Below are 236,284 nucleotides of genomic sequence, written 5' to 3'. Positions count from 1 at the left end.
AAGTTTATAAATCAGAATTAAAAAATGTTAAATACAAAATTTTTCGTATGAATTCTATTTTATTATTTAATTTTATTTCAAATTAGTATTTAAAGATAATTTTGATATTTCTGCCTTTATGATTATATATATACATATGAATATATATATATATATATATATATATATATATGAATACACATACACACTTTTCTCATACATATTCTTATACATATCATAATTTATGATGATAATGGAAATATAAGAATCACATAAAGATATGAAGTTGAGAGAAAGTTAGTTATAATCATAATGAGTGCGTTTAAAGTGGAATCCAAAGACTTTGCATGAAACATGAGGAATATTCTATTGTAGTTTGTGCATGAAGAATATTTAACGCAGATAGCAGAATTCATATCTTTCATATATTGCTAAATAGGAAAGTAGAATGTTCAAGAGGTTTAGGTTATGGCGTAGTCGTCATATTTTCATGGACTTCTCACCATGGCAACACCCTAGCAGCCATTGCAAGCCGCCAATTACAAGTATGTGGTATTGAAGTACCGTTATATGGAAAACATTATTAGGCGTACTGAAGAGAAAACACGTTTATAGATATCCAAGTAACACATATATCACTTTCTTAGAACTGCTTCATTAATTTATTGATGTTTAACTTGTTTGATGTTTGTCCTTGTTTTATTTTATAACTACTTACTTACTACTTCATTTTACGATATTTTTACATCAATAGAAGAAATAGAGAATAAAATTATGAATGCAATAAAATTTCGTATCGATACTTTTAATCATTTTTAAAAATAATTTTTAAAATGAAATTTGAAATGAACGCATTAAAAAATTTGAGCGCATTGAAGAAACAACAGACAATTTTATGTTATAAATTTTACATTTACAATTTAAAAAAAAAAATTTATATGATCATAATAATATTATTCTATTATCTTTTTAACAATTTTTCAAATCTTTTATTTATATAAAAATCAAAATCATGTGTTAATACTTGTCATGCTTGCTTCATGTAAGTTTTAATTTAAAAGGAATCATAAATTTTAACATTTTATTTTTATATCATGCTTATATACTACCAGGGTGAAAATCCTTCAAAACATATATGATTCAAGAATCTTATATTCACCTTGCAACATCTGATGAGATCCTGTTCAAAATGCGTAGATGTGTCTCGTTGAAGAAAAAGCGTAAGAGAATGAATATATGATGAAACACCGTTTCAATTTTCCTACTAAAACAGATGGAAAATAAGGGAAAAGAATTTCAACTTGATATTTCGTTTAAATTAAACTTTTTAAAAATTTTACTCAATTATGAAAGAAATAACGATTTATAAATCATTACGAAACATTAGATCGAATCATAATTTATTTAAAAAATAAATATATATAAATCAAAAGAAATAAAAGATACAACCAACTACAGTTACCATCCTTATACATTAGATATAATTAACCTAAAATACAATCTCGATTACTAAAATTATTAAAAAAACAACACGTAGCGAATATAAACAAACAATAACTACCTAACATCTTAATGCAAATATTAAAAATTGTCAAAGTTTATCTTAACTTCGTGTTTAGAACAATTACTCCAATAATTTGCCAATCACTATTATTAATACCCTCACCATACCTAAAAACCAATCCATACTTTACCCCATCTTACTCCTCCCTTCATCAATCTCTCCGCCCACCCCACCAGAACCCCTACGGGAACCTCTGAAACATCCGATTCATTCCGCGGCCCAATACACGGCCAACGTTCATCGTGCAACATCGTTCATTGTACACTTGTAAAAACTCGTTTTCCCCACCACACACTAAACACGCGCGAAGAAGAAGGACGGGTTGGTGGGGCGGGTTCCTTCGACCCTTGACGGCCCTTCCAGGACGTAGGTACAGGCTAGATGGAGAGGTTCCAAGGCCAAAACAGCTCCATCCACGTGCTGCGATCCTGCTGAAAATGCGTGGGCGCGGTCTCCCCGAGGGCTGGCCGAGGCCAGCGAAGGTCGCACCCTTTTTCGACTGGTGTATGCCTGGCCCTTTCGTCCAACCTCGTGCGACCATCTGTCCCCTACCAGCACCGCGCGACCGTTGTCCTCCGACCTCTCCACCTTTCTTCCGAGCGATCCTGAAGGAACGGCTTGTCCCACTTGCAGGGGGCCCAGGGCGCAGGCGTCGCGCCGTGTAGCCCACGTGGCCGCTGCTCACTTCCCACTTTATATTTCGCTTCTTCTCTTATTATGGGATAAATGCCCGGGAGAGGTGGAGAGTATCAACCCCTACTCCCCATTCTACTCCAACCATCAGGGAATCGTTCGAGTCGGCCTACGTCGATTCCTTGCTCGAATGTGATCAAAAAGTAACGTGCCTCTTTTTTCATATTTACGTGCTGTTGCACGTGTTTATTGAGAGAGGTAATTTGGGAGTATCTATATTTGTTAATCAAACAATATTATTAATAGATGTTTAATTGTTAAAAATTGAAATGTTTATCGGTGTTTATAAAATCTCTCTCGCGAATTGATAGATAAAGTAAAGTAAAATAAAATTGTTATTTGATTAATGTTATTTTTTTTAGATTCGTTTAGGATTATAGGGGATAGTATCGGGTTACCTTCACTCAATCGCAACTCGGTATCCACTGAACGTGTCGATACACCCTCGCTTGCCACCCTTCACGCATGCCCCTATCCTCTACCTCATCGACGCACAGTGGGATTGCTGAAAAGGCGAACTCTGTTGCGCAATGCGGCATGCGCGATTCATTAGGACGTTCTCCACCTCTTTAGGCTTCGGAGCCTGTGTTTACGCATGCCACAGTGTCGATTTGCCGGCCTACCAGACCCGCCTGAAGGGTTGATTTAGGTACAGTTTCGAAGCCAATCGCGAGACAATTGACAGGCTTTGCAGATTCACACGAGTCGCACGACTACATTTTCAAATTAACTACATTTATTTCTGCAAATTTAAAAAAAGAAAAAAATGGAAAATAAATTTCAACGTAGAATTAGAATAAAATTGGAAAGATGGATAATATTTTTAAAAAACATTACGGAATGCGATTCTTGATTCAAAGAAATTTTAAACTTCGCTTTGAAGGTATTATTAAACCTTAAGAAAATAATCCATAATAGAAATGTGACAAACGATTGTATTGATTTCTTTTTTTATGTTTAAAATAACGAATTGAAGAATTTCCAACGAAATTCAAACCAAACATAGACTCAAAGAAAAGTAAAAAACTCTCCTATAAACACACTGTATAAAAATATATAAATAAACGACACTTTTAACCTCCATAAAAAAATTGTCCGCTCCGTAAGAAAAAAGGAATTAAACGGCACGCTATGTTCGATCCCAAACAACTTTTTCCAAAGCAAAGACAGCCGAACAAACGTTCCAAACTACACTTGGAATATCCCGCTAAATTACACAATTGATCTTGTTCCATCAACAAACCGTTCCATTCTCAAGCCGCAACTCAACGTATACACCGAAACACCACACGTACCGTCACTCACCACATCCAACGCACTAACCCGCTAAATCGCCGAAACACGACACCCAACACCCACACAACACTCGACTAAAATCTCACGTATACACGTCTCCCCCCCTATCCACGTTCGCGGCCGGCGCCAAGGCCAAGTTCATCGGGTTCGAGCCGGCAGAAACGCGGGGTCGGTTCCTCGGCGTTTCTGTGTTCCTGTTCAAAGAGCGGGGGCGGCTCCCGCGGAGGGCAGGCCGTCAAACTCGCGGGGCGGAACCATGACATGAAGAGGCGGTGCGGAATCGCGACCTCGTGGCGACCAGCACTCGATACAAATTGTGCCGATCATCCACGGCGAAAGATCAGATTGCCAGGTAGGCACGCTCTCGGCCGGGGAAGGTTGCACAGAAGCTGGTTGCAGAGATGGATCGAGGCGTCGTGGCACGTGGAGACGCCGGTTACTCCTGGATGGGAAGGCAGCTCCAAGACGGAAACGCCCAGGCGTTAGGTGTATCTGCGTGGCGTCGCTGATGTACGCCCAGAAGACGGTGTGTAGGTGCACCTTCTTAACCCTAAACTCGGCCGGTTGCGGACGGTGGGCTGGTGGGCTGTCTGAGGAATCGTGCGCGAATGGATCGCGTTTTTATCTCCTTCCTTTCAATTGTTGCCAATCGATTTTTTATCCACTTGATATTTCCGTTTCCATTGGTAATCCGTTGTACTGGTAAATGTATGCGATAGGCAATGCCCAATGAAATGTCTAGTATACGTGACCGGAGCTTGTATATTTTTAGTAGTTTGTAATTGGATTTGACGTAATCTCTGATCGCAAGTGTTTGTCACTTTTTTTATTTTCATTCATCTGCTTGTTCTCTATCTTGCTCGTATTTGCGTATCAATTTGTGTCAGTTTTCTCATTATATACTCGTGAATATTGGATTTAACCAGAGAAAGCGTAAAAAGATTCCGTAACTGATCGTGGAAAGTTGATTGTTCGAGAATCATTTTCTCTGCAATACCGAAGTGATTATTAACAGATCTATCGGTTGTAAAATATTTTGCGAATCGATCTATATTATCCAATTTATATCGTTTTCAAGTATCTTGATCTTGTTTTTTATTATTTTCGAATGAGCAGTGATAATCAATCAGATAAATTATATGAAGAGATTTAATAAAAATTCTATTTACATTATACTTTAGACCGTGTATAATTTTTATATTGTTAAATATGATATGAGCCATATGAACGAAGAGATTAGATGCAATAAATGCATAAAATGCACTGAATAATCACATTTATTAATCCAGAACGAAAACGTATTTTATCATATAGTAAACATTGATTTTATGAATTTATTGTTACTATGTATGTATTGGATTACAAGTGCTAAAAAATAATAGATAATGCAAAAGATAAAAAAAGGATTAAATTTCACTGTACTACATATTATAGATTACTAACAATATTATAAACATAATGTATTATCATTATTAATTAGAATTTCTAGATAAGATAATATAACGTTCAATACTCTTGAAAACTTGACTTTGAAAAAACTGTTCTTTTTCAAAAACGATTTTTAAAAGGCACTTTTCACGATGTTATTTTCATTTTTCCATAAAATAATCCTTTTTCGTAAATAGTTTGTACAAAACATGGTAAAACAATTCATATACATACATATATATACTAAAAGGATTCAAAAAGATCTCCATTTATCCATTTCAGATCCAATCCCACCCCTAACTCCAGATACAGAACGACACGATCCATTAATCCTCTGAACCGCCCCCTGATGGAGAGTGAACTGGCCTCGACCAGCCCTAGGGGTGTCGCACCCCAATTCGCCATCCCAACGATCTCCTCGCCTTTCATCTTTCCCTGTTCCTCTTGTTTACTCTTGTATTGTCCAGAACCATCGTCGACCGCCACTTTACTCACTCATTAATCTTCATAAACGTTCACCAACAAACCGTGAAAAATCCGCGTGACATGAATTTATGTTCCCCTAACACTTTTGTGTGTCATCCAATAATCAGCTGGCTCTTTCGTGGTATCCTGATAGCACTGGTTTACTGAAGCGATTTGTCTGAGGGGTGGGGGAGATAAACCAACCTAAATCCCTTCACCATGTACTATTCGATTCCGGTTGTAGAATATTTCAATCGAGAAACAGAAGATGGCGTGTAATAGTGATGCAATGATATCGGTCGTGTTACTTTGTAATGAGATGCGGTTATGGGATGTCATATTCATGAGAGGTATGTATGAATATTAATTACACCGCAGGTGACATTGCTCAGGCAGGCATCAGGATATAGGAGGTGTCCTGGATTGTAAGGAGGTTAAAAACCCTTTGAATCCAGGGTGGGTCTACGAGGGTGGATGGAAGATTAGTCCTGGGGAGTTCATTTAAATAAAGAGTGTTATAATAATAGTTTGAAGAATTCTTGAAATGTTCCAAATGGAAGAATTGAAAGAAAGAAAGAATTTTAAAGGCACGAATTTATTTTGAAAATAACATTCATCAAGTTTCTTATAATATTTAGTAAAATGCATTCTTGAATAAATGTTAAAAGAATAACGAATTCGTATTTTATAATGTGTCCATATTAATAAAAATACGAGTGATTTGTGATTTCGTGTAGAGTAAGAAAAGTGACAGAGTATAGTAAGATACATTTGTAAAAAAATATAAAGGTTATATAACAACGTACTATTAAAAACAGACACTTATCGTAAAAATTACTCGGATGAAATTATAAGCGATATGATAAGCGATAAAAATTGCATTTTCTATATTTTTTAAAATACTTTCCCATATGATACAAATGTAGATTTAATGAACAAACCTATATCCGATAAATCTCATCGCTAACCTAGCCTAGGCTTTCGATCCGCCAGTTTCCCGTGGGGTTCCTCGCGAGGATGTTATCCTGTGAAAAAAGCGTGGGTGGAATCCCGACGAGGCGAACCCTTTCTCTCCAACGTCGACAACCCGAATCCCTTCAAACGTTCGTCATTTGATCACCCGCCATTAATTTTCCTCTCTCGTCCAATCCCTCGTTTTCCTAACCTCTATCCTCTATCCATCGTTCTCCCTTCCGAATCGGCCGCGAAACCGACAGTTTCCGAACAACGTGACGAGCCACCAGAGCAACATAAATCCCTAAGGGCAATGTGTCACGTCCGATCTTTCCACACGAGCACAACGAAACACCTTCTTTCACCTCATACTCGCCTACTTCGAAAATGTGAATATATTTTATTCAACCCTTTCCCTCGGGCACTGGATTAAATTATTCCTATTCGCGGGGTTGTCCGTTCCATTCCAAGCAAACCAAGCGTGGAAACACGGAAACGCGACCACTCTGCATTTCCACTACGTCGGCTAATCGACGAATCGCATGCCACGCTTCCCAAAACGACGCGTCACGACGTGTCGTGACTAACCCATGGCCGTTGCGTGGTCAGATCCCACGTTACACCACGGTAGAAAGCCGCAAGGAATTTCACACGACCACCAACCTCCTTCTGCTAGCCTGGGATCAAGGGATCAAACCAATAGACTGCCGATAGCCCTTCAGATTATTAGAACGATTGGAACTCGACCCTTCCTCCATCTGGCTCGACTTCGTACCGCTTTCGATTCTTCACGACGATTTGGACGGTGGAGACCCCTGTGTGGAAATTGCTCGAACTCCTCGGTCCAGATTATTCCCTGTTCCTTAGTCGAGTTATGATGCCATCGATCTGATGCGTTAATGGACAGTTTTGACAAGCGATGATTACGGCTTGGCACGCCTGGTATGGGGGCAAGGAGCATTTCCATGAAGGAGAGAGGATTGGTACAGGTATACCACTCCTGTTTGGAAGTGGTTGGTGAGTACGTGTATCGTAGTTACTCCCACTTTCAGACTCGAAGAGAGGGAACGCACAACGGATAATAATCCGGTATAACTGGTAAAGTAGAAATAACAATGCGAGATAAATATTCGAGATGTAAAATTTTATAAGTTTTTAAAAAATTTCTTCAATTAAAGTTAAAATCCAATGCACACATCAAAAAAGTTTTTAGAATGATTAAATAAATATTAGAATACTTCTTGGTATGTTATGTCAGCCTTGTTACGATGTGTGATTCGAAGCACTTGAATAACTAACCTTTTTTAAAATAGCACGACCATTTTTACATAATGGTACTTTTGAAAATTAGATTGGAATCAAAGAAATACAAGTGACATTTTTCTTTGATTTCACTGAAACACTGTGACCAATTTGGATTACGATTACAACATTCGTCATTCTTTTAACAAAATATATATTAATTTGATATAAATAAAGTAAAAATAAATCACTTTGTATACAGAAGTATTTTTATTTATTATTTTTAATTAAATTTAAATATATATATTATATTATAATATTTATATGATTAGTGTAAAGTGATCCTTTATATATATGAAAATTATATTATATCTATCAGAAATTAATTACGCTTCTTTATTTAGTTGTTTTTTATAGTAATCTGCAATAATTTGCCACGCTTTTGGCGCCATGAATCCTTGTGGCGGATTTTCACCAGATTTTGCTAGATCTGAAATAATCGAATAATTTATTAATATTATTAACAAATTCAAATACAATATTATAAAACATAATAATAAACATTAGATAAAAATATCTCACTTCGCATTTTAGTTCCTGATATAAAACTAAAATCTTCAGATCTTTCTGGCTGATAGAACGCCATTTTTTTAATTCTATTGTCATAAGCTGCTACTCTGAACGGAATTATTTCGAGATTTTGAAGACCTGGTGCAATCGATAGTACTCTGGAGCCGTGCGTTCCATCGTATAGGTTTCCTAATTTTAAATAAATTAACACAATGTCTCTGATTTAAAATACTTTTTTTAGAATATTACCATCCGGAGTTTTAGATTTGTCTGGATGCGGTAAACCCGCAGGATCACGGCCAACGATATAAAAGTTTGCGCCCGCCATCATTCTTGCTTTTGCGTGCCATTGCACCTATATAATAATTAAAAAACTATTGAAATATTCATTTATTGATTCTTTCTCCGTCATATTTAATTACTTCATAAAAATAGGATAGAAATTATGATCGGTATAAAAAGTGACGAATCGCAATGTTGAAAACTGATTCTTCTAAAATATCGTTTCGAGTTATTTTAAATGTTTCGATTCTCTGCAATATTAAAATATTGACAATACCTCTGTAGGTCCAGCATAAAGCATTGGACTTGGAAATATGGCGAGAATGGTGTCTTCGTGTAACACACCTTCTTCGAGAACACTTTGGTGTTGATTTATCCTTACTGGTAGTGGTACATCGTCCTCTTTTGTCCATCCTCCCAGAGGATGTAATAAAAGAACTGGTTTTTTAAAACCGCGCTCTTCGACGAGATATCTTCTTGTATCCTGGTGTTCATTTTAAATTATAATTACGCTTTCTAAATTTCACTTTCGTATTAATTTTCATATTATAATAGCGACAGTGGCAAACCTGCATTAAAAGTGCGTGGCCATTGTGTATCGGATTTCTCAACTGAAATGCGAAAACAGCGTCTGCACCCAGTTCTCTGCACTTTTCCCTAATCTCGTTAGGGGTGAGTCTGAACTCGTCGAGGCCATCGTTCCATCTGATCCTCTCCAAAACCTCCAACTCCCCTCCAACGAGCCAATCTCCTGATTCGTGGATCATTTTTACGTAAGGATGACCTGGATCGTTTGTTCCGAATTCTCTGCAACATCTGTCAATTTGCAAGTTTTCAAATTGTACACAAAAGAGAAATAGAGAAAACGCAGAATGCATTTCCAAACCTTTCTTCCTTTCGATGTGCAAAGAATTCCGGGCTCCTTAAAATCGCTACAGCTCGGCCTTGATGTCTCAAAGCGAGTGCCGATGCGTTGAGGTATCTCTCTTTTTGATTCGTGTTAACCGGAAGTACAATGGGTATAGATTGATTAATATTGTCCCCATTTTGTTCGACGATCTTGAAATGTTGGCACTGTTAAAAAGAAAAAAAAAGAAAAGAAATTTTCTTCCTCCTCTCTTAATAACTTTAAACTTCTACTCCTACGGGAACTTTATTTTTACACGGGATAAAAGAGACACTATCCTTTAGATTTAATTAAAAACCAAGAATAAATACATCACGTGCTCACCTGCAAATATTGATCCTCTCTCATAAAACCTCTAAGTGGAGTTGCCCATCCCTCGGCTAACACTTGGATCCATTGCAAATCGACATGGGTGATTTCGATACCTTCAAATCAATCACAAATTTGTTTAGAAAGTATGAGAAAGACATAGAATTCGATATCTAGAATAAAATAACCGCTTAATAACAAATCATCGTCTTCATCTCGTGACTAAAAATTAAGAGAAACATTTCCAACGTACAAGGAAGACTCTCCGCCTCCCTCCTCGCCTCTTCTATCCTCTTCTCGTCTACAAATAATTCTTCGACTTTCTCCCGTATCGGCGGAACCACTCCCTCCTTCCTCAGGAACTCGATCACCAACCTCGTGGACGTTTCCAAATCGTGAACCTCCGTGTTGACGACGAGGTCCGCATGCTCGGGCACCTCGTACTCCTGCCCTATACCCGTGAAGCTTTTGATCATCCCCTTTCTAGCTTTCTCGTAAAGACCTTTCACGTCTCTCGCCTCGCAAGTCTGCATCGACGCTTGGACGAATATCTCGAAGAATCTCAAGTTAAAGTCCTCGTGGATCTTCCTCGCCGATCTTCTGTCCGCTTCGAATGGCGATACGAAGCTGCAGATTGTTATTATCCCGCAGTCGGAAAATAATTTTGCCACTTCCGCCGCTCTTCGCACGTTCTCCTCGCGATCTTCCTTGGTGAAACCGAGGTTCCGGTTCAACCCATGCCGGACGTTGTCTCCGTCGATGCTGTACGCTGGTATACCCTGAAAGAGTAACATTCGCGAATAAATAAAGACGGAATAGGATATTTTTATTCTCGTTCGATTGTTAAGTTAAGTTGGAAAATTTACTTGAGAGACAAGGTAATTCTCGAGTTGAAACGATATGGAAGTCTTTCCAGCGCCGGACAATCCTGTCAGCCAAATGGTACAACCGCGAAATTCTTTCAGTTTCCCATACGTTTCACCTCGTCTCTCCCTCGACACGTGATGCGTCTGTTGTATCACATTCGTCGCGAGTATCTGGAAAGAATTAGAACGAAATGATTTAATGAAATATCGTAAATTATCGTCTAGAATTTATTGTTTCGCTTTGTTGTTTGGAATCATACAAAATTAAAAGATGAAAATTATTTCGAGTGATTTCTGAATTTAATTAAATAATTAAATGTAAGGCGCGTGAAAATAAATTTTTTTTTTTTTTACCTGATTACTTTTCCTCTGCGTACTTTGATTCTCGAACAAGGACTTTGTGTATATCCCCATTATGCGATACTCGATTACCGATTCTCTACCGATTTTCGCGAGATTTAAACAATTAAAAATTATCTTTATCTTTTAATTGTTCATTTTGTTCGACGACTTTTTTTCTTCTTCTTTTTCTTCAATTCTCAATATCAAACGAGGGAGAAAGTAATCACTAACAACGGTTTATTAAAATGCAGACAACAACATTGTTTGGAATCTTTCTCTTCGAGGGAGACACCGGGAAAGGAAGTGTCTAGGCGCATAGGAAGTTCGGGATGGACTAAGTGAGATTTAAGTTCCGTCAACAGAGAAAGTGAAAAGGAAAGTATGTTTCGGTTCGATAGTGGGAGACGAAGAATTTCTCATGGCACGATGCTTCGAATATCTGAAGAAACTGAGAATCGTTAAACGAAACGTCGTTAAAGTGAAACCTTATCATATCATATCTTTCTCGTATCTTTTTTGATATATCTTTGCATAACACGTTTGTGCGTTCGTGTTTTGAATATGTCTCTAAAATAAAATTAAATATTATATTGTTAAACACCCTTCTGGTTCCCAATTTTTTTTTCCAATTTTTTGTATCATCAAATAATTTTATATTTTAATTTTAATAGTCAATGTAAAAAAAAAAATTATTAAATAATATTGAATGATATATATAATATATTTATATATATATTTAATCACAATTGTTATAATAATTTAGAATAAATAATAGAAAATATTCTAATTACAGGCTCGATATTTAATTATAATAAATTTATTTTAGAAAATATTATCGATTCATTCGCGATTTATACTTATCATGATAAAATTCAATCATCACTGATGTAGATACAATATCTAAATAATCATTGATAATAGTCATTTATTAATTTAGTTCAGTGAGAAATAAATAATATTTAATAAATGAGCATTTAAACGTGTAATTTCACTTTAAATTAAAGATATATAGAGGAATGACAAAAATATTAAAATTAATTAATAATAAAATAATATTTCAGTTTGATTATCTTAACATTGATATATTTTAACATGGATAATGTAAATAAATGTAATATAACAATATATCTCGTGTTTCAAAAGTTTATATATTACATATTTCATAATTTCAAGTTCAATAATGTAAGTGTACAAAAATAGATAGTTTAATTAATATAATTAAATATGACTGTTTAATTCTTGTTCATTCCAATCTCGCTTAATCAATGTAAATTTAAATTTTGTAATATTACAGATTAAATACAAGACGTATATTTCATTTATATTATTTTTTCGAAATAATGCTTTAAATAAAGACCTTAATTCATAATAAGAGGTAATCACATAAGAGGAGATAATAATATGAAAACAAACATAATAATGTGATGAAATTATCATTAAATAATCATTAACTGATAATTTCTTTCCAATTTTTTCATCATTAACTAATAATTATGTAATAATCATTAAATATTTGTTAAAGAATTATTAACATATTGCAATTTTAAATTTATTTTAAATTATTTTAAATTTGAACAAATTGATCTAAACACATAAGATATATAAATTAAATTATATCAAGTTATTTAACTTATGTTAATCAAATAATTTATTAAGCCAGCCATTATCTACATATGTGCCAATTTAAAATTAAAAACTGAACTTACTATCAATCAAATTTCTTAACTTTTAATTCTTTAAAAATATGCATATATTTAAATTTTATACGCATATATGTAAATTTTACAATGCAAATAAAATTTATCATCTCGTTACGCGAAGAATATTGAAAGACGTTTAAAATGTAAAATACAAGCTTTGCACAGGGTTTCGTGACTTCTATTTCGATTTCTTTGCAGATGAAAAAAGAAAAAGAGAATGCATAATGAAAGATAATCTGCGATCTAGTTTCACAATAGTGAATAGCAATGAATAGATTTTTGCAAAAGAAAAAACTTGTCGAAAGTTGGTCATTGGTTGACCAGTTGAAACTAGAGAATATGTTACGATGATATTATTTTATAAAAATATTTTACTGAAAATAAAATTTTATTTTCTCCAATATAATATATAATAATATTAAAAATTAATATTTGCAGTTTTAAAGATATAATTTTATTATTAATAATTTTAATTTTCTATTATAAGTAATTGTAATAAAAATTGCACATTATCTTTGATTATTAATAATTAAAAATCGAATTTAAATAAATTGATAAAAATTTAATTTAATTTAAATTCAAGTTGAAATATCAATTTCTCCAAACTATCTCACAACTGTCAATTAATTCAAAGAAAAAAAATACTCACGTAATTAATGCCTGTATTGAAGTTCTCAACCTTATTCTCATGATTCATTCTTCTTCAACCACTATCCTTCCAATTCTTTCTTCAAAAGATATCTACTATTATCTAAATGTATCTAAACTCGATAAAGTCAAATATCATTCAAAATTAATGTTAAATAAAACACTGAAATTCTTTTATAAAAATCTCCTCGAGATATCACGATTAAGTGGTAATGATCCACGTGGATGGATCTCTTCGAGGTACCACTGAGAGAATCTGGTGACACGTGTTCTTTCATATATGATCGGCAAGCGCCAAGAAGGCGTAGATCGTTTGCAGGAGGGGAGGAATCGCACATTCTCCCTCCCTCATCCTCTGTCCTTCTTGCTTTTTTCTTCTCTACTTCCTCTGCAAATACGACCTTGAACGTAGGAAAAACTCAGAACATTGGAAAAACTCGAGGACAGCTAAATTTCTCGTTTCGTGATTCAGTTCAACCTTTCAAATTGTTTGTAACAAGTAGCAAAATAGTCTTATGTATTTTCTTAGAGCTATGTTATAAGTTTGATTTTTTTTTTCTATTCAGAATACCGAGAAATATTAATATTTCATGATTTGTTATTGTAATTTGTACGTAATTCAAGGCAAATTATAGCAATTATAATTTTCTTTTGTAATTGTTTTTATAAATTGGTTTCTATATAGTTACTTATAATGTGTGTCTTATATTAAAGCGATTTGAAGATTTTCTTTCTTCTTTTTTTATGAAAATATGCAATAGATGTATGGATATGTAGTAATATTAATATTCAACGAATTGTAATTGTAATTGTAATATATATATAATTTTATATTATATTACATGTTATATGTATTAATAAATAAATATCTTAGTGTAGATAGTAGTATTTTTAGAGAAAATGAAAAAAAAAATAAACGTTTTTTTTCCAATATATATTATATATTTTATAAAATTTTATAACATTTTATTAATAGAAAAGAAATGATTGAACAAAAAAGAATTTATATTTATGATTGTTATCTTATTTTGTCTCTGTAATTAATTATTAAATTTTCGAAAGAATTTTATTAGAAAAATTATATTTGATTCATCGGGTATTTAAATATACCCGCTTTTATATCATTAATATTTTGAATCTGTATTCAGACTGTGATAACTTCAAGTTAGTCGAGAAAGTTTTCATCAAAAAAATAGAGTTGTTATGTATTTGTTGAATGTAGAGAGACGTATTTTAAGCAAAAGAGTTCTAATAACTATTGCTGTTGTATCAATAAATTTAAATGCATAATGTCGACGAAATCCTCTGTCGATTTGCGAGCTGAACTTGCTGAATTAGTGAAACGAAAAGCAGAAATAGCTGTAAGTATCAAAAGAATTGTCAAATACACATTATATTTTTTCTATTAAATTTATTTCTATCTTTTTACAAAATATATTCATTTAAAACAAACGATATCATCGGATTTGTTATGAAAAAGAATTTTATTTATCATTTAATATTTATCTTAAAAAATTTTCTGAAAATTACATTAGGTTATTTTAGATGTTTAGAGGTTATGTTGGTCCAATCTTTTGATTGTTCATTATTTTATAATTTTACAGGATACTCTTGCCAATTTAGAACGTCAAATCTATGCATTTGAAGGTAGTTATTTGGAAGATACACAACTATATGGTAATATAATACGTGGTTGGGACAGATATTTAGCCAGCAATAAAAATGCTAATAGTAAAGCAGATAAACGAAATAGAAAATTCAAAGAAGCTGAAAGGCTATTCTCAAAATCTTCTATCACCTCTATGGCTGTTAGTAATCAATATTTTATTTTATAAAATAAACAAAATTAAATTTATATTAAATTTCTAAGAATATTAGTTTAAAATTATAACGTTTCAATAAAAATATACATTTGTATATATAAAATTAATTATAATTATTAGAATGTAAATGTTGTCTTCTATATATATATAATTATTTTTTACTATTTTACATTTTTATAGATTATAGAGGAAAAAATATAAATTGAATATTCAAAAATATTTTTAAAATGATATATAATTTCAATAAATTAGAAATATTAAATTTTTACAGGCAGTTAGTGGACTTGTGGAAAACACCCAGGAAAAAAGTAAGGACCTCAATGGATATTCCTGAGATAGCTAATTCTTTAAAGAAAAAAAGAAAACAATTTATTTTTCATCCTATTGTCCCTTCCAACTTTTCTTTTTATCCTTTCCACGGCAATAATTCTTTTTAATTTTTAAGTTATTCTTTAATGTGTTTCTTTTTCTTTTTAATGTATCAATCAGATTGTCTTTAAAAAGAAAGTAAAAAACAGCATAATAAATGTGGATTGTTATGAAACACAATTGATTGAATTAAAAAAAAAACTCGAAGGATATCTATTATTATTTCGAATTTTAATATAATTTCTTTTCTGTATTTAATTGTTATAAATAAATTTTAATTTATTTTTCAATCTATTTTGAAAATAACTTTTCGCATAACATTCTTATATTTTTCATTGATTTTTTTCTTTCTGATTTCATCTGCATTCATCTTTTTTCTGTATTTAATGATAAATTAATTCAATGTCTATTCTCTTTCGAAATTCTATAAAAAGCTATTCTTTGATTTAACGATTCTATCTGTTATATTACTTTTTTCTACATATTTGTTATTAGAAAACTTGTGATTTGCTTTTACTGAACATGCTGAAAGTGTACAATATTAGCTTACCATTGTTATTTTATTTTCCATATTTATCTTTCTTCTGTATCTAAATTTTAAATAAATTTGTGTTTTTTATATTAATGTAGGTAAAAAATATCTTATTTTATACTTTGAATATAAGATAATTGTATTTAAAAACAAATACTTTCGATAATATTTATTAAATCAATCAAAGTGTGGTAAAGTAACAATTATTCATATTTAAAATTATATTGCATTGTTCTATTTTAATTTCAAAAGAAAATTGTCTCGATGATACACTTTCATGTATATATTCGCTATATTTGCTTCTAGGTGATAGTTTTTTCCTATACATTATAGAATGTTAAAGAATATGAAAAAAAAAAACTTTGATCGATTAAACAGTTCGAAATTTTAACTTTTAATATTTTAATTTTTATTATATATTTTATTTGACACATTTGAATCGAATTATTTATAAGAAAACTTTATGATAACTTAACATTCAAAATTTTATATCTCTCTTATAAAACTTTGAATATTTATGCCATTAATGATTATAGCTTTGATAATCGAAACTTTTTAATCGATCAAATAAAACCATATTTTTATTAAAGCGATAAGCGGTTAAATAATTCTTGACTGATTAATCTCTCAACGGCTAATCGGTCAATTGATCGCATTGTAACCGTACAAATTGTCGATCGAGTAATCGACTGATCAATTCTTCGATCGATCGGTCAAGCTATTTTATATATTCACGTACCGATCGTAGGATCGCGGTTTTCCCATTCTAAAACTTGATTCCAGTTGACCGGTACAGTGAATCGGAGTCGCAGATCGGCAACAGCGGTAGCGAAGACAATTGCAGCCTTGTTAATTCTCATGGAACGACAGCCAATAGCGGTAGCAGCAACGGTAATAAGGAGTCAACAGGAAAAAATCACTCTGTAATTGGCCAATACAGTCAGAACGGATCTATCGTCTCTTCCTCCGAAATCGCTGGACAATTTGCGAACGGACATGCGAGCAACGGCAGTCTCGAGCATGTCTCTTTAAAGGAGAACACGGGGAAAGATTCGTCGAAAAATAAATCTGGGAATAGTGCGAAAAAGAACAGCAACAAGAGATCCAGAAATAGGTAGAATAGATCTGAAATGGTATGATTGAAATAGTCCGTTCGGAGGACTATTCGAAATTTTTTTTTTTTTTTTCTTTTTTTAACTTTTACTCGATTCTATAAAACATTGAATTTCTATAGAAAAGTGAACGCTATAGTCTTTATCATTAGCGATAAGAATGTTAGTTATAGGATAAAATTTTAAGTGATAAAAGGTCATTTTGCCATCCAAATAGTATTTCTATTTATGTCTAATTGATTTAAAACCGATAAATATAGTATTGTACAAATATAAATTTCAGGTCTAGGAATAAGATGATAGAAGGATTGCGTTAATTGAATAATACATATATATATATATATATTAGATTTAAGAGATAAAAGTATCGGAATCTTTTCTATTTTTTGTAATTTTTTTCTTATGCGTAAAAAATATGAAATATGTTACCATTAGCTGAGATTAGTCAAATTTTTATAATTACTCTGTTTATTCGCTCTATTATTATTATAAAAGATAAAGTTATTTTTAGTTTCAATTTAAATAATACAATAGTTTACGTTTTTAAAAGATTTATGTTAGAAGTAGTTAGCATTCCATTATTTTTATTATATAAGAGATTTTTTTATTTTATATTTAATGTATATAGAAAGGCAGTACAGAGGTTGTAGTTATAGAAAAATACATTAATTATTATGTAAGGGAATAGAATTAGGTAATTAAACTATTTTTTGTAATTACATTATTCTTAATTTCAAACTTCATATTAATTAGTTTATTTTTCTAATTAAATTCTTTTTATTAATACTTTTCTAATATAAGTTTATCTGTAATCTTCGTTAAAATGTTATTATTTACATTTGTAAAAATATTAAGAAAAAAATACTAAAAAAAAATTGAAAAATATTTTTTGTAACTATTGTATTTAAATAAAACATTGTTAGTAAAGAATTTAGAATTAATTGAATTATATAATAATATAAGGGAAAGACATAAAAAATATCAATTAAATAAATTAATTCTGAGAAGAGATAAAGATTTGGCATATTTTTAGAAAACAAATTTTAGACATGAAAAATATGATGTATTTTTTTTTTTCACAATAAAATTGAAAGAAAATTCTATTACATTTATCTATACGCATCTTTTAAAAGTACAATCTTTATAGGATAATTATATAAACTTTTTATCTCTAACGAGAATTGGGAATAATAGTCACTGGTAAAAATGCTTTCAAATTACCATCTTGTTTCATCACATTTTTCGGGGGCTCATTCCTGGTTACAACTGCATTGAAACCATTATGATCGTCAGCTGTGTATGTGACTGTCCGAATTGATCCATCCGCCTCGACCACGGAATATTCGCCCTTCACCGTGTCACCATCCCTTTCTTCCCATGCCGATTTCGAATCACCGGTGTATCCATCAAGAACCCCATAATTAAACGAGTATCTTGGATAGGCCTTGGATAGAAAAATGATTAAATTATTTTATTATTTTCACATTTTAATAAAAATTTTTCTTTCTTAACATACTGATTATCTAGATATGAATGAATAGAATGATATGAATCAAGAATGAAGAATGAATCAAGAAAAATTAGAAAGATAAAATATAAGATTTTAAAAATGAAAAGATAATGAAGGAATTAGAAGAATATGGAGAAATCTATGATAAAGATCTTAATACGAAAAGGCAATTGTATGTAAAACCGAAATATCTCATAAAGCGAATATTTAATATTTATGTAAGATTTAATTTAATTATTTATGTAAGATTTTAAGTAAAATTTATTTATCATTAATGTGACGCGAATAGAATTTTATTATAAGTCTTTTTTTAAAGTTACCATGTATTCTGCTTCTTTTTCGTTTTTCGTGTCAGTCGCGACAACAGCGGAGGCCGTTTTAATAATTGGTGGAGCAATATACACCAATGACGACGTCTTCGGTAATAATCTGTACGAAATAGGAGAGGAAACTTTCACGTAAGTCGGAAATACCGGCTCTACTTTGCCTTCAATTGATTTAAGAGCACAAGTTACAGGTACTGCAGCACCATTGGCAGCGATTGCATCGATTGGCGCGCAAGGAAATCTTCTAAAGAAAAAAATATTCTATTTGATAATCCTAGAAACTAGAGATAATGTTTTTAATTAAGAATTTTCTTTTTTATCTTATTATTATTATTGTTGAATACGAATTAAATGAAAGAAGGAATGAAATTTTAGTTATATAATCTTACTGTTGAAGAACACCAGCAATTATTAGCTTTAAGAAACAGCATAAAATCACGATCTGTAAAAAAGAAAAATATATTTATTTTCATCAGAAAATCTCAAGAGATTTATTAGTTGATATTCTAAAAAATATTAACGATTTATTAAGAAAAAAAAGTATTCCAATTCTATTAGAATTTCTGTTACAATAATTTTTGATAATTAATTTTACCAATTATTCTAGCAAATAAAAATCAGCATGACCAAATTATATCTTAAAATAATATATTTTGACAACGTATACTTTTTTATACGTACAATCCATTGAATTGAAAGGACATTAGATAACTTTATCATAAGCTCTTATTTTATATTTGAACTAAATTATTCCTAAAAATATGAATATACATAAAGTTATAATAGAAATAAGAAAAATTGAAAGACATAAGTGCACATGTATGAATCAACTTGTCATTGCACAACCTGCAATGGCTACTGCACTCTTAAGGAGTGCCACTATATAAGTAAACTCTGAAACCAATATATATGCGTGGGTAAGTACTTTATTCAGCGGTTCTCGAGCATTATGCTTAAATAAAAAAAAAAAATCTAAATCGCAAACCTTCGCCACGATTAACACGCTCGATACTTGATAAGAGTCGAAAGAAAGATCTAAGTGTTTTTTCCTAAAAGAAAAGATTATTATACTTCGAAAGAAATCGAGTGAACGTAGGAATCGATATTGTACATGTACGTTTCTTGCTAATTGTGAACCGCTAGATTAAGCAATTGCACTTTCGACTAGCAACCGCGGAAAAATACGAAATAAAAATTGTTAGATATATTTATAAAATTAATATTTTGGAAATGATTGGGAAAATAAAAATATTAGTTTGAATATAATAATTGATATTATATAAAAATTATATTAATACTTTATAAGATTTCATTATATTCTATATTTTTAACAAAATTTGATAATTTGTTGAATTTAGAAAATTAATTTCAATTATAATATATAATATTATTTTATAATATAAAGAAACATAAAAAATTCTAAGAAATATATTTCTTTTTTTTATTTTGAATACATATTTTGAATACATATAATTTAATTGAATTTTTCATAATGTTTCATAATGTTAAATTCCTTTTTTATATTTCTTCGTCTTACAAACCTTTTCAATAATTCTTTTAGAAAACTGTGACTGCATGTTTTAAAAACTATTGAAATCACAATTGATTAAAATTTGCACCAAAATATACACTATTTCAGACTCTTTTTTGAATTGTCATTTATTGTTAAAAATTGTTTCCAATAAATTACATATTTTAAAAAAAAATGTCTTTATTTAATAAAATATTTAATTTTTTATTTTTTGCACAAAAATATTGACAAATATGTGATACACTTATACAGAAAACTTCAATAAAATTTGAGAAACAACTAACAAAACTTTCACGGCGGTCCTTCAGAGAATAGAACATCAGTATCCAGCTCATCTTTATATACAACTTGTATAGGGTGACTATAAAAACTTTTAAAGTATTTTATGTAATTATTTGTAATATAAATATTTTATGTAAATATATATAAATATATATAAATGTGATATATATTATATATCTAATTTAGTAAATATTCAATACATATTATAAAATAATATTTATTTATTTAAAATTTATTTTTTTTTAAATTTTGTTTATACTCAATGATATACTCAAATAATAAAATTACTTCAATTTAATATACACAGAATATATATATTATATACATTATAAATTGACATTATTTTTATTTCTAATAAATAACAATAATAATTTGAATAATTCTTATCATATATATGATTAAATTTCAAGTATTCATTTCAAACACCCAATATATACGTGAACATTCACTTACAATTCTTAGATCTCTCTTAATACAACGAGGGATGCGCAACGTGCAACCGTGGGAACGTCATCACCTGTTAAAACTAATATACCGTAACTTATATATAATCTCATATATAACAATAAAATATTTATACTTTATAATTAAGTAAAATTTAATAAATTTAATTATTTTGCATTGATTCAATGAGAACATTTCTAATATTTTTATTAAAATTATATAAAAAAAATAATATGTAATGTATATAAAACATAGTGTAATTCTTCAAGAAATATATATTCTTTTTTTAAAAATAAATTTTTTATGATAAAAAAATGTGAATGAGAATCACTGTGAATCAACTTAATTATATATTATCATTACATTCTTTTTCCCCCTTTTAAAAAAAATATTTAATAAAGATAAATTTAAGAATCTAATTGTTTTTTCGCAATGCATATTTGTTTTATTTTGTTTGGCTGTATACTATTAATTTCGTGATTTAAAATTTCTCAATTTACATTTCAAAATTGCTAGAAAAAAAAACGACGCTAATTATCATATCAGATGAAAATTAGATACCATAATATTCATTCATCGCAGATTTCAAATTGGTATATTTTTTATACATTTAAAAATTAAATAACATTTCACAAAACTATTTATTTACAATGAATAATTTTTTTATTTTTAATTAATTGAATAACTCTTATTAATTTTACACAAACATAAGTAAAAATTAAAGAGAAAATATAAATATAATAATATATATTATTTATTAAAACTAATAATAATATATATTATTTATTTAAATTGATTATAATTTTTAAATTATATAATTGATTAAAAAATACAAATTTACTTTTTTTAATTAAGAAATATAATCTTTTTTTTTAAGTCCTAAATTTAATATTAATAATATATTAATACATAGTTCTACGTACAATATGTTACAATTTGCTATAAAAGGATATTTAAGAGATTAAATTAAAAAAGACAATGAAAAAATATAGAAAAAATTTATTTATACATTTTCTTTTGATAATTCTTCTACTTTTTTTAATGCAGCTTCAATATCTTCTTGTGTTACAGAAAGTTCAAAACCATATTCTTTTTCAACTTTTAAAATATATTCCAGTTTTTTAACCTTTTCAGCATAAAATATTTTTTGTTGTTCTTTTAATTCTTTTTTAAATGCATCCAATTTTTCTTGAATAATAGCATCACAATAATTTCGTGTCAGCTTTCTTAATGCGTCTTTTCTCGACACTTTACCAGGAATTCTATAATTAATTAAAAATTAAATTATACATATAATAAAATCATCAACAAAATATAAAATATAAAAATATTTTTATTATTTTTTAATTTTTAAAATTTTATTAATTTTAAAAGTGTTATAATATATATATTTATAAATATAATTATTATTAAATCATATTTTCTTTCTTATATATTGCATTAATATTTATAAATTTTAAAAAATACATACATACATACATATATATATATATATATATATATATAAAATGAACTTTAGAATATTATATATTCTAGAAATAAAAAAAAGATTTCATATAACAAAAACAGAAAAAAACATACTCGGGTTGTACAGTGTATGTGAGATTTAAACGTTCAAGAAGCCATTCAAAGCGTTTATAATCCCACTTTCGCATTAATTTAAGATGCTTCTGTCTTTTATCAATTAATTCTTTTAAAAATACTTTTATCTTTTTATTTCTTGGGTGATTTTTCATATGGTTTTGAAGATATTGTATTTCAGCAGTCATTGCAGCAACTGAAACAATTTATTTAAATTATATAGTTCTTATAATAAAAATATATTCATAAATATAATCAAAATATATAATATAAATATAAATTATTCATTAAAAAAAGAATGTTATAATTTTTTGTATGATAAAACATTTACAATAGTGATATCAAATTTTATCAAGTTTTTTATTTTTTTTTTATAAAACTAAAATGCATATAATTAAGTTATATTTACTTTTGACTTCTGGAGAACCTCGATCACAAATATGTCTTTTTACAAGTCCTATTATTTTCTCTCTTGATAAATTTCTAGTTTCTTTGCCTCGTTGAAATTCCAAAGTAAATAATTTCTTTACAAGATCATTTGCACTGCATATGATTTATTAAATATAATTAAATATAATTAATTATTTAAAATTCTTTAAAAATATTTATTTCATATAAAATATTTCAAAATTACTTTTTAATTTTCAATAAGCTCTTGTATTGTATAACAATATTATTAATACATAATAAGTTTATATTTATTACTTACTTTTCCAATTCTTTTGAATTTTCATAATAAAGTTTAATATCAGTTGGTTTTATAGGTACATTTAATCCTAAATCACCACTTTTCCGAGGATCTACAGATGAAATTTTAACTGGCCGTACCCATTTAATTTTATAATCATCAATAGTTGCCATTCCTCGGTATAAATAACCTCCAAACTTATTTATTCTTATGCTTATTAATTTACAAGAATTTATTACTGAATTCATGTTTATTTATAAATTTAATATCAGGATTATTAAAATTAAGTAAAAAAAATTTAATTAATACACAATTTCTTATTCTTATTGCTTAAATATTACAATTATAACATTTTTTGTATTATCACATACATAATAGATTTACCATCTATATTTAAGAAACTTCATGCTTTATTTTCTAAAATACTGTTAAATAGGACAGCACCATCTCTAGATTGCCAAATAAAACAAATAGATAAAAAGAGAAAATAATGAAAGAAGGATAGAGATAGAATAAAAATTATGGAACCAGCACCATCTTCATGTGCCTCAAATGAAACTCAAAAAGAAAGGATAGGAGATAATAGAAGAAAAATAGAGAGTAAAGAATTGATTGATTATGCCATCTCTTGAGTATCATAAACATTTTTTAAAGATAGAATAAGAATTAATAAAAAGGTATTTTTGATATTTAAGAGATGGTATTGTTAGTCAATTCTTATTCTCTTTCTATCCTTTTCCTACTATTTTTTTATCCTTTCTTTCTAAGTTTCACTTATGACACACTGAAGATGGCACTGATCTTATAATTTTTACTCTATCTCTGTCTATTCTTTTACTAAGAAATATAATTATTATTGATTTGTAGTTACAATATAGATTATAAATCTATATTTTACATTATAATTTCTGAAAGTAACTTTAAAATAAAATAATTATAATATAAATATGTCAAAATTTTATAAATTTTTTAAGAAAGGAAGATGCTCCGTGATTGGAATGGTACACGTTGGTGCTTTACCTGGTATAAATCAAATTTAAAAATATATAATTAAAATATAAAAATGGAAAAAATATATTGTATTTATATATAAAAAGTTTATATTCAAATTTATATTATATTTTTTTATAATATATATTATATATCTCGGTGTAAGATTAATATTTTAAAAAGACTGCAATAAATAAAATTGATATTTAAAAAATAAATAAAATTGATTTTAAAAAGACTGCAATAAATAAAATTGATATAATGATTCTATTATTATTGCTTTTAAAGTATGAATATAATGATTTATTTTTATAAAACAAAATATTATAACATTATATTTATAATAATATTTATTTTGTTTTTTTTTTAATAATTAGTAATATATTTATGTTTCAAAAAATATTTTTTTAATAATAAATTATTGGATTTATTTAATAATTATTTTTTCATTTTAGTATAGTAATATTAAAATAATATTTTTAGGTACACCTTCATATAATGGTAATATTAATCAAATTATAAATAATGCAATAAAGGAAACAATAATCTATAGAGATTGTAATATTGTAAGCTTATTTAAAAATTTATATTTTATTAATTTTATAGAATTTATAAATTAAATATTTAAATTTAAAGGATGGTATTTTAGTGGAAAATATGCATGATAATCCATATGTGAGACCTGAACATTTAACACCTGAAACGACAGCAATGATGACTAGAATCTGCACAGAAATTAAACAAGTATTACCTGAAAATATACCTTGTGGTATACAGGTATAAATAAAAAAATTTATTGAATTAATGCATGAGAAATCTAATATTTACAATTTAAGAAAAAAAACAACAATCAATAGATTTTAGCAGGATGTAATAAAGAAGCAATAGCTGTAGCAAAGGCAACTAATTTTCAATTTATCAGAGCGGAAGGATTTGTCTTTTCTCATATTGCAGATGAGGGATTTACAGATGCATGTGCTGGTTCTTTATTGAGATACAGAAAACAAATTGATGCTGATGATATTCTTATTTTTGCTGATATTAAAAAAAAACATAGGTGATTCAATAATTCAAGAAAGAAATTTATTGGTTAACAGTTATTATTAGCTTCATATAAAAAAAACATCAATGACATTTTAATTCCACAGTTCACATACAATCACTTCTGATGTAAGTTTATTAGAAACAGCAAAAGCAGCAAAATTTTTCTTAGCTGATGGAATAATCTTAACAGGAAATGCTACAGGTTATCCAGCAAATGTAACGGAACTTACAGGTATTTTTTTATGTTAAATTACAATTCTTATATATTTTTTACAAAAAACTTAAATTTTATATACAGAAATTAAACAAAATGTTGATATACCTATTCTTATTGGTTCTGGTATTACAAAAAAAAATATAAAAAATTACTTGTCTTCTAATGCAATAATTGTTGGATCATATTTTAAAATTAATGGAATATGGCAAAATAAAATAGATAAAAAAAAAGTAAATAATTTTATAAAAAACTTAACAATTCTTCAAAATGGAAAATATTTATAAAATTTATTTTTTATTTTTATTATATTTTATTTTGATTATTTTTTATTGATATATTTATTATCGATTAATTATTATTTTTTATATTTATAAATAATTAATTTTTTTTACTAAATTTGTAGTAAAAAGTTTGTTTTATGATAATTAATTATAATAATATATTATTATAATAATATATTATATAATATAATTATAATAATATAATTGATATAATATGATATGATAAATAATAATTAGAAATTCGAACGAAATAATAGAAAAAATTAATTATATAGTAAAGTGGATATACTCGTAATTGATTTGTAGAATTTATTTTACACGATATATAAATAAACTTTTTATGAAAAAATATAAAGCTTGAAATTAAATTTATTATTATAAAATCATAAGTTATATTACTCGAAACTTTTCGTGTAAAAATTAATTTAATTTGAAATAAAATAATTTCAAATTGAAAAAAAGATATATTAAAATAATTAATTATATATATATATATACATATATATAATTTCTATCTAATGCAAACTTAAATTATTTATAATTTAATAAATAAATTTCAATCAATATTTTTGTGTATCAATTTTTTGTATATCAATTTTAATCTTTAAAATCAATCTTCTAAATATGTCTTATGAATATTCTATATATATTTATTATCATATTATATAAATAAATTGGTTCTGGTATGATTTTGCTTATGTTTTTATCTTCCTTTAGTAAGATTATTTTAACATCATGCAAATTCGTAGCAAATATTAAATAGTAATTTATGTATATAATTTGGTGCCAAATTCTTTGTATTAGTCATACTGTAAAGAATATGGCAAAGGAAAATTTAATTCTTATGTTTCATATTTAATATTGATAAATATCTTGTTTATATATAAACATATATAAATAAATGATTTATTTACAATTTAAATAATGAAATAATATAATTTCTACATATAATTTAAGATTTAGAATATTTTTAATGATTTCCATTATTTTTATATTGCCAACGAAAGTTTGCTTCATAATTTGATTTCAAATTTTTTTTTTATTTTACAAAACTTTATATTTATTAAATTTTATGTATAAATGTTTGATCATTAGTAATTTTTCCATGGAATATTCAAATAAGTTCCCCTATTATATTTTTATCGTAATTTTATTTTCGTGCTTCCCTACTTCTTAATTATCTCTCTCTCTCTCTCTCTCTTTCTATATATATATATATATATGTATATCTTATAACACAACATTAAAAATCCATTTCCTTTTCTTTTAAGATATCTTTATATTCAAATTACAAATACATTAAATTAAAATACATTTTGAAAATCAAATTATTTAAAACTTAAATTTTTAAAATAAAAAATAAAGTATTTAATTATTAATTTTTGACATTGATTTATTTTTTGATTGCGTAAATTTTTTCCAATTAAATTGTTAATAATTTTTATTATCATTTCTCAAATTATTGAGAATTATTGGAATCAAATTATTGATAATTTATTTCAAATTTCGAAATTAAATTATATTTAATTAATAAATAAAAAAAATATATTTCAAAAATCAAATTAACAATCAAAATTTTTCGAAGATTAAAAAAATAAGTCACTCGATCACTAGATTTCGGCATTGACTTATTTTTCGAGAAGTATAAAGGTTCCCGGAAATCAATGCCAAAAGTGGAGTATGCAATACTGGGTCGTAGAAAACAAAAAGTTTCTCGTCTACGCTTGGTTACTGTCGTGCATTGACTCGTATCAATCCAACAGGGAAATGGAGGGATCCCCCAAATAGTATTGACAGGATTGACTCGCGCAGGCGTCCCAATGCTAGTTGGGCTGCCACTATGCTACTGTTCAACAGTGGTATTCTAATCTCATCCATTCTATAATATCCATTTTTATTATTCGAATTTTCGAATATATTTTTGTTTAATTTTACACCTATTTTATTATACGTTCATCTATGTATCAACATGTATAGTAAGTGATGCGCGCATTCTATTATAACCTCTTCTCAATCTCGTTTGTAAACAATGATAAGATTATATTTGATTTACAAATACTGATCATCCAGTAAATAAATGTTACAAATTGCATTTAATTACCTTAAAATATTATAAATAATTATATAAATAAAATTATATTATTTTTATTTCACTTATTTTTTTTTTAAGTGAAATTATTTGAATGATACATTTCATAAAATTTTGTTTAATAAATAGTTGATTTTATTAACAAATATTTAATATTATTTAATTCCATATAGTTTTTTTAAATACTTTTAGAAATATTTATTATTTACAATGTTTAATTTGATCTATTATTTATATTAACTTTTAGATTTAGCTATATCTTTTATATTCTTATTAAATTTTTATTTTAATTATTATTTATCTTTTTTACTTATCATTTCTATTTTAAATGAACGATGCCCAACTTTGATATAATTATAATATTGAATATTTGTATTTTAAATAAATGTTTTAATTAAAATAATTTATATAAATATGTAATTTTTCTTAGACTTATTATATATTATTACAATTTAAAAAAAGCAAAATACAAGAATTCATTTGAAATGACGTTTCAACCATTGATTTTTTTCTTCAACCAGGTTGGTTAACCTCACTTCATTTTGAGAAACACTGCTACATATGATGCCATCTTGCCACTATAGTGCGATGTCGCTACGGGCTAAACGAAACTACTTTGTTCTGGAAGAACGTAATGACGAGAGATGGAAAACGGATAGATTTTCAGGTAGAAATTCTTTGTCTGTTGTACCAGAGATTTTTGATACCATGAAACGGAGGGTGGGCAGGAATTTTTGTGAAGAAATGGAAATTTTGTAGGCAGTGGAAAAAGGAAGTTTTCCAAGCATCCCAACGTTTACAGCGACCAGCAGCTGTTCGCCCAGCTGAGCGTTCCCCCACCAATGATTTCTCTTCACCACCGAATCAATGAGTTATAAGGCCCCTCGTCAAATTTTCAATCTCGACGAAGAGGACTCTTCTTATAAACGCGTTTATAAAAATACGTGCTACATATTAAATTACGAAACATAGTTGTTACGTCAATTGACGTTGCAAAAGCTATTCGCACGCGTCCGGGTGTGAATTCTAAATGGCCAAAATGAAGGTCAGCGTAAAAATAAAAATTACTTAAAATACGTTTTGCGTTGTTTTTCGATTCCCGTAATTTAAAAACATTACCAGTATTTACTTATATTTCTGTGATCGAGTTTTATGACAAAGTTTTTTGATATTTATTATTACATAAGCATATTTTTCATTAGGGATGTAATATCTATATTTTGTGTAATATAAATAATAACAGTTAAATCTAAATTATCATATACTACGTATTTTATATGAATACTTTGAACTAAACTAACTACCAGTCACGGAGCCCTTCATTGATTTTCCACTTCTTGCATTTGAAGTGATTTCTTAGTTTCTTGTATTAATATTTTTTTCTTAATTAACTCATTTATATTTTTTAAAAATTATCGCTCTTAATTTAGTCTGATAAGAACTATAAAGAAAAAAATTTACCAAGTATACAAACGATTATCTGTAAATAATAATAATTGTTTATAAATTTTATATAAACGATAAAAATGGCAATAACTTTTTTATCAAATGTTAGATTATAGAATTTTTTAAGTCTGGATTTCTTAGATAACAGATTTGCAAGATAGTTGAGAGTGGGATCGATGCAGAAGAGACACCAGAGATTCCGCACGATTCTACGGTCCTGATATCGCTTTAAAAGCCCTCCCCACTGCTAAAGCCGCCCCACCATTGGCCCGTACCTCAGCTCTCGCCCCTCAGCAACGGCTTGACTGCCCAGCCAGCCAGCCAGCCAGTCGAAATCAGCTGACGACTATTACTGCGGGCAGTTGCTACCACGGCTCCTCAAACGCAACACTGTTCAGGCGAGTGGATCCTTTTCTCTTCATACTACACTTCTTCTTCCTTCTTCTTTCTTTCTCTATACAACACAAACTTGTTTCTCTTTACGCGTATTACAACTGTATCTGTCCGGTGTCGTTGAGGGGTCAACGATACCCCATGGCATCTCGCGCAACCCGATATACGCGACAACAATCGTCATTTGTTATAGTCGAAGATAAAACATTACTCGGACGCCGCTAGACTTTTCTTTACACGGCTTGTCTGTTTGTTCGTTTATTCGTTCCTTTTCGCTTGATCTCTACGTTTACGGTGTGTATACCGTGAGTGAGTGCAACGAAGGGGAAACGGTAACGAAGCAAGAAATAGAGTGAGAGAGATAGAGAGTGAGAGAGAGATAGAAAGAAATGAAGGAACATCGAGTGTGTAACGAAACGGGACGAAAAGAGGGATATTCGTTCGTGGGAGAAGGGACGATTCACTACTCTGCCAGAAGTACGAATGCGTGTGCGTGAGTGGTGCGACCAAGTGTCGTCTCGCTGTGTATATGTATGTGTGTAGGTTTTCCGTTTAATTACTTTATTATTACATCGGAAGAAAATTATTCGAATCTGCACTGTTCACTTGTTTTCTATATACTCTCAAGGAAGCGGGAAAACGAGAGAAAATGGAGATGAGAGAAAGAGAGAACAAGAAAGCCTGAATTCGAGATCAAGGTCGTTGTCACAGAGGTAGTTCGAACGCGCGTCTCCTTTGTATGTATGTACGTATGCACGTATACGTGTGCCTCTCATCAGGTATGCGTCTATGAGCGTGTATACACGGAAACTTTGCTTTTTCGGAGAATGCTATACACGTAATCGGTCGGTGCCAAAGCGGTGGTGTGCGCTGTGACGTAGGGAATCAATTTTACCGACCGAGCAGCCACGAGCGCGTATAGAGGCGCGAGAGTTCGTGAAAGTGATTAGAAGAAGACAGAGAGCGGCCTTGTAACGCGGTCAGGATCGAAGTGCGAAGATGTAGAGCCGTGGTTTCGTGTGCGTCACGACGATAGAGCACGAAAAGAGGAGGAAGGATGGGCGGCGAATGGGACTGAGAGACGCGGATATATTATGTACGTATAGTAGTCAGGAGAATTCGATCGAAACAATGCAGTGACAGCGAAATACACTTGGTAACCGACCGCTTGATCGACGCACGATTGTTAGGAAGTGCAAGGACAAGTGAGACCAGTGGTTGTCACCGATGCCACGTTCATCTCTTTTTTTTCTTCTTCTCTTCACTATAAGAACAACTAATTCTTTCGATGACCAGTTCCTGAACTCAGATTGTGTAACGTTCGCGAACGCGTGATCCAAGTTAATGTCTCTATTTTCGTATCGATACGTATCATCTCGCGAATTGAGACATGGACACGAAAAAACGACACCCAAACAGTTTCTTCCTTTCCGACTTCTTCGATAGTTCTGATGCGCGCAATACTTAATTCCTCGAACGAGTTTGTTTACTTGGATGGCTAGGAAGTTCTGACGAGTGGGACTGCTCGCTAGAGAGATATGAGGAGGAGGAACATCACACTTATTCATTCTCTCGTTCTGCATTCAAACTGTTTGTCACTTTCTGTTGGCTGTCTTTATTCCACGATCGTTGTATTGGCGACATCGTGACTAGCTCGGTAAGAATATCGCTTAATGGGAACGCCGTTTCTGTATTTTCGAGCTCTGATCTTGGCTATGATTGACGGATCAAGATAGATTCACGATTTACATTAATATTAGAATGGTGGAAGATAGTTATGATATTAATAATGGTAAGTTATGCGTTTCATGGGTAAAATTTTATTTTTTGTTTCTTTTATCTGATTTAAGTGTTTTAATTAATATGATAAATCATATTATAATATTTTGGATCAACAAGAAATTCAAAATTATTAATATTTATTTTTGACATTTTATAAGTTATATAGTAAATGTTACGGCACTTGAATTACCAAAGCATTTTCAAAATTAGAAACTTGGAGTAAACTGTGTATTTTACGTAATAGAAATCCTTGATATTGTCCAAATCGCTATTAAATTTCAACGATAGGTTATTTTTGAACTCCATTGAAATGAAGTTCATGGCTTGATCGAAAATTCTCAAAATGCTTCTATTTCAAATTTCATATCATTTTGAATCTCCTTCGACAATTCTTAATTTCTTTAATAAATTATCCAACGGTTCTTCTGTTTTGATCAATCGATCGCGCAATATTATTAGAAAGCTCGCAAACCCTGTTAAAGATTTCATAATCGACAAGTCTCCATTGGTTTTAGAGGATTGTTTGTTGTTCAATCTCCTAATCCTCTTACTAAAGTCTTCTTATTGTCTTTGTCCTGAACCTTTCTCGTGTTGGGATGATTCAGAATATGTACACTTTTTTTAAATCTCTTTTCAAGTCTACATATAATTTAACAATTACAGAATAATAATTTTCTCTCGGATAAAATGTAATTTCTCAATCTGATGAAAAATCTGTTTGGTTTATCTCATATATTGGGATACAATACGTACTTTTCTTCGTTCCAGCGGTATGTTGCTCGTTGGAACACATTGACCCCGTTTAATCGGCAATTTCATCGACAGATGCCAAGCTCGCTGGTTGTTATGCAAACTAAACGTGTTACATAATTTTTCGAGATAGAAACGGAAATGTTTTTTTTGGCGGACACCGCCAGTATAATCGACCGAGTTCATTGAAAATTTCTTGGAAAGCGAGAGATGGATTCGGTGCAAGAGGCCGTGATACAACGGTCTTCCGTTATTAGAGAAGGATCTTTGCGCGATGATGATCGAAAGGGGAAGCGGGAGAGGAAAGAGGAGTTTCCACGATGAGCCAGAATCGTAAATTATGACGATTGTCTGGGTACCGTTAGAGTTGAATCGGTGATTAGTAGGCTCCTCTCCCTATCCAAGAGTTTAGGCGATAATCTGAAACGTTTAATAGCACGGTTAAACATACGTTTCAGCGGGTCATTGAATTATTATTGTTGGCTTCCTCGAGTTTCCTTAGAAGTTACGAGTATTTTTTTATGTGTTTTAGACTTTTAAAAGTTGGGGAAAAATAATAAAATCGAAGTATTTAAAAGTGATAAAAATTTTAAACGAATCGAAAAAGCGATAAATGCAAATAACTTGTATTATTTAAATTTGGACGGCTTCATATCACCGAAACATTCAAATTTTGTTCAAATTTCGATATTGATATTATCTTCTCATCAATTGCATCGGAATTGAATTGGTAATTAGGTCAGTCTCAATAGAATTTAAGCTTTGGTTCAATGAAAGACTTTAACCTATTATCTTCATTGACTTGTCTTTATTAAGGATTCATAGATCATCTCTATGAAGCTCTAAAACAGTTTTTTCTTTTTTCTAATTTAATTAGAGCTTGTTTATTTATCAATTAAAGATCTCGAGGTAAAGATGATTTAAAAAGCGTAAAAAAGAAATAATACAAATTTATTTGCTTAGAAATTAAAATTTAACTTTTTTATCAATGAAAAGGAAACAAGAACAATGTTCGAATTCATTGGCAAGAAGAGGCGGGAGTTTTTCGATTGCCTTAAAAATCGCATTTAATCGTTTCTTGAATCACCAGTTCCACAATGAGTCACTGCATTTTGCGCTGCAACTCTAAACTCTACGAGCAACGATAATACACGAGCCGCGTTTTTACTACGACTATAACAATTTATAATTAGTGGAAATATTTATTGTCATGATCTAACAATGATTCGTATTATGTACTTATGAGAAAAAAAAAAACAATTATTTTAACGATAAGCGAGGAAGAAAAGAAAAATAATGTTATGCAATTCTTGACACGTTGTGCGTGTCTTCATTTACATATAATTATATAAAATTATACCAGATAATATTTTTCTTTTTTTTTCTTTTTTTTTTTTAATAGATAATATTTTTTCTGCTAAATTCAAATCTTCAATGTCACTTTCCATCTTAGTATGCAATATGCAAATAATAATGTCCATTTAATGCAAATTTTGTTTTCGCCAATTATCATATGCCACGTGTCCACAATTGTATTAATAAATGGAGAGAGGGAAAGGAAGCTTTCGTGGAGCTTAATAAACGTTTCGTTTCTCCTCTCTTCGAGGCGATCTTTAACTTCGGTTTGATTTTATCGATTTTTATCTCGTCACGGTGATGTGAATTTATTGACACGATTCATCAAGCCAATTAGCAACTTCCTTATTGGTACCAAGATTTTCCGCTTAAGTTACAACCCATTTCAAGATCTTATCGTGTTACAAACAAATCGTTCGTTGGTTTCATTCGAGTCTGTTGAATTATTAACGAAAGTAATTGCGAACGTGTTTTGGACACGAATATTCCTGCGATATTCCTGGCACTAGACTCTGCTTAACATGTGCAAGCAATCTTAAGATATCGAGTCTGTGTCGGTTTATGATTCCAGACTGATTGCAAAGCAGAATTTCTCTTCTTATGGAATCGAGAATGATTTGATTTCCCGATATTGAAATTCTCAGTGTTGTGGAATCGTGTTATTGGAAATTTGTTGTCGATGGGACGGGATTAAGGTTAATTTCTAAAGAAAGAAGTCTATTGTCGGCAATAAGATTAGACATTAAGAAAGAGTCTTTGTTGAAGAAGTATGTAAGAAAAGTTAAGGGTTCTTTGTTCCATAAGCAAGAGGGTATTATTAATGTCAATAAATCCTTATTATCTTGCTTGAAATTGGCTCAAGGAATATTCTGCTTGATCTAGAGTCGAAAAATGAGAGGAGAAAAAAACGAAAGATAGATATTCACCTTTGTTAAGAAAAAGTGAAAAGTCAAGATTTTGGGTCAAAGGACCAAGTATAACGTAAGCCCAGAATTTTGGATATCGCGTTTCATCACGTAGAAATGAATATTCGTTGTTGAACTTTGATTAATGTGATTATTGATAAGGGTCTGAAGAGGTTGATCTTTGATCAAAATGTTAAAAGGCACGTTCGCGATACACGTGACAATTAATCTTAAACGTAATTCCAAGAAAAAAAATCTTTCTTCCCTATTTATATTTGGTATCTGCAATCTCGGTCTGTTTATAAAAGATATTTCCTCTTGTACAATAGCGTACAATTCAATTCTATCGAGTAAGGAAATTTTTTATCAAGTACAGGAAGAGAAATTCTCCTATTTTCTTCGACGTTATTAGACTATTCTCACTACTACATCTCGTTAAAGATCTTCAACTGTTATAATAAGTTTAGATTATTATTTAAAATTGTACAGTACATCAGAGTTTACTTGTCTCGAATTGACTGCATTCACTCGTTTGAGATGAAAAAAAAAAGTAGGTACAGTAAACGGTTAATCGAAATCACGATCAGGTATTAAAGTTATCAAAATTATCGCTAAATCTATGCAATAACAGGGCGGATATATATTTTTTTTTTCTTCAAAATAATAACATTCCTGTATTTATATAGATAATACACATTGGTTGAAACGGTGTTTCGTCGTAATAATCACTGAGTTACAATTGTAGCGATGAAATCAGCGACTTTTCTGACGCAACGATAAGGCTCTACGGTAACCAGTGCGATTAGTCTGATTATGATTCACGAGAAACGCGAGCGGAGCTGGAGCTCGTTTGTTATTCGCACGATATCCAAGCAAAACAAGATAACGTGTATTTTACTCGAACGATTAATGAAAAAATAGGTGGTAGGAAACAAAGAGGGAAATATAAATGAAAGAATAATAAATAAATCGTCATTCAGTTCCTCCCGATTAATTGTCAAGATACGTCCATTAAAATAAGTGTATTTCTACTAACTATGATATCCGTTCAACTATATATTTATTAACCGCATTATGTAACTCAACTTTATACATCAACCATTATAATGTTATCAACAAAATGAGCAATTCGATCGAATTCCTAATTAATTAGCTCGATTATCATTATGTGCATAATCTTTTCTAATAGTATTATATATATACATATATACACATGATACAATTAAGAATATTGCTGCAGTTAAATAATGTAACAGCAACAGCATCAATTTCACGATATAACAGTCATTACACTAACTGTGTCAACGTTTAATACAACCCGACTGGACTAAAAATTACTCGCACATCACGTTAAATCAATCCATTTCGAAACACGATATAATACCAAAAATATTCGTTCGAGGTAACCGTCAATCGTATTTCCATCCGTTATCCATATTTTTATCATTTTTAAGTCGATAAAACTATCATCGTACTATCATCATCCGTCCACTATTCACGAGTATATCGTCGAGATACGCTTCCCGATTTTCCATTTTGCCATTATTATTAATTCAACGCGTTCGTGACAGCCGTCCGGCTTGATCCGCTTTAACAAAATAACGTATTTCGTTGATTCGTACAACGTGGTAATTGTAACAACTTGTTGAAAAAAAGAAAAAGAAAAGGACGAAAAGCAAGAAAAAAAGGCGACGTGATTCCAAGGATCATTGCCGCGAAAGCGAATCGTTGCCCATTAACATAATTACGCGGGGAGACACTTAACATAATGAAGACACAACGAGACTGACTAACAGCGGTTGTTATGTATATAAAGTGCACGCGTGTTGCGTCGAAGCGTGGCATAACCGACGATGGCAGGCACGCGGAAAGTCGATGCACGCGTTTATATTTACTGCTTCGCGAAAAAAGGAACTCGTGTCGCGCCTGCATGCGATTCGCGCGCCCCCCTCTCCCGAGAACTAGAATTCGTCGCGAATCACTCGGCCGAAATCGATCCGATCCCTGATCCCATCGGATACGTGCACGTGTGTGTGTGCGCGCGTGGGTCACGTGGCTGCATCGAGTATTTGGCGAAATTGGTATTGGAGAAGATCGAGTTTGGTCCGCGTGCAAGCGGGACAGAAGCATATTCTATCGTTATTTCTTTTACGACAATCTCGTGCAGTGTATAATTTGAGAACGTGCGGTTACGTGCTTTGCGTACCTGCACGGTAGGCATCGAGTCGAGGTTAGATCATTAATTGGGAAACGGAGGGATATTTCGTTTCACATCGTTGTTTAGGAATTTTAATGGGATTATTGATTGAATCGAAGAATGAAAAGCGATTCGAAGGTTAATACTCCGCGTAATTCTAATGTAACTTTAACGTAACGTTGGAAGTTGAATATTTTCCTCTTCTTTTTCTTCTTCTTCTTTTTTTTTTCTTGGCTTACCGCTTTTTGCGCAACACAGTGATTTTACAATTTCCATGTGCGATACGTGTTTTTCTTGAACAACTTTTTCTCCGTAGAATTACACGATTTCGTCTTTTCTTAGAGTTAAAATAAAATATGTGTACTTTGTTTTTTTAGAAAAGAAGACGATTCTTCAACAAAATATCGCTTGGAATATTTCCACCTCGTTTCATCAATTTAATCGCAAATTCCATTCTCTTTTCCCCCCCTCCTCTACTTACTCAACAACAAGAAAACTGTAACCGATTTATTTTCGATTTATTGTTCTCTTCCTATCTTCTTCTCTCGCTCCCCTTCATACATTTCACATCGAAGTCCAGCCTATCGAACACGTTGCATCACAGTTCCGTTATCTCTGGTGAAATTAGCAAAACAGATGTTCAACCGCGATAATGAGCAAGCACAGATCGCGTTTTCGCTGGTCCATGAATCATTTGAGCGTGGCGAGTGGACACGAACGTAGTTTCCTCCGCGAGTTTCGCGTGGAACGTTATCGAATCTTTTCGCGTTATCAGCGGATAAACAAATAATCGTGGCGCGAGTATTTTAATTATTTCCTTCCGTTTGTTTGTTTCTTTTTTTTCGTTTCATTTACTCGTCGGGTCAAATTATATAGTTTGTCGCAACGACGATCCAATCGTTTTCAAAGATCGTGTACACGAGATCTGGACGCACAATAGGAAGAACAAAAGATTTTTTTTTTTTTTTTTTCGTTACGCGAGGTGACTGAACCGCAAATAAACCGCAATAGCAAAGTTGTGTTTGGTTTTTTGTGTGTACAGTAGAGCCTTATCTGATGCTCTGTACACGTGGGTAATTATCGTTGGACTTTTGGTGTGTTCAGTTGCACTTTGTCTAGTTTGTCATTTGAGTGAACGAGCGGCAAATCGGTTTGCGCAATAAGACGATCTGCGTTGGGTGAAAAAGAGCTAGCTGTAGTCCCTTGCGAATGAAAGGGATTTTTTATCGTATTGTGTTGTGAGTAATTAAATTTACCATTTAACATTTTTACATTTGACATTTTATTTTTTGGGAGATTTCGTATAAATTTTCTTCGTACAATCGTTTTTTAATCACAAACCAGTTCTCTTTGAGTGTATATGTAGTACATGAAGATGTTTTTTATTTTTAAACAATATTATTAAAATTATCGGTTTCGAAATTGTAAAAGAAGTAATTAATATGTTTATAATTATTATAATAGTTTTAGCTTACATTATGTTTTACCTTAATTAATGTCACTTTAAATGCAAAGGAGCGAAGGCTACGAACAACACAAGCGCTTAACTTGTAATACGTAACGATTATGACAAAAAAAAATAGTTTGTTTGCGAACAGACGCTCTATTTATTCGCTTATGTCGATACTTTATACTTTGGTATGAATACATTCAAATGCACAATGCAGTAAGTGTTACATTTCCATTAAAAAAAAAAAAAAAAAAAACCATAGAGATAAAACTATAGTTGAGAATATAGGATAATAGGTCAAACGCAATTAAAATCGTATAATTTTAATCACTTTATGTACTCGTGATATTTATTTTTTTAAATCCGAGATTCGAGTCAAAAAGAAAATATATACTTCACTTTCTATAAATTAAATCGAAAGTTGTTTCTCTAAAGTATTTAAACAATTCTTTCTCGTTACAGATATTTACAAAAATATTCAATTATCGTGTAATCTAACGCTATCTTTACTTTTACTAAATATCGTCTTGCAAAGAATTACGAAAAAATTTCCATTCAATCCTATCAGTTGCTATCAGTTGCATCATTTTCTCTAACTATTCCACATCACTAAAGTAAAAACCCCTCCTCAAAAATACAGGTATTTATAAAAATATTCAATTATCGTGTAATCTAACGCTATCTTTATTTCTACTAAGTATCGTCTTACAAAGAATTACGAAAAAATTTCCATTCAATCCTATCAATTGCTATTAATTGCATCATTTTGTCTAATTATTCCACTACTAAAGTGTAAAAAACTCCTCTTCAAAAATACTTCTATTAAGTACCGTCTTGCAAAGAATTACGGAAAAATTTCCATTCAATCCTATCCTATCTTAGTTACAATCAGTATATATATATATGTATCATTTTGTCTATTCCATTGTCTAACAACTAAAGTAAAAACCTCTCCTCAAAGTACTCAACACAAAATAATTTTCTTCGTCAACGATATTTATAAAAGTATTCGATTAATGCGACTCTGTAACACTCCCATTGAATAAGTGTTAGAAAGCCGAATTCACGAAAAGTTTCTGTTCAATCCTATGGAACTTATGACAATTCTTGAGTAGCGAGGAAGGGAGGAGGGGAGAGAGTGGGGGAAGCGAACGACAATTTGCCAGTAGAGAGAACTACTGGCGAAGCAAGTAAACAGTGTGCAACAGTGTTGACGCGAGTGGCTCGATAAATAGCGAAACGCAGGCATCGGTGTCCCATTTGCGGGGAAGCGAGCCGTTCTCACGCGCGTTTTTCCATTGCGCAACGGTCATAAAGGCAATTACAAGGCCTCTCGCGATATACACGCTCACGATCGTCAAGAGGTATGCTATACGAAAAAGAAAAAAAAAGATACCTTTAAACGCATAGCCACTGGAATCGACCGTGTTCAATTCACCGCGGTTGTCCACCACAGCCATTTTCTTACATAATTACCACCGTTGATCATCCTCCGTGCCGTGCACGCGCAACGTAATTATAACATGGTGACCATGGACCCGATAGTAGCGATTCATACTACTACGCACTTCGCTCGAGTCCATTGTACGATAAAAAAACCACATTTTTCCGCTCCGATCTCTTGCACTTTGTTTCTACGGAACGAGAATTCACTTCGAAGTTTATCTATTTGAATTTGCGTCTCTCTCTCTCTCTCTCTCTGTCTCTGTCTGTCTGTTTCTCTCCGAGGATACGAGTTTGAGAGTAAAACTCGAGAGTTGTTTTTCGTCAACGGATATCGAATCGAGAAATGAAGATTATAATATTGGACGGTTCAATCAACGTAGTGAAAATTAGTGAAAAATAATTCTGTAGATGTTCAAAGTAGATAGTTCAAAGACAGTTTTACTTTCGGATGATTGTGACCTGAGGATGTCGGCTAGGGGTATGCGAGAATCTAAAAATATCTGGGATTTTTGGGCTGGCTCGGTTTTTCCAAGATTTCCAGAACCCCTAATCGTATTTCGAGATTAGTTTTCTTGACCGTGAAAGATGGAGGGACGAAACACGAGGTCCTGAAAATCTTGGAAAAGATACTCATCTTTCCGGGGGATACTTTCGAAGACCCGACCCGAAAATACAAACGCAGCCAAAAATTTTCAGCTTCTTTCAGTCAAAAGATAAGAAATACCCCGTTTAACTAACTAGAATTATTCCAGAATTGTGAAAAAAGTAAGTTTCCCTCTAACTAAACCGGATTATTAAACCGAGGCGACAACCTTGCAATAAACGAATAAATGAATAATAAGTAAAATTTCATTCGTTATTCATAATTTCGAATAAAGCTGAATAACAGCGGCTGCACGCCATACGAGCCGCGTTTAACATCCGCCTCATTTGCATCACTTAATGGCTTCTCGTCAATTTCTCGGAACGCGAACGCATCTCTCATCCCTTCCCTGACGACAACTAACCGCTAAAACCATGAATTTCATCGAGCCGTTACACACGCCGCTGAATCTCCCTCTCTCCCCCCCTCATAATCCTCCAAAACGAAACTGGGGAGGGAGGGGCACGGATGCACGGAGAACGTTTTCACCTAGAACGGCCGTATTCGTTCGGATTACAGGGGCTGAAGAGCAAGAAGGTCAGGATGCTGAGCAGCTTGGCAAACTACTTACTCGGAGGTAATATCTCCGGCGCGCAAGATTCACGGGAAAGGTCCAATAACGAAAGCCCGGAGTCCCTTCCAGTAATAGCGAGGCTCAGTCAGGTGGAGGTTGAGGGCGAAGACTGGATCCTCATTGACCGTGCTGGTACGTTTCAGACCTGGATGAATCGGCCTTTTTTCCTCTCTCCCCCCCTGGAAAAGGACCGGGAGAAATTCGAAAGGCCGAGGTGTGTGTACGAACGCATAGAGGCACCCCATTTAGAGAACGAGTGGCGTCTCACGCCAGAGTGACGCCCGCTCTCTGTCCCCTTTCGAGGAACGGTGGAGAGGGGAGGAGGGTGTAAAACGAGACGCGTCTTTGGACCATGGGACGATGAATAACGCGATTACTCCTACGGCGAGGAGCCGTATAACGAGAGCCTTTTTGGTCGATTGTTTTCTTTCGTGGGGTGGGAAATGTTTGGGGTGATGGATGTTTGCTGGCCACATTAGTCTCGTATTTACGTTGGGGGAAGTATGGCATGGAAAATCGTTGCGTATCGATACCATTGTTATTTTTCTCTTTTTTTTTAAACATTTCTATTTCGGTATACATTGTTGCTCATATATATACATATAATCTAAAAAAAAATAAGTATCATTAGTGTATATATATATATACATACACTAATGATACTTATTTCTTTTCGAGAATAGTTGATAATACCGGTAATAAATCTTAAAAAAAAAAAAAAAAAGAATTGTATTTTTAAAACGTGTTATTTGTCACGAAAGAATTTTCACTGATGTTTCAAAAGTAATTGCGCGATAAGTTTCGTGGCGATAAGAAAGTAGCTATTTTAAATATTGCTCGATCATCGATTACGTAAAAAGTAATCGGGCGCAAAACGTTAAAGGCGGACATAACCTCTGGTTGGACGGATTGAGATCGGGCGCGATGTTTGAATTCCACAGTTGAGGGCGCGACGGCGCTGGAGGAGTCGTGGTATGTAACGCCACCCGCATGTTTCACACGGGCGGGCCCCGTGAACGTAGAAACATCACCGCTAGAGGACCTGCTGATAGAGCATCCCAGTATGTCCGTGTACCGAGCCACAGCGTCTCCGGTCGCCCCCGAAACCCCACCGCCCACGCCTGACGCGTCGGAAGACGTCGTCGAGGAGGACGTTCTGCCCGACCTGGTCTCCAGCGCCCCGGACACGGCAGCCGCAGCTTCGCCGGAACGTAGCCCCAGGAGAAGCGAGGACGAGCGACAAGCAACCCGTAGAAGACCAGCCATCCACGACGGAAGACCTGCCGTTGATCGCGCCCGAACCGAGAAGAGGATAGCCCAGCTTCGTTCGGCCTCGCAGAAAGTGAGCGATTTTTCCTATTTTTAATTTACACGATTTCGTTAATCAAACGGTTAACCATCTGGCTGAGAGAGAGGATACTGTGATGAAATACGTGACTTTGTCCCCTCCTCTCAGTCAGCTCGAGTATCTATCCGCGTGTAGTTAAAAATAGAACAGCGGTGATATTCAGAAACAAGGAGAAAAGTGTAGGAAATTGTGGAGTTTTAACGGCCAGAATATGCATGTAGAGTGTGAAAAAGAAGTAGAGAGGAGAAATTTTTCAGAGGGATTATTGTATATGTATTTATACTTGTTATAGTATATATTTATCGTCTAGAGAGGGCAATCTCGATCGAATTGTAAATTGAAATTATGCGCAGGTTTTCGAGAAGAGGTCTACCCAAGCGTTGAAGAGAGGCCGTCTGGAGAGGAGTAACAAACTGAGGGAGGTGTTCAGTGTAAAAGGCAAGCGGCCACGCCGCCAGGACCGCTTGCGTATCCAGAACAGTGGCGCAAACAACAACCGGAAATGCTAGTCATTCGATCTCAGACCAAGGTGTACTCAAATACTTTCTTCCTGAAAAAAAAAACGCGATTTCTGGCGTTTTTGACTCATTGAGCTCAGGCGACTGAGATTTAAGTGTTCATCAATTACTTTCAGCCTACATTCGCATATATCAATTATGCCTAATGTATAAACTGAACGATAAACAAAAAGGCGAATTAGATAGCAAGAGGAAAGGTCAAGTCGATAAAAAAGAATATATGAATGAACAAAGCATACAAATATTAATTCAAAAAAGAAAGGAAAGAAAGAAAGAAAGAAAGAAGAAAAAATAAATCACGTGGAGACGCCATAGAGATCTGTTCTTATATGCGTACTCCCTTATCGTGTTTTATATATTGCTTCTATATTGCTTCTTCGCATACAAAATGCTCTCGAGAATTGTTTTTCTCCAGATATTATACGAAGAAAGCGAACAATAGAGTGAAACGAGAAAAAGAAATAAAAAAAGCAATTCGTCTCTCCAACAACTCGATACGAACTTGATGTCTTCTGCTAATCGAGAAGAAACGTCGTCTGAAGAAGGAAAATGAGGGGGGCGGAGAAAAAAAAGAAAAAAGAAAAAAAATATATGTAAAAAAGGAAGAAAGTATTTGAAACGTAGCCGATTGGTCCACGGTGAGAGTCTCGTTGTAGAATATCTCGTGTATAATGACGCGTGTATGATACTCGGTTGGATCGTGTGTATACTTTTTAGCCTCTATTTAGTTATGGGCAAATGTGTTTTTACTCGTATGTTTAACGTTTAGTTTCTATTTAAGTTGTTTACAACCTGTCACTGATGCGCCTGTGTAGCAGACAGGATTTATTAACATGTAATTTTTAGCGTAATAACCCACCCACTGATGACTACTCCCCCTTCCGTTCTTTCTTCCCTTTCGAAAATCGTGCGAACGAGCCGCCATTTTTTTTCTTTTACGGACCGGTCCACGTTCAATTTGCGGCGACAGTCGGTTTCGAATGCTGATGAAATGCCAGAAACACACATTTTCGGGACCACGCTTTCTTTTTTTTTTTTTTTTTTTTATAGGTTATGATTAGTTCACGCTGGACACTTTCAACCCAGTAGACGACCCATTTAAAAAAAAAAAGAAAAAAGATAAAATTACACAACAGACGACGAGATGGACGAACCACTAGCGTTAATAGGTCACGTACGAGCTCTCTGAGTGGCTCTGAAGACAGCTGATAGTCGTAGAACGTCCATTGGCAGCGTTACTGTGCTCGTCTCATGGTGTCCTTCCGTCTGAACTCGAATATCACCGAACCATTAAGCAATAAAAAAAATGCTATCAATCGGACACTGTTCGGAAAATGCCTATCGATGGACGTTCGCAACAATAACTGTATTTATTTAGCGGCACACATGGTATGGTACTATCAACTGAATAATATCGATCAAACTTATTAAACGTAACGTTTTAGATGACGAAACAAACGATGAAAAAAGGGGAAAAAAACGTGTCTTGTATGAACGAAGCGATTGAAAGCGAAAAACAACGGACAACGGTTCTTCTCTCCTCCTCGATTCGTTTCGACGAAAATCGTTCGACTTATGTCGCGTTAAGTGTATAAGATAAGAATCCACGAAGATGAACGAATCGATCGATAGAGAGAGAGAGAGAGAGAAAGAGAGAGAAAGAAAGAAAGAGAGATAGAGGCAGAGCTGCAACTAAGATTCCAGCTGCAGAATCAATTTCCACACACATATATATATATAGAGTTGATGCGCGTTATAGCGCATCGACATTTCAAAGTATTCGCTTCTCGTGGATGAATGAAAACAAAAAAAAAAAAAAAGAAGAAAAACAAAAAAAAAAAAAGAAGATGAAAAGAAGAAGAAGAAGAAAAAAAAAGAAACAAAAACATAGTGCAAGCTGCCCTGGCCAAATCGAGGCGGGGGAATTTTTTTCATTCACACACTCGATTGGTCGTCCACTCGAGCCTCAATTGTTGAAGATACTTGTACCTGGATGACTGATAATATAGGAAGAAATTTTTAAATCGACAGTTTTCGAACTCCTCAGACTGCTCAGGGTAGACTGTTGACCTAGAAAAAAGAAAAAAGAAAAAAAAAAAAGAAGAAAAAAGAAGGAAAGAAAGAATATCCAATTTCCGTTTTTAACATGGAAGCAGATTCAAACATGGGGACAGAGTAACAGTCTGCATCTTCTATGGTCGGCTATATCACGTTGACGAGATTGAACCAGAGTTCACGTACAAGTGTCCTTAAGGCCGGTTAGGTGGAGCAGCTCGAGAAGAGATTCGGGTGTCGCCCGAATTGGACACTATATATAAATTCAGAGCCGCGTCTTTGTGGACGTACAGCAAGCGTGTTCGTGAGGTATTGGCGCGAAATTGTGCGATACCGTTCCCTTATCGTGATAATTAATTATAAACCCACCCCCTCAGATGATTTCTTCTATGAAGAAACAGGCGACACCTGCGTTCAACCCGCCAGCAATTCGTTTTGGATGAAGGAATAAATTCAGAAATCGTTGCTAGCCACTCTAGGTCAGGATATATCCACTGCCTGGAATAGTTTCTTCGAGAGCTGCTTCACCTAGGTCCCTGAAGCTGGATATCGTCCAACAAAACTAGTAGCAATAGAACTCGTCCAATCAAACTATTGGATGATAGTTGACAGACAGCTGTGATTCAAACTGAATTCGACTTCGGACGACCCTCTCCTCCGCAAGGAGAATAGCTAAATCGTGTTTCAAGCAGGAAACTTTTCTCCTCTGTGGTCCTAAATTCGGGGAATTTTTCTATTTAAAAAAAAAAAAAAATGAAGAAGAAGAAGGAGAAAGAGAAAAGAAGATATTCAGAAAAAAAGTTAAAAAAAGGAAAAAAACAAGAAAAAGAAAAAAAAGAAAAAAAAAATTTGGAAGGAATTTCGGTTATTCTCGATCCTTCCCTCCGAGATTCTCGTCCTGTTAGCTAACTCTCGATAGTACTTAATACGCAATCCCAACGTGATCTGGAATAACCTAGGTTCCATCTTTCCAACATCTTCGTTCAACCAACTTTTTGGCATTTCGAGGAAAACGAAATTGATCGCGAGGACCGCAAAGGAAGCAAACTCGTTGAAATCAGTCCGGTTTTAAATAATAGCGATTCTGTAAATAAAGAAAAAAAAAATATATAAAAGAAAAAAACGAGTGTTGTAAATGATTAAAAGAGTAAAAAAAAAAAAAAAAAAGAAAAGAAAAAGAAAAAAAAAAGAGCTACGTTCCCGTCGGATTGCGTTGCAAAGCTGCATAAGTAGTCCGAACATACTTATAGAGTTCGAAGAAATGAGAGATTGAGAGAAGGCGTGTATTTGGCTTAGGGACGTTGTTCACAGAGACATTCTGTCCGTGTATGAAAATTTGTGGATCTTTTCTTCCCCTCCGTTCCCGTGTTGTATATTAGCTCATAAGATATAGGAAATGAAAATGAATTTTTATTGGTGACTAGAGATCACGATTCCACGCAATTGACCGATCGTTAATCGTCGTATTACACGTATACAACACTTTACAGATTTTTATGCGTTATTCGCAATATATTTTATACACGGATAAATGTTTCTGCGGTCAATTTTTCTAAGTATGGATGTCTCTGCACACGTCTTGAGGGGTGTTCCTTGCTCTCGTAAAGCGCGTAAGGTTAATTCATGTACACGTATTGTATAACGTCTACCTTTCTCTCGTAAGGAGCAGTGTTCATCCTGAACCTATTATTGCTGTGTAATAATTATATTAGAGAAGAAAAAAAAGAAAAGAAAATGAAAAAAAAAAAAAATAAATAAATAAAACAAAGAATATAAAGAAGGATAATACGAGGATAAATGATGATTGAATAATGCGGCGAATCGAGTTGATACATTTATGATCCGGACACCTTTTGTTGCGTATTTGTTTGAATCTTTCGTTGTAAAATGATTGACTTGTATTATTTGAATGTATGCTCGTACACCTTGACTCTATAACTGATGATTAATAAAATATTTTATGTCACTAATTTTTGTGTGGATCGGAATCATCGTAATCTTCTTGTCTTATATATTTTTTAATACTTATTTCGTTTATTTATTACAATAATATAAGCTTTCTGAAAAGAAAAAAATGGAAACAACATGTTATAATTTTTTTTTCTTAAATGGATCAGACATATTTTATATACCAATGATAGGACGCAAACAGGTATATTTGGGAGATAAAAAGAAGTACCTATTTTTAGAAAAAAAAAAGAAATTATCTCTTACTAACTATTACCGATTATTCTTAGAATTTCATCGTAAGAGTACGTATCTCTTTACAAAATAATAGTATATCTTTCTCTCAAGATTACTCTAATTACTCTTCCTAATTCCCTAACATCTATCGACTGTCACTTCGTTTCTATTGTCGTAAAGAAAATTCATCCAGGATAAACTGAACAAAATTTCCATTAGAGGAGAAAATAATCTATCGTTTTATATTTGCAGAATTTTTCCAAAAAAAATTCATTAGCAAAGTCGAAAATTGGGATAAAAATGTTCAATCGTCATCGATTCTTAATTGGTCAGGTAACCGCTTAGATCCTCGTCAGATCGTTTGAAATCGGCGATGTAACTGCAACTGTGCACGGAATGAGGTGTTTTATCTTTGGGGCTCAAAATCGAGCGCAGAGTCCCGTCGTAGTTCAGGTTCAAAGACATCTCTCTCCTGAGCTCTGTGCAACGACCGACCTCGTAATCCATGTCGATCTCTCTACCTTTTCGATTTTTCGTGAATAACAGTTCTAGGCTATAAATGACGCTGACCAATTCCTCCTCCAACTGAGGATCGCAGGAAAAGGAGACCATACCTGGCTCGCAACCGGGAGCACCTATTGAATTCATGAATAAATTATACATCGATGCTTCGTGTCTCGAATCGATAATGTATACACATATATATGTTGAATTCGAATGAAATTTTATTCTTGATTTTTCCTTCAATTAAAGGAGCAACGCGAAATTTTATTTAAAATGATTTAAATCCGTTTTGTAATTAATAATTTTCGCTTGTAAATAACCTTGAGTGTCCTGCACAGTCTCCCAGCGAACCAAAGCCTCTTGCAAAGGTTTATAAAGCTGTCTTCTGTTAGGACAACACCAGTTGGCCACTTTGGCGTCCAATTGTACTCTGTCTTCGGTGCCTAGCTGACTCCAACTTAGAAACAGCTGCTTCAGTCGCGGCACTATCATAGAATCCCATCATAAATACGTATCTATGGCCAGTTTACAGTCGTCAGTTATAGATATAAAATTAATACAATTAATAATCGATATTGGAATTATGAAAACCTTTGATGGAAACTCTTTATTTACAGAACTCCATTTATGCTTTCTTTTTCTTATACATCGATGGATACTTCAAAATATTTCAAATTTTTATTCAAAATTTTTATGTTTGTATGCTTTAGAAAATATCTAGAAATGGAAATTAAAGTAAAAAAAAAGAAAAAGTTTCATGTTTGATCCGTATATAAATGGGGCACTGTAATTTTAAATTTGTCAATTTTTTCCTTTCTGGACATAAGAATGAACGAAAGAAAAAAAAAAAGAATTTTGAAAATTGAACAAACCTTCGGGTATCAGAACGAATATCGTGTCGCATATCTGCTCGAAGACAGACTCTTCCATCGATTCATCGGCGTCGTTCTCGTGGTTGATGGTGATCGTGGATTTAGATTGCATCGCGCATTTTCAACCCCGAGGGAATTCCTGTCATTTTGCCCACGATACGCGAGTGAAACGAGAAAAAACAAAATGTTGTCACACTCGTGAATAACTTCATGGAAAAAAACTTGCTACGATCGTTATCTTTACGCATTATTAATACGTGTGCACTTTTATTATGTTTAAGGAAGTAAGAAATAATATAAAATAATTAAACTAATGTAATATTAATAACAATGATAATAAAATAGAAAAATTTAAATTTATATATATATTAGGATTGTTATTAGGATTGTTATTATATATTATAATATCGTTTAAGTACGTAGAATATTAATATATTCGTAGTCATCTTTGATCCATTCTAGAAAAGAAGCACAAAAATTAATATACAAAAATATAGATCGAGGTTTTTGTTTATTAAATTTAAGTTTTTTATGTTAGAGAAAGTAAGACAGAGACGAATTGAATTGGCGATGTGACAGAGATAAAAATACTTCGCTTTATCTTCATCTCGCAATTTAGTATTGAATTTTTTATAACATACAACAAATATTCAAACCTCGTGGTTCGTGTCCATGCTAAATTCAAAATATTTCCTATAAACTTTTAATTCAATTTAATTTAATTAATTCTATATTTTAAAAAATATTCTTTCATTGATAAAAAATTGTTAAACGAATATCAATTTATGCTTCTTTTGCTTTTGATACCAAATTTTTTAATAAGAACAATTGTTTTGACTCGAGTTAATGATTATTTTGCGAAGTTTAAATAATTCTAAAATGGAGGAGGAGTATCTTAATTCCGAGTTGTGTGGAATTTTAGAACAATTCGTGAGAATTCGTGACGTGCGTCTAATTTTTTCATCCTATTTTTACTTCACCGTTAAATATTCATTATTTGAACCCTATATTTTTCTAATTTTCTTCTATTTTATTAAAAATTAACAGGCATACGTCGCGATGGAAACTTACTGCGAAGTGCAACAAGAAGCATTGTCGATTGAGAAAGAGCGTTATGAGAAGATGGAAGAGAATCTAGAGAAGCTTTCGAAAACTTATTTGTTTCTCGAAAAGAAATATAAGACCACTGTTGAGAAATTACAGAATGAAGGGAACGATCTTCGTAAAATAATCGAGGAATTGAAAAAAGATTGCGATGATCTGCGTCTCATTAATGCAGAACATACTGCAAACGACCAGCAAAGTATATAAATAAATCTTACATTAAAATTTTGATTGGATTATTATATAACGAATTTTTTTTGTTTTTCGTTATATGCTTAAAACGAATCGATAAGAAATATATTCAGAATTATTAATTTTGTTATCGAATCAGAAATTTTTTATTTATTCATATCGCTTTCTTTCTTATCGATCGATCGATAGTTGAATGTTTAATTTTTACGATTTACGATTTATAATCGTGTTTGTAAAATACTTCGTTATTTTATGAACGCTTAACTAAATATTTTTTTAAAAAAATTTATAATCAGATGTGATCCGAATAAAATTTTCTTTCTCAAAATTATTTTTACGAAATTCTTAAGTATATATCTTTTTAAATTAATTTTTTTAACATTGCATCGACATTACCGTTTATCGGTAATCATGTAATTATATGTGAATTGATTACTATTTATTTAGTGTCGTTAATCAATTATAAAATATTTATTGTTTATTTTATATTAACTTTCTATAATTATTATAATTATATAATTATATAATATAATTATTATTTTCAACACAGTGCGCGGATTGCAAGACGAAGTGGAATGTTTAAAAGTACAGTTATTAATGCAAGAAGAGAAACATAACGAGGATATTGCATTACTGAAGCAACAACACACGGATGAAATACAGAGATACAAAATGTTGCTGCAAAACGCGAAACTAGCCTATACTTCCGTAAATAAATTTTTGAAATTATGTAGAATGATTCAGAAAATTTGTAATTTTATTTAAAAAACAAATATATTTTCTTTTGTCTTCGATTAGAATGAAGCTAATAAAAAAAGAGGACGGCCCAAAAATTCGAGAAAAAATAAAAGAGATACCTCGTACTTTAGGTATATTATTTTAAATTTGTTATTTTCGAACAAATTTTTTGAAAGTTTTATGATTTAAAAAATAATTATTATTTTAATTTTTCTATTAATTTCAAATACTTGATATTTAATTAATTTTATATAAAAATATAAATTATAGATGGCCAGAATTAAATATAGAGAAAATTAATGATACGGATTTCGAGAAGGAAATCGTAAATAAAAATATTGGAACAAAGAAAAGGAAATTGTTCCACGAAGACAAAGATACCATGGTGGATATTGTTCAAAGTATACACAATTTATCAGTTCAAAATATACAAGAAAACGAGATTAATATAAAATAATTATTGCGTACATTACAAATACTATAAAATATATTAATTTAGTTTAAAGTTAAATTCATTTTCGTAAATATTTCAGTAAATTAAACTAAGTATAATTTTTGGTTCGATTCTAAGATTCTTAAATGATAAACATACTAATGTTACATAAATAAATCAAGATATATCTGATAAAAAAAAATGCTTAATGTTATCTTTGATAACAAGAATATTATTAATGATTATTTACTAATTTTTCGATTCAGCGAATTCCAGCTGTTCGTATAATCGATTTTTAAGTGTCCGTATGTGTTCAGATCAAGATGAGGAGGTGGAATAATTTGTACCATGTATTTTTCTTCCTCCCTCGATGGATAATGTTGTTGTAAACGATAATCCGGGATATCTGTGAAGATGAAAATAAAATATAGATATAACTGTTATTAAAAATTTGATCTATCTTTAATTAAAAATTAGACCTACCTGATTCTATAGAATCCATTAGTGGAAAGCTAGAATCAACGCTCATCGACCTTGAAAAATTGAAAATAAAAAAAAAGAAAAATCGGTCAATTTAAAAGAAACAAAAAAGAAAAAAAGATCAAATATTTTTTGAAAATACCTATGGATATCTCGTATAGGGGTCGATTTGCATCTGTGCCCGTATCGCCTGTGGTCTTCCATGAATTCGCCGTGTCTCACATCTAAAAATAAAAAAAAAAAAAAAACAGAAAAAATTATTGAAATCGAATATTTTAAAAATTAAATTAAATTAAGATGTTCATCTTAAGAATTATCAAGCTAAATTATTTCGAAACAGCGAACGATATCTCCTTCAATTATAACCGAGGAGAAAGTATTCAGCAAAACTCCACACACCGTTCTCTTAATAAAACTTTCTCGAAGCTTAAAAACATTGATCTTCCGGTTGCTTATCTAGAGAAAGATCGATTACGATGAAAGAAAAAGAAAAATTCCACTTCGTTACGTGTTCGAACGAGAGGATTTATTTTCCACTTTAGATCCATCCATGGTCAAACATGTTTGATCAGGTTTCGATTCCCGACGTTCTATCGAGTAATCCATCTGATTAACAACCGATTATATGGAGGTCTTCGAGAACAAATCTTTTAATAGACTTAACTTTTATTCATTGACAAGAGAGGGATTCGACACCCACATACGCCTTTGTCTTTTTTTTTTAATGTGATGGCAGGGTCGCGGGATTTGGAACAAGGACGTGGAAATCGTGATGACACGTGGATTTTTATTCGAACATGATCTTTTTTAATTATAATTATTTTTCGAAGCATGAAAAGTTCCTCAAAAAAAGAAGTAATGAAATAAATAAATAAAAAAAAAATAATCGATATATTATATATCGATTATATATTATAAATAGTGCATACATTACTCCATCCATAAATATATCATCTTTGAATTTTTTTTGATATCGATCATATTTTTTCAAAGAATAACTCATCGTGTTTTTGTTCAAATTTTTCCATCCAAATTAAATTCGCGGCAATTAAAGAAAAATAGAAAAAGATGAAGAAAATTAAAAAGACAAGAAATAACGAAGAAGAAGAAAAAAAGAACATTCTTTGATCATCTTCGCTTTATTTTTAATTAAATTGAGGATCAAAGACAATTTTTTCATCGACTAGATCATCATCTTCTCGTTTCTTCGATCTCATTCATTTCCATCGTGAATGAAGTTGTCATTCGTGACGCTGTAAGAGAGAATTTATTCATTCGCAGGTGAAAGCAGAGGCGTTTGAAAGTTGCTAAAAAATGATAATCGAGCCAATGTTGCGTGAGGACGTTCGTGACTACTAGCGCCGCGTGTCACGATTTGCCATCGCGATAGTGACTTTCTAGGACATGATAGAAATCGTGGTCGAGTTATTGCGACGCATGACAAATGGACGTTGTAATATTTGACCAAAAAATTGATCAAAATTAATGATCAAATATTCTTTTTATTTCAATTGAACCAAGTATCTAGAATTTGTGTCGCGTGTGTTTTTCGTTAAAAGTAAGCTTTTATCGAAATGATTTGGAAATTCAATTACTCGATAAAAATGAATTTTAATCACTTTTCTTGATTGATATGTTCGTAAGAATCAAATCAATTATTTATATAGAAATCTATAATGTGATATAATTATGAATGTCATAATGAGCATATAGAGTTTCACATTGATAGTGTAACATTGAAACAACACGAATAAAGTAATTAAAAAGCGATTACTGTACGGATGATTAATTAGTTTTTAATTAACTTTCATATTTGCATTGATTGTATAATTCGTTAACGTAATTGTTGTTAGTACGTATCGATTATTTAATGTTTCTGTTGCAAGATTTATTGGGAACAGATTGAGAAAGCGTAAGTTTTCTAGGTTATAGATGGAATCAAAGATTTTCTGTTCAAGGTCGCTTTCCCCTCCACTATTTAATCATGTGTAAAAGCATTGTAGTTGCATAAAGTGATTAGAAAAAAAGTGTAAGTAATTTAGATAATTTATTTATTTCCAAGTTTAATTGTTTTAGGCTTTAAAAAAAATTTTAAATATAATTATCAATATCTTTGCTATATTATAGAATCGTTTATAAAGTAAAATATTTATAAATCTTTTTTATGATATAAATAAAAATTCGAAAAAAGAAAAACTCTTTTTTTCATAGGATAAAGAAATATTGAAACAAGCCTTGCTAACGCACGAAAAATTATCTTTATATTTGTAAAAATGATTTCTCATTAAAAAATTGTTATCTAAAGTACAATTGATAATATATCTTCAAAATTGATAAGATAATTTTAAGCAATATTAACATTCGAATATGATATGAATTTTTTTATTCATAGTCTTATGTATAATATTGAGATTAAAATCTCAATTTTTCATTAATTCAGAGAATTCAGAGAAAAATATCGAACAAAGTATAGATTTAATACGATAAAACTTTCAATCGGAAAATTTACAATTCCCTTTTACCGCGTGTACACTTATAATCAATTCCCTTTCTACCAATCTCGTTTCAAGACACACCCAACAAGTGTAACGACCAGTCACTCTACTAATAAAGTACAAACGTTTATCCAGAAAATGAGAATAAAAAAAAGATATATAACAAATTAATAATAAGTTATAACAAAATTCTTTTTTACCATGAATTTCATACATCATATGTTAATTAATTAAACATTTATGCCGATGAATTGAATCAGATTCAATTCTTCTCAATTTCTAATGTTCGATATTCAATTCAGACATGTAATTTAATTTCAATAATTTTTTGCTAATAAAATTCTACAGCTGAATTTAAAAATTTTGTAAAGCAAAACGCAAAAAATTTTTAATTTTACAATAAAGAATTAAATCTAGGTACAGAAATATATCGACGTAAGGTATAATATTTTTTTAAATATATCAAGGATAATCGAATGAAAAGAAACGGACGTGGATCGCTTAAAAGGAAAGAAACGGTTTTGCTCCGTGGCAACGACGTAACTTAACCATTAATGGAATTTCTGAACCGGACCCAAAACGGAAGTGCGTTCCTCGACCAAGCGCATCGCGGCACGTGCAGCGCACCGATGCAATGCATCAATTGCATAACCTTTTCGAATAACTCGTAACCGAGTCACCGCGTGGTGGAATATCAATTAACAGACAGGGATCGGCGAGAAGAAAACGCGTCCAACCACGACTTGTGGTTTCTGATCACGCGATCCTTGGCTTGTAGCCAGATTATACCCTGAGTTACGTGTGTTCCTTACTTTTAATAATCGAGAAAGAAATTTACTATACGTGCCACATACGAGTTCAAAATTACATTGAAGTTGCATTATCATAACGTGCGATTATATCGAAGTTTTATATTTTAGTTTTAACTGTGTTTTTTTTTCCAATGAATTTATTTATAGCGAATGTAGAATTTTAGGTTAGGAGAATTCAAAGAGAATAATCTTAAGCGAAATTAATAATGGACTGATAAAGTTGTCGATAATGATTGTAATTATAATATGTATCGAAGTTCGATAGAAATTACAGTGTTTTAAACTGACACGAATGTAGAATTTTAGGTTAGGAGAAGTTGAATCGATAGATTAATCAAGCGAAACTAATAGATTGATAAAATCGATGATAATCGTATCGAAGTTCGATAGAAATTTTAATTATACAGTTTTAGGTTCGATACGTATAATGGATATAGAATTTTAGGTTAGAAGAACTTGAAATAATAGATTAATCGAGTGAAACTAATAGATTGATCATCGATAATTTCCATTTTAATCCAAGTAGCGTAATAAGAGTGCAATAATAAAAATTGGGTCAAGAGAAATCTGAAGAAAAGAACGATGAAATAGAAATCTTTTTCTTGAATTCGACTTATGTTTAATATCGAATAAGTGAAAAAAAGATTAAGTCTTAATGAATAAAAATATGAGATATCCTCACGAAGATGTTCTACTAGGAAAAATAAACACGATATCCGGAAAATGTTATGAACTGAATATTGACCGAGTGAAAGCAAGTGAAAACCAGCATCACGGTTTTCTGATCACGTATATCGGGTCAGTATAATTATAGACGTTATTATGGACCTAGAACTTCCTTTTTCAAGGTTCAGATCAAAGAAGAGCGTGCATCTTGTGCATGGATTCGTTACGATGAATAATTATTAATTTATATCCTGATTGAAAATATCAAAACGTTGTGTGAATTAAGCGTAGAATGTAACACATTCTGAAATAAAACACAAAAGAATCTAAAACATCAGAGATCATAGAAGTAATTTAACATGAAGTTTATCTTTGTGATACATCTATCTTTTAATTATATATACATATATATATATTTAGATCTTTGATGTTCAACAATAGATGTTCAAATAATCACTAGATAATTATCTAATACAAAATTTATTACTGAAACTATCTATCAGAGAAACTAAATTATTTATCAAATATTTTAAAATGAACTATTTATTGAAATGAATAACATTATAGAATCACTTATTATAATGAATGTTACAAATAATTTTACTTATAATACAATTAGCCATTAAAGAAACTTGTAGAAATGAATGTAATAATGAAATGTTTACATTAAATAATAAAAAATTAATTAAACAGCTATTTAGGCATATGAAATTAATTTTATCTAAAAATAATTGTTCATCAAATAATTGATTATACAGTTGAATAAACTATCTATTAAAGTGCCACATCTATCAAACAACTAACCAACAAAATAGATAATTAATTTTTCTTCTCAAAACAATTTCTGTTGTTGGTAATTTAGTGGAGAGGCCTCGATTGGATGGATGGTGAGGACAGTCAGGGAAAAAGCAATTAATCTTACCGGAGAGAGGCGCGTAGACCGGATATGGGGCGACGTAATCCGGTACCTCGTCCTCGTAGATTGGCTGATGATAGTAGCAACTATTGTTCGTCGACCTGGCTGGTCCACAATACAACTCTTCCACGAAAGCAGGTGCGTCGTAGCCAGGCTCTCTCACCGACGGCGTATACCTGCAATCAGGTTTGCCAGTTTTTTTTCTTTCTTTCTTTCAAATTTATGCTGAACTATCATTTCTCAATGTTATAAATGCAGAGTTATACGCTTTTTCAAATGATTAACAATGATAATCAAAAAATCGTTAAATGTAATGAGCAAACGACTCGTAATAAATAAATACAAGAAAAGATTATTGTAAATTCATCGCGAACGAGTAAATGACGCTCCACGCTAACTCTCTTTAACTTTCTTGATTTGCATTACTTTCATTTTCAGAGTGATATATACGTTCGTCTAATTATCCAGCGAATAACGATGCTACGTATTTTGATGAAAAAAAATGATCGAATAAAAAATCGTTAAAGATACAAGAGCAAAAAAATTAAGAAATACACAAGAAAAGATTATTACAAATTCATCGCTGGAAACTCTCTCGACTTAAGCAGACACTTTTGAGGTTATGTTTCGAGCGTACAAGTTATTCCATCTCTCCATGAAAAAGTCAACGATTCGTTTTCATTGCTCGTTAAAAATTCTACGGATCACGAACAAATCGTTAAATCGAGAAAGTGGGATTAGACAACACATTGGATATAGCAATTGGAATAATTTCAAAAATACGAAACGTTTTGTACGAACGCTCGTGTATCTCGTTATTACACGAGATTATATATTTACCGAGCAGTTGAGCCTTAAACCAACATCATGATAATATTAGAAATGTCCATTTAAAGGCGAGTCACAGTAACCGTTTCCAGTAGCAATCTTCGTTCCAACGACCAGAAAAACTTTTTTTTTTCCACTAAATTAGCCGGCGACTCGAAACGAGTCGAGGGCCTTTCACCGGCTCTGATCCAAATGATCGATTTAAACGGCGTTACAGGGTTCAATGCACCACGTTGGATCGCTGATGCATGCCCATTACGATTAAAGGAAGTGTCTCTTTCCGGCAATTAAATTGCCTCGTAATTGTGTCTCGTGCTGTCTCCAACCTCTGGTTGTGCAATTTTTTTTTTCTCTTTTTCTTTTATTCCCTCCATACACGTCTTTTCTTCTTATTTCTCTTCGAAAAAGGCAAGTAATTCGACTTCATAGAAATTTTAGTGAATGGTAGTTGACGCAAGTAATCGTTCACGGAAATTTTAACAAGATTTCTTTCAAGATCTCTTTATACGGTTACCGTTCTCGCAATACACTTGTAATACTAAATATTACTTAGATACCTAATACGGATTTGATTTTCCTATATCGGGATAATAAAATAAATTTTCTTTTCTTCTCTTGCGTTTCGATCTCTGCAAAATTATATATTAAATAATAAATGATATCTATATTGTTCAATGAAACGTTAAATTGCTAATATTTATCTTTCGATTTTTATCTTTAATAGATTTAAAAACCCGAGAAAATTTCGCAATCATTTTCAATTCAGGTTATCATATTTTTTTTTACATACATACGCGAATAAATATGATATATCGGATTTGAATCGGCATATACTTAGAAGACAGTAATAGTAGAAAAATTATGAATCATGATTTGATAACAGATCGTATCGTACGTTTTTTATTTCATGTTTTTTTATTTTATCTCTCTGTTATTAATAATATCCCCCTTAAAATATTATTTATTTCCACGTCAGTGTTTTACAAAATTGTTATTTCGAAAATCGCGTTTCCTTGATGCGTCGAGCGAAGGTGTGCAAAGTTTAATAAGTTTTACCGCGTTGCGAGAGCGATGCTCAAGAACACGGTGCCCTACTTCGCACCCACAGATACGATCTTTCTCGAACTGATTGCAAATGTATGAAAATTATATTGGGTTAAACAGACTGTGAATGGAGAAAAAGAAAAAATATTACACCTATAAACGATGCAAGTTTATGTAATCCCAAACAAAAAAGAGAGACGAGAGAGAACGATCGACGTTTATAAAACTGGAAATTCGAGCACGCTTTGCGAAATTCATCGTACCCCCTCAACTATTTTTAATTGGAAATTTCGTGAAAATTAACAGTTGGCATAATTTGTCATTAATTTGCAACGTTTATTTACGATTTTTTTTTAACGATCACGTTGTACATGAAAGCCACATACATGGAATTATAGAATTTTCACGGTTTCGTGAAAAATTAATCGTGGAGTAAAGAATTCTTACTTGTCTCTCCGATTGTCAAAATCTTTGAGAGAATGAAAAAATTGTTGATTGCGTGAAACTATGATTCGAAGGAAATCGTTATAAATAAAGATTCCATTCAAAATGAAAAAAATTTTTATGAATTTGTAAAATCGAAGGATTAATAGATAGATTTTAACAGGTAGATTTTAAGATGTAAATCGCACGAATTTTGATTGCTTGGAAAAAGGAGAATTGTTGGTTATTTCATAGATCATAAGCGATCATAATCTCAAATGTCAACAAATTAGTTTTACCATTTAATTAATGAGAATTTTATCATTAATTCGATCTGCCAGTCTCGCTGCTTAATTAACATTTCTAGTTCCACACAGTGAAATGTATACATACGTTCAAATTTGCAGCAATTTCTAGGAAACCGCTAATAAATAATTCTCATTAATTGAAATAGAAAACTTGAAAATCAAAAATTACGATCAACTCTTGCCCAAGTTTTTAAATATTAATAGTTGAAAACTGTTAAAAAGTTTTAATCAAATTCCTCCACTCGAACGATGTATGCGAAGTTAGTTACCCTTAGGGGAGGGGAGGATATCCCTGTTATCATCAATTTTATTAGAAACTTTCGTATTAGAAATTATCGTCAAGTTAAAATTATTGGTTTGGACGAAACGCAAATATCCTTGAACTTGAACAATTTATTTATTATAATTATAACTTTACTCCACTATAACGTTACGAATGATTCTGCATAACACTTTAAATTTGCATCGACCGATTTTTGAAAATTGTTCCAGAACTTCTCTCGATCTCAATTGCCAACACAACCAGAAAACTGGCCAAGAATCCCATTAGAGCCATTCTCCAAGTGGTTGTGAAAATGACCACTCACCAATATTCGGAGTGAGCACGTGCGTCTTGGGACAGCCGATAAGCCGATCGCCGATGATGCCGAGGAGGAACCTGTTGCGCCACGCCGGCCACGCTGTGTCGACGAAGATACGCATAATTCTCGAGATCCCACGGATCCACGTAGTGCCTGCTCGTGCTTGCCGAGCTGCAACCGTCCCCGGAGCTACCGATAGAAATGGAATGCTGGGAACCGACCGAGTCCCAGTATATCGACGATTCGGTTGGCATTTTCATTTCTTCGCCCCTCTCTTCGTCGTGAAATAAAATTTTCTTCCCTAATTTTCACAGTCTATTTCTTTCTCAACGTCGAAAATCGAACCCTCTTGAATTTTACCTTGAATTTTTTCACATTGAAATTATATACATGTACGTACTTTGGAAAGAAATTTTCTTATTTCTTTGTCAACGTCGAAAATTAAACCCTTTTGAATACTTTGGAAAGAAATTTTCTTATCTCAAGACAAGCGTCTTATTGTGAGGTACGAAAAGAGAAGAAGAACGGTTCCGTCGAAATTAAAGTTTTCCCTCGACAATTGTTTTTAACGATTTTATTTCTCCCACTTTCCACAGAGATGGTTATTGAAATTGAACGTGCGAATGAAATTCACGTTGATATCGGTTCAGAGAAGATCGGCTCGAAGAATTGTATCACAAGAAATCACAATTCGAATTTCGTCCGCGGCGAGATCGAGCTTATCCGTTTCCGGTCGATCGAGGAGGCGCATTGTGCGCGGCACGAGCACGATTTCGCTTCTGGATCCGTTCGAACGGCGAGGTTCACCGTTTTCTTCTCCTACTGCTTGCCAAGGTAGATCTCTTGGAAGACAAGTGAAACTGAAGACTTTCACGCCTGCGCTACCACCCCACCTTCTTCTTGAACCTGGTGCATCGTCTTATTACGCCTGTAATCGCCTGTATAATTGCGTCTACGGATTATGGAGCCGTGTCAACGTGGAGTTGGCCTAAAATTCATATCTTGGAACGAATTTCGTACGAACGATCAAACTTCGTGGATTAAAAAATTGTGTGATTTCAATTCCAACTTCAGTTGATTCCAACTTTGACGACACGATTTTGACAAGGCTAAAGGGAAAAATTTGACGGAATATATAATTCTTTTCGAATGTAATAACACGTTCGCTCTTAAAAAGTGTCTCCCCACGAAAGAACCAACGTTCTGTCCTGTTGCTTCTATTTCTTTCGACCGCGGTTCAAACCCTTCCCCCCAAATACGCGACGAACAATTGCGCAATGAACTTTCATTGGAACTTTTCATTGGAACGATCGTCAACCGGACTTAATTACATGAAACGCACGTGAACAGAGGTCTGCCAAGCAAACAGAGACCTGTCACTCGGCACCTGGGGCGGGTCAATTAAAATTGTGCTAACCGCGAGAAAAATGGCGTCGTTAGCGTGGAACCGACGTGACTGGCACGGAATTGCGTAATTATCGATCGTGGAATTGAGACGCGAAAGAACTCGCTAAGAAAATAACACTGTGTCAAACTTGAGCGAATTAAACTATTCTGTTCGCGGTTAATTATCCTTAAAAATGATTTAAAAGTTGGGATAACCGAAGCTGTATAATATAATGGTAATGATTACCATTAAATTTTTCTGACGTAATGGAATTTTAATCGCGATATAACTGAACCAAACGTTTCGTTGTATGTAAAAGAGCGATGAGCTTAAAGGAAGATCAAGAAATTTAAATAAACGTTGGGCAACATTGCTCGAAAATTGGAGTGCAAACTTTTATGATACTTATGAAATAGTGATATTGAAATTTGATCGGTTATTCAATCTAACCTAACCTAACTTAAGTTCTCTTCGTGATTTGTCAAATATAGAAAACATGATAGTGAGTGGAAAAAAAAAAATAAGAAAGAGATCTGAAAATCAAGACGATATGAATAAGTTTCGTTGTATGCTAGAGGGAAAACCTTTCCTCTTAGCGAGGAAAAAAGTTATCGAACGCTTGTAGATCGTGTACACTGTCCGTACACCTTTTATTAAATTAATTTGAAACGAGAAAAACAATTGGGAAAATAAAGCAACTAACGGTAAAATCAGTATACAAAATATAATTAATTGGTACATTTAATACAATCAAAGGTTTAATTCAATCACAAGACAGCTGTAGAAATAATAACACTATGATCACAAATGAGCAGCAATGGATGCTGATTAAAAACTAATTAAAATTATGATGTCGGCAGCTAAAGGTATTTTTCGATAATCACAAATAAACAGCCATGTTATTTATACGCAGCTGATTTTTTCGAGCGTTGATCTAAATTGTTTCTTTTCTTTCGAGAAAATACCGATGTATTTATCTAGGTTTATTTAATCTCTATCTAAATTACGGCTTGTGAAATTTCTAGGATTAACTTTAAAACGATATTAACTGAGAATCAATATAAGTACAATAACTATAACGATATATGAAATTAGCTTTTTCTTCCCTCGAAACATTTTTTTTTCTACGAATAATTTTTATTAAGAAAAATAAAAAATTTTTTCTCGCTTTTGACAAATTCATTATAAAAATACCGATTGTGATAGCTTTTGCTTTCTACTGCTCGTGAATATTCACGATGTTCCGCGATCCGGTCTATCGAAAACTGAAACTGTTAGAAAGCCGGAATCATCCATCCTACACTTTCTTCAATCTTGACATCAAATGCATTCAACCGAATATGTCTGATTTTTCTATCTTTGTTTTCTCGATTGGCCATTATGTATCCATTTCACTATAAAAATCCACAAGTTAACAGGATTAAGACTGACCAAAATACGTATTAGATTTATTTTATTCCAAAGAACGAGTCTTAAATATTAAATTCCATAAAAATAGTTCTATCATTTTGATGGATTAAATTCAATTGATGGGATGTTCAACTTGAGATTTGATGTTTGTGAAAAATTTAAAAGATTAGTTACTCAAAATGATAGAATACACTGGGTAATTAGTATATTACTATTGAAGATATTATTATATATTACTAGAAACGAGATATATTAATAGTATTGGGTCGTTTAAAAAGTTCGTAGCATTTCTGATGATCGATACACAAAATTCCATAAATTCCTTTATATTTGACGAAATGAAAGAAAATAATTCACGATAAAAAAAAGAAATCACAAATTTGCAACTATAATATCGAATGGAAACAAAATTTTCTCTAATTGAATTAAATTCGTTAATTAACTTCCTTTGTTCCTTCGCTTTTCTACTTAATTATTATAAATATCAATTCTACAATACTATAAAAATCGTATTAGAGTGTATAATATCAAAATACTTTATATAATTTCATTTAATTATAATTAATTATCTCTATAATATGAGAAAAATTAAATAAAAGATTAAAATCAAAGTTTAATATTACTAGTTATAACCTATAATTTTCCAGTCACGTCGGTTCGGTGGTCGGAAACTAATTTGGGAAATGACTGTGACATCTTTAGGGAATTGAAAGAAAACCTATCATAAAATTCATATTTTTCTTGCGTTCAAACATATCAATATTAATCAATCTTGGCCGTGCAAATGAAAAAAATTCAAAATTTCGACATTTACGTTTTATTTGTGATGTATCGAACATTTTCTCCATCGAAGATGATCGAGCCTTGACACACAGGCTTTATAGATACGTACACTGGGAAAATAGGATCAAAGGGTCTAGGTAATTGAGTTAACTTTTAAGAAATAAATTAGAGAGCCTATCTCACTTGATACTGGAACATGAATTATCTCGTATTGACTTTCGGCAACGCAGTGGAGAGTTCTAACAGGGAATGGAAATTGGAAAACGCTGTCAGTTTCTCTTTTATTATTCGATTCTGTCCCGTTCGAACTAGCTAGCTTAAAAAAATATTGACTTTAGATTAGGTAAACATTAAGGATAGGGATTAAGTAGAAAATAGGGATTGGCTGGCTGTCGTCACGATAATCACAGTGTCTCCTGTTTTAATCGTACAACAGGCTATTATGCAGAAAGGAATAATATAATAAATATATCGATACCTTTTTCTTACATAACTTGAACCCTAATGTTATAATACCGTCTGTGAGAACAGTTGCATCTACTTTCTCATCTTTCGATACTTATCTGAGCATGTACGTATTTCGAAAATTTGAACAACTGAAGAAAAAAATCTCAGGAAATATTTTTATAAATTGAAAGTAAACGATGAACGATTCTCGCAGATAGGTACACATTTTAAAATAAAATTCGGAAAAAAATAAAAAAAAGTGTCTCCATACTTTTGACAATTAAATAGATACTTGATCGATCGATGAATTTTACATTTTACACAGGGTTTAGGATCAAAGGGAGTTTCTTTTTTTTTTTTTTTTTATCAAAATCCTTTCTGCGAAGAACTATGACACCATGATCGTGAAAATTAGGCGAAACGATCAAGCACACATTCCAATTACACACGAACGCCTTTTTGAACTAAAAATCCTAGCCACGCGTTGGCCAGAATTAAATTTAAGAAAGAAAAATATAATGAAGAAAGAAATTTTAAATTTAACTCAGTCGCTATGAAATGCCTATGTACACTCCTGATAATACACGATTACAATCTAATCTCTATCCTTAAAAAGGAAAACGGAGAAAAGGAAAATTCTCTCACTCTCACTCTCACTCTCACTCTCTCTCTCTCTCTCTCTCTCTCTCTCTCTATTTCTATCTTTGAACAATACCGCCTAGAGCCTTTAGTAACGCATATCACAGTTACAAAAATTCAACGTTTCTCGCTACTTGGCAATCTTTTTCCTCCCCTCCCCTCCCCCTCCCTGTGTCTGCAGTATCAAATCGTTTTTATACACATTTACACGTACATCTATCGGACCCCAATGCTTTCGTCAGCCACGATTGCATCGCTTTTACTCGACAGCCATTTGTAGCCTTCTTACCGTGGGACATTTAAGGCTAGAGAACTATGCCAGATCTGAGACAGTTTTTTTTTTTCTTTTTTTGCTTCTACAGGCAGTTGAGCTGGCTTTGAGTGCCGGCGATATCATTGGAATTGACAGAACGTCGCATGCACGGAGTCGTGCCTCTTGGAAATTCTCTAAGTGCTTCTCTTCTTAATCAATTGGAACTCTTTACGATCACGACAATCGGTTCCCTTGGTTAGGAAATAATTGCTTCTTTTCTTTTTATTGTTTCGATTTAACTAAGATTAGACTAGGAGAAATATAAAATATCAGCTTTGAATCCAGATTCTTCCCCGATTCGAATTTTTATGACGGATCTTGCTTAATGTATTTACGACAGAGAATTACGATCGGATGGCTCATAGTTTGATGCATAGTTAACCAATCCATCGATGACACGTATTATATCGATTTCCATTCCTTTCTACTCTTCCTAAAGAATTTAATCATAAAAAAGATAGACAGTTTACAACCACTTTCACAGGATTACTGTCATAAATATGCATGAAAGAGTAACTCTGAAAGAGTTCTTTTATCGGGGAATTCAAATAGTTTAAATGGAACACGGTACGGTTTTCGATGAGTCGTTTCACTTCCGTTTCACGTTTAGATTTAATTACAGACAACCGATTGTCGACATCGAAGAGTTTCAAAGATTCTAATTGACATGGTCGAATATATATCAATCGTTCAATTTTTATGGTCGCTTCATTCATATATGGTGTAAACAGGAAAAGATTAATTTCATTTGTTATGATACAACGATATATATAAACAAAAATCTTTTTCTTAGCTTAAACAACGATGATAATAAAAATTTAAAATTTTTGAAAAAAATTGCTGTGAAAAAAAATGGAAGAACTATGATATAAAAATTACACCGTATATGATGAATATATACACCATAAATCAAATATTCACCGAATCTATAAACGAGCAATTTTTCTTAAAAAATGCTGAATATTTATGAAGATAAAAAATTTAATAAAAGAATTGATTTTTTTTCGTTTTAAGGATAATTGCTCGTTTAAAGAGTTAGTCTTACATTTTCATGTTAGTACAAAATAATTGATATGAATCCTTTCTTTTTTTTTTTTATAAGAAGCACGTATTCAATATTTGTAATATATATAACATTTTTATTATTATCTGAAAAATCTCTTTCCACCCCATCCTTTCATCCTTCGTATAAATCTTACCGCGCCAATCTCACGATTATATGCTGGCCCAAGAGGAATATTTATTTTCTACAAATTTGAAACTCGCTACGTTAGCTCGCGAAATATCTTTACTTTTACGTACTTTTTCTTTCATCAATTTCTGGAATGCAATCTCCTCTGTCATTATAAAATTACGAAAGAAATTAAAAAAGAAAAAAAAAAAAAAAAAGAAAAAAAAAAGGATAAGTATTTCTTTTTTTCTTTTTTTGGAACTTTATAACCTTTCAATAAGGGCCTAAAAAGTGTTTAACTATAAGATATCTTTTGAAGAGACACTTATTTAATTATGCTCGCAGCTCGTAGCCTCGTTCACGCGTTGTATGGCGATCGTTCATAAATATACATATATCTAATACATACATCACTACGGTTATTTTACAATATCTTCAGCAACAGCGCGCTGCTTTTCACATCTGCCTTCATTTGACCTGGTCTAACAAAAGGGAAGCTGCTAAATCTACATTGTATTCAGTCTGCTTCAAAGCACCCTCGCACTGTTGTCGGTCTGCCAAGCCCAGCCTGAAATTACAACAGCCAATTGCATCATTGTTTAATCATTTATGCCTTCTTATGCATAATGAAACTGGCAATATTTTTCGAAATATTATTAATTTTCAAATATTTTTTTTTTCATTTAACCTGGCTTTAAAATTCAATATAATTATTTTGAGTTTTCTATATTAGTCGTGAAATCCGTTATGAAATCTTTATAGAATAAGATTTACTAATGTTTATATTTATTGTCTATAAAAATTTTGCTCGAAGCAATTTCTCGAATTCTACGATCGAACAGAGAAATCGAAAGTATCATAAGTATATATATACGCGAAGAATTTTTGCGGTAAGTCGATAATTAGTTAAAAAGTGAAAGGAATATTAAACAATACTTTCGCGTCGAGAAAATTGACAAACAAAAATTCGAGGCTTTCTTTCCCAAACGATTTGTTTCGACGATCATTTCGTATGCTAATTTAATTTCTTCTTCGAAATTATTTACCATTATAATTATAATATTATTAAAAAATTAAATATTAATTTTGCTTCGAACAAATATAGCTAAAAAAAAAAAACGATATAAAAAAAAACCTAAAAATAAAAATTTCATACATCCATATATCCAAAATTCGTAATAATTCTAAAGACAAAAGAATTCCATTATCATCGTTAACTTATAAAATTTCACTAATAATATCATTCCGATTGTGGAAGAGGATCCTGATGAACGAATCAAAAACTTACCTGACCAAGGACTCGATCTTGGCCTGCCTGTCTTTCAAGATCTGCTTTGCGGCCTGATGAGTGTCCCAGCCAGTGGCCTGCAGTGCAATGAGTATTTCCTGATGCGACGCGTCACTCGTCTCTCTCTGCACCTTCATCACTTTATTCGCTCGAAATTCGTCGTTAAGGGACATGACCAGTTGTTGAGAGGCTGTAGTTAATGGAGGGCTAACTCCAGAGGGATACGCAGATGTGGAGGGGGCTAATTGAGTATTAACAACCGTCTCGGTCATCTGAGGAGGCAGACCTCTCGTCGAGGATTGTTGCAGCGTCATGGCGCCCTCTTGAGGCGGATTTGTGTGCGTGATTTGCAGCAAATTGGGATTGTTCACCAGATTGCTGGCTAAATTGGACTTCATCGCAGCTTGGCCCTGTCCTAACTCGTTCGAAACCGATTTCATAGGGCTCCATGTAGTTGGAGGAGGAGGAGGATTGTACATTGGTGGCTGCTTTAGATGAGGACTAAAATCGCAGGGATGGCCCTGGCTCGATATGTTTCTCGCCTGTTGACCGGATCGAATCTGAAGATTGGCCGCAGTCCCGTCCAAAAAGTGGCTATGACTTAGATTGCTGGCCGAATCAGAGTTAGCCGAGGTGCCGGCCGCGTAATAATTCCTTAGAATGTTTTGCTGCACTGTCTTGTTGTACAACGTGTTGAACTCGTTTTGAGACAATTGATCGAGGTTAGGTACCGTTTGCTTCAATTCCGCGTACACTTGTTCCGAGAACATCACGTTAGGAGGTTTTGAGGCGATGTTACTGGAGTATGTTTGCTGAAGATCGTTTTGAATCTGTGTTATTCCATGAACACTAGCAGTAGGCAAGGAAAGGTTTTGGGCGTTCATAGTCTGGTTGGAAATCGACAGCGAGTTCTGTGCATGATTCAAGTTCTGTTTGAACACGTTACTAGGTGCGATTTGTAAAAGATTCAAGTTCGTTTGCGTACCGTGTTGCGATGCCTGAGTTTGCTGCCAGATTTGACCTACCATCTGTTCGGTGGTCGTTTCTAAGACACGTTCAGTGCGAGCAGGTTGTTGAATATTTGTACTCTTGGACGGCCAGGAGTTTTGAACTTTACTGGGCAGATTGCTGCTTCTGTAATCCAACTGAGGAGATTTGCGTTTGATGGTTTGAGGCGGAGGTTTTAATGCCGGGATCGTATTATCTTGTAGTTTGTTGATGGACGAGTAGGAGTCGGAATCCGGATTTTGTTGACTCGCAATCATGTTTTTACTCGCTTCTTTCTCGCCCAAATGCTTTTCCAGCTCGGCTAGGAAAGCAGGATCTAATTTTTTAGGCGAGATATTTTGAGAGTTTATAGTTAGCTCGCTCAGACTTTGGGCCAAATCGTGATTCGATTTTGGCTTCGGTGGACTCTCATTGGGGGCGACAGGTGGGGGAGGAGGTGCGTCAGAAGTTTGCAAATTTCGACTAGAGACATTTACGTACGTCTGTGTGTCATTGTGCAGATCCTCCGGCCAATTAGCTATAGGTGGACTAGGTTTATCAATCTCACTGTAGTGGTTTTGACTGTACGTATTACTTTCCTCTGTGTCCACATTCACGTTCAGATTAATACTATCGTTTCTATTCTCTTTGCTCAAGTTTATAGAATAATGATTCACGTCTGATCCGGATTCTGAAGTGAAATAATTTGTACTGTTCTGGCTACTACCAGCATCTTGGTTTTGTACATTCCCGTAATTTTGTGTCTTGAAATATCGACTGCTCACATCTGACGGAACATGACTGTAATATCTCGAATGCGGTAGTTTCAAGAATACTGAAGATGTGTCGAACGGGTCTGAGTATGCTGGATCGATGTTCCCAGGGAAATTAGCGTAAGTTCGAGGATCTTCGTCCTGCCAATTTGTCTGGGACTGTTGCTCTATGTCATCGATAGGTTCGTCGAGAATATTAACCACTCGTCGACAGGCAGTATCCGATTGTACTTCGTTTGTATTCACAATTTCTTCTGGTGACAGGTCAATTAAACTGCCTTCTTGGTTGCCGCTCGGAAGAGAGGCATTTGTCGTTTTTACAGGACTAGCACCGATGTCATTTTGAAATTTCGTGTAATTGAATTGCTTCCGTGATCGTGGCGTACCGCAATATTTATCCTTTAAAATATTATCTGGAGGTACAGTGACCCCAACGATATCAGGTGGTTCCATGGGATTTCGAAGATAAACATCGTCTATGAAAGTAGGGCTGCCCCAACTTTTTCCAAAAGGTGCACCATGCCCGGTATGAATAAAAGAATTCTCCAACGGTTTACTAATGTCTTCTGGCTGTTTACGTCTCATAGGATCGACATAACAGCGAGGGAAAAGTCCGATTTGAAAGGTTCGTTGGTTTTGACCTTTCCACCAATAATTCTCTGGTTGACCATCTAAAATAATTATTTGATCACCTTGTTTTATGGTCATTTTACCTGGATCAGATACTGCGAAAGAACTGATCGCTTTCATTACAGTTGGGACCATCGACGTGAGGGATATTCGTAGAGAAGCGAAAGTTGGTCTTTCTGAAGGATCGCAAGCCCAACAACGTAACATTAGTTGATACATCTCTGGTGGTGTTGCTTCTGGCTCGTGTAATCTTTCACCTTCTTTGTCAATTTTTCGAAGAATCTCTGATCCTTTTAAACCGACCCATGGCTCCTCCCCGAACGTAAGCATTTCCCATAACGTAACACCAAACATCCACACATCGGATGCATGAGTGAATTTTCGTCTTTTCAAAGATTCCGGAGCACACCAAGGAAATGGCACCTTTTTGTGTTCTGACATCACGTAACAATCTTCCTGTTGGGGTAGTGCCCGCATTAGGCCAAAATCACCGATTTTCACTTTGTCTATTGAACTCAGAAGAACGTTTCTACAAGCTAGATCACGATGTAGGAAACGCTTTGCTTCCAAATAGGCCATACCAGTGGCTACTTGCAAAGCATAATCGCACAATGTTAATACTGAAATTTGACCACACTGTTTTCGCAAATAATCTAACAGAGCTCCAAGAGAAGCAAGTTCTGTCACCATCATCATTGGTTGTGATAATACTACACCATATAATCTATAAAAAAAAAAAAAATAAAAAAAATAACATATTAATTTATTCAATTAAAATTAATTACTTGATTTTATCTATTAATATATGTACCTAATGAGATTTTGATGATCCAATGTATGCATTACTTGAACTTCAGATACAAAGTTCTCTATAACACTTGGTTGAGAATCTGCTTTCAAAACTTTCACAGCAACTGGTAATTTTCTACCAGAAGGAGAAGTCCATTCTCCACGTCTCACTATACCAAAACTACCATCACCCAATTGATCGGATAATGTTACATCTTTGTCTTGAATGAGACAGGTTAGCACCGAGGAACTTTCAACTGGTTGTGAAGATTTCTTATTGCTTTTCGTACTACTTCCAGGCTTGATCTTGGTTATCAAGTTTTTCTTCCATTGCGTGGTTCTCTTTTTCTTAACTGCTTCTAATAATCTTCTAATTCCTGGTTTTCCTAAACCTATCTTTTCAAGGTCTTCTGGTTGTACATAATCAAAATGATGTAATCGAGTGATTTGTAAATCATCCCGTATCCTAGTGAAAAATTGTGAAAGTTGAACATCGTGCAGCAGTTCCTGCAACCATTCTGTACCCTCATCATCTGCCATGTTCAGTTATTCTAATATCCTGAAAGAAAAAAATGGATTATCTAAAGTATATTGATAAAATAATAAAATGAAAATTTATTAATATACATAGAAAATAAATAAAATTAAAACAAAAGTACATAATTACCACACGATATGAAAAGGTAGAAAAAAAAGAAAAGTATGAAATAATAATTTATTTATTTAAATATTACGAAGATATAAGGATATATATAATGATAGTAAAACAACAATGAAATCAATGATGTTAAATTCATTTATTTTTATTCATATACAATATTAATAAAGATCATGCAGTACATAAAAACAATTAGTATCAGAGAATTATGTAGGTGTATAGAATGATATAAATACAGTATTTATGTTTTATTTTTATCTCCCCTTAAACAGGAAATGAGATAATGCTTAGCTGTAAGAAGAAGAATTGTCGGCACAAGTCATGTTATGTATTGTAAGTACAAAAAAACCATTTATAATGTTGGGCTTTGATACAGAATAAGACGCAAAAGCAAATTTAAATCATGCACATTTCTCATAGTCTCTATCTACCTTGATTATTCTTAAAAATAATTTAATCAAGAATCAGATAAAATATATGATTCAAAATAAAAATATCAAAGCTCTCTTGCTCAGTAATTTACTAAATAATAATATTAGTAAATTATCAGATGACAATTTATAAATCAGAGACTTGGGTTATATAAATCACTTTTATAATTTAAAAAATTTTTTTTTCTTATGCAAAACATTTTATAATTATTAATTTCATTAATATTAGTTAATACTGCAAAAGAAACTGAAGAAAGATGAAAATAAAAAAAATAAATAATAAAAAAATACTCTTATAAAAGAAATAAACTATAACTATATATAGTCGAACAAAAAAAAATCAAGCATGACATTGATTATCCTGATATATATATTTTCCCTTCACCATATATTGCACTTTCAAAACAAAAAAAGAAAAAAAGAAAAAGGAACAGATCATATCCTCAGGGGATAAAAGCATTGATTACCTTTCGATGGAAGAAAACTGTCGAAAGCAGTTACGTTTCCATTCCATCAGCGCGCATGTTCGTCGCAACACAAATCTGTTTACAGTCACTCGGTGCATGTGCAATACGGGGAAATCCTATATGAAATTAGACGGCGGCGAAATTTGAGCGGAATCATCGCCACTTGAGTAGCCTCGGCATTTTTCTTTCTCTTTGTCTCTTTCTATATTTCTATCTCTCTCTTTCTCTCTCTCTCTTTTTCCCTCTCCCTTTTTTCTCTTTTTGTTGTTGCACTGTGAATAAACGCACACGACAAGATGCACACAGTTTGGAGGAAGATGGTCAGAAAGCGGCGACTAATCCACGACAACGTACACTTCGTCGGAATTCCAATTGCACGATGTGCGAGAGACTTTCACCGTATGAATTTCTCACGCAACGCATTGTTATGCACCCGATTGTTCGTAAGACGATTTAACCTAAAATGCGCGCGCGATTTTTTCAATTTCAAACCGTGCTAGTTTTCAAATAGATGCGCCGAGATGCGTATTGATGCACAATACAAGTCGTCTCCATCGCATTTTTGTTTTTAACTTTTATAAAATTTAAATGCACGTACAAACGGCAAGAAACCTAACCACCCGACAAAACACAGTACCGCCTACTGCCACGGACCATGCACGGATGCAACTAAATACTTGTCAACGAGATGGCGCCATTCTACATCACTACATTCTACATGCAAAAATCAATCAATTGCAAATCGAATGATTGATATTTTATTTAAAATCAAACTTTTAAAATATGTTTTATAAAAATAAATAAAATGACGAAGATATATCTAGAAATGATTATAAAAATTTTTGTGAGTATATTTTGTAATATTATTGCAAAAAATAGGGAAAATTACTAGATAGGGCCGAGTGTTTCCCTAGGGAAGACAAAGGGAGCGGGAATATTTAAATTCTTATTTTAAAGTTATTTGATCATTAAAAAAAAAAGATAAAAAATATTTATTTTTTACAATAAAAAAAATTTTTAGATAATAAGTTTTTTGCAGAAATAAATAAAATATAAAACTTTGAAAGAAAAAAGTACAAATGAAATTTTAATCTTTTTGAGAAATTAATTTTATAATATATTTTATGATATAAAAATATAAAATTATTAAAATATTTTATAAAATAAAGATATAAAACGTAATTTTATATATTATTCATAATAATTATTATGAATAATTGAAAGATAATTAACATAATTAACAATTTTAATCAAAATATAACAAATATTTCGTAATATATATATTATGCATAATATCATGATGTGTGTAAATGATTAAATCAATATATATATATATATATATATATATATATATATATATATATATATATATCTTTATTTTTACTTTATTCTTACCTTGATTAATATTGAATTTAAGAACAATGATTATTATTGCTTCAATAACAAGAATGATGTTAACTAACAATAAATATTTTATCTCACTATAATATTAATCTATTTTATTTTTTTCAAGAATTAGTTACAAATGTATATGTTGATAAAAATTATCTATTTACTTATCTACTTACAAATAGTAATAACGAAATAAGTATAAACAAAATATAAAACATATTAATTATATTATCAGCAGTAATGTAATGCAAATATACAAATAAATATTTTGAGATTTAAAACAAATATTTCGACTTTTTAAATAAAAATATAAAAAATCAAAATTGATATATAATATATTTATCAATAAATATATGCAATAAGAATAGAAATAGAAAGAAAAAATTGTTATGTTTCGAATAGGAATCATTCGAATTAAATCGAAATTATTTGAATAAAAATATATGTTCATAATCAAATGTATTTTGATATTGCACAATGCAACAAACGCACACAAAGATGTATTCAGAGGATGAAAGAATTTTAATCACACCTTATCCTACAATATCCGTAATATCGGAGCTGAATGGCAACGATACTAATTACAAAGTTGATAATTATTGTTATCGTGTCACCTACATCGGTCGTGTGCCATGTAGAAATAACTCTCTCGCATTTTAACATCGTTTCGTGCACTATTATGAATTCGTGGCGCGTCTCGAGATTGCGTCACCCCTGTTCAATAATTCAAAAACAGGTTGCAAATCCGTTCCACCATTTAAGAAACGTCTCGATAAAGTTGCTTTTCGTTGCATGCAAGATGAAATCTTGCATACATTTTTCTTCGTCGACCTAACCTTATTCTGACTACTGCAATATGGAAACTTTATTACGACGATTATTAATGTAATATTTGGTGCAATATAATATAATTTTAGATTAATTTTATTTTTTTACTTTTATCAACAACGAATGAAATTTAATAATTTTAATTAAAAAAAATTATCGATGGATTATATTTAGAATCTATAGATTGATTCGATATTATATCAAAGATTCAATATATATTATTTCAATCTCGAATCGATAAGATTAACATATATGACAAAATAGATTTGAATTTCTTCTTTTTTTTTTTTTTTTACTTATTTATTTATTTGTCTAAGGATTGATCTTGATATTTATAGAATAATAACGATAAATTTAGGAAATTCTTCCTTAAGTGAATATATTTTTTTTCGGAAAAATAAATTTTTTAAACAAAATCGAGTACAAAGTTAATAGGGTTAATAGTTGGAAAATTATTGGGCATGTGACTTCTCAAGATTACGATAATGACGTGAATTCACAATGACAGCGCATGCTTGATATCGACTTGTAGCAGCAACAGTTTCGTAAAACGCAGTCATAGCCGCAGTAGCGACAGCAATAGAGAATCACGAAAAATAGAGAGGGAAACAGAAACACTGGTAAGAATCTCACGAAGATTCTTTAAGCGATTTTTCCATTCTCCCTCACAAAATATTACAAATTGCAATTTTCAATTTTTCCATTTTTTAATCTCTTAAATTAAACAATTATCATTTATTATTAATTCGTTGCTTTATATACAATTCTTGAAACTTAAATATTATAAATAATATATGCATTCTTCTATTCTTATATTCTTATTATCTCAATTATTCTTTTAAATTAAACAATAAATTATTTTCAATCCATCTTTTTTTTATTTGCAATTTTAAATTTTCCAACTCGAAATATTTTTTTAAGAGATTTCCAAAAATTAATTTACAAAATTTAAATTATCAATTTAATTAAAAAAATTGTTGGACGATTAAAATAAAGATAGCAAATTTACATTTTTACTTATGGCATAGATTTAAAATAATGCCACGTTATTAAGATCAAACATCGTAAAGTTCCACGCCCTCATTAACACATACATTCTAAACGATTTCATTAAGACCTCTCGAGGAATGGAGGGATTCGTGAAAAAGAAGCAAAATTCCATTCATTTTTAATTAGCCTCAAAATATTCCTGAGCTTATAACTTTACATATTAGAAACGTTCAAAAAACATGGGACACGTCGGCGGAAAAGAAAAGAAAAGAAAAGAAAAAAAAAATAATAAAAAGAAGCGCCATCGGCGTTCGCACGATGGGCGCAGTCGCGCCGAAATTCTATCGCCAGTCCAGCATTGACCGTCGTCCGTGTTCGCATTTTTTTCTGGTTTTCCGCTCGAGAAAACAGCCTTGGAACAATAAATACATCTACAAGAAACGTACAAACGACGTAGAAAAATTTTAACGTCGATAAAAGAGAAATATCTGATATACTTGGATTTTTTTTTTCCTTCGTTTTCTCCTACGTTCGTCCAAACGAAAATTTTTATTTTACCACTTATTTCATGGATTTTAAAATAACAGGATAGGAATTGTAACATTCGTATGATTTAATTTTTTTTCTTTATGGAAGGAAGTCAATTTGATTTGTTCTTTTTTTTTGAAAAGTAATAATTCTGTATTATTCCGATGACGGATATTCGAATGATCGTAAACTAAATTGTTCACCTTCGTGTTTCATGGATATTAAAGTGATAGTGGTCCGTTTGGACAACTCATTGAATTCGAGACGCCGCTTATTGCATTCGTGATATTGTAAACAATTGGAGATGCTCAAGTGGGTGGCACTCTGCACGCCACCCTTCCGTTCTGCGGCATGAATTCCGGCAGAGTGGAGGAATTTTGGAATTTTGGAATTTCTAGGAGGTAGCTATTTGACTGTTGAGAAATTAAAATTGTTGTCACCTTCGATTTATAAGTCACCTCTGATCATTATTTATTTCAATTCTTTTTAATCATACGGACATGTATCATTTTTAAATCTTATATAGATAAAAGATTTCGAAAACTTTTTATTTTATATCAAGATTTAAATAACACAATATATTATAACAAGAAACTACCCTCTATGATTATTGCAATTTATTTGAAATAAAGTTATGATGGATCAGATTACAATTATAATTTTGTCGACTTTAATCATTCAAAAAAATATCGATTTTGATTGGAAATGTTTTCTCCATCGGCTCGTTTACTCACTTAACTGCTTAACTCTATCGTCCCACTCCCACTTTCAGAAAGTGTACCGCAAATATTCATCAATAACGCGGTAAACTTGATCAACCGCTTGTTGCATGCATCTCGAGTAAGCAAATGGGCTTAAATGCAGTTTGATGTTCCATCGTATCTTCCTTTTTAAATAACTTTAAGAATATACTTTATAAACAGTTTTTAATAGTCTGACAATTGTTTAAAAAAGAACCATCGGTGTATTTATATTATTCTGATGATATAGAAACTCGTTAACGTCCTAAACGAGGTAAACCAAGTGAGTAGAAGAAAAGTGGAAGAACAGGAGATATTTTTTTTTTATATCAATTAAAGAAAGAGAGCATAGGAATTGTCCAAGATTCGATTTCATTAAAATTTGAATTTTATTTATATTCACTCGACAACAATATATATATATTTTTTATTATTTTTAATAAAATTGATTTTACAATTTTTATCTTCCAAATTCCATTTTTTCCAATATTACTCAATGTTCTTATGAGAATCAATATTTTAAAATGAGCAAATAAAAAAAAAGCGATTTATCTTTGTCAATAATGGATAACGTTAATTTCCATATATTTCGAAATTTTTATTCGACTTTATCTTCCCGATATTTTTTTAATATCCCTGAAAAGAGAAAAGGGGAATAAAAGAAGAAAACAAAAAAAAAAAAATCAAACGACAAGCAACGAAATATTTGATAAGCTGTACGCGAGCTACTAAAATAACCATACACCGTATCACATGAATTGATATAAACTAGATTTATTAATAGAAAAACGGAGACACCGATCGATGCTAAGGCCGTACGTATTGGTTCATCTTCGTTTTACAACCAGCTTCAAATTGATTGCATTAAATCAATTAAACTGGCCAACTGATAAGAACACGATCAAAATTTGTGTGACATTGCTTTCGTAAAAATCGCACGTGTCGATATGTATGTACGATCGATAAAAATTACGAGAAAAATTCTAGATCAGTTAAAAATTTGCCAGATCAAAACTCGAATATGTAAATTTAAATTATTCTATTTGCAGTGTTTGGTATATCGAGAAAGAAATCTATAAGGAACAATAATAAAAGAGAGAAAAATAATAATCGAAAAGGCGAAAATGTCTCGGACAATGGCGCGGGAAGGGGGATGGAACGTCGAGGAGGGTGAATTTGTGCAGTAATGCGAACGACCATGTCGATGTACGCACCCCTCTGATCAACGAACTGTGTCACCCCCAGGTAAAACGGTTGAAGACGCTCGAGGAACATTAATACGTCACGTCCCATGCATGTGTTACATTTTGAATATTGAATTGGAGAATTCACCAGAAATTGGCCGAATGAAATGCAAATTTCAGATTTCCATCACACGCTATTAAATATTTCGAAAGCGAAAGATTATATACACGTGCATTGGAAGTTTATTTTATATAATTTTGTGACACATTATCTGCCATGTACTCGAATTAAAATTCCATTTTTCGAATTCCTCCATCTACGAATTGGCTATTTCTCTTATCGTGATTGATCGTTTAAGAAAATTTAATCTCAAGGAACGTAATTCTTTTTTAGAAGGACATACTACAAAAGTAAAGACAACACGAGTAATATTTTGAATTGCCGATAAAACTAACTGAACGAAAAAAACAAAACTGAGAGAAAGATAAAAGATCGGTATAAATTGGTCAAATGAGAGAGCTTAAAATTAATTGAAGCTTCGATCGAGAGAAAAGAGTTGCCCAATTGAAGTTAAATAAAATATATACGTATATAATATATATCCATATACGTGATAAATAAACACGGGAAATGATAAAAGATCGTGGAAATTTCACAGAAAAAGCGATGATCTGTCCAAAACCCCCTCCCCGGTGGCCTGACTCGAATTGTAAACAAAATCGGGGGTTGAGGGTGAGGAAGAGGGCGAGTGGAGGGGGCAGGGAGAACGGAGGTGGTAGGTGTCGGTGGTATACTCGCCAGTAGCACGGCGGTCACAGATCCTTTCGGAACACAGAAAAGCTGGCCGACCTCTTCATCTTCTCGAACATCCACGTCTCTTTGCCACGACGATGGATTGGCGCTCGATCTTCTTCGATTTCTTTCTCAAATCTATGAAATCGATGAAGTAAGACTCACCGTTTCTCTGTAATTTTTTTTTTTTTTTTATTCCCAACTCGATCAACTCGAACGAAACGAGAAAGGAAAATCGTGGATAAAATTCTCGACGAAGTGACTGTTACCCTTTTCGAACGTGTTGAATAAGAAAATTCAAGAGATAAAGATAAAAGTAAGAAAATTCGAGAAAGAAAAAAAAAGGAAAGAAAGGGTCGGAAGGGTTTCAAGGTGTTTATCGAGGATCGATGGTCGATTGGCTGCGGCGGATCGAGTGTAGCCGCGATGCCAACATCGCACCGGTCGTTGACACAGTTCCCCGCTTGAAATTCGGCCCAGTGTGTCTAGCTGCTCCAGTTGATCCAGGGATTTTGAATATCACGGGTTGAGAAAGGATGAAGGCTGAAAGCAACAACGGATACTTGAAAACGAGCGTAATCGTGGAGCAGAACGAGATATCGCTTGGTTCCGGTCAGGAGACACCTGCCACCAGTCCTCTTCAGGTGAGGGATCTCGTTACACTCCAATTATGTTAATCTTATTTCGTTACTTATTATTCGTTATTTCGTGCAATTGATCTTTTATTGTTTCGTGTTTATTCTTATTTTTCTAAATTATTAAACCATTTCTTTTAACTCACTCATATATTTTTTGCAAAGATGATGACGAATATCGAATAGAAGAAAAAGAAAGAGTTCAAATTCAACGATTCAATCAAATTATTCACTCGATTCAAAAACATGAATTATTTCTCCAACTTCTTTTATAAAAAAAAAAAAAAAAATATACGAATCCCAAAAAGAAAGAAAAATAACGTGACAATTTATCTTAGAAAAAAAAAAAAAAAAAAAAATGTTACACGATTTCATATAAGAAGACACTATTTCGTAACTGGTGGTCGTAGACGCTTGTAAACTTTGTTGTCACGACAGGTGACTTATGGCCCCCGTGGAAGCACAACGACCACGGTCCTCCAGCATCCTGGGAACAGGCGGAAGTCGCTAGGAATAACGCGGGCGACGTCAATCAGACGAAGAGGGCCGGCCAACAGGCAGCAATTGCTCGGTGTGCTCGCCGTCACTCTCCTCGCCACTTGCCTTTTTATTCTTCTGCTGTTGGCGTTGAACACGAGCCGCGAATGCGTGCAAGAGCCCCGTAAGTTGAATTAACCCTAAATGATACGATTAGTTCCGATGGGTCTGGTTAATTAAACGGCCGACAGTGGATCGAGCGTGATACTCCAAGTTGATTCGAGCAAGGAGTGGGGGTGTAGGTGTCGAAGAATAGCAATACGAGGAACTATTGAGTTGATCCGAAGATTGACGTGGAATTAGAGTGAGTTAGGGTTTGGCCGAGCGCGACAGAGAGCGCGCTAGGGTAGTTGCGGGCGTAGAGCGCGCTAGTGTCGAGTCGTGCGGACTCGGGGAGTACAATGGTTTCACGAGCCGTTGAATCGTAGATTCGAAGATTGATCTGGAATTGAAACGAGTTAGTTTGATGTTGGGGTAGATTGGAGGATATTGAATTTTCGGTGAATGAGAATTTTAATTAAAATAATCATTCTTGTAATAAGCTTGAAATCGAAGTTAAATAGTTAAGATTGTCTGAGAATGATATGAATAGATAGAAAGTAGATTCTTTTTTTTTAAACATTTGATTAAATATGATAATAAGCGATATGTATATATTAACTTCTCTCAGCTTTCTCTTTTTATATTTAGATAAAGTTGATATTTAATAGTAGTTAAACCAGAGATAAATTTAAATGTAAAGACTTGTGTTGATTTAAAGATTTATCTCTTGATATGGAAATCAAATATGGTAATGTATGTAGATTCATATATTAAGATATATTAATGTATTCCAGAAAAATTAAATTAGATTCTTGTTGAAAAGTGTGAGAATTCCGTATTCTTGAGATTTTTTAATCAAATTATTCAAGATCTCGTAACAAGTTCTTTTTCAATATATTGCAAAACTTGTCCCATTGTGTGGAAAAGAAGAAAATTGTTAAAACTTTTATTGGGAAGTTCGTCCATCTTTCTTGTGGAGAAGTCTTTCTAATTTTGCTTGCGGAAACCTTCTTTTAATTACAACTTTACGGAATACTTTTAAAGGAATGTTGCAGAAAAGGGCGCGTTCCCGTGTGAAATTACTCGAAAAAATATTTGTATTTTTTGTATGAAGACGTAAAACTTTATCTTGAGCGCAAAAGTTTATTTTTCAACGACTGTGTAATCCGAGATACTTTAAATTTAAACGAACTATTTAATTCTCTAAAATGAATGCAATATTTGCTTATAAAAAAAAAAGATTAAAATTTGAAAAAAAATTATGTCACATTTTTATTCATATCTTTTTTTTCGTCATTTTCTTATCTTAAAAATGTTATTTAATATTTATCAAATATATCTGCAAAGATTTTTCGATAAAAATTTCGATATAAGAAAGTTATAATCAAAGTGTTGCTTACAGAGAAAAAGAAAATTACGAAAAAAGGAAAAAAAAAAAGGGAAAAAATAGCAAACCGCTTTCAAACCTCGTGTCAGAAGCGAGCATCGATCAGCCGAATCGAATCGAGTCGAGGCTATCAAGTTCTGCTCGAAAAGGCCGGTATTACCTCATTGCTTGTGGCAAAAGAATTAATCATTTTTGTGATATCGGTTAAAGAAAGGTGGAACGGAGATTTTTTTTTTTGATGAAATAATTTCGTTTGATAAATAAATTATTATAAATATGCAGAATTCCTTCTTCATGGGAACATGATGAAAATAATCGTATTGTTCTAATAATTTTTTAATTTCGATGGAATAATCAGAAATCTTTGAAATAATAAGATATGATGCAAATCATGTGAAATTAAATAAGATTTAAGATATTTTGATTGATTCAAAAAGTGATCGATTTGACGTGTAATGATTCTATAAATGAATTACTCATTATTGGTTAAATGAAAAGGTGTCCACGTGGAACACCTTTCGTAAAGATAAAAATATGAACGAGATTATTTTTTTTATTTGCATCGTATGCTGGAAACAGAAACAATAAAGCCACGTTTATCGAAGTGGAAAATTGCTTTTTATTATTGTGGTTCGATGTTACTCCACGGATCTGTGTTAATGACGCAGAAAATTGCTATCTCCTTTTTCAATAAACCGTATAAATATATTATATGATTGTAAACGAATTATTCACACTGAACAATTTTCATGTTTCGCGTGAAATATCATTTAAAAATAATATTTAAGAATCACGGCACGGTTAAAATAGTTGTATTCTTTTCTTCGTTTCAGGTCCAAACGTTTGTATGACAGAAGAATGCATCAGAACAGGTAATTCCAAAATTTATATAATAAAATAAATAGTGCCTTTTTACGATCCCTAAGTTGAGAACCATATCAGATTCCATTATCCAAATAGAATATTCAAACTATTTAATTTTCAAAATTTTACAAAATTCCAATCATATAAATCACAAAAAATACTTTCCACGAATATAATATATTTCTCGAAAAATGATCTTTCAAAATATCAAAAAATTCGAAATTATTCGAATCACATATAAAATCTTTCTAATTCTTTCATAAATACTTAAAAACTTCCAAAAACTCATCTTTCAAAATTTCACGAAATTTCGATCAATAAAAATCGATTAGAAAGAAAACCTTCGCAATCCCTTTACGAAATCGCCAAGAAATCTGCGACATAAACATAAACGCCGTCACAAATGCATCACGTCTTCTTTCCTAACCTCAATATTTATCAACGTAATGGCGTAACGTCACACACATCGAGGCAACGAGGCAACGGACAAATATCGAAACGAAAAAGGAAGAGAAAAATCGGCTGTTCGAGCGTGGACGCTCGATGAAATATCGCTCGACCGATATAGTCGAGCCAAATGGAATTAGATCAGCGAGAACTGATTGGTGGCCGGTCGGAATTGCGTTGTCCAGCGTGAAACGCGTGCCGCTTCGCACACGTCTGCAAATCGGATTAACCGTCCCTCTCTCCCCTGCGGAATTGCCTGTTGACCGAGGACCGGCCTGCCATTCGATTTTCATTTGTCACGAAATTCGCCATTCGACCTTCCGACGATACGTGGCCGTCGTTTAATTGCACCGGAAACGCGGCCAATCCCGGAGACACGTACACGCGGCCCAATCCCCGATTATTTATTCATCCGCAGTGGACGACGTGGACGAGTTGAATTTTTGATCGTTCATCGTGATTTTCCAGATTTGTCAACGATATTCGAGCCTAAAGCGATTGAATTATTATATAGATGATTCGTTTATTAGAATTTGATTATCGGGCAATCGTGCCAATCTAAAATTTTATTTCGATTTAATTTTTCGACCCTTGGGTCGTATTGGGGAGAGATGCGGTGAGAGGAGAATTTAAACGAATTTTATTCGTGATCGAATATTATTTGGAAAATGACGTGACTTTTTTTATCTTGAAAAATATTGTATGTATATTGACTATATGACGATAATCATCTAGTTTAATAATTTTTCTCAATTTTAACAATATTGTTACAAATTTTGTTTTTTTCAAGTTTCTAGTTTTATTTTATTAAAACAAGAGATTAGAAAGAGATTTGATTTTGTGGAAAATTTCTAAAACTTAGAAATTTTTTTATAAAATATTTTTATTGGTAAAAATCATGATTTATAGAATGTAAAATAAATAGAGGGTTGAACGTCCAAAGAAGTCGATCCTTCTCTGACAATTGAAATTTCAAATAGCACGGGGGTAGTTGAGGTTTCATAATAGGTGTAATTAAATTCTTTTTTTTAATGTCTCATAATTACCATGTCTCTCTACCACGGATTGGACGAGGGAACCTCTGTATATGAAAGAAAAAAATGCAGAAAGGAAAAAATGGTGCTCGACCTGAATTTAAAATGGTTGAAAAATAACAGCCACTCCGCCAAACACCAGTACTTGAGGAATCTGAGATTGACTTCTTTATTAAATATAATTAGGAAAACGTTTCCCAGCGTGGTTTTCTCTAGTTTCGACGTGGACGTTAATTATCTCTATGTTATTTATGAAAAAAATGCCCATTTTTTTTTAATCAAAAAATTGGTAATAAAATGAAACTTGAATATAAAATAATAAATTAATATCGAATAATTTTATAAGTTCTATCTATTTTGTAAATTTTGATATTTTTTTCAATTCATAATATTCCTTATATATTTTATTTGAGAGAAATTTCACATTTCAAATATTTCGATTATTACGAAGGAATATACTATATTTCAAAATGAAGTTAAATCATATGAAGTTAATGAAGCGAAACTTTCAGAATCTATTTTCCTTTTTTTTTTTTTTAATAATTATTTTAATAGATAGATAGATAAACTAGATAAACTCAATCAAAGCTTGATACCTATTATGAGATTATCTAAGGATGGTGTTATTACTCGTTACAAATAGTTTATCGAAGGTGTAATCAATGTTGAGATCACTGCTGCCCTCGTTAAAGCTCTCTCGCTCGATTGGACAACGAAGATACAAACCCTATCTCGTAAAATTATCCGGTTCGATTAAACGATTCGGATTTACTCTCTTTTAACTTTGTTTTAAAATTGTATTCAAACATTGAAACAATTCAATTACTTGTCCAGACTAAAAAGAAAAAAACTGATTTATCGAAAAAAATTGAATTTATAAACTATATCTTTAGAATTACTCGTATGTCTATAATTCTCAAATTTTGATTCATTACACTACATTATTATCACACTATATTGTATTTGTATCTAAACAAAAATTAATATTTTGGATAGAAATTTAAAATCGTGAAAAATAATGTTTGATGTGAAACACATGTGAATTATTGTCTCATTCTAAATGCATAAACGATATAGATCATAAGTGGCACCAACCTGTTGACAAAAAATGAGATTGCGCAGAACAATCTTACAATGAGGTTGATTAGGGTTGATATTACATCCACGTTTATGTTGAATCATTGTCAGATATCTATTATTTCTTCTTTTTCTCCTTTTTTCCCCTCGTTTTCTTTTTTTTTTCCATATTTTCATTTTATTACTTCAGACGTTTCTCCTCTATTGCCGCCAGTGAAATTCAATTTCCTGCCGATGACAGGGTAATTTTATATTCTTGCGTTAAAGGTACTGGGGCCGATATCGGCTTCAGAATTTAATGTCAGCCAATTTGATGTTTGTCAATGTGAACTTAAATGAATGCGTATGAACAATAATTTTTCGCTCGTTCCCCAAGAAAAATTTTATCACTTTTCACAAAAAGGAAATGAAACATTTGTCATAAAACCATGGAAATGTTTTATACATTACCCGATTTTGATTTAAATTTTTGATATTGTAAAAAAAAACTGAATGTATAAATTCTTACCTCAATAGTATTTAATATTCTACTATAATAATCTTTATAAAGTAATTATCGTTGTGTAATTACATCATTCTATCTTCTACACTTATCTTCACACATCTTCTATCACTTATAATCACTTATAATCACTTATAATCATTCATCATAATAATAGTAAATAACGGTAATCATAAAATCACATTAAAAGCAGTAATTTAATAGCTAGTGATTTTATATTTTGATTATAATGTATATAATGTATAATGTATTATAATCACATGTATAATGTATATTAATCATGTTATAATATTACTTTCAATTGTTTTTCTCATATATACACATATTGCTTTCATATATAAAATATGCAATAATATAATCACTTGCAATAAATACTTGAATCCTTAACGGACGCAATCTTTTTTTCAGCTGCCAGTCTACTCTCGGCGATGGATCGGACAGCAGCGCCATGTGTAAATTTCTTCCAATACGCGTGTGGCACGTGGAACCGTCGTCACGTGATCCCAGAAGATCGAAGTTCGATCAGCACGTTCGAAGTGTTGGCCAATCAGTTACAAGTGATTCTGAAACGCATCCTGGAGGAACCGCCGAACAACGAAGACAACAACGCCACCTTAAAGGCGAAGATATTCTACAAGTCTTGCATGGACATCCGTGGGTACAACGAAAATTCTTTTCGAACTTGCATCTTCTCGAAAAATCTTGTCATCTTGAACTTCGGCTAAGACAAAGAGAAGAAAGAAAAATGAAGTTTTGAGGTTAAAAAGTATTCTCTGTTTATTTATTTTTACAGCTCGTATAAGAGAGATAGGAGATGCACCGTTGAGAAAGACATTAGAGTTTCTTGGCGGTTGGCCAGTAGTGGTTGGACCATCATGGAAACCACCTCCATATTCCGTCGAGGTTTTGCTAGGTCGATTAAGAGGACAGTACAACGAGGGAGTGTTGTTGGAACAATGGGTCGGTCCAGATGACAAGAACTCCTCAGCCAATATCCTCCAGGTGCGCCGGCAAAGTAAGGCCCCTTGGTCTACAACTGCACAATATAATTGGATTGGATTTCAATGTTACGTTCTTAAGAATTGAAAAGAATATAATAGATTTTTTTAATCATCTAAAAAGCTTTTATCGAAATTTTTCTTATGTATGAAATATGATCAGATGAAATGACGATTCCCAGATACTGAGTTTACGTTAAAAGTAATTTTCAGTAGTGTCCAGTTTTGAGTATCACTGAACTATTACGAACTGTTGGTTGGAACTTGGAAAAAATGGAATTCTACCGTAATCTAAGTACTAGTATGAAAATTTCTATTGCGCTTCCAATTTAAGATAATATCATTTGTTCAATCCACGAGTAAAAGAAAAAAAAAATGACCATTCAACTATTTTTGTCAGCTGGATCAGATGCAAGTAGCGTTGCCAAGTAGAGACTATTACTTGAAGAAGAGCAGCGAGTCTCAACTACACGCATATCATCGTTATATGACAAACGTTGCTGTATTGATGGGTGCTAATAGACAGACAGCTGTAGAGGAATTCAATCGCGTGATCAATTTGGAGAAACAATTAGCAAATGTACGGTTATGAAATATTTAATTTAATCGAGACTAATAATAATTTTCAAGAAATATAAAATTCATCGAACAATGAATTAATGAAAATTTCAGGTGTCGATACCAGAAGATGATAGACACGATACGTCCGCTATTTATCGGAAGTTGACATTACGCGAGCTGCAGCGTGAAATTCCACAACTGAAATGGCACGAATATCTTCAAGAATTCATTAATTCTCCTATAACGGAAGAAGAGCCCATTGTTGCGTATGCCATGCCATATTTCATGCAAATGGGCCGTATCGTAAAAAGAACGGACCGCAGGTAATGGAAAAATACTCGATTCTTTCTCATTTTCTGGAATCTATGATATTCTACAATTTTTTTAATCTTTCAGAAAAACAGTAATAATTTGTTGAGTATATATATCATTTTTACAGAACGTTGCATAATTATATATTATGGAGATTGGTCATGTCCATAATGCCTCACATGATAGACGAATATCAGCAAAAGAGAGTCGAATTTCGGAAGATACTGTTGGGTATACTAAGTGAGAGGGATAGATGGTCTCAATGCGTTGAATGGACGAACAAAAAGCTTGGTATGGCCGTGGGTGCACTTTTCATTCGTGACAACTTCAATCATGAAAGCAAGGTGATTTTTATTCATCATTGATTCATTCTTCATATATAAGTCATAATAATTGAATAAAGAGAAATAAATTGATAAATAGGTTTAAAATTGAATGATAATTTATGAATAAAAAATGAACAACAATTTTTGGAAAAAAAAATTTATGGAAATTTACTTGTTGGCGTTTGATAATTCTGGAGCATACGATTTGTTTTTCAGGAGACGGCACTCGAGATGATCCGTACCATACGAGAGGCATTTAACGAGTTATTGGCTGAAAATCATTGGATGGATAATGAAACTAGAGCTGTGGCCAAGAACAAAGCTAACTCAATGAATGAAAGAATTGGATATCCTGAGTTTTTAAAAGATCCTATTGAACTTTCCAAGGAATATGTAATGGTACTTAATAATTTCATAACAGAAAAAAAATTTTCAAATAATAATAATAATAATAATAATAAGTTTCAATAATTCAATAATAATAATAATTTTTACTTTTTTTTGTTTTTCATTAACAGTTAAATATTACCGAGAATCATTTCCTTGAGAACGTGCTAGCTGTGTTGAAGTATGACGCTTATCACAATTTGGAGAAGTTGCGAAAACCGGTTGATAAGGACAAGTGGTCAACAGAGCCAGCCGTGGTGAATGCCTTCTACAATCCCAATAAAAACGACATTGGTAAATTTAATCTTGTTCAAATTGAATTGAATTTTAATCTCCTATATAATATCTTTATTTTATTTTAGTTTTTCCAGCGGGAATTCTTCAGCCACTCTTCTACTCCCAGCATTTTCCAAAGTCGTTGAACTATGGTGGAATAGGTGTGGTGATTGGCCATGAGATTACTCACGGTTTTGATGATAAAGGACGTCAGTTTGATAAGGATGGAAACATGATGCAATGGTGGAACAATGCCACTGTGAAAGCTTTCAGGGAAAGGGCTCAATGTATCGTGGATCAATATTCAAGGTACAAATTGCAAGAGGTTGATCTGTATATCAATGGAAAAATGACTCAAGGAGAGAATATTGCTGATAATGGAGGACTTAAACAATCATTTCGAGTAATATTATATATTTAATGTTTATAATGAACGATTATCATCTTACCTTGAGATATATTATCAATTACGAAATCATTATTGTTTAGGCATACAAGAAATGGGTGTCGATACATGGCGAAGAACCATTACTTCCTGGTGTAAATCTCACTCATGATCAGCTGTTTTTTTTGAACTACGCTCAGATATGGTGTGGATCCATGAGACCAGAAGATGCATTGACGAAAATACGAAGTAGCGTTCATTCGCCAGGCCCAATAAGAGTTCTGGGTCCTTTATCCAACAGCGAAGACTTTGCCAGGGCCTATGACTGTCCTCCAGGCTCACCGATGAATCCAACTCAAAAATGCAATGTTTGGTGAGTTCATTTAACTTGTAAGATACTTAACTATTTAGATTCTTAAATAATCAAGTATCTATCTAAAATGTTTTAATAATATTTATCGATAATACTTTTGTAATAATTGCAGGTAATACAGAATTTTTTGAAAGAAAAAAAAATAAACAAAAAAATTGGATACTTGGGTGGTATTTAATGCCACAATTATATTTCGTGCCATAAGAAGACTTTAATTATCTTATTGACCAGTGATCACGATGAAAGACCATGAAAGAGTATTATTTCATCATGCTTCACTTTGTGAATATTCTATACATCGTTCAACATATTAATTGAATCTTAAACAAAAGATGATCATATTTGTAGATGTTTATGATCTTGTCAATGAATGCATTTTACAGAATGATTTAAATTCAATCTAATACCAATATTTCACTAATTAAAGTCGTAGCTATGTTTCAAAGGAAATTATTTTCTTTATTAGTTCCGGTGATTCGATTTGCTGATCGATGTACAGTTGAAGAGAGGATTTTATTTCACAGTGTTATATGTGCGTGTGTATGAAAAAGTATGTCTGCTAAATAAAAATCGTGAAGAGGAAAAGTTGACTATAGTGTCAGCCTAAAATTCCATGAATAAAAGCTACATAAGATGTATATAAAAGATATGTTTTAATCATGTAATCCTAATTCTGTGTGATTCATCTCGTCGAAGACGAGTCTAAAATAAATTTTTCGATCAAATGAAAGAAACAAAAATGAAAAAAATATCATATTTATTACTTTTTTCAATTTCCCTTCCTATTTTTTTATTATAATTGTTAATAATTATAGAATTATTAATCATAGTTGATTAATTAATATTTTTAGTAGATTGAATTTTGTAAAAATTTTATATCAAGTATAGATTCTTGATCGAGTTATTATAAATGCACCTTAAAATCGAATATAGTATAATAGTAGAGTATTCAAAATCTACTTTAGACAGACATATAATCTATTCATATTCCATAGATAGATATAAGTACAAAAGAAACATGGAATCATAAATCTCAAAAAATTTTTTGAGAAAAATTTTTATTTTTTCTAAATTATTTAAATTAAAGATTTGTTTTATTAATTAATATATTTTATATTGAAAATCTTTTAAAAAATAAAATAATAAGAATATAATGAATATAATATAGACTATCTATTAATGATTCACAAAAATGAAAGGAATTTATTAAGAATCGAGTATTTGTTGAAAGATTTATTCTATATTGGAACATATCATCCATACATAGCACGGTCAATACCGATCTCGCTTTGTTTCGTGTAAAAAAGGTGGAAATAAAAATAATATACAACAGACAGAGGGCTCTCCCTCTTTCTCTTTCTCTCACTTCTGATCTAATTGTCATACTACTCTCAATATCATTTATCTTCTACTTCCCTTATAATTTACAAGAATTCACAAATCGAAATTAGAGATCTGTACATTCTTGTATAATTTAAAAAAAAAAAATTATTTGTCATAACACGTATTGTTAAACGTCTATATATATAACAATAAAATCAATATTTATAATAAATCGGTATCGATACCGAGTAAATAATAGATAACAATTAAAATACAAATCTATATTTTACAAGCTGAAATAAATTATATCTATATCTCATATTTTCGAATTTCATTCGAATGTATATATAATATATATATATATATATGTGTATCTATATTATATATATTTAAAAATTATGATAATCGGAAGAGAAATAAATTAATATACAAAATGCTAAAGAATTTCTCGAATATTTTGGAGATTATGCCAATCCTTAGCGTGTTCAGTGAGAGAAAGTAAAGAAGAGAAAGAACATCAGTCGACTCGATCAAGTCATCCAATTAATCGCGAATAACAATATGGCTACCAGCGATCTCTCGGTTTATGTACATGCAGCGGGTAAATTTATTTTTTCTTCTTTATCTTTTCTTCATAAAACGATTATACTAGGAGGAGTTCTGTAAATGTTCATCTATTTTATATTCATTTGCAAGTGCTTCGCTTGAAAAAAGTGAAAAATTTTTCAAATCGTTTCGTAATTCTCGAGCAATATACATTTTTCGATTAAAAGATAATTATTTGGACGCATTAATTTATTCATCGTGTTGGTTTGCTGAAAATTTTTTATATTTTTTTTTTAGTAATTATCATTTTCATCAAATTTTTTTACTAGAATTTAAAATTTCGATGAAATTACCATCCAAATTTTGTACCTGTCTCACTAACTTCATGAATCATATGTGATCTGCATAATTGATATAATTATTAATACAGTGTAATTAATGTAAAACAATTTATTACATATTTAGTATCCATATATGATTCATGAAAAATTCTTCATTTTCTTTTTCAACAATTTTTTTGAACAACCCACAGGCAGAATAATACATTAAAAAATTAATCAAAAACCAATCAAAACGAATCTGTTTCGGATGAAAAACGAAATTTCCAATTTGCTTCTCGTCGAAGTTTTTATTTTCTTTTTTACTATTATTTTTTTTCTCAAAAAAATAGTGATTTCTTTACAATATTTCTCTTTCTCTCTCTCTCTCTCTCTCTCTCGCTTTCGCTCGTTCCCTTTTTCTCCCTCTCTTTCTCTCTCCATTAATCTACACCCTGATGCCCATGCATAATCAATTTATAGTAAATTTTTATTGCGTCCACGAGGTCGGATACGTATTTGCAATTATTTTCTTATTATTTTCCATTTTTTCTCTTTCTTTCTTTATTCCAGAAAAATATATATGTTTATACGTATGTATGTATGTATGTATGTATGTATGTATGTATGTATGTATGTATGCATGTATGTATCCTTGTATGTATGCATGTATGTATATTTATGTATATGCAATATGTATATTTATATACATAACAGTGCCACGAGATGGAAATCGTCAACAATGGACAACATTTTGTTTCTTTCTCTCTCTTTTTTTTTTTTATATATCAGACTTTACGAAATAAGTACCAAAGTAAATCTGTCGTCCTGTTTCGTGTCACATTTTCGATTCTGTCATTTCGCGGAAATGTACAGGTAATAAAATATATTTATGATAAAACCCTTGAAATTGCCAGCAATTTTATTTCTTTTTTTCTTCCTCTTATATTTTTTTTTCTCTTCATGTTTAATATACTCTTAAACACTACGGATGTGTGACTCTAATATGATTAAATCAAGATGGCGGAAGAAGCCATGTTTTTCAATAAATTCTAACCTCTAACAGAAACATCAGAAAAACAATTAATTCTTTGAAATTAATGGTACTATTTTTTTTTTCACTAAACATTTTTTTAAAAGTTCTCTGCCTGAGAGCTGTTCGTTCAAACAAATATCAATCGATTTATTTGATATTTATTTTATACAGAAAATTTTCATTTCTTTTCTTCAACGAAACAATTTGTAAATTAATTTATTCATCTTTTCACTATATTAATGTTTAACCACTATGTCTCTTGTGACATCAAGAAGCAAATTAAAGGAAATGATCTATGGATGAGAGTTAAAGAGTGAAGAATAGAGGATGATGCGAATATCTCCATACGATGTGACAATGACGATGTTTCTTTTTTAGCATGGAGGCTTGTGTTGAACATTATATATTGAACATCCCAGTGTAGATTCGTATATGGAGAATTTGGCATCAGCCTACAGAAAATTGAAACGTGAACAGATCTCCTCCATAGTTCGGCCAGCAACAATGAAACGAAAAAACAAGGGAGTGTGGGTAGTACAATGTACAAAGCTAATTTACAAAGGTGTCGTTCGGTTACCCTCTGTATTTCACGGTTCGCCTCGCGCTTCTTCATCTCTGCTTCTTTTATATGTACACAATGCACTCTTTTTGAACTCTATGGCTTCTGTGGTTTCTCTATCTCTCTCCCTCTCACTCGCACACCACGCACTCTGTGTTTTCTTTTTTTTTTTCTGTCTTCTTATTTCTATATAATTAACGCTTTTTATATATATCGCCATTCGCCACTTTAAATCCCGCCAATCGTCAGAGAAATCATCGATTACGAATTGTTACCCCTCCGTACTACCATTTCGTAACATTCCTCCCTCCCTTTCTCTCCTTGCCGATGAAAAGGCTTGCAATACTGTGTAAGAAAAATAAATAGCTTCCTCTCTTTTCTACCTCTTTGTTATTAGAATAAACTTTGAACGTTTCTTGGATTTTTTTTCAGGAAAATAAATATTTCAACGATTCCATAGATATTTCTTCTGTTGGTATCGTTCCTTTCTTGTTTGTTTGTGTTCATTTTTTTTATTTTTTTTTTATTTTTTTTTTATTTTTTTTTAGGTTAGAATTTAACTTGTGGAAACTATGCAACGCCCTCTTTGCTCATCTATTTTCCATTGTTGTACTCAACACAGGGGACACAGTGATCTGAAAGAACCCCTTTTCCAGAATGGTTTTGCAAAATTACCAAAAGGAGAGTCTTTTTAACTGAAAATTTTTACAAAAAGCAGTTTTCGAATTCCACTCTTTTTTTTCTTTTTAATGGAAATCTCAAATTCTTTTTGTCAGAGAATTTTTACTTTTCTCGTCTCGCATCTCACAGTATTGCATGTCAACAAAGCGCAATAAAATTCGTAAAAACGAACAAGCTACAAAAACAATTTTCATTTTATTAAAAAATCGGTGTGATCGAACTTTAATGCTCGAAGATCAAGCTTGCAGTGTATTTTCATTAAAAATTGCAAAAAAAACTTTTCACGCATAACGTGATTCACTTGTACATTTTTAATCCTTCCTATCATATGGAATTCGAGAATGTCCCAAAAAAATCGAACTTTAGCTTACATAGTAGCTAAATGCATATATCTTTGCATAAACTGTTCCTCATCGTATCGTTCGTTTTGAGACATTTCGAATTCGGAATAAAATTGAGATCTATAGAGATCTTCAACACAAGATTCTTTCTATTCGAAATTTTGGATAAATGCAAAAATTCTGCCGGTTTTCTTTTATCTTTCTTTATTTAAAGAATCAATATGGCGATAGATGTTAATGTTTTGCATTCAACAATTTTTTTTTCATTTTTCAGAAACGTGCTCTCTCTATTTTCATTCAAATTTTTATTATAAATTATTTTTACATTCATGCAATTATAATTTTTTTTTTCTTATTATTGTTCTTATGTATCTTGAAAGGATTGTTGAATAAAGACCGACTGAATTTTTGCACTTATCTAACAACTTTATTCGCGCAGCACAACTTAGCAGCCTTGAGTTTCCAGTGGTTTTCAGCCATTCTTTCTCGGTTCATTGCTTATATGGAGCACTTTTGATATTCACTATTGCTTAAGAGGTGGAAGTTAATTTTTAAATTAACTTCGCGATATTCACTTCATGCCTTCACAAATATTAACAAATTTTTTAATTTTAAATTAAAATTAAATTATCCACGGAGAATTTGAATAATTCTTCGTAACAGTTTCAAAGAATTTCTAGAGAAATTAAAAAATTGCACAATCATCTTTGTTATCAAAAAAAAAAAAAAAAATAATAAAAGCATCATAAAAAATTAACACAATATAAAATTAATCAAATTTCGTAAATTTTGAATAAATTTGCGAATTATTAAATATGTTCTGATATTTGGGATACCAACTAACCTGAAAAAGGAGTCAGCCCCCTGGAACATAAACTGGCAAGAACATTCTTCGTCCTTTCTTCAATATATTTCTCGCATTATTTCTTCGCAAAAAATACACATCGATTTAAAAGACAGATACATTATCTCGTATAGCTTTTCTCGTCCAGGTTTGTTGTTGCCCTCTGTCGTTTAATCTTGCAACTATGCATTCGGATTCATTTTTCTCATTACCTCTCACTCTCTCTCATTCTCTCGCTTGCTATTCACTTAATTATCTCTCATATGTCTTCATTTTCATCGTACAACACTGTATTATTTATATGTTTAAAGACTTTATCGACATCATCATCATCATCATCATCATTTAGCAATCGTTAAAATTATTGTACATTATTTAATTAGTAATCATTAGAATATAATATTGTTGATGTACATGTGGCTCCACCAAATTCATTGCGGAGAACGCGTAAATTATTAGACACGCGTGAATATAAGGGAATCCCACTTAGTCGAGAATACCCGAATTCGTTTCTTTTTTTTTTTTTTTTTTCTTTTTAAAATTCATTCTTCTTTCGAAGAATTTTTTTATTACAGTTAATTTTTCTCGATGATTTATTATTTTTAATTTTTCCTTTAATTTTTTTCCCTTAAAATTTCAGATATCTTGGGCATAAAATACTTCAGGTATTCGAAAAAGGCTTCTTAGAGCCACAGTCGACGTAGCTTCTTTTACAACTCTGAATTACCAATTCGGGGATTTTCAACCGAAAAACGATGAAATTACAAAATAATTTCAATCCTAAATCCTTACGAATTCTTTCGAATTTTATAAATTTATATAAATTCGAAATTTCTCAATTTTATATTCTCCATTATAACATTTACAAAGAAAGAATTTTGTAATTTCATCGGTTGCTCGTAGTATTCCTAGTAAGTTTAATCCTAATGTTGTTTATATCTGATTTGCAATTTTCAAGATCAAATCGACTGAGACAATTTTCGCGCGTGCCTATCGAATATCTACGTCATGTAACTTCTATTAAACGCACACGGGCGTAATAAGTCGAACTGCATCGCCGCATTGCCAATTCGCAAAAAAATCTCTTTGCACTTGCGCGACGAAATTTTTTTTTTCCACCATTTTCCAGTTTCTTTTTTTTTTATTTTCTATTTTCTCTCTCCCACATTCTAAGCGGAGTGCACACCGAGTCCCTTTCTTTCCTTTTCATACAGATTCAGTCTCTCTCTCTTACACACACGCGCATACACGCATCTACACTCATTCATGCACAGTTCGAACAGAACCACTAATTGTTGTACATACAAAGTATCGCTTGCCATCATCGTTTAATTTCGTGCGCGCGCGCGCGCGTTTATGTTGTATACACACGTGTGAAATTAGTGTTGGGAATCGTAACGCGACCATATCTGCCTTGAAAATTTTATATTTCTCACTTTCTTTCCTCCTCCTCTTTTCAATTCCTTTTCTTTTTCCTTCCTTTTTTCCTTTTCTTTTTTTTTTTTTTCAATTACGAAGGAACAAATTCGTAACTCGATAAAAATTTGACTACTAAAATTTATAATAAAAGAGGTGTACTGTACTCTACACAGTACACGAGTATCGTTAATTTTGCAACACCGTTCTCGAATTTCTACGAGTAACGCGAAAAAATTGCAACTACGCGAAAAATTTTGCGATAAAAGTTCTACGCGAACAGACTGTGTCGACCTCGAAAAATTTTCAAAGACACTCGTATAAATGCGTATCTCTTTATGTACATACATTTTTTTTTCTTTTTTTTTGTTCAAGTGTCTTTTTTAAAAAAAATTCCTACAGCCAAAAATACGAAAATTTTGACGGAGGTCGACGACCAGACGATTCCAAGCGTTTGAAAGTTCGCGCGCAAATTCGAACGTTTGGCGGGAACGTTTCAAATGTCACAAAAATGAGAAACAACGCCGCGAGAAAATTTTTTCTTTTAACAAATACATCCCTAAAAAGAATTTCGAAATAGAATCGAATTTAACAAATCTAACCTACTAGAATCACAAATGTTACCGCAGAATATCTCTGCAAATTCGATTATTAATTTAATTTTTTTTTTTATATCAACTTCGATTCATCGATAAATATTCGATGTCCATCGTTGTCGAAACGAATCAGGGCCACGAGGATCATCCGTCACTGACTTCACGATCAACCGTGATAACGTCTTAAATTAACTTTCTTAAAAAACAACTTTCCAATCACAAAGGCGATTTGATTCCCATCACTGTACACAAAATACCACGTAAATGTGTGTTTTTGTCTATGTGTATGTATGTATGTATGTACGTATGTATGTATGTAAGCATGCTGTGTGTATCAGTGTGCAACCTAGCGAATATATAATATATTGTATATATATAAAACGTTCCAAATAGAAATAATATTTTACCAATTATCAATCGAATGCGGAGCAAAAAAACTCCCATCAAGTTTGTTTCACGATTTTTTTCGTTATTATGCGATTTTTTTTTATCGTTTTCTACTAAAACGTACAACAATAATTTTTTTTTTTTCAGTCTAATACATTCCAAAGCACCAATTCGTTATAATTCTCCAATCCAATATGGCCGCACAACCGAGTGTCCACGAAACACGGCCTCTCTTTTTTCTCTTCTCGGAGAAAAATTTCTCGCATTTTTTTTTCGTTCGATGCGCTTACATCTATTTAAAAAAAAAAAAAAAAAAAAAAAGAAGAAGAAGAAAGAAAGAAAAAAGGAAAAAAAAAAGAAAAAAGGAGCAGTCAAAATCCTACGTGTCGTTCTTTTTCTTCCGACTTAATTTTTCCCATCTCGCATCGAATCCTCGTTTTAACAATAATTTCGTTACGATTAATGTATATAGTAATTATCGTTACATAATTGCTAGTAGAAGATACGAGACACGCCTGAAAATTTTTTCGTATGTTTTTTTTCATCGAACAAGCGCACGCTTTTGAACATCATGTTGATGCACGATCGATCGAGTTTCAAGCAGTATAGTTGTATATAGTTGTGCTTCGTTTACGGATCAACATTCTCTCTCTCTCTTTCTCTCTCTCTTTCTCTCTCTTACGACTAGTAAAACGTTGACATACTTTCGAGTCAAGAGACGAATTAAGAAACGCACGTGCTCGTATAGTTTCTCGTTAAAGCTAATATAGTTGTCAGTAAAATTTAATATAGTTGATAGTGGCAGCATACACTTGCTTCGACGTCGTCACATCCATATCGTGTCGACAATGAAATATTTTATATTTGGTAAAGGCTGATAATAATCGCCTGTCGTTAGTATAGTTCTTAACTATAGTTAATCGCCGTCGATATCGATTACGCAGTTCGAAATCAAGATTCAACCGATGGACAACACATCCTTCGACGATAAAAATATCACATTAAATGCACCAGCAATAACAGTTGAGTATAGTTGATGGAAATGCCCGAACTACGAGGAGACGACTATAGTTGAATCTATATAACGCGATTAATAGTCGACCATGCAAAAATTTCTTGTCGAATCGAATTATATGCGCGCAACTATGCTACATATTCAATTTACAGGTAACTATAGCGTAATGATCAGCTATAGTTACATCTCTCTCAATGAATCATCATATAAACGTTACTTCAATCAAAAAATGGCTAGCTTCAGCCTAATATTAAACTTTAAACAACTCCAAATCTTAACTATTGTCGATTAGGGAACAACTATAAATTAGATCGACCATACTTAATTTTAAGTTTAATTTTCGTTTATGAACAGCATTTATATTCTTCTCACAAAACACGTTTTCACCTAAATAATGAGTCGAGACAACCATATACGATTCAACAACTATACCCTTTCTCGATTGATCGTTTGTGTATACGCGTTCTTCCTGCGAGAATGTGTGTGTGTATGTGTGTGTGTATGTATGTATGCCCGCGTGCATTTTCATTAATGCAAGTATAAATGTTAGTGTTAAGTGTTAGTAGTAATAATAACAGCGGTAACAGGAGCAATAATAATAATAAATAGTAGTAGTAGTAGTAGTAGTAGTAATAGTAGTAGTAGTAGTAGTAGTAGTAGTAGCAGTAGCAGTAGTAGTAGTAGTAGTAGTAGTAGTAGTAGTAGTAGTAGTAGTAGTAGTAGTAGTAGTAGTAGTAGTAGTAGTAGTAATAGTAGTAGTAGTAGTAGTAGTAGTAATAGTAGTAGTAGTAGTAGTAGTAGTAGTAGTAGTAAGTCGACTGGGTGCACATCCGACGAGGGCAGGTCCTAAGTGACAAATAACGACGGTATTGTTTCTTTTAAAAATTCAGGGACAATTTGTACAATTTGTCTTTCATTATATCGTGTCACTCCTGCAATCATTTTTTTTTACCTTCGTTACATTATCCTTTAGAGATTTACTCGTATGCCTAGCAGCGATGATAGTTCTAATATACTATTACTTATTCTCGTTTTTTTTTGTTTTTTTTTTTTGTTTTTTTAGTAGTAAATTATAGCTAATCAACTGTTACTATTTTGCCGACAGTTGATAAGTGTGATCAAAAATTTTTGTACGTTTGGGTGTTAGTTGCATTGGCAGCCCCGAAAATTTTATTGTTCGATTGTTAAGACGATACTAGTATTTTCGTGTTCAATTGTTTTACAATAAAATCATTGCGTTTATATATTTTTGTTATTTACAAATTATTTGCAACAACTGTAAAATAATTTCCTACTATCATTCGAAACTACTGTACAATACTCACTTATTGCAGTTTTATCACCACATTAATTTTATTTATTTCTAGAATTTCGGAAATCATCGACGAAATTTTGAAAATGAATTTTATGTACATGGTGAAAAAAAATATCGAATAACATCAAATAAATATTTTCCTAAAGACTAGAGAAATACTACTTTCGCTAATTAATTTTTAAAAAATTGAGCAGTATTCTCACGCATCATTAAAATTCCAAATTTTGAGTTACCGTTAATATAAAGATAGTAAGAAGAGGACCAATTTCACGAAAAAAATTTATTTCGATCGATGATAAAAATTTCTAAACAATTCTACAATTTTTCAACAAAATTTATCTTTTTTTTATTTTTTTCATGAAATTGGTTTCAAAGGGTTTAGTCAACGAAGAGATTCAGAAAGGATGAAAAATATAGACAAGAATTTCGATTAAAATTCTCAGGGCTCCTTACACTCTCTCTCTCTCTCTCTCTCTCTCCCTCTCTCTCTTCCTCTCGTTACAAGTAACAAGTATATACAATATTAAATTGTATATATTCCGCGGGTGAGAAAAAGAAACGAGAACGAAAATTCGTCAATGTATTTATGTAAACTCAGAGAATAATGCATCAAACTACCATAACAAAGTATAATCATTTAACTTTATTTATAATAATCTTCAGCTTATAAGCTTCCTCCGTTTCTTCATTTTTCATCGTTTTCTACAGCTTCCAATAAATTAAACGACTCTCTTTCTCTCTCTCTCGTTCGCACTGTCTCGCGATTAATAAGAACCTTCCTCACTATAGCACTCTTTCACTCTTGTTCTTTCATTTTCTCTCTCTTTCATTCACACACTCTCTCTCTTTTTCTCTCTCTCTCTCGCAGGGCTGAACGTTGCCTCCAATAAGAAAATACCGTATCTCAACCGTCTGTCAGCTAATTACGAACGCGAACCGTATTGAATCATCTTCCATCTCGCTTCAACGTGTCAAAATTCAAGTTACGTTCACGGTGACTGACTACCTTCGACTAAATACCGATATTTAGCGGTATTTACGATGGAAGGAGACACGAGGCTCTGCCAACGACTCGACTTCATTTTGTACTGACTTACGTTAATTCAAAGTTTGCAATCGTACAGGGCCAAGATCAATTTCTAGGGAATTTTTTAAGTATCAACCATTATTTTTCTTTCTTCTGTATTGACAACACAATGGATTTTGACATTTCATGGAGATATATAAATTTGGATAAATTTTAAAATTTTTATAAATCTTACATTTTTACATTTTTTTTTTCTTTTTTTTTTTTTTACAAGTTTTCTCATATTTTATAGAATTCTCCTTAACATTCTCCTCATCTTATCTTTTAATATATATGTATATATTAAACGCGAAAATTAAAAGACAACGCGAAAATTCTTTTGTACAATATTGCCGTATAACAAAACTTCAAAAAACCGAATGTTTTTAAAGTTATTTAAAATATTTTAATTACCTTTACAAGATGATTACTTTTTAAGAAAGGATATTTATAAGAAAATAGTTATTCGAATTCACTCTATTCATCATCATCATTTCCTCCTCTTACAGCAGTCGTCACCGTGCTCACGATCCAGAATCAGGAATATTTTTACACATGAATCTACGCACGTATACGTGTAGGCGAAAAGAAACATCTAGGGGAAACGGGACAGATCAGGATGCCTGGGCGGACAAACAGACAAGAGAGATTGCGGCACGATGCGCATACATATGGTACGTAATCAGCGTGTGTGTGTGTGTGTGTATGTATTCATTTGTCTTTTAGTATGTATTACGTATGTATACCTCTGTGTATATATATATGCATTGTGAGTGCGCGCGCGCATACGTGCTTATGTTTGCGTATGGAGTGTATAATGGTGGTTCGTCACATTTAAAAGGAGTATTATAGTTTGTCCCTTAAAAAACACAGAAACTCGAGTCTACGCTTGGCAGTATCATGAACAATTCGCACGCTCGAGTATCGTCAGAGAACTCGAGCGAACGCACGTATTTTATATATATATATAGATGTAATCTATATAATGTATATATGTATATACATATATACATATATATTTTTTTGCATTTTTTCTTCTTTATCTCATTTTTGTTAATGCTTATGATATCTTTAGATGTCGCCAAATAACGCGCGTGGTAGTACTAGTAGTAGTAGTAGTGTAATCTCCCCTTACTCTTTATATTCCTCTCTTCCTTTTTTTTTTTATTCTCCCCCCTCCCTCTCCGATTGTTTTATAATTACATTTTAATCGCCTGTTTGCAGCAGCATTCGAGAAAAACGACGATTACGACACATTTAAACAATGAGAAATCGACGTCAACGGTTAACGCCCTTGGCAGTGATCGTAGAATTGCATGTAGTTTTTCTTTCGTTCGAATGTATTTATGTCTGTGCTATGTGTACGTGTACGTGTACGTGTTTGTGTACGTGTGCGTGCGTGTGTATCCTCTCTTCCTCGCGCATTCGTCGTCGCCCTTTCACTCGTACTCTCTTGCATTCCTTCTCTCTCTCTCTCTCTCGCTCTCGCTCTATCTCTCTTCGTTCTCTTTCACTCTTTCTTTTCATCTCTCAGCTCACGCTACACACGGAGTAACGTGTGACCGGTTTATGATTCGTCGAAGGATGCGGTTCACCTTGATTCCCGCTGGATCTTTCAACGTCAAACTTGTTGGAGAGAAAACATCGCCTCGAGGGGCCAAGAATTCTGCATATCTCCACGACGACATCTGTCGCCAATTGCGTGAAACGCGTTAGACGTTGCATCGGAAATCATGGCGAGGGCCGACGCGTGTATGTAATGGGGAAAGTCCCTCCTTGATTCAAGTTCTAAACGCTATGAAACAAAAGAGTGTCGATGACGACCTGCCGTCGACGGTCCGTGACATTTTTTTCCCCCTTTTCCCTGCGTTCCAAGATACAGACAATCGTGATTCTTTCGAAAATTTGTTCGCCGTTCTCCCATATACACAGACTACCACCTTCCCCCCTTTTTATTGCACGATCTTTCTCTTTTGATATTCAGAAACATTCAGAAGAAAATCACTGTCCCACCTTCGTTTGAAACGTTCAAGCTCTGAAATTTAAAACTGGATCAATCTCGTCTGTCGACTATATGCAGGGTACTTTGTTCGCTTTCCTCGTTGAAAGCAATCAAGTTCCCCAAAAGGAGTCTCGAGTCAGTCGAGTGAGGTCAACTATACGAGTCAAGTCTAATCTATTAAAGACAAATTATAGAGTTAGTAACAGTTTATACAAGGCAAACTTCAATAAAGTGGCAACGATTCATAATAATACAATATAATGTAATATAATTCTAACAATTGAAAATAGGGTAAGAAACAATAAAACGTACCGTGAGCTTGACCAATCCAAACAAAAGCTCGATTGAATGTTTTACGATTTAGTCTCTATATACGAAAGAACAAGTTTACATATCCTTCAACAATTTAATCGTGGGTATCCTTGTGAGATAACCACTTGTATCGAATCGAAGGGAAGTAGACGATTTTGCGTGTTGTCCTCGCGTGCGGTACGCTTAAACGTTAACATTTTTAAGGACTCTAGAGCCCAAACGAATATTCTTTTTTTTATATTTTAATGATCGTTGATCCGTCTACGATTAACGACGTTCAAACGACAAATACTACAGATATATGCAATAGGCAATGTCGTTGCGATGCGTGTTGCGCTTAAGAAAAATTTTCCTTCCATTTTCACCGACTATCCTCATCGTCAACTCATCCTTTCCCGTAGCAAAAACGACGATATCCGAAAGCACTCGTTGTTAGTAGCTGCATGAGTGTGTTTTGTAGTACAACAAAGTACAGGTGTCTGCAAAATATACGCGTGTGCAAATGTACGTCGGCGTGCTGGTGTCTTTGTACAGATCCTCTTCATCTCCATTCGTTGATGCGCTTACTTTTCTTTTTCGTCGATCATCCTTTTCACTTCCACTTCAATTTTTTCCCACCAATAGACATCCAGATTCTCTACTTTCGTACCTTCGCATCGATCGATTCCAATTTCCATTTCCAAGATAAAGATAAGATTCCAGCGATGCCTTGAGACGATTTTCGAGGGGGGGGGATACATTATCGTATTACTAGTATTGGAGTGGATTAATTCAAAATGCAAGCGACAATCACGTTGGTGGCGATGATGGTGATGATCCGGCTGATATTACACTTAAGATTCTCTATTTTATCCGAAGCTTCGCCCGTCTCGTGCCATCACAACGCACTTCTCTCTTCCTTCTGCGGTGTGGCAGTGTCCGCCTTGCGGCATTTTGCATAATTTATAGATCTTTCCTTTCGTCTTTGTAGAATTTATGGGACGTATCGACTGCCCCTGTCCGAAACGTGTCGATCCGAGGTTATCGAAGGCGTCGTAAAATAGTGGACGTAACGATTGGATGTAACGATTATTGGATCACGTGACTCGTGCACCGTTGCCGATTTTCGAATGTTTCAAACGTTTGGAATTGTTTTTCAAACCGCCCCAGATAGACACGATCGGAGAGAAAAATGTTACTTAGATTACACGTAACTTACTGCATGGATTTTTCTTCGTCTTCCTCGATATACGATAAGTATAACTGTACAATAGTAAAACACAGCACGTCTATAGGATCTTACTATTTTGTTCTAGGCAAATTACTAGTAACTCGTTCTTTTGTCCAGATATTTCCGATATCATTCATCACTAACGTTATATCCCTTTTCTTTTGCTCTTGTTTCATCTCATCTCGAATGATTAATTTTTCACGTTTACATTTGTCGTTAAAATAAATACATCGCCTTATTTATAATTAATTTCAACCACATTGTATTTTCTTTTTTTTTTTTTTTCTTCCCCCTTCAGAAAAACTCCGCCTCGTGTTAATCACACGTTACGTTAGAATTTACGTTTTTTTCTTTTTTTTCTTTTTTTTTTTTTTTTTTTTTACCTTTTTTTAAATTTGCTCGTTTAACTTACTATGGAATACAACTGCATTATGATCAGTTAATAGCATAGAGTTACAGTGTTACAACATTAAGAATCTTAGTGTACAGTGTGGCTCACGTATATGTGTATGCACAGGTATGTCTCTGATCTTTCCTCCTTATTTTTTTTTTCCAATTCTTCTGTGAGTAGAGTCTCTCTCTCTCTCTCTCTCTTTCTTTCTCTTTCTTATCATGTCTTTGAGTGTACGTGCATGCGCGCGTGTACGTGGTGTGTATATACGTGTACATACGTGTGTCTGTCATTCTCGGTTCGTGTTTGAGAGTCAGCTGAAAGTCGATCGCAGAACTATCACTACGCACGTCTGTCTGCTGATCAGAATATTCTTAACGCCAGTTTTTCCATTTTACGCTTCTTCTTCTTCTTCTTCTTCTTCTTCTTCTTCTTCTTCTCAATTGATTGAGTGTGTTGTTTTATTTATTCGTTTATCTATTTATTTATTTATTTATTTATTTATTTATTTTTTTAATGCTAGCATTGCATGTCCAAAATATCGGTCGAAAATCATCAACTTTTCGAAGCCCGCTTCTATAATTCTCATCTTCAGCTGAGATCTGGCGCGACTCTGTTCTTCCGCTTCCTCCAGCAAAGAGATCTTTCCTTATTAATTATTCCTCAACAATTTCTATCAAACTTTCCATGAAATTCATTTCTCTTCTTTCTCCTCTTCGCTCGGTACTTTTTCTCCTCATTCACTCCCACTATTCTCATGCATCCACGTGTATCTCTTCTTCACTCTCTTGCTCTCTCATCTTGCTCTAAACGCAAATTTAATATTTTCATACACTCGCTCCCTCTCTTTCGACCTATCTCTCTCTCTCTTTCTCTCTTTCTTTCACACACACACTCTCTCCCTCTCTTTCACTCTCTTTCTCTCCCTCGTTCTCTCACTCTGGCATAGATTTACAATATTTTGCTCGATTTTTGCTTGATTTTTCATCTTTTTTTTTTTATTAAAAAATTAAAACGGACGGTTAAATTTTATGGTTTCGTTTGTCGGTGAGCCGATGTCCGCTGCTGAAGGCACAAGGCTTTGCACTTGAACTCGGTCACCTAGCCTAGCTTCACTGACTTACTACGACCTACTACCAACTAGCCTCGCTTACTTTTACTTTACTTAACATTGTCCTACATTGCTACCGCGCTTTTGTTCTCTCTCTCTCTCTCTCTCTTTCTCTCCCTCTCTTCCCACATCCCATCGCGCAACCCCTTTTCATTGCCATCATTTTTCGCGAAAAAAGAAAACTCGGACGCGCGCAAATGCCAAGCCTCGTCTTCGACATCTTGTTCGTCGCGGGGGAAAAACCGTTCCAACCGTTCCCTTCCCATCATTCTCACCTGTCATCTTCATCCGATCAACCGGCGCATCTCTTAAACCCATCACTCTTTAATTACAACGTCTTTCCTCGTATAAACAATGTACATGCTAGCAATATATTATTATGCTATTTGTTGTGATATAGACTCTATGGTATCATTATGTATAATCGTATCGTTTGTTACTTTTTTTTTCTTCTTTAATCATCATCATCATCATCATTTTTGTTTTCTCTCCGTTCCCTCGATACTTTCGCACTCTCGACTCGCGTATCGGCCGGGCCAGATCGCTGCTCAACAGCTCAAACCGGCCTTCCCTTCCCTTCCCTCCCTCCTCTACGCAATTCCTTGCTTTTCAGCGTTTCACATTTACAGAAGAGCGCGATCGATCCCGCCTGTTCTACATTCGTTACAATCACAACGTGATTACCCTTTCAGTCGCAACTCGGCCGAAAATCGCGCACGCATACGATCAAACACGCACTCCCTCTCTCGCGCTCCGTCCCATCGACTCCTCTCAGCTCATTCATACCAACGCTCGTCGCCCCCTTGAAACGCGCCCCGCCTTTTTAGCCGCTACCTTATACATTACACATTATACATTTACATTTATCGATTCCGGGGGTAGCCAGGTAGAGAATATAGTAATATAATAACGTAACCGGTAGGTAGCTCCTTATTACAGTCTCTGTACTGTCTCTACGTATCACAGCCTGGGTGCCTCGCCACTGCCTTCTTCGGTGTTCCTCCTGACTTGGTCGTGCAAAATATCATCCTCCTCCACAGCGTCTAAGCTCCACATCTAAAGCACTGCCGAAAGCTGCCGCAGCCCCCGTTTTAGCACAGCTTTACGAAGCCGGTGCAGAGCCGAGATAAGAAGGTAAGAAGCGAATTCTCGATCGATCGGGAATTCTTCGATGCTGCTACTAGTAGACGACACCTGTCTACTACTCGGGGTAGGCAGTGGCATGGTGGTGGCGCACTAGTACAGGAGGTTCTCCACGTCCGCGTACCGCGCCTGCCGACGATTGCGCTGCTCCCTTCGGTGTTCAGCTTCAACGTTCCGGGCGCCACGCGGACTCGCGATGAAACAACACTATTAGCCGACGGGGATCGGCTACGGGGGAACTAGGGTGTCACGTCCCAGATCTCGGCGAGGAAAACTGGCAGCTTTTTATTCTTGAACTTGAGGCTGAAGCACATCTCGCTGTTCTGGTTGCCGAGGGTCCGCAGCTCGGTCAACACGGACAGCAATCTCGCGAACACCGTGCCGGGATTCGGTCTGCGCCTGTTGTCCACGTATGCCCTTAACGCCTCCAGATAGATCTCCTGAATCTTCTCCACCTTCCAGCCTTCGAGCAGGTTCGGCCTCTCTGCAAGAAAACAGGGGAATCTTTTCTTTGTAGGCTGGAATTGTCCGTAGGAATCTCGACGATCGGTTAGTCAGTCAGTTTCAACGATCCAGCCATTCGCGTGCGATCATTGCGACGAGTGCAATAGCAATCCTGCGCCTCGAATGGAATCGTAACAGGTTCTAGCAGGGTCTACGTACCTGAGAATATGACGATGGCCGTCAACAACGCGTACTCGGCGTTGTTCACTTTCATGGCGTACATCTGCCGGCAGAAATGTAGCAAATCCTCGATCGTCTCGCCCATACCTGCCACGGTGTAGCTGTCCTTCGTGTAAGGCTGATTATTGGCGAATATTATGCTGTCCGTCTGCACGTCGTACTTCCTCGCCATTCGAAGCATCATCACCTCGCTGGAGCAGGCCTTGAGCAGAGCGATCTGGTCCTCTCGCATCAGCTCGTCGAAGCCTGGTAATCTCTTCGAGAACTCGACGATCAATTGGACCGTAAGGATCGTGATCTCGGTGATGTGCCTGAACTTGTAATCACTGATATCCTCTCCTTCCGAGGGCTGATTCTGTGAATCAATTCGTAACAATTTACGATCGGCGAGAGAACCATCGAACCGACCGTAGACAACCGTAGAAACAAACTTACCGTGATCCTCTTGAGATCCTCCTCACTGGGTTGCTCGTACTCGTTCTGGAAGTACACGAGCCTGTGTATCAATTCTTCCTGCTCGGGGCTGATCGGTTTCACGTAGCCGTAAGGGCTGACCGGCGTCAAAATTCCACTGCTCCCGGACGTGGACAACGACTCTGCCTCGGCCGGCTCGATCTTAACCCCCATCTGGTCGCTCCGTATTCCACCACTGCCCGGGGAACCGTTCATCGTTGTACTGTTCGGCTTGTCCTTTTCCTGCAACACAACCGTCCCCTCTCCATCCATAAACCGATCCTCGACTCGATCGAGAGAACGAGAGGGGAAAAATCTAACGATTCTCGAGCAGGATACCTTCTGCGCCTTCTTCTCCTTGCGCTTCACGGCGCACTGGTATTCGGGCACCACGCACTCGGGCCTCATCCCGACGGTCAAACACTTCTTCAACCTGCATTCCTGACACTTGCGCCTCATGTACATGTCGATCTCGCAATTGTTCCCGTATTTACACTGGTAGACCGCGTTCTTCGTGATGCTCCGCCGGAAGAAGCCCTTGCACCCCTCGCAGGTGAGCGCGTTGTAGTGGTAACCGGAGGCACGATCGCCGCAAACCAGGCACAGCTCCTCCTGCTGCCTCGGGGTCGGTCCCTTCTTCTTCCTTGCGTCGCAGCCGTCGCTGCCTCCGCCTCCACCCCCGCCGCCGCCGCCGCCTCCTCCTCCTCCGCCTCCTCCACCTCCGCCTCCGCTGCTCCCATACCCGTTCAAAGAGCCAGGCTGCGACAACTCGTCCCTACCTGCCGACAACACGTTCAAAATTCCCGTCAGATACGAATTTCGAGGTATTATTGTTGTTGTTGTTGCTATGAAAATTCTGGTTCATATGCAAGCGCAGTTCCGTAACACGTGTTACGGCATTTCTTCTCGGACAGATACCTAAAAATATTGAATATCTAAAGGGGATAATACGATCCCCCCGTTGTCCTAAATTCCATCAGTAACCCGATCTCCCCTGCGTTCCATAAATAGGTGACATCTTTTAAACGTTCCAGTAAACTTTATATATATATATACACGTTCTTCCCCGAATTTCGAGGCTATTCAATTTACCAGAGATCGAGAAAGCGATGACAAATTTTCACGATTCGAATTATTCTCGAAACTAAATTATTATTGGCGAAACGTGCGGGTGACTTGGCTCCAGTGACCTACGTGGCGACATCGTCTCTATTGCCCCGTTTATCTGTGAAATTCGTCGAATGGAACGCCGCGCGGTGGAAGTCACGGTCGGTGAAAGTACGGTGCTGCGCCCTCCAACAACGAGGCGAGGAATCGTCGCTGCACGAAGGAAATCGTGCGCGGCCGATCTCGTCCGAGATTCTCGAAAATGTTAGCTCTCTGTTCGAAAAAATCCAGAGAAAATCTACGATTCTAAATATACGTATATGCGTTCGGGAGGTAGAATTAAAATTGGAGGGATTTAATTTCGAACAGTTTTATAGTTCGTTTTATATTTCTCTAGTTGGAGATCAGTCATTGTGAGAATGAGATATTTTAAATTCGAGAAATATATATATATATATGTCGGTTGCTAAATATAACGGTCCCAAGACCTGATACCGTTGATCGCTTGACTGATCAAAAATCTAGAGAAGATCTACGATTCTAAATATACGTGTGGGAGGCCAAGTGTGGAGATTAAGATTGGAGTAGTTAGTTTTGATTAGATTGGATTAGGAAAAAAAAAAAAGAAAGAAAATCTCGTCAAAGAAATTTTTAATTCAAATTACTATGTATTAACGTTGGCCAGTAAATATATAACTGTTTCGAGATCGTTGATGACACGGTCATATAATTCTGATCTGCAGTTTATTAAAATAACGCATAAGTTACTCGATTGATGCTTTTACGTATTTGTTATTCACAAGTTGTAATTGTAAATTCCATTTTAATACGATCACTTTTCAAAGTCGTTAAATTTCTCATCACTTGACGCTTCAGCAAGGAAGATGATTTGAATTTCTCGAGAGAAAAGCAAACGTGTCTCGTATATATATATATCTATATATCTTTCTCGGCAATTCCACGAAGAAGAATCTGAAGACGGGTTCCTCGGATCACCCGGAAGTACTGATCACCGTGAAAATATCCGCCTGGAACACTGAGACAGTGACCAGGCTACATGGTCACTCGGTTATTACCCCTTCTTCTTCTTCTGCAGACTTTAGTCTTGCAATCGTTTCCCTTCTTCCATTTCTCTCCTCGAGACTTTCCTTTATTTTTGCAGATTTTTTCGTGTCGCTTAACTTTCTTGATAACCGAGATCTTTTGAAGATCTTTCGTATCTTCGAAAAAAAAAAAAGTAAGATCGCAAGATCGTAATTATATAAATTAATTCTCCTTTATCACAGTTTCGTGATTGAGGTTTTTATTTTTGGTTTTTGGTTTTCAGAACGATTTAAAAATAAATAAATTCGATCGAAGAAAAATTTCGAAAACAACGGTTTAGCAACGTTTCGGATCGATCATCTGGAGAAATTTCAATTTGTTATTAACGTTTCCTACGTCTTAAGATTCGTGATTAAGATTATTAACGACAAAATATTTTTCTGGTCGATAAATTGACAACAAAACCTCGTCGAACGATTCTTGGAAACGATTCTCCGACGATTCTGTTGCATCGGAGAAACCGAAGGCCGATAAATTTATTGGTACCGACCTGACACTGGCACAAAATTGATACCTACGCCGGTTTGTGTACATATTAGCAAGTAGTACATAACGATTCTATATAGAGCGAGCAGGGCATCATTTCAAATGCCCCAAACAGGTTTCCTTGCTACTTAACATTGGCTCGCTGTTGGTATTCATGCTAGTTTCTGACGCGGAATAATATTATCAAAATATAATTCGACGTTTCTTGCAATGATCAACGAAAGTTAAAAGAGTTAATATGCTGATTTAACGATCATTATTGAAAATTTAATGAAATTCTCTTTCCCTCTTTCAATGTATTTTTTCTTTTTTTTTTTTTTTTGCGTTTGAGAAATTAAACGATTGATTTATCGATAACTGAATTGCAAGTTTTCTTCAAGTATTTTATTTATAATCGTTTTGTAATTTAAGTTATTCAAGTTTGATAAAAATTTGATATAATTTTGATTCATTTTTTTAAATTATCGTAATTAAGAAAAAAGAAATTCTAATTTAAATGTATAATCAGGAATCGAAATTTAAAAGATTCATCCTGTATGAATAATCTGCAAGAATCTTTACAGCTATCCAACTGCTGACCTTGACACTGACTTCTTTTCACCAAGCCTGTGTATTTATAGAGTGCAAGATGGAGAATCATAGTCTGGGGGGCTCGAGGAAAGAGTCTGGAATCTCTCAGTGTAACCAAACAGTTTGAATTCATGCGACAACGACTTTTTATCCCGAAATGTACGAAACACTTCTCTATTCGAAGAGTTCCTTCTCCGTCTCTTAAAATGTTCTCTTAAATGTTGGAACTTGGACGAATAATATTTCCATTCGTAATGGTTAAATCTTGCTTAGAATTTGAATGGCAAGCAAAATTTGATCGAATTCTATCTTTACTTATTCAACAATGCCAAACGTTCTAGATTCCTTCCTCGAATTCCTAAACAGAATTTCGAGGCACTCCGAGGCACTAGCATACCACGCGAGTTCGATCATACGTGCAATGGCGCAGTGAACTCATCTGGAAGTTTATTTTAAACCCGTAACACGAAATTTCACTGTTCTCGCTTCTCTAAAACTTACGCGAACGTTCAAACCGACGAGTGTTCAAAATTTCAACAAAACTCTAAATCATCGTCTTCTCTCGCTTACTTAAAATAACTCGACTCGAAGATCGACACCTTGTAGCTAAAACTACGCGAGATCGATGATTACGATGTATAATAAAACCGATCGAAAAAAAAAAAAATACAAAATGAAGCTATCCAAAGGAAAGAAGAACGGATAATAATCCTACAAAATTCAACCGCGATAGCGGCTTTTATTATCGCCCATAAAAGGGGAGGGGGAAAAAATTTCTTCTCGGTCATCGAAAGCATCGGAAGCAAACGTAGCAAAACGACGCGTAGGAAACTCGATATCGCAGAGTGTCGGTTTCTCCAGAATCTGGAGGACAATCTAGCAAGTGTAGAAGCCTCCGTACAACCGCTATATACGACTCAACGTGGCCGCTCGCCTTCTATACTCTATACGCAGCAAAGTTTCCGTGCTGGTTAGTAGCTCTCTCACGGCGGAGCAGTGAGCGGCCTTGACTCTGGCTGGATGCCTGTGACTGTGTAGCCGCGCAGGTACCACTTCTACACGCGTGCACGTTCCTTAGCACGCGTCCTTCTCGATCCTGCTGGCCCGCCTAACAGACAGCGAGTCTTCGCCTCTCTCTCTCCCTCTGTCTCTCTCCGTCGCGCAACTGCCTCCCACCCGCCCCGCTCCTCCAACACACGGATCCTCCTCTTTCCCTCTCGCGTCTCCTTTCGCCTGCTCGCGTCTCTACCGATCCGTGCTGTCGCTCTTGCCAACAGAGGAAAGCTAAAACGGGCCAGTGAGCACTGCTTCTTGCAGCCGAGCCTCTATTCCACTCTCCTTCTTCTCTAGAGGGAAGGGGGGCAAGGGGGGAAGGAGGCGACGAGAACGACGTCCTGGGATAGAGTTCCTTCTTGTTGACTGGCAGAACCGAGTAACCAGAACTGCTATTCTTTGCGGTTTTTGGCGGTTTCTCATTCACACCCCAGCCTTTCGCATTGCACACCGGCTTTTTAAGGGGACTCTGGTCTTCAACCGGACTGTTCTTCTTCTTTTGTTTTCGGATTTATGATTTCGCGATCGGAGAAATTTATCGGATCGAGGGGTTTTTTTTTTTCTTTGAGAGTCGCGCAACTTTTTAACCAAGTTCTTTCTTCGAAGAGAGTTCGCAATGACAATGTTTGGCCTCGAGAGTTGAAATTGGAGTAGATACGTATTTTCGATGAACGTGAAAATGGATATGATAAAACTGAAGGGGGGGAAAAGAAGAAAAAAAGTAGGAATCGATCGATCGACCAATTCTCATCAGATCAGAATTTTAAGAACGCGCGTTCCAAAAATAGAAGAAAGGAGAGGGCGAGGAAACTTTTTCGTTAAACACGTAAGCGCGCGCGTACGGGAAGAGGAACAGGATCGAGGACGAAGCGACTACGACGCTGGGACAAGATGGACGACTAGCGGCACATCGCTCTAACGCCACTGACTATCATTCAGGTCTCCACGGAATACACGCGCGGGCAGAGCGCGTTATTCCAGCCTTCTATTTCATTCTCGTCACATTTCTCGTCGCGACTCTGCTGCGTATCATTTCGACATTAAAATTCATCGCACGCGCGCGCGCGCGCTCATGATTTCAGCATCGTCACGGCTACCACGGCTAAAATAATATTGGGCGAATTATGAAATTCGCGTGCAACGATCTCTCGGAATAATCCACCTTGCGCGGCTTCGTATCTCGCCTCCAACTCCTCCCGTATAATTTTTCTTTCTTATCTCGTTTTCTCTCCTTCTCTACCCTCGGCGCGAAAAAGTCGCTATTTCATTTCGTTTTATCGACGCGCCGGAATTTTATGAGGACGTGTACACAAGCCACGCTCTCACAACAACAATTCTACGTGTTGCAAAATACGCGTGGAAACGAGAGCGCACGCGACCTTGCCCTACCCTCCTCTGCCCAGTCCCTTTAAATGGCGGCAATCCCATCGGTATTTCCATTCTGCACGATACACACACACACGGACGATGTAACTAATGGATGTCATATCCGGTCACGGTATTACGATCAGATAAGATCTGGGAACAAAAGGAAAGATGTGGCCAACACGCGAGCGGCCATCTTCGCAATTAGATAAACATGGGCGCAGTTGCATGGGAAAAAAAAGAAAAGAAAAGAAAAATTCCACTCCCATTCTGATGTCGAAAAAATTATCTAGGAAAGAAGCTCGTTCTGACCTCAAAAAAAAAAAAGAAATTAAAGATAAATTTAAAAAAATCCAAGACGGAGGATCCTATTATATCGGGGCTCTATTGTTTGTTCCTCGTAAAGGTTGAAAAAAATCGTGGATGGAAGAGCGGGGAGAGACAACGACGGAGAACGGTCACACGAAAACGCGCACAGGAAATCCGTGAATCACCAACGACGAATTTATTTTCGTTGGAACGAAATCCTACGCAACCGTGGACGACTTTGAAGGCCTCGAAAACTCATTTCGTATTCCCGGTGGGCCGCTCGCCGTATGTTGAAACTTCACCCGCGGCTCTTTAACCCACCTCGTCTTTCCAGATTCCGTCGAAAATATTATTATATATATATATGTGTGTTCTCCACTAATTTCCCACTTTCGAAATATTATCCCCCTCCCTCCGTTCCTTTTTACCTTTCCACGCGCGTTTTTTCCTTGGAAATTGATCCAACCTGGCTTCGTTACTCTCTCCGCGTCTCGATATTGACACGATTTAATAAACAAGCAAGAAACTTTTATATACTTTTATCTCGTAAAAAAGGAAGGAAGAATGGTTTCCTCGAAAAATTCGAAATTGGATCACGGGAAAGGAATCGATCGATCGTGTCTGGCGAGAAAAATGTCTGGAAAGCAACCGGTGTTAGGTTAAAACCGATCATTCCCCTCCCCCTACGAATAATCCTCGAATACGGTGAAACGGACTTTAATGGAACAAAATGATTTCCAAGCGTTTCATTGCAGCCGCTGCTAGGTTCAGCTGAGCGTGACACTGGCTCTGGCCACGATAGAATTTATCCTTGAACTAGAGTGGCGAGCTCGAGCCACGACTCTTCCTCGAGAGAGAGGAGGAGGAAGAATATCTGCGCGCGACGCGAACAGCGACCAATCCTTGGATATGTACTCGAGAGAGAGAGAGAGAGAGAGAAGGTAATGAACGTCCAAAACAAATGATTTACCGCGCCTGTTTCGGTTATCACCTCGGCCAGCTGGAAAAATTTACACGTTTCGGTCATGGATCTTTCCGATTTTTCTTATCGCCTTCCACCAAGGACAAAATGGCGAACGAACGATGCAAGCGGGTTCGTTAGGCGCGCTATCGTTATTGGCTTGAGTACCCTACGAGCTTTACGATCCATTCTGATTTACAGGTTCCTGTCACAGATCGTGGACAGTCTGTTACGCGAAAGTCGCCACGCGGACATACCGGATACGGTACTTTTACCGGAGGGAATACCACCAGCACAGAGAAAACGCGCATACCGACCGTCCATCGTCTCAGGGTCTCCCAACTTGCCACCTCTTCCCCTCTAAACGACAGCTCGTCTCTTCTCAACGCGCTTCGATCGAGCCCGATATTTCAACACGCGACACCATCTGTGGTGGTAACGAACGATTGTAGAAAAAGAAAAATTCGTCCCAGTTGGAAGGTGGATGGAACGGGTTGAATAAACTACACGAAACGCGCGTCACAGGCGACGTCGTCGTGAAAGTAATAAATGTGACAAGAACGTACGATTAATCACTCTCGCGGGTGTCTCACGCTTGCGAAACTTGGTCTACTTGGTAAACTTTGGTCCTGGCGTTTTAAGCTTGGCCCGTTGCCAGCGTGACTCATTTCCAGGTGAAAATGAAAATTCGCTTTTCAGTTTCACCGATCATCCAACGATTAATTGCGAAGAAAAATTCGTTCCCTCCTTCGACTGACGTTTCGAAGTCGCACAGTTGGAAGTTCGTTTGTTCGAGCAGAGTCGTGCGTCTCTCATATCCTTTTTATCCGTTTATTTATCGGGCTTGTAATAATTACGTTCCCTCGCAGGCACAATTGGAAAAGAATTTCGTATCGAATTAAAGAGCTATTAGTTGGCTAACAGTTGCGGAGTTGAAAAGGTGCGAGCGGTTGAAAGGAGGATCTGCACGTCAGAAGCGAAAGAACAAGCATCGTTGTGCTGTTCGACACAACAATGTTTGCCGAAGGAAACAATATACGCGTCCGATTGACGCGGAATGGCATTCGCGAGATGCAGTCTGCAAGGTCTGAATATAGACCGGTGTATTTTAACCCTAGCTACTCTAATTACTCCCTGCTTGATAGCCAGCCAATTCCGACTTATTTTCACCGTCATTTTCTCGCAAGTACCTTTAACGTCACTTTTCTCCCCCAACCCCCCTCAGCCCCTCCCTGCCCCACTTATTAACGCATCCGATCAATCGAACCCTCTCGTCTCGATTTCTCATGCAGCATAACACGATGTGAATAAAACGAATAAAATAGCCCTCCAGTTCGTTCAGAAAAAGAAAGGGAAATACTTGAAACGAATGACTCGTTTGAAGAAAATGAAAGAAGATTCTCTTCGATGATAACTCAATATACATTTTCCTAGGGATCCATCAGATGGTTGAGAACCGTCGTTTCACGGGTTGATATCGTTTCCCGTGTACTACGTGGCTCGTTACCATTCCTTACACGATTCACCGACACACGCGCGCTCACACGCCATTCGACGACCACTGACGACGACCCACTTCCACCGTCTGGCCGCTCGTTTTGTTGCTTCAGGTTTAATTCTAAAGTAGTTTTCCCGCGTCGAAGGAAAAGTTGCTACGGATCTCCAACGGCTCGAGTATCCAGGGAACGCTCTTTCCCCCACCCTCTGAAACTCTACACCGATCTTTCAGTTCAGTTTTTTCTCTTGCGAGGCGATTGGCTAGGGAAGGAAGATAGCGACCAGATTTAAGGCGATATCGAACGATTATCGCTTGATAAATCGGTACGATGTTAGTCTAGCGGGAATATTTGGATTGGAGATTGAAAATAGAGTAGCTCTTTACTCTCTCTCTCTCTGTTTCTCCTCGTTCATTCGAATTATAAAAACACTTTCGACGATTTCTCTCGAAGAAAAGAGGAAGAAATAAAAAATCAAAGTTGGAAACCCAAAGTTAAACCCGTTTGGATGACGAAAAGTCTTGGAAATTTAAACGAGAACTTGTCCCATTACGCCACAGTTTCGGGTTCGGTCGAACTCGAGATACGCACGTGGATACCTCTAAGCGGGGAGACCTCGATTTAGAAGGAAGGGAAGAAAGAAAAGGAAGAAGAAAAAACTCGATCACCTTATAAAGTACAACCTGATACATTGGATTATCGTCCTTTCCTTCCACGCGATCGAGTCTCTTCTTTCTCGAGTGAGAGTGACCTACTGACCTCTTCCTGCCTTTTTCTCTTTTTCCCTCTCTTACCCCCTCCACACCTTAATTTGGCCCTTCCCCTCCCTATCTTTCTGTAACCTCTTATTATACGTGCTAAGAAGCATCTCGTGGTGGAATGCGAGTGGAGAAAGAACTCGATGAAACGGATTTTTTTTTTTTTTTTTGATATAAATCAAGTTAAAGATTCGATTAAGATTAAGAGGTTGAAGGAATGGACGAAAAGTTTGAAAAGAAAATTCTGTTGAAATAAATGATCGAGACGAAATGAATTAAAGAAACAACAACTATATGTATTTTATATTTTTACAGATGAAATTGTCTCGTTTAAACTCGCTTTCTAATAGCAATTTATTAACGTGACAACAAAGAAACGATAAAAAGCGAAAGACGCGAATTAAATCTAAATATTTATGTCGGCTGGTAATTTGCGCGGAAACGAATTAACGCAGTAACGTTACGAATCCTTGAAATTGTGCATCTTCAAAAGGTGCAATTTACGTGTAATTAGCATCGTTCGAATCTCCTTTAATATAACTGTTATTCGCTGCCTATTGTTAGTCATTTTACCCCGAAAAATACACGAAGAAGATTAGGAACGAAATCGTTGCACGCACGATCGTGTGTGAAACGTTGAAAGCAAAAAGAAACAAAAATAAAAGAAGAAGAAGAAGAAGAAGAAAAAAGAACGTCTTAAATTTACACATGAAAATTTAATTTTCATTAAAAATATTTATCATCTTTTCCAACGTGCGAATAAATATAAAGGAAATAAATGACTAATGAATAAGGTAACGATTTACATAGTTATTTGAGTAAAAATTTATTTCGAGGATGCTTATGTGATTAATATAATCGGATGATTAATACGGGAAAAAGTCGTGGAATTCACGAGGATTCCGTTTCGAAGATTTTAAAAACGGATATTTCTATTTAAATTTAAATATAATGAATAAAAGATTAAACGCTTAGATATTAAATTAACGAGTATCGACAGATTTTTTTCTTTTTTTATTATCGGTAACTTAAATAACAACTTTTGAAAGCATGCAACGAGATTTTGATCAATCAAAATTTTTGCCAACGATATTTCGTGAAAAAAAAAAAATATTGTCACGGTTCATTCCCCTCGAGCGTCGCAGACGTGCGAATTGGACGAGCAAAGCTTCAGAAATTAATGAGACTCGGGCAGAAATCGGCGTCGAAAAACGTGCAAAAATTTTTGCGGCTGCGTCGTCCTTTCACATTCCGTGTCGCACAAATACGGCTAGTTCTCTGGAACTTTCCTAATTACTTGCAAAGAATCGCGCGTAATGATTGCAAATTACGAAACAGATCCTCCTACTTTGGCATTTATTCTTTTATCTTTTTTCTTTTTTCTTTTTACATTCGCCTAACGAAATGACCGAAGGCAAATAGGAATATTCCATTCCGCTAAAATTGCTAAAATTAGCGTTTTACAATCGAAATACGAAAATTAAAATACGGAAGATATTTTTATCTTGTTCTTTTTTTTTTTTTACCCGCTATTTTTTTAAACATTGGATAATAACACGAAATGTCAGGGGATAAAGTTTTCTTCCGAAAGGTCAGAATATTCGAATGTTACGGGATACGACAAGATTATTTTTCAAACGCTGGATCGGATCATTGAAAATCTAACGTTGGATCACGTTTACAACACCGATTGTATATTTATTATATCCGCGATAATTAAATTCTAATAATCGAAAGCGACGAATAAAGATAGCGTGGATCCGATAGAAAACAATTCTTCGATTATATTATTCCTTCCTTCAAGCAAACATATGTGACCTATCTGAAAAAAATTACCCATACACTGCGATACGTTTACCTGCGAAACGGTTATAATTTTGTTTATATAATTCCAAACTTCAATCGAGGGATACGAGTGAAAATTTGAAATTTTTTAATTCACAATTTACGGTGAGAAAAAGGAAATGTGTAATAAAAACTGGATCGATTCCCTCCCTTCTACGCTTTCCAACTTAATATCGTTAATATTAACACACAAACAAAATTATATAACCATTCGAAATAAATGTATTAACGTACGAATACTTTTTTTCTCCCAGATATACCGTACGACCAACACGACTAATACGAGTCGAACGAGCAAAACAATGATGGGAGGGGGGAGAGGAAAAAAAAGTAGAGAAAAGAAACAAAATTCCTTCGTCCTCTGTCGAGTCTCCTTCGAGAGAAACGGTTACGTGTATTACGAGGCACGATTTGGAACGAGTTTCGAATGGTTTCTTTTTCGTGTAGAGCCAGTCCCTCGGTACACAACACGGGCGCAACGCGTCTAACGGTCCACCGCCGCCGAATATTCGTGCCCGAATATTTACGAATCCCCTACGAGTATCTAGCACGTTCGAAGGAGGCGATCGGCATTATCCCGGTTCTCGCGTGGAATTCGATGACCCATTTCGAGAGGTATCACGTGCACTTCGGGGCCCGGACTACTCCGGCATCTCGATTACGGGGGGCGTCGAGGAACGATCCACCGCGTGCACCCGCTCCGCTGCATTCACAACTGCGGGAGGAGGGAGGGAATGGAATTTAGCTAATTATTTAATTTATTTTTAAAAATTTAAATTGAAATATTTAAAATAAAGCATAGTTTAAAAAAACATTATATTTTCAATATAAAATTAATTAATTTCAATTTACAAATTATAAAAATAAAATTATATGAGTATTTATTTATCATCGACTGAACGGATCCTTTCGACTCGATCGTTGGCCGATATATTTAAAGATTCGAGACATTTCGTCGGTGGATCAATTACTTTTGATTGAAAATTTCCCAAACGCATTCACCGTATTTCACTATCGCTAAATTAGGCGGTTGGTTTGTTTGAATCTTCAATTATCATCGAAACAAATCCGCTGTTGCGTAGAGTTTAACTATTTTATTTGTAGAGTAAAAGAAAAAATTCCCTAGAATAGAACGCCGGTACGCGATAAATAATTCCCTAGGACTTATAATAATAGAACGTCGATGTAGAGTAAGGAATTTTTTTATACAATTTTTCTGCGTCAGATCTTATATAAAGATAAAAAAAAAGAGAGAGAGAGAGAAAAAATGTTACAAGATAAGAAGAATAACCTGTTTGTGGTGAATCATTGGCAGGAGGAAAAACCGAAGGACCGTGACCTAGTTTCCGGGTCATCGGTACCGCGACTGCAAACGAAAACACAATGGTCCCACCGCGAGCGGAGCACTGACATATACGTGACACAACGTGTTATTTAAAGCTGATATATACATACCAGCGGTGGACACACGTCACACGATGCAATAAACCCGTGAAGAGAGCATGAGAATGAAAATAATGAGACGAAACATCGAGAAGGAAGGGAAGGTGTTCCTCTCTCGTTCGTTCGAGAAATTTATCGAGTTCTCGATAGATGGGATTTCAAAATCATCGAATTATTATTCGAATTAAAGATCGCATTTTCTATGAATTTGAACCGAGTCGAATGAGAATTTTATTCAAAGAAATTTATCCTATTGACGTTACTTAATAATTGAATCCAAGAATTTACGAATTATGCTTTGAAATCCGGTTGATGTTTCGACAAAATTTTCTAGCCAATGAGATATTTATACATTTTTCCATATTCTTGTCATTTTTTAAAAATAAAAGAAAAACAGCAAACCGTAATTGATCGTAATTTAATTCAGACCTTCTAAAATCTCTTAATTCCATTAATCGAATAAATATAAATTAACTAGATTTAATTAGAGGACGGTGACTCATTGTGATAAAATAAGAAAAACTACTCAGTTTCTGAACTGACGGAACAAACGACAGAATTACGTATATATAAAATGCGTCATTGTGTACGTCATGTCTCGGATGCAATGATCTATGATAATTAAATTGTTACGAAGTTACGGAAATCGATAATTAAACATTCCAGGAAATAATTTTAATTTTACGTCCCGTGCAATCAATTGATCTTGTACAAGGTAAACCTTCACGTTGGTTGGTTCAAAAGATTGATCATTCTTCGCAGAAGATCGAGATCATTTCTCCAGTTTCACAAAGTTTTTAAGTATCGATCAATTAAATATTTCATTATTTTTATGTAATAATCATTACTATCAAAAACTTGTCGTCTATCAAGATCATCTGAAGATCACAATCATATATCATTTGTATTGTAATATTGAATCTTTTTAATTCATAAAAAAACTGAAAAAAATTTTAATTCAGATTATCAAAGCATTATAAATGCACTAGAATTATTTATATATGTAGAAAAATTCTCTGCGGCATGGACAAAACTATAAAATTTTTATTTGACATAATATAAAAAAAATTGATCATTTGCAAAGTAGATAATCGTTCAACAAAACAAACACAAGTTTCAGGAAGTTTGTGGACTGCAACAAGTTGTAACACAGCGATAACGGGGGAAAAAGATAAAACGCTGAAATGAGAAATTCAAAAGGAAGTGAACAAATAAAAAGAATAATTGATAGAGAAATAAAAAAAAATAAAAATAAAAATAAAAAAACAGAAAGATGGTGGAATTGTGCAATAGGCGCCAGGTATGGTGCAATATGGCGCAATCGATGACGAATGCCGTTACGGGGTCCTATGAGGACGTTGTTTCTCGCTTTTGATCCGGTTCGATCGGCCTCGACACGATTTCCCGCTAGAGAAAAAGAAAACCAGGTAAAAATAGGCACGCCTGGTATTTCGAGAGAGAAAAAAAGAAAAAGAAAACAACAACACCAGTTTCGTCGCTTTCTAACGAAACACCAAGCTAACGTGTGTAGGTCGATCACCTTTAAAGGACGTTTATTGGCTGGCAGAGGCGGTCAACTCTTCGACTTTCGATCCCTCGAGCATATTTTACTTCAATTGTTTCAAGTTTTTCAAGAAATAGAATAGAAAAAAAAAATTTTATAATTGAGCTATAATTGATTTTAATTTGAAATTAAATTGGAATTAAAAGCAAAAATGATTATTCCATTGTAATGTGAAAAAATTATGTGAATAAATAAAAACATCGAAGTAGAGAAAAGTTGCATTAAAATTATAATTCATTCATTTTTTTTCCTTTTCTATCCGACTTCATACACAGAAATAAGAGATAATATTACTAATTATAAGAGGCGTGAATTAATACTTGCGGATTTGTTAAATAAAACATTTTTTTTTCTTTTCTAGCCAATTAAAAGTTTTCCAAATGAAAAATAGTCTCTATTTAAATTCGTTGGATTTCCTCTTGAATAAAAGATCCTTTAAAAATATCATCAGAAAAAATGGTATCCGTCGTAAAATTTCTATAAAGATTCGATTCAATAATTTAGAAATCTAAATAGCAAGAAAGGAAAATCATATAATTTTTGTTTAAAAGAATGACGTTGGCAAAAGCATCCTGATACGCGACAATTCAAGTGCAAGTATCAACGATTCGCTTACGTAATGCGATAAATGGTACACGACGGAGAGAAAAGTCACCAATACACAAACCTTCGATGGGGGTGGTGGTGAATGGTGAGGCAGGATCGGTGACCGTTGGCAACACTGTAGTGGTAGTTGTGGCGGTAATGGTAGCCCGATAATGATCCCCATTCGTCTGTAGACCCCGATGAAGGTCTAAATCCCACAGCTGGAGTTCTTCGTTTTTTACAACCGCACTTTCCGGCGTGGAGGGTTGAAAATTCGGTGGTGGCGATAACACGCCGCTGCTTGAAACTTCTGGACTCGACTCCTGCAGACTTCCGGTGTGCCTGTTACCCCATCGTCGCTTAATCCCTGCGACAGGCACACGAGGCACCGTCTGCAGCATCTCGTCAGCCTGCTCCACCTTCAGGACCACCGTTTGCTGTTCCTTCGACTCCACCGTCTCAATTTTCGTCGTCACTTCCGTTGGGAAAAAAATCTCGGCCACTGTGCCGTGTTGCACGCACAGCGGCTTTATTGTTCACGTATAACTACGTGGTCTCGTTTAACGTTCGATTATTTCCTCGGATTTTTCCTTTCGCGACGGCGTGCAATACACTCTGTTTACACGAGGTACGAAACTACTACGCTAGTCGTTGACCTCGATAATTCGTTCGTCGACCGAAATTGCGGCAAGGAATACGAGGTCAGGGCAGCGCGAGAGAATCGATTCACTGTCAAGAGTCCATGGTCCCCGAGCTCTCACGCATCGTCCGTCTCGCTTGGCCGCGCTGCTTTTCCTCGTGTCCCTCTTCCTCTACGCAATACCACGCTGCACGAACACATATATCGTCAGAGGCCGTTTCTCTGTGTGTACGTATGTGTGCGATAAACGCCTGTGTACGTGAACATAGACAGGGAGCTCGTGACGGGAGACTACGATCGTCTTCGTTTCGCCTCGGTTGCTCTCGTTTCTCTTTCTCTCTCCCCTGCTCTCGGCTCCTCTAATGGCGGCCAAGCAGCCACGGAGTGTCGGTCATCGAAGAAACGGGGTCACGATCGCGCAAAAGGGAACGCAGTAGACGCGGGCGGTAGGGAGAGAGGGAAGGAGAGAGAGAGAGAGAGAAAGAGATGACGTACAGGCAGCCAGTGAGCAAGCCTGTTTATCTTTCTCTATCACAGGCACGCCGCGTTGTTCGAGAACGTCAACCAGCCGAATAGCCGTGGTAGAAATGCATGATTTTCACTGGCGAAATTCTCCGTATCTGAGGCTGCGCACGATCGACGAGAACGGACAGTCGGTACTCCGTGTATCGAGGTCACCAGCAGAACGTGTGTACGTTCGTTCGAGCGAGTCTCTTTCTTGTTCGTTCCACTTTTCCGTCACGCTGATATGCGCCACTCTTTCTCTCTTTCCTTCTTCTCGTTTTCCTCCACGCTGCTCCGTCTTCACCAACCTTCTCTCTCACTCCTTTTCTACGACCGAGTTTCTCGTCGTATCCTTTTCTCTTTCTACTTTCTCGTTTTCTCTTTGGTGCGACCACGCACACATATGCACTTATCTCCACACCACCTTTACGACAATTTCATTTATCTTTTTCTCTTTTTTCCTCCGGAATGATCGCTGCGGAACAGATCAGAAAAAGTACGAAGACATCTTTCTCGAGTTTTACTCGAGCTTTGCATACCGCGCAGTGCTCATCCACGATATGCACGTGTGCATTGACGACAATCGTGCGAGAGCTCGATTGTACGACGCATAAACAAAACACGACGATGTAGCAACGCGTTACGTCACACTTGGGGGCATACACACACACGCGTGCACACAAATTTTATACGACTCCGCCGGCAATACTCCGATAATGCAATCAACACAGATACCACACAAACACACACTCGCACACACGTGAATGCTAGGTGTTTCTCTTCTTTATCCTTTCAGTTTATCCTTTTTTTATTTCGTAGATGGCAGGCTGCGTGTTAACATGTACACACGAACGCAACACTAAACGATGTTGCCGAGTCTACGGTCCGCCACTGACTGAAGGCGTACGGCCTGGCCGTGCAGGCACGAGGGTGCCCGCCAGGCTCCGACGTACCTCGGCCGCCAACCGACCAATCAGCGCCCGACTTCTCGCTACTTTCACTGTCGCGCGTACCCTGCACTATAAGGTGCCCCATACCTGCGCTGCGCAAACGCAGTATTTTCTGCGCTACGGCCTCGATGTTTTCCACCTACTACGTTAATTTTCCCTTCTTTACGGGGAAACATCTGCAGCATCATTTTACTCCACGTTAGTATTACGTTCTCTGCAGTACGGTTACGCTCGTGATATAATTTAATTTCATATGCTATCGTTTATGATATCGAGAAGCTCGTTTATCATGGATAAAATTTTATTTTACAACGTAAAAGAAAGTTCCTTTATTATTATCGTTATATATATATATATATGCGTTTAATAAAATATTTTAACACGATAAAATTGACTTTTATGAATTAATAATCAAAATCGATTCATTTTAAATAAATTATAAAATTAATAAGATCGTCCATATATGTGTACAGAATGTGTAGAGATATAAAATTTATATTAAAAAGTGCTCATTACAATTATTGGTGAAACAAATCTTTATATAGATCAGTTATCTTCATAAAAATATGAATTGCAAACATTCGCAAATAACGGAACAAACATCCGCAAGTTGCTTAATAATTTTAATACTTTCAATAAACCGTATCAATTCATAATTTATTTATTTCTCATAGAAAGGTAATTAATCCTCTTGTTTTAATAAAAATTTATACAGTTTTATTCGAATTCGATAAAAATTCCGCGATGTGTATATCAGTTTTAAGGTTACTATGTTTTATATATTTTTTCCTTTATTTTTTCCAGATTGAAGTCGTTGAGCAAAATTACGAGTTACATTGTATACTTTTTCCCAAGACGTATAAAATGAATCTAACGTCTTAACGAGTTTTTAATGTCTCCCATGAGAGTAACATATTATAGTAGATAGTAACTTCGATTCGTTGCTCGTTCCCGTGAAAACATGATAATTATTCCCAGTTTTTCTAAATATTTATTGTTCGTAAATATTTTTTTACACGGATAAGTTTATTCTATACCGAGTTAAATAGAAGCTGTAATCACGATCAAGAATCACCTGTTAAAAAGTCCTTTGATATAGATTCTGACCTTTATAATTCAGATTTCTTTACAATTAAAACTTCAATGACCTCGTTTTTTTTTTCGAAGCGATTTTAATTTTTATATCTGGGAAAAATAAAATTTCTCTTCGTTGAAAAACATATTCGATTTTCAATTATTTTCAAAATTTTCTTAAATATTCCATTCAAAATCGACTGATTTTTAATAATAATAATAATATACACGTTTCTTCTATTTTCTGCAATCTCATAAATTTCTCACTATTCCTCTCAATTCCATACATTCCTTCCCATTATCTTGATGAAATATGTCAAGGATCTCGAAATCTTTGAATAAAACGAAAGGAAGGATCGATCAATTCTTAAGAAAAATAGTGCAAAACATTTTTCATGTATCTCGCCAAATTATCATCGCCAATTCTTAGTCATCGTCATGACCTTTGACGTGGCTTTTGTTGTTTGCATTTTTATCGCGAACTTGGTAGTGCCTTGTAAGACGGAACGATAAAAAAAAAAAGAAAAAAAGAAGAAGAAGAAGGAAAGATGCGCATGCACACAGCACGATAATCCAGATGAATACAATAATTCAGAGACTGCGATGGAACGTCTCTTATTGAATTGGAAAATCGGTTCAAGATCCTCGAAAATCGATACGGCCAACCAGACAAGAGTTCCTTTTAATTGGCCACAATTTCTGCCGAGCTCGTTTCATTCTAATCGAACTCGTTGTGCGTTCCTGGAACTCGATTGGACACGCCATTGAAAGACTTTAATGAAACGTGCATGTATCAGCTTTATATAAGCGTTTAATTTTCTAATATTACTCCGATAAACCTGCCCATTAATTAATTTTCGATATTTATTTAACGTAATTAGTCTCCTTCTCTCTCTCTCTCTCTCTCTCTCCCTTTTACACATTTTCCTTCAAAAAATCATCCCAAGTTTTCCCCAAGTTTGCTTTCGAACGTGCTCGAACTAGGCGTCGGTTACTCTGCGAAATTGATTATTTAAAAGAACCACGTTAACTTCAGGGTTAAGCAAAGAATCGATTTCCCGGAAGATTCCTTCCTTTCAATACTTCGCAACATTCTATTTTCCATTACGGCCATCGAAAACAAACTTGGCAAACTGCGCCCACTATATTCTTCCTCGAAAGATACAACCTCTTAGTCAAATAATCTTCGAACAATCTCCTCTTCCCCTCCCTCTGTATTCACTTCACAAAGGAAAAAGCGACGATCGCAAATGAGCGGCGACATCAGCCGATTCGCTCATTTTTATTTTACAATTTCATTGATCGACGCGAGAAGCGAATCGACCTCTTCTCCCTTCTCCATGAAGAAGAAAGATCCAGATATCAAGAAGAAGAAGAAAAAAATCTAAATACCAGATCCAAGGTGTCTGAATGCGAGGAGCGACGAAACGGGTACAACAATGGCACGAACAATGCTTTGTGTATTGAACTTGGCCTGCCCCTGCACGCATTGCTAGAGCCAAGTCCCCCAAGTTGCGGAATGGGCGCGCTCGATGGAGGGGCACCCTTTTCCCGACTGGTGGGGGGTTGCTACCCTGGCCGTGACGTCATCCACCTGTTACATCCTGAATAAATACACACCGACGCATGCGCCCGCGCACACCTACACACCTGGACCAACACGCGTATCCAGGTGCACGCTCGGATGTGTGCCGATAGACGTTCGCCGGGAAACGCGGTGAATGTCGCGACCCACGTTCTTTTTCAATCGAGGCTGCTCTCTGCACTTGGCCTCAGACTCATCAAACTCATCACTATCGTTCAACAAATGATTCTCTGCTCGAATTTTTTCGCCCTTTTTTGTGCAGAGTGCGAGTAATTCGGCAGGATTGATCAAATTGGATCAAATTCTATACTTTTCATTCTTCCAATGATTATTTCTTCGTCGAAAGATGATGGAAAAAAGTTTGCGAGCCACTGTTACGGTTTCCACAGGGATGGACGGAGGATCGGAGGGTGCACGTGTGCGTTGGTGGATGTCGCTTCATCCAGCCAGGGCTGTCGGGGTGGGTCACGGCCAAGAGAAACGGGGACAACCCCCGGCGCGACCTGGAACCGTGGCTGAATTTCTAAACCGTCCGCTCTCTGGTCAAAAAACGCCGTGGTCAGTTGTACGGGATTTTCCGCCTTCGGGAGTTGGAGAAAGAGTCTGCGAGGGACAAAGGTTCAGCGACGGACAGAGAGGGAGGGAAATTCCTTGTGCAAATAGAGATTTCTATGGAAGAATACTTTTCCCTTTCTTCCTTCCCCTCCCCTTCTGTTGCAGCTCGAGAAACAGCCGGTGGTAGCAGCTCACCTCTTTGAGGCAAAAATTTAAAGAATAAATTTCGAATTTCGACTAACTTAAGATCAACACGTTATTGAACGAAAATTCCTCTTCCCCCCTTTTGTTGCACGAAATGTAGACGAACAACCTCTCCGAGGCGAAAATTTAAAAAATTTAGAAAAGGAATTTCGAGTAAATTGTATTTCTTAATCCGTAGTTGCTCGATGGTTAAGAGAAGAAATAACGTAATTAATGGTAATCGGTAGAGAAGGTGTAACTCTAATTAATACGTTATTAAAAATAAGATTTATCACACGAAACGCAGTCGGTAAATGCAAATCGGCGAGACGATGAGAGTGTTGCACGGGGTATTTGTACCTCGAGGAACGGAAGAAGCCAAAGTGAATGCCTATTATAGGTAGTACGCGATGCGTGACTAATAGCCATAGCCGTAAAAAGAATCATGCGAGATGCTAGGAATTCATTCAAACAAGTCGAACGCATTTTGCGCCGTGATAGCGGTTTAATAACAGCCAATCCAAGGCCGATACGATATTCGCCACCGTGAAACGTTGAAACGATTTTTCATTGCGTTTCAAACCCGAGCCGATTCGCATTTCTATTCAATATCGTTATGTTCCAAATAATTTGTTCCAATCGAATCAAATCGTTTCCTTGCCGGCAAATTACGTTTAATTCGCGATTAGACTGTTATCGTTGGAACCAATATTGATTGAATAGAAAAATATCGATCGTTCCGCGAGGAATTCCCACGAAAAATACCTCGAAAGGAATTTCCGACTCGAGATGCACGCGTACTTACGTGCATATATATACAAGTGTGAGAAATTGACGAGGAAAGAAGAATTAGCCGAGTTGTTTTCGAATATCGGGTTACGCAAATAATTAAAGTTCCATCGTTGATATTAAGAGTTCGATTAAGAAATTCGATCCTATTCGCGCGTATCGCATTTCACTTGCATCAATGAAGAAAAGGGAGGGGGAGAAAAAAAGAGGAGCGAGTTCTTCCGAAGGAAAGGTAAAAATCGATGACACAGACTCGGCAGCGTGACGATGTCTCGGCTCGTAAACAGAGGCACGAGGTCACCGTGATTAAGGCTCATTCGTGAACTACGCTAAACGATCGGACGAGGCCGCACAAGCGTTACAGTGGCCGCGCTCTTCGTCGCGCAGAGATCTTTGACCAGCGCTACGTACCACCGACCTCTGGTCTCGGTTTCTGGGCCACGAACAGTTCCTCGTCTCGAGCACAGTTTTTGCCCAAACGGGGCATTCGTCTCGCGATTTTTTTCGCCGTTAAATTAAACTCGAGTCGAATTTTTTCCGAGTTTCGTCCGAAAGAAAATTGGAGAGAATTTTAAGAGGTGTTTTGTCGCGCGAAAATATCGAAACTACGGATATCTTCGTTCCCGCGATAATCATATGTAAATTTCGTATTGCGCGAATATAATAGAATTCGTACGAACAATTTCTTGAACTTCGATCTTGTAAAGTTTTAAATATAAACTGTGTTAAAAATAGACACCCGGATAGACCAAAGGATCGATTCTCTCAAAGCTACTTTTGAAATCTTGTTTGAAGTTTCGGCGTATTGCACGAGCGTTCGAGGATGAACAGAACTTCTCTTATTTTCCGCAACGTTAACGTCGCAATGATTTTTTCCTCCTCCTACACGCACTTACAGAATAATTTCAATAAAAATACAAGGTATTTCTAATCGAAGCCATTTCGATAAGATAAGAATCGATAACTTTTCCCTTTTTCTTCTTTTTTTAACCGAAGACTGAAATCTTTCCAATTTTTACCACCTCTTTTGCTCTTTCTTTTTCCAGATGAAATTATCTTCGCCGACAGATTAACGCTAATAAATTAACAATTTGCCCGTAAAATGCAACGAAGACGAAAAAGAAAATAAAAACTCCTTCTCCTTTACTCTTTCCCCGATTATCTCTCAGCGCGTCTATTTCAATACGACCCAAGTTCGAGCGATAAGGGAGATAAGGAAATGCGCCCACGATGCTTTTTAAGAAAAACTTTTTAACGAGCTCCAAAAATACTGCACAACAACCGGTTATATATCGCTGGGCGACATAACTTTTCCACGCGAGAAAAGAGAGGCAGAATCCGCGAGTTAGCGACGCGTCAGTCGAGCAGAGCTTAAGGCCTTGACGATCGCGATCGTTAGTCACCGATAATACCGCTAACGAGACCTCCAACCAACGTGTATTCATACACGTGTCGCGACTAAAAGAAAAAAAAAATAAAAAAAAGAAACGTGCTCTTGACACTCGGGCACCTTTTTCCAACCGTTATGCGACAACTCCAAGTTTTTCTCCTCATTTCACCTCGTCGCGCTGTTCGAATTACATAGCCGCATTTTCCGACCGATCGATCCAACGATTATTCAACGATCCTCGATTTGCATTCCCCTCCTCGAGACCAACCAGCCGCGTTTCGGCCGTTTAATAGCCAGTCTCCTTTATTCAAATGTGATTTCTTTTTTCTCCCCCTCCATTCGAGCTCGTTTAACAGCGCCACTCCAGATGTTATCTTCAAGGAAATCTGACTGAGGAAAATTGAAATTCAACAGAGGGTGCCTTTCGAATAACGTAACGAGATCGCTAATAAGGGCGTTAAGAGCCATCCTCGATTTCGTGTCTTGCACGTGTCTATCTCGAGTCGAGGGATCGTGCCCTATCCTGACCTAAGCCAAAGGAAGAGCATCGTTGCAACGAAATAACGATACGATTCTCAGGAATATTTGAAAACGTTTTCCACTAATTTGTGATTTCACGCGCAACTTAACGCATGTAACTTTTGTATTTTAATATTTCGTATATCTAAAGTCTACGTTACTGCTTTATTCACGAAGCAATTACCAAGATGCATCCTCGGTTTGTCAGTGGAGCAATAATACTTTTTCTTCTAATTTTTTTAATTATTCCTTTCGCGCACTATTTCATGTATCCACCCTTCTTAAATCTCTTATTACATTTCCACATTCGCCATGCTTTTCTCTACTATTAATTTCTTCATGAATAGAAGTGATTCAAAAATCAAACCTCGAAAACTTTGAAAATAATATTAAAGATGTTGTCTGACCCCCGAGCTCTAGTTTCAGACAAAAAGAAAGGATAGATCTAGCCATTTAACCTAGTCAGTAGGAATCTAGTCTGTGAATATTCTAAAAAAGAATCCACACTCAAACAAACACCGAGAGTGAATTTTAGCCCTCGAGACAAGAGTAACAATTCCTCGCCACCTCTGCTGCCTTCGATCAAAAATCTGTTGGAGATAGCGCGTGACGGAGAGTGAGGGAGGAGGGGAGCCCCGGTGCGTGCAGGTTTCAGGAACCCTGAACTTGAACCTGAACCGTGAAGCGTGGCCGGCTCTCGGTTTCTAGGTTGATCCGGGTCAGGTGTGCCCTCGCCACGGGCCTTCGAATCGAGGTTAGGGCTGGATCCCGCCCTGGCCGACCCCGGTCTACCTGTGAACTCCTCCGGCAAATCGCACGGATGACCTCCAAGCGAGTGGCGCGCACGCGCCACTCGGCGATTCTGGAAACGGGACAGCTGCCGTTCCGTTTCCTTCCCCCCCTCTCGCAACACCCTCCTCCCCGTATCGACCTTGGCCCGTCTTCGGGTGGCCCCGGCTCGCCAGCCTGGAAGAACGAGCGTGCCGATTCAAGGGGACACCCTTCCTCGAAAAGAAAGAGTTTGTATCAACACTTTTCGATCCCGAGTCTTCCACCGATTTTAAAATCCCCCGAATTTTTGGAATTTTTCGAGGAGATGACTTTCGAGGATTGGTTGGATAAATCTCGACGCGTAATTATTCGTGCAATGATTGATTCTTTTCTGGTGGTTCCGAGTCGCGATGACTGGTGAAAATAGCGGTGGAGTGAGTAATTTCGAGAAGGAGCAGGGCTGGGAAAGAGGAGCTGTATAATAAAAGAAAACGCGTTGCACCGAACGTCCTTGAACAATCGCCGACCGCTCCTCTTCTTGCACGCGACTCGCCACGTTTCGAATGTTCCTTGCGAATAATTTCCTCTCCGTGCTCGCTCGCCATTTCAAATCGACGCCTCTCCTATATTATTATACAGAGTTTCGAGAAAACGAATCTTGTCCCCCTGCAATCTTGCTTCGATAATGTCCAATCTCTATTTTTCTCCTTCCGCGCTGCAATTCTAATTCTTTCTTTTCTTCCTTCCTTCGAAATTCCATCGATCCACGAATATAAATATGTATTTATATTCGTGCACAACGGGAGCACGCTCGTTTGAGAATCGTCGATTTTATAATATTTGTATCGCTCCACGTCGGATCGTTCATTTTTCAACAGAAAAGGAGATAGATAAATTTGTTTCCGAAAGTTGTCACGTATTCGACGCTGCGCCTCCTCTTTTTCTCCGAGGGAAAACTAAAAATTGACAGGTCAGGTCCGTTAAGATAGAAATTTCTTTTTTCAGAGAATATCATATCTAAATAGCAGCCAAACACAAAATTGATTCGCGTTTTGTGAAAAATTAACTTTTTGTTTCATTACTTAGAAACATGTACAAAAAATTCTATTGTATATTATACTTGATCCCAGCTTTTTAAACCGGCAATCCTTCTTCGATTATTACTCCCTTTCTACGTGCGAAAAATTTTTTTTTCCTTTCTCGCTTGATAATCTCCTACGATCCATTATTACATAATGTTACGGCAAATTAATGTTGTGAAACACATTTGAACGGATAACCAAGCCGTTGCAACGTTAACTTGATGTTAATGCCATTTTTACGTAACAGGCAGAGTTAAAAGTCATGCAACGGATGAAGATTACTTTTATTTCGCGTCTTCCATCGAAAATTAATCCTTCAACTCGAAAACGATCTCGAATCGTTATGAAAATCATTTTTTCCCCTCCCCTCCCCGAGAAAGAATATCTTTTAAATCGTCTAATCCACGGATTCGAAGCGTTTCTTTTAAATCGAACAGCAGTTTTCGCGGTAAGAACAATTTTATTTCTTCTCTTTTTCCTTGTCAAACGACACTTGCCTGCGCGTAAAACAGTTCTGCCTCCATTATTTCCCACAATCTGCGCTTCTAATCGCCAGAGTATCGTCGGTGTCTCTGATGTTACCCACCGAGGAAACCGGACATGATTACACAGAGTCGGTTGAAGCTTGGTTGAGCAGCGCGAGGTCTCGCATCGGAGAGCCTTCTTCTATCCTCTCTTTCCCCCTCCCCATCCCTCTTCGTTCATTCACCAACCACCGCTCGATCACGTTCAATTCTCCGTTTCTTTTCCTCCCCCCTCCCGTCACTTCCATCCGATTTTTAATCTTCCTTACATCCGCGCGGCATTCGTTTATCCAATTAACTAACCAGCGGTGAAAAGCAGAATTTTCAGACGGAGGGGGAGAGAAAGGAAACGAATGAAAAAATCGTGCGTCCAGATTTTATCACTCACCCAGTTTGCGACGTTATTGCCGTCGAGAATTGATGAGATACTCGGACAGTCCAAAAGGGTACTCACCTGGAACAAAGAGAAAAGAAATTAATTACGATACGTATATATATATCTTTTAAAGTTGAAAAGTTTGGCGAATTGAAAAAATTCGATTCGATAGCGTAGCGCGGTTAATTAAGCAGCCGAGACCCGAGAGAGACGCGCGTCAATCTCACGTTGGATTAAGGAAATTTATTTTCCACGAGAACGCTGTTCCAACGCCAGGCCAGCCACCTGTTGTTCCTCGTCGACTCCGTGTCCATCCTAATTGCCGATCGTAAAACTTGGGCCTCGCTTATCTCGATCCGCGAACGTTTGCGTTTTTTTTCTACTCTTCGCAGTTCAGAAGAGTCTCGAAACGCCTCTATTAAAGCGCGCAACGGATGACGAGTAAATATAATGTGAAATGATAAAATAAATTCTAAAAACTCGGACGTTTATACCTTTGAAAATAATTCTGTCGAGGAAATTATTTTACGCTTAACGAAGCGACCGTGCAACGTACGTAATACTCACGAATCGTAAAAAAAAAAAAAAAGAACAAAAATACAAGCGTCTGTCCAGCTGAAATAAGATATTTCGAGGTCGGTGGAGATCGAAGAGAGGATCGGTTGGCCGCGAATTGCACGTGTGAATCGAGCCGGACGATTCGTGGATAAAGGAGGAACGAAACTTCTCACGGGCACGGCTCGCGAAAAATGTAAATAACCGCGGCGTTGAGCCTTTTGTAAGCGCTCTCTCTCTCTCTCTCTTTCTCCCCGTGTGTGAGGTGTCGGTCGAGGTTTCGTCGGCCAAATTACCATAACAAAATGTTCTGATTGCCTGCAAACTCGAACAGATCTCGACAAAACGTTTTGCACGGAAGAAAAAGGTTCCAGCTATACACGCGAACGGCTGTGTACGAAATATTCGATGAATCGAAGGAAGAGAAAAAGGAAATAATCGATCGGGCAAAAGTTTGCGGTTTCGTTCGTACAAAGAATCGAGGAATTTTTTTTTTTTTTCGTAGATCTCGAGGATCTTTATTCGATCGATTCTTCGAACGTTGACAAATCGATCGAGTATTGGAATGAATTGTTCGATCGTTTTGTTAATCGAGATTTGCGGAGAGATTTTTTTCTTTTTTAATCGTGCGAATCATTTCTATTAGATTTCTCGCGCATTATTTTTTAAAATATGTTATCTATCGTATCGGATATACCAATTATAAAGAGATTTTAACGATTAATTTTTTTTCTTTTTTAAAATTACTTATCCATGGAACACGGGAAAAAGAAATACAATGTATCGTATATTTCTCTTTATTTCTCTCTCTCTCTCTCTCTCTCTCTCCCTCGTTGCTTTTTATTAAGAATCGCGCAATTTTTTCTTTTGTATTCCAAAAGATACGAAAGATACGAAATCCATCAATTAGTTCGAGCAACGAATTTTCATTCACGAGTTTTCCACTCCAGACAAGCGAATCCAGTTTATCCAGCTGTACGTATATATATATGAGAGACGCAGTGTTTAATTGTCCGTCACGGAAGGTTAATTGGTAATTTCTCTCACGCTTGCGAACCGTCTCACGCGGATTTTTGCTTTGTCAGTCATCCCCCTTCTTACCAGAAAAGAACCTCTTTTTCGACGTGACCAGGAAATTAGAGAGGTTGCCTCTTTCCCTCCCTCTCTCTCTCTCTCTGCAGGAGGGAAGCAAAATTCGACGAACCGAATTTGAATGAGAATTTTGAAGCAGACAAAGGTAGGTTTATTTCTACTTTCTTCTCAAATATCTTTTTTAAATTTCTAAAGAAGAACGAGTCGAGGAAAATAAATTTTAATACTCTATCAGTTATAAATTACGAATTTTTTTTCTCAAATTTTTCATTCTTATAGAATTCGTTTTCACAGGTGAAGATAAGACCTAAGGCTTGGCGTATACCTGAGAAAAGATGGACAACCGTGACATTCCACGAGAGATTAGATTAACTTGCATCCTTCCCTCGAGATCAAAAGTGCAAGCGATTCTACGAAAAAAAAAAAAGAAAAAAAAGAAATAAGCCGAATCGAAATAATACTACAACTAACAATGTCCGATTGTTCCTCAATCAAAGGGTTCCTTCTCGTAAAAATCCTTTTACGCTGTTTCTTCTTTTTATTACGAAAACTAACTGCGAATATTTGAAGATAAAAATGAAGAAACAAGTCTTTGAAAACTTTCTTAAATACATTAAATACAAACCACCATCATCATCCTTTATCATCGTTACGTATACAATACCTACCTGCATCTCTGATCGCCCTTTGAAAGGCGAAACGCCCCTCCTTTAATTCCCTTTTAATAAAAAGATCTCTGAATCGATCGAGAGTAGACGACCCTCTCCCTATTCGCTCTCCAGTCAAAAGTCACGAACAACGAAGAAAAGGCGAAACCCCCACCTAACGGGACCCGCACGCCCAGACACCCTATATATATATATATATATATATTCTTTGGATACGAAATTTCATGGAAATTTCATAGAAAATCCGGCCCTTCGAAAGGGAAAAGCCGCGGCGAAATGGAAGAAAGGGAATCCAGGGACGGTAACGGTAACGACGAGCCGGTGGAAAGTTTAACATCGACCAGTTTCGTCTCGATATAAAATATACAGCTGTGGAAAATATTCCTACGAATTTACCTATCCGTCCAACCCTTTTGCGCACCTGTCAACACGCATCTATCTTTGCAAACAGCAGGTACATGCGCACGGTACATGTATATGTATATATGTATATGCACATATATCGATTCGAAGGAATCATCGTGATCGAATGATGGCGATGGTAATACGGTTTGGCTTAGACTCTATTCGAGAGCGTGGGATTATCGAGCAAGGAGGGGGAGGGGCGGGTTATTGAAGTATTGATCTTTGGGAATTGCTATGCACACGAGCCGAAAATCAGGGAGCGATTTCTCCGGGCAGAAGCAAGTCGAGGGACAAACGAGTTCACGGGTGACAAGAATTATCATCTATTTTTACGTTTCTCCATGGATAATTGGATTAGGATCGTTTTTTTACCTTTATTTTGTTATGAATGTTATATATATATATATATAATCTGCTCGGGTACGTACGATCAAGAAATGTACGGTAAAAAAGATTCATTTTTAATCGAAAACCTATTGCGTTACGTGTCTTTCTTTTTTTTCAGTTCAGAAAGCAGCAGACGTTTCCACGCGTGATACGAAATGCACAATTTTCGTATTCGCAGAGAGAAAATCGATTCTCTCTCTCTCTGTCTGTTCAGAGATAGAGAGAGATAGATAAAGAGAGGGGAGCAATAAAATTTGACGTTTGCCCGGGCTGTTGGAGCGAGGTGTCGAGCACGTGTACAGAGGCGAGGATCCGCGCGACCTGCATTCCGCGTTTAGCATTCCTTCCTTGACATCTCGTCGCTCCTCCTCATCCCTCTCGTTTCTCACGGAGAACGCTCAAGGACGGGAGTGGGCGCGGAAGGCACACCCGAGCATGCTAATACACGGCCCTGATCACCGATCCACGCGATGACGTTGCTCGTTAAGCCGCTTCTAACGGGTGAAAAATAAAACGCCACCGATCCAACAGCCGATCAATAACCGAACGGATGTTAACGTAACGTAATGTAATGGGTCGTACGAGTATTTCGGAATCGCGGATGGACGATGGACGATCTTCTAAACTGTTTCTACCGAGTGTCCAGAAAAATAAAACGAATCTAATAATCGAATGGAATAATGTAATGGATTGTACGAATATATTTCGCATATATATATATAGGGTCAACGAAATGTCAATGGGATCGCGGATGGACGATGGACGATCTTCTAAGCTGTTTCTACTGGGTGTCCAGAAGAATAAAACGAATAATCGAGTGGACTATAATAATAGGTCGTACGAGTATTTCGGATATATGGGGTCAACGAAATATCGATGGGATCACGCACGGAGGATGCTGATTTTCTAAGCTATTTCTATCGGGTGTCCAGAAAAATAAAACGAATCCAAAGTGGGTTGTACGAGTACATTTCGCATATATGGGATATATGGGGTCAACCAAATGTCAATGGGATCGCGGATGGACGATGGACGATCTTCTAAGCTGTTTCTACCGGGTGTCCAGAAGAATAAAACGAATCCAATAATCGAGTGGACTATAATAATAGGTCGTACGAGTATTTCGGATATATGGGGTCAACGAAATATCGATGGGATCACGCACGGAGGATGCTGATTTTCTAAGCTATTTCTATCGGGTGTCCAGAAAAATAAAACGAATCCAAAGTGGGTTGTACGAGTACATTTCGCATATATGGGATATATGGGGTCAACCAAATGTCAATGGGATCGCGGATGGACGATGGACGATCTTCTAAGCTGTTTCTACCGGGTGTCCAGAAGAATAAAACGAATCCAATAATCGAGTGGAATAATGTAATGGATTGTACGAATATATTTCGCATATATAGGGTCAACGAAATGTCAATGGGATCGCGGATGGACGATGGACGATCTTCTAAGCTGTTTCTACCGGGTATCCAGAAAAATAAAACGAATCCAATAATCGAGTGGACTATAATAATAGGTCCTACGAGTATTTCGGATATATGGGGTCATCGAAATATCGATGGGATCACGCACGGAGGATGCGTTTTCTAAGCTGCTTCTACCGGGTGTCCAGAAGAATAAAACGAATCCAATAATCGAATGGAATATGTAACGTAGTGGGTTGTACGAGTACATTTCGCATATATGGGATATATGGGGTCAACGAAATGTCAATGGGATCACGGATGGACGATGCGTCTTCTAAGCTGTTTCTACCGGGTGTCCAGAAAAAATAAAACGAATCCAATAATCGAATGGACTGTAATAATAAGTCGTACGAGTATTTGTATGGGATGTATGGGATCAACGAAATGTCAATGGGATGGACGGAACGTCTTCTAAGCTGCTTCTACCGGGTGTCCAAAAAAATAACCGAGTGAAGTATGTAATGTAACAACTTGTATGAATATATTTCGGATATATGAGGTCAATGAAATGTCAATGGGATCGCGCATGGACGATTCGTCTTCCAAGCTGCTTCTACCCAATAAAAAATAACCGAGTGGAATATGTAATGTAACAGATACGAATATTTTGGATCGAGCGAGATAGTTTTGCCTTTTAGACACCCGTTAGAACTGAAATACCAATAAAATGGCGCGTGGACGATCTTGCGTCTTTTCGAGAGAAAAACATTGTTTTTTCTTCCTTCAGACGATCTTGAATTTGGAAAAAAAAGTAACGAAGATTTTAAGTATATAAATAATATAATCTTGTCGAATATTATTTAATTCGATGGCAATATATGAATATATCGAAAACACAAAGATTTAAAAATACAATACAAAAAAGTATCCTCTTAACGAATCTCTTAATGAAACAATCCTAAAAATTATACATATATATATATATACAATAATAATTACGGTTCATCGTTATAATTTGTATTTAAATTGTCCAGATTATCGCTCAATGATCATGCTTTTCCAGATCAGAATTACACGTATTGGACTTTGCTAATTGCCACGATGGAACGAAGTTCATTAGGCGGCGTTAATTAGAAAAAAACGTGGAGGACAATGGGCGTAGAATGAATTGTGCATTCGTCGTCTCGAAGGTCAAATGTGGGCGCACAAGATGACGATGCCACAAGTGCATGGGATGACGAATTTATCCTATATCGTTGCACGCTTCGGCTCGTGCAATTCTCTAGTTACGTAGGCCCCCAAAAATACGTGCCTCTTATTCGTTATCTCGATAGAATTTATCTTCTTTCGTGAAATATTCCTTAACCCTTCTCTCGTTATCGTCGATGTTAATTATTTACAACAACAATAATAATAATAATAAATAAATTATAAATTTACAATCGGATTCTATGGAAAAATAGAAAAATTTCTAGTTTCGATTTAATTCATTTCGCCATCGATAAGAGATATTAATTTTGATCATATCCAATCAACGACAGTTTTATTATAATCTCCCTTATCGCTTAAAGATTCCTTCAATACTTTTTAAATATCTTTTTAATTTGAGAAAAAAATAAGAGAAACCTTTCGATATATATATCTCGCAAAAATAACCAACTTATTTTCATCGCAAAGAATTCATCTTTCAATTAGAGCTCCCTCCCCGTTGATACTGAAAAGCATCTAAAAAGAATTTTTGCCAAAGAGTTCCGTCCGGCTGGGATTATTTTTCATGGATTTTTAGTGAATGCGCAAGGACATCGCATTGTCGTGATAATCGACGCGAAAAAATTCAAGGCTCGCTGGCTCGTGGTGGGACAACACGCAGTGTGACGTCACACACTGTATTGGCCATTTTTCCATCCCATTTTTATCGCGCTTAATAACAACTTTAACCGCGTGATATTTTTAGCCACCCTTCTCTCTCTCTCTCTCTCTCTCTCGAGATTATTATATCACATCCGATAAATGATCATCGTCACAATCGGACGACGTGCTTGCAAAGCAACAACAACAACAACAACAACGCAATTCACGACGTCACGCGACGATTCCCACGGCTTTCGAATGAAATCGCCATGTATAAATCGCTAACAATCAAAATTAAGAATCGTTCAAATAAAGAAATAACAGTCGTTGTATATTCTCGTTTCCTGGAGAAGAAGATCCTTTTCTCTCTCTCACTCTCTGCTTCTCTACCTCGTCTAAACCACAATTTCTCTTCTACAGAAAACCGCTCGATGACAATTTTGAAGTTTCTCGTTAATCGTTTCCTTATGAGCCTCGTTTTATTTCGGTTTCCAATCGCCGAGACAAGATTATTATTCCGATAATTTCCACGAATTTGGACTCGTGTTACGAGCGAAACGTTTTTGCGCTTCGTTTCATTTTTGTAAAATCCATAAAATTACAAAAAATGGGAAACGAGTCAAAGGACGAGTGCCTGGCGCGAATGTAAATCATTCGATGGAAAAAGAAATTTATAATTTCTGTATTTCCTCGTTCACGCCAAGGGAATTAATTTATATATTAATTTATGAACGGAGGGAACAAAGAGAGGAAAATAAATGTCGGAAGCGTTTAGAAAAGTGGCGCTGACCTGCGCAATGGACGCGAGATGGCAAGAATGGCGGTCACGAGTGATCAGGTGGGTCATGGCCACTCGGCCGTCTTGAGCAACATTTCGAAGAAAATGAATCCTTGCCTCGAGAAACAATCCTTGCTGATTGGAATTCAGGAACAAGTGTAATCTAGTAAAGTAAATTCTATTTATATTCTCATTACGAACAATTCGATCGATGATACGAACTGTATTAGCATTTCTCGTGAAATTTCTTTAATTCGATTCCGTTAGATCGAATCCTCGTTTCGAAAATGGATTAATGGCGGCCCCTCGTTCGAAGCGCACAAGCGTACGCAGAAGCGGGGCAAAGATGCGGGAGAAAGAGAAAGGGGAGAAGCTGGGAAGCATTAGAAGCATCACTGACCTGACACGTCACGCGTAAAGGCCAGCCGTGACGCGTGGAGATCGCGCGCAGATTAGGTCAAGGTTGCACACTTTACAACAGTTCGCGCAGTTTCCAGCGCGAGGGAAATAGGGAAATAGGGCACCGGTGACGAAAGCAACACGTTAATACCGACCGTGACGACAGCGCGGAAAGGACATGTCGCCGCTTTTGCAGCGCGATCTAACGACGCTTCCACCGAACTTCATGGACCCTGAAACTTTATAGCCTCTTTTTACAACCGTCCGGCGTCTCACGTTTCACCGTTTCGTCGATGGCCAATCAGGCCTCGACTTTCCCGATGTTGAATCCGATACGATACGTTGATTTATTTAATTCCACTCGATTCGATTTTCTTTCCCAATTATTATTATTTATTCGCGAAATAATCGAAGACGTTCGATTTCTACGTGGATCGGAGATATTAAGAAATTTTCAAATAAAAATTATTCGTTCATTGCGTCGAGTCGTTTATAATTATGGGACAACGTGGATAGGTTTCGGAACGCGCGGAAAGTTGTCCATCCAGAGAATAATGGCGGCGTGACTGTGCAAGGGCTGATATCAATCGAGTCTAATACACTGTGTCTCTCTCAACCGGTCACGTGTAAAGGCCACTCGTGACGTGTGTCGGTAATCCCTAGACGGACGCGTCTTCTCTAAAGGTTCTACATTTTACACCGTATTATGAATTAATCCGTATATCGAACGAAAAGAAAAAAAAACGATACAGAAATTACGTCAAGGAGTGTGCACCTCTGACGAAAGTAAGGTAACGAAATGCCACGAATAGAAATAACTACGACTCTATGTATTAACCTTTTTACCTTTCTCAATCGCACGTATCATCGACAAAGACAATTTGTATTTACAATTTTGTAAATACAAACGATTCTTTATTATTCGCGAGAATATAAATGGATTAAAATATATAAAATATCGAAATACAAGATAAATTAAATATAGTGTTATTATCGGAGCAATGAGACATAAATGCAAGCGAAAGAAATATCAAAAAGAAGAGATCGCAAAATATCGTCAATCATGTCGATCGAACGAAAACGATTTTACACAAGTTGCTAAATTCAATTAAAGAGTATCAGAATGTGGCGAGCAATGGCGAAATTTAGATGATCGAGCCTCCTCGATAATAACAGTGGCGCTCTCGACGTTCGGATGAACGAAGGATGTGTTCGAATCGAACGCTCGAGGGAGAAGTGGACCGGGTTGGGTTGAGGATAACCGCAGGCGTGGCGGGAAGCTGAAAGGCGCGGAACAGGGAAATATGTCGATATCTGGTTATGACCCAGTTAACCCGGGAAAGTGGCGCGACGCCCAGACGGAGAACCCAGATCCATGGTGATTTCAAGAGTCCTGCTAGGTCAAGAACCTTAAACGTCGTTTACTAGATCTTTAATTCGATAAATTTGGTATAAATAATTCCACCATTCTTACTTCGATTCCTTTCTCTTTGATCTTTAGAGAATATTTTTACTCCTCGAAATATTTAAATTCCTTCGAATTTTGAGTCTCTAAATATGTAATTTAACCCGCTTCGTCTCTATTCTTAATTTCTTTTGAATATTTTAATTTTAAACATTTTGTAAGAAAAAAGAAGAATCTTCAAACGAAATTGAGATTTTTCGAGAGAAAGAATCGTTTAAAGTTGATATTTAATCAACCTTCGATTTTATCGTTGATCCAAGGATTGAAATTTTACGGGGGCGAGGAAAGAAACACCGGTAACCCAATTTTGAAACTGCACGCAATTAAATCGACCCTGACCCGACGCACACTCGGCGTCGTGTATCTTCGTGGAAAGCATTTCCACGCGATGCCCGGAATACGAGCTATCCACGTGACACGTTAGACGCGAGCGTGCCGCTTTTTTTCCCCGCTCGAAAGCGCGGCAATTTATTGCTTTTCGTCGAAACAAAAGACTTTTTACCTTTCGTTTTTACGGAGAACGACTTTGAACGAAAAAACGGAACAATTTTTACAGCCGTATAATGGTTCCAAGCACAAAAACTAGTATTCTATTTTTTCTTTTTTAGTTTTGAAAATTGAAAAATTGGAAAAGTTATATATAATACAACACGTACAAATTTTCTTTCAAATAATATTCGTAGAGAGAACGGAATAAAATGGAAACAAGATTCTCCTTGATATAAACTCTTTGATTAAGAAAAGAACAGAATAAATAATATATATATATATATCTCGTTTCTCGAGCAACATACTATATACCTGCATACGGTTAAACAGTGTATCCGATATAACTTATTCCAAATTACAAATTAATATTTGCCCGAGGTTATTCGAAAGCAAAAACCTGCGTTACCGGATATAAATAAATAATCTCGAGAACCAAAAGCGATTCTAGAAATTACTACGAAATTATTAATAAACGTCCCCACCAAGAGATGTCTCTTATCGAGTCAAAATTAAACTCGTCAAAAATTCTTCGCTCGAACAACAATTTTTTCTTTTTCTTTTTCTTTCTTTTTTTTTATCTTTCATCGCTCGTTCTTGCAAATTAATTAACAGAGAAACGAAGCTGAAACCGGCGTTAAAAGGAAACCGTTCACAGCGGTGTGGATGCAACTGCAGATACGATACATTTGCCGTAAGAGGATAGACTGTTCTCTAGGTTGGCAACTCGAAAGGAGAGGGCAGTTAGACCGGCGGAAAAGGAGGAACGAGGCTGCAGATAGAAGAGAAGGTTGAGGTCTGAGTTCGAGGCCGGCTTCCTCACTTTCCCACACTCGCGGCTGCGTTACACCGTTTGCGTAATGTGCGTTTGCTGCACTCACAGGCTCACCTACATTCCTCCTTTGGCGCGGCGTGCTGCTCCTAGCCGAAGCGACACGTTTGCGGATCTCTTTCTTTATCCCACATCCAAATTAAATTCTCGTTAACTTGCCAATGTTTTTGCCTGAATGGAAATAATCCTTCTATAATTCATAATTGCAGCCTCGACTTTGGCCGAATCGAACGGACTCCACTCGAGACGAAAGGTCGAGAAGTTAATTATTCCTCGAAACTATTTTTAAAAATCGAAACTTTAAAATCCACTTTTTCCTCTCTCTTTCGTATTTTTATTCCGCCGGCTGGTTCGAATAAATATACGGAAGAAAAACACGCATGGAAAAAAAAGGAAAAAAATAAAGAGAGTCGCGAGGAAATAAACATTGCGCGCACCATTTCGCCATTGTGCGCGGGCGCGTGAGAAAACGGCCGCGCGCGAACAGCCAGGCTGAATTCAGCGAATTCCAAAGATTCGCACGATAACTGTCGTTAGCCCCGTGATACCCGCAGCGAAGAGAGAATCGGCTCTGACTATTTTCTTGGCAGAGCGGGGAACGCATTCCTACGTGGTCGTGTGAAAATCCGCGGTTTCTCTCTCTCTCTCTCTCTCTCTCTGCACGATCGTTCCGCTTGCAGCCGAGAAAAACGAGATCGAATCGTCCGAAGTCGGCGGATTCTAAGGGTAATCACACCTGAAAACGTGTTTCTGCGATGATATAAAACGAGCCCCTCCTCACCCCGCCCTGAGAGAAAAGATAACACGCTCCTCGGATTTCTGCCTTGTTGGTACACCTTCTCATCTCGGTAAAATGTCTATTTCTATTCCTTTTTCTTCTTTCTTCTTCCTCTTCCTTCTCTTCTTCCTCTTGTGAAACTGTGAAACTGTACAGTATGTGCAGTGGAAAATCCCGTTTGCGTAGAATAAGAATAAGAGGTTTCGAAAAAAAATTTTTGTTCGAATCGATGATCGAATCCTCCGTGCGACGCTCTTCCTCTAATTCCCTTTGTTCTTCGATAGGATAATTATTAGACCGGTTTTCAATAATCCGTTCCATGGAAGCCCGTATTATATCGTCGTGTAATGAGTCATCGGGTATTATATAAACGTCAGAAACTCTACGTTTGCGTACACGTTCGCGAATCTTTGCACGAATCCTGTTGGCCAATGTCAGGAAAACGTGTGCTCGGGTTAACGCAAGAGTGAAGAAGAGCAAGAGAATCGCCGAGGACAATGCTCCTCCACTTCAAGGATATCTGCTCTCCTCAACGATCGAGAAACGAGGGAGAAACGAAGAGAGAAACAGTTTCAAAACGGCCAGGGAATCGAATTTTTTCTCTCATTCCCTCGTTAAAAACTCGCGTGTGTTATTAACACAGCTCTCTTGCAATTGGATCACTTTTTCAAGGTCGCATACACTTCCTATACATCAGAAAAATAACGTATATGCCCTGCCTATAACATTATTATTATTATTATTATTATATCTCGTGAAAATTAAAAATTTAGATTCTCTTTTTCCTTCAAATCGTTTTTTCGATTGATAATTATCGATATTCTCTGATGAAGAGAGAGAAAGAGAGAGAGAGAGAGAAAGATGTAATAACATTACGCGTTAATTCTTCGTTTTCCAGTCTCACGAGTGCGTAATTGCAAACTCTCGGGGATGATGTTCTGGTGTAAGCCAAAGAAAAACACAATAAGATGCTGCTGTACCGCGGTTAAGAGCCACTATTTGCTGTTACACACAGCTATTTGTGTAGCGACAGCAAACTGTTTCGCGAGAATAGGTCTCGAGACTACTTTAAACCATTTTCCTTTCATGACTGGTGTGGTGTCTCTTCTGCGTGGCGAGCGCCATTCAAGTTAGCTTTAACTGCCTCGAGAATTACTGCCGTTCAAAATTATCCGTTAAAAAACTCGAACGAGATACTCGTTTCTAAGCGTTACGTTTGAAACTTTTCAAGTTTTTCCGCGACTGGAGTTATCGAGTCGAGTATTTGAATTTTTCTTCATTTCGTAGAACGAATTAACGGCCGAAGCGTGCCAACAGAGAACAAAGCATCGTGTGTGTGTATAATAAAGTCACCCGAACAACACCGCATCGACAGCGGCGCAGGCGTGTTCCGTTCTGTTGTGTGGATTTCGCAGCGGACAAGCGAATTCGCGATGGTGAATGTCAGATGACGAGTAGCGATCACGTAGCAAGAGGAAAAAAGGAGACGGAAGTGCTCAAGGACCACGGTGATCGTCGAGTAGTTCCCGCATCGTCGATCACGATGGGAGTGCTCGACAACAGTGTATTCAGCCAAGCGATTGTAAATCGATTTCGTAACTTGCTTTTCGAATTTCCTTCTTCTATCACTTTCGTAACGATACCGTGTTGCGATTTCGTAACTTGGCTCATTGTCGAAACTGCGGGTTCGTAGCAAGGTTTCCCCATCCGATCGCTATTTCAACTAGCCCATAATCGTTCTATTTTCTACGAGTTACGAGAACGCAATGGGCTCTTGTTTTATACCTTTTTTTTTTTTTTTTCCCCTCTTTTTTTTTTAACCACGCAACAAATGGTTACAGTAAGCGATGCCAAAATATAAAAAGAAAACTTGTTGCGAATTCAATATATTTATCATCAGCTGATTGTATTTTTACACATATAATATTATGCAATCTGCATGTTCATAAGGTTTGTTAATCACAGTGATTGCAGAAGAATGGAATTCTTTCATTAGCATACTGATTTATTTGTCATCGGTGCATTCTTTAGCCATACTTCCTCGTTTCGTTATTCTTTGTTTAATAAATGTGAGTATTTATTTACGTGTTAATTTATGACGGAATTTGTTAGAACGGAATATTCGCATTTTAAAATGTTTTTCTCCTCTATACATTTTCAAATAAATGAGATGTTAAATATTGACAATCGTAAATCTATTACATTCTTCTCGAAATCTGGTTATTTTTCTTTTTAATATAAATATTTTTTCGTTTAAAGAAAGAGAAAGAAAAATTCGAAAAATCGTATTGCCATTTATTCGATCGAAATTGATTATAAATTCTTCTATCCCTATAGAAATAGTGGAAAATCATGATTTCTCGATGGAAAATATTCTTCGTCGACTAAAGGTTGGCATTAACATACTTTCCAAGTTTTATGCCAGTCGAGAGGAAAAGTACGCCTTTTATAGATTCTCAGACAATGCGTCGATCGGTTCTTTCATTTCCTTTCTTCGATTTCCATCACGGAAAAGTAAAATTGTTTCTATTAACTTTATATTTTGTTACATTCCTTCGAGTTATGACGAATATTTGTTTTCTTGAATATTCGATTTGCTTGAAATACTTTTCAGAAATCTAATTTTAGTCCATCTTCTAATTGTGAAACTAACTATTGGTAAAACTAACTAGCGTTAAAGTTAAAATGACTAAATACTATTTAAAATTTATTACTAAATTTTATTTTAATCGAATAAATAATATATATTTATAATATTTAATATAATACATGGTAATTTGGTATAGTATTTTCCATTTAATTATCTAATACGTATCTAAATAATCTTAATTTATATTAATCAAATTCTAACCTATTATAAAAAAAATTTCTATTATTGTTTCATTTATCCATATTTAGTGCTATTGTATTCTATTAAAATGGAAATGAAAAATTATTGTTCATTATATATTTCTCAATAAAACACTTTATCATCAAATTTTATATTTCATTTTTATATTAGCAATTTTTTCTAATTTTCTGTCAATTTTAAAATTTATCAAATTTCTTAATAGAATCATTTTTAATATAATCATTTTATTTTCAGTTTTATCTTCTCAATATATTCGCTGAATATCTGCTGGAATAAGTGTATCAATGTGCATATATTACACAACCGTACACTATATTAGATTACTATTTACTGTTTACACAGTACCATGTATCACTTAAAGCTATTATCTTCATAATAGCAGGCTACGTTATCAAAATATTGGAATATTAAATAACAGTGTCATGTTAGATATTGAAATAAGTATTATAACGATAAGAATATTAGACAACGTCAACATTAACAGCAATGGCACAAAGAACTATCTATGAACATTAATATTATATTTTTTAAAAATCTATATATATAGTATATATTAATCATAATTTAAATATATTTGATATTACAATTCACAATAAAATACTAGAATAGTAAATATTAATTATTTAATTGTGAATTTTATACATTATGTTTATTATGTTACAATGACTAACATGCTTACTACATTTAATCTGAATTAAATGTCAATTTAATAATCTATTTTAGACAAATTATTATGTATATATAAAATTATGCTATGATATAACTATATGTATATAATAATCATATTAAATATGCATACATAATCATACATGTCATTTTTAGCCTATCAATTGCATAATATAAAATTAAATAATATTAAATACAAAATTAAATCAAAAAATTATAGCTGAACGTGCATATATTTTAAATTTTTTTATATGCATATTTGCATCATTATGCACCATTAAGATTTTCCAAGAAAAATAATAAAAAAAAATGTTTCCACTTATCTTTAGATATATAGAGATTAGTTATATACAATACATAAAATTTTACTTGTTTAAAAATCGATTTTCTATAGCTTGGCAACTATATACTTATAAATTGCCGCTGAATCTGCGAAAGGGGACTAACACGGACAGTAAAAACTGGTCGAACGAGTGCGCCAAGTAAACGTCATTCCTTCCTAGCGTTCTCGTGTCCTCGTAAACCGAGGACGCCTCTTCCCGGTTTTAACCGTCTAACGTTCCATCTTTTTAACGTTAGAAATTGAAATCGAATTGAATTCCGCTTAGAAAGCGCTAGTTTAATAAATGAAAGTAAATTTTACAAAAGAAATGTAATACGCCATCATTCGATTAACGTTTTTAAAACGTTTCAAATCTAAATTTATAATTCATAACGAAATGTTAAGAATAATTAAAAAAAAAAAAATTAACATAATTTATAATATAATAATAAATGCAATTATTTTTTCAATCGTTTCTCTGTTCATTATATCAACTTGTTAAAATACACTAGTTTTTGTAACTATATCTAATATAGCGCACATTAATTTGCATAGGTTAGAAAATTTCATATCAGGGATATATCGAGGTTAATGATCTTCGCTAAATAGTATATGCAAATTAATTACACGAATATCCTACCTCGTTTCGTTGTAGAATATTGTTGACAGATGATTAATGAACACTTGCAACAGGCTGTCGTTAATTGTTCAAGATTTTTTCGCACTTTTTGCAGAATATACGTCACCAGTCGATTTTTCAACGACCGCCAAATGAAACCGTGGCGCCATCTATCGATCAAATTGGGAATACGAGTGATTCTGCCTGGCCTGGTAGATGGCGTCACAGGGTCAACTTTATAAAAGCGCGATTTTATAAAACTTTGTCAAAAAATTTTTCTCTTCGTCCAATCAAAATCGTTCATACAAAACTTGGATACGTAAACGAAATACGTATTAAAAATATATCATGCATACTCGATGTAATTATGATTTTTAAGAAATCACAATATGTTTCTTACCATTTCTTAAACAAAAAGTTTAAAAAATCCTTACATGCATCACGGTCAAAAGAATCAAAAAATATAATAATCCCAGAAGCAATCGTTTCACTTACGACCGCAGATCGCCAATAAAATAACGAAAAAATTCTTTCCAATCAAATATTTATTCCCATCATAAATCCATCTTTCCTTCGCTCGATTTTCTTCTCTTCGAGTTTCTTATTCTTAATAAATTCTCCTCGTTCCCTTTCCTTTTTTCACTCGCGCGTAGATTGATATTAAAGATCGTACACATGGACGAGATCAGTACAGTCGAAATTACAGCTTGATGAAAATTGCAAACTACGTACGATTTGTAATCGGTTACCTGGGCAGAGTTGCGAGCACGAGGTACCCTTATCTGACCGTGATAACACGGATCACGATAAGGTAAAGTAAAGTACGTCCTGGCGCCCGCACCTCGAACCAGCCCGATATCATGCGACCTAAATTCGCAAACCTCGAGTTGGTCATCGACTTCGACTGTTTCAACGAACACCTGTTTTCGTCGTTGCTCGTGAATCCTACGATCGAAATTTTCCGATCGGATAAATTTGAATGTAATAAATAGTAGAAAGAAAATTGAAATAAAACCGATCTGATTTTTTCTTTTTTTTAAGACACGTAAGCTATTGGTAATTTATCCGCATATTAACTTCGAATCGATTAAAATTCAGATAAATTTTCGATTATTTCTTGGACGATACGGGTTTGCAATCAAACGCTATTATCGCATTTCCGGAAACAGAGGACTTTGTTTTAGCGAAAACGTGTAAGAAGAAATAAATCGATCGAGATATGACGAAAATCAAATTTTTATATCGAAATATAAAAAGAGATCATTCAATTTTCCAGAGATGCTTCAAAATCCCTGTGCAAATTTCTAATGATAAAAATAAATAATTTATAAAAAATAATACAGAAGAGGAGATAAAAATTCTATCGTTCAAAAGAAAATTGAATTTTGATCCAATTCGGATTTCAGATGACAAATTATATCGATAAATTTTAATTTTTAATTTTTTTTTTTTAACTTGTGATCGAAATATAATGTGATCGAGACAAAAATTCTTCTCGCGCAATTATTTCGTGAAAATTTTCCATTTAGTTTTTTAACCGACTGGTTTATTTGTATCAATCGAGCAAGATAAATAAAAAAAATTGCAGAGAAGCGCGCATTAAACGGTGAATCATCGTGAAAATTCGAAACAGAGCTCGAGCGATTTCGATTGGACACAAGCTGATGTGGGTCAGGCATGGCCCGAACAGATGATATGCCGATAGCGTTTCTGATAAGCGAAGCGACTGACTGATTACGCACCGACGACCTACATCAACGCCACATATACGTCTTTTTGCCTTTTTTCAACGATAACTTTGCTTTTTTCGCAAATCCCCCGTATTTTTCTCAACCACCAGAGATAAAAAGGCTATATATACATATATATATATATTTTCTCTTCTTTGATAGATTCGACGATCATTTATACGGTCGTTTAATAATTAAAAAAGATTTTTTTTGAAATTTTGAAACGACGATAGAAGTTTATCAAAAGTAGATGAATTATTTATTTTAAACGAGAATAAAGTAAAGAAAAATTATTATTCTAGAATAGAATTTCTAAACTATTTCCAAGCTAAAATAGAAATTCTTCTCGAAACAACAACAATTTCAAACCTTTGCCTATTAACTCTAAAAAGAAGAGCAAATAACGGCAATATCCATCCCTTCCTAGAATTTTTTACGATTTCAAATTAATCCAAAGCTGTATAATTTTCCAAAGATACAATTTCTTCTTCAGTGACAAATCTCATCAATATCTTTTTGTCCGATCTTCTTAAAAAGAGGATCTGTTTCTTCTTCTTCTTACACAGAAAAGAAAGGAAGAAGAAAAAAAAAGAAAGAAAGAAACGAAGGGAGAAAAGAGGTGCACACCGTCGCGTGTAATACATACAGATTCGAGGTTACGTAAGAGAGCCGCAAGAGGAATAAAAATACACGGACAGAAGAGAGGAGGAGGTGAAGAGAGAAAGCGGAGGGCTCTGTGTTTGCCATAGCGTAGAGAAGAGTCGCCTCCTCCGGCTGTCTCGCTGATAAACGGCTGATAAGTGAACCGCTGGTAAATATAGAACGTCCCGATGCTCTCTGCTCGGCCACGTATCGACGAGATGTCTGCGCGCCGGTGTGCGGATATGTCAACGATACGTGCTCTCTCCTACGTGCCCCCACCAAACGATTCAAATTACGTACCAACGCTCAATTTAACGCTTACACGATAGATACACACCTATTGATTCATCCGAAACGAGGATTTCTCGATGATGAGATTATCGCCGTGTTGTTCGGCTTATAAATTTTTACAATTAATTTTTCCAACTCGTTGAACAACGTGACTAAATATATTTACTGATTTAGATATAATCGTACGGTTTCTTGGATCAAAAAAAAGAATCGAGGATGAATAACCGATAAATTCAGATGGTAAATTTCGTCGTAACTCGTTAAAGATGATGATTATAATATTTTGCGATTGGATGTAATTCGCGTTGTCCAGCAAATAAGTTGGTGGAAATATGATTTCTACGTAAATAGATAACATGTGGAAGCGTAAAAGCGGAGGTTGAATATACGCTTGTATATACGCTTCCATTTGCGTGGTCCCTGCTTGCGAACAGCTTTCGCGAACAGCGTGACTTCCGGTTCTCTAAACCGGAGGCGGATACGAACCGGAAACACCGACGGAAGGTCGCCGGAAGTGTCGGCGAAGGACATTGTGCAACTGCTTTCAAGATTGCGAGCGCGATTTTTATCCAACTGGAAAAAAAATCGCATTTTCCTTCCTACGTGGAATCCTTCCATTTGCTTCGATAAAAAGAATGATTGGAAAAAAAAAAAAAGAAAGAAACTCAAAATTTATATAACCTTAAATTCTAACGAACTCGTTTCGATTCGATCTTTCGAATTCTGAACGGAGTGAAGAAAGGACGAGAGATCGGAGAAGCAACATCCGCTAAAGATTTCGCTCGAAATTCCTACACGATCGTTCTACTACGCTTAGGGAAACTCGAGGAACGTTCAACTCGACTGAAACAACGCGGGCAACGTTGCCACGCGTACCCCTGCAAATTATTTCCAACTTAAAACCTCATCAAAGAAGAAAACCCGCGAAACGGTCTCGAGGAGTCCATCGAAGGTTCCAGAAAAAAGAAGAGAAAAAAAGACCTAACCTAAGCAAGCAAGCAGGGAAGAAGGAAGGAAGGAAGGGGCGCCATAAAGAAGATCGGGCATGCAAGAGAGATAAACAACGCGAAATAACCGGATACCAGACCTTTCGCGCAAAAACGGCTCACCGATGGAAAATTAAATGGCCGGCCGCGCGTGTACGTATCCGTGTGCGCGCGTGTGTATGCGTGTCTGGTGCGCGAGACGGAATAACAATTATATGGGCCAGTACAACCGAGCGTGTGGGAGGAACCGTGGCAGTCCGACATATTGTCATTAACCTCGTCCCATCAGCGCGCTGTTTCACGCTCACGGAGTTTAAGCGCATGTACACGCAAACAGGGACCGGAGAGCAGCAGGCGCGAGTGCATTTACGTAACTGTTGCGCTAAACTGTATGAATCGATATCACGCGACCGTCGCCGTTGATCAACGCCTCTCAGGTATCGAAGGTTGCGAGAGCTTGAGGCGAAAACTTTGAGGCGAACATTTGGAGTGGCGTTGGACAGGTTTTAACATTTGAATGTGACGATAAATTTCGTCTCGTTTTCTAATTTATCGGATATAACGATCCAAGAAGGTTCCAATAGTGAAAGGAGAACCGATTATTCGAGAATTATATTAAATGACTCGGCCATGGCCAACGATCGTCTCTCCGAATTATCGTAATTTACCAGTCGCGGATACAAATATCGTCGCGACAGGATATCGTCAATATTGATTCTTAAAAATTAATATATCGAAATAACTTAAATTCAAGGTATCGAGAGGAAGGATCGTAATCCTTCCGTCGCATTACAACGCGTAGAATAGCATTTATTAATTGGCTATAGATTACAGGTCCATACCTCTTAGAGCCAATTAGCTCCTAGAATCTGGAATATCCGCTCACCACCGCTCCGATTAAAACACGTATATACGTATATAGGCTATAATACTAATTAAGCCTTAGAGGCAGCGCGGCCGTTAAAACGAATGACTATTGCGCAGAAGAAGCGAAATGACGAAGTGAGTTCCAAGAAGAGAAGAAGGGAGGGGGATAGGGACAGGAGCAGGAGGAGGAGGGGAAGGAGGAGGGGAGTAAGTCACGAAAGTGAATCGCGTTCAGTTAGCACGGAGCCACTCGTCTCGCTTACTTTTACTCGGCCGTCTTTTACATCATCGTTTCGTAACTTCGCTTTTGCCCGCCTGACGCGATCTCCAAAAAAGAAAACGACTGAACAGAACCCCCCCTCTCCTCTCGAAAAAAAGAGCGAAAGGCAGCATCGATTTCCCTGAGTCGTCGATCGATATCTCTCTCTCTCTCTCTCTCTGACATCTCTAAAGAACGCGCAAGCTCTAAATAACGCGCAGTATATACACGTTGCTCTATCTGGTAGTATTAACCTCGCCTGCACCTCGCGCATGCGTGTGTGCGTGCGCGTGTGTGAACGGCCGTCAACACAGCGCGGCATACACGTGCTGCCCGTGTGTACATACGTGTATATGTATATACTATACACATGTATAGGGCACAGCGGAGCCGAGATCCGTGCGTGTTGCTCACTCGAACCGTGTGCACCGTGCCGCGACGCGCACACCACGTTCGTGCATCGCCACTCAAGGCCGTATCTGCATCCTGCTGTAATTCACACACAGCGCTACCCGCTATTAGCCACGCTGGAAAATCCAGCCGTCGGTTCTCAGACGCGATCCGAGACCGTGGAAAAGTGGAAAAATAATAAAAGAGGTGACAAAACGGAGTCTCTTTTTATTTTTATTTTCTTTTTTTTTTTAAGAATCGTGCACCGTTGCCTTACGTTTCGGCAACGATGGATTCGATTCGAGGGGAAATTTCCAATCGTTTTCGCAACGTCTTTTTTCGTCATCGTCGATATATTATATATATATATATATTGCGAAAAAAATAATTTGAGAGAACATTTGCGCGTTATACATTTATCTGTCCATTGTTTAAACGGCGAATGATGCGGGTTCGATCACCAATACCAGCGCGAAATACCCATATCGCGGCGAATACGCGGCTTAGAAGAGTTCCGATAATGGCCACTGTTTCATAATCAATGTCACAGCCCACATAAACGCGTTTAAATAGAACTGGTCATAGATAATGCTAATAGATACCGGCGCGTTGAAAATTAGTACGGAATACTATTAAACTCTATTCTCCTCTCGAGTCAAGTTCACACGCTTCGCCAGCCCGTTTCGCGTGAAATTAAATATCCCTGGAAAATTATTTTCCCCGAAAAGAGAGAGAGAGAAAAAAAAGCTTCGTATTTAACTCGTTCGTATTTTTTTTTTTTTCTTTTCTTTTTACACGAGAATTTCATTCGTTCAAGGATCCTGGTAGAAGGATCTTGTTAGACTTTTATATCGTCACGATTAATCTAGGGACTTTTTCTCCCAATCCCATCTCTCTCCCGTAACTTTCTCCCCACGTTACACTTGAATTACACTAATAAGTCCCTGTTTAATAAAAATACGATTCTTATCCTAGTGGAAGAAAAGAATATGGGGAGAGATAAAAGTCCCTAGACTATTCTGTATCTAAAGAAAACCCTTTTAATAATTCGTGCCTTATCTCACAATTTATAAATCCTTAGGTTATAAAATTGTACTCTTTATCGTAGTAAAAAATACGATTCAATGGGATATTTCGAGAAGAGAGAAAGAGAGAGAGAGAGAGAGAGGGAGCGAAGGAAGGGAAAAAAAAACGGAAGTTTTAAGTGGAAAGTCGAGTTCCACCGATAACGACCGATTATCAGAGGCATAATTTATCAATGAAATGAGCTGGCGTGCGGCTAATTAACGAAGAACGAAAGCAAAAGGATGAATCAGTTCGGCGAGGCGAGCATCTCGCTGCGAAAAAAAAAAAAAAAAATTCAAATTCAACATTTCTCGCGGCCGACGAAGAAGAGTTTATTATACGATACGGCGATAAATCGATAATTTGGATTAATAAAACCGAGCGCACGTAACCCTAGCTGAGAGACAAAGGAGAAAAAGTTTCGCCCTGCACAAGGGGCGAATTAGCACATATCGCTGGGCAGGGAAACGTAACATTCATCTCTATTTTTATCTCGGTTCGAGACACAATGCCACTCTCGTTGGCCGCTGGGGATCAGCTGGTTTCCTCCTATATTTATCTCATTTTTTCGTCTCTCGGAACAAAAAGTCTGAAAATTATGATCGTATACGTGAAATTTAATTATAATTCTACTTCAACAAATCAATTGGTTCGATTGCATTTTCAGAGACAATTCAATTCGACAATTCGATTTCCTTCTTCGTCTCTCTCGAAAAATATTTAAATTTAAATATTCGAATTGGAGGAGAAGAGAGAACTTATTCCAAAATATCCACCCGTGGTTAATACACGGACTGTATTATTGAAAATGATCTTCATCAACGTCAAGTAATATCCCTTTGCATCCCATTTGTCTGGCAAAGAATTTCGCTCGCCCACGAGACGGGAAGAAGTCAAGAGAGATTAACCCAGCCCCGTTAAGATCTCCACGTTTGATCCACGAATTTTCTCAACGAGGAGGAAGCCACGATTGAATCCCTTCTTCACGTTTATCATCTCTTCCTTCTCTCTCCTCAAAAAAGTCTCGAGAAAAAAATTCGTCCCTTCGAAACGACGCTCGGGTAATCCTATTTATCATTAAACGAACATACATCATTGCTCAAATATTTCCTTAATCCTAAAATATCCTCATCCACTCAAATACGTAAATTCCTAACATTCTTAACACGTGCTCAATCGAAAATACGATCAAAGCGACCATAATTACAAAGAGAGAAAAAAAAAAAAATATAAACCATTAACACGCTCGTTAAACAACGAATCGAATCGATCATCCAGTTTTCTAAACTGAACCCGCTTAATCGTCCAATTGACTTGAAAAAAAAAAAAAAATTAGAAAAACAGAAAGAAAAACACGCAAGACCTCGAGGAACCCCACGCTCCCCTCCCAGTCAAGAGCGGATCGTTATCGGCGGCGCCCATCGGCGGGCCCGTATCGCGATCGGAGCGTCGTGCATCGGCCAACAACGCCAACAACGCGAGAACGGTGCAGTATGGCAGTAGTGCGAGCAATCACTTGAATTGACGGAAGTGGACGCAAGAGACACAACGGTCGCGGCGGGAGGGAGGGGAGGGAGGAGGGAGAGGGAAGGCTGCGTGAGAGAAGAACGTGGCCGGTGACGTCACATCCGGTTGCTCGTCCAAGTTTCACTCTCTTTTTCTCGCAGGCCGCGCGCGCGCCACTGTCAGGAAGAAACGCGAATGACGCGCGCTGAATTCCTCATCGTACCCCCTCCCCATCGTACCTCCTCGGCGCGCCTCGCAAGCATTCGTGACACGCTGCGCACCTATACACGTGTATACGCGATTTCTTTTCGAATCCATTCTGGAAGGTTCGGGGAGAAGGGAGAAGGAAGGCGATAGTAGAATGTTCGCACTCACCTATCTTACTGTTGGGACTGTAAGGATCGTAGCTGCTGGTGCTCATGGGACTGGCGTAGCCGTTGTTGCTGTTGGGCTGTTGCTGCTGGTGGGCGAGGGGGCTTGAGTGGGCGAGGGGCGGTTGCTGCTGCTGCGACTCGGCGGCGAGCTGTTGCTGTTGGGGATTCCCGTAGACCACGTGCTGCGGCTGCAACGCGGCGGAGGGGGAGCCGACCGGGCTGTTGGCGTTCGCGAGCCAATCGTCGGACCTCGCGCTCTTGCTCGCCGCGGCTATCCCGGGGAAGAGGGCGCCGCCGGTCGTCGCGGCCACCACCGATCCGGGGACCGACGGGGGCGTGGGCGTCGCGGCCGGCGCCGCCGTCGACGTGCCGGCCAGGTGTTCGGGCGTCTCAGCCTTGACCAGGGTCAAGGACGCGGCCCCTGCCACCACAGAGGCGATCGTCCCCCCGACGCCCGCCCCGGCGCTCGAGCCCCCCCCGTTAGTCGTGTCCATGCTGGAGTCGCTGGTGTCCATCGTGGCGGACGTGGCCTGATCCGTAGTGGCTAACCTGGAAGTGGCTGCCAACACGACACCCCCCGTGCCAACCACTCCTGACGCCTCATCGTAACGCACCGCTACGTTCCCGCTCACTAAGCTTGCCACCGTGACGACCGGGTCTCCTCTGGCTCGCCTTCCTCCTCCTCCTCCTCCTCCTCTTCCTCTTCCGCTTCTTTTTCCTCTTCTTCACTTCCCTCTCGAAAAGGTGTCCCTCGACGGGGAGGGAGGGGGTGGCGTTCGTCGAAGGGGAGATGTCGAGGAGGGCGCGAATCTTTTCAGAGGGCAGTGGTTCTCATCGATCGATCGACCCGAGGCTCCCGGGCTCGTTCGGCCGAGAAACCGAGCTCGGCTCGGGTTCAGGGAGCGCGTCGGAATCCTTTGCCGGATTTCCTTCTTTCCTTCCACGCGGGATCCGACCGTGGCTTCTCGCTCCGTCGATTCTTGTTCTTCTTCTTCTTGTTGTTCTTGTTGTTCTTATTATGCATGCGATTATTATGCTTGGTACGTGTCACCGGGGCTTGGATATCTCTCGTTGTTGCACCGCTCTCTGCGGAACTCTGGATTCGGGTGAGCTCGGGTCGAGGGACTTCCTCTACCGCATCTTGAAGTGCGCCTCGAACCGCGGTCCCAGGTGCATACTGATCGAGTCGCTTGCCGCCTTGAGGTATCTGCAACGAAAAGACGATTGCATCCTTTGGTGGAATTTCTTTGAACCGATTAAATGTTAAATATATATATATATATTCTTTTTTCAAGTGAGTTGGCGATAGAAGCTTCTTAAAAATTATTCTCGACGTTGTAAACGGTTTAATTAATGTTTTCGAGAAGAAGAGAGCCGAGACGCGTTTGACAAGGACAGCGGTTGGCTCGGCGGAGTCACGTGGAAGTTGAGCAATCGAGAAAGAAGAGCGTTACGACAACGTTGCGTCCCGGGGACAATGCAATTGTAAATTGATAGGATGACGTTTCTTTTTCCCTTTTCGACTAAGAACGAAAGTTAAAATCGTCCTTCTTGTTTAAATAATTCCTTGTTTGAAAAATTCCTATCTAAATCGAAGTGAAAAAGAGAAAGGAAGCAATCACCTTACCCCTCCAAGGTTCTTAAAAATCCATCACCGATTATCTTAAAACGAACATCACAAACCACCTCTTCCGATACCACCGCAAGACGACCAAGAGTAATTTTTTCAAAAAAAAAAATCACGATATTAAATACGATTCTCTGTACGAAATTAGAGCGACGAAAGAGAAAGAGAGAGAAGAGAGAGAATAATTTCGAAGATCGATATTCGAATCTCAACGAGTCGCATGGACCGCTCGCTTGGATCGCCGCGCCATCTGGACAGCTGTTTCTGCACAGCCTCGAAACGAGACTAAAACGCAGCGGGAATCCCGGATAGAGCCCGTGAAATCCGGCGGACTGACGGGGAAGAAACGTTTGCGAAGCGACGTGCGAACGATTCGAGGGGGGAGGGACGGCATGGTGGCGACGTAGTTGTCCAAATGCGCCCCCTCCATGGCGCCCCATAGGCCTTGAAACGGTGACCAATCGCGAGACAACGGCGAGAACGGGCCGTGCGACTTTCTACGCGGCGCTCACCTCCCCAAAAAGACGATCGAGACGATTTCGATTACCTCTTCCTCCTCTTTTGTTTACCGTTTCTTCATCCATTCCCCCTTTCCCTCGTCGAGATCCCAACTGCACGCACTTTTATATCTCTATCGTATCCTTCTCTCAATCCGTTTTAAATATCGTCGAACTCCTTTCTCGAATGGAAGAATTCGTCGTGAATATTTTCAATTTATTTTACTTTGCTGTTGCTCTATCTTGGCGGAATCGAATTAATTTTTCCCTTGGACAAGACTAGGTGTTGATTTTACAATTGTCAAAGATCGAGATCGCGGGTCTGGATCTATCCGAAAACAACGATTCATGGATAACCATTAACAATTGTCATCTGGAACTCCTAATCCTAATATTTGGATTATCGACGACACTGCAACATTTGCAATACGCAACACACAAGTAACACGACACGAGATCGAAGCTTGAGAAATACACGAAAATTTCCAAAAAAAAGAAAAACAATTCTTTTTAAATCCTCGGTTACTTCTAATTTCTGGGGGAAGGGCGCACACATGTAGCATGCAAATTGGATCGAACGAGCAGGTCCCCCTTCCTCCTGGATAACATCGAAGGGAACGGGGTTAGAAAGTTCCGAAAGTGCGTCAAGAGGGGATGAAAAAGGCGAGTAGTAGTTGCACAGCCAGTAGTGGAATATCGATCGTCTGCGCCCCTTCCCTCTTGGCGCCCAACTCTCGAGAATTCTGGGTAGGGGAGCAGGGAGAGGGGAGGCCAGCCTAACCTTCGACACTAACCCTGACCCACCCCACTAGTAGTCCGCCCGCCAATTCCTGCCTTCCTTTCTTCCGCCTTTCCCTCCAACTATTTCATCTTCCCCCGATGCCTTTGCACTTTTCACCGTTCATAAAAATATACGGAGGATTTTTTCGAAATTCTGCTAATTTTGCAACGAGAGAGAATTCACAAAATTGGAGAGGGAAGAGAAAAATTGTATTTTTTAATTTCTTTTTTTTGAAAGGTGGAAAAGGGAGGATAAACGAAAGCTTAGCCTCTAGAAAATTCTATTTTCGAAGAATTCACCATCTCGAAAAGTAAAAAGATTCAAGCCCCACTTCCCATCATAGCTATCTTTTGCTATCCCCAAACTCTCGTCGATTTTCTTCTCAAACTGAAAAGCAAAAGGCGACGGTATTCAATTTCCAATAATTGCGGCTGTAAAGAGGCCTCCCCCTTTCTTCCGTTTTTCGTCGTGAAAGCCGGGCGAGAAACGCATCATCGCAACAGCCGCTGGTATCGAAACACGTTCGGATATTATTACGGATATTGAATTCGTGTCGGGGTTGGACGTGCGCGTCGAATCGTAAATTGAACGGCGCGGCGGCTTGGAGCGCGGACGGCCACCACGTTACGCCACGAGATTATATATCAACAGGTAGCCCCTCCCCATTTTTCTCGCATTAGCGCCGTTAAATCGAGCGAAATCCTGTCCCCGATCGGGGCGAACATCATCCACGAATCTCTCGAAGAATGGAAAATGTGGTCGACTAACGAAATGAACTCTGAAAATTTTTTCGAATTGAGAAACAGTTACGTAAGTAGCAAATAAAAAGGAAGAGACCCACGAAAGAGGAAAGGGCGTGAGCTATCGAGAGGAGGAAGAAGGAAAAGAAAGTAAAAGGGAGCGAGATAGATAGAGGAACTGGAGAGGGAAAAATGGAGGAAACGCAAACAGGACATCTAGGTCAATGCCTGGCCTAGCTCTAGGATGCGAATCCCAGCTGCGACCTCCGGAGCAATAAATCCCTCCAACCCCTCCTCCAATCGAGCCATGAACTCTCCACGAGCCACCGGAGAATGCGGGAGGTCGCCTCGCTCTCTGGAGGCCGACTTTCAAACTCGGCGAAACCGACGAAAAATTGAAGCAAGAAACTTAAGTAAATGGAGAGGAATAAATTATTTTGTTTTAATATACGATAAATATAAGAGATAATTTCTAAGTATATCTCTCTAAAAAAGAAAGTACTTGAGCGAAATCTGAAACTCCCTGCCCCGCAAATATCCTCCGGCTATCGCTTCCGCGGTTCTACTTCGTCAGAAGTAGAGAGAGGGAGAAAAAAGGGTTCGTGGAAGGCAGCAGCCCAGGGCTGGAATCTGCGGTGGAAGCAGCAGGGAGGGGGGTAAGTACGCAGGGACTACATCCGGCCGAGGAGGATGGAGAAAGCGGAGAGAGGACATCTAGGTCAATGCCTGTCCTCGCTCCAGGGTTCGTATCCCGGCTACAACCTCCGATCAACGCCACCCACTCTCTGCGTCGAGATTCTGCCCAACTCTCCATCTCCGCTGCACATTCGTATTCTCTGCAACGAAACGAATAATGGTATCCTCGAAAACTGCGAACACTCGACGATTTCTTCGGAATAAAACGAGTGGAATTTTCGAATCTTCGGTCGCGCTAACTTTCCCTCCTCGAGAGAGAAAAAGGGTTTGCCAGAAGAAGATCCGATTCTCGAGGTTCGAAAAGTGTTTTCGAAATGAGATATCGGAGGAAATTCATTTCTATCAGTGTCTTTCACCCCACCCGGTATAAAGCGTCTCTCCCTCTCACTCTCTCCTAGCAACTAGGCCATCAGATCGATCCTGCGGCGGCACCGACACCGCTGCAACTATTGCCACCACCACCGCCGCCGGTTCGTCGTCTCAAGTTTGTCTGGCTTGGTCTGGGTTAGGTCTGGGTTAGATCCACTTCGAGGCCACTCCAGACTCCGGATTCCGGCCGCGCGGAGAAACAGAGTTTGCCGCCTGGTAAAATGCGGTTTCTTCTTTGCGCGCAAAATTTATCGATTCTCCTTCTCCGATTTTTCCCTCGAAAGTTTAGTTTAGAAGGGAAGTTTGGAATGGCGATTATTTGGAGGAATGATTGGAAAGGGGGGAGTTGAAATCGCGTTGCGGAGGAAGATTATTTCTACTCGTTCGAATTTTAGGAATTTTAATTCGAGAGAGGATGAAGGGGTGGAAGAATCGTGCGACCTGGATGCAAGAATTGGTAAGCAGGATCAATTTTTCCTTTTCTTCGAGAGGGAACCGATCTTATCTCGATTGGCCGAGATTGCCCCGAGCCTTTTCACATTATGGCAACTGTTGCACAATCATTATTAACTAATTAAACGTTTGAAAGGAGTTCTGTTTATCTTAAGGTCGCGCAAGAGTTATGCGATTTAAACTCTTACTGTCGTTTCTTCTTTTTTTTTTTTAATTAAAGCGTCGATATCGAGGAGAGCGTAGCCTCTAAATTGAATTTCGATATCGTCGATCCAGAGATCAGAAAGACTACGTCTTTTCCAAGTTTCTTAAAATTTCGATAAAATTTTTAGCTTTGTTAATTTTCAGTCATTTTCCCAGACAATCGATGCGCCTTTGAACGATCGATAGCGATCGACACTGATCCAAACGAAACGATGTTTGCACGATCCAGACCGAACGCTTGTCTGCTGACCCGCAAGTAGGTCGCGACAGCCTCCATTCGAAAGTTCATGGTCCACACCACGAAGAAAACACAATGGACCCTCTCCTTACCTTTAACCTTTATCATCGTCTCACTTGGAATTCTCCAAACTCCGATATCTCTCTCTCTCTCTCTCTCCTCTCGTGAATTCAATAATCACAGGAAAAGAGCGATACTTTTTTTCGTGGCTTATTCTTAAAATAATTTTATACCATATAAATTCGTGTTCGAAATTATGATAAATTGGCGCAATTGTTCTTTGAGTTTCGTCATCAACTCTAACTCTGACATATTCGTTTCAAAAATTTGTCCAACACTTGGTTCGCTCGGTGTTGAATAATCGTTGCAATTTGAGGCATCGGAAACGGGGCAAGATTCAAAGTTCTTGATTCTCCGGCAGGGAAGTCGTAGAAAGGAAGGGAAGTGTTTAAGCAGAAACTGCTGAGCCACTCCAGTGCATCAGAGAAGGCTCGCAACACGCTCTGCTGACTCTGGGATCTTTACTTTGTCTCTGGGCGAGTCTCTCGAGCAAAGTCAGCCTGTAACACCGTTTCTATTCAAACGCAGAGGGCCTCGATCGATGTCCCTTGAATGGGACCCAGCCTCCACGTTTCCACCCAGTAATCGTCCCCCATTTTCAATTCCTGTTATTATTCCATTTCATTATTTTATTAACGCGCAACAAAATCCTCGATTACAAAGACTCGACTATCACAATCTCTATAAAAAAATAAAAAAGAAGAAGAAATCTTAAAGTGTCGAGATGACGAAGTAGCAAAGTATCTCGATACATCGTTTCAACTTTTTTTTTAGAAAGGAAAGAATAAAGAAAAACGCAAGAAAGACGTTATATATATATTTCAAGATCATACTTCGATCAAAAGAAAAAAAAATAAATAAATAAACTTCACGAAATTTATTTATCAGCTTTTCAAATCGACGCGCCGCGATTGTCGCGAACAAGTTGGTTAAGCAGAAGTAATCTCCATGGATTTTTGCGTGGGAGAGGTGCAAGTGAATTTTCCATTGAAAATCGAGGAGAGCCGGGAACGTGATTCGCTCGCCACGAGAGAGAGAGAGAGAGAGAGGAAGGGGGCCGAGGAATCGATTTCTCGGTTATTCCGCGCTGCACCAGGGGTGCATGCGCGTTGCAAGTAGGGCAGAAGAGACGCTGACAACGACGCCATCGTCGAACGCGTCCGTCGCAATGAAAACGCAAGTGGGAGCGCGCGAGTGGGAATGGAGGAAGAAGTTGGAGAGAGAAATGCACAAGTTTAGGATGAAAATAGACATGGAGAAGTTTTTTTCAATAATTTTCACTTATCTTTAAATTTCGATCGCTTCGAATCGATGATTCTTCATCTTCTATCTTGTCGAATTTAATATTTAGCGATGCGAGGGACGGAATTATTATTAAGTTATCAGAGGTAAATTAAATGGCAAGGAAGACGAACTGAGAGAAGAGAGAGAGGGAAAAAAGGGGGATCATTAAGACGAAAAACAGATTGAAAGGAAAACCGGTAGAGGACAAAAGATTCTAGCAAAGAACGAAGATCAAAGGCGAATTACCGGGACAGAGTCGGCCGAAAGTGGAAAAAAGAAAGAAAGGAGTGGAGAGAAAAGCTCGAGAACAAGTCAATGGAACATAAAAACCGAAGTATAACACGTGTCACGACGATGAACAAAGGAAGAAGAAAGAAATGTCTCGAAAAAGAAAACAGAAAAATAAAAAAAAAAGAAAAAACGAAAAAAAGAATTGTAAAGAAAGAAAGAAAAAGTAATGGAACATTCAGACATGAACACTCTTTGAGGAAATTCTAGGTTAGAATAAAAAAAAAAAAATCAACCAATAACATTCAGATGTTACACAGTTATTTATATACACACGTATGAAAAAAAGAACATCTATTTTTCCTTTCCTATTTAATTCTTATGAATAGAAAAATATTGTTCTCGCCGAGGAAGGGGAAGAAAAAAATATTGGCAGGGAAACGGAGTTGAAAAGGGAAGAAGGATGCGCAGAAACGATGGAAGAAGGCATGGATCCGACAAAAAACGTCGACACAGGCTCCTGCGAGCGAAGAGGGAAGCGTGCAGACAACGGGAAGCGGAAGGAAGAAGGGAGATAAGCGGCCACTCTCTCTCTCTCTCTCTCTCTTTATCTCTGTCAATGCACACAACACACATGTCGATCTAGTTCATAGAACAAGGCTGAATGCCAAGTCACACGAACGCGTGACACGATGCAGAGGTGAGGAGAGGAAGGTTGCTACGTTCGTCAAATTCGAGGATATTAAAACGAATAATTTCGATCCTTGAAACTGCCGTTTTATTCCATTATTCGAGAAAGGAATAATTTGTTCGAAATTTAAATCGTATCTGTTAGCGAATTGATCGCGCTCTCTCTCCAGTTAAATATAATGACGAGTGTGTGGGAGAGTTAATTTGGCGGGAAATTTGAATCGGATATTGAAAATCATAGCGTTTCCACGAAGAGTTTTCATTATTCTACGAGTCTATCGGGTTACGCGTTAATAATAGCGCCTTTGATATTAAAATAACTCGGTGACGCGACATCATTGGTCCATTCGTAGATCACGGTCAAGGACACTCGTTACCATCTCGCGGCAATTCTTTTTGGTTCCGCTTAACGACAGATCTCTTTCTCGATAAAATCGTCGAGCTACCAACACCAGGTTTATATACACATATATTGAATCAAATTGTATCCAATTTTTTTATTTTCTCGTTATCTCGTCGTTATCTTAATTATCAACCGTTCAAACCAGTTTGGAATTTATCGAATCGATGATCGAATCGATCGTTATCCGTTTAAGAGGAATACAAATTTTTTTAAAGAAATTTTTTTTCCAAGAGAAAAACAACTCGATGACGAAGAACGAAGCTTTTTAACTCTCTTATGTATTCTTATCACGTCCAACTGATAACACGTATCACGGAATGCCTGTTGACTGATATTAAAAGTTTCTCGATCCGAGAAACTCTTGAACTTGAGGGAAGGCCTTGAACCAGCCTTTCAAAAATCATAACGTGAATGAAATTTCATGAAATTGAAACGACGCGATAAAACGACGCGGATTCGAGAATGGATTTTCATTTACCGAACCGTATCGAATTTCTCGACTAATGGGAACACGAAGGAGATTGCCAGTTTCGTTACACCGAGTCGAGAAATGCAACTGGGTCTCCACACCTCGAAATAGCACGTGCATCATCTAGCTTCCAACGCGACCACGAAATACTTCTCAAATTCGTAATTCCCGCGAAATTATTAGAAACTGGAGACAGATACGTCAACTTATAAATATCTTAGCCCGATTATAAGCTGGAAAATAACCGGACACGATTTTGTAATAAGCAAAGTACTTCGCAGAAGTGAAACTGAATTTGAAATTATAGCCAAAAATTTTAACCTTGAAGCCACGAACAATACACTCGTGATGGACGTATTATTTTACATTTGAGTTATAAAACGATCGTCAATTCCAGTTCTTTAAATAACACTTTCTACAAAACAAATCCTGATATCAAATATCTCGTTCTAACCTCGATTGAAATTTTTCGCGTTGAAACTATTCCGTAACGACTTTCTTTCGCAATTTTCCCTTCTCTCCTTTTTTTTTTTACATTACGTCGAACGAACGTCAAATACGGACTCCACAGGGCGTAAATATCATCGAGCGACACATCGAAATCGTGGCATCCTAACCTATACGCAACCTCGTCACAAACGAAACCGAAAACTCTCGATAACTTTGACACGAGCTATGTTTATGATCGAATTATATTCCCTTAGATTCGTAGAACTCTGGATGGAAATCGGTTTTCTCGATTAAATAATTAATTTACGAGAGACAAACGTATCGAATGCGTGCACTCGCGGAATTGGTTACACGATCGAAAATAGCGCGTGTTCCGAAAAACATTTATAGAATCCTCTTCCTCGATCCTCTTTTCAATCGTCGAATCATTTCGCAAATGCGTTACAAAAGAAAAGATAAACGGACATATCAATTTAGCTTTCTTCCGATATTATTTTGTCGAAATACCTTCAATTTTTTTACATCTCGTATCCAATTTCGTACGTATATATACGATAATTGTTGCATGTCGAGCGATCGTAAATCATAGCCGAGTTTAGGACCCGTTGTTTGTTAAAAATTATCGAGATTCGAGGCACGAAATTACGATTTCCCTTCTTTCTCTCCTCTTCTTCTTCTTTTTCTTTTCTCTTTTTTTCACCAGATGATCCAGAGGTTTGTGGCCGAGGCCCGTGACAGGGCGGCCAATATTACGAATGCAACTTTCCCATCTGTTTTTAAGATTTTACGAGGAACTATAAACTTCGTCGACCATACTCTGGCAGAATTATTAGGCTCGTTAGAGCAAAGCCGCATTAAAGAAGCGAATTTGCGACCGGTCGGTCGCAATTTATCGATTTCACGGGAGCTTACGGTAAAACGAGTCTTGGCCTCCGCTCTGTCTGGGAACCGGTCAAAAATAATCAATTTCGGTGGAACAGTTGCACAGCCTTTCGCCTTTCATTTTTACGATGATCGATTCGTTAAACGTCCATTCAAAAGATGCTATTTTAACCTCTCGGCTTGATATCGCGTGTTACACCACTCTATGTAACCAAAACTTCCCTAGAACGCCGTCCCATTACCCACCTCGTGCTACCGTTCGCTTCCATAATAATATTTTTTTAACGAAATCACCGCGATCGTTGCGCGAATAGGTTAATAATTACACGGTAGAAAAGTTTCCCATGTAAAATCGATTGAAACATCTTGTGCGAAAAATTCGTCGAATTAACGCCTAACGAGCGTATCGAGTTATTCCACAACAAAGAACAAATTTTCTTTTTTACAGGAACTTTAGAGCCGCTGATTTGAATATAATGGTTCCACATGAAAACCGGACGCATTTCTTAAAGGCGCCTCTCCACAACTTTGTTCCGAGAGAGAAAAATTTCCCTAGGACGATTTTAAAAAAAGGATAACCTTCCTAAAGTTGCATCCCACAAACGGAGAAAACAGGAAAGCTGTCGAGAAACGAGAAAGTTCCAACTCGCGAGAATTGATTCATTAACAGTGGAAGAAAAGTTGGAACAGTTCGGTTTGTTTGATCGGGTTCGAAAATTGTGTCGAAACGGCGCGGCGAGGTCAAGAACCACGGATACGTTCACTAGGACCTCCCGCGGCGAACGAATCCTCCTCCTCCTCGCCGCTTATACCCCCTTTGACCCCTGCTCCTCCAACGTTTCGTTCATTCTCTTCTTTTTTACGCGGTCGCACATGGCCGGGCACAACCGGCCGTTTGTGTACATTTTCGAGCACGTTGCTCGCCCGGTATTTTTGTCTCGAAGAAATCGGTGAACCAAGTTCATCGCGAAATAATCCGTCAGCTTTTCGCTTTTCGTTCGAGCGATTTCGTGGAAACGTTGATAAATTTCGTGGGAAAGTTATAGGTTAATTTTAAATCATTTCTTTATTTTTTTTTTTTTTTTTAAGGCGTTTTTCTATCAAATTTGTCAAATTTGTAAAATATATTCGTATGATTCTGAAGATTGTTTTTATCTTTGTATCTATTATTCTCAAGCGTTCGTATTCTGGGATACGTTGTCTTTGGTAACGAAATTTCTTAATTGGATTCTGGTAATGTAGGCTTATAAAGTTTCGTTCTCCGTGTATTTTTTCAAATTTTAATATCATCATATCTATAAAATATTCTTAGAGAATCTTAGACCGATCGTTTTCTATTCTATGCGAACGCGGATTTAGGAAAAAATTAATTTTATCACCGTTTAAACCAGATATAAAAATTTTCGTCTCGATTCGATCGTTTCGTATTTTCTCAGGCATTCAGAGAATTCGATAAATAACTAGGAATATCCCTAGCTAACTGATCAAACAGCGTACTACGTAAAAAGGGGTTTGTTAGAGACGAAATTAAGGCAGCTAAATGATCGATTAAAGGCGGCAACACGTCAAAGGTCTCGTTTTCATCGCGGCTAATTGCGTTCCCCTTGAAGATTGTTCGAGACAGGATCCTCGACAAAGACGGGCAGAAATAACGATTCAGGAAGCCGACCAGTCGAACAGAGAGACAGAGAGAGGGAACAAAGAGAAAGTTCGGAACAACCCGGTGAATCTCGCAAAACAAGAAGAAAAAGAAGAAGAAGAAAAAGAAAAAGATGAAGAAAAGAAAGAAACGCGGAACCGCTACAACATTATACCGCCAACTGGTTACCTCGATCATTCTAAGTAATTAAGAATGAGAGAAGAGCCTTCTCTAAAACTGCCAACGAACCAAGAATCTCGAGGGGGATCCTCGATAAAAATCTCCTCTTGTGGATGTTTTGGTAATTAAGACAAAGAGAAGGAGAGGGGAGGGGGAGAGAAAAACTCCAGTGCAAATGGAGTTTCGATGTCCCGGAATATAAAATATCTAGCTTCCCTTTAATTCCAACTTTACACGCGTCTCTTTTTCTTTTTTCCTTCGGACAGAGATGTCTTCTTTCACTTTTCGTACTTGATATACACTCGCGAGTATATAAGTGCATATATACGAGAGACACGTTCTAATATATTAAACGGAGAAATCTGTCTAGGTACAATTTAGATGAAGAGGCCGTGACGAGGAGGAAAGCTAAAGGTGTAGGGAAATGTTTGAAACGGTGCAGCGTTACGAAACGGGCCCGGAATAAACCAGCGGAATAAATCGTGGAAAGAAAAAAAGAGAAGAGGAAGAAGAGGAGAAGGAGAGGAAGAAGAAGAAGAAGAAGAAGAAGAAAGAGGAGGGGACGGACGAGTAGTTGGCGTGGGCGGGTATAATCTCGCAAAGTTTACTCGCGCATCTACGACACACCGGCAGGTTTATTGTGCCGGCGACAAACGCCGCGGAGTACATCAAACGCGCGCATTACACGCGCTTGTTTACGCCATGTTTGGACGGCGACCTCGTGTGCACGCCTTCAACGCACAATTTCCTCCAACCATTCCCTTCTCGAATTTCGCCTCACATCCCCCCTCCTTCTTCCTCGCGCGATCCCTCTTTTCTCCTCCGATTAAAAAAAAAAATAGAATCTTTTTCATCAACGAAATTCCACTTAGTCGGTACATTTTAGTTATCCTAATCGTCGATTAATCGGTTCGAATGATTGAAACTCGCATTAGCAACGAAGCAGCTTCGGTCGAAAGGGTTTCGATAATTAAGAGCGAAAGAGTCGAGAGCGAAAAGAAGCGTAAAGTCGATAAAAAAGGACGAGGAGGAGGAAGACGAGGGGGAGGGGGAAGGGATACCGAGAGAGGCGAGGTCCTTTCGCGATGCAAACAGAGGCGCGCCACGATCGCTTTTGATCCCGTAGGAATGTCGTCGGCCGTGAGAGAAACGAGAGCCCGGCCGTCCTGGTTGAGATAAGAAAACTCAGCCGGTACGACGAGGGAAGATCTACCGCTCGTGGCCCTCCCTAGTAGCGAAAGTGAGGAGGAGGAGGAGGCTTCGTAATCGGCCTTGAACTCTCGGCCAGGATCGGTGATCTCAGCGTGAATGTAAATTCTGATAAAGGATGTGGGCGTTCGTAAGTTCGAAGAGGAAAAAAAAAGGGAAAAGGACAAGGCGTCACGCTGCCACGGATCGCCAAAGCGTGCGTCGTTCTGCGAATAGCGAATCCGTGTCCTGCTCGAATCGCGCCGCCAGCGCCCTCTGCGCTGCCAACGCGATCCGTGTGAATCTAAAAGAATCCAAAGACTCTGTTAGAATTCTTTTTTTAACCGTGGGGAGTGAAATTGGAGGGAGAAGAGGGGAGAAGCCGTATTTACCTTGCGCCAAACTGATAATAGAAGTCCTGAAGGTAAGTTTATCAGCGAATTTGTATACCTTGCTCTTTTAAACCGTGCCTCTTCCCTTTCGTTCTTAATTCTAACCTCTCCGGATATCGTTCTTCGAGGCTCGCGTTAGGAAAGGAAACTTCGATCATCGACGATAAGTGTGTTTGCCGTGAAAATGAATATACTTACTGCGCGATGAAAAATTATTCGTGGACAGTATGTGCGACTCACCTGCAACAGAAAAGAAAAATAGAAAATCACTTCGCCCGTCAATGATTTATCGATATTTATTAATGATCGAAAAAAGAAAAAAATGAGCAAGAAAAATAGCCATAAAAACTTTGATTAACGACTAGTAAAATGGCATTGGTGTTTCGATTTTTGTGTTATCATCGCATCCCAACGACCGATGCCCTCCACGTTCTTTCCTTTCTCTCTCTTTTTTATCTCTTTCTATATCTCTATCTTTCTCTAGGCCATCTGTGACGTGTTTCTCCTTGATTCTCACCGATGTCGTTTAACAATGCACTCTCGTTGGCTCGGATATAACCTCGCCATTGTCCCCCTAGACAGTTTCAGGCACGCAAGAAAGAGCGAGAGGTGAGAGGGGAGCGGAGGCTTGCCACGATATCCCGACGAAATACAGAATGTCTGGCTTAACTTCACGCGAGCATAATGCGGACATTCAGACACATCGTGGAACAACAAGCGCGAGTAATAAACCCTCGGTTGTCTGACTTTTTGCAGTGCCATCTTTTTTCACGACCATCGATATCTGGTCTCTCTCGGAACTTTTAAGGCTAGACTTTAATGGCAAGTTTCTCAAGTTCGGCCATGTGAAAATATTTGAATTTGGATTTTGATAGAGGAGGTTTCGATGGAAATGCTTGTTGCACAAACCGGTTGCAACAAGTGGTTACGTGGTCAATAAGGTTAATGGGCAAGATGAGTTTGAGGTTAGGTTACTCGAGTTTAGCGCACAAGTGGTCGTGCACGTATTCTATATCCTTATTTAAATTAATTTAATGCGTGTAATACGAAAGGAGTATAGATATTATCTCTTGGGATATTTTTTAAATCAATTTTGAACGAATCGAATTTTTATTGTACCATTGCACTCGAACAGATAAACAAACAGAGCTCGAAATACGTAAACAGTTACAAATCATCCTCGAGTTTCCTCGAAGAATCCATAAAACCCGCCTCGAAATCATCACTGGTAAATTCGAGATACAATGATCACCAGAACAAATTGACCAATTCTGTTCAGTAAACAGCGCATAATTTAGATCTGTCAGGGATCGCGCGCACGTGTTTGGTGTGAAACAATGAGACGCGTGCCAAATTTCTCTGCAATTTCATTTTCACGCGAGAGATCAAGTCGCAAGAAACGAATAAATAAAATTAAAAATGATTGTTAATTTCGAGAGAAGCAATTTGATTGATTATACAATTATTTAAATATCAAATCTGATCACGAGTTAAGGATCATAATATTTAAACAAAATTTAGATAGATTTCTCTTCTCTTTAATTCAAGAATTAAACCCGAATTATTAAACCCAAATCTCGATGAAATATTCAAAATTTAGATTGTTCCAATATAGATTAACGAAATCATGGAGCATTCAACCATAGATTATTCAAAATCGTACATAGCCATCCAATCACTAGTTAAATCTAAAATATTCAACTACATATACATAAAACTCAATAAATTATCTCTTCTTCGATCACAGACACGGACAGAGATACTATAGTTTAAACAAAACAAAAATTACATTTAACTAAACTTAAGATACTCGATTCTTCAAACTAATTAATCATACACGGAATATCATAACCTCAAAAAAAAATTATCGTACAAATTCTTAAAGCTTATATTTCAAAATAAGACCGATTCCAAATATTCGACTCATAAGATTCTAATTTTGGACTCGTTTTAATCAAACGGGAATAAAGAGGCGAGAGGCCGATAATCCACACATCCTCGATGCTGAACGTCGAGCGAGTGCATTTCTCCTGGCTATTATTCCCGGCAAGCTCGGCCTTGCACTATCTTTGCCAACTCTGGCCAATGCTATTTATAGGGGTGAAGCTTTGAAAGTCGACGTCCAGGTCACGCCGGACCCTGAACGCCAAAATACGCGCACGGCCAGTGTATTGGACAGTGTCTTCGCCCTCTTCGGGCCAAGATCCGCAACTATCAATCGGATGCTGACGTAACGCACGAAGGGGATATATCGGGATATTCGATCTCTCCAAAGAGAAAACTTTTATAATAAATTACCAATCTGATAAAAATAACAATAACAGATCGACGATCAGATTTTGAAGTAATATAAAATTTAAGCGAAATTGATTGGATCAATCAAAGATATGAATAATCGATTTAAAGATAACGCTCTTCTTCCTTCGAATCCATCCATTTAAGCGAGTAAAATTCCATTTTATCCGTCGATTTCAACGATTGCCGGGAGAAAACCGCCGAAACTTAACGAACGAGATCGTTGCAGCGAAGATAATGCCTGCTTATTTTCGTCTTTATCATCGAGTTTCACCGTTTCTGGCACGGCTCAGGCCCCTCCAGACGCGACGTGCAATGATCCCTCGACCGTGTTGGATCAATCGTTAACCAACGACCATTGCGACACGCGACGTCGCACGCACGAGGAGGATTCGTATCCATCCTCCACCTGTCTGTCTTCTCCTCAATTTGGCACCGTTTCGTTTCGTTTCTCGAACGTTAACCGAAACACGATCGCCTTTCCCGCGGTCATGATGGATGGACGATCGAAACTAAAAATGCTAGAAACGAGCTTTCCATCTTCTAGCTGCTAGAAGCCCCCTCTGGCGGTCATTTCAAACGAACACCAATCGGTTTGATTGAACTAGGGAATTTAGATATATTTTCCTAGAGAATTTGTTTGAATTTGTTCTTACTGACGAAATAAGAGTCGAGTAATATCCTCGATTGTGATATTGATAAATTAATAGACGAATTCTTTTCGTTGGGAAGGAAGGAATACGTTATTGGGATTAAACGTATTTCTCTCTCTCTAAAGGAATTTATTTAGGAAGTCGCAACTCGCAGAACCCTCCAGAATACTTTAGCCAATATGGCGCCGTATTTCACAGGCAATCAAGGCAACACGTTATTTTCGCATTGTCCGCCCGCAATTACGTCGATCGATAAATCATTCGTCGGGCTCCCTTCATAAATCAACCAACTGTCTCGAGACTGATCTTTAGCCTCTCTCTTCTTCCCTCCTCTTCTCCCTCCTTCTTTCTCTCTCTCTTTCTCGTAACACACATTTTTCAGTTTGTTATTTCGAGTGGATCGTTTCCATGGGGCTTTCACTTTCATTACCATTTTATTACCGTCAACGCGGATAATAAAATCATTTTCCCTTCCCAACAAATTTTTTCCCTCGATTTTTACTCGAAAATTGTGTGTTAAACCGTGCAAGTTATCAGGTTATTAATTAATAACGCTCGCATCGAAATTCAACGTGGAACGAGAAGTATATTACAAAAAAAAAAAAAAATAAATTGCACGTAATGACAGTCCATAATTCGTTTTAACAAATTCCCTCGATTAAATTCAATGTTTTGATGATTAATGTTTAATTTAAAAAAGTTAACGATAATAAAAAAGATTCTTACGAATCGCAATTACGTAAAATTTCAATTTAAAAAAAATTCAAAAGGAGTGTGAGTGTGAGCATTTTCAATAAAAGAAAAAAATAAATAAATAAAACAACACTGAAAATTAATCGAACGTAATCCGTTCGATTCGATCCGAAATCGCTCCAAGATCGATCCTCCCAACAAAAATTGCAAGAGAAGAGCAAGAGACACTCGTGGGCAAAGTGAAGCCTGTAAAAAGCGAGTGCAACCCGGCCACGAGGAAAATGTCAGCCTGGTTGACGTAACTGGAGGTAAGGAACCATGTAATTACCGGGTTGGTGTCCGTGCAAGGAACGAGCGTGTTCGAGATTTACGCCTGACAAATCGCGGGCTGCCTTGGCCCGCATTCGACGTCCTCGAACGCACGTTCGATGCTTATCGACGCGTCGCGTCGCCACTGTCGCCACCGTGTCAATTAGAATATGGTTAAGTTTGGTCACGTGACATCTCTCGCCTCGTGACTCTTGCTGCGGTGTACGGGATGGTTTTAAACGGAGGAATATCGTTCGAGCGACGAGTAACGCTCGTGCGAGGAAATTTTTGCACACGAACGGGAGAAAGAGAAATAGTAAAACGAAAGGGTCGATCGTTTGTGCTTAATTCGATCAGTTTCGTCATTGCTATTTATCGGATATTTTGGGGATTTATATTACCGGCAGAGCGTATTATTATTACGAAGGATGCCGGAGTAAAAGGAGCGACTCGGAAGAAAGGTGGAGGGGAAAATGAGAGAAAAGGAGGGAGAGGGAACTGAAACACGAGACTCGAAATGCATCGAATGACCTTTGAGGAGGTGGATTACGGCGAACATTCTGGAGAACGTGGTCACGAAGTTGGAGGGCAAGTATCGATCGAGCGGCACGCGATGCACTTTTTCCTCCGGATCGCAATTCCTCGAAGGATAAACACGTGGGGGATCGTGAAACCGGAGACCCACTTTGTATTCTTATTATTAATTTTTCGCTTTGCTTCCTTCTCGACTAAGCTGACAGAAATTTAAATTATCGGAATTTCACTTGGATACTTGGCGTAATAACAATTTTTTTCACTCGAATCCTTATAATCTCTTCGATCCTTCCCTCCCACTGTAATTATTTACCCGAAACACGAAACTGCTTTAACCAATAATCATAAAAAATTCTTCCGACCAATTAAAAATCGGATAAGGAAAAAAGTTTAAAAAAATTCCCCAAATTTCAACCCTTGATTCTACGAATTGGGACAGACTCGTAAGATTTAATCACCGGACGGTTAAAATTAAAAAAGAAGAAGATAAATAAGAACGAAATCGTCCATTATCGTGATTCCACCATTTTTGTTCACCGCGCAGAAATTACAATTGCAGAGAAGGCTCGCAATTAACCGAGAGAGAAGATTTCGGGGGCGAGGATTTCATCCCTGCGAGGAAGTTGGCGAAGCTGCCGAGCGGAAGTGGTTGAAAAACGCTCTCGAAGGTGGGCTTGTTACCGGGCCGATCGATAACACGGTCTCGTTGCCTCGATCCACTCGCGCTTTCGCGAAAGAGAAAGACCGGTTTTTCCAAGTAACACGCTCTGTGCCACCAGATTCCACGGGGCAACGGTCCAAAAGATCGATCGATCGAGTCGAGATGAAACCGCAAATTTCATTTTAAATTCTATACGGTTTGATGAATTTGATGAATATTTTTCCTCTTTTTTTTTTTTTTTCTAATTGATGATCGAAATATCGTGATTTTAGATCGACATAGAAGGCATTTTGAATATGAAATAGCAGGAGTTTATTCACAATTCGAGCGGATATTTTTTTGAGAATTAAAGTAACGACGATTTCGTAAATCTCATTTTTTAAATTTTATATCGTTTGGTGAATATATTTTTTTCCAACGATTGAAATGTTATAATTTTACATCGATCGTATAGAATTCGAATGATTTTCCACTCTGAACAGTTGTTGATGAATATTTTCTTTAGAATTAATTTCATATAATTTGATGAATTTGACGAACGTATCTCTCTTAATTCGATTATTGAAATATTGTAAACTATTTTAGATCGCATTAGAAGATATTTCGAACAATTGTTGATGGATGGATTTTATGAAATTATAACTAACGATCTTATAAAACAAGGGAATGAAAAAATTGGTATCATTATCATACCTTTTAACAATAATTTTTATTTTCTCGTATCCAATTTTTAATCAATTGCAATCCAAAACATTTTTATCCATGTCAATAATAATGAACATTCCACAAACAGTGATTGTCGAAAAATCCCGTCACATTAATAACATTGCAGTATCATCGTCATGGTAACTAAAGGTACGAAATTCAGAGGTTCGTGGCAATCGATAACCCTGACCAGATCGTATCGCGCCCACGCCGCCTATCGTTGCAATAATTACACCGCAAAATGAATTATAAGCATTATCAAACGCGTTGATTGTTACACAATTATTATACACTGCGTGTAATTTCACCGACGAAGGTCGAACTTTGATATTTTCGTAGCAAAAAAAAAAAAAAAAAATTATTTAAAATAATTAACAATTTTCTCTCGTTCCGTTCAATTTCACGAATAGAACGAATAAATGCATTGTATAATCAAATATTATGCAATCACTGGATTTATGATGGGCGGGACGGAAGAGGATTCTTAATTTAAACCAGTAGACGTGTTCTGGCGAGAAAGATAAGAGTCGAAACGCGTGTAATCGATCCCCTTCCGAAAATAATTTATCCCTCCGATCCAATTTCGAAAAAAAAACTCACAATACCAATTCGTACCTTTCATTCCCCTAATTAAAATCCGATTAAGCCGTTCCAATATGAACGCAATTCACGCAAATTCAAGAATATTCACCAAACATTAAGTCGTAATCTCCAAAGCTAAAGAAAAGTGGATCTAGATTCCACCAAGCATTGCGATCGACCTCGCGAAGAAGAGGAAGAAAGAGGGACCTAAGGACGAAGAGCTGGAAACTGTGATTTCGAAAAAAGAGAGAAAGAAAAATATTGGAGCGCTAAAACGATGGAAGAAGGCTGGCCAGCATGGAGTCTGCGGTAGATTCCCTCGGTGCGGAGTATAACTCATGATGGCTATTATGGCGTACAGCGCACCGTAACAGCTTCACGGTGTTCAATAGCATAATTGCGACCGAGGATCGCGCGCTTTACGGCGTATTAGCATAATATTCTATGAGGGGTGCGCGGATCTCCCGATACCAATTATCCCGACCGATGGGACGAAGAAAAGTTTCACCCGAGTTGTACTCGATTAAGCCCGTTTTCGAAAAGTTGATTTTCCAATCGTGGAGGAATATTAATTTTTTAGGAAATTTTGGCTCGAAATTCTACTTTGAAATTCGTCGATTAAGGGGAGGAAAATGTTGGGGAGGCGTTGATATTGAACGTTGAAAAAGAGTGGGAAAATAAAGAATGAATAATAAAAGAGAATAGTAAAAAGTGTCGGTGTCGTGTTGATTAATACAGTTTAATAAAAGATTAGAATGGGTAAGAAGGTCCAAGATTTTATAGTAATACGAAAAATTAAAAATTCATTGTAATTTCTCGTTAGACACGGAGGGAACCGGTTTTGTAATGGACATTTAAGAAGATGGAATTTCTGAATGATTGATCAGATTCACACGCCCTAATGGGTCAGCAGGAATACGGAGAACGTGTTGGAAGAAACGATGGAAAGTAGGGAGAGCATAATTGCTGCAAGTGCTCATAATTCTTGGCTCTAATCGATTACATCGGTACGGCCTAAACTGCTTAATATAATTTAACTTACATATCTGCCTTCAACGAGCCCAACACTTCGTTTAACACGAATAAGTCTCTTCTTATTTATATCTTACGGAAATAATCGGAACATTAAAAACATCATTAATATATTACAAGATATAAAATAGAAATATTTGATGAAAAACATTTCGATTTCGATCGATTAAATAAAAAAAAATCGCTCCAAATATCGTTAACGCCGATATTTCATCACTCGTTGGCAGAGATATTACTTTTCCCTTCGAAAAAAAAAAAAAAAAGAATAAATCTTTACAAAAAATCCGAAAAAAAAAATTGCTCCAAGAGATCAATATCCATATTTTATCACTTTATGACAGCATGTATCCCACTTTCTTTCGAGGGATGAGGAGGAATGAAAAGTGCGCAAAGTGATGATATTTCATCGCACACTTTTCGACAGATATCGCGCATTTCACATTTTGAAGAACGGTGAAAAGATAATTCATTAAATATTCAAAAATTTTTCCTTCTCGTTCCTTTTAAGGAGAAAAATCCGGAGGATACAACGGCAGAGAGAGAGAGAGAGAGATCAGCGGAGGAATTCTATTGGCCCCGTCCACGCGAGAGTTTACAATTGTCCGCGAATAAGAATCGCCGTGTTCGAACCGCCGGCTGAAACCCTACGCCTCTCCGGTTCGAGAATTAACGATTAGGAAAGGAACGCGACGGGGTGTCGCGGAAATTCGAAATGGACTCGCAGGAAGAGGAGGCGATTGCGTTTCAAGGATCGCCGTAACGTTGCAATAAAGCCGAGAGGACAAGAGATACCGGTCGGCGAAAGGTGGGAGTGGCAAGGGTCGCGTAAAAGCCAAGGTAAAACGGAGTTAAATTAATCTCGAGCCCGCGCCATCCACGCGGGCGTGCACGCGAGACCTTTTTTCCCGGAGGGGAAATCTCGATCCGCGTTCGAGATCGAAATTTTTACGGGATATCGAGGCCTTCCGGGGGATTTTAACGAGTTGCAGGTAGAAGAAGAGCGAAGAGCGTCGTACTTGGTGTAAAACGATAACGAAATTAATCTAAAAGGTAAAAATAATTAGCCCTTTTCGGGGATAGAAACAAAAAATTGGATAACTTCGAAACCGTACGTTCGATGCCTCGCAGTATCTCTACAAAAAAGATTAAAGAAATTCTAATTTTACAGATGAAAGACTATGTTCATATCTAGGGAATTTTCCACTTGGTGTAAAGTGGATCAATAAGGATAAATTTAATTAAATAAATGATTATAACAATTAACACTTTTCAGGGATAGATGCACGATCTTTTTTTCACAAATTTTCTTTCAACGATGAAAATTCGATAAGTTGGTAATATTTTATTTCACTCGACAATCGCTACTTTGAAAACCGTATCTTTGATGCCTTATAATATCCCTATAGAAGATTAAAGAAATTCTAACTTCTATAGATGAAAGAGCACGTACATGTCCAGGGAATTTTCTTGGAACAAAGAGGATCGATAAGAAACGTACGAATAAATTTACTTTGTAGAAGTATCTAGCATAAAAAGATAACGAAACGAATCGAAAAGGATTGCGTAATCGAGTAAATATAATAATAAAGAAAGCACTCGAGACCGATAATATTCGAGATCGTGGCGGGAATAAATAAATAAATGAATAAAATACAAATATATTGAACATAATCGTAACGCTATAACCCGGAATAAATACGGTCGAGTGGAGAAAATAGCGAGGGGTAGGACACAAGTAGATACAGAAGATTGGAAGAAGAGTGAGGAGTTGAAATAGAGGTGGAAAAGCACCGCTATTATTTCCCGGCGAAGGATGGCGCTGACGGTTAGCGGCGCAGGGGCGGTAGAGGCGCATTTTGAATAATAGAGACCGCGGGTCTATTTATGCTCTGAAATCAATAGCCCAGAGAGCGTCTATATCGTCGCGGCTAGAAACACCACGGCACGCCGTGGATCGTTCAGTGTCGTTCCTTCGTTGTTCGCATGCATTCACTCCACTTATAAACGCGTCTCATTGTGCCTCGGTAGGCGCTTCTCTATCGTGGATCATAAATGGGGAACTAGCTGCTGTTCTGCAGACCTCTTTTTCCCTTCCCCTCCCCTCTCTCTCTCTCTCTCGCTCTGTCCCCTCCGCCCCCTCCCCTTCCCTCTTTTCACGGCGAACACTGCAGAGTCGAGAAACAATATAGCTTCTTAGGGAACATATTGTTGCTCCTTCTGTTCCACTTGAATCGGGATTCAAGGAACCCAATTCCTCGATTTAATTGGAATATCTCGCGGAATTGGGGAGGTTAGAAAAATTTAAAAAAGTCTCCACAGATAAAATATCTTTACTTAAGTTCGATAATCTTGGAACGTACGGTGAATAGAGTTCCCTTCGTTCGAATTCTAAAACTAAAATTGTATTGAATTTGGAAAATAGTTTTCTTTATTAATTTTGTGCAAAGAATAACCGTAAAATTTATATAACGAATTTATACAACGAAAACGAAGCATTTTTTCAATGTATCGAATCGAGATCTATAAATGCTTGACAAATATCGAATCGAGGCTCGTGCAGATCGTCCCTTGTTACAACCATTTTTTAATTACGAGAACTTACGAGTCAGCAATAAGCCAGTCGAAATACCGGTGAAAAGTAACCGGTTCGGGAACCACGAAAGAACCAGAATCCGCGAGTGAAGCCTCGAAAAGGGAGAGGTTCCTTTCACCATCGCGATCCAATTAAGATTCTGACCGTCAATGTCGTTCTATTAAATTTTCTTTTAGCCTTATATTTTTTAGGGGAGGGAGAATACCAATTATCAAAATTTTTTTGATTCTGAATGATTTTTGCTCGTTGGAAAAATAATAGCAATTACGTTAACCTTTACTTTTTAAGGAGAGTTAAGCTTGCTTGGATTGCTTCTTAATTCTTAATAATTGATTTTTCGAATTGAATCTCGGATTCTGGGATGAAAAGATCCCGAGTTAATCATAAGTTGGCTCTAATCCCAAATTTTTGGCAGAAAATTCCGCTCCAATCCCGTGAAAGTTGTCTCATCAGCCTACCTGCAACGCTTACTTAATCTTTTAATATTTAATAAATTTTGAAGATTTCAAGATCTTCAAAATTAAATGTAAAAATCACTTTTAAATCTTAATTATAATACGATTAATATCAACTAATCTTAAAAATATTGCTATCCTATATATTATTTTTAGCTTTATGATCAGGAATATATAAGGTCAAATTTATAATACAATTTTAACTGTATTTTTTTCACAGTTCAATAATTTTTAATTGGAGCATTTAAAAATTAACCAATTCCATTAATATTAAGATATCTCCAGATATAGCTTTCCCACGAACGAATAATATTACATTTTCATTATTATATTATTATTATTATTAAGAAATTTATTTGTTCACAGCCCAAGACTGTGAACAGGACGAACTTTAATTTAGCCTCCATTATCTGCTTATATCATTCATCAAATTTTTAATTATAAAATGATTAATACCAATTAATCATAAAAATATATATTATTTTTAGCTTTATGAATATATAGGATCAAATTTATAATACATTCTAACTGTATTTTTAATAATTTTTTTCATAATTTTTAATTGGAGCATTCAAAAATTGACCAATTCCATTAATATTAAGATATCTCCAGATATAGCTTTCCCACGAACGAATAATATTACATTTTCATTATTATATTATTATTATTATTAAGAAATTTATTTTACCCAAGACTGTGAACAGGACGAACTTTAATTTAGCCTCCATTATCTGCTTATATCATTCATCAAATTTTTAATTATAAAATGATTAATACCAATTAATCATAAAAATATATATTATTTTTAGCTTTATGAATATATAGGATCAAATTTATAATACATTCTAACTGTATTTTTAATAATTTTTTTCATAATTTTTAATTGGAGCATTCAAAAATTGACCAATTCCATTAATATTAAGATATCTCCAGATATAGCTTTCCCACGAACAAATAATATTACATTATTTTCATTATTGCCTCGTAATCCTTATTATTATCGTTATTAAAAAATTTATTTTACCAAGAACAACCTCCTCCTTTATCCTCCACTATCCTCTTATTTACATCATTCATCATAGATTATCCGTTTTCTCTCCAAAGTCTATTGCAAGAAATGTAACCCGAATTCAACCGAGATTAAAACGATCCTTCGTTCCATTCCTTGTTCGCTCTCCTCGACCGGGGGAGGCGGATGTTGAGCGGATCCATAACTCGGCGCGCTTGGTGCAGCGCTACGTGTTAGGAGAGGAACGAGCCGTGGACCACGGTGAACGGATTCAAAGGTGCGTGTACACGTGCGTGGCGGTGTGAGGCGACGAGAAGAATACCGGATATGGGCTAGACTAGAGCCAGACGGGCCGGAATGGAAATCAATACAGTCTCAACACTCGTCGGCCTCTCCCGCCACCCCCTCAGCTGCCTCATCTCTCGCTCCCCGCGTTCCTCCTCCACCCTTTTTTTTGTTTTTTCCTTTCCTTTCCTTTCCCTCCCCCCCTTCTTCCTTCTCTTTATCATTTCTCGTTGGTTCGTTGTCTCTCTGGTGGCGGCGTTATTATTGGCCCCCAGTTCCACGGGAATGCAGGATTACGCTCGAGCGCGATGGATCTCACCTCGCTTCGTCGATCGTGTTACTTGGACGGCTTTTAAATTTTTCGAGGGATTGGATTGGGGAGGGATTTTTTATCTCATCGCTGGGTTGTTTCCCTGTTCTTGAGAAGAGAGAGAGTTGTTCTTCCTCGAAGGAACCGATCTTTTTGTTCGTTCGAGGTAATTCAGGGTCAATGATATCACGTGTGTCGATTAATTTTATACTTGATCGAATGGAAGAATATAGAGGAATATTGAGAAATATTGAAAAAAAAATATCGAACACTTTTTGCGAGGTAAATTTTAAAGCGATGAAAAGGAAAAAAAAAAGTCGCAATACGAAAGAATGAATCATTGGGCGATGAATCAACCAGTTATGCAAAGGTGAAGAAAGGGGAGGAATTGTGGCAGTCGGTGGAAATGAGACAGAAAGGACGAAGCGATTCAAAGGTTTCTGTTGTTAAAACGAGATAACCAAGACCAAACATGGTCTTGCCAGTGATTTCAGATGGAGACCGATTCGCGATCCTTTTACGGCCTGCTTACTCTCCGCCTTTCTTGTCCGAGTCTGAGGTCTCGTGTGCCCCATCCACGGCCGAATATACCCCAAATTCTTTCGTTCCTTCATGTCAACACACAAGATCCGAGCAGTGTATAATAAAAGTAAGTTGAAAGAGAACATCTAAAAGAGAGAGAGAGAGAGAGAGAAACAAATTCTATTCCTTTAATACACCCCGAGACGTGCAAACGATGGATTAGAGGTCACGAGAATTTCTGCGATAATCCATCCATCTCTGATTTAGAGCCAAGAAAAATACACCTCGAATACCACACGAGGTGAAAAATCGAAAGGTCTCTGCAAAATTTCAGAAGAGTAAAAACACCTTTAAAAAAAAATCAAGCCATCTTGAATACACTCCAAATACTGTACATCTTATATCCCATATACAAACGAAGTGGTCAAGAGATCGCATAATCATATGAAAGAATCTCTAAAAAAATCTCATAAAAGATTTCTACTAAAGCAACAACTAATTTAAAAAAAAAAGCTCTTATTCCTGCATAATCCAAGCTTCATATACCTTATTCAAACGTTCAAACGAGATAAAAGATTGAAAAAAGCAAGCTCTATTCCTCTTCCATCCCAAATACCACCCATATAATCTTTATATCCATATAAGTAAACGAAATGAGAGATCGCTAAAAGAGTCTCTAAAAAAATATATAATCATAGAAAATTTCTACTAAGAGTATAACCGATAACCAATTAAAAAAAAAAAGAAAAAGCAATCCCTATTCCTCTATCGAGCCCCACACGCCTCATCCAAATATGCAAACCGAGAATGAAGGATGGAGGCGGCGCGCACGTACACGCACACGCGGTTTCTTCCACGGCAAGAATTCGGGCGAGGAGAAGGTTTGGCGAAGAAGGGAAGGGCGGGCGGCATGCGGTTGAGAGGCACGGTGAACCAGATATTCGAATGGCATCGACGGGTCTCCGTGCAGAAGGGGCAGGAGTGGGTGCGGGAAAGGGACAGTCTCGAGAGGCAACTGGGTATACGAGGTAGTGGGATATACGAGCGGAGATATCCAGGTCACAAAACAAGTGTCGCAACCGGCCACGCTGGCACGCTCCTGGCCAGAGAGTACACACACACCTCCCTTGCCTCAGCGTGGCAATTTCGACTCCTGCCGCGGCGCGTAACCTGACGGGCGTGCCTGTGAACCGAACTATCGATTGGCCGCGTACCACCCGACCGTCTCACGTTCCTCGTTCTCCTCGATCTCGCGTAACGAGCCAGCGAATCGATTAAACCATCCCGGTTCAACGGTCTTTTTCGACAGTGTTTTCGGATCGATCTTAATCGTATAATCGAAATATCGGTCTGAAAGTGTATAATAATACGCGATTTTTCCTTCTTTTTCGTTATATGTTTTTGTTCGTTTTTGTTACAAATATTATTTTCCATTTTGACTTCGATCGACGGAAAAATTTCTATGAATAATAATTTTTCGAAACGAATTATTGGGAGGAAAAGAAAAAAAGAAATGAAAAAGGAGTTGGGAACGGATAAATATTTCATATTCGAATATAATCGCTCGGCTCGATACAGTACAGGAAACAATTGACCGAGGAGTTGGCGCGAAATCACGAACGGGCTTCGTGGGACGTGGAAGAGGTAATCGAAGCACGTGTGAGCGGACGATGTCGAGAATTTCAACGAACCCCCGATAACTGTAAAGCAAACGATTTTTTTCTTCTTCTTCTTCTCTATTGTTTGTCTACCATCGATTCTCGTCGCGATCCTCGATCGTGTCGCTTCTTGAATTAGATCTTTAAAATCGCGGAAAGAAGTCTAACGATATTCTGAATAATAACTTCGATAAATACACGCACGCGCGCGCACACGTGTATCAATGTGCACTTTGGAATTATTTTTAACATTTATTCATTGCGTTTGCTGTCCCCATTCAAATATCGAGTCCTTCCTCCTCCCACGCGATAATAATAATAATTCTTTTACACTCCTTTCCGTATAAAAATATCACTCGCTAACATTGCTCGAATAATTATCCCAATTTAACCTGACAATTGTTATTTCATCGAATTAGGTTGAAGGTCTTTTTTAATAGCAAAGAAAATTCACCGGTGGAATGTGTGAACGAAGATGGCGACATCTATGATGAATTTCAAAGACTTGTTATTTATTTATTGTTCGATTTTCCTCTTCCTCTTTTTCTTTCGTGGTAAATTTTAACCAATTGCCTTATTCTCCCCCTTTTGTACAACAAATTCTCTCGGCAGAGATGTCAGCACTTTTCCAATTGTTGTGGCGAACGAAAATTATTGAAATTATATTATATACAAAGGAAGGTGAGTAAGTCGCGATGAAGAAAAGAGATTGTGACTTCTGGTAAGCTCCGGAATGCTGACTATATCTAACAAGGTTCATTAACACTAACTATGAATATTAGCACATTGACTGCCGCCACGATACATTGGAATATGCATGCACATGTATTATACAGGATGTCTCACGCGACTAATAAGTCGACTCTAGATTTAAAACGACTAGAAAGAAAAAAAGAGATATATATATATATATATAATAATGAGGCGAATGAATGGATTCAAATAATGCATCGCGTGATATTTACGTTTGTATTGATAGAATTACGTCTACGCTTTTAATTGATAGATTTTTAATTTTTCGTGGAAGAAAAAAAAATGGAAACATTTAATAATTACTCTCGATATTGATATATTAAAATTTAAAATTAATATTTAAAAGCGTGTATTTTGAATTCAGTTACGTTGATCGGTTGTCATTCATGAAATTGTGACATAACAAAAGCTAAGAATTTCATAATTTAATTTTAAATTTTAATTTTTAATTTTCATACGAATAAATAATACAAACTTCTCGTTCGTAATCTAATCTGATTTTTATCTATACATGTGATTCCGTGTACATATGATGGATCAATTAAAATAATTAATTCCGATATTATCGTTCATCGGTAACCTCGAAAGAAGTCGAGTTCGTATGAATCGCGATATGGAAAGAGAGAAAAAGAAAAAGAGAGAGAGAGAGAGAAATTCATGATTATTCACGAGGAAAAATGAACGAGAAAAATTATACCAAACAAAAACTAACAGACAAAACCGTTTACACGACATAAAGGAATAACCGTTATCCACGACATAAAACTATTAACGCAAAGATATAAGCAACCAGTATCCAATTTTTTATCCAAAACAAAACATTTCACGTGAACACCGCTAACAATCGCAATAATAAATCGGTAACTACAACACGATTCATCATTTCTTTATCCTCTTCCAACTTCCACATCCTCGAAATCCTCTTGTTCTCGTATTGTATACGGCGAGGAAGGAATCCAAGGTTAAAGAAATTCAAAAAAAAGTAAGACGTTAAGACGCGAGCATTCGTGGAAAAGACCGCTTCAAAATGGTGGCAAAGATCGAACCGAGCGATACGCGGTGAAAAAAAATTAAAATCGTGGAGCGGAGGACAAAGTTGCGGAGAGAAATTTAAAAAGAAGGCAGGAAGGAGGAGTAGATGTATAATACGAAGACATCGAGGCTAGGCGACTAGACTGTCCAAGGCTTCTTAGAAAGCTCTTAAAATGCGAATAGCGTGGCCGTGAACGGCAGAACGATACTCGCGAAGACGAGCAGGCACGGGAAATTCGTCACGTAAACGGCGGACAATGACTCCCTGCTACCTGTGAGCCAAACGACTCGCTAAGATACCCGTTAGTTGCTCACCATGAAAAACCAACGAATCACCTACCGCAGCGCGAATCGTGTACCCGCGCATGCCCGTGCATCGATACCTAAATCGCTATGGGTCTCGCACGCAACAACAAACCCGACACGATTGCCAATCGCGATTCGAAATTGCTTAAGGGGTTAACGCTACCAGTTTAGACAGTCGCTCTGCGAGATGAGAAATTTTTTAGTCTTAAGAAGATTGGCAGTAAGTTTTCGAAGCGGTAACTAAATTTATAAATTAGAATCGACTTATCCCCTTTCGAAAACGGTTCTTAATTCAATGCGCTTGATTTAATAATTTTACAATGCTCGACCGATTTTACGATCATCCTCCGTATACACGATCGTGCGTCCTTTATATAAAATTCTTAACACGTTTACGAGTGAACTCGTTCCAACTGTGTGCCAACTTCTGTTAGTATTTTTGTTTCTTTCTTCTTCTTCTTTTTCTTCTTCTATTTATTAGTAATACAAGTCACAAGATAGAGAACGCACGTTCTCATACCCGATGCATGGGGATCATACCATGTAATATCCTACTACGTATCCCCATGCCAGTCGCCTAGAAACCATAACAATGTTCTCTGTGTTAGACTCGAACGTATAATTCACGCGTCTGGATAGATCGAGCAAGGTTAAAACCATCTCGTGCAACAATTCTACGTGTCTATATAGGTTAGATCGTTATTTTTGTCGAAACCTCTCTGCCCTGGAATCTACGTTCGTCGAACGGTCGTCGAAATCGTACGTGAATTTCATACGACGAGCCCGTCCGGCAATAATAATAAATCGTTAATTTTTTTTGCGCGCGCGAGTGAAAGTGAACGGGCACGGAGTAGAGGGCGAATGTCGAGCAGCGGTCGTAAAAGAAATAAGGAAAGAGAAAGAAAAAAGAATTCCTTAGGATAATTTACTCGACGAAACGGAGCGAGGTGGGGATGCGCGAGGAGATCGACGCGGCAGATAGAAGGCCTGTATCGGCCCACCTTTCACTTCGACGAGACTCCGGCTTTTTCGTCCACCCGTAGCCGCTAATTATCGCGCGAGAACGAAGATTCCCGCGGCTAGATAGCGCGTGGTAAAAGTAACCGCTTTCCGGATATCGAGTACGCGTTAACGAAGAGAGACGAGTCGTTTTCGAGAAAGCATCCGCCGCCGCCGATATACATGTCTCTCTCGCTCGCTCGCTCCGTGAACGCAAAACCGTGAGAATAATTTTCACAACGCGTGTCGATCGATTGCGAACGCGTGTTTCCTTCTTCTCCAGCCGATGTACCGGTTTCCCGTGTTTCTCATGGAGTGGGGAAATTTCAAACTGTGCTAAGGAATGCTCTTTGTACACAAAAGTGTATTATTGGCCGGGTGGATGATAGACGGTTCGTTTCTCGAACGATTTCGATTTCGATTTCGATTTCGGTTTCGGTTTCGGATTAGATTAGAAAAATTAAACGCGGAGAAGGATAAATGTGACTCACCTTGATCGTGTATGTAGAACAGGCCCCGCAATCGCTCGAGTAAATTAATTAATCGCAAAGTGGAAGTACTCTAACCGTAGCGCGTTTCTAGAATTATGTATTAAGCGTTCACACTCTGTTGTACGATCCCCTTCTCTCTTCCTCTCTTCTTTCTTCTCTTCTTAACAGCTATCGTTTATTTTTACTTTTTATTTTATTTTATTATTCTTACTGTTGTTGTTGTTGTTGTTATTATTATTCGCTTTGCCCTTCAGCTTGTCGTTGGCTCTCCTCTCTATTACTTATGCGCGTGTGTGTGTATACGTGTGTTGCTATTATATATTTATTTGTTTATATAATATATATATATATATATCATATAAATATTATTCTTATAAATATATCTGTGTCTGCAGGTACTTCGCTGTCCTGGTTCGTATATTAATCGATTATTAAAGGGCTCGAAGGGGGAGAGAGGTATCGTTATACAACGAGAATTTCTGAACCAAATCTTGGAGAACGAAATCTTTCCTCTCTCGTTTTCAACGTTCTTTCGTAACGTAACTTCGTTCGTTCGTTCGTTCGTTCGTCCGTCGATCTCGAATCGAGGATATTATTCTTCCGACCAATCGCGACTCTTTCTCTCTTTCTCTCTCTCTCTCGCATACGTTCACCTCCGTATACATACGGCCACCGGGGACCTTTTATGCGTGTATATGTGTGTATGCACAATGTGTATATATATATATATGTATGTAAAGGGCTGCGTGACTTTCCAAACGCAAACTTGATGATTAAAACGTTAAAACTCTCTTCTCTTCCTTTCCTCTTCTATTTAAAATTTTCTCCCACGCTCTCTCTCTTTCTGATTCTTTTTGTCTCTGTATAGATATATATATATATATATATAACGTTGCTATTATTATTAATATTATTATTTTGTATTATTATTATTATTATTATTATTACTATTGTTATTTTTATTATTATTACTATTATTATTTTTATTTTGTATTATTATTATTATTTGTAATCGCGTTCTTCGGAGGGGCCTAGGCACTATTACGCTGCGAAAAAGAGGTTTAAGTTTGAAGGTACTTGTACGCACGAGGTATATGTTCTCAAGGTAGAAGTTATTATTATTATTATTAATATTATTATTATAATTATTATTGTTATTATTATTATTATTATTATTATTATTATTAATTTTTTTTCCAATAATAGGAGCAATGCAGCGATGAACCCGCTCTAAAGAAGAAAAATGGCTTGTCTTGTGTGCTCGTCCGGCCAACTCTGGCGAAAAGGGAAGGGACTACAAACTCGTCAAGGTTCTCCCGCTTTTTCCAACCCCTTCCCGCTCGTTCGATCTCTCGTTTCCTCCACCGTTGCCAGTTTATATTCCGCCTCGAGAGCACGTGTGTGTGTTGTTTCCTCCTCTTTGTAATGTTCTCTCCCCCCCTCTCTCTCTCTCTCTCCTCCCTTCGTCTCTTCCTTCGTCTTCGTCTCACCGTTCCTCTTCCTTCCTTTTCGTCTTCTTCCTCTTCTCCTTCTTCTTTTTTCGCTTTTTCCTCCTCGTTTTCTTCCGAATGGTGAGCCTTTTCGCCTGACAATCGACGGCGGCGCCCTCTACGCCGCGGCACGCACTCTCACGGAAGGTCAGAAGTCGTTATCACCTCCTCGAGTTTTCCCACTTGCTAGCCACATCGCCCTGGGCCCTGCACCCGCCCTCCTCCACCGGCTGCTCAACCACCACCACCACCACCATCTGGAACAGAGAGAAAATGGGGCCGTTTTAGGGATCAGTTATCGTTCAGGGATTATTGTGGGTGCGGATATCGCTTCAAGGATCTTATCGTCCATCTTTTATTGTCCCAGATTTTATTGCGAAGAGAACGCTTGCGAAGGGAGTGGAAAACGGTTTCGTGTGATACAAAGTTTCGATACAATTCGCAAGAGGAATTTTGCTGCAATATCGTGTACTCGGTTTACGTTTTAACGTAACTGATTCGAATAGAATTATACTAGTGGATTTTACGAGTTAATAATCTTTTCGATTATCAAGAAATACGAAGGAGAGACGAGTGTTTATTAACACTTTACGTTCCGCGTGGAGAAAACGGGAATAGATTTCACTACGAAATGATTTTTATTATCGTGATTTAGAGCTTGGACTTTGAAGTGTCGAGAAAGGAAGAAAAAGAAGAAAGGAACGTAATATCTTTCGAAACGGAATGGCGGGTGTTCGCCGGAGGATCGCGAAGCACGTTGCTCTTAAAATGCGCGCGCGTTTCTCTTGGAAGCCGGAAAATTAATTTTCACGGAATAATCGCGGGCAAAGTGGAACGCGCGGCCAAACGAACGATCTAACGATCCTGACAAATACGTCGCCAATTTGATTAATTTAATACGATTTCTCCCGATATATCTCTCGAATTTTCACTTTCGATACTTCGACGATCCTTTAATAACATTCTCAAAATATACATTCTCGATATACGTAGTACAATTAAACAAAAAAAAATTGAATGCCTAATGGATCTATATCGCGATTAAACGTCTGCATGCAATTACGACACGAAAAAGAATCAAGCGGTAAATTTTCCTTCTTATTTTCGTCGCTGCAACACGTTCCAATAATCCCCACGATACGTAATTTGCCGTGCGAGCTGTTATTACACAAAAATAAATTAGTTTTCGAGAAAGCTTAAGCGAGTTCTTAATCGATCGCTATATTTCTCGTCACTTTTACGAAGGAATGGGGAAAAAAAAAAAATTCTCTCTCGAAGATGGAAGAAGGAAGATCCGTTTATTACAACGTAATAATAATAACAATAACAATAATCGCGTTCGAGGGCAGGATTGGAGGCGTCGAGCAGCGTCGAGCCAGCCCATAAATAGAAGGGTAAATACCCTATAAATCAGCGGTTGTGGCCTCGATCGAGCGGGCAAAAGGAAAAGCGGGGCTCAGTTTTCGTGCTCGACGGCCCTGAACGCGTCAGAGGAAAGCGTACAGAGACGGGCGTGCAACCGAGGGTTTCACGGTATTTTTAATTTCACCCTCTGTGCGATGGTCGTGCGAGGCGCACGCGCGCCATCTCCGCGTCGTGCAGGAACCGCGTTCGTTTGCGCGTGGTGGTGGCCGGCGGCTACTGCTCGCGAGGAGATGGGACAAAGAGGAGAGGAGCTCGACGCATCGACCTCTTACGCATGCGAACACACCGCGCCACGGACGGATATACGGACGATCCACCTCGACCTACGTCAATGCTGCGAGATTAAACTGTGGCACAGTGGCGCCCCCCTCCCCTCTTCCATCTCTGTGCCCAAACTCGGGGACTCGCCTGTGTCAATCCCCCCTCCCCTCTCCGTAGTCTAAGGCTATTTTAAGATCCGCAATTGGCACGAGGTATGTCGAAGGGGCTCGAAGGAATTATTTCGAAAAGTGGATAATGAGAATCGGATAGAAGGACCAAGGTTTAAAATTAATTTGAAACAGGACTCGATTGGATCTGTTATTTTAAAAGTATGTATATATAGATATTACGGTTACGGGGAATTTTGGAGAAGCGCAAACTCGGAGAGAGGAGTATTTCGCGTATTTCAACCTACCTCCCCGTCGTTTCTAGATCGAATCTCGGTGAATCTGGGGGAAATGGCGGGGGATGAACCTTGGGGATAAGCGATCTTTTTAAAATTATTGCGAAAGATAGATCTCGGCTACAAAAGCGGGCGACGACGAAACGAAGAGACGGACAGCCCGAATATCGACGATGGCAATTCACACACAATGGCCGGATAAATTACGAAACGTTTATCAAAGATCGAGACGAGATCTAGAATTTAAAAAGAAAGGGGGGAAAAAAAAAGAACGTTCGACGAATTCCTTTTTCTTCGCCATTGTCTCTCTGCGAAAGAGAAAAGAACAGCTTTATATTATCGCATCTCGAATGTTTTTCTCTTTTAAGAAACCGTATGCAAAGTATCCTGTTGCACCGAATTGTTATTTTTGCATAAGTTAAAAAAAAATAAAAAAGAAGAAGAGACAGAACCTCGCGTTTTCGCTGCTAGCGTTAAATAAATTCCGTGATATCGCGTTTCAAAAAAAAAAAAAAAAGAAAACAGAAAAGTTAAATGATACACTCTTATATACACGAAGATCAAATTTCTGATAAAAAGTATCTTATCTTTCCAGCAAATAAAAAAATGTCGATGACCCTTCGTGACAGAGTTGCTTCGTATTTTATCCGCTACTCGCAAAAGATACACCGTATATAGCTCCGTATAAAAACACGTGGATCGTGCAAATTAAAAAAAGAAAAAAAAAAAAATATCGATGACCTATCAAGTTACTTCTACCATTTTATCCATTACTCGTAAGAAATAGCCTCCTGCTGATGCCACACTCGCGAGTGAAAGTTGTAAAAATTTTATCTGAAAATAATCCCTAAACGTGTACAACGCGCCGTGCGGCGCATCGCGGAATTAAGACGCGTTCCCAACGCGATCCCGTTTGCACGGTACTCGACGCGATTGCACCGAGGCGCGCGCGCACAGTGGACACCGTATGCAAATGAAAACGAAAATGGAAGGCGTCTACGCACTTCCGGACAGATGTTAAGGCTCACGCGCATTGTCCTCCCCCTTCCCTATCGCTCTCCTTCCTGCTTTCTTTCCTTCCCTACTCCCCCGATCTCTCCTCTCCCCCCTCCTCCCCATTGTCCTTCGAGCGCCCAGCCAAGCAGAAAGAAAGAGAGAGAGAGAGAGACCGGCAATTGAGACCTCAATAATGTTATACTTGCGCCTGGCCAATGTCACACTTGCGCCCGATGGAACGCAATTTCCTTGCACGAAAGGCAACGAATGGGATATTTCACGACGTGGAACGTGACTGTTCGCCATTAAAACAGCCCGGTACCGAAATTCGCAAATGTTCAATGCGACACGGTTAATATTTTTCGGGGACATTTGTCGATACGCAGCTGTGGATGCGATTGAAGTGGAAGTATAGATGGGTTGATACGCGAAGGGAATATAATTAGTTGGATTCGGTTTAACGTTAATAATATTTATCGCAGCGTGTACAATGTGATTCTGACTAATGACTAGGTTGGCTAGGTATTTTTGTTGCGCCAATTGACTCTACGCTACGACGTCAAATCTAGAGTCGGAGAGGTCACCAAAGTGGCGAACGATGCGGTGTCGATGAGTAGCAGCGAAATTTTTTTCAAACGAGCGTCTCTCGATCGGGACGTTGATCTCGAATCCCCTCGAAAATTGGAAGAGGAAAATAATGTTGTTGGATCGCTGGAGGGGATGTGGCAGGGAATTGGAAAATTTCGGATACTCTCGAGTCGAGTTGGACTCTCGAAAGTATCTCGTGACACACGAGCGTCGAGTTTGCCAAAATTTCGAGAATCTAAATCGTATTTCGTACCGAGCATTTGCCGAATGCCCGAGTAAATATTTCCTTACATTTTAAAAAACAATAATTATTAAACATTTGATTTCGAACGGTGTCCGTTGCTTAGAAGCGAGGATTGGGAGGCAAAAGTAACGTTTGTACAATGTTGCCAGATGTCAGTCTCGTTGCTTTTCAGACGTAGCCAAGAAGTAACAGGGGAAACACAACACCTCTATTTTGCAACATTGATAGCACAACGTTTTCAGTGACAAACGAAACAGACCTCGTCTCCTGTTGTGATATCCAAGCTGGGTCTCTGATATACTCGGGTTAGCCGACGCGTAAAAAACACAATGAGCACAGCCACAACAAGACGTACATTCACGCATACGAGCGTCAAAGGACACTCTGACACCGTGTGGATGCGCTGTTGTGCCTGAACCAGACAAGGTCATTCATAAGTAGCTCAAGTTCAACTAATAGTATTGTATTACGATACCTACAACCCTCTTCCTCCTTTCTTCTCTCTCGATCGAGCCCGCTCCCGCGTACAAGCCTTCTCTCTTCCGCTCCAATCGCTTCCTTCGTTCACATGAACGAACAATGCCTGTTGATCACCGGTTTAATTAATTTGCTCCACAATCGCTTCCATCTTCCTAGATTCCTAGACACTCCTAATTTTATCCTCTATATTATATCTCTCGGTTATGAACGTTGAATTTTTCCAGTGTGGAATATTTGTGGAAATTTTTAGAATAATGCAGTACAGTCGGTGGTGGGTTAAAAAAAGTTAAAGTTCATTTTAATAAATAATTGAAGTGACTTTACTCGAAATTTTTAACTTTTCATTTTTAATAATAGTATATTTGCGACACGTGGAATACGGCGTGGAACGTTAAATTTTTAAAATAATGTAGTAAAATTTAATAGTTTACGAATAAAGCTCATTTCAATGCTTAAAAATAACTTCATTCGAAATTTTTAACGGGTAATTTTGGTCACTTTTTCAATGCCCGACTCTGCAATAATATATTTGCGACATGTGGAACATAATGTACACAATATATTCGTGGAACGTTAAATTTTTAGAATAATGTGATATAGTCAGTGATGGGCAAAATTTAATAGTTAAAGTTACGAATAAAGTTATTTCCATAAGTTATTGTTCGAAACATAATAATAATTGTAATGTCAAACGTCTGAGAAAAATGGATGGACTGTAATATCTATGAATAAATGTTGTTCGTTTTAATTACTTGAAGTAACTTTATTCGAAATTTTCAATTAGTCACTTTTTGGGTTAATGCCCAACTCTGCATATAATATATTTGCGATATGTTGAGTATAGTATACAAAATTTTCAGTTTCAATCTCTTACAACGTAATAAACAAGCCTTTTGTACACGTTTTAACCTCTAGAGTAATTTAATATATCGATATTTAAAAAAAAAAAACTTAATTGTCTCATAAATTCTTTCGTTTCACCGATAATAATAAAAATACCCTCAAAATGGTTTTAATTCGAAGAGAAAATTCTCTCGATTATTATTATTTTCCGTCAACCAAAGAGCAGAGATTGTCTTATCGGATTATTCATCGCTTTATCCATTTTCACGGTATGAATCACCGATACGTACGATTCTCAGATACTCGGTAGAGGCTCGATAGATTATGTAAGACTTGTCCACGTTTCCACACGAAGTAGAATCTCGTTTCTGATTAATCGATCTTTTTTATTTTTCTACTGGTTGTTATTGCGTGCATTCAAGAACACAAAATTTTATCTTGAAATCTTTAAACTTTATCTCGAATCATGTGCCAACTCTGCTCGGTTTTCCGGCATCATGATACATTTCCGACTGTTGCAGCAAGAGGATCGAATACATTTGTATCGATACAATTATTCGCGTGAGTAACGAGTGAGATTACGTGTACGTTTTAAAAAAAAAAAATTGGACGTAGAAAGCGCCAAGCACAGAAACATCGTGTCACGAGAATAAAAAAAAAAAAAGAAACGATTCTCTTGGACGTTGAAGATGAGAGGTAGAAAGGAGGAAAAAAAAAAAAAAAAGAAAATAATAATTGGTTGGCGAACGAGAAAGCGTAATAACGTCCAGGCTTGACCGTATTCGAATCCCACAAAAGTGAATCTTTTACTCGCTCTAGAAAGTCATCGGTGAACTTTCTTTTCAAATTTTCACTTACTATCCACGACATAAGTAGACGCGAGCTTGTATCATCAAATTTTATATTAGATCTTGGACTTTTCTTAAAAAATTTCTCCCTCGTAGAAAGAGAGTTTAGAAATTCTTCTATTGCCAAAATAAATAAACATTTTCACCTATAAGTAATATACGTCTGTTACTAAAGTTGCAAAGTTACAAAGCAACTTCGCTTCGCCGTGGAAAAGAAATTTATATTCAGGGGAACGATAGGATACGATACGGATGAAGTAGAAGAACGTAAGAACGCAAGTTTGACGATTCACGTTCCCTGTCGTGCGAGCACGCCATTTTTTATTGGCCACGGAGAGAGAAAAAAAGAGGGAGAAAAACGTGAAATAAGATAAGCGACACAAGGCAGCAACCGGTCTGCTTGTGTACCTCCGCTACACCATCGTACGCTACACACACATACGATTAACGGCCGGATCGATAATGTATTCCGCTCGAAAATAAACTGACCTATACCAATACCCGATGTTACCACTTCCGCCGAGTGACCCCTCGTCTCCCGATAAATATTTACGCGACTTCGAGCCCGAGGAGAGCCGCAGCGAGCACAGCCGTCGACCCATCTCGCGAATCGGTGAAAATTCTACCGATTGGAAAAAGAGAAAAGAAGGAAAGAAAGAAGAAGAAGAAACGAAAATAACGCGCACGGTTTTCGTGCCCTACGCGCGTGTTGTTACGAGGTTAGGACGAGTGTACGTTACGTGTACGTTTCGTCATTTAGAGAGTTTCGAGTCGTGCGATTTTATTTATTGGAATTTTATATGGAACGTGAAATGGAGACGAAAAAGAAATTTTTAACAGAATCCTCGTTAGGTTTCGGCTAAAAATAATCGGTTACGAGATGTTTTCGCTCGTTCTCACAGAGTCGAGAGGGAGAGAAAGAATGTTTTCTGCCTCTTGAATTTTTTTAAGACTTCGAGGAAAAGATTAGGAGTGAGAATAGCAGTGGTGAAACGATCGAGTTTGAGATGAGTCAGAAAGTGTAGGTCATAATGTTAAAGAAAAAGAGGGATAAGAATGGTGATTCAGTTCAATTGCATGCACAGCGCGACGCAATCGTTGCACGTATCATTAGTGTATTACGTTCGATACGTTCTTAACTTTTGCATTTTGTCCCTAATATTATAGACTTGTACCTGAATCGTTTCGATTCGTCTTCGCGTGAAAATAATCAAAAATATTCGCTCCACGTGTACAGAGCTCTCGAGTCGAAAGAAACCGCAGAAAGAACGTAATCCAATAACGCTTCAAACCGGGCCCGAAGAGCCCGATGATCCCCAATAGGGTGGCAAGAACAAAGGAATTCGAAGGATACTCACCGCAAACGCTGATGGCCACGTCACGTTCGAGACCACGAGACTACTTATCTAGAATGCACCGAAAAAAAACTGCATCGATTGCACCCAAGTGTTAAGGACACCGCTGGTGGACTCGGTTTATCGTGCGAACGTGACTTTCTCGACATTTTCCACGCTCATAATACTATACATTGTCAGTATCTGTCCACCACATTAGGATCAATAACACATCTCGAGTTCGAAATTTCTAGACCGTTTTCAGAAATTTAGGGAGAAATTAGCACGGATGATTATCCTAGAAAATTTTTCTTTCCTAACCTAAAATATATACCATTGATAGTCGAGACTTTGGTTGATTCATCTTCGAAATTTCTAGGTTTTTTTTTTTAAATTAGGGAAGAAATTAACACGGATGATTATCCTAGGGAATTTTCCTTCCCTAACCTAAGATATATACCATCGATAGTCGAGACTTTGGTTGATTCATCTTCGAAATTTCTAGGTTTTTTTTTTAAATTAGGGGAGAAATTAACATAGATGATTATCCTAGGGAATTTTCCTTCCCCAATCTAAAATATATACCATCGATAATCGAGACTTCGGTTAATTCATCGACAGAGTTGGAAATTAAGAGTTGAAAAAGTAACTTGGTTAAAAATTTCGAATAAAATTCACTTTAAGTAATTACTTATTAAAATGCTCGAGTAATATTTACATTCGTAGTTATTATAGTCGATCGTAGCTTTTCGTATAACCTCGACTCAATTCGCCACTACAGTTATTCCCGATTATTATTATCTTTTGAACAAATAAATTATCGAAGCAGCTATTAAATCTTTATTAACCTTTCCATTTTTCGACAGAAACTTGACCCTTGAATAGATTTATCTCATTTACGCGTAATTTTTCATTCAAAATCTACAACGATAATTACATCCCTGTTGAAAATTTCCCTATTAAAAAATTATCATCAAAAATCACGGAGAATTGAAATACAATTTAAGTATTATAATAGTCAATCGTAGCTTTTCAGTTCGCCACTATAATTATTCCCCATTATTATTATCTTTTGAACAAATAAATTATCGAACTATCAGATCTTAATTTTCCATTTTTCGAAAGAAATTTGACCCGAATTTAGATTTACGAAACATTAAATCTACAACGAATTATCATCCCTGTTGAAAATTTCCCTATTAAAAAATTATCATCAAAAATCACGGAGAATTGAAATACAATTTAAGTATTATTATTATCTTTTGAACAAATAAATTATCGAACTAACTATAAAATCTTTAGTAACTTTTCCATTTTTGGAAAGAAATTCGACCCAAATTTAGATTTACGCGAAACATTAAATCTACAACGATAATTATCATCCCTGTTGAAAATTTCCCTATTAAAAAATTATCCTCAAAAATCACGGAGAATTCAAATACAATTTAATTATTATAATAATCGATCGTAGCTTTTCAGTTGGCCACTAAAAATTAAATCTACAACGATAATTATCATCCCTGTTGAAAATTTCCCTATTAAAAAATTATCCTCAAAAATCACGGAGAATCGATCGGATACGATTTATCGCGTCATTAACGAAACCGAAGGCGCTGCGGACGAAACGGGTTCACGAAACGATCGGGACACGCGCCACGAAATTCGAGCGGGTCGAGAGCCGCAAATTGCGCCAGCAGCAGTTTCGTCCCCGGTATCCCGATACACCGGTCGAGTCGCGTGCGCGCTCTCCTCTCGTTGCACACCATGCACTTGCCGCACCGTTCACGCAACGACCTGGCCTCCGGTTATCCGTGTGCCTTCCTTTCTGCCGTCCACGCTAACAGGCGTTTCAGTCTGCCCGCAATTGCATTATACGCGCGCGTTATGCAACGCGGAGAGGGCTCACGCCCCCTCTCTCTCTCTCTCTCAACCCCCTGACTGCAAGCCTTTTCAGGAGCTCTTCGGGCATGCACGCTGCGTTTTCAAGCCGATAGAGCCTTGCACGGGCGATACATTTCGCTTTTGTAATTTCGAATAAACCAGTTCGCGGTGAAAAGTGAAGGCAGACTGTGATATTATTTGCATCGTATGCACAGTCGCTGTTAATTTTTAATTTTTCCTTCTTCTAAATTTTTGAAAATAGATTTTCCTGGTTTTATTCGTAAAATTTGGTACGCTTTGCGATAATATCTCGAGTCATTGAAATGATTCTACATATCGGAAATTTTGATACGCGGAAACTTTCCTTTAGCAAAATTATTTGAAAAAGGTTTTAGAGTTTGTTAAAAGAATGTTTAACATTTATCGAAGTGAAATTATCGTCGATATCTAGAGAATTTGGAATTGGAGTTGGCAAGAAAATAAAGATAAGATGCAATCAGAGAAATGATTGTTCAATGGCCGCAATATCTCGGAAACGAAGATGTTTAAAATTAATCAATAAGCGAGTCGTGATATAAAATTTCCCTCGAAATTAAACTTTGGAAAGTTTGTCAACTCGCAAAATGCTCGAATAAACTTTGAACCGTGATCGTAATTGTTCCGAGCGCAAACTGAAATGTTCCTAGAGCTAATGACACTCGAACGCTCGAAACGGTCACGTCGTCTTGGCGCAAAAAAAGAAACAAAGTTGAACGAAACAAGTACAATCGAACGAGAAACCTCACGTTTCGAAACTCGAGACGAAAAATAACAGACAGGAACTGAAGTTTGAGTCGGCTATCGTCAATGGTGATCGTTAAATCACTAGATTCCCTGCACAACCGCTTAAAACCGAGTTTACTGTTCCATTTAACCAACGTGGAACAGCCAACCGTGGATTATTAATGCGGCTTTCGCGTGAGATAAGCAAACCTAACCTTTACACTCGTGACTCGACTGCTCGCGCTGGCGAACATCTAGTCCGCCACTGTTTTCAATATTGATTTATTCCAGCCCACGACGTTCGATACGAACTTGAACACAGATTTCTACGATCAAGGATGCGCCGTTTTATTGCTCCTTCGATTTTATTCGAATTCCAAGGAAACAGGTATTCGATCATTGTGCGCACGATATTTCAAAAATCAACGATACGTTGTATTGCTCGTTCCATTTTATTCCAAAGAAAGAGGTATTCGTTATGTGCATTAATATAACGTGTCGAAATCGTTGCAAGTAGAGTAGGTGAACAGATTTAATTGGGATAATAGAATTTGGAAAAATATAGAGAGAGATTATTAAAAATTCGATGGAACGACGAATTTTTCGAACGACTTTCAAAATTCTTCGATGTTGTACGCGGATGAGGCGGAAACCTTTCCGATCGACGTTATGATTTATCGAGGCAAATTTAACGCGTAACAGGTGTTTTCGAAAGTGGTTTGAAGAAAGTGGCGATGTGCCGCGCGTTTTATAGCGATATCTCGATGAACGGAACCACTCCCATAGCTATTAGGGATTCACCAAACGTCCCGGGAACAAAAATGCATCCTCAGCTATTGTCCTCCTCGGTTCGTCTTTACGTGCTAGCGATGCACATTCCGGCTTCTTCTACGAACCGCCATTTTCCTTGACCAAAAACTCGCCATCGCCCACTTGTTCTACTTAACTCGAGCGAATAAATATTCCGACGATGAGGCGGATAATTACCTTTTTTCCCCCCCGATTAATCTAATCTAAAGTATCTATTAAGTAAATTATTTCGCTTGGCAATTTTTAAAAAAGTAAAATTGCAAAATCACGCGATATAATTATATGTAACAAGTTACAACTTGTCACTTATCGATTTGCTAATTTCTTGTTTCTCTCTTTTTATTTTAAATGTTGTTAAAAAAAAAAAGGAAGGAAAGTAAGTCGAGAGAATGCTTAAAGGATAGCATTTTCTAAAATTGTCGAGGCTTTGAATTCTGTGTGCTTTCCTTGAAACTGTCCCTGCGAAAAGCACTTGAACGCCGGTTGCTGAAAGCGTGCTCATTCCCCCATTCATTCCCCACCTTGCTCATCATTTGCGAGTTCTTTCGAGGCGTTCTTTCATCTTACATGCATCCACGTATCGTTTCTCAACGCTCCCCGCCAGCAGTTTACCGACACTTTTGCAATTTCGTATTATTTCGTTGCTTGCTTCAACGATCTTATCCGAATAACAATTTTTTTTCAATAATCATTTGGTGAATACTCGATCGTTTTTCATCACGAGTAAAAAGTATATTTCAATCACGTCGCATCAAGAAACCTGATGTAACGACAATTGGTTATTCGGGAGAAAAGAATCAACGTGGAAAGGAAGCGTTAAAAGGAAGCGGTGAAGGTTGAGAATCACTGAGGGAAAGACTACACGAGTCTATCGTCCTCAAGAACTCTCGGTATGAGCGAGCAATGTTTTCAGCTCGGTCACTAGTGCCAAGGGAAAGCGCCCACAATGCAATCGAGGAACGTACCACCTCCGACAAAAACATGAGCTCGTGTCTACACTCGAGTAGAGAGGTACTCGAACTATTCGCGGGGATTACAAATCCGAACAAACTCGACTCGAACCTTTCGTCAAAAAAAAAAAATCTAATTCAACCAAACCTCACCCATCTCTCATTTCCTCGCCCATTATTAAAAACACCTCGATCCTAATTCCCAATTCCTATAATACCGCGCGCTTTCGCAAACAAATTTTTCCAACCCGCATCATGCTAATAAAAATGTGAAAACAACCAAGTGTAACGATTCCTTCGAATAATCTCTGTCCATAAATTCGCTAAACATTCGTTCCCAACTCGCGAAAATACCGTATCTCGTCTATCGAACAAACTCACCACTGATCGAATATCTCCTACGAATACTGTACGAAACATTATACATCGTACAAATTTGTCCCATCGCCGTACGAAACGAGAACGTAAAAAGCTAATCGGTCAATTCGAAGCCGTCGCTGGTCGAGTTTGGCCTATACCGCGCACTCGGTCACTCGCACTGTCCACACTCACACGAGCGAGCTCGCACGCATGCACGCACACAGTCCCTTGGCCGTGTGCGCGTTCACACGATACACCCATACGCGCACACGCGTACGAAGGTTGGGGCGAGGAGGAGGGGGGAGAGGAGGTCGGCCAGCTTGGTTGTATATGTGGGCTAAAAATGATACGCTGGCTAAGGTGACGTCATGCGAAGTTAGCCCCGTCTGCCGACGATTGCACTGGCTTGCAGTTTCGCAGTTGTTACGCTGTGGCAACGATGTGGCTGGCTGGATGGCTGGCTGGCTGGCTGGCTGGCGTCAAAGTCACCGCGCGTACTATCGTCGTTTTCGCGCTTCTTTATGCGAGCCGCGCGCCATCGGATCCGGTTCTTTGGCTATGCTCCCGGGGATCGATCACCGAGAGAGAGAGAGAGAGAGAGAGGGACGGGTTCAGAGAGAGGCATGTTCGGTGGAATCGATCAGGATATATAGGTTCTCCGGTGATGAGGATTCGACTGGACGTCTCGAGCAAGGTCGAATTCTTTAGCGTCGATTTATGAGCCGCTTTTTTCTTCTTCTTCTTTTGCACTTGTGCACGTTAGTTACCGGTGAGGAGGAAACGTGAGCATTTTCGAAGTAGTATCCATCTCTTTTCGAATTATAATATTTGTTATGGAGTATTTAGTGTGTATTTAGAGGTTAGGTTAAATTATAAGATCCGAAAAAAAGGATTCTTCGTTGAGTGAAATTTTATATCATAATTGATGAAACATATTGAACGTATATTTTTCTCGATATAAGCGGACAATTTATTCGTTTTATCCTTCGGTTTTCCTCATTTCGTAAAAATTATATTCGAGTATTATAATAAATAATATAATACGAGATCGATTACAAGTTGATGATCTTGGTAAATCTAATCTGAAACCGGTTGAGATAAATATCTGTGCATATGAAAAATCGATATCGTTTCTTGCTCCCGTTCTTGCACGCGCGAAGAAGTAGTAGAAAGATAATTTCAAAGTGTTCTCGATCGTGTGCATTATTATCGATCGAGTTAACTTAAAAATGATCCGAGATATGTAGTTATGCAGCTGGTTGAAAGGGGTACATTATTCATTTGATCTCTCCAGTAGCCTTGACGCGTCTCGTAGTCAGCTGATGCGGTGGCATCAACAGATATTCAGCGGTGGCACTGGGACAGAGTTTATATTCCTCCAACCGGATCCATCGATACGAATACGTGTCAAATGGGGGGAGAGGAGAGGAGGAAAACGTTTCGAGAATATTTTCTAACCTGAACAATAATTTCTCTTCCCTGAATAAATCTATCGATCAATTTTTTTTTTTTTTTAATTCGCAAAAAAATACCGTGTTCAGTCCAGAAGAAACGATCCGCCTTAATTCTCGCCGATTCATTCGTTCAAGCGGCCGCCAATGAACGCGTCAATCAATCAGAAATGACACCTCGTGCGATTACCTTGTTGGTTAAATACTTGTTGACCTTAATCATCGATGGAATTAATGTAACAATGAATATTACATTGAATTAATTCGAAATTATTTCGTTTCGATTATATATCGTTTTCCACATGATATATATATATATATATATGAATGTATTTTATTTATGGCTGGATATATTTTAATAAAAGGTATTAGAAATTATTGTAAAAAGAAGAAAATTTATACCCAAAATCAATTCATCCAAGAAAATTAATAAATTTTCTTAAACGTATCTGCTGATAAATCTATGAGTCTTTATGACCTGTTCTTCAAGATAAGATTACAGAGCACAAATAATATCTTCGAGTATACTATACGATATAGACGCAAGAGGTCAGTGTACAATGAAATAACCTAAATCTTCGATCACTCGACTGGAATTCGAACAATCTAATCCTTTCGAAAAATTAAAAAAAAAAAAAAAAAGAATTACAGTATGAGTGATTAAATTATACTGTTAAATTTCACATTTCGCAAAAAAAAAAAAAAAAGAAAAAAAAAGAAATTACACGTTCATAAGAATATTCTTAATAAAATTTCAACAGAGTAATAACTCGGCAACCATGTGTAATTTTCCACAATATCGAGACATCGATAAGGAGCAATTTGATCGTAACACTGCATTTACCTCGAGTTACTTTCCGTGCGTGGAAAGCCACGAAAGCGAACGTCCATCAACAACAAAAGCTTCTCTCTCCAGATCCGATATGAAAAACTTAATTATTTCGTGCAGCCAACTTTCTTTTATTGCAGCTCGTCGTCCAATTCTTGTTAAAGTCGATACTTAATCGAGTTCATTCGGTGAATTTTCTTCATCTTGGATTAATTTGATGGGATATTTCCTTGCTGAATAATACACTCCAAGAAAGAAATTATTTTAACGAATATAATATTTTTAATGTTCGAAAAGATTTTTATAACTTCGATCGTTAACTGCGTTTAAATCAATTTTTTTTAGCGAGATATTTTTATTATATTTTTGTATTTTTAAAAACAAAAATTTGATACAGCTTTAACTTTTTGACTTTTTGACAGGTTTTTACACGAAGATGACGTAAATACAATCGTATAATTTTATCAGACAATTTGTAATGCGACATCGACGAGGTCAACGAAATGTGTTTTCAGAACAGAATTGTACGAATTGCAACTTATCGTGAATATTATCTTGGTAATTGCATTACGATGTTTGAAGACCTTGCGAAAAGTGTATCGCTAAGAAATTCTCCACGAGTCAATGATTACATCCCATAAATTCGTGTCGAGCAATTCATTCTATTTCTCGGGTTCAGAATTCTATTTCAAACGAAATTGAACGGATGGAACTATTTCACTCAAAACTTTACTTTTGAACTTGGGATAAAAACAAAAGAGAAATATCGCAATTCAATCTGCAAGTTTATCCTCAAGTATAATACTTTTTTTTCAAATGTCATAAACCAAATCGAAAATTTTCAAAAAGTTCTAAAATATCTGAAATATCTCCAATAAAACGAAATATTTAAAATTTTCTTCAATATAAATATAAACTCGTTTCGTAAAAATTTAACGATGAAATTTTCTCCCTTCACGGATGGTACATGAGCGGTTGATCAAACTTCCCAACTTGAAATATACTCAAGATTGTGGAGAAAATTCTCGTTTAACAATTTGTGAAAATAAAGCGTTACCGAATAGAGCAACATTTTCAATTGCCAATGAAGCAAATGGCCGATAAACCATGGCAGATCAAAAAGGTCTGGCAACCTGTCGTCGAGTGTCGCGTCTGTTAATCAGAGGGACGGACGTTTACCGAGAAACGTACGGTCAAAACACTCGCGAAATTGGGACGCGTGCCTATTTTTCGAGCGTGACGCAATCAGTATGCGCCGCGGTGCATCTCGAGCCTGCCTCATGTTTTCAGGCCGATCAGTTGCCGCACGCAGTGAGCCGAGCCGGGTCAAGCCACCGAACATTTAATTTTATCGTGTCGCCACACGGTTCTTTCTCTCCGATAAAACACCAAGCCTCGTAAAACAATCCGTGACGATGGCCACACAAGAGAGGAAAAACGATGAATCCATTTCTGCACGTTTCTTCGAAGAATAATGATAGACTTGGTCGTGAGAAACGTATATTCGATCATCGAGACACGAGAATCGATCTGGTTCGTACCGAATTAAACTTTAAACTCTTCAAAATTTTCTTATTCGTCGACCGCTATTAATCGTAAGATATTTCCCTGTACAAAAACGTTAAACGTTAAATGGACGCGGGGAAATTTTAAGCGCGTTTCATGCTCCAATAAGACGTGCGTCGTTTTTTAAAAGGATCGCCGCCAAGCGAGACGTAATCCCTACGAAGATCTAGCTCGCAAATGCCTCGATGGCCTGGTTAAAAATGCATTTCGCCCGAGAAGGGTTTCCCGGCCAGGAAGGGGGATAACCTATGCACGGATTCAGCCAATAAGGGGTCGGTAACATAGGGAGCCGAAAGACTTCGGTCGATCATGCAGGATGAATCACGTGAACGAGCTCGAAATCGAAGCGTTATCGATCCCCATCCAGCGAGCGGGAGAGTGAAAAGGAGGAAAGGAAAAATAAAGAAAGTCTTGCTGTTAGATAACACAGGGTCACCGGTTCATCGTTGCGTTTCCGACAACGACATCCCTGGTTTCCTTGGAATAAACTCGCGTATCGTGATTACGCTCGCATATTTCTGGAGATGGGTCGTTGCTTCTGTTATTTAAGTGGCGATTGCCGGTACACTGGTGCGCGATGCGGTTTAGGCGCGCAGACGCAAGCGCATGCGCGTTACGTGACCGAAGAATCATTTCGTCGAATATCTGATATACTCGATTGTACGCTTTTTTCTGCCCCCTCCCCCTCTTCCCTCCTTTCGGTTTTTTATATTGAAAGCAAATATTGCCGATTAAATATTTTCTTTGTGTCCTCGAACGTGCGAGACGGGAATAAACCTGATAATTCGAACGAACGTGGATGAATAAGAACGGTTGTTTTCGAATTGTTGGAGATTATTGTGGTTCGAGATTTATCGAGGAACAAAGTTTGGGAAAATAAAGAGATATACGTTTCATATGTATTTTATATTTTTTATCATTTTGAAAATGATTAATTTTCAAAAGATCTAATAAAATTTTTAACATATCGCGTCGAGGAGAACACGTTTTAAGCCAGCAGATGACTTTGTTAAAGAAAGAAATTTCTAACGATTATAAAAGAAACTTTTTCTAATTTTTCCGATTGTACAAATAATTCTAATGTTTCAGATAAGCAGGAATGATAGGCCAGACTGTAAAAGGGAATCACGAAAGATTATTCCAATTGCATTTGAATTTACAATTTCGTATTTCGTGAGACCGCATCGAGTTAGACTTGGCCTAGTTACGACATGGACAAATATCGTTCTCTAAACTTTGAATTACCGCTTTCCTGTGATATCCAGTCCACGATTTTTCACGAAAAGAAGTAAGTTTTTTTCCTCGCCGCTACAAATCTCTGTCAGTCGTTATACATATACAGGATGTATCAATAATCGTTGCCTCGTGTATTAAGCATACGCGAACCAGACGGTGATCCAAACATCGATCAATTTATATAATTTCATTTCTATTCGAAATATCTTTAAAATTTATTTTTTAAAATAATTTATTTAAAACTGTAGAATTATCATTTTCTGGTCTATATCGCTCTATGCGAGTGTACGTTTTATTGTTTGTAGACTTCGTGTTATAAGTAACACGACCTTGGACGTTTAACACGTGAAGTAAATTTCACTTTGAGTGTGGTTAAAGACCTCTCGAGATGATCGTCGAACGAGAAACAAAGTTTTTTAGTTCCTTCAACACCTTGGCCTCGCTCGAGTCTCTATTATAATCGCTATAAAAACATTCTAGAATATACGATCGGCAAAACAAATCGTCGAAAAAACTTTGAAAAGAATATTTATTCGAGCTTACTTACAAAAATTAATATGAGCAAAAATTCTTACGATGATCTGGCAAACTTACTTCTTTACAAGCTTTATTTACAATAGATAGAGAAATTATTTAATAATTTGTTAGGGATTGATATATATATATATATATTTGACTTGCGTCAATCTGAACTTGTGTGTATGATTTTAAAGTTCAAATTAATATTTAAATTTACATATTTAAGAAAGTTGGATATAAGAAAATCTTTGCTTCATTTGCAAAACATTTCAAATATGTATTCGCAAAAAGGAGGTATACAAAAAAGAGATCTATAAGAAGAAAACGAAGATTCATTATTTCGTTAAATGATCGAATATAAGAGACTCGTTTAGAATTATAAGAAAGAGTAAAAAATAAATAATTCTATTTAAAAACTGAATTTGCTTTTATTCATACATTATATTCTTTAACGAAACAAACCAAAATATTTCAGTTAAAATACACACAGAAGCATAAGAAATTCAAATTTACGAGAACAAACATTTATAAAAACTCTATCCTGTGTGCGCATTTACAATACTATTACATTATATTTATTCTTCACAAAACATCGATCAAACCAGAATAATTCACTCGATTCAAATTACGAAAAACTTTAAATACACGAGAAGAAAGAAAATAAATTAACTAATTTTAAATATTCATACAGAAATACTTTTGAAAACTACATATATAAATGCGACCATATCGTAAACATCATTTGTCTACGATAAAAACTGTCACTCTGACTTTCAAAAAATTACCAGATTACCAATTGCAAGTATGCTCATGAGAACGGATAATTTTTGGATCGATTAAACGTCATGAACAAAATTGAAAAAAAAATGGAAGGGAGAAAATATCGGGAGAAAGAATTCTACACGTATACCTAAACAAAACTTTTGACAATTAACAATCACCCCGCGACGAGAGGCGTCGCTCCAATTTTCAAAGAGCGAGAGAAAAGAGAGAATCTTTCTCTAATTGCGATGGATACCAAGTTTCGAGGACCGCCAACAATAGACAAAAGAGACGTCTGTCCAAGAATTTCAAAGAGCTCGAGAAGGAGGGGGGAGAAAGAAAAGAAGAAAGAAAATATAAGGGCAAGTAGAGGCAGTGTAGAAATCGAAACGTTAAAGGTTGTTCTTGGAGCGAAGAAAGCTTACGTAACTGTGCACTGCGCGCGGTGTGCACAAGTGCGCCGCCATAAGCGTACAAGCGAAGGAAGAAAACTCGTCACCCATGGTATAAAACACGTTGCCTCGTGTTTATCGCTCGTTGCCCATTCTCCCGATGCGACACGACACTGGAGGCCGTGGATGCGCACCCGTGATAATGCACGGCCGTTATCAGTGCCTTCCTCCAGTGGCCGTGCCGCCTTATCGGTCGCTATCGATACAACCATCGGATAAAACCGCCGGCTCCGCGAAACACTTCAACCTCGTTCCAAGGAAATATACTTGGTGGAACGTTGGAAAGGAAAAGAAAGAAAAAGAAAAAGAAAAAGAAGAGATTGCTCAAGACGTTAACATCGAGAGTCGCAAGAATATAGTGTAATCTTCTCTTTGAATTTTTTCATTTATTTTTTTTCTCTCGCAGCGAATGCTAGATTGAACGTGATCAATAACGAGTTTGTAAACATTTTTTTAGACTGATGTAATCGTGCAATGATGATTAGAGTTGCGTGGTGTGATCGATGGAAACACGAGTTGCGAGTTGATATATCAGATGTTGTTCGAATGAATTTTTTCCCTTTTGTTCTTACTCTTATCGAGTGTTAATAATAATAATATCGGTCTCGAATCCTGCTGCTTTCGGATATTGTCGCGAAGCTTATGAAAGTCTGGTGGAGAGGGTTTTGATGGGTCTATTTTTTTTTATTTTTACAAGCTTTTATTTTTTAAAAAAATAAGAAAGAAGAAATAACTGTTATTATTAAAAATTAGAAATTGAATCAAATATAAAAAACGTAATATTTCGAGAGTAAATAAATTAAATTACAAAACACATTAAAAACAATGATCAATTTTGAAGAATTTCTCCAAACTCTCTGTTCATATTTCCAATATCGCGAATGTGATATTCCCAAGCAATTCTCTCTCGAGTTGTAACAAAAATCAGCAAAAGTAAATGCGTTCAAAGGAATAATTCGTTATCTATGATGATTTGCCGTGTCAAGTTAAATTAGAAACAACTATCGAAAATTTATCCTCTTGCCTTAATTAAATAATCCAAAAAAAAAAAAAAAAAGGAAAAAAAAAGAAACAGCTTGATTTAAAAACATCGATCGATTTATGCCGATGGTGTGATTCTAAAATTCATCGGACAAGCGTCAACTACCGTTTCCAATCCCGAGAGATCGCTCTCGGGATCCGTTTCAATCAGTAACGATATCTGTAGATTTAAATTTCGAAGCGATGGCGGCCGGTCGTTAAATTTGAATTTGTAAATAGGAACGGACTCGTTGCGAGGAACACTTCCACTCTGGGAAGTCGTGTCGCATTGCTACGTATAATACCAATCATCCGTTTTATTTTTCTTTTGCTTTTTCTCGAAAGAAGAAAAATCGTTGTCTCCAATTAATTATCGAATATTACGTCGGAATTATCGGAAACGAAAGAAGAAATTTATTCGTGAAATATTTCACGATGGACGTTAGTCAGTGAAATTTTCTCTATTGAATATTTCGAATTTGAAAAGATTCTTGAAAATACTTTCAAGATAAAAAAAAAAAAAATAAATGAATAAAATAAATAAATTATTTGCTCGAATTAAAAATTTAATTATTTAACTTAATATCAAGTAGATATAATAAAGAAATTTAAAAGCGTAGAATTTCCTTTAGACTCGAATATTAAAAAAAGAAGAAGAAGAAGAAATTCCGCCTCAAATAACTATTTAAAATTATAACCTATAAGACACAATTACAATAACCTATAAGAATATAATATATTCTATAAATATTTATAAATATCTATTTATAATATCTATATCTCAATATATGTATATTTTTGATATAATTATTCACCGCTGCAATAATTATTAATGCACAATGTAAATAGCGCATGAACTACAAACCGCGATACCATGAATGTATACATAAATAAAATCAAAAGTGCAAAAAAAAAATTTTTTTTCCTACACTTTGTAACTTGTACTTTACTATGGAAGCGTGAACACTGGCCAGAAAAAAAAAAAGCGCGGCAAGATGACAGTAGAATGATCCGACGTGTCACAGCCCTACAGCGAGGCTTCAGAATTCAATCTTGGAGAGAATTTGTCATAGAGTATGATGATCATAGTTGTACCAACGAACCCAGACCCATGCAACACATTCGTTGTCGATAGGGTGGTATTATTTTTAGAGCGCATTCTATTTTCGTGGAGGTGGGCTCGCGATACATTCGGCCGATATTTATCGCGGGTACACGCGCCTCTCGCTATTTACGGGAAGAATCGAAAGTGAATTGGAATCCGACTCTCGACTCTTGCGAATCGTTCACCTTCGTTTCATTCACTGGCACAAATGACATGTATCGACGGTACAATATGTGTGCGCAATAGATATATGCGACGAGAAAAAATATATACGTAAATCATTTTCACGATTTACCGCGCGAAAGAGCGAATATTGTGTAGAAAATGCTATGATATTTTAATTATTGCGTTAATTATTGTGGCAGTGATGCGAGAAATTTCATTGGTTTCATTCGAAGTATGAATTCGCAATAAGTTTGCTATAACAAATTGGAAATACGTAGGAAATTCGTGTCTAATGTGAAGAATCCAAAGAATGCAGATGATCATCGTTAAGTTTCGTATTCCGAATTTCTTTCAATTTTATTACCCTATGAAAAAGCTAATTCCGTAATATAATATATTCGAGGAATAAAATAAATGGAAGTTTAAGTGGTTGTGAATTATAATTTTTTTTAATGCGACACCCACTTCAAATGAGTTCAAATGTGCTATTAAATATTCTCCTTCGTGTCAAGAGATCATTAACAAATATGAATAACAGAGGAAGAAGCAGAAGAAGAAAAAAGAAATATTCAAGCAATGAAATACTTTACTTCGAATATCGAATATATAAAATGCAATTGACAGATTGAAGAAAAAAATATTGATCTATTTTTTTTAATTTTACCTTTCAATAATAATCAACGTACAACAAGAAAAACTAACAAATATCCATCAAGAATTTTATTAAAAAGATATTAGATTTCTCGATTGACTGCACATCGAATATATAAAAAGATAAATATCACATGTGGAGAATTAATGAAAGAACGTATCCCCGTAGCGAAGGGAGGAAAGCAAAGTTTATCCCGGCGCATAAATTGAACGTGACGAGGGAGAGAGCGCGGCGTAGGAGCGCGCGCGCCCGCGCGCACACGCACCAACACATCGTCGACCCACTCCCGGTCCCCGATCTGACCTCGCGCGCACATTCGTTCACGAACCTACCTCACTTTGCCCCGCGACAGACGTAAACAAAACCGTGGAGTGCCCCATAAAGAGCGATAGATACGCGACGAAGATTATACGTATGTATAACACTCGACCCCGAGAAACAAACGAGTGAGACGACAACTGACAACTTAAAAAGAAAAACATAACAAACATCTATTCTACGTGTATACGTTATTAAACAGAGTACTCACATAACGACGTGTACACGATGAACCGGCAGTGGTCAGCGAGCGACACGGTCTTCTGTCGGAACACAGGCGGCAGGGCCAAATAGAGAAACACTTGCACTGCGTTATTATAATATAACACGTGTACCACACGTCACTGGTTTCCGATCAGATCTCCCGTCAACCGGCCAACTAAGTCTGTTATATACGATATACACCACGAATCGAACGACTCACGAATCCTAGAAGAGCACCGGTTTACACGGCCGGCCTCGCCTCGCGAAACCACGACCAACCGTCCGCGTCGTTTTCGGTCTGCCCTATGGATATATTCCCTTTGAACACACCACAACCGTCGTCGATTCCCCGTCGATTCTCCCAACGTCGTGTACTTTTCTATCTGTTTTACTTCTTCATCGACGACAGTCACTCGTGCGCTCGTTGGTCGTGTATCGGTGAAAGGGGAGCGACGTTAGTCTCGCGTGTGCACACGATGTTCCTACTACGGCTGCTTGTTCTCTCTCTTTCTCTCTCTCTCTCTCTCTGTCTCTTTCTCTCCGTTTCTGTCTCTCCACTCCTAGTCGATTATATGTTATTCTCCCTTTCGACGGTTGCTCCAGACACAACGAGACACACGGCCACGGGGAATCGATGAACGAACAAGATATATACACCGGGGCTGACGTTCCCGCTGCCGTGCCGCGAACGGCCAAACAAAACAGACCAGAAGACGTTTTAGAGCTATTACGCACGTTACAAACTCCGCTCACCGCTGAGAGTGCAAGCGCGCGACTGCGGCGCCCGACGCCGCTTATGCGCCGGCCGACTGCTTCCTGACTCGGCCACCGTCCTCGACAGTGGCGCCACCGTCGAGCCACTGCCCTATCACTGGTCGCGCACCGAAATTCGCCGCCTCGAGTCATGCAACGCGTCGCCGCGCGCGCTCTCCAATCTTTCTTTTCCACGAGTCGCTTTTCGCAATCTTTCGCTGCCGAGAGAGCCATTGATGATAAGTGCAGAGCTGCGTATTACGTGGGTTTAAGCGAACGATCACCTACGACGGGAGATAACGTTTTTTTTTCAGCTTAGCGAATCGAAGAGTGGGGTTTTGGCAATCGGTTATTGGTAGATGAGTTAATGGACGATTAAGCGATAGGTGGGACAATTAGGGATTAAATCGAGTTTGTTTGGCCACGGTTTATTTATTTATTTTTTCACCGGTGATTTATTATCGATATAACTTTAAAGGAATCACGCTTGAGCGATACTGTTTCTCTTTTTTCCTTTTAACGATATTTAAAATAGGAAAATAAAGGAAAATAATAGGATTTTTTCGTTTTATTTGTTTTTAAAATATACGACATTGCAAAGTATTTGCACAGGAACGACAAAGAGTCCATCATTCGCGTGTACCGGCTTTTGTATCGAGTTTCATAGTTAGGTTGAAAAGTGTTGACAACGCTTCTGGCTGAATAGAAAAACATTCGTGAGGCAAAAGCGACGATAAGGTTTCAGAAATTGTGCGACACACAGACGAGTTCATTGCTTTGTTGGTCAATAGCCATTGCATTTCACCGTCAAAACAACAAGAGCCTTTATTAATTTATAGCGAGTGACTCAATGGTCCGAATAAAGCTGCTGAATATCATCGCGAACGCAACTAGTTTTATTGTACGCGTTTTCTAAAGTCGAGCCAGTCCTCCTTCCCACATCTGCCAATCGAAAAAGTATCACCTATTGTGCGAACCCCATACCGATCTCACTTCGAAACTACCATTCTTCCTAACTATTTAAACCAACCATCCACGACCACGAATAATCCGTATTTTAAAATATTTAAAATATTCGATTATATTTTGACATCTGCAAATAATCATCTGATCGATTCTTCCCTAAGGAAAATCCAAGCCTATATTTCCTCCCTAAAATCGTTATTCCCAATAGAACCAGTCCTCGTGTGGCGCGTTTCAGGCTCCAAGTGCCATACGCGTATTCGTTCACTCTCGGTCTACGTGCATCGAGCACGTTGGCCACGTGACTAACGTGAGCCACCTTGAAAATTGGGCTAGTGGAACACTCGGGCCGGTGGCGTAATAAAAACCATTCCGCGATTCCTTCCATTTTGACCAGCCATCCGTGCAACATCACGCGCATGCAGATCATTCGATTCGTTATCCCTTTGAAATTTCGCGATTGCCAATGCCTTCGGACGGCCAGCCAGGCCGTTGGACGAAGGAACGCGTCAGCGTCTGACGAGGAGGAGACACGAACGGCGGAGAGGAAGGAGGCGGGGAAGAGAAGCTGCGCGGAGGTTGCCTGCATTCTCTTTGCCGGCAATCTGTGGTAGGAGGCATGTAGGACGAACGGATGGAGAACACCAGCGCCGATGTTCAACCACGCTGGAAGAGGAGTCGAGTCGAGCGAGCGAGCGAGCCAGGAGAAGAGGAAGACAGGAAAAGTGGGGGGAGAGAGAGAGAGAGTGTGTGTGCGCGATGCAGAAAGAATGGCAAACCGGCGTTCGTAGAGGGAGAGAAGGAGAGGGAGAGGGTCGAAGGATGGTTGGATGAAGGAGGATGGGACGATCGTCGGTGGCTAGGAACGGAGCGAGAAAGAAGGGTGGAGGGGGAAGAAGGGAGACGGCAGCGAGACTGGCGAGTCTTGGACAGGCAAAAAACAAAAGTGCATCGCGGCAAGATGGCCGTCGACTGAACGACTCTCAAGGTTACGCGCTAGCATAGGGGAGAACGGAGACACCGAATCGGCCGTTTATGGTATATGTGTGCCAGCCTCAACTGCCTTTCCGAAACTTCATCCCGGGGCCCGTTATTTATTTCGGGAATACGACGAGTGTGGAGATGCATACGGGGAAGAAGAGATCGTTACGCTGAAAAATTCGAACCTAAAAAAAGGGAAGCTTGTTGAAAATTATATATATAGTCGATCATAGTCATAGATCGATATCCCGATTACGAAAAATCGTTTGAGGGAATTTTTCAGTAAAAAGTCGGTCTCGTGAAACGATACTCGAAGATTTAATATTATTCGTGAAATACGCGAAAGAAGTAGTATTAGTATGGAAGAATTGTTTATCCTTTAAAATTAATAAGTAGATACACCTAGAAAAGGGATAAACCGACTAGTTTATCCTACATCGAGTGCAAAACGATACAAATTTGTGCGTCCCATCTCGAAAGCATGCTGGGACACGATATCGGATAGTATGTTCACCAGAGACGGAATAATGGGGAGGCAAAAAGGGAAGAAAGAAACCCGTTCGCCGGTGCATCGCTTGAAAGCTTCCACGGCCGCTTCTTACAGAGCTATTTTCGCCTAGCTGCCGGGTAAATTTAGTACGGCAGACCAGTTTCTCAGCCATAGTACGACAGATCCGGTCGATTTCTTCTTTTTAAACGAGGCGATGAGACACGTCAGGATGGCCGAGCGGTCTAAGGCGCTGCGTTCAGGTCGCAGTCCACTCTGTGGGCGTGGGTTCGAATCCCACTTCTGACAAAACTTTTTTTTTTTCTATCGCCACCCTAAAACCATCCCAACGACCGTGACGAACACCAACTCGTTATCCGCTCGTCGCCAATTATCGCCACCCATAAAACAGATTTCAGCCTTGTACCGATCATTCCTTCGAAAGAGTTTATAAATTATCTCCAAGAAATTGTTATTTATTATTATTCATCTAACCTCCAAATTCGTTCGAAAAAGGCTCGAAAGAGGGCGCTGGAGGGAACGCACGAATACTCCCTTATCTCAAATAAAACGTATCTGCACGACGAGACGTGAAACGGCAAGCATAGTGACGCAATACCACCACGTTTACCCAATTCGATCTCGTCCAGCTATCAACCGTACTTTCGTATGCTCGTCAATTAATCGAGTTACGTAACAAGCACGGTGGAAACGGATCAGTCGCCGCCGCCGCTTGATTTCACGGAAATCCTAACTGTAATCGTTTCAACGAGACGACCTATCGTTGTGGCGCCAGCGGAGCCGTTGAATTATTCCCGGTAGCAGCCTGTGCAACCCCCTAACGTAAACGTGTCTCTCTCTCTCTCTCCCTCTCTCCCTTCTGATCCCCTGTGCGCTTCCCCTCGCTCGTAAATTCGCCTCGTTCGACGTGACGATTTCACGAGGCGAGGCAAGTGCACCGATTCTAACCGCGGCGTGGATGCATTCCACGAGCGGCCATTTCTCAAGCGGACTGTACAACTTCTCCTGCGGAGAGTCGGAGCCGGCAGGATGAGGAGGCGGAGGAAGAGCAGCCAGCAGCCGTGTTGGTAACCTTGGTGGAGAATAGGGGTAACGTAAGGAAAGGGGATAGGTGAAACAACCACGGCGTGCATGTTGTGCGGATAGAGAGGCGCGAGCAAAGGAGACGGAGAACGGGTTTTATGCAACGTATACTCTCTCTTTCCTCCGTGAACAATAACCTTACCGCGTGACGCGCGCGCGCACAAGTGTGCACAGTGTCACGACTATGCAGGTCTACGTTTCCCGTCACGCAGGTCGACACAGTTTCCTCGGCCCTATCCTTTCTCGCTTACAGTACGACTCCCCTCGTCTGGGGATCTGTTCAGAGGTTTATAAACAATGTTTGATTGTAAACGTGAAAAGTATATGAAAGGAAAAATATATATGTGTATCGTAAAATGTTTGCAAAAATGTTAATGGCAAGAAATATTGTACTTGTTTTTCGATGATCTTTAGTATACATTATTCACGATTCAGAGTAAACAAACAGATGTATAACTGTTTTCCTGTATCTATCTAATTTATAAAAAGTATAAAAAGAATATATCGTAAAATCGTACGTATTTGATGCGTTTTGCAAGTATTTCCTGCGTTGGATCTATTGGAAATCAGACTTGTACCGTTTTCCAATGACCTTTATACACAGCATTCACGAGTATAAACAAATAGGTGTACAACAGTTTTCGTCTATCTACTTAATTTATTTATTATGCGCGTATATTTGTTGCTCACCAGAGCGACTCTAAGTCTGTTTGAGAAACAACACTCCCAACGTCGCGTCCCATTCCGTATGATTCGTAATCTAACTTGGCCGAGTGCCATTAGGACGTCGATCGAATAACGAATGCAGCGACCAAGACCTATTTTTAATTTTGCCTCTCTTCGAGATCGCGGAACGAAAGAATCGAAGATCATCGTTCCTTTATAGACCGTGTCGATATGTCCTTTCTCGTCTCTCTTTTCAACCAACAGCTGTGTTAAATCCCTTAAAATCGCGCATCGATGATATTTCATTCGCAACGATCTTTTTCACATCTCTCGAACGTGTTACATTGCACAGAGATTATTAAACTCTACTTTCGTATCCCAAGACGCATCGACCCCCCTTTTAACGACGAAACGAAACGAATCGACAAATTGGAAACGAAAAAGACGAAAGATATTGGAAGGATTCCGTTTCCCTCGATCCGGCCACGACTTTCTCGAGACCGAGCTTAGGCAGTTAGAATTGCAGTTTCCGGTGCAGGAGGAGGCAACGTTGTATTCGCATTGAGCGTCGCTGCGTCTCAAGGCCGGACCGTCCGAGAACTAAGGACGACGTTAAATCCCCCCTCCGCCCCCGGACATCCTCTCCGATCCCCACACGCTCGTCCTCGCTCGTATGCATCTCCGTGCTCGCCTCCATGATCCCTCCTTATCCTCTTCTTCGTCTCTCTCTCTCTCTCTTTCTCCCATATCTCCGTCCTCCCTCCTCTTCGCAACTCTTCGCTCGCCTTCCACACTCTCGACTCTCGTCTTCCCTCCCTCTCGCGCCAATCCTCCTCTCTCTTTTCCGCTTCGTGGCAACCAACGCAACCGCGGATCTAAACGAAACTGCTCCACTGCGCTCTCCTCTCCCGTGAATTGCAAAACTGGATGCTGCTTTTTCCCTGCCTTATTACCGAAGGGAAACGATTCGCCCAGTTTCTCTTATCGCTTCCAATCTTTCTTCTCCTTTTCTTTCTTTCTTTCTTTCTTTTTTCTCTTTTTTAATGGAAGATCAAAAAGATTAAAAAGACCCGTTTTTAGGTCGGGATAAAAGAAAAAGTTCGTTTTCTTTTTTTAATACCAATTTCTAAGCGGTTGGAAATTAAATTTATTTCTATTTTTTCCGAGGTGGTGCAATTATATATATATATGTATATAGATCGTTATATATGATCGTAGCGAGCTAAGTTTAGGCAGGCATTCCTAGTTTTTTCTTTTCGAGTTTGGCACAGGTGTAAGTTAATTAAGATAAAATCGCGTGACTTGCGTGATCGGGAGCTAAGCACTCGGCCGCAGGGTGTGAAGTCTTTGTATGTTGGCTCCCCTCGGGGGATCAAATAGCCCATCTAATTACGTAATAACAGCAAACGCGTTACACGTATATAATATTTCAAAAATATTTCCGTTTGCGTGTGTGAAAAAGTTTGAATACACGAATAAATATTCGAGCGAGGGACGAGATGAATAGCAAAACGATGAGAGATACGTTTCCGCGTTAGGCGTTACTTTGCGCGAACAACAAATTTTTATCCCGTACACGAAAAAAGGGAATTGTACCGCTCGATATCTCTCTAATAGCATCTGTTTCGCTTTTGTTTCGCGGAATGCACACCATTTTCGCGTGGCGCTACTGAGTCATCCTTCCGCGTGTAGGAAGCGAGAGAGAGCATCACTTCGTTAGGATTCCTTACATGTCACTGGGTTACTATACTCGCATTCCGCGCATAGAACGGAAGTCTTTAGTATGAAGAAAGAAACTACTTCAGAATCTCGAGCGTCGTTCATCACGTTGCTCCCGACTCCCCCCTCCTCCCCCCCCACGGTGAAGGGCTTTGCCCATTGCGAATTAATTTTCTGCTTCTTTTGACCTTGTACCAACTCTCTACGGCACAATAACAGCGAGACTTTTGATCGGAATCAAACGTTATCGCGTTATTTGTCTAAATTGCTAAAGTTGTTAAACTATATACGAATTGTAATTAGTTAACTAAAAACTAGTTAAATAATTTTTTTATTCTTTGCATCGAGAAAAAATTCGAGAACAAATATAGTAGTTATTTGTAATTTTGAAAATGTTTAAATAAACAGGTTATGTAATAATCTGGCGCGAATGGCGCCAAATTTGAATTGTAACGCATAAGGGTAATATTAAGTGTTTAAGTGTTGCGATCGTCTTATGCAATAGGGACACCACGTTACCTGGAAGAGGCGCAGAAGCGAATAAGGATAATTGGAAGGGAAACAACCGGTGGATTAACTTTGCCAAGGTCAAGTTTCGTTTTTTCGTGAAACAGGTGTATAGCAGGCCACGTGTATCCAAGGTCACGTAATAGGCCAACTTTAAACCCTCAGGGATTAAACTAGATATCCTTTTTCGAAGCATCTGTGCTCTCGACAACACACCTTGCTCCCTTTTCTAATCCACATCGTTTCTTCTTCGCTCTTGTGCCTCGTAATCGTGGAAAAAAAAAGCAAAGAAAATATTTGTAATATTAAAAGTTATTTGGAAACAAAGAATCCGTAATGTAAAATTCTCTCTCTCTCTTTCTCTCTCGAGAAAATTTGAAAGCGAGAAACAATTTTTCGAATTGTATTAATTGTTTCGCAATCGTTTCGCTCGAGAGAGGACGCTTTCTTGTCACGAGTTGATAGACTACACGTGTACCGTGGCGAATCAGATCTCTCAACAGTTCTACTTAAAAGGTTAACTGCCTCGATCACGAGGAATCGTGTGCGTAGAAGCGAGAAAAATCAGTGGGGCACGTGGCGTGCCACGCTTTTCGAATATTCCGCATACGTTGCGAAATATCGTCGTTACTTACCAAAATGGAATGTCGATGACCATGTGAACGTGAAGAAATCCCAGAAGGAAAAAAAAAAAAAAAAATCAAGAATCGCGATGCGAGTCAAATATTACTGCTATCCCTCCCGTAATAATTTTTCATCATCAGTACAGTTATATCGCTGAAGAAGAGATGACTCCAAGTTTTTCCGCTTATCATATCATACTCGAATCACTCGAATTGTTAATATATCATTGATCACGATAATTAAACTTGTTACTTGGAGTTTTCAATTTATATTCTCTGAAATCGTGTATATTATTCTAACGAGTGGTAGCAATGGAATTAAGTACAAATTAAACTATCATACGAATAAATGGAACACAATTTGCAATTTTGCAGATTGAAAAAAAAATATATATATATATATGTATGTATATTCGTTCGATGTAGGATTGACGCCAATGGGCAGGCTTGAGAAAGTCCGTAAAAGAGCGGCGTTGCGCAAGTGAGAGAGAGAGAGAGGGAGGGGGGAGAGGAGAGAGCGATTTTGTTTTAATTTTTCAAGCGACATCGCGAGCGGCCGCCGCGTGCCGGGACGAATTGAAAACAAGAAATAGACGAACAAACTGGCAGACTGTTTGGCGAGGACGCTGGCATTTACATAATTTTCCCATTCTTCGAGAGTGAGGAACGGTAATGCCACCAGAGAAATTGCGCTGTTAAGGAAAGAAAGTGAAATTTATGGGACGTTTGCGAACACCTCGAACCTGCTTCTACGCTTAACTCGTTGCACGATTCGCGGATTTTTATAGTAGGAATTTACAGCTATTCTCACTTGTCCCATGTTGTTTCGTGGAAATAAAATTATACCCACGATTATACCTTCCTTTAATTGTGAAATTAATACACCGTAAAAGTATACTCGCATTCGAGAAAGGGGGAATCGAGAGAATTAATCGTTCTGACGCGTGAGAACCGATTTCTGCGTAAAAAAATTGAATAAATAATGTCTAATGATTTTTCTTCGTACCCGAAGTTCCGTTTCCGGAGAAAATTGAGCTGAAAAAATCGTGGAAACTGCTACAATTCTTTATGGACAAAGAAACAATTGCTCGCGATGAAAGTACTATTTATATTTCCTTCTTTGTTTAATTCGCAATATTTTTATAATTATACAAAATAATCTCTAATATTAATTTACGAAATCGAGAATTGATCATGGGAAGAATCCATAAATTTTTAAATTCAATTTCCTCCTTCCACGAGAAATTATCGTTCGACTCGATTTCGTGCAGTAGAACGCAATTAACAAAATTTCCAAAATATATATCGTCGCTCGCAACGTCCAAATAGTTTTTAACGAATCGAAACCACGAAATCGAGTGATTTTATCCAAAAAGAAAAAAAAAGAAAAAGAGAAAAGAGGATCTTCGTGTCACTCGTTAAATAAGAATCTCGAAGCCCATAATGTGAGCCCATTTACGCAACAAAGTCGACCGCAACGGTGTATTTTTCGCTATACGGGATAGGCAACCGTGTCTCTTTCCCCGATTTTCGATACATTTTCGTGCACCGCGAGACAAGCGGGGCTTATTTATAATTTCGGTCAGGATGGAACGACGTACGGACGTACGAACGAGAAAGAGACGTCGAAGGATACCGAGAGATGGGCAAGACACATGGGGGGACACGGGGACAACAAAACACGAGCGAAAAAGAGGGAACAAGTCGAGATAGCGGGAGGAGAGGGGAGAAGAGGAGGAGGAGGGAAGCAAGGAGAGGGAGAGCGAAAGAAGAGCGGAGGGGAAGGAGACAATATGTGAAACTGCAGTCCAAGGCCAAGCGATCGTGACTGGTTTAATGGCATTCGAGTCCCAGCCTCGAGTGCAATTATATTACACTCGGAGAATGTGCATCCACCTTTGGTGCTCTGACACATTATACACGCTCGTGTGTGCGCGCGCGCGTCCCCTCCCTCCTGCTCCTCTTCCCCCCGTTTCTAGCTCTCCCCCCATTCGGGTTTACCCACCTCTGTCAGCGATACGAGTTTAGGAGCGTGAGTTATTCGCGGCGAATTTGCACGGTTCAGATTAGGGTAAACGTGGTCGTGTTGCCTTCTGCCTGAACAGTCAACCGTGACCACAACATAACAACTGTTTTCTGGGAATTTTTTTTTTGTTTTTTTTTTGAGGGAGAGAAGGGATTTCGTTTCGAGAATCTTTCGATTCTGGATTCTCGATTCGAGATAAATGGATTGGGCAAGATTCTCTTGATGTTGTTTATATACTTTGGTACAGGTTGCTCGATGTTCGAGTTAAATATTTTAGGAGGATGTTTCGTTTCGTATTTTCTTGGAGTTGTTAGAAACGTAAGTTAGGCATTAGTTTGGTGTTTTCTTGGAATTAAACGTGGATCAAATATTATTTTTTATTATTTTTGGTAATGATTAATTTAGACAAAAGAGAAATATTGGAAAGAGTTCATTCTATTACGGATGAATCGATGTTATTAAAATTGACCGATATGAAACTGATCGGATTTTTCGAAATATATTTTGTTTCATTCCTTTATTAAGAATGAGGAAAAATCGTCAATTTATAAAATGCGAATTGAATTTTTTTAATCCGGCTTTCAAATTTCCATTGAAACCGATTTAAACAAACGAGTATAAAAAAAGGAATATACAAAATTGGCGTATATGCCAATTAATATAATGGATCGGTTCAATCATTGTTGTTTCTATAAACTACTGAATAGGAAGGAAAGACAGAGATTGTAGCTTCACAGTTAGATAAAGAAGGAGATAAAATTAATCAGCTTTCAACAGCTAGCTTTTCGAAAAGTGATATTCTTCAGAAAATTTCTATCGATGAACGTTATTTTTTCACAGATAAGAAGCGTAATAGAAACTTCAATAGAATCACCTTCTATCTTTTTTTAGAGATTAGAAAAGAGATATAATCGTTCCTCGTGTACAATTGAAACAATTTAATAGTCATATTTTTTTTTAGAATAAATTTATTATTTAAAGTTTATTATTTCAAAAGATAAAAGATAATAAATAAATAAAAAAATTATTCTAATAAGATAATATCAATTTATCAATGATATTAAAAATATTAAATTGCAACAATGAATAATGAAAATAATGAAATAAAATAAGTATACCTGAGAGTAGCATTTTATGTTATTAATGAATTTGCAAAACTCATTAATTCTACTTATCTATCCCAAAGCGTATTAGCGTTTCACATTCTAATTTAACCAATTAAAATTAATTACCAAGCTTAAATTCTCCTTGTCGAATTTTGGACGTGATCTACCGCACTGTAACGATAATTTTTAAATTCATTTCTATCGATCGATGAACGAATCCCAAAACAATTTATAAAAAATTCTATAAATTTTAATCCTCGAAACGATTCAAAGATATAATAGGAAAGATATTTTTAAACGTTAACACAAAAATGAAATGAAATTGAAAAGAGCATCTAAAAAATTAAATCGAATTGTATACATATGTATACTGTACCAATAGAGTGCAAAGAATTCAAAGAGTTGAAAGACGGTACTGAGAACGGTCGAAATTTGCGAAAAGGAACCTGTTTCGATGTGTACGTACGTACGTATACACGTTATACATTGGCGTGTACACTGGCTGGAACAGCAGCAAGCTGCTTAGAATTCTACGCCACAACGATACGTTATTCCGGTTTCTCTTTTGCCAAACTGCACGCGAACTGGCGGCAGTCTCTGCAAGCCTTCCCATTGGCGGGAACATGGCGCAATCAGCGAGCTACGATCTGCTCGGTCCTCTCCTCTTTTTATTTCGCGGATTAAAAAGGATTTAAATGTATCATTTGCATTGCAAAGAGTTCCGTCGTTCTACCTCTGAGACCGAGACTAGCCCATTCTCTTCTCGTCCTTCTTCATCTCACAGGGAAAGTGAGGCTCGAGAGAAAAAGATTTCAGGTTATAAACATTATACGTATACATATTTTTGATATCGTTTCAAAATGTCGTATTCACTTTTGCCAGACTCGATACGTATTTGCGAATCCATCCATCTAAATTAGAAGAGTCTCGAGTTGTAAACATTCTCGTCTCGTCGTCATTAATCATTAGGATAAGTAAATCCGTGTAATTCGATACAAAATTCGTACGGACATTAATCAGTAACGTAAAATATCGTATGCGTATTCGTTTCATGCATGCCCACGTATAATAGAAAGAAATTTTGAAACGAATTCCGAGGAATGCGGTTAATAAATACCGCGAATAAATTCACCTTTGCGCGATGATACTTTCCTCCAATTCACCGATTTCGATCTTGCTCCTCCCACTATACACCTTAATTTATTACACACGATCGACACAGCACACCTTTACATCAATCATGATCCTTCGACGTAACAAATGCTTTGCCTCAACGCGTAATAACGAGTAGGAAACATAAACATAAGAGATTGGGATCCGTGATCTATGGGATCCCCCCTTCTCCCTATCCCAAGAGATCGCTCGACGTGCCAACGTGGTAGTACGTAGCTAACATTCTCGTACGTAGGATATTGAAAGAAAGCGACTGTTGAGCAGCAGTTCTCCACTCCACGTGATTCTCGTGAATTAATCGGCGTTAAGGTTAAGGTGGCCGGTTGGTGCACGCAGGGAGCGGGTCCGCGGTTTCACACAACGGCGCCGATCCGTGCGTGCGTGTGCATGGAACCGCGCGTTCCAAACCCGCTGCTAGAATACCCCGCTGGTATTGATCAAGGAGCGGTGAGCGTTGCGTGTTCTTGAACCCTGCCGCTCTTGCTCCCACTTTACGATACAGCACCGCGAGGCAAAGCACCGCGCTGCTGCTCGGCCATTACCTGCACTACTCTATGTCGGTTGGTGCGTTACTACGGTGCGCACTAGAGCGAGCGTGTTTATACGTTGTGTGTACATTGTTTGGAATAAGAGGAACAGAAGGACGGGAACGAAACGACGCGTTCGTGACAACGTCGCTACTTTTCTTCGTCTTACCAAGTAAAAGGTTATATAGAGAGATGAGACGGTTCGGTTTATTATATTATATATATATATTATATAGTAGGAATTATCGGTGAAATTAGAAAGATTTCTTGAATTGGAATTTTATGTCGGAGAGAGTCTGATTCTGCATTGTTGTTACTGTTTCGTGAGAAAAGAAGGGATCGGATGAGTGAAAATTGAATCGTAGTGATCACGTATGTATTCGTGTGTAATTAATCATGGAGGGATTACATTATATACGCGAAATTTTTATGACGAGTGTAATTGTACCTTTTTGTAGCATATTTTGAGATATATTTATATTAATCTTGAATATGCAGCGTTCGATATTTAGTAAGATTATCGTTAACATGAGCCATAAGCTTGATATTTAGCGTACATACATGGAAATTGGATAATTATAATCACGTTCATCAATGGGTATATTAAGAGCGTTAAATCTATATCGAGTATCGAGTGAACGAGGGAATCCATTCGGGCAAAATGTTATTTATCTGTGCCGTAACGAACATCTGTAGGTGGGCACGTTGAAAGCATTTACAAGCGAACCATCATGCGTGACCTTGTTGAGACATTGCACCGGCGTAAACAGAGGCCGCGAGCGTGATCGTGGGCGTGTTTTATAAATCCTCTCTATTGGTACGCCTTAAAACGGCCTGAGATCTCGTTAAATCCTCGCAACATGACCCGATTGCGATGAACGAGCGCAAATAGTCGAAGATTTCTTTTCTCAAAATTGAGAAGGCAATTAAAGAAATAAAATAATCGAATCTAAGATGCTTTTTACTAGGGAATTTTCTTCGCGTTGGCAATTAAAAATAACTAAATGACCTAATCAGATGCTAGAAAGTTTTCTTTGCGATATTGCCAACTCGTTCGATTCAAAATTCTTTCTCGAATATTATTCTAGTGATTTCTTTTTACTCAATATTAAGGACACGATTCGAATCGAAAGAAATTTTCCTTTTCGACGCGTCGGCGCGGTACGAATCGCGAACGAGTTCGAGCAAGATGCTTGAAAATTGTTCCACGCCTTCCTCCAAATTTCCAATTCCTCCATCCTTTCGGAATTCCTTTCGAAAATAAAGAACGCCCCACTGCCAATTATTCCATTACGCGGGATAAACCGATGATTACACAGCACGCGAATCATCGTTTTTCCACCGCGATCGAGTCCCTTTTACGAGGTTAACAATAGAAATTCAATCTTCTAGAAAATAACGCCATCTTTGTAATAACAGACTGCTTAGCTAAAAAAAAACCAAGAGCTTGTTGAATCACGGTGTAATTAGGGCCACGTTCGCGCGGGTATAGAAAAAAAAATATGGAATAGAATCTCTCTCTCTCTCTCTCTCTCTCTCTGATAATTTCGAATCAAAAGCTACAGCACGCGGAAAGATTTTTTTTTTCCCGCGACAACGTAACAATTTTGCTCGATGATGGAACGAGGGTGGGGGGGTTGGGGCCAACGTACCGGTTGATTAAAGGTCAACTTGGGGAATCGATGATGCGGGTACTCGCTGGCTGCCTCTTTTTCCCTTTTTCATGCGATTTCGTTGGACAAGCCATCCTTCGATCTTTGCTGTTGGTTGTGTTTGTTGGTGTCGGTGAACGAAATTTTCAAATCAAGCCGCCTTTTCCCTCGCCGCTAAAATTAAAACAGGGGCCCGAGCCACGTGGAGAGGAGGGAAAATAAAATTGGATTGGAATTCGAATTTGGCGGGATCATTGAATGGTGTCAACGGGGGATACCAGCTATTCGAAACGGGGAGGATCGTCAGAGTATAACGTCCTCGTGCTAAAAACGACGCAATGTCACCGCGCGCGAAAATACGCGCCAGGTGATGCACGCCATTCGCGGAAATCGGTCGTACTAAAAATACCCGCGAAACGAAAGTCAAGTATACAGCAGCTGTTCCAACCACAATCCTTCTCGTAGTATTTACTCAAACTTTCCTCAAACCGTCGAGAGAGAACTTTTCTCTCGGTATTCGAGAAATTCGATTCAACTTCCCTACACACACACATATATATATATATACACATATGTATATATAGGTTAGGTTAGGTTAGGTCATACGTACATACTTTAAGAAACGTTACAATTCTGAAATGTTTTACGTGAATGAAGGTGTTGCCTTAAAGATCTCGCAGAAAATTTTTTGGAAAGCGCTAAATGAAAATTTCTACCTCCTTCTGGCTCCATCGAGACATTTGCTCCGCATTCCCTCTTTCGAAAGCCCGTCAAACGAAGAAACAGAGGAGCAGATCCAAGGAACGAGACCTGATTAATAGTCGGGAGGAAGAAGCGTACGAAAGAAAGTGGGCGGAAGAAACAAAAGGGCGAATAAAAGGGAAAGTCGGGGGAAGAAAGTCACGAATGAGTTGCTCGAATGATTACCTCGGAGGAAGCCATGAACTTCTCGGAGAAGGGCGCAGGAAATTGCTCGAGAGCGATAACGACCCGACTGCAAAACACCACTGGTTACTAAAAAAGACGAGAACGGAGAGGAAGGAGGGGAGAGGTTTCCAAAGGTGGAGGAAGATCGAAGGGAAAAAAGTGCAGCCGGGGAAAAAGAGGTTGGGAATGCAAAAAGTAGCCATTAACGTAGAGAGACAAGCGGTGAAATATATATATATATATATATGTCTGTGTGTGTGTATCAAAGATGATTGGGGAAGAAAGAAGAGGAAGGGGATAAAGGAAGAAGACGTTAAGGATTGTCTCATCGACGAGTTTATTAGCCGAGAATGATGAAATTGCGTGCGATCGCTCTGCGTATATCCTTAACGATATAATTTTTACAGAATTTTTTTACAGAATTGTGTTGGGGGTTCGCTAATTGTGCAGTAATCTATTGTACGAGTTGATAACTTCATCGTGATGAAGATGGGCGGGTTTTCTTCTACCGTGCTCGTAAATATGCAAATGTCATTCATTATCCGTCATAAATATGTAGGGGAAGCAAAATATAAAGTTGAAAACTTATATTGGGACCTCGTTAATTTAGACACTTGTGTCGATCGCTGTCTTTCAGTCTCATCTCTCCAAAAAGAATAAACTCGAAGATATGAACAAAACCGCCAGTTTTTTATTTCGATTGAAAAATTCCTGTTTTGGATAGAATTCTATCCAAGGCACAAAGAAATCAATGGAAAAGACTATTTTTCAAGATGATATGATTTTCGAGAGGAAGGAAATTTGGATTATTCACTCGACTCGTGACTCTCAATTCATTCTGGCCTTTATTTCTTATAATATATCTTTCTATTAAAATATATTTTTTCAAAAAACTATTGAAATTGTTGAAAAATTAAATCAATTGCTGTCTTATGGATGACTTGAAGCTAATAATTTTATCAATAATTTTAGCATTGAAATTAGATATGAATTATTAAATATTGTTTAAACATGTATCAATAATTTTTTATTATTAATGTACTTGGTGTTTTAATTTTGAGGTTATATCATGTTTATGATATTGAATCAATTATTGCCGTTTCATATCCGTTGTTCGTATTAGAATTACAATAACTTTTTTGAATTCAAGATTGTTAGAAATCGATCAAGATCATCAGGATTACTTCTTCTTTTTAACAAGTATAATTCATAAACAAACGTATAATAAATTTCACATAGACTCATCGTTTGAAAAGATAAACGAATATCTTAAAAAAACTACTCGATAAATAACGAAACGTGTCTTTCTCAAACCAATCGAAGGAATCCACGAGAATCCTTTTTCAGAATTCATTGTCGTTCGAAGTTCGAATCTTTTTTTCTTCTTATCAGGAAAGAACGGAGGAACTCGAGAAGAGCGCCACCTGGAGAAATAGAGACCGATCTACAGGAGAGCAAGGACACCCGAGTACGCTTTGATGTCGAGCCATACTTCGATCGTCCAACTCGCGCGCAAATTTCATTATCGCTATATGGTTTCGAAAATGATGATTGTGTCGAACGATCGAACGAACAGGCCTTCGTTAGAGAATTTTCCAAGATTAGTGTATTTTATGAATGTAGAGAATTCAAAAATTTATCCGATATTTTTAGATTAGATTAGATTCTCGAAAGTTTTGAGATAGTTTTTTAACAAGATTTCAAAAACTCGTATTGTATCTCAAAATCAATTATTTGTTTACATTTGTAAACGATAGCATTCGACAGAGGGGACGGAAAAAATTCCAAAAATTCTCGAGCGACTACACGATTTTCGAGAAGCTGAATCGTTTGTTTCGGGATACATTCTCGAATACAACCACGGATAAGAGATATAATATTTTACCGAGAACTCGTCTCGAATCGAGCTAACGTTTTACGTATACTCTCGCGTATTCCAGATAATACATATATATTCTTGCTTCGACCTTAAATCAACGTCAACGAAAGCACGAGCAACCATAGACCCCCGACCATAATAAAGGTTGATCGAGGCGAGCAAGGAAGAGCACGAGCAAGCAAGAGTCGTAGATTACATTGGAATGGCCAACGAGCGCCAACTGCCGCAACACCGGTATTTTTCGAAACGTCATCGCGATACATCGTCGGACAGCGCCATCTAACAGGTTCCCGTGATTGGTACGCGAGATCGAAAACGAACATTGAGAGAAGGATGCACAAGGCGCGCGCCGTGCACGAGGATCTCCCCTTTCGAAGGCTGGTATTTGGGGGTGGATGGTTCGAGTCGCTCGAACCAGGGTAGGCACACCCGTTTCTATGACAACAGACGCGCAAAAACTCCATTGATACCAGGAGATGTACGGACAGGAACGAGCCAAGTTTCCTTCCACCGTTTATGCACACACGATTCCCCCTCCCCTCCCCCCTTTCTTTCTCTCTCTCGCCGCGAAACATCCTTCGTTCGTTTCGAGATAGAAAAGCTCGGGCTGCTCCTGGATCGCAGTTGGAGGCGAAGCTAGTTGTACGATTTGGAAAATTCGGGAGACAGGATAGTCGAAAATAGCGATAATCCTTTGAGAAAGGATCGGATCTCTACGATTTGTGATTGATTATTATCCATTGTGCTAGAAAAAAATTCATTAACCAATTCTAATTTTAACAAAATAAAATTATTATTTAGTATGCTATAAAAAATGCATTTTTTAATCTTTAAGAAGTCGAAATTATTATCTGCCATACTAAAAAAAAATCCACCCAACTAAACAATTCTTATTTTAACAAAAGCATTTTTCATCGAGCATAATTCATCTCCAAGATGAATTATCAAAAGAATCGAATGAATAGTTTCTCGTAATACGACGTATAAAATAAAACCGCGTATTAATTAAAAAAAAAAAAAAGGGGAAAGCTTTTCTCGACGAGAAAAAAGCTTGCAAACACATTCCCTCTCGATCCCCGCTATCAATCGCTCGTCAAATATCCACATCCAAACAAATCCAGCCCAGGATTCTCATCGACGTTACAACCGGATCGCAACGAATCCTCGCAACAACGTTCGACCGTTCGTTCGCGCGACCGTTGCGCAACACCGCAGGGAGGATTATTTACATCGGCGATACTCTGACCCCGGAGCAGGCAAACGTAACAAGGCTCTGTTTTCCCAGAAGCTGGAACGAGCTTCGGCCCAGCCAATAGCCGGTCTCGAAGAGAGCGCGTGGTAGGAAGGAAGGAAGGAAGGAAGGAAGGAAGGAAGGAAAAGATCGAGCGAAACCGTTTAACGGACAAACGGTGTTGTGTACGTTCCAAGTTAGAATTGGAAAAAATTACGTCGTAAAACGAGACGGGCGGTGATGGCCACGAGTTCTGGCCGCTGGCCGTTCGCTTACGTGTGTACGTCGGATAATTAGGAGGACGACAGGCGCGCGCGGTTCGGGGGAGCTCGAATAGAAACCGAGCTATCGTGTTTCATCGCGCGCCTCACCGCCGCGCCCATCGCCATTTGCGCCAAGGATAAACACACAGGCGATGAAACCGAGAGCGTGACCGAGAGAAGAGCGGTTGGATCTTTAAATTGCTCCCCCCTCCCCCTGTCCTCCTCCTCTCCCCCATCGAGAACGTTAATTGGGTGAAGTGCACTCGGCCGGCTTCGTAGAGTATTTTTTAACGCTTGGAAATTGAATTGTGGGTGAAAGTACGTCACACGGTTTGCGATGACGAACAGAATGAATTTTTGGGTTTGCGCAACGGTTTTATCTACGTGAAAATTCGATTCAACTCGGGAATTATATTCGAATTATTATTATTAGAAATAATAAGCTCGAAAAAAGAATTTGACAGTTGCAAAAAAGAAGGGAAAACGATCGACCTTTCCCCTCTCGCCAAAGCAACCGCCCATAATTACAATTTCGCTTCGAACGTCCTCCTAATCCCTTAATGACTCCACGTAAACTACCCCCTGGCTGCCGAGTCGTCGCAAAATCATTATTCCAGCGGAACATCGATCGATCGAGAGAGAGAGAAGGAATAAAATACCGTAAGAAGGGGACTACGATTGGCAGGTGTAGGCGTAGGGGAGGGGTGTGGCGGAGATTGTGCGTGGACCAGGGTCGGGGTTGTTAGCCCGGCCAATGTTCGAAAGCATCGTCGGGGCATCCCACGCGTCGGACCTCCCGCGAGGTTCTCAACCTTGTTTACATAAATCATCGGAAAGAGGTCTGGTTCCTCGGCGCTGCTCGCTTCGTCCTTCGACCGATCCAACGACCCCGCCTCGAGAATAAACCCGGCCGCGAGAATAAAAGCCGACCGGCGAAGAAGGACGCGAGCAAGGCTGGCCCCGCGACCAAGTTCAACTAACGGGGCTACGGTGAAGGGTGCATGTCGCACGCTTGCACTCCCGTTTCCTAAGATTATCGGCCGACCGATGTTTAGAAAAAAAGAAGCCATGCAAATAATTGGTTTTAAAGCAACGGTTGTTGGACTCGTTTACCATGGGGAAAATTTAATAGTCGAAGCTAGGAATAAAGTTACTTCGGTAATTCAATTCGTTGAGTGTGATGTATAGAATAGAAAGTTACCAATTTAATTTATTCAATAATAATTGATTGTCAACATCCAATTCTGAATATATAATACGTTATATGTAGAGTATGTAATATATTTGAAGCGTTAAATTTTTTGCACAACAGTAATGGGGAAAATTTAATAATCGAAGTTACGAATAAAATTTTATCTTTCGAAAGTTAACAATTGTGAATAATTGTAATGCCGAACGAGAAATATCTACGAATAAACGTTGTTCATTTTAACGAAACAATTACTTAAAGTAATCTTATTCGAAATTTTTTAACTATTTTTCAACTATTTTTAATGTCCAACTCTGTTTACGAACGCTGTTCGCAGTAGCGTGTCACACAACAACGATCAGATTTCGCAAGCTGTTCGCGAATAACGATACAAACCCAAAGGGATTAGGTTGAGATGCAGCTCGACGTTGATAAATTATGGACGTTACGTTAGAATGATCCATATTCGCGCGAAACTCGTTCCGTTAAATTATCCCCAGATTGACGCAAAAAGAAAAAAATTGATATTCAATATTATCTTCAAAGTACTATTGAATATAAAAAAAATACCGCTGTGAATCAAAGCAAGAGCGATAAGATCGCATAAAATATTGCTCGCGATGCAAAGTGTCTCAGCTATGCAGAGACGTGTCGCTGGACGAAAAAAAAAAAAAGAGAAAAAGAAACAAAGAAAAAAAAGAAGAAGGAAAAGGCGTGGACAAAGAGGCGGGGCGAGGAGAGGAGGAACGAAGCTGCCGGGGAAGTTGGACGATAAAGAGCGACTAGAAGAGACGCTGCTATCGCGCTGGAACGTTTTCGCAAACAGTCTTCGAACGCGTTCTGCGCAAGCGGGACACAAATAACACGAATAACTCGCGTGAAAGACGCGGCCCGCCCTAAAAATACGCGTCACTGCTCGCGTTATTTCCACGAGTATATTTCTCGTCCAGTAACGAGTCGATCTCCCCCAGAGAATACGAACAATCCCGAATCGATCGATAATTCAATTCCGATCCGAGATTCGATACATAAAATACAATACAACAATGTACACGGCCATTGCTACTTTCGTCTTTCCGTTCAGGTTCGAGCAACTGGATTCAATCATCCTCAGACTCATTTTTCACCGCGGTACGTACAATAACCTGTTTACTTCCACGTGTTTACTTTACGAAGCTCGCTCGGTAAGAAGTTCGGTCGAAACACGTTTAATCAGAGATTGACGAAAACTTGCAAATACAAATAGAATTCCGTCCAAGTGAAACGAGCGTATGAAAACATATCCGAACGAGATCCATTGCAGAGTTTCGAATAAGGTTAATGCTTTAGGTAATAACTATTCAGATAAGATACGTTCGTAACTATTATAACATATAACCTTTCGTGTAATCTCAACTCGCCATTATTCGCTTATTATTATTACGCTTCGATACAAATTATCGAAGCAACTTTACACGTAACCTTGACTATCGAATCTCCCCCCATTTTCGTCCCATCATCGCGATCCCCAAATCGAATCGTGTGCTCTGGTGCGGGGCTCGTAGTTTCCGAAGAAACAAGGTGAAAAGCGCGAAGGAAAAGTCGGCGGATGGCGGAGGTGGAGGGGGGCGTTGCGGGCGATAAGGAAGAGGCGCCAAACTGAATGGCGGGGAATCGGCCGGGCAGAGGGCGCTTTGGGAGGGCGCGGTCTTGCACGGAGGGCAGCGGAGGGAAATCGTGGAACGCACGGCGAGGAGGAAGGGGCGTCTGTGTCTGCGACCTTGGTTGGGGTCGCTCCAAGGTCGCCCCCTCTCCGCCTGCCGAGACGAGGCTCTCTGCTCTCTTCCCTTCTCGTCACCCGATCGGCGGCGGCGGCGGCGGTGGCGGCGGGCCTCCGCTTGAAACGGGACCGCAACTGCGTACGCACCGCGCCACCGCCTCGCTCCCTCTTCCTCCGCCCGACTCTTGGTGCGCGCGCGTGTGTCTGTGTGTGTGTGTGCGTGTGTGCGTGCGTGTGGTGTCGCCAGAGATCAATGCCAGGGTCAATGTCATGGTTGCCACGGAGCTACACCTTGGTGCTGGGTCGCCGGGTTTCGGCCAACCTCCCTCCCCTCCTCTCTCCGCCGGTCAATGAGCCCGATCATGAGCGATGACCTGGACAACTTTCGACTCGATTCCGACTCTTTCGGCCAAGCTGCTGTTTCTCTTCGAGACCCAGTGGGATCTCTGCTCGATGGATTTGATTTCCCTCGATATTCCAAGGATTTTGAAACGCGTGCGTTACGAGGTGGCTCGATACGATACGTACGTAAGTATATCGGTGGTTACGCAAGGAGATAAATTAGGTTTAGGAAACGAACGAAGCCCCTGCGAGGAGGCTCGACGCAGAAGGGGCTTTTTGAAGGGGCTCTCTTTGAAATTCGTTGCTCGAACAGTTTCACGGTATCGTTATTTTTAGAGGAGTTATTTCTACGAGGAGATTGTTTGGGGACAATGTTTCGATAATTTGAAGAACAACGACCCTCGAGCATCCGTGTGCATTTAGTCAGAAGGATTTCTCAACTGCTCGGTTGAAAGAAGTGTCGGTGGTTATTAAGGTTTGGTAAATAAGTAAACAGGATTAAATCCACGTGCACGAAGCCATCGACCTGTCGTCTCCTTTTCAAACGCTCCGTCTCGATCTTATCATCGCCTTGTGTTATGTTTCGCCCACGAATCTTATCAATACGACGGAATCAAGTGTTTTATTCTTCCAACCAGTTGCCAAAATGTATTTGTATATACGAAATTGTGTATATATATTTCAATTTGTCTCAACCGGGTAATCGTTCGATTAATTCGAGATTCGAGATTGTGTACAAAATAAGAGAATGGTCGCGTGTCGAAATTGTTAATTAACCGAGTTTCGACGCTCGTTTCGAACCACGAAACAAACGTGGAACGGAATCGTGGAGTGAACGGTCTGATAAATTCGCAGAGCCGTGACATTGACACCTTATCAAAGGCGGCTGCTCTTATCTGGACTGGTCGATAACACGCGGCGAAGAGCGAACGTTCTCGTAAAACCTCGAACAACCGACGAGACCCGTCATCCTATTAAACGACCGTAATTCAATTTCTAATAAAACGCGGATGGGAATGCAAACGATTTTGTTTGAAATTAAATTTTTATTATTATTGTTGTTATTATTATTATTATTATAAATACTTTCTTCCATCGAGTTTCGAAAAATATTTTTCGATTAGATCGTATTATATCAATATTTATTTACGAGAAACATTAAACTGGGGAAATTTAAAATATATATATATATATGCGAATATGATAATAATCGGTATGAAAATATGTTAATTGGTTTTTGAAACGCAACGCTTTCAAATTAGTTGCACTACAGCATTTTCAAATGTTGATCGTCTTAATTAATTCGAAATTATGTGCAAATAGTCCGTGCACGTTTAATCCTCTCGCTCGTTTCTCGAAAATTACAATCATAAATAATGTAATAATAAATATTTATGCGATTTATAAATATAGTTATACACCACAAGCAAATAATTGATGCTTCTCCTTTTTGGTTGCGAAAAATATATCGTTGGAAGAAAAATTTTTCAAATACGAAAACGAGGCGGCTTAATTCCACCTGACGTCATTCCCAGCTACTGTGTCAAGTGATCATTCCTAAACAAGTAAAGAGTATACATATATACGGTTCACGGCTTATTGAACAATTCAGAACGACCGCGAAGACCGTGCAACGGCCATCTGACGTAAATGTATTTACGTCGGCTTTTCGAGAGATACGAAAGCATTTAAAAATATACGATCGATCACAGTTCGTGACCTTTCCCCAATATCTTATCTTCCGTTTCGCCACTGCCAATGCCAGGTAACGAAAATAGAGAACGGAATAAATAAAAATCCTCTTGTGAAGTTTCTCCTCGCTCTAAAAATCTTTTCGAACAAATCATCTCAACGGATAAAAAGAAAATATAAGTAACGATAAATTTTAAATTCTGAACCCGAAAGAAATTTCAACTAAACAATAAACTATGTAGCAATAAAAATGGAACAAAATAAAATTACGTAAACTTTAGAAAACTCGTGATAAATCAAAGGCGAAGCATATTTTCCATACGTCACAAAATTAACTATCGATCGAAACGGGAAGGATCGAGGTGTGCTGACCTTTCCAGCAAGAATAGCATTAGGACGAAAAGTTTTTGGGAGAGAGGCGGGAGACTATTCCAATTAGTGGATAAGCGTGACTGCGATCGAAGATGGCAGTGAGGGGAGGGGAGGGCGACGAGTCGCTAAATAGGCGCCACACGATCGTCCTTCGACTCTCTCCACACCGAATGAACGGGCTCATCCCTTCCGCCCCTGCCCGTGCGCTCATGTGGCCATCCCCCCTCTCCGCCTTTCTCGGCCACTTGGTGTATTATGATCTTGTTCAGAGGCAGACGGCCTACAGACTCGACGATCGATACAGCTTTCCCCGTTCGCCTCTCTGGGGAGTCTTCTCTTTCCACAGAGTTCGCGGCTCTTCGTCCCGCGCCGCTAGCGCTCGGCCCCCCACCACCGCTCCGCCACCCTCTCCGCCAATCGGCGTGAGCCAGGCCAACGATGGCGCGTCCCACGTGACGCGCGCCCAGTGGCGTCGACGCTCGTTTCGAGGAAGAGAGGTTGATCCTCTCGGTTGAGCCGCGTTATAAGACTGGGTTAATGGTCTCGCTCCGAACTTTTCGATTTCGTTTTATTTCGATCGCGTTAATTTCGACGCAGAGATTTCCATTTCACTCACAGATTTTTTATCGTCATTTCGTACGAGTTAATTCGAAATTGCACGGTATGTGGCGCGATAAGGGACGTATCAAATAACGGTTTGCAAACAAGGGTAAAGGGTGAACGACGGATCTCTCTCGTTATATATT

The 236,284-nt window shown here is 37.1% G+C and overlaps 12 protein-coding genes, 3 long non-coding RNA genes and 1 other non-coding gene across 39 annotated transcripts; 9 read left to right on the top strand and 7 right to left on the bottom strand.

Annotated features, from left to right (window-relative positions):
- Positions 1 to 1,362: 1,362 nt before the first annotated feature.
- On the bottom strand, positions 1,363 to 14,382 carry LOC107996504 (bifunctional 3'-phosphoadenosine 5'-phosphosulfate synthase-like). Of its 3 annotated transcripts, none has more exons than XR_009830987.1 (11): positions 13,247 to 14,382; positions 10,556 to 10,726; positions 9,943 to 10,468; positions 9,705 to 9,805; positions 9,360 to 9,547; positions 9,043 to 9,289; positions 8,751 to 8,957; positions 8,441 to 8,546; positions 8,204 to 8,380; positions 2,635 to 8,111; positions 1,363 to 2,449 (listed from the first exon to the last, which is right to left on the bottom strand). XR_009830987.1 is itself a non-coding variant. In XM_017054578.3 (10 exons), exons 1-10 carry the CDS (start codon positions 10,967 to 10,969, stop codon positions 8,008 to 8,010), a joined length of 1,887 nt encoding a protein of 628 aa, XP_016910067.2. In that variant the 5' UTR covers positions 10,970 to 11,361; the 3' UTR covers positions 1,363 to 8,007. The 3 variants fall into 3 exon arrangements, 1 of the variants encoding a protein (XP_016910067.2); XR_009830986.1 differs by lacking the exon at positions 13,247 to 14,382 and adding an exon at positions 10,910 to 11,361; XM_017054578.3 differs by lacking the exon at positions 13,247 to 14,382 and adding an exon at positions 10,910 to 11,361 and having other exon boundaries at positions 1,363 to 8,111.
- Positions 14,383 to 14,470: 88 nt separating this feature from the next.
- On the top strand, positions 14,471 to 18,011 carry LOC107996382 (chromatin modification-related protein MEAF6). The gene is made up of 4 exons (XM_017054403.3): positions 14,471 to 14,606; positions 14,850 to 15,053; positions 15,340 to 15,376; positions 16,753 to 18,011. Exons 1-4 carry the CDS (start codon positions 14,535 to 14,537, stop codon positions 17,085 to 17,087), a joined length of 648 nt encoding a protein of 215 aa, XP_016909892.1. The 5' UTR covers positions 14,471 to 14,534; the 3' UTR covers positions 17,088 to 18,011.
- Positions 18,012 to 18,122: 111 nt separating this feature from the next.
- Positions 18,123 to 20,886, bottom strand: LOC107996394 (cuticle protein 19-like). Of its 2 annotated transcripts, none has more exons than XM_017054418.3 (4): positions 20,459 to 20,886; positions 19,307 to 19,359; positions 18,912 to 19,161; positions 18,123 to 18,525 (listed from the first exon to the last, which is right to left on the bottom strand). In XM_017054418.3, exons 1-4 carry the CDS (start codon positions 20,492 to 20,494, stop codon positions 18,253 to 18,255), a joined length of 612 nt encoding a protein of 203 aa, XP_016909907.1. In that variant the 5' UTR covers positions 20,495 to 20,886; the 3' UTR covers positions 18,123 to 18,252. The 2 variants fall into 2 exon arrangements, with proteins under 2 accessions (XP_016909907.1, XP_016909906.1); XM_017054417.3 differs by lacking the exon at positions 20,459 to 20,886 and adding an exon at positions 19,599 to 19,979.
- Positions 20,887 to 22,153: 1,267 nt separating this feature from the next.
- On the bottom strand, positions 22,154 to 23,999 carry LOC107996381 (small ribosomal subunit protein uS15m). Its single transcript, XM_062078779.1, has 4 exons — positions 23,465 to 23,999; positions 23,165 to 23,298; positions 22,756 to 22,951; positions 22,154 to 22,436 (listed from the first exon to the last, which is right to left on the bottom strand). The coding sequence occupies exons 1-4, from the start codon at positions 23,689 to 23,691 to the stop codon at positions 22,178 to 22,180; spliced, it is 816 nt and encodes a 271-aa protein (XP_061934763.1). The 5' UTR covers positions 23,692 to 23,999; the 3' UTR covers positions 22,154 to 22,177.
- Positions 24,000 to 24,205: 206 nt separating this feature from the next.
- On the top strand, positions 24,206 to 29,141 carry LOC107996482 (uncharacterized protein F13E9.13, mitochondrial). 4 transcript variants are annotated; one of them, XR_009830989.1, is made up of 7 exons: positions 24,209 to 24,466; positions 24,917 to 24,999; positions 25,070 to 25,210; positions 25,291 to 25,490; positions 25,582 to 25,709; positions 28,586 to 28,731; positions 28,807 to 29,141. XR_009830989.1 is itself a non-coding variant. In XM_062078772.1 (6 exons), the coding sequence occupies exons 2-6, from the start codon at positions 24,932 to 24,934 to the stop codon at positions 25,976 to 25,978; spliced, it is 675 nt and encodes a 224-aa protein (XP_061934756.1). In that variant the 5' UTR covers positions 24,206 to 24,466; positions 24,917 to 24,931; the 3' UTR covers positions 25,979 to 26,330. The 4 variants fall into 4 exon arrangements, 2 of the variants coding, with proteins under 2 accessions (XP_061934756.1, XP_016910039.3); XR_009830988.1 differs by having other exon boundaries at positions 24,213 to 24,466; positions 28,824 to 29,141; XM_062078772.1 differs by lacking the exons at positions 28,586 to 28,731; positions 28,807 to 29,141 and adding an exon at positions 25,776 to 26,330 and having other exon boundaries at positions 24,206 to 24,466; positions 24,917 to 24,934.
- Positions 29,142 to 29,818: 677 nt separating this feature from the next.
- On the top strand, positions 29,819 to 46,897 carry LOC107993044 (tumor protein p53-inducible nuclear protein 2). 8 transcript variants are annotated; one of them, XR_009830990.1, is made up of 5 exons: positions 31,666 to 31,695; positions 40,952 to 41,138; positions 41,948 to 42,348; positions 42,708 to 44,261; positions 44,318 to 46,897. XR_009830990.1 is itself a non-coding variant. In XM_062078778.1 (4 exons), exons 2-4 carry the CDS (start codon positions 40,976 to 40,978, stop codon positions 42,861 to 42,863), a joined length of 720 nt encoding a protein of 239 aa, XP_061934762.1. In that variant the 5' UTR covers positions 29,819 to 29,908; positions 40,952 to 40,975; the 3' UTR covers positions 42,864 to 46,897. The 8 variants fall into 8 exon arrangements, 7 of the variants coding, with proteins under 7 accessions (XP_061934762.1, XP_061934758.1, XP_061934759.1 ...); XM_062078778.1 differs by lacking the exon at positions 31,666 to 31,695 and adding an exon at positions 29,819 to 29,908 and having other exon boundaries at positions 42,708 to 46,897; XM_062078774.1 differs by lacking the exon at positions 31,666 to 31,695 and adding an exon at positions 29,847 to 30,442 and having other exon boundaries at positions 42,708 to 46,897.
- LOC107996507 (uncharacterized) lies at positions 43,895 to 48,761 on the bottom strand. Its single transcript, XM_017054585.3, has 3 exons — positions 48,488 to 48,761; positions 47,936 to 48,130; positions 43,895 to 47,746 (listed from the first exon to the last, which is right to left on the bottom strand). Exons 2-3 carry the CDS (start codon positions 48,105 to 48,107, stop codon positions 47,433 to 47,435), a joined length of 486 nt encoding a protein of 161 aa, XP_016910074.1. The 5' UTR covers positions 48,108 to 48,130; positions 48,488 to 48,761; the 3' UTR covers positions 43,895 to 47,432.
- An 87-nt stretch (positions 48,762 to 48,848) lies between these two features.
- Positions 48,849 to 51,691, top strand: LOC107996380 (dynein regulatory complex protein 9-like). The gene is made up of 5 exons (XM_028666059.2): positions 48,849 to 49,432; positions 49,535 to 49,790; positions 50,334 to 50,491; positions 50,582 to 50,652; positions 50,792 to 51,691. The coding sequence occupies exons 1-5, from the start codon at positions 49,334 to 49,336 to the stop codon at positions 50,976 to 50,978; spliced, it is 771 nt and encodes a 256-aa protein (XP_028521860.2). The 5' UTR covers positions 48,849 to 49,333; the 3' UTR covers positions 50,979 to 51,691.
- LOC107996461 (uncharacterized) lies at positions 50,912 to 59,767 on the bottom strand. Its single transcript, XM_017054513.3, has 5 exons — positions 59,514 to 59,767; positions 56,330 to 56,499; positions 51,577 to 51,658; positions 51,438 to 51,487; positions 50,912 to 51,360 (listed from the first exon to the last, which is right to left on the bottom strand). The coding sequence occupies exons 1-5, from the start codon at positions 59,765 to 59,767 to the stop codon at positions 51,197 to 51,199; spliced, it is 720 nt and encodes a 239-aa protein (XP_016910002.1). The 3' UTR covers positions 50,912 to 51,196.
- On the top strand, positions 53,889 to 59,812 carry LOC114577338 (uncharacterized). 2 transcript variants are annotated; one of them, XR_003697334.2, is made up of 4 exons: positions 53,889 to 55,539; positions 56,270 to 56,509; positions 56,762 to 58,182; positions 59,419 to 59,812. It is a non-coding gene; the product is annotated as an uncharacterized LOC114577338 (long non-coding RNA). The 2 variants fall into 2 exon arrangements; XR_009830991.1 differs by lacking the exon at positions 56,762 to 58,182 and having other exon boundaries at positions 54,185 to 55,756.
- Positions 59,813 to 64,700: 4,888 nt separating this feature from the next.
- On the bottom strand, positions 64,701 to 73,143 carry LOC107996460 (activated Cdc42 kinase Ack). Of its 2 annotated transcripts, none has more exons than XM_062078762.1 (4): positions 73,076 to 73,143; positions 70,147 to 70,683; positions 66,946 to 70,059; positions 64,701 to 66,225 (listed from the first exon to the last, which is right to left on the bottom strand). In XM_062078762.1, the coding sequence occupies exons 2-4, from the start codon at positions 70,662 to 70,664 to the stop codon at positions 66,126 to 66,128; spliced, it is 3,732 nt and encodes a 1,243-aa protein (XP_061934746.1). In that variant the 5' UTR covers positions 70,665 to 70,683; positions 73,076 to 73,143; the 3' UTR covers positions 64,701 to 66,125. The 2 variants fall into 2 exon arrangements, with proteins under 2 accessions (XP_061934746.1, XP_061934745.1); XM_062078761.1 differs by lacking the exon at positions 73,076 to 73,143 and adding an exon at positions 71,681 to 73,012.
- Positions 73,144 to 74,427: 1,284 nt separating this feature from the next.
- On the top strand, positions 74,428 to 96,648 carry LOC107996484 (neprilysin-1). 6 transcript variants are annotated; one of them, XM_062078767.1, is made up of 15 exons: positions 74,428 to 74,520; positions 77,208 to 77,403; positions 78,002 to 78,779; positions 79,209 to 79,431; positions 81,570 to 81,608; positions 85,069 to 85,314; positions 85,454 to 85,662; positions 86,059 to 86,238; positions 86,331 to 86,542; positions 86,659 to 86,875; positions 87,074 to 87,256; positions 87,376 to 87,538; positions 87,607 to 87,923; positions 88,010 to 88,278; positions 88,391 to 96,648. In XM_062078767.1, exons 3-15 carry the CDS (start codon positions 78,672 to 78,674, stop codon positions 88,392 to 88,394), a joined length of 2,370 nt encoding a protein of 789 aa, XP_061934751.1. In that variant the 5' UTR covers positions 74,428 to 74,520; positions 77,208 to 77,403; positions 78,002 to 78,671; the 3' UTR covers positions 88,395 to 96,648. The 6 variants fall into 6 exon arrangements, with proteins under 6 accessions (XP_061934751.1, XP_061934748.1, XP_028521834.1 ...); XM_062078764.1 differs by having other exon boundaries at positions 77,737 to 78,779; XM_028666033.2 differs by lacking the exon at positions 74,428 to 74,520 and adding an exon at positions 75,160 to 75,819.
- Positions 96,649 to 104,512: 7,864 nt separating this feature from the next.
- On the bottom strand, positions 104,513 to 212,426 carry LOC107996454 (ecdysone receptor). Of its 4 annotated transcripts, none has more exons than XM_062078770.1 (7): positions 211,605 to 212,426; positions 169,965 to 170,006; positions 156,298 to 157,503; positions 107,366 to 107,805; positions 107,009 to 107,269; positions 106,553 to 106,928; positions 104,513 to 106,373 (listed from the first exon to the last, which is right to left on the bottom strand). In XM_062078770.1, exons 3-7 carry the CDS (start codon positions 156,809 to 156,811, stop codon positions 106,129 to 106,131), a joined length of 1,836 nt encoding a protein of 611 aa, XP_061934754.1. In that variant the 5' UTR covers positions 156,812 to 157,503; positions 169,965 to 170,006; positions 211,605 to 212,426; the 3' UTR covers positions 104,513 to 106,128. The 4 variants fall into 4 exon arrangements, with proteins under 4 accessions (XP_061934754.1, XP_061934753.1, XP_061934752.1 ...); XM_062078769.1 differs by lacking the exon at positions 211,605 to 212,426 and adding an exon at positions 187,644 to 188,854; XM_062078768.1 differs by lacking the exons at positions 169,965 to 170,006; positions 211,605 to 212,426 and adding an exon at positions 187,644 to 188,854.
- On the top strand, positions 124,305 to 125,080 carry LOC133666611 (uncharacterized). The gene is made up of 2 exons (XR_009830992.1): positions 124,305 to 124,444; positions 124,571 to 125,080. It is a non-coding gene; the product is annotated as an uncharacterized LOC133666611 (long non-coding RNA).
- On the top strand, positions 169,662 to 191,744 carry LOC133666612 (uncharacterized). Its single transcript, XR_009830993.1, has 2 exons — positions 169,662 to 169,798; positions 188,850 to 191,744. It is a non-coding gene; the product is annotated as an uncharacterized LOC133666612 (long non-coding RNA).
- Positions 212,427 to 215,007: 2,581 nt separating the features above from the next.
- On the top strand, positions 215,008 to 215,090 carry Trnal-cag (transfer RNA leucine (anticodon CAG)). Its single transcript has one exon. It is a non-coding gene; the product is annotated as a tRNA-Leu (tRNA).
- The last annotated feature ends 21,194 nt before the right edge of the window (positions 215,091 to 236,284 follow it).

Source organism: Apis cerana, linkage group LG8 (genome assembly GCF_029169275.1).
Source record: "Apis cerana isolate GH-2021 linkage group LG8, AcerK_1.0, whole genome shotgun sequence".
Lineage (NCBI taxonomy): Eukaryota > Metazoa > Arthropoda > Insecta > Hymenoptera > Apidae > Apis > Apis cerana.
The sequence above is the reverse complement of the archived record's forward strand: the minus strand, read 5'-3'. Positions and strand labels throughout refer to the sequence as shown.

Coding starts and splice junctions, on each gene's coding strand:
- LOC107996454 (XM_062078770.1), bottom strand. CDS start 156,811: ATGGACACCAGCGACTCCAGCATGGACACGACTAACGGGGGGGGCTCG. Junction 107,806..156,297: donor CAGTCCCAACAGTAAGATAG/GTGAGTGCGAAC, acceptor TGTTGTCGGCAG/GTAGGGACGAGTTGTCGCAG. Junction 107,270..107,365: donor AGGAGAAGAAGGCGCAGAAG/GTATCCTGCTCG, acceptor GTTGTGTTGCAG/GAAAAGGACAAGCCGAACAG.
- LOC107996484 (XM_062078767.1), top strand. CDS start 78,672: ATGAAGGCTGAAAGCAACAACGGATACTTGAAAACGAGCGTAATCGTG. Junction 86,876..87,073: donor ACTTCAATCATGAAAGCAAG/GTGATTTTTATT, acceptor TTTGTTTTTCAG/GAGACGGCACTCGAGATGAT. Junction 87,257..87,375: donor TTTCCAAGGAATATGTAATG/GTACTTAATAAT, acceptor TTTCATTAACAG/TTAAATATTACCGAGAATCA.
- LOC107996394 (XM_017054417.3), bottom strand. CDS start 19,637: ATGATAAAGTTATCTAATGTCCTTTCAATTCAATGGATT. Junction 19,162..19,306: donor ATTGCTGGTGTTCTTCAACA/GTAAGATTATAT, acceptor TTTTTTCTTTAG/AAGATTTCCTTGCGCGCCAA. Junction 18,526..18,911: donor AAAAAGAAGCAGAATACATG/GTAACTTTAAAA, acceptor TTTCTATCCAAG/GCCTATCCAAGATACTCGTT.
- LOC107996460 (XM_062078762.1), bottom strand. CDS start 70,664: ATGGCAGATGATGAGGGTACAGAATGGTTGCAGGAACTGCTGCACGAT. Junction 70,060..70,146: donor GATCATCAAAATCTCATTAG/GTACATATATTA, acceptor TTTTTTTTATAG/ATTATATGGTGTAGTATTAT. Junction 66,226..66,945: donor AAGATCGAGTCCTTGGTCAG/GTAAGTTTTTGA, acceptor TTGTAATTTCAG/GCTGGGCTTGGCAGACCGAC.
- LOC107996381 (XM_062078779.1), bottom strand. CDS start 23,691: ATGAATTCAGTAATAAATTCTTGTAAATTAATAAGCATAAGAATAAAT. Junction 23,299..23,464: donor AATTCAAAAGAATTGGAAAA/GTAAGTAATAAA, acceptor AATCATATGCAG/TGCAAATGATCTTGTAAAGA. Junction 22,952..23,164: donor AGGTTCTCCAGAAGTCAAAA/GTAAATATAACT, acceptor AAATTGTTTCAG/TTGCTGCAATGACTGCTGAA.
- LOC107996482 (XM_017054550.3), top strand. CDS start 24,391: ATGTCAAAATTTTATAAATTTTTTAAGAAAGGAAGATGCTCCGTGATT. Junction 24,467..24,916: donor ACACGTTGGTGCTTTACCTG/GTATAAATCAAA, acceptor TAATATTTTTAG/GTACACCTTCATATAATGGT. Junction 25,211..25,290: donor ATATACCTTGTGGTATACAG/GTATAAATAAAA, acceptor AACAATCAATAG/ATTTTAGCAGGATGTAATAA.
- LOC107996380 (XM_028666059.2), top strand. CDS start 49,334: ATGATTATTTTGCGAAGTTTAAATAATTCTAAAATGGAGGAGGAGTAT. Junction 49,433..49,534: donor AATTCGTGAGAATTCGTGAC/GTGCGTCTAATT, acceptor AAAAATTAACAG/GCATACGTCGCGATGGAAAC. Junction 49,791..50,333: donor TACTGCAAACGACCAGCAAA/GTATATAAATAA, acceptor TTTTCAACACAG/TGCGCGGATTGCAAGACGAA.
- LOC107996504 (XM_017054578.3), bottom strand. CDS start 10,969: ATGGGGATATACACAAAGTCCTTGTTCGAGAATCAAAGTACGCAGAGG. Junction 10,727..10,909: donor CGCAGAGGAAAAGTAATCAG/GTAAAAAAAAAA, acceptor AATTCTTTCCAG/ATACTCGCGACGAATGTGAT. Junction 8,958..9,042: donor GCCACGCACTTTTAATGCAG/GTTTGCCACTGT, acceptor AATGAACACCAG/GATACAAGAAGATATCTCGT.
- LOC107993044 (XM_062078773.1), top strand. Junction 41,139..41,947: donor GATCCTCATTGACCGTGCTG/GTACGTTTCAGA, acceptor TGAATTCCACAG/TTGAGGGCGCGACGGCGCTG. Junction 42,349..42,707: donor TTCGTTCGGCCTCGCAGAAA/GTGAGCGATTTT, acceptor AATTATGCGCAG/GTTTTCGAGAAGAGGTCTAC.
- LOC107996507 (XM_017054585.3), bottom strand. CDS start 48,107: ATGATAGTGCCGCGACTGAAGCAGCTGTTTCTAAGTTGGAGTCAGCTA. Junction 47,747..47,935: donor GACTGTGCAGGACACTCAAG/GTTATTTACAAG, acceptor TGAATTCAATAG/GTGCTCCCGGTTGCGAGCCA.
- LOC107996382 (XM_017054403.3), top strand. CDS start 14,535: ATGTCGACGAAATCCTCTGTCGATTTGCGAGCTGAACTTGCTGAATTA. Junction 14,607..14,849: donor AACGAAAAGCAGAAATAGCT/GTAAGTATCAAA, acceptor ATAATTTTACAG/GATACTCTTGCCAATTTAGA. Junction 15,054..15,339: donor CTTCTATCACCTCTATGGCT/GTTAGTAATCAA, acceptor AAATTTTTACAG/GCAGTTAGTGGACTTGTGGA.
- LOC107996461 (XM_017054513.3), bottom strand. CDS start 59,767: ATGAAAATGCCAACCGAATCGTCGATATACTGGGACTCGGTCGGTTCC. Junction 56,500..59,513: donor CGTGCTCACTCCGAATATTG/GTGAGTGGTCAT, acceptor ACCTGATTGCAG/GTATACGCCGTCGGTGAGAG. Junction 51,361..51,437: donor AATGGATTCTATAGAATCAG/GTAGGTCTAATT, acceptor TCATCTTCACAG/ATATCCCGGATTATCGTTTA.